General features: G+C 36.9%; 2 protein-coding genes across 3 annotated transcripts; both read right to left on the reverse strand.

The window, feature by feature from the left end:
• Window positions 1–17,246: 17,246 nt before the first annotated feature.
• Window positions 17,247–229,336, reverse strand: LOC149575951 (uncharacterized). Of its 2 annotated transcripts, XM_089816079.1 has the most exons (7): window positions 228,903–229,336; window positions 127,983–128,103; window positions 126,237–126,398; window positions 90,497–90,543; window positions 22,236–22,398; window positions 17,870–17,945; window positions 17,247–17,783 (listed from the first exon to the last, which is right to left on the reverse strand). In XM_089816079.1, the coding sequence occupies exons 1-7, from the start codon at window positions 229,098–229,100 to the stop codon at window positions 17,741–17,743; spliced, it is 810 nt and encodes a 269-aa protein (XP_089672205.1). In that variant the 5' UTR covers window positions 229,101–229,336; the 3' UTR covers window positions 17,247–17,740. The 2 variants fall into 2 exon arrangements, with proteins under 2 accessions (XP_089672205.1, XP_089672206.1); XM_089816080.1 differs by lacking the exon at window positions 90,497–90,543 and having other exon boundaries at window positions 22,236–22,388; window positions 228,903–229,335.
• Window positions 42,905–54,686, reverse strand: LOC149575952 (uncharacterized). The gene is made up of 4 exons (XM_089814723.1): window positions 54,578–54,686; window positions 43,767–43,919; window positions 43,229–43,629; window positions 42,905–43,088 (listed from the first exon to the last, which is right to left on the reverse strand). The coding sequence occupies exons 1-4, from the start codon at window positions 54,684–54,686 to the stop codon at window positions 43,059–43,061; spliced, it is 693 nt and encodes a 230-aa protein (XP_089670849.1). The 3' UTR covers window positions 42,905–43,058.
• Window positions 229,337–288,358: the final 59,022 nt, after the last annotated feature.

Below are 288,358 nucleotides of genomic sequence, written 5' to 3' on the forward strand. Positions count from 1 at the left end.
TTGTATAGGCAAGATTGCTTAAAGGAGCAGACTTATTCTTCTTGTGTGTCCTTGAACTACAATCACACCTTGTATAAATACCTTAACCAAAGGGCATGTCCCTTGAAGGGACATGACCCTATCTAGGTCGGCTCAAAAAATGCATTCTTAGAATTGGTGCCCAAGGAGATAATGTTTAGCAAACAAGAATAACTAAAATTAGTTAAGGTAAATGCTAACACACACTCATTTATGAAATTTCCAATCATGCCTAGTTAAGGAGCAATGTATTTAAAGGCCATCATAAGGTAATATACCAAGTTAAGGTCTCTACAATCTGCATGTTCAAATCTGTATGATGATTGAAGTTATAGTTTTAAGACTCCCTCTTAACTTGATAATCATACTAAGAGATAACATATCTAGCATCATCAATTTCGATGAATAAGCATAGAATGATACTCTATAACTATCTAAATCTTATTTATCTTGTGGTATCATTGAACACATGATACTATGTCATATTACTATACTTGTGATATGACTTATCACTGATACTAGTGATAACCATATTGCATGTAATGCAATACATAGGATAAAATCTGAAGAATGATTAAATTCTTCTTTTATCTAGGTTGTGACTCATAGGTATTGGCAATCCTATATCATGACATGATCTTGAGTTAAAATCTACTAGAACACAGGATAAAGTCTGAAGAATAAATTCTTCCATTGTCCAAGCTGTGACTCATAGGCATAGAAATGTCTATGTCACAAATGATCTTGAATTCGTCTAGATCTGACAGTAGTTCTCTATTGTTCAATACATTATCTAAGAGATTGTCATCTTTCATAATGTCTTTCATACAAGTGTTCATTATCTCAGAGATTGTCACCTTTTAAATAATGAATACAAATAGTGGAGCACGTAACAGTCAATAGCCTGACAATAAAATTATATTATTAATAATTTAAAGAATACAAAAAATTTATAATTCAACCATACCAAGTCTTTTTTCTGAAGTAATCTATCTTCACTCGAGAGAGAGGTTTGGTAAGAATATCCGATATCTGATCTGCAGTACAAATGTATTCTAATTTTATAGTATTCATGTCTAACATATCTCTAACATAATAGCAAGGAATTTCAATATGCTTGAACCTATCATGGAAAACTAAATTCACAAAAAGCTTGAGGGAACTTTGATTATCACAATGAATAATCGTAGGATTCATGGCTTGATGAAATAGTCCCACAAGTAACTTTCTAAGCCAAACTGCTTCCTAAAAGGCCATCACTGCTACAATGTATTTGGCTTCTGTGGGACTTTGTGCTATTGAAGACTATTTTATACATATCCATGATATCATTGCTGATCCTAAACTGAAACATCCTGAAGTACTTTTTCTATCTTCTTCCACCCCAATCTAAGTCTGTGAATCCATGTAAATCCAAGTCAACTTTCTCATATCTGAGCCCAAGGTTAAGAGTACCTTGTAAGTATCTCATAATGTGTTTAACTACAACTAGGTGAATCTCTTCTGAAACACACATAAACTGACTTAAGTTGTTAACATGACAGTAAATATTAGGTTTTGTATTCACCAAGTATATAAGGGACCTAATCATTTGTCTATAGAGAGTAGAATCTATGAAAGGTGATTCTGTTGCTGCTTCTTTAAGTTTATGTAGATTAGTCTCCATTGGACAATACATAGACTTGCAGTTCCACATTCCAAATCTCTTCAAGATACCTAATGTATACTTCCCTTGATTAAGTATAATGCTGTCAGAATTTTGTCTTACTTCCAATCCTAGGAAGTAATGAAGGAATCCCAAATCTTTCATCTGAAATTCTCTAATTAGATCTTTCTTGCATTGATCTATGAGATGATCATTACCTGTTATTAGTAAATAATCAACATACAGTATCAAAATTACCATATCATCTTTCTCCCTTTTATATTATAGATTTGGATCAGCTTCATTTTTGGAGAATCCTAACTCGATGAGATATTTATCAATTCTTTCATACCAAGCTTTTGGAGCCTGTTTAAGCCCCATAGTGAGCTTCCTTGAGTGTGAAAACAAAAACTTTAGGATCATGAGTTTCAAATCCTTCAAGTTGCTCCAAATATACCTCTTCTGTAATCTTTCCATTCATAAATGTTGTTTTTTACATCCATCTGATGTACTTTCCATTCCTTCAATGCTGCAATAGCTAGGACTACTCTTATAAAGGCGTATTTGGCAACAGGAGAAAATGTTTCTTCATAATCAATCTATTCTTTCTAAGAGAACCCCCAGGGAACAAATCTGGCTTTATATTTTTCAATGCTACCATCAGCAACATGCTTTATTTTAAATAATCACTTAGAAGAAACAATAAATTTTCCTTCAGATTTACAAACAATTTCCCAAACATTATTTTTCATAATGGATTGGTATTCTTTTGTTATAGCACCCTTCCAAACTGTATGTTTAATAGCATCTGAAACATTTGTTGGTTCTAGTTTAGAAAAATCATTCATGTTGGTTGTATAACTAGAAAATCTTTTGGGTCTTTTACTTTCTTTGATTGTTCTAGATGGTGCAGTGAAGTCTTGTGCTTCCTCTACTGTCTTAATGGCCCAAAGTGGTCTTTTTTTAGAATTTTGAGTTTCTTCAAGATCGAGATTTTGAATTTCATCTTCGATTTCTTCAATGTTCTCCCTCTAAGACTCAGATTCAATATTTCTTTCAGAACTAGGTAAGAGAGAGGGATCTTCAGAACTAGGTAAGAGAGAGGGATCTTCAGAACTTAGGGCTCTTTTGAATGCCAAATCTTTTTCCAAAGTTACATCCCTACTAAGTTCAATATTTTTTTGACCAGGTATGAAAATCCTGTATGTTTTAGATGTTTCACTATACCCTACAAAATTACCTTTCCTCCTGGAGGGTTCTAACTTAGTTCTCTTTTCTTTTGGAACATGTATATATACTGGGCACCCAAAAATCCTAAGGTGACTTATATTGGGTTTAACCTTAGTAAAGACTTCTTCAGGAGTTTTATCTCTAAGGTAGGAGTGAGGACTTCTGTTTTGAATATAGACAGCAGTACAAGAGGCTTCTGCCCAAAGATAATATTCTAGATTTTGATCAAATATCATAGCTCTTGTAGCTTCCATAATTGTTCTATTCTTCCTTTTTGCTACCCCTTTTTGTTGTGGGTTATAAGGAATGGTATACTCCCTCTTAATTCTTGTTTCTTTACAAAACCCTTTAAACAAATCTGAGGTATATTCCCCTCCATTATCAATCCTAAGCGTTTTAATTTTATGTCCTAAAAAGTTTTCAATTCTTTAAAACTCTCCAAGATGTTTCTAATTCTTTGCATTTTAAGAAGTAAATCCAAGTTTTTCTAGAAAAGTCACCTATAAAAAGTATAAAGTGCCAGAATCCTCCAAGAGAAGGAACAAGCATAGGTCCACATAAATATGAGCGGATTAATTCCAAAACATTGTTAGTTTTTCTAGTGCTATCATGAAAGGGACTTTTGGTGTTCTTAACCAGAGCACATCCTTTGCATATGCTTGAGTGATCTTTATTCAATTTAGGTAAACCAGTAACCATCTTCTCCATAGTTGATAAGGTTTTGAAATTTAGATGTCCTAAACTTCTGTGCCATATTTCTTTTTTATCAAAAACTTCATGAGTTAATGCTTGAATAGGTTGACTAGGTTATGAATTCAATTTCATACAAGTACCCTTTTCTTTGACCAATCAATTTTGCTTTCTTAAATGAGGAGTTCTTAGCCCAGGTTATTACTTTATCGTCCATGAATGCAACACTCTGTCCATCATCTTCAAGTGTTGTAACCGAGATTAGATTCCTTTTTATTCTTGGTACATAGAGTACTTTGAGAAGAAGAGAATTACCCGATTTTAGTTTCAAGGTGCAATTTCTAGTTCCTTTGATGGAATGTGTTGAATTATCACCGATGGTGACTTCGCCATTAACCTTTTCTAATATAGAGTCTACCGCTTCTTTGTATCCAACAATATGTTGAGATTGTTGGAGTTCTTTCTGGTAAAGAACATATCAGGTAGATTTAAACCTGATACCAAGAAACAAAGACCAGGGACAAGCCTAAGGATGAGCTAAATCCTATATTCAGCAAGGCTTTATCTAAGTTCTGGGCCAATTAACAGAGTCATATCAGGACTCACTTCACTTTAGGCTCTGCAAAGCCAAGGTGGGCAAACCTAAGGGATTTCTCTAATTTATCTTGATACTTCACTATAAGACTACCCTCTATAGCAGAAATGGTCAATATTCTTCTTCAATTTGCTGGTAAATCTCCTGATCACAGTAGCTAATCATAACCAAGGAAAACAACCACAAATAAGCCATGACCTACAATTCTAGTTCTTCAAAATATAAAATGGGAAATTGATATTCATTTTGATTTGGTTTCTCAGCATGACCAGGTATGCAACAACAAAGGACATGTATCCTTCAAGCTGACCAGTCCCTTATCCATTGGGCATCAACTAAATCTTCAACATACAAATGGATACCTAAAACATGCTCACATATTTAAGCATATGATCTATCTATTTGACTTGCAAATGGACATCAGTCTTCATAAAACTCTCGTACTTATGATGATATCCTCCTCATGTAACCCACAATCCTGTCAATGTAAACAAGCACTTACTTGGATTCTTTGTTCCAACAACAAGTTTATCATGACATACAACCTTAAATGATTGCAACTGAGTTCAGGACCTTGGTTCTTAAGCACAGAACATTGCAAATAACAGAAGCAGGAGATGAGAATCAGAATGAAACTAAGAAGGTTAAACTTTTTGCATTAATTTCATTGAAAATAATACATCATCTGCATACAAAAATTCAGAAAATACACAAAGGAGTGACTGTGTAATATATTTGTACTTCAAAAGGAATACAACATGTTGTTCATAACAGAATCAGACTGAGAAAATGGTATCACAACTGTAAGAAAACCTAGGAGATTGGAACCAGACTTGTGGTTTCTCAATACACCCAAAATCTTTTTTAAAAATTGGAACCTGTACAAAGAGTAGAAGAAGGAGATATATAGGAAAGAAGATCTTAGGAAATGCAAGCTGAATTTGACATCTGTCCCACTGAGAAATCTTCACAAATGGAGTTGTTGAAACTGAACTTCCTCTAACTACCTACACTTGAAAAACCATTAATGATCCCAAAATATCTGTATTGAGGGTCCAAGAAATCTGATCTCAACATGTCATGTCTGATCTACTGTGAAATGCAACTTGTGCTGCTGTTACCAAGATCATAATTGCTCCAACTGCATTAAAAGAAAAAATCTAATCAACTTGAAACTTGCTGGAGAAGTTAAGAATGATGAAAAATCTTTATACCAAGTTGCAATTTCATCTGCAACATTCAAATTTCACAATTCACCATGAAGACCTTGAAATCAAAAAATTGCCTGTAGCTGGTTCCTGTTGATACCTGTACAAAAACTGATTGCAGAAACGAAGAGTTCATCTTCTCCCGATTCCGTCAGTATATAACACTCTATATTTTGGATCAAAATAGCTCCCTGAAGATCATACTGAAAATCAGGCTCCCCGAGTGAAATAGGGCCATTAAAATTTAAAAAATTTAAAAAGTTAATATAGTTTGAACTATATAAAACTCATAAATATTTCAAATCATATCAAATTTATAATCTGAACGCTGAAGTCCTCTGAGATCTAATTTTTAAAATCATTTTCGTCTCTCTTATCTGCCACATGTCACCTCTTCATTGGATATCATATCTGGCAGGCCCCTACGACAAGGCATCACCGTAACATCGGGCCTCTTCATTCTGGAGCCTCTGATCACACGACTTGGCGGAGCATTGCGAGACATCAAAAATTTTGCCCCGATCTTACGACGAAGTCATAGGATCGGGGACCTTTTATTTTTCATTTACGATTCCACGAAGTTGTCAGACCATCGCACATCACAAAGATTGGACCCCCGATCACATGACACTATCGTGCCATCGCACAACTCCAAACCACAACCCCCGATCATACGATGGGGTCAAAATTTTGTTGACCCTGACCGCTGGTCGGATAGGTCCCTCCACGGACCTGGCGTCATATAAGACATGAGTCTTAAGACACTTACGCTTTGCGCACCCTTGTATTTATACAACAAAATATTTCCCCAATAACTGATGTGGGATATATCGCCCATCCTCTGCACACCAGTTCTGACATGAAACTCTGTCGTCTTCTATACCTGCCTACAAAACGTGGGTGCAATCTCAAATCATGTTGTGGAAGCCTTGCAGAACATGGATGTTGTCGTCCCTTAACTGATGTGGATCCTGCGAGCTAGCCTTTCATGCTAAGACGTGAGGCCCTTTTCTTTCTTTGGCGTCTTTGTAATCATGTGGGGTGCAGGCGTGGACACCCCTATCTGCGAGTTCCATTTCCATCTCTCTCTTTTTATGAGATGCAAATTGAACGTGGATAGCTCTCTTTGGGCCTTTTTTATACTACAAGTCTGTTCGTTTATCATGCCGTGAGCTAGTTTTATGCACATGGAGAATCCTATTCTACTCCCCTTACAAACAACGAACCTTCCCTTGTTGTGGGCTACATACCTTATCTTTGGAGATCACACTGGATGTCAATGCATCCCTTTAAGCAGTTTTTCTAGCAAGTATAGGCATGGAGTGCCTATAGGACTCGTTATTATTCTTATGTCAAGTCCATTACGTATCTCCTCAATAAAAGATCTTATGCATTTTAAAAATATTTGACATTCTCTAACTTCTCAAGTTAGAATGAAACCATTCATATCCATCCTGTCATTCATTTTGAACATTGCACACTCAGGCAAAGGCCCCTTTGCACCCATTGGATCCCTTTACAGTTCACAAAATGTTCAATCCAACATACTTATTTGAATTTCAAATGATGCCAATGCATATTACTAATCATAAAGATAAATCAATTAAAATCATTATCGTTTCATCCTTAAAATCTTTAACTCACACAATCTTTATCAGTCTGATGGAAATAGTCGGCCCCCAAAGTGGGTCCGACTAAAACAAATTTCGTTTTTGAACAACTGATTTTGTAAACTGATCCATCAATCATCTTAAAACGTCTGAAATCAAATTTGACCACTGAAACAATCATTAAAACTTATTTTAAACCATTTCTGCACCACTGTGAAATCTTTGTCAAGAGGCCTGTTGCCTGCCTTTAAAAACCGATTTAAACATCTGACAGAGCTCTGAAACTCTGGATATATCATCTCTCTAACATGCTCTACAGGCCTGCAAAATCTCATTTCATGATGATATCGGGGTCAAAAGATATCGACCTCCGAACATGCCTACTTCAAACTGCCTGCAGATAAACATATCAAAAAGATGGAAATTGCATTTGGTTTGAGCCTTGAAAACTGGGCAAACGGGCACTTGAGATTCTGAAAACTGGGGCATTGATACTTTGTTATGAGGGGAACGTACTTCTATGAGTTGGGCTCATGACGAATCACGGGGTGCATTTGGCGAAGGTCTGAAGTTAGCTACTTGGAATTGCAGGACAGTGAACATCAGTAAGGTAATATTTTTTTGCAAATGGAATGACGCTGGAAAAGTGTGAAGACGGATTCGTCAAGTTTTGAAAAATGGCACACTTGTAGTATTTTCAGAGTAGAACACAAGGGAACAAACCATTTGGTCCTACCAATCACGGGCACAAAGATATGATGCCTCGATAGGGCTCCCGATCAATCTGCACCTTCTGAATACCAGTGAAACTTTAAAAATTGCAAATGGAATCGCGTTTGAAAACTGATCAAACGGATTCGTCATAAGCTCAAAACTAGAACGTAGAAAGTCTTTGACCCCTAGAATATGATGCAAAAGGAATTTTCTCACTTGGGTCAACTAGTCAAAAGTTATTACTTGTCAAATAGGGCTACTCAGAATTATGAACAAAATACAAATTTGCAACAGGGGTAACTAACCAACTTTGAGGGGTTCAAAACCTAGTCAAACGGATTCGAAATATCTTGAAACTTGAAACATAGGTTCTCTGATATGCATACTAAATATCTTCAAAGTGGCGAATCATGAAACATAACCAGGTAATAGATATTCAAATGCAAACATGGCTCTGTGTCGTTGTTTGACACTTACGCAGGAAATGCAGAACTAAGAACCATTCAAAAAGGAACTTTGCTGAATGGCTCGAGATATCAGTTTAACATTACGAAACATATGTGCAAGCTAAATGAAGGGTGTTAGAAACATAAAATACCATTTAGGCCTTACTTCCACATCCGGGTACACAAGCATGAAAAGCATTTATAGGGGCTCGAAGTAACTCAAAATTTGGAATAGGCACTCAAAACGAGATGCAATTTTGAGTGCCACCAGAGATGATCCACTATCAATCCCCCATGCTTTACTCAAGACTTATTTGATAGTGACAAATACAATACACGATTCTCAGGATCATAGTTATCTTCTTCCCTAGTAATGTTTGTATAGTTCACTTGCTGTTTAGAATTCTTGGGGCAATTATATTTGTAGTGTCCAAACTTTTCACATCTGAAGCATTTTATTTTGGATAGATCTTTCTTAGGTTTGTCATTCTTTTGATTACCCTTTTCTTCTTGAAGTGCTTCTTCTTGCCTTTATAGGAATTTGTATTAAGAACATGAAATTCTTCATCTTCCATTTTCAATTTTCCTCCTTTCTTAAGTTCTCTGGATTCTTCCTGAAAACAATCTCCCTTAAGTCTATTGAAGTCAGGAATATTATCTCAAGCACTTACTCCTTGTACGAATGTTTCGCATGAATCTACTAATCCATCTATACCCATTAATATTAGTTATGTGTCATTAATGATGGTTTCTATACTTGCAAGTTCATCTCTTAAACTGGCAACATTCATCAATTCTCCCTTCTTTATTCGTATATGATTTAGTTGCCTTTTTAGTGCTAGAACTCTAGTTGCATTGCTAACCTCATATGTATTTAGTAATGCATTCATCATATCAAATGTTGTTTGATGTTTCGTTAGCATGGGTACTGTATCATTTTTAACCCCATCTAATATGATATATATGGCTTTCCTATTTACTTTACTCCAGATAGTTTTATGAGTTTCAACAATAGTTGTCTACATGCTAAAATAACAAATTGTTCTATATTATTCTCTTCAAGAATCATCATGATTCTGAATTTCCAAGCATAAAAGTGTTCTTTTCCATCAAACCTGTCCTTGGGTCTGATTGTGTATGCCATTTGAAGATAGTAGAATGATGCTAGATATATATTAAGTCGGGTTATTTAATTTGTAGAGCCTAGGTTTGACTACCAGAGCTTTGATACCATGTAAAGTTTCTACAAATTCTATTCTTAAATTAGACTTGGATAATACCTTCTATCCTTGTTGTAGATGATCTTCTTTATCTTCTTAATGTAAGAGGCGTTATCATAATATTAAAAGTTGTTCTGAAATTTGTTTTATCTTTGCAATAAATTCGTATAGGCAGAATGGCTTAAAGGAGCAAACTTATTCTTCTCGTGTGTCCTTTGACTACAATGACACCTTGTATAAATACCTTACCCAAAGGGCATGTCCCTTGAAAGGACATGACCCTATCTAGGTCGGCCCAAACAACAGATTCTCAGAATCGGCGCCCAAGGAGATAATGTTTAGCAAACAATAATAACTAAAATTAGTTAAGGTAAATGCTAACACACTCATCTATGAAATCGTCGATCGTGCCTATTCAAGGAGCAATGTATTTAAAGGCCACTGTAAGGTAATATACCAAGATAAGGTCTGTGTGATCTACATAGTCAGATCTGTATGATGATCAAAGTTATAGTTTTAACAAGTTACAAGGTAACGATTGTATATATGTTGTGCTAGATAGGTTAACAAAGTTTGCACATTTATATTATTAAAATAACCTTCATGTTTCCTTTTAATGCTCACTATTGTATCTTATTATATCTCTGTAAATATTAGAATGTTTCTAATATTTAGTATAGTCTAGAATAGAATGTTTCTATTCTATTCGACTCTCCTCTTTGTATATATAGATCAGTTTGATCTCTGATTAATTCATTCAAATTTTCTGCCATTTACATTTGTAACATGGTATCAGAGCTATTGCTTCAAATGGTTTTGAATAGTTTATAATTTCTTTCGAAATTATTTTTGCCATTTTCTCTACAACCCGTCTAGGGTTTCTGTTCTAAGAAATTTGAAATTCATTCTGCAAATCCCGAGTTCACGTTTTTTAAATCGCAGGTTTCTTTGGCTCACGTCTGATCTTCTACAAATCGCGGGTTTCTATCGTCGTTTTTCTGCAACTCGCCGTTTTTTTGCAACTCGGCATTTTGTGTGAGTGAAAACGTGTTCAATCCGCCCTTATCTGCCTGGATTCGTCTATCTCAAATCCGCTTGTTCCAAAATCTGCCTATATCTGCCATTTTTCCTGCAAATCTGACCTTCGAAGCTGCCAACTAAGTTTTTGCTCGAAACCCTAGTTTTTTGACCTCCAAAAATTTTCTGATCACATATTCTTGGTGGGTTTTTTGAAATCTCAAATGGGTCTTCATCAGATTTTTGTGGGTGCCTCATTTTTTGTGCCTCGATTTTCGAACCAGCGGATCCGAATTCCGACAACACTTTATTTCTGGGTTTTTCGAGCTCTTTTCTGGGTACTTCTCCAATTTTTTTGGGTCTTTCATTTTCTCACCTCGAAGTTTGTGCCATTTGAAATATTCACATATTATAAGCATCTGTATCAACAGCATCAGAAGTCGAACTCAATTAAACAGTATGCCAATGCTACCCAACACTCAGAGCAGAAAGAATCTATCTACCATGCCTTTATGGCCAGCATACTTACAAATCATGTGAAATCTTCTGCCTGGTACATCGATTCTGGTGCCTCCCGACATTTCACTCATAGGCGTGATTGGTTTGTTGAATTCGCTCCCTATTCTAACTCAGTAATCTTTGGAGGCGGTGAAGAATACAATATTGTCGACAAGGGCAATGTTCAGATTCAGACTGGAGGAAGAAAACTCATGTTTCTCAATGTATGTTATGTTCCTGGCATGAAACATAATCTTCTGTCTGTTAGTCAGATTATAAAGCACTCCCCTCAGTTGGATGTCGTTTTCAGTGGAAATAAGTGTTCGATTATTAATCGTGCTTCTTGCACTACCCTTGCTTCCGGTCTTGAAGATCATGGTATTTATAGGCTTGTAGATTCAGGCGATTCCCTTAAGCATGCCTTCATCGCCGAATCATCCACTCTTAGCAATCTTTGGCATCAGCAATACGGTCATCTGAACATTCAATATCTAGCACAACTTGCTCAAGATAATTTAGTCCATGGCCTACCTAATATTCAGACCCAGAACCATCGTGTTTGCGGAGCTTGCCAAGTAGGGAAGCAACATAGGACACCATTTAAGAATGGTGAAACATGGCGGGCATACGGAGTACTCCAGCTAGTCCATGCTGATGTATGTGGTCCTATGAATACTCCTATTACTGGGAACAGGTATTTTTTACTCTTTGTGAATGATTTCAGTCGCAAAATGTGGGTATATTTTCTTAAGCAAAAATCAGATGCCTTTCTTGTATTTCAGCAGTTTAAAGCTCTAGTAGAAAAAGAGTCTGGTTCCTCCATCCGTACTCTTAGGACTGATAATGGGGGGGAATTATGTTCTTCTACTTTCTCTGCCTTCTGTACTACTCATGGCATTAGACGTCAGTTCACCACACCTCACACCCTTCAGCAAAATGGTGTTGTAGAGTGTCGAAATCGTACCATCACAGAAATGGCTAGGGCTATGCTAGAACATAGAAATGTTCCCAAAAAATATTGGGCAGAAGCAGTATCCACAGTTGTCTACCTTCTTAACCGATCACCCACCCTTGCAGTTAATCATAAGACTCCTGAGGAAGCCTGGTCTGGTCGCAAACCTAGGATCAACCATTTGAAAGTTTTTGGCTCTCTGGCATATGTATGGATTCCTGATGCCAAACGCACTAAGTTGGATTCCAAAAGCCAGAAACTTGTGTTTACAGGATACAGTCACACACATAAGGCCTACAAACTGATTGATGTAAATACTGATCGTTTAATCTTCAGTCGTGATGTTGTGTTTGATGAGGAATTTGGACCATTTCCGCTCTCTGACTCCCCACCACATTCCGAGATTCAGTCTTCAACAATCTCTGACTTAGGTTCTTCTATTTTATATGAGTCATCTAATGCTACTGATACACCACCTCAGTCACTTCCAGATAATACAACTCTTGCTCCTGCTTCTCCTCCAGCTATTCCGACAGCATCTGATATTAGCTCCTCGACTCTTCGGCCAAAATGGTGGCCTCAAACGCTTAGTGATCTTCGTCCTGATGAACTCATTGAGGGTAGAACCTCCAGAAATAAGAGCCTTCAGCACAACACAGTTAATATAGCTCTTATGGCCAACATCCACAGTATCCCTGAGCCCCAGATATATGCAGAGGCGAAAGGAATTCCAGAATGGGAACAAGCAATGGATTCTGAGCTTCAGAGTCTTCAAAAGAACCACACTTGGGTTCTTTCAGATCTTCCTCCTGGGAAGAAACCCATTAGCTGTAAATGGGTCTATAAGGTCAAGTACCATGCAGATGGTACCTTGGACAAATACAAAGCTAGACTTGTTGCTCGAGGATTCACCCAGCGCAAAGGCATTGATTATGAGGAGACATTTGCACCGACAGCCAAAATGAGCACTATTCACATTCTTCTTGCAATTGCAGCTCAGTATGGTTGGAAAGTTCATCAGATGGATGTGAAGAGCGCCTTTCTCAATGGTGAATTACAGGAAGAAGTCTACATGACGCAACCCCCAGGTTTTAAGGTTGTTGGTTCAAAACACAAAGTATGTAGACTCCAGAAGGCCCTCTATGGTCTTAAACAGGCCCCTAGGGCTTGGTACATAAAGATTGATCATTACTTGGTTACTCAAGGATTTCAGCATAGTCCGTCAGACAGTAATCTGTCTATTAAACACTCTGGTAATGATATTCTTTTTCTTGTTGTCTATGTGGATGATTTGATCATTACTGGAAATTCAGAACATTTGACTTCAGAAATCAAACAGGATCTATGCAGAACTTTTGATATGACAGATCTCGGATTGCTTCATTATTGTTTAGGTATTGAGGTTTGGCAGACTGACAACAGCATTTTTTTGTCTCAGTCCAAGTATGCCAGAAGTTTGCTTGATAGGTTTCGAATGCAGGATTGCAAATCTGCCTCCACTCCTATGGAGACTGGTCTGAAATTGTCCGCACAATTTGTTTCTCCTCCTGTAGATGAAACACTCTTCAGGCAGCTAGTAGGTAGTCTCATCTACCTTACTACTACTAGACCTGATCTCAATTTTGCAGTCAGCTACATCTCACGGTTCATGACAAACCCCAAGACTGATCATTGGATTGCAACGAAACGTGTGTTACGCTATGTACATGGTACTTCAGATTATGGTCTTCTTTACACAAGGAGTACTACTCCTCAGCTCAGTGGATTCACTGATTCCGATTAGGCCGGCTCAGTTGATGATAGGAAATCTACTTCTGGCTATGTGTTTAGTATCGGATCTGCAACAGTTACTTGGACCAGTAAGAAGCAACAGGCACATGCACTCTCCTCTACAGAAGCAGAATATAGAGGAGCTGTCAAGGCAGCTTGTGAAGCAGTTTGGCTCCGGCAGATGCTTGCAGATATGCATATTCCTCAAGTAGGTCCGACTTCTTTGTTTTCAGACAATCAGGGCGTACTCAAACTTGCCAAGAACCCAGTGTTTCATGAACGAACCAAGCACATCGAGCTTCATTGCCATTACATCCGACAATTAGTAGAAGATGGATCTATTCAGTTACGCTATGTTCCTACCTCAGAGCAATCAGTAGATATTTTCACTAAACCCCTTGGTCCTGACAAGTTTGTTAAATTCAGGGGATCTATTGGTGTAGTAAATAGATTGAGCATTAAGGGGGGGTATTAAAATAACCTTCATGTTTCCTTTTAATGCTCACTATTGTATCTTATTATATCTCTGTAAATATTAGAATGTTTCTAATATTTAGTATAGTCTAGAATAGAATGTTTCTATTCTATTCGACTCTCCTCTTTGTATATATAGATCAGTTTGATCTCTGATTAATTCATTCAAATTTTCTGCCATTTACATTTGTAACATATATAGTGTCACAAGTAGTTGATTTATTGTTTAGGGATATTTTCAAGCTTCATGGTATGCCCAAGGGTATGGTTAGTGATAGGAACAAGAAGTTCCCAAGCCTCTTTTGGTGGAAAGTTTTTGGACTAAGTGGTATTGAGTTCACTACCTGCACTAGTTACATACCATGTGTATCAAGATGTCACCATTCATGTCAATATACATGTACGATCTCCTATTTTTGTTGATTTACTCTTTGAGAATAGTAAAGTGCCTAAGGTGTGAGATTTGCTACAGAGGAACAAATATAATGTAATCATTTAGAACCAACAATATTTGAATGTTGATCAACATTGTACAAAATGCAATTTTGAGGTTATTGACATAATTTATCTAAGACTTCACCATGTAGAAAATCCACTTTCACAAAGAGTAGGTTGAAAAAACTTAAGCCTTAATACTATAGCCCTTTCAAAGTCTCAAAAAGAGTTGAAGAAATAGCTTATAATGAGCTAGAGTTGCTAGCAATAAGGTGCATAATGTATTTCACGTGTCCAAACTCAAAAATAACACTTAGGCATAATGCAATTCCTTCATCAAGTTTACTGCCATTAGATGATGAGAAGTTTATCTTTCATTCTATAGGGCATTGTTGAGTATAGGTGTTAATGTTGTAGCTTTGGTCAGATTAGTTTGATCAAGAGATAAATTGTCTTAATCAATCATTATGTTTATCAATTAAACATTATTATCATTGATTAGTAATTATTAGATAATTCTATTTATAGATAGATCAATTGATCTATCTATCAATGGATTGATCCACCATCCATCCATCCATCCATCCACCTATCTACCTACCTATCTATCCATCTATCTACAAATCTATCCATCCATTCATCTACCTATATACCTATCTATCCATCCATCCATCTACATATCTATCCATCTATCCATCTACCTATCTACCTATCTACCTACCTATTTATTTGTCTACCTAACTATCTATCTATGCATCCGTTTACCTATGCATCTATCCATCTATATATCTACCTATCTATCTATCCACCTATCTTCCTAGCTATCCATCTATCTACCTAGCTATCTATCCATCAATCTATTTATCTACCTATCCATCGACCTATCTATCTATCCAACAAGCCAGCCAGCTAACCCTCCATCCATCAATCTATCTATCATATAAAATGTTTACAAAAATAGTCCAATGTTGTTACCGATTTATTCATCTATCTATCTATCACATTAAATGTGTAAAAACATAACCAAACGTTGCTATCAATTTATTAAGATCGATATATTTATAAGAACCTCATAACATAACAATAATGGATTGTATTCCCTGATTTAGTTGTCACTTTTACGAGACAATGTTCATAATACTTGTTATTATATTAATTATCTGATTAATGAATAGAAATGTCCTATGAAGGGACATGTCTATTCATAACCTATTCTCTATGTATAAATTTAAGAGGATGTTGCATTTGGAACACACATACCAAAATATATGGCAGTGCTATTACATTTGCAGCAATCTGAGAAAAATAACATTATGAACAGGTTGCATTGTGATTATTGATATGTATAATTAATCAGATCTGCCAAGCACTTGAAACGCACAGAAAAAGAACAGTGTTATTACATATTGCAGCAATCTCTAGCCTTTGTATTTGCATCTTATATTGAAAGAAACCATACAGATATACTTCCAAGTTGGTAGCCCAATTTACTTGTACAAATCTGCAAGAAGAATTTGATCAATCATATCAACAAGGAGATTCAGGTGAGAGTGCATTAATCACATAAAGAGATATGTAGATAAAATAAAATAAAAGGTATTAAATATGATCCTATTTCCTTATCAATAGGGTTTGTACTCTGCAGAAGAGCACTTGATCAAGTGGAAGAATTTATAAGTAGAGGATCCTACATGGGAAAATGAACAGATTTTGCAGCATCTGGAATTGCAATTGCTAGGGAAGAAGCAATTTTAAAGAGGGAGAAGTTGAGAACTATAATGTCCCCTTCTTGAGCTCATTTTTTGTTATGCTTGATTTTATTTTCAATAATAGAACTCGTTAGATTGAACTTGTTCGCCCTATGGCTCTGTGAGGACAAAACCCCTTGCAGGGAACATCTTCTTCATTAGTGAAAGATCTAACCTGGGAGATTTATTTGTGGTTTCCTTTAAAATTTAGAAATCATATTTAGGGTTATTCTGAAATTGTTTTGTTGGTTTAAACAAAAGATTCACAGTGCAGATTACAGGAGTAAGAACAGATTTGATTGAAGTTTTTATGCTCCTTTCTACATTCATTGATGGTTACCCCTCCTCCCACAAGCAGACTGTACATTTTCAAAGGGCAAGAAGACTAATGGTCTGAGGGTAACTTCCTAGGGTATGGGCATATTAGAGTTGAGTCACCTAGCATTGGGGTGTGATTTCCAATGAAGAGGTGACACCTAAGTTTACTGACCTCTGGCTTTCAATTTACAGCTAAGAAGACCATTTTATTAGGCATGGGATTGTATAGAAGACAAATTGTTGGTTTCAAACAATATTGTCCCGTTACATCTTATGGGTATGTCTGTAATGTCAATACGGTAACATTTATCCATCTGGGTATTGTTATTAATCATATATGGATGTTTACATTTTGTATCAACTCTGAACGTTTAACTCCAGTTGAGGGTATTCTGAACATTGAAGGTTGGATGTTATTTCTTCAATATCATTAGTACAAATCTATTCCCTGCAATTCAAATTTCTTTATATCATAACTGCATTCTGAGACAAGCTCAAATCAGAACTTCCAGTAGGTGTGTGTGTGTGTGGAGGGGGGTCTAAAGTACAGTACTCTATCCTATTTTAAATGTCACTGAAAGCACTTTAGAGCCAAGCAGATAACCTGTGCAATTGAAGTGAGAAATCAAATGAAATTCATAAATGGTGCTAGGGAAGATTGAAAAACTTACAAAACATATAGAAGCTATTAAAATAGGGATACTAAATATACATTTCACAGCTTGCTTTGAGAAGTTTCCAGTCATTTCCTGTAAATACGTTCTACAACTTACTGATACAACCTTGTTTTCCCTTTCTGCCCTAAAATATCTAAACAATAAATTCAGTCATAAATACGTTTCTAGACATACTGAATATTTTCTGGGGAAACTGCTTGATTTCTTCAAAGGCCAAACAGTTTTAGATCCCAGAAATCTTAGTATCCTATCAAGTTTTTAATGTAAACGAAACTTATTCAGAGTCCTATTGACCTGCTTTGGCCAATTGTGATTAACATAGTAATTTCTTTCTTTTGTACTACAATTTGGAATTTTTTTTTCCCATTTATTCTATGAATTTAATTTTATGGAAGCATCAATTACAGAATCACCTAATAGTTACACCTGATATACTGCCTAAACACAAGCCATGGCTATAATCTCCTTTGCTTAGCTAGTCATCATTATTCGTGAAATGAACACCTCTTTGCTTAGCCCTGCACAAGTGCAACAAAAGTGAATAATATGGAAAAGAGCCAGTTTAAGCAAATCCCCCCAAGATTTCAAATGATATAACTCTTACCTACGTGATGCTGGAGCTGCACGAGGTTTATTTTTAACAGTTGGTGGCTTACCCAAAACAGGAGGTTGTGAACCTTCTGTAACTCAAACAAAGAAATCTAAATGTGAGACCAGGAAATGAAGTAAATGAGTGAAGTTCCATCAATAAAAACTCATTTATAAACTAGAAGTTCTACTCCGAAGATTCCAATGTTGTGAGGCTGAATTTCATGGCTGGATATTAAAAAAAAAACAAATCTGTGACAGATAAATCTCCTATTTATCATTAATTATGAAGTAGCAAATTTAGAACATATTCAACATTAGAGTTCAAAGTCAGAAAATGTAGATGTTCAAAAGCATAAATAAAATAAAGTGCTACCTCTGAGCAAACAATCAAAGTCTTTCATTAGAAGTGAAGGACCATAGTACAACAAAAGCTAACAGTTATATACAGATGTGTGATTACTTATTTCAATGAAACATGTGAAAGTTAAGCCACAAATAAAACTCCTGAGATTATGTCTATTCAAATATCATTAATTGGTTTCCTCTGCATTATAAATCCTCAAACAGAAAAGCCATAAAATAGAGTCTATATACAACTCAAATAAATTAAGATATTTTTTAACACTGCAAACAAGATTGAAGAATCAATTCTCTGACTAAAATTAAGATACTGCTTTTGAACTATGTCAAATATGAACAAAGCTAATTAAACTCTAAATGTGCTCAACCATGTATAAAATAAGTTTTTGCTTCAACTGTGCCTAGCAAAAGATAACAACGGTTTTTCATATAAAAACATTTCATAAGATGATAAATCAAAGAATGACTTTCCATCAAACGTCTTTTGTACTTGTTAATAGAGAAACCTGTGAGAAAATTCTTTCTTTTTATCTGGGATTAAAATAAATTAATAAATTATATTATATTTTATACTAACAACTCTATGATAAACAATCTTGAAAAATCTAAATATCTGATGAAACCAAACTTGCAAAATCTAGCAGTCTCATCTCAGACATGTTTATCGTAGGAAAACTGAATACAATGATAGGAGCATTAATATATATCTTAAAATATTCGTAAATGATGAGAAAGTTGGTTATTCCCCCTGAACCTCTCCTAAGATCTATAGCCTATACATCAAAAGTGTGCTTATCCAAAAACTCTAGATAGCACAGTTAAATCAAAGAACAAGTACAAGACCAAATTCTTGGCTACCACAAATAAATTTATAAAAGGCCATTGATTGAGCATGGGGATTAAAGAATTTGTAAGTGTAGGAGATTTATTCTGAGAAGAATCAATTGCTAACCTTGTTTGGGCATAACTGCTGTATTCCTACTGAGAATCACTGGACAGTTGATAGATTGCATTACTTGAAAGTCGTGTACTTACCTCTACCTCTCAGCACAGAGCCTATTGACGCATTCTAGAAAAATATTCATAAGAGTACAAACGGTGTATTTTTTTTTGTCATTTTAATTGCTCATATAGGCTGATCATGGTACACCTGTACATGAAGCAAATTTTGAGGAAGGTACCAGGTTCAGGCCATTAGCTCCAAACTATCAGTGCTTGATCAGAAGGGGCATTGTGAATAACCATGATGAAGTGCTCCATAATTCTTTATCCACAAGTTAGATGAGGTCGGGGAATGAACATGAGAAACTCAAGCACAAGGCTATTGAAGAGATATATAGAATCTAAAAGGGTATTGAAAGAGTCCATAAAACCATCTTTTGTTTCCATGATGAAAGCCATGCAACTTTAAAATAACAAGTTCAAGTATCGTCAATGAGGCGAGAAGGGCTTTAAAATTATGATGAATCTAAAACATTATGATGTGATCCCTGTCAATGGCAACTTTTACTAATTTGTCTTTTGTCATGGCCTGAAACATAACTCCGTTTACTACTCGAAAAAAACCAAGTTGCTTTGCACAAACAGTTCCTTTGGTATGCAGGAAATCTCAACGTATATTCAGATGTAAAAATAAATATTAAAGCTAAAATCTGTAATGTCCCTTTCTGAGAATTTTGTTAACTCTAAATTTATAGTATTTTATTTCTAAGCAATAGCAAGGAAATATTGCAATACTAACCAGAAACATGTTAACACTAACATCAATGATCAAACTTCTTGCATAAGAGGTAATGTTAAAACTTAATACAACTCACTTACAAAACAGAAAACTGATATTAACTTACTGATGTAAATAGCTGCATACAGCCAATCCTCATCCATTTGTAATTCAAAATTGCATAGATAAACAAGTAACAGGAAGTTCCAACTCATATGGCTATAGTAGCAATCATCAGAGCAGAATAGAGTCGCTAATGCAAACGATTACTAATAAAAACTGTTGTTCTAAATACTCCTCAGAATAACAATAACATGGTACTATAGCAGTATTGTAGCAGCACTGTAGTGGCGGCATTGTAGCAAAATAAATTGTGCGCTTTCAGCACAAATGCTATTCCTTAAATGGAAATACCTACAAAAGATGAGGATTTTTTATATTCAATCCAGATTCAAAACTAAGAGGGTTTTCCTCCTACAATCCAAGAGTTTTTGCCCTTGGATGATAAGATGAACAGAAGTTCTCAATCCCAAAAAAAGGCTTTAATTTCAATAAACAATGGATGATTGAACAATTCTATTCCTTTTGTAATATCCTTTACATCCCTCTAATTTGAACATTTTTCCCTCCAAAAACTCCCTCCAAAAGTATCTGTGAACACTTTAATTAAATATTATATGTGGCCTTATAATGTCCCATTTAGATGGCCATTTTTAAAACAATAATAATATTTAAGTTGTTCTTTTATAATAGCCTGAAATAAAGTTACTGAACCAGCTTAAAATATTATTATTAAATTAGCTCCCTAACCTTATCTCCTATCTTACAGAAAATAAAGAAATAGGCTACAGGTCTACAAGTTATTTTACTTTTGAAAAGGGGACATGAGAAAATAAAAAGGTTCAAATTTGAGGGGTTTGAATTGTGTGCAAACAATGCCAGGAATACCCAATGATTCCACGGTGGATATGATGATTCCGAAACAATTCCAGATGAACTTCAACATCAGCAAAACTTCCAAGGCAATTTTTTATGCTTTTTAACTAACAAAACCCTTAACAACCATCCCCAAACACTAAAGAACCAGCACACTATGCATTCTGTGTTTTTAATAACTGACAATAATAGCATACAGGTGCTGTGATAAGTAACAGGCATTTTGTGTGTTTAATAACTCTCAACAACATACAGGAAACAAGTTGCAGCAAACAGACTTAGCAATCTAAACCTCAGCAATAACCAGTTAGCAAATAATAACAAAGATCAAACCCCCAATCAAGGTCCTTTCTAAAGGACAGTAAATCAAACTTAGGGATATAATTTATTTTATTAAGCTTCTTAAATTGGGAAAAAGCATCAAACATAAAAGCTACTGAAATCAAACTTAGGGTTATAATTTGTTTCATCAATCTTTCTTTTTATGGCCTTTAGTTCTAAATTCCTTTAGAAAAGCACTGAATATTTTTTTGTTCATTTTGCTTTGTCTTTTTTAGTTTTACTTTCTTTGTTTTTCTTAAAAAGTTTATAGTTTTAAATTCCAAAATCTACTGTAGTTTGATAAATAAAAAAATGTTTATTTAGTCATAATATTTAAGAATAACAAATATTTATAATGACATTCAAATTTAATGAATTAGTATATCATATTTCACATTTATAATATTTATGGAAGTTTTATTACCTAGCGCATGATGATATGTGGTCTTCTGAACCTAATTCCTTTTTTAGACTGCAAATATCTGTCTTATTTTTCCTTTTTTATACGCATACCTAGAATATAGCCAGCTCCTTATAAAAAAACCCCACCCCAGCATACCATACACACACCCATACCATTACCCAATTGACTGATTCCTATCCAGCAACTTAGATGAAATAAAAAAATCCTTCAAGAACCAACTGAAATCTTTGGACAATTTTTCTTTTTATATTAAATATCATTTACAAATCTTGTGCTCATTCGAGCAACAACATGAAACTTACAAGCCTATTCAAGCTCATTATGAGCAGCCACACTAGAAACAACAATTGGAAGACCAAGAGTCACAACTTCGAATTTCACAAAGATGTCCCCCTTGGGAATTGAACCAGGGTCTCCATAAAGAACTCATTGCTTCAACCAAGCAAAATCCCTTGGAAAATTTTAGAGACGTATACAAAAAAAATCTCCAAATTTCTAAACACGCATTTTTCAGAAAATAAATTGATCTGCACTTCCAAATTCACAAATAGGAAGACTACCATTGTATTCAGGACCATGAAAAACTCTTGTATTTGTAATTTGTCCAAAAAAACTCACCAGGTAGGGATTGTGTCTGCAGCTGTGTTGCATCAATTTGACTTAGAAATGATGTATCCATCATTGGAGTGTGAATAAATTGAGATGAAGACACCTTCCGTCCTTTCTTCTTGTTTGAAAAACCGTATGTTTCAAGCTGTTTCTGAAGATGTTCTGTTTCCTCCTTTCAGTATAGGAAGAATCACACACAACTCATCAATTTCAATTCCATTATAACATGAGAAATACATAAACTACAATTATTTATGGAAAAAATAAATCTTTATCAAGGCTACACAAATCATCTCCACTAAAAAGCACAAACAAAATCTAATTTAGTTCTTGACATGGCTTGCCCATGCTTGTAATATTTCCTTCTTTGCATTGTCAAGCACCAGTTTCTTTAGGTATGCTCAAGAAAAGCAAACAGATAGTTATGTGCAAGAAAGCAAACACAGACAATTTTATACTCAAATACAGCTTAAGAATTCAACTGAAAAAATTATCCATTTTTTAAAAGGAAGAAAATCAAAGACCAGGTCTAGTAAACTCAGGTTGTAGCATGGATGGATCCTTGGAGATTGGATATATCAAGCCATTAATACACAAGATTCATGCATATTTAATCTTCAAGTCATAGATTGCTTCCAATCAATTTATTGTTCCATCAGTACACTCAGTAATGAGAAAACAACACTAACAATATAAGTCTACACATCTCTAGCGTGGCCATGCAACATGCTCAAATCTAAATGTGGGGGCAAGACTAACACAAATTCAACTTAATACAGATTTGGTATGTGCTGAAAGGTATCCCAAAGATTCAAGGTATCAATCCATATTAATGACACATATTGTGGTCACAACGACACCTCCAATCACTTGAGTAACTCTCTGCACATTATTAAATGAATTCTGTTAGTTATAAAGTTAACGGAGACACCAAACAATCATGCGCAATGAAATTCAACATTCTTTTATCTTAAAATATCATTAGATATATCAAACAAGATGGTGATGACATAGAAACTCTATGGACTTTTGCCCTTCCTAGAAGACCACCTGCATTATACTATATGATTTGATCATGCCCACTTATTCCACAAGAAAACTATGTTGTGGGGTACGGCCCCCAGGTCCCAAGTCTCAAGCACTCTCAACCTTGCCCACAACCATGGTGGCATTTTTTTATAAGAGCTCAACTGTAGAAATTAATACAACATTGGAACATTAAAAAACTAATATAAACATAAAATGTGCCTTAAACCAAAGTTTCCTCAAGTTTCCAAGATGGGCACGACAAGGGTTTCTGAGATGGCAATTTTTTTTTTTGCCATTTTTGGGGATGGCTGTAGTACAATAAAGGGGACAAGCTATATAAAAGTAGAGAAAATTAGAATATGTTGGGAAAACTAAAATATTCATATAAAAACATAAAAGAAGCATGCACTTAAAAATTAAAGAACCTTAAAATATAAGAACTCGCAGAATACCTCTACAAAATTTGTGTCATTTTGAGAGTCAATCAAATTTATTCTAGAATACAAAGTCGCCTAAGTGTCCCTCTTTCCTAGAGCATGTTCAGGATGAGGATGCTTGGAAGAAAAAGCCAAGGATGCATCTCCGGGTAATGTAGCCTAAAAGTCTATAATGTGCCATCACTAAGAGTTGTTTCAAAAAACACAATTATTTCATAAAAAGTTATTCACTGATCTGCCATCTTAGTATTTTGGAAGATTACTGGCATTTTTCGTGAAGGAAAATTAATCACAATTGCACAATAGTAGGATGGAATCTATCTTGCACAAAAAAAACTATTTTTTATATTGAAATCGTTTACAAATCTTGTGTTATTCAAGCAACAAGATGAGAATTACAAGCTTATTCAAGCTCCTTTTGAGCAACCACACTAGAGACAACATTTGGAAGACCAAGAGTCACAACTTAGAATTCACCTTTTACAATGAGACAAATACAACCAATAGAAGACCAAGAGTCACAATTAGAATTCCACAAAGATGTCCCTCTTGGGATTTCAACCAAGGTCTCCACAATGAGAACTCATTGCTTCAACCAACTAAGCTAAACCCCTTGGACACAAAGGAAAACTATCAATCTAAAGCTAGTAATATAATGAATTTTTTATTATTATAACCAAACAAAAAATTTAAAACTTTCAAAGTTAAAAAAGAGTTTTAGATAAGATAAATTTATTAATGTTCAATAGGAGACCACAAACGGGTCTAAGGGGATAAAAAGTGTACAACAAGGTCATAGCCAACAGTGGGAGCACCAAACGATGTCCGCAGAAAGAACAAAATAGGAAAGCCAAAAGACAAAACAAGAGAAACCTAAATACATCTCACAGGCGAGCAATCCAAAACTGAAAAGTACACTCTAGGGCGAAGGTGAGCCCCAGGCCATCCTGAGGAGCTATGGAGATAGGATGATGTTGCTAAGTGTACCCTTTGTGGGGTCTTGTCCCCCAAGCAAGAGACACAAAAGTGAAGAAGGAGATGATGAGCTAGCTTGAAGTCTGACTCGGCAAGCACTGAAGCTCAAGAGTGTAATCACGAAGCCACATGGCCTCCTTCAGATATAGGGCAAGACACTATTGATTAGTGTATCTAAAGAAAGAGGAGAGGCTCAGAGTTGATGGGGCAACGAAATACAAAATGGGTCTTCGATTCCACCTCCCCAAGAGGGAAAAGGCAGAAAATCGTGTCCTCTCTGTCAATCTGATGGTCTCTGCTTGTATACGTAGCCAATGGGAGCCCACCCAAAAGGATCCCATGGAAATACATAGGGCATGAGTCCAATGGCGGGTGAGGTACTGAAGGTGAACAATGATCTCGTCCTTGAGATTTTTCAAAATGTTTTTGGGTGTTTTATGTGAATCTTTACTATTTTTATTAATTTATACATATTGCATGGTTGCATCTCGTTAATTTAAAATTGTGTAAATTTTTATAGCAAAAATCTATTTGGATTGGCTACTAGTTCAAGTTTAGTGGGCCTTATGACGAAAAATAGTTTAAATATTATCAAGCAACTCCTTTGTGGAAATTTGTTACAATAAAAAAACAAATTCCAAAAAGTGGAGCTTATATATGGAATTTTAATAACTGCAAGGTTAAAAATAAGAGCTCATATGATCAAGTGAAAAGTCACTTATGTTCCATGAGTGGGTGTGGAATTAAAATACGTCAAGGGCCACAAAGGAGGGATTGCCAAAAGAGAAAATTAAGGTATTTATTAGAGAACAAGAAAAAGCAAATGCCTTGGGCAAGAACAAAATTAAATTCCATTCTTTTGTGAATAAAACATCATTGAAGCCACCTACAGACTATCTTTTAATGGTGAAGCCACCTATAGATGAAATATTGTGCACTGCATCTATGCCAATGTCATCCTTCCAATTCGGGGAAATCAACATATCCGTGGGAAATGTTAGCAACAATTAGTAACACAACCTATAGCTATACAATACCTAGGTATGGAAAGGTGCACACCAGCACACCACCTTATTGGCAAAAGTTAAAAAAAAGTTATAGAAACATCACAAAAAACCAATTAGGATTTCACGGATTGAAACGAGTGGCCATCATTTTTGAAGGATGGAAATATTGCAAAAACCAACCTTTCATTAATGTTATTACAATGTTCCCTAAAGGGACAATAATTTGAGGAATATTGATTGTGAGAGGCTGTAATAACCCCGACTTGGTTATAGTTTAAACAACAATAATTTCCTTCACTAATCAGTAATTTGGCATTTTGTTGAACACTTGGTTAACAACCTTAATCTTCAAAGCATATGAATTCTAGATGGATAGATGCATTCATTAGATATAATGGACAAATCTGAAACAAATATTGATTTTTCTGTAGTATTCAACTCTCAATAATCAAATGCAATTTAAGTATCTTTCTTATGCAACAATAAGCAACATTACAATTTAATACTTCAGATTTATATTCACTTGGTGAAAACAAATACAAAGGAACCTAATTTTGCAATGGCAGATTAATCTTGCCTCCAGCAGCAATTTATCAATGTCCACAAGCCAGAATGAACCAATCCACAAAAACATTAACCACAGACCTGAGAAATAAATGTATATCCTCCTTGCTCCCATGTGGGTTACTGTTATGCAATGGCAACCCTTGGAAAAACAAATTGCAAGCTGGAGATATGAAACGTTGGCTCTCAAATGGGAATGGTAGGCCAAGATAATAAATCACAGGTCTATATACTTCAATGCAGACCCTTGAGAACACACCTGTGGCCACTATTTTGCTTAATTTCAAATCACAGGATGAAAGGGAAATGTTGCCCAGCCTCCCAAGAGATGTATCGGCTTGGTACCAGGTAAACACCAATTGTGCCTGAACTGATTACAACGCTGCCCTCCAGGTTGTTAACCGGCAATATACAATGCCCAGATCATGGCCTCAAATTGGATTGCAGGTTGGCAGTAAATCCACAACCATTCACTTCACAAATCTCACAATTACCTCAAACAAAATCGATCTCCTTAGACACTAACAACACAGTAGGAGAATTATATAATGTAATAATTCAGATCAAATAATTCACAATACCTCGTGTGAATTGCTAGGCACTTCTCAAAATCTCAAACTCAACCCTTTTACTTCAGCAAGGGCATCAAATATCAAAACCTTGAAAATGTCACAAAGATGACAAACGCATATAATATTCAATCAGATGGATTACTCATCAAATGGGCTCGTATTTAGGATCTCCAAATGGCACAAGTTTCTCAAATGAACTCCACTTAAGAAGCTTCATTAACACAACATTAAAATATAATGAAGTGTCATTATTATTTAATTTATTAATTGCTTTTGGCTCTCAAAAATGACCTTTTCCACCACAATATAATATTTTGTCACACAAGGCCACTCTTTCTTGTGCCCACAATTTAAAACTTTTCAACCCAATTCCAACGAGCTATGATACTGAGGTAACCAACAAAAATAGCAACCTCAACATATTTAGATGAAGAATAATAATAATTCAACCATCTTGCGAAAACAACTGAAGAAGCATCAAAATCAAAATCTAACAACCAGAGTGATCCTAATGAAGAAAGACAATAAATGAGCCTAATGGGGTGACTTATTATACATAGACACTCCCTCCAAGATTCTTAGAGCCCAAACCAAAAACCAGAAATAAAAACTAAGAGCATCACTCAACTCCTCTAACTCAATTGAGCTCATTGGAACCAACAATTTGACTGACTACAAATAGTGAGTTCCTCAAACGGAGCCAAAACACACCATAGGTTGTTGGAAAGCATACAACCCCACAACTGAGACCCTCAAATCCCACTATTAGCACACAAGGGTCGCAATGATGAATTGACCTAGCGAATTGTAGGAACCTGCTAAAAATGGGGACATTTCAGGTGCAAGTCAAGGATGCAGATTTGATTTCCCAAATCCTCACTGGGTCAATATAGATGGTGGGTGTTGATAACATTGTCCAGGTCATTATGGATAATGCAAAAAAAAATGTACAGTAGTAGGTGCTTTGGTTGAGGAAAGGTACACATTTTTTGGACACCACGCAAAAAACACTCCATTAACTTGATGCAAATAATTGGCACTCAGATAGAGTGGTTGAAAAATATATACACTAAGGGTAATGAGATAGAAATGTTTATGAAAAATCATCATACACCACAAAGCATCTTCAAAACTTTATTGAATTTGAAGTTATTGAAGGTAAATTTTCTTTATTCCATATGTACATATTTAAATATATTTTTAATGGATTTCCTACTCAAAAATAGGTTGTTGAGACCCAATCCACATCACACACTCTCTCCAATAGCCAGGATTCTCCATCCACTAGATATAGAGGCTAGTAATATGATTGGAGTCCCATTCGCCAGTGCTTACTACGGTGCCCTGCCCCACATTAATAATATTAGTTGAGTAATATGATTGACCCCTAGTTCACATGATCATTTTGAGACTTGTGAATGTATCAAAGGTGTTGGGCATTGTGGCCATTAGCTACCAATGAATTATTTGGACAATCAAATTTAGATAAACCAAAAGGTCTAGTCATTGATCTCGAATCCTAGATAATGATCGAGGGCTCATTTGGACTATGCCTTGAGTTTCACCAAGCCTGTCAAGAGTATTTGTTAGAGTAATTAGATATTTTCTAATTAACTCTATTCTATTTAAGCTAAACTTTAGGCATCTAATAATTAATTCTTTTATTAATTATTATCACACAACCTAAGTTTTACCTATTAGGGTTTGATCTCCTTTATAAGGATAATCTCTCTTTGTAATAGATTCATTCACTTTTGGTTATAGCAATTTATCTTTTTGCTCATCCAGAATGTCTCATCTGTGGATCTGGGAATTCCAGCCACCATAGCTTTTGCTTCTCTATTTAGTATTTTTGTGAGAAGTGTTTGCATGCAGGTGATTCTTGGGAGTTTTGGGGTTGAGCTTTCATTAACTTCAACATGGTATTAGAACTCCAGATCTTCATACCCTTATTTTGTCTATGAGAGATTTGGCATCGGTCTTCAAATCTGTGGCTTTCAAAGGATTTTGTTTTGGATCTAGGTAGGACCTATTTTTTGGGGCACTTCAAGCCCAGATGGACATCACTGTTGAGCTTAGAGCACTCGAAAACCCCCATTTTCATATAAAATAATTCCACTTTGGATGCTATTGAAATCTGAGGCAAAAAAATATTTCACCTAGGTCATTTTGACTTGGGCACACAAATTGATTCGGCAATATTAAAATATTTTCTTTGACAAAAAATTTCTTTTTGTTCCAAAATTAAAGAAAAATTTTGTGGATTTCTATTTGGAAGGTGAGCGCATGTTTTAAAGGGAGGTGATTTTTTTTCACAAAAAATGTGTGGTGGGTGAAGTTAATGGGCATGCCTTTTCTAGGCTTCCGCACCTTATACCTTGTGCGGACAGGCCTGTCTTAGGACCCCATCCGCAGTGCCTTGGTCCACATTTTTTAAAGAATAATGGCACTTTCTTTGATTAGGCACATTTCTCTAACATCCCTGTCAGCACAAATCTAACAGTACAATCTGTCGCCATGAGCCGCGATTTGCATGTGAGTTGGGTCAACTTGGCACAATTTTATTGGCTCATTTGAGCTCTGATTTCCATGTCATCCACGTAGGCATCCTTGACCTGCGACCCGCTAGAGTTTCGCTCGAAATTTTTTGTATGCATGCATGTTGGAAGGAGGCACATATGTTTTTCAATAGGAGGCCTTTTTTATTTTACAAAAATTTGGAGGCGATTTAAAGTTATGGGACCCCTACCTACTTCAACCACATGGATAGCCTACAATCAATATTAACATTGTTTATGGAGGAATACATTTTGTTTTGGAGCTCACGTTTTTTGTGTCCACCCGCCCCACCTATGACTTGGAGTTCGTCCGTGCATCACATGCATTTTGGAGGGAGTGAATTCTTGAAGGGCATTATTTCTCTCGGTGCCATGTCTCCTAGCATTGCCAGTTTTTGGAGTCAACGAGACTTGGGAAGTACCACCTTAGCCATTGTCGTACCTTACACCTTTGAATGTGTGCGTGCACATTTTTTAGAGATTGCAGGGCAATTTTTTGGCATGATACCCATTTCTCTGCCTTTGTCAGCGCCTATGTTTGTGCAATGCCCCACACATGTCCACGTTGGTCGCCTTTCTTTCTCCATGCACTAGGTATCTTTATTTGCCCATGTGTGTTCCACTCCAGCGAATGTTAACATGCCACACATGCATTTTTCAGACCATTTTGGCAGGTGGAGGGATTCGTAGACCAATTTTTTGGCATTTTACTGCCATGCAAAGGTGGCATTGCTTTGCCCATCAATAATAATGGGTTTTCACCTTGGCAGTTTCTGGGCCTTTTTTGGTGGGTTTTTATACTACATTTTTTCGATTTCGCCTACATGCATTTTTTTTACCATCTAGCAAGAGTTTCTATTGGTCACCAGATTTTTCTTCCGACACCGGCGCTTTGATCCGACATCAATGATTATTTTGACATCCTGTTTTGTTTTTGGCTATTGGATTTTTTTCTAATAGTGGTCATTTTTGAGGCATTTTTTTTTGCCTCGATGGTTGTTTGACTGTCAACTTAATGCTTGCCATTTTTTGACATCAGCACTGCATGAACACTCTAGTCACGTTTGGACCTACCTTCACATTTTTGCTCATATATCGGGCATACAGACTATGTTTTCTACAAATGAGATATTGTTGGAAAGTTGGTTCTGAGCCAGTCACAGTGGTACAAGTACTGTTCAGTTTTGATGCTTTTTTGATGGTCTTTTCTTCTGTCAAAGTTAGGAGTTTTATTTTGTACTCCGAGAGACATCTTGAGCATCTGATCTCCAATTTGGGAATTCTTTATAGCGTTGGAAAGGTCTTTCAAAGCTCTTTCTAATGATTCTGGTTATTTTTCCAATTTCTGCTCCAAGCACATTTTATTCAATCTTTTGCATTCTGGTGGATATATTGGTTGTTTCAAGTCCAAGGATCAATTTCGTTGCTTCAAATGATTCATCATAGGTTGTACTATCTATTGTATCAACCTTATGTCTCTTCTAGTCTATTTAGACATCTATTGTATGCATTTTTGCAAATGCACTAAGATAAAGTGCCATATTGCATTTGTACTTTTATTTCAGTTGTTTTGCCTTTGTTTGCCTTTTGATTCGAGCAGTGTCATTTGAGGACACTCATGCAGATTATTGTATTCTTGGGATTTTCACTATATCTTGTGCCTTATTGTTATGCGCTACTCTGATTCAAGTGTCATAGGGGGTTGATGTTTTGCCTTTGTTTGTCATCTTCTTTTGTCCAGTAAGAATTCATTCTATGACAATAGCCATATGAAGTGCCTGAGATTGATCACCTTAGTACACACATGTATTCTTTTGTGCATCTTGATCATGGTTCCTTGACATGCAGTTCTTTTGGCCCATTTTTCTAGTTTCCCATCACCTCGCCCTTGTCTGCATTAGGCAAGATTCTTCTGTTGTTTCTCATGCTTCCTTGGTTTGATGGAGTGAACTATGTATTCATTATTTGTTCTTATGTACTAGGCGGATGCAGTGGCTGGGTACCTATGCATTTCGATGAGATGGATCATTTGCCATATAGACACTCATCTTTTCGTTCCTACTTTGGTTACAACCTTCCATGTTCGATTGATGAGATCTTTAGGCTTTGGTGTTTCATGCCATTTGTATCTTTGAGTTCAGCTGTTTTCCTTTTATGTGCCTTTTGATTTGAGTAGTGGCTTTTGAGAGCACTCATGCAGATTATAATCTTCTCTACCTAGTCAAGTTCCATTTTAGTGGAGGTTCTTTAGATCAACAATTACTTTTGGCAGAGCTTTGTGTAGCTTCTACATGCTTCAGTGGTGTTCTACATGATTATCCTTTTGTTCTATCTTTTAGGACATTCCCTAGTTTGGAGGCTTCTTTAGTCCTTCACTATTTTTTTAGCATTTGTAATAACCCCAACAGGTTATAACTTCTTCAAACACCAAAAATCTTTATACTTCAATTGTTTGACATTTCGTCAAACACTTTGCAAGCAAGCTCTGATACCACTATAATGGTCCTGCTCAATTCCGACCTTAAAATGCTGATTGAAGGCTCGAAGAATTTTGTCAAACACTTTGCATACAAGGGGTCATATAACTGATATAACTTTTCAGACTGCTGCAATGACTCTTGTTTCAATTTGCATCAAAGAGAATGCTTACAAAAAGACTCCAGATTATCTAAACAATGACCTAACATGAATGTGCAACTAATTTTGGCAATATTCAATACAAATATGTGACTTAAACTACTTGCAATATGCAGCTATAGCAACTAGTAATTAAGACAAATACCTTGGATGCAACCTAAAATGGCATTAATGCTCTTACAACCAAGTGGCATTAATATAAACACTTAGTATGCAAAATTATAACATTATTTATGCCAAAAAGAGAATTTACAGCCAATTGACATTTTGTCAAACAATTGGCATGCAAACTAATAAGGTGATCATCAAACTTTAGGTTTGCAATATAGATAGTCTAAAAATTACAATGCTCTTTCAATTGCAAAATCCTAGCCTTCCTTTGATACCAATAATGCCAAATGGCAAACAAAGACAAGTACAATGTAAAATAGTGAAGTGCTGAAGCTATATTTTGTACTCAGCTGAAAACCTACATTTCTCAAGAAATATGCCAAATGAGAAGTGAAGAACCTGATTGTAGATGGCTGCAATAATTTTCTTCAATGTTGCCTCTTCTGCTTTGCTTTTTTCCGATTTGCTTTTTCCACTTGCTTTTTCCGGATTTGCTTTTTTTTGTTTTGCTTTTTCGAACTACTTTTTTCAAATCCGCTTTTTTGAACTGCTTTTTCGGTCCACTTTTTCGAACTGCTTTTTTCGGATTGCTTTTTCGGAGCTTCTTTTTCGGCTTGCTTTTTTGGTTCTTCTTTAAAATGGCTTCTTATAATTTCAGACCTGCTAGAAATGACCTCCAATAATTTCGGCCCTGCTAAAATTGCCTCCTGAAATGCTGAAATGCTGAAAATGGCCTTAGGCCCAATAATGCCCTAGCTGAAGTGACTGAAGTATCACCTCCAAATGTGCAACCCTTCAGAAGATATTTCACTTCCTTAGTTATGCAAATCCAAGGGAGTTTTCTTTCCCAAAGATCAACTGACTATCTGAAACCACTTGGCTCCACAATAGACTATGTGACTGAATCACAATTTGATGTCAAGAGAGAAATAAACAACTGGATGATTAGAATGAAGCCCGGGGTGCCTATTTATTCTTTTTTCTCCACTTTCTCCAGAAGCTTCTAGAACATTATTTTATTTTATCTATTAAGTGACTTTATAAAATATTTTATAATTCAAGTCACTTTATTAAATTAATTAAATATAAAATTACCTTTTAATATTTATTTATTTGATAACTTTATAAATAATTAACTTAATACCACTTATTTATTTAATTAAAATAATTAATTAGTCATCCTCATAAAATATTCATTATTTTGGATAACCTAATTAATTAAATTAATTAAATCAAATTGCCTCCAAAATGAGGCTATGACAGCATTCTTTCCATCTCTTTTTGGAGTAGGGTTTTTCCCATGCGGTTTTTTCTATTTCTCCTTTTTACAGAGATTTGATTGCGCTTGGGTACCTCATCAGGCTTTGTTGTCAAGACACAATTCTACTTTCAATAGTAGTTTATAGGTTTTTAGCTACTCCCTAAGTTTATCTTAAGGGGGGTGTTAGAGTAATTAGATATTTTCTACTTGGCTCTATTCTACTTAAGCTAAACTTTAGGCATCTAATAATTAATTCTTTTATTAATTATTATCATGCAACCTAGGTTTTTCCTTTTAGAGTTTTGACTCCTTTATAAGGATGATCTCTCTTTGTAATAGATTCATTCACTTTTGGTTATAGCAATTTATCTTTTTGCTCATCAAGAATGTCTCATCTGTGGATCTGAAAATTCTAGCCTCCATAGTTTTTGCTTCTCTCTTTCTGTGACAAGTGTTTGCATGCAGGTGATTCTTGGGAGCTATGGGGTCGAGCTTTCATCAACTTCAACAGTATCATTATATTCATTGATAAAGATCAGCCATGTTTATGGAAAATCTAAAATACCATTGACCACTAGTGCAAAACCCAAAAGGAAGACTTTTTAAAAATGTGGATAAAATAGAATTTATAATAGTACAAAAGGAAAATGACCCCCAAAAAACATTTTCTTTAAGTACACAAAAAATCATTCATGATCACTAGAAGAAGATGAACATACCCTTCAATCTCCCTGCAGACATTATCCCCTGAATATTTTAGCACAAAGATACTTTTTTCTAGGAAGAAAATCATACTGCATAACTATAGTGAAGTTGCTAATGGGCCATTAGCTACCAATGGTGTATTTGGATGTAATGACCCTGCTCAAATCTGATTGTAAACTTTTGATTTTTGGCCTTGGAAACTTTGTCAAACACTTCACATACAAGGGTCATATGATTGATATAACATTTCAGTTTGCTTTAATGACTCTTTTCTTCAATTAGCATCAATGAGAATGCTTGCAAGAAGACTCAAAATTGACTAAACAATGACCTAACATGAATGTGCAACTTATTTTGACAATATTCAACGCATATATGTGACTGAAACTACTTGCAATATGCAGCTATAAAAACTAGTAATTATAACAAACACTTTGGATGCAACCTAAAATAACATTAATGCATTTACAGCCAAGTGGCATTAATACAAACACTTGGTATGCAAAATTATAACATTATTTATGCCAAAAAGAGAACCTACAGCCAATTGACATTTTGTCAAACAATTGACATGCAAACTAATAAGTTGATCATGAATGATAAAAACATATTCAATTACAACTATATCAAACCAGCAACTTATGTCTCCTGTATTGCACATATAATGTCAACTACAATGCTAGTATGAAATGACCAAGACCCTTGGCATTACAACATATGCAAACTATGTAATTTTCTAAGTACAAATGGAGCCTTAGTATGCAATCTAAAATGCAATATATATGCAACAATTGACTTGAGAAACTTAGTACACAAATTGTAGAAGAGCTGGAGACTTGATTGTAACACTTGTTGATGATGAAGACCTCTCCAAATGAAGAAATCGACTCGCTTGAAGTGTCGCCCCTATTCTTGCCTGGCAATACTTTAGAAAAATAAATGCAGAATCTAGGCTCCTCGAATTTGTCCTTGAAATGATTGTCTTGGCGATAGCAATTGAATGCAACAATATCCAGAACCATAGGATGCTTCAATGATGAGCTATGAACCAAAATGTCTTGCCAATGGTGCCCTTTTTGTAGTATATCAGACCACTGAAATTATTTACCAGCAACCTGATAGCTACTCCAAAATATGCCAAAACGATTGCCAACCTCTCCCAAGATGAATGCTCAAATACCCACAAAGAAACAATGCCCGAATGAGGCCGTACAAGCAAAAATCTGAATATGATATGCAAAATTGTCCTCCATTAAAATTTGAAAAAGACTGGTAACTATAACAACAATGTGCAATAAATGAAATCGACCCAATGATGAAATTCCAAAACTCCAAAATGCCTCCAAAATCTGCAATAGATTTCCTCAAGTCGATACCACCAAAATTTGGCCAAGGCCCATAAAATTTTGCTTTGAAGTACAAGTAGAAAGTCTGAAGCAACTTCCTCAACTTTGCAATAATTCAAGTGATATTTCACACCTTCAAAATTGGTCACCAATTGAGAGTTTTCGTTCTCAATGGCCAAAGACAAACGCAGAAACCCTAGGCTCCACAACCATCAAACATCAACATCAACAACAACAAATCTGCCTGCTGAGAATGAAGCCCAGGATGCCTATTTATTCTTTTTTTCTCCAGTTTCTCTAGAAACTTCTAGAACATTATTTTATTTTATTTATTAAGTGACTTTATAAGATATTTTATAATTCAAGTCACTTTATTAAATTAATTAAATATAAAGTTATCTTTTTATATTTATTTATTTGATAACTTCATAAATAACTAACTTAATACCACTTATTTATTTAACTAAAATAATTAATTAGTAATCCTCATAAATTATTCATTATTTTGGACAACTTAATTAATTAAATTAATTAAATCAAATTACTTCCAAAATGGGGACATTACATTGGAAGTAGTCAAATTTAGAGAGAAACCAAAAGGTCTAATTAATCCCAATTCCTGGATAATGACTAGGGGCTCGTGTGGACTATGTCTTGAGTTTCATGGAGTCGATCCTGAATATGATTATATTCATTGATATAGATCAGCCATGTTTAGGGGAAATCTACAATACCATCAACCATAGTTTTAAAAAACGGCCATATGTTGCCAAACTCACAGTATTTTACGAAGCAAACTGCATGCTGAATTAAACACATAAAATAACAGCGGCAAAATAAACCAAAAACATGCAGCGATTTTTACCATTTATATCATGTGAAAAGCAAAAAGACCACTGGAAAGAGCGTTGACAAGTCGTCGACAATTTCATTTAGGTTCCAAGCGATTGTTTTAGGTTTATTTGTTTTTGTCTCTAACACAACATTCAGTCTACCTCCTTCTGCACTTTGCAAGGACATTTGGCGACTTGTCTGGTGTCCATTGTCTGCATTTGGTGACTTCACTATAGATGTGTTTAAACTTAAAAAAATTATTTTGTAAATTTTTATATATTTGTTAACAAATTTTGTTTAAAACATAATTTATTTTGTAAAATACTAATAAGTAAATTGTATTGAATAATTTATTATTTTGTTTTAATAAAAAATTAAACTACCTGTATTTTAAATTTATTATATTACTGTTTTTAGTAAATTTTAAATTTAATAAATAGACTGTAATATAGTAAATTTAAAATTCAATATATTAACTGTTATAACTTATATACAAGTAACAACAGTAATGGTATTTTATTTAACTATTATATGTAACAAGATTATTTTCTAAAATATTTATATTCTACAATTTTAGTATAATCTTATTTTAATTTATAATTTCAAAATATTATATGTTCTACAAATTTGGTGTGTATATGTGTGTTTTTAAGAATATTTTAAGAAATTGTATATTTTTAAATGTTAGATAAAAGTGCCGATTTATTGCCGAATTTTTCGCTAAGGTTTTGCCGATTCCGAGATTTTCAAGAAAATTTGGGCTAGCAGATATATTGCCGAAACCGAATATTTAAACTATGCCATCAACCACTAGAGCATAAACCCAAATAAACAATTTTTTGAAATGTGGAAAAAATAAAATTCATATTACTACGCAAGGAAAATGATCCCCAGAAAATTAGGGAAGAGCCTACAACACAATGGTAAATTGTGAGCCTCTTATTGAAGAGGTCTTGGGTTCAAATCTACTCACGCTCACGCTTAATGAATAATAAAAATAAGAAAAATAACAAACACAATACATAATAATTAATCTTGGCTTCGGCCTCTTACCGATCAAAACAAAAAATGATCCCGTAAAAACAGTTTTCTTAAGTATTGAAAAAATCATTCATGGCCACTAGAACAAGATAAACACACCCTTGCATCTCCTTGCACATACATTATCCCCCAAATAGTATAGCACAAACATACTTTATTTTCTAGGGAGAGCAATACTACATAGAGATAGTGAAGCTGCTAATGGGTATAAGATAGCACTCTAAAGAATCTTCTTGGATCCTAAATTGATGGATATTGTTAGGAAAGAGTTTGGCAGGTTCATCTCAAGATGAGATCATAGTATTTATGCTCTTCAAGACCAATCCAAGGAAGTTGCTCATACATGCTGGTACCTCCACGACCTCAACTATATGTTCTTCCAACCTCTTGCAAAAATAAAATTCTATCACAAATAAGCATTTTTATTGACATTCTTAGTACTTAATTAATTTTTTTCTATCCAATTTCAGCAAGTTGTAAATTCTTGTTTTCCTAAACAGAACTAGAGTACATACTCATTTATCCATTCAATGAAGCATAACCAATTAGCTGACAAAAAATTAAAAGATGGTCTACAACTATTACAATGCATAGCTCCTCTCAAATTTGGAAGTTAGCTAGGAAGGGACAATGAAAGATTAGAAGATAACCCCTAAGTGTGCCAAGTTATATGCATTTGTTGTATAATTTGCCAAAATCCATATAGATGATGATAAAGACTCCAACGCATGATGCACCTAATGGAACTAGAACTCTATTAGCTTGTGGGTAATGAACCAATTGATGAATTCAATCTAGATTCTTTTTGATAAAGATTGATGACGAAAGTACATATTATTTTATTGTATTATTGACAATTAATACTATCTTTGTAATTATTATTAATCAATGATGAGGTATCGTAATATCAAAGATTCCAATGTCATTATTATATGATATCTCAATTGTATTTTCACCTTATTCAACTTACCTTGAATACAATTATGGTCTATAGATATCCACCAGCTACAAAAATATGTCTATCATGACATGAAATTGTCACTCGAGAGGTTATCCCATGTTAACTCCAAAAAAGCTATAAAAAAATACTTGCTTCACTGCCAAATTGAGCCCAATTTTCAATTTAATCACACATTTAACAGGTATAATTAGGTATGTAGCAATAAAAATATACAGAAGAGTAAATGTGATTAACTCTACAAATGAACAGCCATGAAGTCGCATTGAATTGAACATCATTAGTTATTCCATTGATTAAAAATTCACAATTATTTTCATTGAATCTCAATATGTTCTTGCAAGGTGCATAGTATAATGGCATATAGATTATACAAGTATTTTCCCAATGAAACCTTGAAATAAATGATATATGCAAACTTTGGATTAAGATTTTATAGAAAATACATGTCAAAGTGGTGCATGTATTAGATACTTGTTTATGATTCCTCCTACTATTTATCTGTTAATAGTAAAAGGAGGCAAACCATCTTACAAAAATGAACTGGCAATGGACGCACATGATAATTAGTTATGAATCACATCATTTGGGCAGAGCTATTAATAATCCTAATTATAAATAAATATACTTTGTAAATCTTGGGGACATACATTAGCCATATAAATGATTTTGACACTCGTTAAAGTGGTCTGCACTCAAACTGTCTATATTGTTGTCGTCCTTTAATATGTAATCATTGTTGCAGCAGTGCCCTCCATAGTGGAAGGCACTGTTGAGAAAATTGCATTAAAATGTATACTTACAAGTCATCTGTTGTGTGCACGGATTGTTTTCAAAACTCTTGAACATGTTCAATTCTCCCATTCAAATCTTCTCACACCATCCTTCCCTCTCTAGTTATTTATATCTATTTATAAAGAATAATTAATAATTGTAACATTGGCTGTGTACTGTATTTTTATCTTTTTATTTCAACTAATAAAGAGATATAAATATCTACTAAAACATCTTCAATGCTCCCATGAATCCCTCCATACGTTGACACATGAAAACTCCGAGTTGATATTGGGTGTAATACGTCCCTATCAGGAAAAAAAGAGTTTCTTATATACTACTAGGATGACATTGAGTTTAAGTCAATTATCAAACCCTTGTTACCTACAACACACACATGCATGCACGCACGTGCACACAAACACACACACACACACACACAGCACTTGAAATGGGAATATAACCATAAACACAACCAACAACTTTTGGGAACAAGGAGATTGATATTTAAAAATTGTAACTACATAAAATAAAATTCACAAATCAAACCTGCAATTATATCAAATTACAAGGAAAATTTAAAATATTTCAATAAATAGAAAATTGTAAAAATTCAAATTTAATTATTGCATCCAAAGCAATATTGCCCTTATAAATATATGGTGCTCGCCCCTTGCACTGGCACTACACTGTATGACAAACTAGATTTCATTGATTAGTCTTTACAAGCTAAAACTCAAAATGAGCAACATGTTAGCATTTTAATTCACCTTTCAATGTGATATAAAATAGAACAAATGTGAGTTAAAACACTCTTCATCTTATAGGGATGAAGAGCACATGGTTATACTAAGAGGGGAGGTGAATTATTATAATAACTTTTGCTAAATAAAACATTTATCCAAACAATAACTTCAAATGTTGAAATAAACAATGACACAATGATTTACATGGAAACCCAAAGCGGGAGCAAACCACGGTAAAATAATTGATATTATATAAACTTGTTCTTTTACAATGTTTTGTAGGCTCAACCCCTATGTTTATGAGCACCGACTCACTGGAAGCTCCAACTCCCACACTTCGCAAGCTCCGACCTATTGAAAGCACCAACTCCCATTGTTATCTTCGTGAGCACAAACCCACTACACACAAATTTCTGTTCCACCTTGATGATGTTTCTTATCAACTGATGATGGATATTTTGCTCATTAAATTTGAATATTTTTCTTTCCTTTGTTTGAAAGTCTATTGTCTTCAAAGCACACTCTTCTCATACCCTGTCTATTTCCTTCTATTTCATACTTTCAATTTTATATTATCTATATATATATATATATATATATATATATATATATATATATATATATATATATATATATATATTTTCTGCACCTTTAAGTGTACTCCATTCACATATTCATCATTCTCAGATCTTTCTTCATTCACTGATCTGTTCTTATTCCCTTTATTATCTTCCACAGTTCTTTGTTTTGCTTTTTTCCTCTCACTTATTCTACACTCATACACATCTTATATATATTTTATATTTTTATCTCATTCTCCACTCTTACTTCATTCTTTTCCCTTACAATTTCTTCTCAAACTGAATATTCTTTATTTATATTCTACCAATTTAAAAGTCGCATCTCTACAAGAATAAATTACACCTTTTCATTTATTAGTCCTTCGTTAATCAAATCACAAATAATTATTGCCTTGGACAATTTTAATGGTGAATTCATAAAAATATTAAATATGAATGTTTGTTTGAGTGCATACTCCATTTATAATCTTGTCGCTCTATAATTACGTCAATTTCTGACATCCTGGCACGTCTCCGTCTTTTGTAGCTTCCTATATCTCTCTTGCCTTACGCTGACAGTGCATGTGTCAAATACTGCAATCGACTCATATATATTTGTTGTAATTTCCTTCATGCTTCATTAGCAATTTCCTTCATTCTTAACTCTAACTGAAAACTCCGGACACTTGTATATCTCCAACGCTTCTTATTTAATCTTTACATAGTGAAACATTCCACGTTGATGAATGGGGTCTATGGCTGTATTATGTCTTATATCAGGCCTTTCAATCAATGCTTGGCATCGCTCCTTGACTCATTCCATCTCTCACTACATATTATGATTTCCGTGATACAATTTCTGTTGTCAATTTATTTTGACTTTAACTTAATATTCAAACTCGTGGTAACTGCATTTCATGTGTGTCGGGTGATATGCCCAATTTTATTTTCTTTATAACATCGCTGTTATTTGATTCACTAACTGATGTCATTTCTTCATTGACTGCAATTATACTGTACTATGTAACTGAACCAATCGAATCAACTTGTACTTGCTTTGCAATTTTTTATCGCTGCTTCAAACCAAAGTAATGTGGCTTAGACTCGACAAGGGTAACTTGACTCGTGACCTAGCTCGGACTTGGAAATGACTCGGCAAAGTGAAAAAACCTCGAAATTTTGAGATTTTTTAGGATTTAAAGAACATTCAATGCACCCATTATTGAATAAAGCTTAAAGACACAATAACATCATTAAATAGAAGATAATTTGATCATAATGCACATACTTAAAGGTAAAAGTCAAACATACATCGATTACATCAGTACAATATTAGGAAGGTAAATTGCTAAATACTATATTACTAGTAATTAAAGTTTAAACAGTAGCTGAAGGAAATATTATAAAAGTAAAACATAGAATCATATATAAAATGATAAATCCATGCAACCCATCAAAATGTATATGATTATGTATTATGAAATCCAACACATCAAGATTCAATAGTCATCATCAAATGTTCCAAATTCTGATCATTACGTTAAACAAAAAGTTAAAACAAGACTATAGCTATGGCTCCTAGTCGAAGTCCTCATCATCATCCTCATCGTCATCGTCATCCCCAACCTCAACCTCAACCTTAGGCTCAGTATAATCTATAAAATGCCTCCTAGTAAGGTGTCTAAGGTAGGTTTTGGATGACTGATTAGCCATAGCATCAGCCTATGAGGTGCCTCTAGGATCAACTGTAGTCTCTGGCTCTGCCAATGCCTGTGAGGTGCCACTAGGATCAACTATAGTCTTTGGCTCTGCCAATGCCTGTGAGATGCCACTAGGAACAACTGGAGCTCTCTGGTCCTCTGCTGCCATAGCCACAGCCTCAACCTGGCCCTCTCTATCTGCCTGGTCAACCCATTGTAGGTCCTCATCATCAAAGACAGGATCAGTAGCCTCAGTGATCCACTCAGACTCTAGATCAACCTCCTTTAGAGTAATCGGAGAGGTGTCACTATCCAAAATCTCCCTGGTCCTAATGCGCAAGTTGTAATGCACAAAGACTAGCTTATTCATTTTCTCCACAGACAACCTATTACGATTCTTTGAGTGGATGTGCTCGAACATGCTCTAGTTGCGCTCACATCCACAATTGCTACTTGGCTAGCTCAAAATGCGGATGGCAATTTGCTAAAGGTTTTCAGTTGAAGGCCCAAACATTTGCCACCATCTATTTGAATTTTGAAAAAAGGAAAAGAAAAAAATATTAGTCTCATTTCAAAATTTGAACTTTAAAGTTTAAAGCTAGAAATTTAGACCCTAGATTGTATAAGGCTTAAGCTGCAATTTTTACCTGGCTGCAATTTTGTACGACCTTCTTTGCAAATTTGACTTGAAAAAATGGGCTTTGATGCATTATTATAGACATCCATCTCAAGCAATAAATATGTGGCATTAGTGGCCATCTTCGATATTACAGTGTATAGGCCACTAAAAACCTCCTCATCTACCTTGAAATCTTCACGGAAACGGTATGCCAGATCGAGGTAATAGGCTATTGTATGGATGGGCTTATGAAGCTGATTTTGCCATCTCCTATCAATTATGTCCCAAATAGGGCTATAGTTTTTCTCAACTCCTACATATTTGGCCTTAATAGCCTCCTTGACCCTATCCATGCCCTCATATATGTAGCCCATAGAGGGCTTCTCGCCATCAGCAACTCATAGGAGGGCTACAAGGGGCTCAATGATCTACAAAACAATTAAACAAAAAAACAATTTAGTGAATGATGAAACTTCACAAAGTTGCACAATGAAAATTAAAAAAAAATATGTATGAGATAAATTAATTTATAAAATTTTAAAACTTAAGCTTGTAAAATTTAAATTACCTCCACAATCTTCGAACATGGCTCCCAAAAACCTTCATCATCATAAATGCATTTTGTTGCATCTATCCCTACAGGGCTGGTGGCAAAGGAGGAGGAACTCCATTCTGGAGCAACAAACATGCACCTCAAAGCTAACCTTGAACTCAGCAAGGATTTTGGTGTGGTAAAATTAGAGGCAAATCTTGTGATACCAAGACGAGCCAACTCCTTTCCCTTCGTGTATTGCCTCATAGTGCTGAGGACCAAGGCATGATTATAGATGAACTTACAAAGATTTTTGGCCTTAGCAACACATGATTTCACCCATACAAGCTTGCCAATATCCTCTAACATGAGGACGATGCAATGGGCTGCACATGGAGTCCAAAAGATCTTTGAGTGTCTCTCCATCAAAAAATTTCCTATAGCAATTTAAATTAGTTAGTAAACAATGAAAATTTTTGATGTATTAAAAACCTTTTAATTTTCAAAATTTAATGAAAAACTAAAACAAATCTTTTAGAAGTAGAATTTAGAAAGTTAGAAGTTAAAATTTTACCTGCAGCAACATAATTAGCTGCATTATCAATCACCACTTGGACAACATTCTCTTCCCCCACCTCCCTTATGACCTCCTCAATAGCCTCACATAAGAATTTTGCATTTTTCACATGTGAGGAAGCATCTATAGATCTCAAAAACATGGTGGATCCTGAAAGTGAAAATTAAACAAAATAATTATCATTCAAAAATCAATAGTCAATAAAACAATATTTTTGTTATTCAATAATACATTAAATTTTAGACTTCAAGAAGTAGAGGATGATGAATTATCTCCGCTAGAAACAAGAAAATTTAGGAGGGTCCTATTCCTCCTATCCATCCGTCATAATGGTACACCCCTTTTGGCTCCAAATCTTTCTATGGCCCTCCAACTCAAGTTTCATCTCCTCAACCATATCTAGTAAGAGGAGACCACTCAACTCATCTTCAGTGGGGGCTTTAAACTCCGCACCACAAATGGAAATTGCATCAATCATACCCTACCAATAAGGAGTCCTGTTACATTTATAAAAATATTTTAATTAGCATATTTCAAATTTTCAACATCAAGTTAAAAGTATAAAATTGAATTTAAATTTTAAAACTTAAAAGTTTAAAATGTAAAACAATCAAATATAAATGAAGTTGAACTACATGGCTGCTATAAATGGAATGTTGTAGAAAAACCAAAACTTGTAAATTGCTATTATTCCAGCTTCATGTATCTCCCTATTCCAGCCCAAGCTCTTAAGTGAGGGTTGTGCACCAAGAGTGGAATGCAGTACAAAAAAATTGTCCAACCTAGATTTTTTGACTCTAGGACGAAAGGTAAAGCCAGTACAACTAGAAGGGGCAGCAGCCGCAGCACCACTAGCAATGCAAGGAATAGATGTAGAAGAAGTACAACTAGCAGAAGCACTAGGATGGTAGGGGGGAAGGGAAGAACCTTCTCCAACACAACCTACTGACTCAAAAACATTTCCAAATGAGTGTGGAAGGGAATTAGAACCAATCTGAGCTAACTCTGCTAATTGTTTTTTTTTTAAATTTTTTTTTTGGTTCATATTTTTCTAAGGCTACATAACAAAAATGTTGAGCCTCAACAGTTGCAGCTGTACAAGGCTCAGTATCATGACCACATATGCCAACAATATGGTATTTCAATCTATTTATCCCCCCCCTATTTATAGTTTTACAAAATAGGCATTTTGTTTGACTTCTAATTCTACCCGAAAAGTCTGGTGTACTTCCAACACATCTTTTTTATTTCCTTTAGAGAGCTTGGGTTTTTTAACCTCTAGGAGCCATTATGAGTAAGGAAAAATGTAAAGCTTGCTACAATAAGACATTTTAGACCAAATATTACCATTTAAGTATTGTATTTTATGAAGATCTAAAGTGTAAAAAAACTCATAAACAAACAAAAAAAATTCATCCAAAAAGCCCATAATCATAGAGAAAAAAAAATCAAAATCTAAAAAATCAACTCTTACCTCTTTCAAATGCTTTCGGAAGTGTTGAGAAGAGCTCCTATAAACTCCTTGATGCTCTAAATGCAAACTCCAATGTCACAAATGCAAACTTTTCTCTTCTTCCTTTCAGTTGGTTGCAAAACAAGGACACTCTATTTCTCTTCTACCTCTCTCTCTCTTTCTTCCTCTCACAATAGAGTGTTATAAAAGCCCTTTTAGGGTTATAAGAATAAGAAAGAAGAAAAAAAAACATTAAAAAATTATGAGTTTTTTTTATGTTTTTTGGGCACCCAATTTCTTGTTGCTACGGCCAGGTCAGCCTGCTTGTGACTCGTGAGTCAAGCGAGTCACGCCACCTAACTTGCTGCTCACGAGTCACGGGTCATTATGACTCGACTGCAAGGGTCTGGCTCGCTGACTCACGTGACTCGCGGCAAGTCACATTACTTTGCTTCAAACAATTTCATATTCTTCAAAACCAACAACATATGTACATCTCCCCGTCAATCCCTTTGGACTTTCGCTTAACACCAATGGTTTATTTTTAAGGAAAACTTTATATCGTGGCATTGGATATCTCTAGATGAAACTCCTACGTTGTATATCGTTCAATACTTATTTCCTTGATCAACTCAGGCTAGTTGTGTCTCCATCCACATTACATGTGTGGGCTATAATACTATCATTTTCATTCCTCTGAGGAACTCCTGATATCACCTCTGTTCTTGTAAGACATTAACTCCAGAATACTTATCGAACCTCCCTAATTTAACAAGCTTTGATAGTTTATAGCATACCAATAAATATTAAAATATTGTTTTCAAAATTATCATCAACTGAAACCCATAATGACTTGGCATACAATTTGATCGAGGATTGATATCCATAAGCTCTGTTTTTTTGTCTTTGATATTCGATGGCTGGTGTATTTAATTTGCATATGACTATACATCAAATTAGTTATTCAACCTGATGGATCTTGTTTTAAATTCCAATTGCTCATTATAATTGTTACCGGATTAGATACTCTTCTGCAATGATATTGAACCCTTATTATATATTTGACTTCTGTCATGACTCTCAAACACTGACTTGGAAACTCATTATTGCAGTTCATTTGTCCTCTTCATCCGTCATGATCGCCATCATTAAATCCACTGTTTATAAAATTCCCAATGACACCTTTGATGTGACTTCAGAAACCCGATACTCTTGTTCTTTTAAACATAATTACTGCCTTTGCTGACATGAAATAACTCGTTTGATGCCATAATGAAAGTATATGAACTTTATGTCTCTTATTATATCTGAATAGATCTTGATGGCTAGACATATCAGCGTTAGACTCTTAAATCTAGACTCCCATCTTGTGTGTCTTTCATTCCCTTGAATGGCAATGTTCTGTTATTCAAACATTAGGTTTAAGTTCATGGTATTGCTGTATGGTACCATCTCTAAAATAGTATTCAACCTGAAGCGTATGGCATGGTTCCTTTTTCCGTATTTAACTGCTACATAATGTTTGTGTTAAATTGAATATGCTAATATTTACTGCCATTGCTAATAACATTGACCTCATTCAGATTATAGGTATCACTATATGTGCCTTAGTTTCTTTCTAAATTATGAGCTTTGCTTTGTCTTGATATTGCATACTATAGCTGTGTACTTTTTGCTTATTTTTAATTGTCTGATTTGTATATACCCAAATCTGCATTAATCTTGATATCAACAACAATATCAATCTCCTGAATGCCTTTGATATCAATGACAACATTTCATTTAGGGAAGTTCCTTGCAAATAAAAACTAACCTTAAACCAGACAATTTGTACTTGCAATCCACAAACTTACAGCAGTTTCCTATGATGATTTCACATCCAAGTTGAATACTTTGAATGTATCTCTTACGATTTTCCTGCCATAAAAGACAAACACACTCCACACAGAGAAAAATATTTTATGTTTTTTCTATTGAAATAAATTTGATGACTAGATGCTTGCACTTTCAAGTAAATAATGGAGGTACACCTGGGTTGTATAGGTTAACGCATGAACACGAATGTTGTCATAAATTTAAAATAGGAATTGGTTAAAAGCCACAATCTACAGGTTTGACATGACCTAAATACAAAACTTTCAAATTTTCCAAAGAAATTTATACATCAACACACATAATAAGACATCTCAATAAACATTTAAAAGGATAGGAATAATAAATGTATAACAAATTTAGGATCACAATAATCATGAATAACCAATAAATAACAATTACAACAATATTTTGGTTTTGAGAATTTCCAGTAGCCTTCTAAGTGCAAAATGACATTTATTTCTACTGCGTCTAAAGCTACTAAATGAAATTAAATAGCCTTCTAAGTGCAAAATGACATTTATTTCTACTGCATCTAAAGCTACTAAATGAAATTAAATAAAAAGCTAACTGCTACTTATTTATCTATAGGACTAATTAGTTACATGAAATGCAATATTTGTTACAAAATATCTCGTCCACCAAACTTAAATACTAACCCAGGCCCTAACAATCCCACTCCTCTTTCTCAAACATCATTGTTTTATGATAGAAGATGATTAACTAATGGCAACTAAAACTTCTAGTCAAAGCCACTTGTTGAAGCCACAAAACTTATTAACAACAACCCCATAAGATAAAGAAACAATTGGATCTTATCACAAATAAGTTGAACAAAAAAACAATTTCTAGCACAAGATGCTTTGCTTCTTCATTGGATATCTTATGAAATTCCTTATCATTAGATTTGAATTAGAAGTTGAATTATGATCAGAAAGAAATCTATATTTGTCTTCCTACTTGATTATAAGTAGTGGGGCTTCAAAAAAAAATGTGATGTCCCACTTTTACAAGTTAAATACCATTTAATTTCAAAGGTTAAAATATATTAAAAATTAATTATTTATTCTCATCTTAAAATTCAACTGAAAAAATTATTAAGTAAAAGTAACTCTACAAAAATTTAATCAAGGGATTTGTATATGATTGCTTGAAATATTAGTACCAACTTGTGCTTAATTTTATATGGAGATTGCAGTAATTTAGCATAGGTGTTATCATATTCCTCATGCTAGGGGGGAATGAAATAAATGACTTAATAAAGTATTTTAAAATATATATGTTTGCCGTGGTATTTCAGTAATATTATTGCTTCTATTGTGCCATTAATGGACAAGAAAATTGGGAGATATGTTGAAATATTATTAGGTGAAATAGTACTACCTTTTATTGTCGTGATATTCTATTCAAAATGAAGTGATTCAATAAGAATTAAATAATAAAATTACGGGCATAATGATATGAATGAAGGAATTTCAATGACATCCATGAGACCAACAATCTAAGGGACCTTGTATCAAATCTTAGGTCAGCTTCATGTTCTTCTTAATATCAGCTCTTTAGTAATGAATCTTTATAAAGAAACCAACAGTTTCGTGAAGCCTTTCCTCTTGTAAAAGTTGGTTTAGACAACCTTCTCATTTTCCACGGATATAATGTCCCCATTTTAGTAGGCTCTTACAGTTGGCTTGGTCAGTTCACCATCGTGACCCTTGTGAGTTGACAATGGGATTTTAGGGGCTCAGTTGTGGGATTATAGGCTTTCCAACAGCCTATGATATGTTTTGGCTCCATTTGAGGGACTTACTATTTAGTAAGTCAAATTGTTGGTTCCAATGAGTTCAATTGAGTTAGAGGAGTTGAGTGATGCTCTTAGTTTTTTTACTTTGGGCTTATGATTTCGGCTCCAAGAATCTTGGAGGGAGAGTCTATCTATAATTAGTCACCTCGTCAGGTTCATTCACCATCTTTCTTCATCCAGCATGTTGTCAAATTTCGATTATGATGCTTCTTCAATTGTTTTCACAAGACAAGTGAATTATTATTATTATTCATCTAAATAAGCTAAGCTTGCTATTTTTTTGGTTGAATAAGCAAGGAAAGAAGAAAATTACCCAAGCATAAAATATAAGGTTGAAGAAATTGCTTGGGTAGATGGAAACCCATCCGATGGATGAATTATCGAAGAGATGGTTCGTCGACGAGTTAAACACATCTTTGAGAAGAAAAATGAGGATTGTACCACCAAAATCGTACAATGATATGTACAATAAAGCGATGAATTTGGAAAGTGAAAGCAAACCTTAAAGAAGAAAAAGAAAAGCAAGTCATCATCCGAGACGACAAATCCTTGTTGCAAGAGGATATAGAACACATGATGCATGAGTTTAAAACAATGAAAGGAGATGCAAGGTGGAGTGACAAAGGAGAAATGTGGTGTACGAAGTCAAAGAAAGCAGAAATTCAAAAGGAATGTGTCATAAAAAGTCATTGTGTGCCATCTACCAGGTAATGGGCCATTCCACAAAGGAGTGCCCATATAACTTAAAGACAAGAGGGCCACAAGTCCTTTTCACTCAGGAACAACCATCTAACTCTAGGGCCGCTAACCAACAAACAAACAATGTGTCATCTGGCGGGTTCCGAAATAATCGACGAGGAGGAAGAGGAGGTAATGAGAACAGAAGTTGGATACAATACGATTTGAAGGATCGGTCGATGATTCAGTGTCGTGCATGCAGCCAATGGGGCCACTTCGCTCGAGACTACGACAAGAGCGACACACTGTAGAAGTTGTGTCGATGGTGTGGTCCCAGAGATCACGAAGAAGCCAATTGCCCGAAGCCTTAGGTGAACTTACTCAACATTGAAGAAGTACTAGTAGTCACTCGTAATCAAGCGAAACAAGCCGTGTACCCTGATCCTTGTACAGAGAAGCAAAGATTATGAGAGACAAAAGAGGAAATAGAGAAGGCAATGAAAGCAAAGGGGGATACACTTGTGGCTACAAGTACCTTTGGACGAACAGAGGCTGAGAATAACATAATAGGGCGGATATTGCAAATGGAGGTTCCAATTAAAATACAAGACCTCCACACCTTACACCAGTTGAAGACGACATTACTAAATACCTGCACCACACAACCAAGTGCCAACACCATATAACAACCAACCGTTTCAAGAGGATCAGCGATAGACCATATGCTACTCGCGTTGAAGAGTGGATGGTACCCTGTGGTAGTGGAGATGGGTATCCTTGGGACAATCCTCACGGATATCATAGTTGATGGTGGGTCGTAGATAAATTTGCTTCTAGAGGAGACATGGAAAAAACTTGGGAAACCTACCCTGTGGCCCCCCACCTTCAACTTACTCAATGCAAACCAACATGGAATAAAACCTTTGGGAACATTGATGGCTCAACTAGTCACCACTAGAACCTAGCCATTCGTACTAGATTTCGTCGTGATTCCATTGAAGAAGGGATATGATGTCATTCTCAGAAGGGGATGGCTAGTGACAACAAGAGAAAACCACAATTGGGAGAGAAATACACTTTCATTGCAAAGCAATGGAAGGAAGTTTGTTATCGACCTTAAAACACAAATGGTGAGTGAGGAGATGACATCAGAATTTGAATCCGACGGAGAGTCTAAGGGAAAGAATGAGGGAAGAGATCAAATGGAGCCTAATGATGAAGGCGTGCTCGAACTTGAAAGATGTTCGAATGATGACTTGGATTCCTTGAACAGACTCTTCCATTGGCAAATGGAAGATTACGAGCTATTTTTGAGTTTCAATATGATAGGAGTGGAACAAATGTAGAAGAGGAGGTTTTTCCACCAGAGTTTGTGGAGTACAAAGGAGAAGCAAGGGTGAATGAAATTCTTGCTCACAACTTTCACGTAGGGAAACCAATTAATACGAAGAACCATCTGTATGTGTCACGAATCTCGAGGATGAAGAGAGTCTACGCAACATCTTGGTTGGCAATGATTGGAATCTTGTGCTGAAAGCGACAACATTCAAATTCTTCATGGAGGACAAAGACGTGTTTGCCTAGAGTTACAAGGACTTGAAGAGTGTACCACCAGAGTTGTGTGTACACCGATACCCCTAGTGCCTAGCGTGGTACCTGTGCGGAAGAGACCATACAGAATGAACAAGAATTACGCAGCTAGGGTTGATGTAGAGATCCAACGCATGTTGAAGGCAGGAATCATATTTCAAGTTGAAACAAGTGAATGTGTCTTGCCCATTGTGATATCATTGAAAAAGAAGGCAAACCAGATTAGGATCTGTGTCGATTTCTGTTATTTAAATGTTATCACTATAAAAGACCCCGTCCCTATCCTGTTCATAGATACAATACTTGAAGAAGTTGCTCAGCATGAAATGTACTCATTTATGGATGGGTTTTCCAATTATAACCAAATATCGATAGCGGATGAGAATAAGCTGAAGACCACTTTCATGGTAGAAGATGACGTCTATGCATATAACTGGATGCCCTTCAAGGTGTACAATGCACCAGCAACCTTCCAAAGAATAATCCTCCATATCTTCGATAAAATGTCCATAGGGAACTTTCATGCATTCTTGGATGATTGGTCTATCTTCAGTGGACAAGACACACATTTGGCAACACTCAGGGAATGCATGGAAAGGTATTGTAGGGCTAGGATGCCGCTGAACCCAAAGAAATGCAAATTCATGGTACCCGAAGGTAAGCTATTGGGGCACATTGTGTGTAAGACGGGACTCAAAACTGATCCCGACAAGATACGCGTGATCGTAGACATGGAAGGACCAACCAACGTCAAGGAGTCAAATCATTCTTAGGGCATATTGGATATTACAGGAGGTTCATAAAGAACTTTGCTGAAGTTTCATGCCCCCTCGACAAGCTGACAAGAAAAGGAGAACCCTATGTTTGGGGTATGGAGCAAGAAAAATCCTTTAAGGAATTGAAGACAAGGTTACTAGGGGCACCAATTCTAGCATATCCGAACTAAGATAAAGAATTTCATGTGCACGTGGACTTGGACACGTCTAACTTTGCAATTAGTGCAACACTTGCACAAAGGGATGATCATGGCTTGGATCATCCTATCTACTTTGATAGCAAATTGTTGTCAAAGGCAAAGAAGAACTACAGTGAGACGGAGCGGGAGGCTCTAGGAATGGTGTATACGATACAAAAGTTCAGACACTATCTATTGACAATGCCCTTCACATTCTACGTAGACCATCAAGCGTTGATGTACTAGCCATGTTATAGCCGATCAACTATCTCAAATCAAGTCGGGGGAGCCGCCGGAAGGAGTTAATGATGACTTCCTAGATGCGCATTTATTTCGTATAGCCATCCTTCCGGAGTGGTACAAAGCATTGACGAATATCTATCCACTTCACAATTCGCCAAGGAGATGCCACCAGGAAAACGATAGAAGTTGGCATTAAGGAGCACAACATTTCCCTAATCAATGGTTTGTTGTATAAAATGGGACCAGACCAAGTATTGAGAAGATGCATCATGGAGGAAGTACAAAGCATCCTTTGGGAAGCCCATGAAGGCTCAGAAGGAGAGCATATGAGATTGGACACAATAGAAAGGAAAGTACTTCTGGCAGCGGTATGGTGGCCTAAGCTATACAATGATGCTAGAGAGTGGGTGGTCAACTACGACACTTGTCAACGTGCGGGTAAACCATTGAAATGGGATTTTATGCCACTCAATCCATCACATGCCTAGGAGTTGTTCAAATGATGGGGTTTAGATTTCGTGGGACCCCTGAAGCCAAGTCAAGCTCACAAATGCTGCTACATCATGGTAGTAACAAAGTATCTCACAAAGTTGGTGGAGGCACGAGCGTTACCTAACAACTTGGCAATAAGTACAAGAAAATTCATTTATGAGCAGATAATCACGTGTTATGGCATTCCTATCCAATTAACCAGTGACAGGGGAGGTCACTTCATCAATCATGTGATTTGATTGCTCGGGTCCGAGTTCAAAAAATTCCATTCCTTCTCGAGCCCATACTATCCGAAAGCCAACGGCCAAGTAGAAGCAACGAACAAAATTCTAGTGTTGTTCATATATAAGTCATGCGGGGTGGAGCAAGCCGATTGGGAAGAGAAGCTACCATCAGCACTTTGGGTGTACCGCACAACCTACAAAGTCACAACAGGACAAACACCATTCCGACTCATGTTTGAGCAAGAAGTGCTCGTGCCGGCAGAATTTGTGGTCCCAAGCCTCCGGATAGCAATTGACAATAGACTCAACGAAATGGAAAGTCTTATGGAGAGATTGTATAGGCTAAATAAGTTAGATGAAAGGCAGCTAATGGCGCAATGAGCAACTGAGGTAGCACAATCTCATCATAAAGCGTGACACAATAAACATTTGAAGCGAACAAGATTTCAGCCTAGACAGTTGATGCTAAGGTATAATGGGAGTAGTGAGATTAAAACTGAGAAGTTCAAGGTGAAATGGCTAGGACACTACAAGGTATTTGAAAATCAAAATTCTCCTAGAAAATAAAAATCAAACTCCCAGCCAATAGTGAGATATGAGCAAAAATGTATGTCCAGGTTGAAAATCGAACCCTGCTGGAAATGTCCAAATAAGCCCAACTTGAAGTAGCTGAATACCACTTCCAAAGTGCAACCCTTCAAAGGATATTTCACCTCCTCAATCATGCAAATCCTTAGGAGACTCCGTTCCTAATGATCAAATGACAATCTGCAGACCAAAATGGCGCCACAAATGCTCAAAGAGAAAAGTAGTGTAAACTCAAGTCATAGGATGTCCAAATGAGAGGCCAAGCACTCTATTTATTCACTTTCCTAAGAAGCTACTAAGAACTTCTAGAAGTAACCATAAAATATTCTTATGAAATTCCTTTATAATGCACTTTTATAAAAAGTAACTTTATAAAATAAAAAGTGCAACTCAACTCAAAATTATAATATTTTGGCCCCGCATAACACATAAAATAAAAATATGATAAACCCCATCTCTCCAAGAGCAAAATAGGCCATCCAATCCCCAAATAATCATCAGAATGACTCTCTCACCAAAATCATCTGCCTATGAGAGTCCATGATAGGCAAATTCACTGAAAATGACATGTCACTAAAAAGGGGACGTGATAGTCTGCCCCTCCTGAAATTGCTTGCCCTCAAGCAATCTCAAAGCGAGATGTTGCAAAATATCTTCTCCCTCCCATATGGCATACTCCTCGGGTAAATCTCTCCACTTCACCAAGTACTCTCTAATAGTCCTCCTACGGACCTAACTCTCTTTGCTGTCAATGATGCTCAAGAATAAGAACCAATTTCCTTTCATCATCCAATGGAGGAAGAACTGCTGAAGGCACAACATGCTGACCCGATGCCTTCTTGAGCCGTGACACATGGAAAACATTATGCACCCTGCTATTTGTTGGAAGCTCAAGCTCATAAGCCATCTCACCTATCCGCCTGATAATCCTGAAAGCGCCATAGTATCTAGGCTTAAGCTTCTCTGACCCCCTCTTCCTGAGAGTAGACTGTCGGTAAGGCTGCAGCATGAGGTAAACCATGTCACCAACCTCAAAACTCCTCTTTGTCCTCTTCTAGTTTGCATGCTACTTATGTTGATTCTGTGCTCTGGCAATATTATATCTGAGAACATCAACAATGTCGTTGCTCTCCTGAAGAAAATCCCCAACGTGAGGAACTCTAACATCACTCATAAGCAAATCAACAAAGCTCGGTGCATTATAGCCATATAGTGCTCTGAAAGGAGCATCTGAATAGACATGTGATAAGTAGTATTATAGCAACACTCACATAAATAAATTCATCTAACCCATGCTTTCTGCTGACCAGCCACGTAGTTCCTCAAATATCCCTCCACCCACTTATTTACTATCTTTGTCTACCCATCAGTCTGCGGGTGGTAACTGGTGTTGGGTGTGAGCTCAGTGCCACATAAATGGAACACCTCCTACCAAAAATGACTCAAGAACCTACTATCCCTATCACTCACTATGCTTCGGGGCATCCCATGTAGTCTGAAAATCTCCCTGAAAAAGACTTCAGCCACTTGCACTGTCGTGTAAGTAGTAGTGATGGGAAGGAAGTGTGCATACTTCGTCAACCTGTCTACCACCACATAGATGCAATCTCGCCCTTGCGCCTTAGGCAAGCCCGTAATGAAATCCATGGATATGCACTCTCACTTCCTGTCAAGGATGGGAAGTGGCTGTAGGAGCCCTACTGGAAAGGTGTGCTCTTGTTTGTTCTGCTGACAAACAGGGCACTCTAACATACTGCAACACATCTGCCTTGAGCCCCTTCCATGTGAATTGCTTGCGTACTTGCTTGTACGTTTTGAAGTATCCAGGATGTCCAGTTGTAGGTGAGTCATGTAGTGCTCTCATAACAATACACTTCACCTTGAATCCTAGGACTAAGAATATCATGTTCTTGTAGGTAATCAAATCATCCACAAGTGTATGCCTGGTATCAACAACTGTCCCATCAACAATCCCAGATGCCCATAAATCTCTAGCATACTCAGCAATGATCAAGTGTCTCCAATCTTTTGATATCTGAATCATAGCACTGAGACATGGTCTACGTGACAATGCATCTGCTACCACATTCTGAGTCCCTTTCAAATAGATGTCAAAATCATAAGCCTGCAGTTTGCTAACCCACTTTTGTTGCCTGTCATTGAGATCTCTCTATCCAAGAAAATGTCTCAAACTATTGTGGTCAATTTTAATGCAAAACTTACCACCCACTAGATACTGCCTGAATTTAGCCAATGCATGCATAATAGCCAACATCTCCTTGTCATATATACTAAATGATCTCTCTGGCCCACGGAGTTTCCTACTCTCAAATGCAATAGGGTGCTTGTCCTGCATCAGAACAGCACCAATACCTTCTCCAAATGCATCACACTGAAGCTCAAATGGCTTCGAGAAGTCGGGCAATGCTAACACAGGGCATGTAGTCATGATCTCCTTAAATCTCTCAAAGCAAGCTTGTGCCTTAGGTGTCCAAACAAAGGCTCCCTTCTTCAGCAAATCTATCATAGGAGCTGCATGGCGTGAATACCCACTGATAAATCTGCAATAGAAACCACACAACCCAAGAAACCCTCTCAACTGTGTCAGGTTCTCTGGAGTAGGCCAATCCACAATAGCATGGATCTTATTAGGATCCATCCTTACTCCCTCTGCACTAATGATGTGACCCAAATACAATAGCTCTGTCATGCCCAAATCACATTTGGACTCCTTAGCGTACAAGGACTCCGACTACAGGATCCCCAAAACTATCTCCAAGTGCTCCATGTGCTCCTGCCAAGTCTGATTGTAAGTCAGAATATCATCAAAGAAGACTAACACATACTTCCTCAATTGGTGACGAAAGACCCTGTTCATGGTGGACTGAAAAGTAGCTGGCGCATTGATCAGCCCAAATGGCATGAACACAAACTCAAAATGCCCACAATGACATCTGAAGGCAGTCTTCTCAATATCCTGCTCTCTAACTTTGATATGATGGTAGTCGGATCTCAAATCAATCTTCGTGAAGTAACATGCACCATGAAGCTCATCAATCAACTCATCAATCCGTGGAATGGGGTACCTGTTCTTGATTGTCCTTTTGTTCAGCACCCTATAATCAATGCACATCCTTAATGTACCATCCTTTTTCTTCACCAACACAACTGAAGAAGCAAAAGGAGACTTGCTAGGCCTGATGTGACCCATCGCAAGAAGCTCCTTTATGGTTTTCTCGATCTCATCCTTAAATCTCTTAGGATGCATGTATGGTGTAATCATCACGGGTTTAGCACCCTCCTCCAACTCAATGATGTGCTCAATACCTCTATCTGGTGGTCTGCCAGCTGAGATGTCACTGAAGACTATCATACTTCACTCTCAACCTCTATATGTCTGGGTGATACTTTGTCTTATGTTGTCCCTCCTGTGTAGGCATGAGAGTACATACAGCTACCCACTCAATGTCATCATGTTTGGTTAACCTCTCCAACTGTCTAAAGGAAATAGTCCTGATGTCTCCATTCCTGATGGCTCTCAAAAATGTGTTGCTTCCCATCCACTTCAAACTTAATCTCCATGTCCTTCAATTTGAAAGTGACCTCTTCCAATGAGCGCAACCACTCCATCCCAAGAACAATATCCAAATCACCCATGTTGACAACATGGTAGTTCACCTTGAACTCATAGTTGTTCAGGCGTAAGGGTAAATTTCTAACCATCCTGTTACACTTAAAGAGTGTAACCATCAGCAACCTGTACTCGTAGTCCCTCAAACTCCTCAATCATAATTACATGATGTTCAACAAAACGTGTATCAATGAAATTGTGCATAGCACCTGTATCAACCAAAGTAATGACTTTCTGCCCTGCTAGAACACCACGCAGTCTAAAAGATCCTTCCTGCTGAATGCTAGACAAGCGTGCCTCTTGAAAGTGCAACTCGGGCTCCTCCTTAGTGTCTGGAGCTTCTGCTTCTACCTCGAGCTCTGCATTACTCTGATCAACCTCATGTCCAGAATTATCAGAATTTGAACCCTCGTAGTAAGCCCACATAACCCTGTTGGCCTACCACTTAGGCCTCATAGGACAATCATGATCTCTGTCGTAGGGACCCTTGCAGTAAAAACATAGCTTCTTCCTACGCAAGTCATTCAGTGTCTCCATATCCAAAGGTGCAATAGACTTACCCTTGGTGTCACCTTTTCTGCCCCTGTTTTTATCAAACTTCTTATTGTCCTTGAATGAAGAAGTGCTCCTGGAGGTGAACCTGCTGGAGGGTGTTGTGAGCTCCATGCTCTGTGCCTTCCTCATAGCCTCCTACGATGAAAGGGGATCGAATGCCTTGATACACACCTTTAGAGGTTCAGACAACCCCTCTGTGAACAATATAACCAACCTCCTCTTGGACACATCCTGCACCATCACTGATAATCTCTAAAACTCACTAATGTAGATCTCCAAACTGTCTGTCTGTCTTAGCTGTGCAAGATCACAGAAGAAGATCTCCGAGTCTTTCTTATCAAAGCGCTCTACCAATCTATCCACAAAATCTTGATAGGATGTCACCTGATTATGCTGCAATATGACCATACCATGTGACCACCAATAATGTGTTGCGTCCTCTAAATGCGAAGTGGCCTACCTGATAGCATCCGTCTCTGACATAGGCCTCAATGCTAGGAATGTATCTAACTTATGGATCCAGGCTTGTGCTATCATTTGTCCACTGTCATCGAAAGATGGTAAGGTGAGCTTGCTAGCAACTCACTGCAACTCACTGTCCTGACCTCCTCTAGGCCTCCAGTTCTACCTACTACTCCTCATGTGCTCTCTTCTCTGACTCAAGTAGCGATCAAAATTCAGCAACTCACGAACATGTGGAGGTAGTGCCTGCCATTCTACATCTGCAGTTCGAAGATCATCCTGAAAGTCCTCTAGCATATCATCCTCTACTGCCTCCTGGGTCGCCTCTCTAAGGAATTTAGGACGTGTAGGCCTGTTTGCAGTCCATGACCTGTGCCTAGGAGCACCCTGTGAACCTGCTACACTCCTGTTATCCTGCTCTGGTGTCCCCCTACCTTGTTCTTGATTCCTCGACTGAGCAACTCTTTCCATCATAGTAGTCAATGCACGTATAGACTAAACTATCTCCTGTTGTCCAGTAGCTATAGCTCGAAAGAAGTTTCTAGCCTCGTCCTCATCAATCTTGGGGACTCTAGGTGGACTCTGTGACTGTCTTTCACCCATAGTAAGTATATCTCTAAATTTTTGCTCACCTTTAGGTGCTACTCTCCTGCATGTATAATACTTGTTATACCCAAAAGTTGAAGAATGCATGAAGATTCTTTACCCAACAGGATGGCAAGAACACCGCTCTAATACCACTGTAATGGCCCTTTGCCAATAGGCCACTAATAACCACTAATACTGAACTGTGAAATTTTGTCAAACATTCGACATGCAAACTAAATACACTAGTGAAAGTAAAATGCTAAATAAAGGAAATTGTTGTGCAACAAATCTGCTCAAATGTTGATGTAAAATAGTGCCAATATATTTATTCAATGATAACCAAATGCTTTTACATATGATATGCGATTTTCAACTCAAAGCATTACAACATGGCACATTACAAACAAACCTTCACTAGCTAAATGCAACTGAGAATTTCTTGCAACTACAAACTGAAATGAAAGAACTTGGATTGAGCAAATGCTGGAGACTGAATGTCGAAGATGTAATGATCAAAATGCAACTCCAACCTGCCCTCAAACTTGCTGACCATACGGCCTGCAGGTACAGCCGTACATGTACGGACTAGTATGGCACCTGGAAAAAATAAATGTTGCGCTGAAAGGTGCCGAAAATGCTATGGAAATAATCGCCAGGCTCTAAGGAAAATTCTCCCAGAAAATAAAAATCAAACTCCCAACCAACAGTGAGATATGAGCAAAAATGTATGTCCAAGCTGAAAATCGAACTCTGCTGGAAATGTCCAAATAAGCCCAACTTGAAGTAGCTGAATACCACTTCCAAAGTGCAACCCTTCAAAGGATATTCACATCCTCACTTATGCAAATCCTTAGGAGACTCCGTTCCTAATGATCAAATGACAATCTGCAAACCAAGATGGCGCCACAAATGCTCAAAGAGAAAAGTAGTGTAAACTCAAGTCATAGGATGTCCAAATGAGAGGCCAAGCACTCTATTTATTCACTTTCCTAACAAGCTACTAAGAACTTCTAAAAGTAACCATAAAACATTCTTATGAAATTCCTTTATAATGCACTTTTATAAAAAGTAACTTTATAAAATAAAAAGTGCAACTCAACTCAAAATTATAATATTTTGGCCCCACATAGCACATAAAATAAAAATATGATAAACCCCATCTCTCCAAGAACAAAATAGACCATCCAATCCCCAAATAATCATCAGAATGACTCTCTCACCAAAATCATCTGCCTACGAGAGTCCATGATAGGCAAATTCACTGAAAATGACATGTCACTAAAAAGGGGACATGACACAAAACAAGAAACAGTTAACGTATGCAGTCGGCAAGCAAGAGGCAACAATGGAAGGACCAATTGAAAGCAGACAGTTCCAACATGGACAAGAATGCACAAGTCCTGAATTCAGGCGTTCCGTTTGCAGGGCAAGGAGCCACCTCTAGTAGCAAAAAGCATAGATTTTGTCCCGAGGTGCAACAAGCATCCTAGAAGGAAGACATTTCCCATCGCACAGTTCAATTTTAGGGCCTGAACAACATTGAATGTCGTCGATGGTGACAAGAGACCGCTAGACATAGACCTCATCAAACATATACTGGTTTGTGTGCAAGTGCATTGGGCCATCCAAATGATAGTGTTTTCATCAGGCTTTTTCAGCCAATACTGAGAACCATGATTGAATCGTATGACAAATATAGCAGGAGGAGCTCATTCAAATACAAAAACCACCCTATCATTGTTTCGTTCAAAGCCAACGATTTTACCAAAGTTTTTGGTATTCAAGGACAAGCAGTCACAAGGTAGCAATAACAAATCACAAACTTCCACAAGACCGGAAGTAATATTGGGTTAAGCTGGTGGGTCGAGAACTTACAGCTGACGAATTGGATTCTATCATAAAAGGCACCAGGAGTATAGGGTTGAGACGTGACTTTTTCAGGGAACAGCCTTGGCATTCTATCATGGATGTTGTGAAAAGTCAACTAACAAGTGCAAGTAGGGCTTCCAATATTGCCTTACCGCAGAGTTTTCATGAACAACATCATTCCCGCAAAGTTTTCATGAGCGACATCATGAACGGGGTAGTGTATGATTGGGCATCTGTCCTAGCCGATCAAATGGAGTTTATGATGTTGTAGCACTGCACTTTTTACATGCCCCACTATGCCATCGAATTATTTTTGGAGGTTGCACTTCATCAAATTCTTGCTAATGTATTCGAGGTACCACCAAAAGGCAAGTTGGCATAGGGAGAACCCCCCATATTTTATTGGCGACACTTAGAAGCATGTGGCACGATGGTTGACCAGAATAGGGTGATGAAAGAATTGAGCACTGGTGACATTGATAGCGGCCGAGAAGATACTACAGAGAGTGATGGGATTGTTTCGAAGAGTGATAGCTCTCAAGCGAGGGACGAGGACGACGAGACCCATACAATATTTCCACCTAGGTCACTCTTCGCACCCCGTCTATTACCCACGTTGGTACACTTGGTACCCACCACTTCCACCCCTTCAATCCCACCATTTGGCCAAAGGAGACTACCTATTGTTATGACACCACCCTCGATGATGACTGAGACGACAGTAATGGTAAATGAGCAAGTGACACAGGAGACACCGGAAAGGGAAGTAGTCTTTCCAAAGATGACCGCCGAGAGTCAGACAGGGGATGTTGCCCTGATACAAACTAGCCCAAATGTAGTGGTTGTAGTTCCAACAAAAGGTGCAATAAAGACGCACCAGGAGGCAGACAAGAGAAAATCACCAGAGCCTCAGATCAGATTAGAGGTAATTGGCATGGAGGTTGTCGTCACCATTGCTTCTACCTTGTTGGCCAAACCAGTGAGCATGGCGCAGTCGACACAACCAAAGGTTGAGGAGGTCTAGGTGATGGATAAAACCTGTACGTTCTTGCGACAACAATTCCGACTCACTCCTGTAGATGTTGGCCCCTCCATTCAATCCCCAAGATGGGAAGAGGTTTTGGCTAGAGTACTAGCAACACCACAGGAGAAGGGGATTCCACTATTTGAGAATGCGCCAGGAGATGAGGGGGTCCCACCGAAGGTGGAAGTGGCTGTCATAGCAAGAATAGAGATAGATAGATATAGACCAGTAGGTTGAGTAGGAGGACAAGAAGTTCTCCTACAGGTCAGACGAAGAGAGATCTACAACATACATCAGGGCTGTGGAGGATGTGTTGGAAAGAGGTCGGGTACTTGGACATAATGCCTTGACCAAAACAAGGGAATTGCAGTTGATCCAAGCCTACAAATGGCGAACCAAGAGGGTGGCCAGTAGTAGAGATGCCAAAGATGCTAGCAAACTGGGCTACAGAACCTGAATTGGGACCAATCACCAACACCATGGAGAGGTTTGTACATGAGATAGTAGTGACGTATAAAGACACCTACTATGCTCAACGGCATGCGGAGGAAGAAAAAGTTGTAGTTGAGAGGTCCAGAGAGGTGGAGACAAAGGCTCGGGAGGAGCTAGCCACTCACTTTGCTAGCCAACAGGCAGCTTGGGCAACAAAGCAGGTAGCGCTCTTGCAGGACAAGGGCAAGGTTGAAAAGGGGCTAGAAGAGGCTAAAGTAGCCTATGCACAGAAGGAAGCACAGGCCATGGAGGCAACACTTTTACTGAATGATGATGTGGAGGTCAACATGAGGACACTAAAGGATTTGCGCATCCGCATGGATCAGGTCTACGAGTTGCGTTAGTTGCTGAACACTCCAAGGACACAACCTCTCCCTTAATATCTGTTTTTTCTTGATGTATTTAGATAGTTGTTTGTAAGTCGCCAGGAGATAACTTTTCTTTTGGGGAGAATGATGTTGGATTATTTACTTAGATGGTTGGCACATCCGAGGGAGTTACATAGTTGCGACAATTCGCCTCGCGACCCCTCAGACACTATATGTATGCACCACTTCCATTAATTAAGACATGTTGGTATGAAGTACAATTGTGTATGATGATCGATGAATGAATATAATACTATCATCTCTCTTTATATTCCATGTTAAGTACTTTACTTTCTATATGCAATTAGTCTATTTTACCCCACGAGGGTAAACAATATGTTGGTCACCTCAGCATCATAGCTGGTTGGAACTAGGATGAAAAGTTTTAAATCGTGGGCACAAGAAATAGTGGCCTAGTGTGTCAAAAAATTATGTTACAGTGGAAAAGGTCATTTTGGAGCCATAAGCAATTAATAAATTATATTAGAATGACATTTTATTATATTTCAATGTTGTGTGGAGGAAACTTCTTAAGCGAAGTTCATTTGGGAAACTTGTACCATTTGGAGATTATAAATACAAGCCCATTTGATGGGAAAGGCATCCGATTATTTATCTTATTTTCTTTTGTTGTCATGGTAGCTCTCATTTTGTGCCCTTATTTAAGTATAAAGGTTTGAGATCTACAACTGAAGTATTGTAGATTCAATTCTGGGAATTATTCTAAGATTGCTTGGCAAATAGTATTGAGGTATACAATTAGAAATTTCTCCTACTGTATTAACGATTGCTAAGGAGAAGTTTAATTTTTCTTGCTGTTGGAGGTTGTTCTGGAATTTGTGAAGGGATCCATGGGGATTGTTACATCAAATTGTGTGTTGGTTAATTTGGAATTGGTTGAGCATCCATTTGTATTTTCTACAAGGCATTATTCTCTATCTGCACTTTGGGAGCAATATTTTCCATATTTCTCATTGCATTTGTTTGTTGAAGAATTAGTTTGTTGCTGCTAGTCTTTATTTTATAGGGTTTCGAGACATCTCTTACCTATAAGTTTATGGATTGTAACTTCTAATTTTTCTAGGTATTGTCGATTTAGATAGTGGGGGATATTTTATCAATTAGGTTGTTGGTATATTGTGAAACTACTCAATATCTAAATTGATATTTAAATCTAGAATTTTCAGTTGTATATTCCCTATGTAATATCCAAATATTTGAGTTGAAATTATTATTCCAATATCTTCTATTTTGCTGCTATATTGATGTATCAAAAATTGCAAAACATCAAAAACATAAAAATAAAACAATTTTTCAGCACAGATTGTTTGAGAGCTAGCAAGGCTCATTACAACAGATATCATGGTAAACTGCACACTCGAAAATGAAGTGTCATTCAGTTTTGACAATTCCTATTTTGCAAAGACTGTGTGTTCTTACTTCTTTCTTCTCAAGTCTCTTTGGAAATCGTCCATTTACTTGTCTCGCACCTTAGATGGTGAGAGCTAGTTTTGAGTTGAGCCACTAACAATCTAGTCTTAGCCTTAATTTGCACTAGTAAATAGTCTTTCTTGTCGTGATCCCACGTATGATTGAACTCTTTCACATAAGGGGCTTTTTTCTGCCCCATTAACTTTTCCAACGTGGAAGCCCTAAATTTTTCTAACATGGTCTTTTTATATTATTGGGACACTTCTGCATGTCAATGTCCAATTTACTCAACCATTCCTTCCTTTGTTTCATCCACAGCTTCTTTCTTTAAACTAGCCTCTCCCCAACAACCAACTTGTGTCAGCAATGTTTACCGGTATATCCCACTTTATTTAGATAACTTAACAAATAGATAATTGTTGAAGCTTCCATTAGTAACATATCTGCTTCACCTAAGGGTATTTCATTAGGAACCATCAATTTGAAATAAAGGCTACTAATGGTAAGATGCTTTTGTATTCTTTCAATTTGTTTCCACTTGTGGTTTGAAAGATTGCTCCCCCAAACCTCACAACCATATAAGACAACAAGCATAACCAACAGACCAAGAGGACTCTTCTTTGTCTTCCAATCCAATAACTTTGCTTGTCTACACCTGTTTTGTAGCAGAAAAGAAGCTCTCCAACCCCCTTATACCTATTCAGTTCTACAAGTCTCCCAACTCGTCCTACTACAAAAATCAATTACCAAGTACTTGTATTCCTTCGCAATCTTTGAAAAATTCCATCAAAGATGAAGCTACATTGTTGCTTCTTCCTTGAGGTCGAGATGCAACTGACAGTAGCAAAACCAAAGTGATGATATTCTCTTTGAAAAGAAACAAGAAGAAGAAAAACACTTCTTTTCAATGGCAATTCATTAGATATTATGCCTGGGTACAAGTATTTTGGGATTGACTTCCACAACAAACTCAGCTAGGAAACATGTAGAGCAAAAAGAATTTACAGAGGTTGGAAAACACTATATTCTTTAAAATAGGCGCAAGTATGTGGAATTATGGGATTGGAAAACCAAAAAGATGCTCTTCGATTTGTTCGTTACCTCGGTGATCCTTTACCGATGTGAGAATTGGGGCAGCAGCATGTCAAATTAGAAATGGAGGCAAGTACAAAGAATCCAAAAACATTCAATCATTAGCAGTCTTAAAATTAAAACAGCAATTTTGGATGAGATCTTATTGACAGAATCAGGCATATTCCATTTAAAGGCTTCAACAATGGTTCAGTTATTAAGCTATTTAAAGAAAACTCAAGGTATGGAAAATCATTGTTGGCCTAAATTGATCATAGAGGAAAGACTTGATAGAAGAATGAATACGAGGATGAAGCAAAATGTCAAATGGATGGGAAAAAGGAATATTAGTATACATGAATGTTTGGATAATAATGATGGAATAAAAAAGTTTGTGAAGGAAAAGTTCAAGACTCTTATATGGTCAAAACAAAATAGGCACAAAAAAGACTATTATATCAAAGAATTTAACCACACAGGAGACCACAAGGAGAAAGCGTACAGAGGAGTAAATATCAAATGGACAGCTAAAATGCTCATAGCACAACTTAGGAAGAGTTCTCATCATTTGAGGTGTGAAATAGGTAGTGGATGATACCAAAGGAAGAGTGGGAGGAGAGAATATATTTATTTTGCAACACGGGAGTGGTAGAGATAGCAACATTTTAGCATGGAGTGCCCAGCATAAAATGACATCCGCTTCAGCTATGGGAAATTCTAGAAGTCAGAAATTTAGGTACTCTTTTCGAGGAAACATAGCTGAACAGTACAGTGAACTTAGTTATCAAAATTCATTGTCAAAGGGCAGACTTAAAGAAGCAGTTTCACAAGGCTTGGAGTTCCCACCATTTGAGCTGTGAAATGGGTAGATGGATGATACCAAAGGAAGAGTGGGAGGAAAGAATATGTTTATTTTGCAACATGGGAGTGGTAGAGACCGAGCAACATTTTGCCATGGAGTACCCAGCATAAAATGACATCCGCAACAGCTATGAGAAAATTATAGAAGCAGGCAATTTAGGTACTCTTTTTGAAGAAATATAACTGGACAGGACAGCAAACTTGGTGAGCAAAATTCATTGTCGAAGAGCATACTTAAACAAACAGTTTCAAAAGGCCTAGGGTTTTGGCACGCTATATTGGGGTATTTGTTTTTTTTTTCTAGATGGTCCCATAGGCTGTTTTGGCCTGGTGGACATTATTAAAAAATTTCATTTAATTTATTTCTGTAGAGAGAAAATCATGATCTAGTCTTGCTAGAGTTCAACTAGGTTTCGACCTCTTGACATAAACTATCTAAAGCTTTCGATTGTTCTCTCAAATCATAGGCTGTTTGTGCAATTAAAATTAGATCATTCACATAAAGGAGCAGCTTCACCACATACCTAACAAGCTGAACACCATGCCCTGTGGTTTTGTTCAAGCTTGCTTCTTCAGTGTGACAATGATGAAATATTTCCTATTTTGAAAATCATGGATTATCATGCTTTTTGAAATAAAGGTCATCCTTGAATGATTGTAAAAGAGGTTGATTAAGAAATAATATTGCCGCTGGGATTTGTAGTGCTTCTGTATCACACTGTTCCGTGGTTGAAGACTCCACGTGAGTAAACTATTATAGTATATGGGCTTCAATATTTGCAAAAATTATTATTATATTTTATGTTACATGATTGTAATGAGAATCAAATAAAATATTTGGAAGCCAAGCTGACTTTGAGATATTCTCATTGAAATTCGTTCTCAGACCTGGAGATTATTATCAGGTGCCCAACTGTATTCAAGATATTATTGAAAGGAGCTGGCCATTGAACATCGAGCCTCTCTTGTCAACCAAAAGTAGCAGGGCAGTGTTCCTATCAGGACAGTACAGACTTGGTCTTCCAATTATGCTCAGCTTGGTGTGAACACTCGTGTTATCCAGCTTGATATATCATTGCTATTAGATGTTACATGCAGTCCGCTGTTCACAGTTTAAGCATCATTACTGGATGATTTGTTATGAGCTAAAATGAACAAGGGAGAAATGTTAAAGCATTTGTAAAGTGTAAAAATCTCTGTGAAGTTATTAACTGGGATATTTGTGTAGGAGCAAAAGCCTTCAGTTGCAGTAATCTCTGAGTGTATTCTTTGAATATGTGTATCTTTATATATGCCTGGGCAGGGCAGGTACACTGAAAAAGAACTTTCCACAATTTTGTAACAGCCTACGTTGGTATTTCTGTATCAATCTGTAACCTTCCTTATTCCCTGTTCAAACTCACAGTCTGAGTGCAATGTTACCCACCTCTATTACTATAGTTTCTATTTGAATGAAAGTATTGAGTATCAGTTTTTTATGACTCAATACTCAGTAGCATGCATATAATTACTATCAAAATCAAACCTGAAATGGACAGTGTTCCTATAACCTTGCAATTACATCATTGTAACTATTTGACAAAGTGCATAAGAAAGTAACAGTACAATTTTGGGTGTAAATTAGAGAGGCTATTACAGCTGGTATCAGATTGGTGATCAGGATAGCTTGTTGGGTAAATTCAAAGTTTTGATTTTCAGATTGAACCGCGGCATCAAAAACAGGTGGTGGCTGGTGAAAGTTATATGTGAAGCCAGCAGCAAACATAGAATTCGACACCAATCCAGAGATGATGCCTTGAACAGCATTAATGAATTAGATGGGGGCTTGAGCATATCGGAGGAATCACCTTCAGATGTGTTGCAGATAGCTCTTGCTCTGTTAGTGACTTCTTTTAGTCAACACAAATTGTTCAGACATTCTGATAATGAGATCAAGCTAATGGTTACTTTCATGCTTAAGTGAGATTATGGGAATATTGGCACCTCGAGTTCCCTATCATGATGACGTAATGAAGGCAGGATTGAACTTGATTGTAGATAGCTTTCAAGATCTTGATGACATCCGTGGCATTCATTACTCAAGCAGGGTTGCCATGCTGAAAATCTTTGCAGTAATTAGAGTGAGTAACCTCATGTTGGACTTGGGATTGTAATATCTGTTCTACAATATGTTTCGACATTTTTTTGTCACGATCAAAAGAACATATGATAAAGATATCATTGCAGCTATGAAGAATATAAAAGTTCTATTGATCAATGAGAGTGATGCTATCTCACAACCCATCTTATCTCATGGGCAATTTCTTCATCTGCATACACATTGGTCTACAGTGTCTTCAACAATGTGACGGAAAGCTAAAGAATCGCTTCAATAAAGAAGAGAGATTCAATTTGGAAGCAGACTTGAATACCTTGCCTCATGATAAATATCTGATAGATTTCTAGGAAGTTTGCAAAGAAATATAGGATGAGAAAATTATTTCCACTTTCCATTTTAGTCAATATTATAAGCTTTAAGATTTTTTGTTTTGATTTTTTCTTATAAAAAATCATACTGTTTAATTCACAAGAATACAACATTCACTATTTTTTTTTAAATAATTAAACATTACACTTTTTATTCCAGAAGCATACAGAATTAAATTAAATTTATTTTTTATTGGTCATATTTGTTAATGTTGTAGCTTCAGTTGGATTGAATTGACATAGAGACAATTCTTCTATGGTTATTGGTCGAACATCAATTGGACAAACCCTCTTATGTTTACTTATATATTTATTATATATATTATATATTATATATCATATGCTGGGTGGATATTTTGCAACTATCAGTTTTGAGTAGAATCCAGTCACAAAATAGGATGACCAGCCACAGCATGTGAGACAAAGTCTCTCCAACCTAAAGGGAAGTCTCCCCCTTCTCACCATTCCTTGGATCAACTCAAGGTAAGCAAGAAGTCGAGAGATTTTGAAAGGGTATTACCAATATTTTTGCTCCTAACTCTCAGAAAAGAATCCACTTTTGTGGAGTGAGTAATGGGCAACATGAAATCTCTAACTACACTTCTATTGAAAGTTGTAAACGTTGATACCCATAATCTATGCTATAACTTTTACTATTGGGGCACAAAGACATCAAGAAGTAAAGAATTCTAACTATTTTTGTGAATTAATGAGATACAAACTACAGTCAAAGCTCTTGGTCTATGTATCACCACAACTACTTCCAGTCAAAGCTTCGGCTTCGATTGCTTCCTAACTCTTTATGCTTTTATTATCGAACATGCAATAATAACATGAATCAAAGACAATAGGCACAAATTCCAATCAAAGCTTCTAATTTGCTCTATCACAATTGCTTCATATCAAAGCTTCGAATGCAATTGCCTTTTTTATTCACTTTCTCCCAAATTGGTACTACACAATCAAAGTTATGCTTGCACAAGTTTGACAAACCTTTCCTGTATATAACAAAAGATGATTTTTACAATGAGAGAGCACTCCTTTATATAGCCGGAGTTGAGAAAATGGAGTAAAAATTGGAAGTGACTCAACCAACTTTGACCCGGTCTAACTAACAAGAGAAATTATTTAATTACATGTCATAAGGACATGCAATCGAATTACATGTGATTACATGCATCTGAGTTACATGAGATTCAATTACATGCAATTGCTTTACATGTGTTTGAGTTACATGTGATTGGATTACATACAACACCATCCTCTGCATCTACACAGTTGGAAAACACTTGAAGAAAATGTTGACTTTGAATGAATCAATCGTATAGACTATCAACAAAAGCCTTTTACTTTGTGATGATGCAAACCCAGATGATCACAGGATCGGGAGTTCCTGTATTTCATGCCACTGCATTCACCTTGATAATTATGGTGTTGCTTATTTTGATAGCCTCAAACTCTCTTTGATGAATTATCTATTGTCATTTGAAAACTTGATGTGATCAAGCTTTTTCTCGTTCAAGTTGTTGTGAATTCTCCCTTGTAGATTGACACATTTTGGAGTCTTCGACACTTTGAACACCTTCTCTATGATGTCCGAATGTGAACCTGGAACAACTTTCCCACCAACATCTGCAACTTCTCTTTTCAAAGCAAAGTGCTTGACTTTCTCACATGAACTCAGGTTCCAAAGTTGTCATTGGGAAAGTGGAGACCACATGAATAATTGCTTCTTGAGAATTAAAGAACGTCTTCTTGATAGGATATCACTATTCTTTGAAGTTCTAACATATCTTGAAAAGTGCGCCACAACATAAAAGTTTCGATGGGATTGAATCCATCATTGGAAGATATGGATTCTAACTCCATGAGAATATTGGCAAAATGGATCCTTGAGGAACAATATATTTGGAGTATTGATTAGATACTCATGGAACATATGCAAGGAATTGGATGTGATATGGAAAGTACATGTAGAGGGCTAAAATGGGACTTAAAATGATGAATGGAATGTAAATGCATATGAGAAAAGGATGAGTTCTTATAAAGATGCCTTGAGGAATGAAGGCTAGCCGCATGGCAATGCGTGCAAATTATAACTTTTGATTTTAAAAGTGTGACCTTTGGTCAAAAAGGGCAATTACATGTAAAGTGAATTACATGTAAAATAAACATGCAATTAAGTTCGGACGATGGATATGTGTGTAAATGGGAACGGGGGATGAGATCACACGTAAATGTGGATGGAGGGTGAGATTACATATAATCGCATGTGGAGAATGAGATGCAACGTGCCATGGCATATAATGATGGATATAGAATGAAATGATGCACTTGCACAAAGAGGTGGAAGGTGGAGTGAAGTGAAAAGTGCTTAACTTCTTGGGAAAGAACTTTCAATTTCTTCCAAATGAAGAAAAATGAGAAAGCGAGCAAACAAACAACAAAAACAAGCACAAAAGAAACACGTACCATTATCTAGGGAATGTTACTTGTTTGTTCTTGGAAACAAAGAGTGACATACAATTCAGTTCTCTAAGTGCCTTCATCCACTCTATTGTGTTATAGAGTCAAGTGACCAAAAACAAAAACTAATTTAACGTGACTTCCGCAAAGCAAATCTAATAAAACAAAAATATGCAAGCATAATTATTAAAAGCAAAGAAAAACCTACCTAATTAAAACTAGCTAAAAATGCAAATTTTAGATGAAACCATTTACGAGTTCAACAAAATAGCTACCTTTTTTCAGTAGCTTGCAATACCTTGCATGTTCACATGTAACTTCATATAGATGGAACACAAACAACTGGAGCAATGACATCAAGGCTTGATGTAACACCTCTTCGAAGAAATAGAAGAATTCACCTTTTTCAGATGGAAAGGTCCATGAATTGAAACTGCTCCTCTAGAACCGAACACACTTCTTTGACATCTTCTTGAATGGTATTTTCATGTTTAGGTACATGTGGAATCTCTAGCTTTCCATTAGCCTCCAACCAAGCAAGATGTCGAATTGGACATCCCCTTGATCGAATAAATTCTAGATTTTTTTTGTCAACTGCAACTTGCTTAACTAATTCATCAATCACCAGCACCTCAAGATGATCAAGAAGATCTTGCTCATGTGATTCAAGTACTGACATGACTACACTGCTTGCCTCAACATATTACTAACAAACTTCTGACTTGGTAAAGTCTTTATTGTTTATGAGAAATTCCTTTTCAAACTTCAAGGTAGAACTTCAGGGTAGAACATTTATGCATAGTGTGCTCAAGTTCATGACCTTGAGACACAAATACATCATTTTTAGCTTGATCAGAACTTACTTGCATGTCCCCTTTTATAACATGCTTATATTGAACATTGGAAGAAATATTTTCCTTCCTCATCTTTTCATCACTAGCCTTCTGAGACTGCATACACCAGATATGAGAGTCACTAGTTATGTCTTTTCCTAGAAGAGAATAGCAAGATCACTAGCTTTGGATACAAGATGCTTCATTGTTGTCTTCGCTAATGGTTCCTCAATTGCAAACTTATTTGATGGTGAAACCAATTTATGAGGAACAATTGGAAAAAGCCTCATTTGTGCATCTTTGTAGAACATGCCTTGAGCTATTTGTTTTTTGAGAGCAACTCATTTGCTAACATTTGTACCGCAAGATCCGTCCTTGTGCATGAAGAGAATGAATTAGAAGAATGATAACTTTCTTCAAACCCACTTGCTTCAATTCTTATCTTTCTTACAAGAATAAGATCATCTTCAATTTCAATCGCTAATGCTTGAGCCGCTGCAAGAGTAGTCGGGGCTGCTCTTCTTAAGAGAAAACTAACTTTGGGAATTTGAGCATTGACAAAGCAACAAGTCAAATTGCCAGTTGTAGGTTGAGCAGTAACTAGAATTCTTCGTGTCAATTTGTTGAAATGAGTGTTTACTGCATAGATTAATTGATTAATGCACATAGACAATGAACAAGAACAGCAACAGTAGTACTCCTTTATTCGCTTATTTGAATATACCCCAGAGATTACATAACTGATGATAAGATGATTTACAATGATTCCAGACGGTGTATAAATACTTCCCGCCGAACCTTCTCGAAGGGGTCCGTCGGCTACATAACAATACTAATCTACCCATCGGCTACCAAATACAAAATCTCCAACGGCATAACCAACTATAGAAAGTAAAATCTACTGACAACAATGAGCAACAAATTCACACATAGGCACATGAGACGACTTTTTTAACTGATCAAGCTGGGCCAACAATGCATGAGCATCTTCAGGAGGCTTGAACCGTTCTTCAAACTTGGCTATGAGGGTAGCCCAGTTTGTGATAATACTTAATGGTAAATGGTAGAAACAATTAGTAGCCACACCTTGAAGAGATTCCACGAACAACCTTATAGACACGTCCTCATATTCAATAGCTTGAACACCGCATGCAACATAGAAAGCAGCAATATGTTCATTAGGATGTTGTTCATCATCGAAGAATTTGGGAAAGTTCTTTCGTGAGCCATCAAGAAGATCATGTAGAGGTGGAGATAGATTCAATGGTCCAAAAGCATTTCCCCAAGGACCTTGGGCCACTTACATGTCCTTGCTAAAAGCTTGAGTATTTAGAATGAAAAAGGACACAGGTTTGCTTCAAATGAAAGCATGAGACTCTCAAATGCACATCATGTCCCCAGTAGAGTCGCCAAAAAAACTGTTGAGTGGATATTTCAAAACTGACAGTTATGAATAAAATCCAGTCACAAAATAGGATGACCAGCCACAGCATGTGAGATAGAGTCTCTCCTACCTTAAAGGGAAGGCTCCCCCTTCTCCTCATTCTTTGGATCAAATCAAGGTAAGAAAGAAGTTAAGAGATTTTCAAAGGGTATTACCAATATTCTTTCCTCTTAACTTTCATAAAAGAATCCACTTACTCATAGAGCGAGTAATGGGCAAGATGAAACCTCAAACTACACTTCTATCTAAAGTTGTAAATGATGATACCTACAAACCAACACTAACTCAAAGGCTAGTTGAAAACATGCCAAATTGGCTCTAAGTCCAATCTTAATCCATGCTATAAGAATAACCTTTACTATTGGGGCACAAAAACTTCCAAAACTAAAGAATTCTAATATTTTTGTGAATTAAGGAGATATAGGCTACAATCAAAGCTCCTAGTCTACGTATCACCACAACCGCTCCTAGTCAAAGTTTCGGTTCCAAATGCTTCCTAACTCTTTATGCTCTTAATATTGAACGCACAATAATAAAATGAATCAAAGACAATAGGCACAAATTACCATAAAAACTTCTAATTTTCCCTATCACAATTGCTTCAAGTCAAAGCTTCATATCAAATTGCTTCTTCTATTCACTTTTCTCCCAAATTGATACTACACAATCAAAGTTATGCTTGCACAAGTTTGGCAAAGCTTTCTTGTATACAAAAAAGATGATATTTACAATGAGAGAGCACTCCTTTATACAGGCAAAGGAGTTGAGAAAAAAGAGGAAAAACTGGGAGCAACTCAACCATCTTTGTTCCAATCTAACTAAAAACAGAAATTATTGGATTACATATCATAAGGGCATGCAATTGAACTACATGTGATTACATTCATTTGAGTTACATGTGATTGGATTACATGCAACACCATCTTCTGCATCTACAAAGTTGGAAAACACTAAAAGGAATTTGTTGACTCTGAATGAATCAATCCTATAGACTATCAGCAAAAGCCTTGTACTTTGTGATGATGCAAACCTGGATGATCATAGGATCGAGAGTTCCTATAATTCCTGCCATTGCATTCACCTTGATAATCATGTTGTTGCGTCTTTTGATAGCCTGGGACTCTCTTTGATGAATTGCTTGTTGTCATTTGAAAACTTCATGTAATCAAGCTTTATCTCATTCAAGTTGTCGTCAATTATCCTTTGTAGATTGGCACATTCTGGAGTCTCTGACACTTTGAACACCTTCTCTATGATGTAAACCTGGAACAAATTTCCCACAAGCATCTGCAACTTTTCTTTTCTTTTCGAAGCAAAGTGCTTGTCTCATTCTCACATGAACTCAAGTTCCAAAGCCACCATTGGGAAAGTGGAGACCACATGAATAACTGCTTCTTGAGAATTAAAGCACGTCCTCTTGACAAGATATCACCGTTCTTTGAAGAAGTTCTAACATATCTTGAAAAGTGCACTGCAACATAAAAGTTTCAATGGGATTGAATCCATTATTAGAAGATATGGATTCTCACTCCATGAAAATATTGGCAAAATAGATCTCTGAGGAACAGTATATTTGGAGTATTGTTTAGATAGTCATGGAACATATGCAATGAGTTGGGTCTGATATGGAAAGTACACGAAGAGGGCTGAAATGAGGCTTAGAAGATGAATGGCATGTAAATGCGTATGGGAAAAGGATGAGTTCTTATAAAAATGCCTTGAGGAATGAAGGCTAGGCGCATCGGAATGCATGTGAATGATAATTTTTTACTGTAAAAGTATGACCTTTAGTCAAAAATGGGTTCTCAAGATGTAATTACATGTAAAATGAACATCCATTTAGGTTCCGAAGATGGAAATGCATGTAAATGGGAATAAAGGATGAGATTGCATGTAAATGCTGATGGAGGGTGAGATTACATATAATCGCATGTGGAGAATGAGATGCAACATGCCATGGCATGTAATGACGGATATGGTGTCGTTGGAAAGGAAATTGTGTATCAGCCGACGGGTCCCTTCGGAAAGGTTCTTGTTATGTAGCAACATGTTGTATGTGGCCGACGGACTCCTTCCGGAAAGTTCTTCGGAAAGTATTTATAACCCCTTCGGAAAGCATTGTATTCATCTTATGATCAGATCATATCATTCAAGCATAATGTAATGTTCTGGCATATGCGACTAATAATAAGAAGATTTCTGTTGTTCGTATGCCTGTTCATTATTTGTGTGCAATTCTTAATTAACCTATGCAGTAAACATTTGGCCCCGTTGCCCGATGGACCTGGTATGCAGGCAGGCAGATATGAATTAAATGCCGAATCAGTTGAACAAAAATAAGAGTAAGCTGAAGGAAAATGATGACATACGCGTTGCACAGAAAAATTTAATTTTGGCTCAGCAGACAGAGTGCCGAAGGAGATTCCAAAACATTGCCGACGGAAACAGGAGTGCGGAAGGATTGTTGAAGGAGACTCGACAACGGCTTGATTTGGTGGAAGAAGCGAGGGAGGAGTTTCTAAACCTGCATACGCCACGGGAAGAGAATCCTGACGGAAGGAGATCGACTCGCACGGCTCGAAGTGCCAAAGGAGCACGAGCATGGAGTGACCTCTTCGTCCGAGATATACTTCCGGAACGGACAGCTTCGGTTGATGAACCCTCTTCTTCACTAAATAGCGTACGAGTCGAAAACAGCGCGGGTGTTGAAAACAGCGCGGAAGCACAAAACAGCACGAGTGTTGAAAACAGCGCGGGTGTTGAAAACAGCGTGGGTGTAGAAAACAGCGGGGGTGTTGAAAACAGCGCGGGTCTGTAGAACAGCGCAGGTGTGCAGAACAGCGTGAGTGTTGGAAACAGCGCGAGTGCGCAGAACAGCGTGGGTGTTCAAAATAGTGCCGGAGCTCTAAACAGCGCAGGTGCTCAAAACAGCGCAGGAGTGCAAAACAGTGCAGGTACACAACAAAACCCTCAACATATAGTGATAATGACAAGTCCGAAGGAAAAGTTGCCTAAATTTGATGGTGATGAAGCAGCTAATCCCATTCGACATTGTAAAACATGTGAAACAATCTGGAGGGCAAATGGCATAACAAATGCAAACGAATGGATCCGACAATTTCCCGCTACCCTACGGGGTGTTGCGATTGATTGGTTTACTGATGCTGATCCACAAAAATTAAACAGTTGGGATAACATTAAGAAGGAGTTCATCGCAGAATTTCAACTTTTGCGTGATGATAATGAAATTGTAGCTGAGATATTCAATACCAAGCAAAAGAAGAATGAAACAGTATAGGTCTTTGCTAGGAGATTGAAGGACTTAATCAGTAAAATGGAGAATAAGCCAGCAGATGGGCTCCAGAAAAGATGGTTCATTGAAGGCCTTCACCCGAAGCTGCGGAAAAAGATGAAGATTGTGCCACCATCAACATACAATGAAGCGTACAACCGGGCAATGAACCTCGAAAGTGACCAGAAGACAAAGAAGAAGAAGAAAAACAGCTTGTCCGATTCAGAAGACGATGCATCTTCAGGAGCAGATAGTAGCGATGACGAAGAAAGCAATAAGAAGGTCCGGGTCCTCCAAAAGGACATGATGCGGATGATGAAGGAATTCAAAAACATGAACAAGGAGACTACGGGTAATGACCTATGGTGCACAGAGTGTAAGAAAGAAGGCCATACGAAGGGATCCTGCCCGAAAGATCAATTTTGTGAAATCTGCCAAATCCTCGAACACTCAGTAAAGGAATCCCCTTTCAATTTAAAAACAAGGACACCGCAGCAAGTGTTCCTGTCATAGGAGGCATCCCTGTCAGGAGGGAACGGGAACACCAGTACAGAAAGTGCCACATCAGGTGGATACAGAAACAACCGGCGCGGTCCAAACAACAATAGCAATAACAACAATGGTGGCAACAACAACAATGGAGGAAGGAGTCGAATTCAGTACGATGTGAATGGTCGGCCAATTGTTCAATGCCGCGCATGCAATCTGTGGGGTCACTTCGCCCGAGAGTGCACAATGACGAACACACCGAAGTTGCTATGCCGATGGTGTGGACCTGGTGATCATGATGATACTAAGTGCCCGAAGTCCGGAGTAAACTTGATTACCATAGGGACAGACGAGGAAGAAGTCCTGGCAATCACTCGGAAGCAGGCGAAGCTATACCCTGACCCAGCGGAAGAAAAAAAGAGACTGGAGGAAGCAAGGGCAGAGATCCAGAAAGCAACACAGGCAGAAACGGCACACCTGAAGGACCCGCCAAGTACCTCAATCCGGAACTGTGCAGAACAGAACATTGTACGCAAAATATTGCAAGCTCAGATGCCCGTCAAGATAAATGATCTGTTGCTAACTATGCCTCAACTCCGTACGGCCCTCACAAATATAGTTCCGAGTGCTAAGCAACCCATAGAACAAGACAACGAAAAACAAGGGGGTACAAGTGCAAAAGATCTGATGTTGTTAGCTCTTTCATCTGGACGCTATCCGACTGTTGTTGAAATGGGCATTCTCGGGATTGTGCTAAAGGACACGATCGTCGACAGAGGATTCGGTGTCAATGTGCTACCAGAGGATACTTGGAAAAAGTTGGGACGGCCAACATTATGGCCACCTACCTTCCAGCTGTTAACAGTCGATCAACACGGAATCAAGCCATTGGGAATACTCACAACGCAACCAGTGACAATTGGAACACAACCATTCCTGTTGGACTTCGTTGTGATTCCTCTCAGGCGGAAGGGGTACGATGCTATTCTGGGTCGGGGATGGCTGATACAAGCAAAAGCAAAGCACGATTGGAAGAAAAATAGTTTATCACTCGAAAGCAAAGGCCAGAAGTATGTCATCGATCTGCACACTCAGATGGTCGGGGAAGAAGCCCTATCGTCAGATTCTGCGGGAGAAGAGGATGAAAAGGGGCAAACTATGGAACCGGATCGGAGGGAGTTTTACGATTGGAAGGAGATGACGATTTGGATTCAGTAAATGGTCTTTACCATTGGTAGATAGAGGATTATGAATTGTTTCCAACCTGCAACGTACTGACAATAGAAGAACACAATACCGATGAATTTCCAAAGGAGTTCACTGAAATAAAGGGGATGCGTCACTCGATGTGACCCCGGCACATCAGTTCACTAAAGGAGAACCCATCAAATACAATGAAGTCGCGTTGCAGACCATGAATTTGGGAGACGAAGCAGAACCACAGAATATACTGGTAGGGGACAATTGGGACCCAGTACTAAAGGCAGCAGCATTCAAGATATTTTTAGAATATAAGGATGTCTTTGCATGGACGTACAAGGACCTGAAGGGCTTACCACCTGAATTGTGTGTGCACCGCATTCAATTGATCGAAGGAGCAATACCCGTACGGAAGAGGCCCTACAAAATGAACAAAAATTAAGCGGCCCGGGTTACGGAGGAAATCAATCGGATGCTAGAAGCCGGAATTATTTTCAAGGTGCAGACCAGTGAATGGGTATCCTCGATCGTAATCTCCCTGAAGGACTCCATTCAAATCCGAATATGTGTTGATTTCCGATGCCTGAATGCAGTCACCATCAAGGATCCGTTCCCGATCCCATTCACAGACAGCATCCTGGAGGAGGTAGTGGGACACGAGATCTACTCATTTATGGATGGTTTTTCCGGCTACAATCAGATCTCAATCCCAGAGGAGGATAAACTGAAGATAACATTTGTCGTAGAAGATGGGGTCTATACCTATAATCGGATGCTGTTCGATCTATGCAATGCACCTGCGACATTTCAGCAGATCATACTACACATTTTTGACAAAATGTCCGTCGGAAACTTCAAAGCATTTTTGGATGATTGGTCCGTGTTCAGCACGGAGGACAAACATCTGGCAGCCTTAGGTGAGTGTATGGAAAGGTGTCGCCGTGCGCGTTTGGCCCTGAACTCAAAGAAGTGCAGATTTATGGTTCCACACGGAAGGTTGCTCGGACACATACTCTGTAAGGAGGGACTGAAGACGGATCCAGACAAAGTGCGGGTCATATTGGAGATGCAGTCGTCCACCAATGTGACAGAGGTAAAATCTTTCCTTGGGCATATAGGGTATTACAGGCGTTTCATCAAAAATTTTGCCAGGATAGCATATCCGTTGGATAGGTTAACTTGCAAGACAGAATCGTTCCAATGGGACAAGGAGAAGGATGAAGCATTTGAAGGACTCAAGGTACGACTGGCTACAGCACGTATTTTGGCATACCCAGATTGGAAGGAGTTTCATGTGCATGTGGATGCATCGAACTATGCGATCGGAGCAACTCTCGCGCAAACGGGAAGCCATGGGTTGGATCATCCGATCGATTTCGCCAGCCGGTTGCTATCAAAAGCTAAACAAAATTATAGTACCACCGAACGGGAGGCATTGGGGATGGTCTATGCTGTGCAAAAATTTCGACATTACTTGTTGGCCACTCCATTTGTATTCTACATTGATCATCAGGCCCTATTGTATATGATCAACAAACCAGTCATTCAAGGAAGAATCAGCCGATGGTTACTTCTGTTGCAGGAGTTTACTTTCAAGATTATTGTCCGGCCAGGAAAGAAACATGTAAGCACGGATCATTTATCACGTATCAGAACAGGAGAACCGGCAGACGGTGTAAATGATGACTTTCCTGACGCACATCTATTTCAAATTGCCGCACTACCGGAGTGGTATACAAGCATCGGCGAATACTTGTCAACAAGACAAAGGCTTTTGAAAAGCCAAAGCTAGCACAGGTGGCTATCAGGGTCAGATGTCAGATTGGCTAAGGTGACAGTGTTGAAGACCAGTTAGTCAATCAATGTATTTTGGTTGTTGATTTGTCTCAGAGATTTTGTAATAGTCGTCAGGAGACGACTTTTCTTTTTGGGGGGGATGATGTCGTCGGAAAGGAAATTGTGTATCAGCCGACGAGTCCCTTCGAAAAGGTTCTTGTTATGTAGCCGATGGGTCCCTTCGGAAAGGTTCTTGTTATGTAGCCGACAGGTCCCTTCGGAAAGGTTTTTGTTATGTAGCGACATGTTGTATGTGGCCGACAGACTCCTTCAGGAAAGTTCTTCGGAAAGTATTTATAACCCCTTCGGGAAGCATTGTATTCACCTTATGATCAGATCATATCATTCAAGCATAATGTAATGTTCCGGCATATGCAAATAATAATAAGAAGATTTCTGTTGTTCGTATGTGTGTTCATTATTTGTGTGCAATTCTTAATTAACCTATGCAGTAAACATATGGAATGAAATGATGCACTTGCACGAAGTGGTGGAAGGTGGAATGAAGTGAAACATGCTCAAGTTCTTGGGAAAGTACTTGCAATTTCTTCTAAATGAAGAAAAACGAGAAAGCAAGCAAACAAACAATGAAAACAAGCACAAAAGAAATATGTACCTTTGGTTTTAGACTCAAACATGTCAAGAGGCAAGTTTCTTTTAAAGAGCACACAAATATACTTGGGGGGGGGGGGGGGGGGAGAGGGGGGGGCGGGGGGCAGGGGTGAATTACTATATTAATAAATTCATCAAATTTAAAACTTTTGTCCAAGTAATTAACTTCAAATGCTAAAATGAACAATTATGCACATGAACACATTAACACGGTGATTTACGTGGAAACCCAATGCGGGAGAAAACCATGGCAAATCATTGCTTTTATATAACTTAGAATTTTTTTACAATATGTTTGTAGGCTCCAACCTCAATTTTATGAGCACCAACCCGCCGGAAGCTACAATTCCCACAATTTGCAGGCTTCAATCCACTGGAAGCACCTACTCCCACTTCTGATGTTGAATCTAAAACTCCACCTTTGTCTTTGTTGCTTTTACAACTAATGATGGAACTATGTAATTTCTTTTGCCTTTGAAGTCAGCTAATCCTCCTTCAATTGATATATAATTTTGGACACCTCACTTTTCTTTACTAACTCTGATTAAATATATATATCAGATTAGGAAATATCTGAGTATATTTATTTCTGCTCCTCTCTGCCAAGTTTCTCAAGCTGCTGACTCGCTTTTTGAAAATAAAGTAGTCTTCATTTATATCTCCACCCATATGAAGTTGTGATGTTTCAATGTTAATAGTCACTTCATTTGATACTGATAGCACCTTTTCATTTATAACATATTCTTTAGTTTATTTAAATTCTCTGAGAACTCATTCATTCGATAAAAACAATATGAGTAATACCAATTTCAATCTTAATGGTTATAGAGTTATAACGGCAAACATTATACTTAGCCTTAAAAGATTATCGGGAGTGTTTTCACATGCATATCTATTAATGTCTCTTCACAAATGATGCACTTATCGGGCTCGTTGATAAAAATACATAGATATGTTCATTTCAAGGTCTTCTTCACTTTATAACTTTATTTTCCCATAATCTCTATGGCCAAGTGATCTGAGCAGATATTTTGTATTTGATTATTTTTTATGTCTCAGATTCTTCTATAGATATTTGGATTCTCTAGATTTCGTTGGGTTGTATTGACGCTTATTTCTGTGCCAAATTTGTTCCCTCTCAATTACTTAAGTTTGGACGCACATGCTGCAGAGACCCTGAATTCTTTGTTCGCATACAGCTACAGTGTCTTACTTTAATCACTGCTTATGTATGCTGGAAATGATAGCATCCTTTGCACCCTTTGTTTCAGCGTTAAATTGATTTTATGAATTTTCTGGACAGACGTGAGATCATTTTATCTTCTTTAGAATGCCATAAATGTGAAGTCGATAGTTGACTTGTTAAAGGAAAATCATGAACATGCTCTGCTCATTGTGATCGTTGTTTATTCATAACATCCCTATGCATCTGTGTAATGTTTTACAGCTGTTACTGTGTGTAGTTTGTATGTGTGGATATTCTGTCCAATTCAGTTTCATTTGGTAACACTGACTATACAAAGAAGGCTTCATATAAATTGCAACAAATATATCTGTTGTATTAATACATTATTCCATGCTCTGTTGACACCATTATTGACCATTTGCATATGCCAAAACCATGAAGATATTTGTTTTTGCATTGCTGACATACTTTAATGAATGTTCATGTTGTGTAATCCTGAATGCTGGAACCATTCAACTTTGCCTTAGATATTCATATGAAATCTTCAGTTATCAGGCCTTTGTTCCACAACCATATTTTGTTACTAATTCTAATTTTCTGCCCCGCCAGACTGTAAACAAATCACAAAATGTATGCTATACATGAGAGCATCGTAATTGATGTGTGGATTTTTGAAGACTTAACGGGCTGAAGCAAATATCTTTCACTGGACTTTTTGTCTTTGACATACTGAGCATCACGGTTCCCACACATAGATTATGATTGCTGTAGAAATGACTGAAAATGTCTTATAGAAGGACCATCTTGTTTTGCCATCTTTAACTTTTTATTGGGGAGAATTCTCTTGCATATTAAACAATTAGTTTAGTGCTCTATGTTACCACCATGTTACCTTCAATAACTCACATCTGTGTCATTATATCCTGAAAAATTATCCTTATGGTTTCACTCAATTTAAACTTGTCCTTCATATCTTTATTGTTTTTCATCTGCTAAGTGTATGTATATAATCATGGTCAATGTAATATATATCTTTGCACCTGAACTCCTCATAATTTCTCTCTCTTTGAATGCTTCAACACTTTTACCAATTTGACATCAATGACAATCTATTTCCATCATCTTTAAAGTGCAAATTCAAATTTGGAGTTTGGGAAAAATCCAAACGTATGAAAGTGAGAGTTTTCATAAATGCACTTTTCATGGCATATCTATAGACAATTGTGCAACATCAAGCTGAAATATGCAATAGAATAGCAAGATAAGCACAAATTAATGAACAAGATTGAAAATGACCATTTTAGTGAAGATCAATGAGCCAAAATAGCAAGATTTGTAAATGTTCAAGACCAATTCTCCTCTAAATCTGAATAATCAAACAATAATATTGACTTCTTCCACACTTGCAAGTAATGAGCATTCAATGGTCGGATTTGGCATGAGAATGCCAAAAAGGTAATCTCCAAAGGCAATAGCATACATTCAAACTCAAAAATAACCCCTATCGATCCAAACATATGGGCTGGAAATGTCATTTTTTGTGTGTTTTTAATAAAAACGTGCCCTTTTCAAGCAAAAATCTGGGTCGTTTTTTGCAAAATCGTGGCTCACAAATGCATATTTATTAGTTGTTTTCAACTTGTGAATGCAAAAACGACTTCACCATATGATAAAACATGGATCCAAAATCAAAAATGTGGATGAAAAATGTAAAAACATGGCTGAAAAACTCAATATTCTGGACGTTTTTACCAAAAACGTGATTCATAGAGGGCATGAAATGAAGCATTTTTGACATCTAAAGGCAAAAATGTGTGTGTCAATAGCAAACACAAGGATTACAAGGCCAAAACGACTTGTAGTGGAGGAAAAAAGTGATCAAAAAGCCCCAAATCTGGGTTTTTTTTTCCAGAACGTGGCTTCAAAACCTCAAAATCTGCATTGTTTCTTGCATGGATTTCAACACCTAATGCATGGGAATTCATAAATATGCAAAAACGACCTTGATCTTGGAGTTTTCAAGCCATTACATGGGCAGATCTAAGCATTATTTATGAGAAGCATGTTCCTAGAGGAGGAAAAAATCAAGTTTTTTGCCCTTGAATTTTCAAATTGAAGTTCACTTTTTTTCAAATACATGAAATACATGCAAAGCGCACTCTAGGAGTGTCATTGCATATGTTAAAAAACATGTATTAAGGCAAAACTCATTCTCCAAGCATCATTGCATATTTTAAAAACATGAATGTGCATTGCCCATGCAAACTTCATTTTAGGATGATCATACATATTTTAAAAACATGTAGAATGTCTTGGTAGTGCAAAGTGTGGTCTCTAGATGCATATGCACATTTACATGTAATTGGGTTGAGAGACATGTAATGCACAACTTAAGTGATGAATTAAGCGCATCTCTAATTGATTTTTGAGGAAATATCACTTAATTGGGTCAAAAATAATATCTATGCTATATATAGTTTAATAAATATGTGCAAATATCATTCAAAAAGTAATATGATGTTTTAAATTAAAACATAAAGTAACTCAATAATTTTAATCAAACTATATAGTTAATAAAGTCACTTAAGTGAAAAATTTAAAAAGCAACTCAACATAAAAATATAACATAAAGTGCACTATAATCACTTAAGTGATAAAGTAACTTAAAAACATAACATTAAGTGATTTTAAGTTATATTTTTCAAAACGTGAATGTCAACAATAAAATATAACATGATTTTTTTAATCATGCAGTTGCACCTGGAGAGTCCACTTTTTGGGCACTAAAATGATCATATCGTTTGATGGCTAACTCTGATTAAGCCCTAAGATAGATAGAATCAAAGGGAAAACGGAAAGCAATGATTTGAGCAAAGCCAAAAGACCAAAAGCTAAAAAACAAACTCAAAAACAAGAAAAAAGATATTAAAAGCTTCAAAAATCAAGCATAGGCTCAACAAACAGAAAAACTAAACAGACTTCAGTAAAAGGATTCATTATATCAATTGGAATCGATTAACCGAGCAATGTTATACAATTAAATAATGAACTAACTCAGAGAAAAACAAAACTAAGTTGAAAAAGTTTCGTACTCTGGCCTACAATTTGTGGTGACAAATGCAGGACAACATTATATATAGTATATTAATATTAATATTGTCTAATTAATGACAGATTAATTTATTACCAAAGAGACATGTCTCTTCTGTGGATATTTAAATATAACCTTCAAATCTGCATTTGGAACACACAAAAATAAACCGGTAGTACTTAGTACATTTGCAAAGATCCTTTCACTTAACGTGGTATCAGAGTAGGTTGTAAACGTAAGAATGAAGGCATGGTAGAAAGTTCATTTTAGAAAAACAGAGAATTATAAAATATCGTCCCCAATCAAAGATAAGAAAAAGACATAATGCAAAATGAGATACCTACAATGGAAGGAATGGGCAGATATGGGAAGTGAGCGGCTAAGTACTAGTAGGATATTTAGTAGTATAAACTCCAGGAAGATTATACTAGATGAAAGATTACAAATAGAAGTCCATAGAGGAATACGAATTTATAATAAGATGGTATGAAAAATTAATAGTTTCTAGCACAAGACGATGGGTTTTATATAAGTAAAAACAAACAAAAGAGAAGTAAAATGGAAGAAAGCCAACTTGTGTTTTATACAATCAAGTGTTACATACAGAGGCACCACATCAGAACTTTGTTATTGCATTATTAGAGTTCTTAGTTTGAAAGAAAGATTTTCAAAACAATATTGCAAACATGGGTGGTGTATTCTTGATTGCATTCATTAAAGAAACTAAATCACATAGCCGGAAGGAAGTTGAGACTTCTAGAATGAAGATTATTGAGAAAAGATGCTATCACACCTGGAGCTAACGTTTCATGAACAACAATGCATTTCCATGTGCAATGCATTCTGTATCTCGGTTATCTGGTTGTCACTTTCTGCAAACCTAGTTCCTAGCCGCTGTTGGAGGACTGACATGAGACACACACATAGGATGTGAATGCATGTCTTCTTATCGGGCATCCTTATCATTTTTGTATCAACAATTAGTGACTTCTAGAGAAACCATTGGTATTGGTGTAATTTGAGTGTAAGAATTGATAGAATCGGGGACATCATGGTAGAAACAAGAGATTCTATCATTTTTGTTTCACTCAACAAGACAAGAAATAATCTACTTGAGGATGCGCAGAAACGACTTAAATAAATGGCTGTAAGTAATATGTGAGTGATTATTTAACTCCTCGAGCCTGTAGATTATCTAATCAGTTTTTTGTTCCAATAAATAATTAATCACTATCATAAAAGGAAGGGATTGATTGCTAACCACAGGAAATTGTTATATGTTTTTAAAAATTAAGATTATGTTATGTAAAGTCAGTGTTTGCAATCAGATTAGGAAATCTGAAGTGGTGTGATAGTTAAAATTCAGTTTAGTACTTTTTGAGATACATACAAATATAGATACTCAGGACAAATAAAATACACAACATTATTCGATTGAACTATTTTGTCATAAAGGAAGAACATATGTGCCACTTTCCCTAGATCTTCTCACATGAAAGCTAAGAAGAAGATGTCATCAACTTATTAGCCCAAATTAAGGTGCAAGAGTATTTTCATTTAGGTGACGTGGAGAAGGTACAAGGCATAGGCGCATCGTAAGAAGAGCTTGAAAATTCAAATCTTGCTTTGGTAATGCTCAAAAGAAATAAGTAAAGGCTTGGCATTTATAAGGTAGAAGGAATTCCAATGAGTGGAAAAGGACATCGAACAAGTGGACCCACCACTGACTAGAAGTATGTTGACTGGACATTGGCTCATGATAATCAAGTAAATACGATAGCAATTGAAGACTATAATTACCCCACTGCAAAACACACACTATTAAGGGGTTACGAGAACCCCTCAACTATGACAAGGTATGCAGTGGAGATTTCTAATAAATATCGTGTTTAGAGGCCCACACATAAGAAAGTAAGCTAAGCATTGAGTTAAGATGACTCTCACATACATATAGAAAGGACTCACATTATAAAGTACAACATTGGGTATTTGCTCCAAAATAGTGAGAAGTATTTTTTATCTTTAGTATTATTCTCGTATTTTTGCAGTCAACCTTTTATTTATATTTCTATATGTTATAAGACCAATTTGCCTTGATCTTCTCTATTCCTTGAGGATATTTTTGCAGGAAGAGGAATGTCAACAATTCATTAGCATATGATAGTCAATCTCTTAACTATATCCATACATAAAAGAGTTATTTTCTTTACTATTTGCCTTGATCTTTTCCTTTTCTCCAAGAATGTTCTTGCAGGAAAAGAAGAGGGAGTAGACCATGCCGAGATGGATTTCCCAGTGATCAAAATATTTATTAAACTACGGAAGCATGCCACCACTTTCTGCGAGGAGATTAGAACAATGATATCAAATTTAGAGGGAGTTTGATACTTCATTAGAGACAACCTTGTATGAGGAGGTTAGAAGGTTGATATTTGTTTCAGAGGGAATCTGACATTCCATCACAAGCAACCTTTGGTCAAAAAAAGTCAACAGATCGAGACTTCCATGTAATACATTCTTCGTGAGAGAGAAGCTTGAGGTAAAGGCCTTGTTCCACCCTCAAGGAGCAGTTATGGTGGATCCACCCTTCGACTTGGTTTGTGGTGGATATCATGAGAGTTACCATTTTACATATGTGGATTATGTCATGAAAGGTGACGATCTTTCATTGATGTATTTGTGAGGTCGCTATTGTAAGGTGACGATCTTAACAATGGATTGACTTACTGTCATAATTGACTTCATTAAGTTGTTGTCTCGAAGTGTCGAGTATCATGATAATGAATGTATCATGATAGACTACATTAAGTTGTTGTCCCAGAGCACTGGAGATCATGATAACGAATGTATCATGATAGACTAAATTAAGTTGTCCCGAAGTGCCAGAAATCATGGTACTTGTCATGATGGAGATCATGACATTTTGATTACTTGTTATCTGATAGACTACATTCAATTGTTGTCTCAAAGTGTTGGAGATCAAATAACCCATATCTTTCTAAGATATAACATATTCTTTTGGTAGGCATCACGGAATTGATGTCAGTGCACGTACCAAACGAATATAAGTAAGATGAATATCATACATGATTGATATTTCTTGTTGAATCATACTTTAGGTGATATTAAAAGATAACATCTAAGTTGATGGATATATGTTGATATCCTTAAATATGTCATTCTATGAATATCATATTGAGATAACTCTATATGCTTGAGAGCGTATTGTGTTCTATAACAATCCGCACTAGCTAAGAGGGAGTGTTAATGTTGTAGTTTCAGTCGGATTGAACTGACATAGAGACAATTCTTCTATGGTTATTGGTCAATCATCAATTAGACAAACCCTCTTATGTTTACTTATATATTTATTATATATATTATATATATATATTATATAAATAATATATATTATATATTATATTAATATTAATATTGTCTAATTAATGATTGATTAATTTATTACCAAAGAGACATGTTTCTTCTATGGATATTCAAATACAACCTACAAATCTGCATTTGGAGCACACAGAAATAAACTGGTAGTGCTTAGTACATTTGCCAAGATCCTATCACTTAACAATAATCACTTATCACGAATCTTGTCTTGTGTTTGCCCAACAAATTTGTCACTTTATCATTATCTAGTTCCTCACAACTCCCTACCATGCTCAATGCCTAACCTTCCAAAACACCACCTATAATGCCAACAAAATTACCTTAGCCATCACCCCCTAGAATTGATTCCGTAGAACCAAAGGAAACCAAAAGGATTCAACCAAATCCTTTCCACACTTTCAGCCTTGCCATTCATGCACCCAACATTCACATTAGCACCCTAATCCATCAATGCACCCTTCTTACCACCATTGGCAAACTCCATTGAATTAATATACTTGTGGCCTTGCGGATGATAAAATAAGTTAAGATTATGCCATAAAGTTACAATTTCTTTTGGAGTGATCATATTTTGATCTGAAATCTCTTGAAAGAATTTTCAACCTTAAACTTGATTCAGCAGAACACTTAAAGAGAACTTAATGTCAAATTTTATAGCTTATCTATAGTGGAAACTTTTGTTTCAGATTGAAGTCTGGTAAGTTTTAAAATGCCTACTCAGAAGAGGTAACAAGCATAACAACATTCTTCTGTAACATGAAATTTGCTTCAATATATTAATGTCAATTTTAAAAGTTTTACCCTAGATAATGAATTTAGGTTGGGGGACAATTTTAATGAATTAAAGAACATCATGTGGGACGATTCCTAGGAAATGGTAATTTTGAATAAAATAAACATTTTTAAGTTTATTAACAAAATAGCCACAAACCCTAACATGATTTGCTCTTGGAGGGAAAATTGAAAATAAAAGAAAAGGATGGAGTCTTTTGGGAACATCTAGAAATCATTTTTTGACACCAACATTCTTGAGGAGAACTCTTTGAAGGGTTTCCAGCAGTTTTGAACTTTTTGGGAACACAATCTCTCAAAGAGATCATCACCTGCAGGTGCAAGATACCACCCAAGGGCAGTTTACAGGAGGACTTCAATATAGGATCGATTTGGGAGAGAAATCACACTTATTTCAGCAAATAGCAGGGGAGATACAGAGTAGCAGACTATAGAGTTGTTTCAGAAGTGCAGATCTAAACATCACTAATTTGCTAGCCACTGTACCATTCCATTTAGAGACCATACAGTAAATTGCTAGCTGGACATGTGTGAAATTCTGAGTTTTCCAGCAGATTGGGTGTGTGTATACTTGCTGTAGAAGACCATGTGTTTCTATGGTGTGGACAGCAAATCAGAGACATTTGTTCATACTTAACAGCATACTACTTCAGTCGTAAAGTAACAGAGCTTAAGATGTGACATCCAGCTCGGACGCGGGTGGTCATTTTCAGCAGATAATCACAAATAGTAGCCTATCACGGACATCAGCAGCAGATCTGGGCAATTTAGATCATTTGAAAGTTCAATGTTGTTGACACATGAAGTCTACCATTGTACTTGACTAAGTAAAAAAGTAAGTAAGTGGATTTTATAGTCCACGACACTATGCCATAGTTTTTGGATTTACATATGGTGACAGTGATATGGGACTAAAAAGGTTCAATAAAATAAGAACTATCAGATTTTGGTGTTTCTAGTAATTAGATTTGGCTATTTTCCTTATCATCTTTGTTATTTTATTTATTGCAGTCTTTATTGGCAAAAGGACAAAAAATTAAAAAGTCTCAAAAAACACAAAACAAAACAAAAATAAATAAAACCACGAAAAATCAGAATTCCAGCCAAAATCAGAATTGTTTGCAAAAAATCAGACTTGGTCAAAATACCACCTGCAGGGGGTGCTCACAACAGAGGATCGATAAATGAGTAGATGACAACTCGGATGCACAGATAAATATCTAAAAGCATTCCCATTGCAAACTTGGAATTTTTACCAAAGGTTTAGAAAACAAAAATTATCGCTTGGAGAAAACTCAAAAATTGCAATATTTTTCACAAAAGCACAGATCAGAATTTATCAGTAAGCAGTACAAATATGGATTTTAAGGTACCTTTTCTTTAGCCATAATGACCAATGTCTGGGAAAGGTGTCCTTCAGCTGCTCCAGGTGGACAAAAAAAAAAAAAAAAATCTTTAGGAAAATTCTAATGCGAAAAGCAAGCACAGATAGCATAGCTGTACAAAAATATGCCAATTTCAAAATAGTTCTAATAAAAGTTTCACCGCATCTACAATTTTAAAGACAAAATATAGTGAACCTCAGAAATATTGACAATAATCAAAGTTTACCAAATTCATTTAAAATTTTAAACAGATTCAAATATACTCGTTTAGATTGGAGACATGTTGTGTGCTCAAATATTCTGTTTACATTAAGCAAACATAAACAATACGTGAGCTATCAATAATTTAAAATGTCATTAGCTACGGACTAATATATGAACAGGTAATACTTCAGATAATTCTGTACACTAAATTTCTTGAAAACAATATTTCAAGTCTAAAGAATAGGAAATGGAGAGATGGATCAATTGAGTAAAAGGAAGTCTAGAGGCGAAATGCATCATTTGTTAAATCCTCTGTACCTGCACAAACAACCAGAGACATCCATGTCTACAAATGTATCAGTGTATCCAAACAGATGCAGACATGTATCTCTTTTTGAGATGTCAATTTAAATCAATATTTAACTGTCAATAACCATGCATCATGGTCCACATCTCTCTCAATAGTGATGAAACTTCACATTTGTCGTCAAATGTGTCACTATATGGATTCCTAAATTCATCATTACACAGCCAGTCTAGTATTTTGATTGCCTTTTTCTTTTACCATTTTAAGAAAATAAAAGCAATTACATAACAAGAAGAGACTGTTTTACATTGTTTAAAATAGTTATCATGAAGAAATTTACGGTCATTCTCAATTGTCTCTACATTCTCTCCGCACCTGTGTCTATGCAGAGAGAGAGAACAATGACCAACTATGTAGTCATCTCTCAAACACAATGATATAAATAGATTTCCACTATAGCTTCTCCATGAGCATGTTTGTACAGCTAGATTTATTTTGTATGCGTACATGAGCATATGATTGTACATTGCACACCTACATAATACTACTATTTTATGTCTTTTAGTGTTCTGAATTGCAAGTTGTGGAAATGAAATAGTGTTCCTGCATTTTGGTTTGCATTTCATAACTATCCTAGGATATTTCAACTCAATGTTCAGTAATAAAAGGTAGAAAGCCCAATAGTGAAGCAACAAAAAAGAGGTCACAAAGAAAGAGCAATTCTTTATGAAAGCTTCCTGTAATGCAAGAGAGTTGAAGGATTTGAAATGACTTTGTACCCATTTACAGCCAATTGCCAAATATCATAACCCTAGAACATCCATATGCTCCAAATGCATAATCGGTTCCATTGAAAAATGGTGCCTTGTTTGATGAGAATCTATATCCTTCTTGTCTAGCTATATGTGTTTCTTTTTAGATCTGCCTTCAAGTAGTTAGGCTATATCCAAAGTTACCCACTTTGATACCTTTCAGTATCATGACCGAGTTGACGATGGTACTGATAGAAAGCTTTATGATCGAAGTGTTTGGGTAGGGGTTTAGATGTGTCAGTTGGCTTAACAAGAGAAAGAGTTAATACTTTATCAATAACTAAATTCAACATCACGTTATGAAAATATTAAGAAAGTTGAGTAAAAATATGAACAAGTCTAAGAAAAAATGACAAAGGAGCCACACCTTTGGATGTTGTTGCTACTTGCTCATCAACATTATTTGATGAATTATTTTATATTTTTGATCGGTAATATTTTGCTTTTGACTAGAGCAATGAACTAGTGAGGTCACAAATCTAGGGAACCTAGGGGACCTAGTCCCCAAATCTAACCTCCAAGACCTGTGAGCACGAAAGCCCAACAAGGACTCCAAGCCCGAGGGACACAACCACCACACTCCCAACATGGATCCGGCACAGGGTCTACGAGCAATTCTAGCCCAATTATGATCTAAGAGTTGAACATGCATTAACTCTGTTATCTTCAACAAGAAGTTTCCCATTTCAATGACGTTGACACAAAAAGTCAACAGTGCTCTTCAAGAAAACAATCCTGATAACAAGTAGCAACTAAATTATGAAGTAATAGCAGCAACTAAATATTGAAATCAGCTAAAAGCTTCTAAGACACTAGCTATGAATTGACCTCTTAAGATGCTATTTTGACAAACCTTTCTTAACACATACAACATATTAGACGATTGTGTGGAAGCAATAGCTTGTGATCCAAATTTGGGAGAATTATTGTAGCATTTAGTCTCGACGTCGCACAAAGGAAAGGCTCTCAATATAAGGGAGAGATTACATCAAAGAAAATTCGAACCAACGATTAAAAGATTCAAACCGAAGATTAGTAGGAGACAATATAATTAGTCAAGAGACAAGTCAGCATATGTCACACAAGCCTTATATGGTAGGCTCCATCGATAATCGACCATTTTAATTTGTCAGCAATTATGTGTTTTGACAAAGTCAGCAATTTTATACACACAGAATTAAAAATGTTTAAGGAAAAACAACAAATATACAAATGAAAAGGAGAGCATCAAATAGACCAGCATTTGAAATAATGAATAGACAAAGCTGTGTTTTGATTGGCATGAACGGCATCTCTGATATGAAAGGTGGCTCTTTAAAAGAAATAACAAATAATTAAGCCGAACTATTGTAGTGCAAAGACAGCAGCAATTTAATTAAGTAATAATATTGTCTAATGTCCAGCAAAAGGTGTGATTCTATGTGGTACACAATTTACTTAAAAGTCAACATTTTGATTATGAAAGGAAGCAAACTTAAGATGCAATCTTAAGGTGTGTTTTCCCAAGAAAATATTACACATAATTATTCAAGATGTCATTTCAAGACAGATTTGTTAGTGAAGATTAAAGAAGGATGTGACTCTTCAATGGTGTCTACTCAAAAGAACATGAAATTTAGAAGATATATATGTAGAAAGAAATATTAGAATTGGAATGTGCGTGTGGTATATGGATTAGAAGAGAGCAAGACAAATACATACACCAGATTGGAGGATGAATTATATAAAATCATTTCCAGACTTGTGTAGAAGAAGACGAGTTTGATCGTAAAAGTAATTGTGATTTTTTTGTGCTAGATTTTGTTGCCATGGTTTCTTCCATAGCTAAAATTTTGATATTTTTGTCAATCTTGTCCTAGGTTATTTGTGGGGTCAATGTAACTGTATACTTGCATGTATTTTTCCATGGACCTGTGCTCAAACTTACAAAATAAAATTATTTTGGGGTCGTAAATAATCAAAATGTGCCAAATTTTGGGCTAGAAAAAGAGTAGCAATTCATGGGATTCCTAGTGTTTTCATGTTTCCAAACTTTTCGGTTATCCGTCACGGCCGTGCCACACTTTGAATTTCTCAAATCGGAGCTCCGAGTCAAAAGTAATGCTCCTTTGCAATTGGTGTATTAATTTTAAATTTTGCAAAATAAAACATTAGATCTTAACTTTTTAAAAACTTGAGATTTTAAAATCCCAACTTGCCAAAAAGTTAAGGGTTACGGGTTGGAGTTTTAATTGTGGAGAAGAAAAAAGCTAAAATCGTGGGGAGGTTCAGAGTCAACATCCCAACTTCTCCCATTCTTTTCAATTAACATCCCAACTTATTTTAACCTTAACTTTTGTGAATAAGTTCCTGGTTAATAGTTAAAGGTTTTGGTTGTTGCTGGAAAATTGAAAAGTCTAATTTCCAACCTTGCCACAAAACTAGCCCCCATCCTAACCTTGAAAATTTTTCAAGAAGCCAAACCCAAAAAAATCAAACTTTAAAATAACTACCTATTGAAAATTTCAAGAAGGTGAAATTAACAAATAAGAAACCATAATGGATGCATGGACGGCTTGAGCAAATGGTGACCAAAAATATTGTAAAATGGCAAAATAGTGCCAAATGGGTCGAGTCTGAATCCAAAAATGATGTAAAAAGATCCTAATAGGATCAAATCTAATGTTTTGGGGCCTTAGAAGGTCTTAGGAGTTAATTTACAAAAGAGTTTTGAATTCAAATATTTGAAAATAACAGCTAGTTAGCCTTTAGGCGGGAACCTTGTTTTAAGCATGTTTAGGAACCTTGTTTGGGAAGTTGGATGAAAGATCCGCAATCCCAGTGACCTTGGAAATTGATGTTTGTTTCAAAATTCCAGACTTTGGCCAGAATTTTGTACATCTGAATAGACTTTATAGAATTCTGATTTCTTTTTGGTTTTTCCTTGTTTTCAAGTTTTTAGGTGTTTTTGAAGATATATGCAAGTAAATAACAAATAACTAAGAATGATGAGTAGCATTCATATATTGAAAACACTTAACAATCTAGAAATGATTCAAATCGTACCAGGCATAATATTCAGATTTTTGCAGTCAAAGAAATAAATATATCAATGGATTTGTTGTTGTCTACAATGACCCTGACGCCAGTTGTAGAGGATTTTACAATCACAAAAGACGGAGAGCTTGCTGCCACAAACCCCTGTATGATCTCCAAACTGCAAAGCGTGGCTGCTAATAAGAAATGGAGCCTACAATACAAGTTTAACTTGCCTCTGGAAGAAATGCCCAAGCTGGAATAGGCTGGCCACCTGGCTGAATGTGATGTTTCCTTATAATAAATGGTGCTATGAAGAATGTCGATCCTTACCACAGAGAATAGTACCTTCTAACTCCAGTACTGAATCACCAAATCCTTCTTGAGGTTTGTGTCCCAACACTTTAGACTTAGGGTTTTCCTCCCAAGCCTCTAAATCACTCCACTAGAGCAATTTCCAATTTCACAAGTTTCAAATGTCAAAAGATACTCCACAATTAGATCTTCATCTCCTTATAACTCCTCCAAGTGCAAAACAAACCCTAAATGAGAATTACACTTTGCACTTTATAATAAAATAACATTTTTCCGATTTTCTCAACTGCTTGTTGAAGATATGGCTCGTACAGGACTAGAAAGTGGCCGGTGCATTTGTGAGACCAAAAGGCATCACCAAAAACTCATAATGCCCATAGCGACAACACAATGTAGTCTTATGTACATCCTCATCCCGCACACGTATTTGATGATAGCCTGAATGAAGATCAATCTTAGAGAAGTAGATAGCTCCATGAAGCTCATACAACAACTAATCAATGTGTAGAATGGGATACCTATTTTTTATCATCTTCTTGTCCAAGGCCCTATAATCTATACACATTTGCAGAGTCCCATCCTTCTTCTTAACCAGTACCACAAAAGAAGCAAAAGGACTAGAGCTAGGGTGAATGAACCCCATGTCTAACAACTCATGAATGGTCTTCTCAATCTCATCCTTGTATAAATGACGATATGGAGTGGTGATTACTCACTTAGCTCCATCCTCCATCTTTATCCCATGCTCAAATCCTCTACCAGGAGGTGCACCCGGGGGTATATCACCAAACACTTGACCATGCCGATCCATCACTGATTGTATATCAACATGAAATGCCTTGTCATCCTGAGGTGTAGGTGTCTTGGGCTTCACATAACATGTGTAGCCCAAATCACGTCATCATGTCTAATGATAGTCTCCATCCTGCGAGAAGACACCTCCTTAGGTCCACCATCTAATGTTTCCCTCAAGATGGTCTTCATCCCCCCAGAAAACAACTTTAACTGCATATGGCGGTGGTCAATAATGTATCATCCAATACCTTGTAACCACTGCATGCCCAAAACCACATCATAATCCTCCAGTGGGAGTACATAGAAATCATCTGTCAAGGTATAATCCCCCATCTGAATGCTAAGCTAAGGAATCCTCCTAGTACAGCCCAATATTGCGCCATCTGCAACCTTCACCCCAAAACCAGCAAACACCTCATACTACAAGCTACGCCTATCCGCTAATATCTTATCAATAAAATTTTGTGTGGTGCCTTTGTTTACCAAGCTCATAACCCACTGGCCTTGAAGTATTCCTTTCAAATGAAAGGCATGAAATCTAGGATAACTAGATAGAGTAGCCATAGTCACTTTAACTGATGCCAAGGGCTCAAAAGTGTCTAACTCCAACTGTGGATGCTCCTACTCAATCTCCTCCAAACTATCCTCAGTATTAGTGTCAAGAATCTCCTCATCTCTCATCTCGGATATCACCTCAATCAAATGAACTTTGCCTTTACCAAGGCAACGGTGTCCGAGCTCCCATGGCTCCTTACAAGAGAAGTGTAATAATCACCCCTTTTTGTTGTTTTGAGAAGACTTGCAGACTACTAAGTATTATCAATTAGAGTATTATTTTCAACATGGCATTTTGACAAACACTTAGCAACATACAACAATAAATATGCAAAGTCCAAAACCTCCATATTTGCTCATAAAATATTGATTTTTGCAATAGAAATGTTTACATACAATTGCCTTATAGGCTGCAGCAAATATTCAGACTGGTATTTGACAATTACAATGCCTGAAATGAACAATATGATGGAAGGAACATGTAAGTAGTGATCTGCAAATGAAATGACAACATCCCAACTTTTAACCAGCAAGAGTGGGCAAGAAAACTCAATGCAACACTGTTCATGCACTGTAGTAGCACTATTCACAGCACTATAGCAAAAACATTATTCACGCGCACTGTAGCAAAGTCACTATTCACAGGCACTATAGCAAAAACACTATTCACGCGCATTGTAGCAAAGTCACAATTCATGCGCACTATAGCAAAAAATACTATTCATGCGCACTGTAGCAAAAAATACTATTCATGCGCACTATAGCAAAATTACTATTCATGTACACTGTAGCAAAATTACTATTCACGGGCACTGTAGCAAAAGCACTATTTACGCGCACTGTAGCAAAATAGTATTCATGGCTACATAACCTGAACTTCAAAGCTCTTAAATTATGTGTAAAATAACCAATAAATCACACTATGTTTCCTGAATGAAAACACACAATAATCCTCCTAACTGTGTCTTTCAACAACAAAGAGCATGCTAGCAAAGAGGGGTTTTGTCCTCCAAGCTCAACAATTAGATTTCCCAGAAATCCAATAGCATAATAATAATATCATCCAAGCATGCCCCAACTCATTCCAACCAAGAGAATATAAAGTCCCCCAAGAAGTGGACTTCATTTGCATAAGCAATGTGGGATAAATGGGAAATACCTTTTTAAAACAACTTTATAATAAAGTGACTTAATTGATAAGTCTTTTATTTAATTATCACTTTAAAATAAAGTAAATTAACTTCGGCATTAAAATCATATAAGAGTCGAACTCAGAATACCATATATGATAGCTCGTTAGAAAGAGCTCAACCAAATCTACTAAGCCAAACACCTGAAATTTCCATATCACTTGACTCCCATTGACTTACTAAAGTTAGTAACTCCTGAAAATATTTCCAAATGAGCTCCTTAACCACTCCATTAGCCTACGGAAGCTCCTGTCATAAGCTAATCTATTGACCTTGATGGTCTCATTAAGTAGGGGACATTACAATCCACCCCCCTTGAAATTGCTTGCCCTCAAGCAATCTCAGTTCTAGATGGTGCAATACTTGCTCTTTTTCCAAAGTAGCATCCTCCTCTAGCAAGTTTCTCCACTTAACCAAGTATTCCTTAACTACCATGTTCCTCAGAGTCCTCTCTCAAGTATCCAGAATAGCTTTAGGGACCAACACAAGCTTCCCCTCCTCATACAACAGTGGAAAATCTACAGAAGGCACTATTCGTTGACCAATGGCTTTCTTAAGTCTCGACACGTGAAACACATTATGTACTCAACTACCCTCTGGAAGCTCAATCTCATAGGCGACCTTGCCCACTCTACGAATCACTCTGTAGGGGCTATAAAACCTAGGCTTCAACTTCTCGGCTCCACTCTTCTTGAGCGTTGACTATCTGTACAACTATAGCCTTAAGTAAATCATATCCCCTACCTCAAAACTACTCTCTACCCTATGCTGATCAACATAAAACTTCTGTTGATTATGAGCCTGTTGTATGTTCTCCCTGAGCACTCTCAGGATGTCCTGATTATCCTGTAATAAGTCTTTAGCTTTGGGCACTCTGTTGTCCCACAAAACTAAATTGATGGAGCTAGGTGCTTCAAAACCATACAGTGCCATGAAAGGAGTCATCTTGATGGACATCTGATACGTGGTATTATAACAGTACTCTCCCAAATGCAACCATCTGACCCAAGCTCTCTGTTGAGCACTCACATAGTTTCCGAAATATCCCTCCACCCATTTATTCACTATCTTCGTCTGCCCATCTGTCTACGGATGGTAACTATTGTTGGGTGTAAGATTTGTACCACACAACCTAAACAATTCTTGCCAAAAAAACACTCATAAATTTACTATCCCGATCACTGATTATGAATCTAGGCAGCCCACGTAACCTTAATATCTCTCTATAGAAAAGATCTGCCACCTGTGCTGCTATGTAAGTGGATGGAATAGCGAAGAAGTGAGCGAATTTCATCAAGCGGTCTACCACCACATAGATGCAATCTCTACCCTGCACTTGCGGTAAACCAGTGATGAAGTCCATAGAAATGCTTTCCCATTTCCCATTCGGAATGGGCAAGGGCTGTAGTAAATCTGTAGGAACGTGTGCTCTCCCTTATTCTGCTGACAAACAACACACTCCCTAACATACCTCTAAACATCATCCTTGAGCCCTCTCCATCAAGGCCCCTGGATGCCCAGCTATAGGTGCATCATGAAATGCCCTCAGAATCTACTCTCTAAACTGTGATGTAGGGATCAAATAAACCCTGTCCTGAAATCTAATCAACCCATCCAACACTGCATACCTGTCATCCTGAATGGTGCCCGCAACTATCCCAGAAGCCCAATCATCTCCTACATACTCCGCTACAATCCAATCTCTCCAATCTCCTGAAACCTCTGCTAGAGCACATAAGTGGGGTCTTCGATATAAAGCATCAGCCAAGACATTTTTCTCACCTTTGACAAACTCTATGTCAAAGTCATAAGCTTGCAATTTGGTAACCCATTTCTGCTATCGGTCATTAAGATCACATTGGCCCATGAAGTACTTAATACTATTGTGATCAGTCTTGATCACAAAATGCCCATCTACCAAATAAGACCGGAATTTGGCGAGCGCATGCATTATGACCAACATCTCCCTATCATAGATAGAATAGCGCCTCTCAACTCCTTGGAGCTTCCTACTCTAGAAAGCAATGGGGTGTCTCTCCTACATCAATACTACCCCTATCCCATCTCCTGAAGCATCACAATAAAGCTCAAATGGTTTCGTAAAATCAGGTAGAGCTAGAACCCGACAAGATGACATTACCTGTTTGAAGTGGTCCAAACATCTCTGTGCTGCCTCTATCCATGTGAAGGCCCCCTTCTTGGTGAGATTCGTCAAAGGTGCAACAATCTGTGAGAATCCCCTTACAAACCTCCTGTAAAAACCAAATAAACCAAAGAACCCCTTGAGTTGTGTAACGTTTGTGAGAGTAGGCCAATCCACAATAGCTTGAATCTTTTTGGGAGCAACCCGAACATCATTTGCACTAATGATATGCACAAGGTAAAGGAGCTCGGTCGTGCCAAACTTGCATTTAGATTCCTAGGCATACAACAATTCTCTCTCCATAATAGATAATACCTCCTCTAGATGTTGTAAGTGCTCCTCCCAGGTCTTACTGAAGACCAAGATGTCATCAAAGAAGATCAAGGCGAATCTCCTCAACTGCCTCCTGAATACTTGGTTCATACAACTCTGAAATGTAGCAAGTGCATTGGTTAGCCCAAATGGCATAACCATAAACTCAAAGTGGCCATAGTGACATCGAAAGGTTGTCATCTCGATGTCCTCTACTCTCATCCGAATCTGATGGTATCTGGATCATAAATCAATTTTGGTGAAGAAGCATGCCCCATGCAGCTTATCAATCCTAGGAATGGGATACTTGTTTTTAATTGTTTTCTTATTCAATGCCCTGTAATTGATGGACATGTGCATCATCCCATCCTTCTTCTTTAACAAAAATATTGCTGAAGCAAAAGGGCTTTTGCTAAGCCTAATGTGCCCAATCTCCAACAACTCCTTAATTGCCTTCGCTAACTCATCCTTGTGTTTCTTAGCATGACGATAGGGAGTGATCATAACTGGTTTTGCTACTTCTTCGAGCTCAATAACATGCTCTATCCCCCTGTCAGGAGGAACCCCATGCGGAATCTCACCAACTACTTTAGTGTCCCTATCAAGTATCTCTTAAATATCTGGTGGATGACTCTTCCCCTATGGGTCCTGTGAATCTGGCATAGTGAAACATTATGCTGCCCACTCTATGTCATTATGCCGAAAAAGTCTCTTCATTCTCCTCAAGGAGACTACCCTGCAACTACCATTTGCAAGTCCTCTGAGTACAACAGTTTTTCCCTCATGTTGGAATCTCATCTCCAATTTTGCTAGGTTGAGTGTGAACTCAACTAGCAATGACATCCATGTCATGCCGAGGATGACATCAAAGTCTCCCATGTCTACTAAATAGAACTCATCCTCCAACTTATAGCCATTCCAAACTTGCTGTGAAGATTAGATATCTTCTGAGTGCATAATAATTTCTCACTATTAGCTACCATGACTCTAAACCCAACATGCTCCTCGGTCTATAAACCTCTCGTAGCTACCAACCGTGCATTAATGGAGTTATGTGTGGCCCCACTGTCAATGAGAGAAATCACTTTCTGCCCTTGGATAGTACTCCTGACCTTAAATGTGATCGCCTTTTGAGCCCTCGTCAACCGTGCCACTGATCTATCATCCTTAGGAATGTTGTTCTCCTCTGGAGTGCTACTCTCCTCCGAATCAAAGTGTTGTTCCTCCCCCTCTGACTGTGACTCCTCCGCTGAGAAATACTCCATTTGATTTGCCTTAGCCTTGAGAGGGAAGTTATGAGATAAATCCCAAGCCTCTCTGCAATGAAAACATAGCTTCTTCCTCATTAACTCATTCAGGGTGTCATTGTCCAACTTATTATCCCTTTTTGGCTGAGCATCCTTGTGAAAAGATGCTTTGTCCTTTTCCATATCCTTCTTCAGATGTGAATCCCTATGCTGAAATCTGCTCCTAAAAGAAGAAGGTGCTAAGTCACAAGCCTTTTTGGTGGCCCCCTATAATGTAGCCGAGTCATGCCCCTTGACCTAACCCCACAAGGGATTTGAGAGTCCATCCATAAATAGCACTACTAATCTCCTCTCTAAAATATCTGTAACTAACACAGCTAACCTCTAAAATTCATTGATGTATGTCTCAATTGATCCCAACTGCTTCAGCTGTGCCAACTCTTTAAACTGTAGGTTAGGATCTTTGGTATCAAATCTTTCTATGAGTCTCTCAGTGAACTCCTCGTAAGATGTGATCTGATTATGCCCCATGGTTACAATGCCATGGTGCCACCACTCATGGGCTAGACCATCCAAATGAATAGCTGCATACTTGATAGCCTCCTCCTTAGGCATCGGATTCAGCTGGAAGTATGTATCTACCTTCTACACCCAAACTCATGCAGTTATCTTCCCTGAAGCATCATAATAAAATGAAGAAAGTTTAAGTTTTCCAACTTTCTTTCTCAGCTCAAAGTTTTGATTTCTCCCTCTTGCTCTAGGCATGTGTCTCATCCTCAAGTCCATATAATCTCTGAGGGAAATATCCGCCTGAAACTCTGGTCTCTAGCCTCCCAGTCCCTTCTGAACTAATCCTGTAACTCGGTAATCTACAATTTGTTTACTGATTGAACCGGATCTCTAAGTGGGAAGGTGGGTAAAAGAGGTCTCGAGCTTGTTGTCCGATTTGGGCATGCAACATGTTTAAAGTTATCAGCCTCATTCCCATTGTTGCCATGTCCGTTATTATTACCATTAATGTTATTCTCAGGACCATTGTTGTTGCCTCGGCCTCCATTGTTATCATTGCCACCATTTCCATTGTTTGCATCACCTGGATTAATATTGATGCCCATCTGTCTAGCCATAAGTTGCAACATCATATCCATTCACCTATTCTACTCTTCTTGCATACACGCCCCTCCTTCAACATACCCAATAACCGTCCAAACATTACCTCCTCCTGATCTGAACTGCCATTCCTACCTCCGCCTAGTCTTGTATTCCTATCATCTCGGTCACCCATACTACTGTCTTATTCAAAGAATATCTCCTTTGTGTCTGTATGACTAGATTCTATGTCCACCTGCACAGATGAACTAGATTGCTCGCTCTGTGAGTCTAGATCTTTTTTGTATGGCGGAAGTTAATGGTCTATGTCGCATGCTCGAACATACATTCTAAACCTATTTTATTTCTGACTTTAGTGTTTTGACATTTTGTCAAACACTTTTTCTCTTTATCCGGCGGTTCCAAATATCCTGAAAGGCTTCCACAGGATGGTAGGACTTAAAGCTCTGATACCACTATAATAACCACCCCTTTTTGTTTTTTTGAGGAGACTTCTAGACTACTAAGTATTATCAATTAGAGTGTTATTTTCAACATGGCATTTTGACAAACACTTAGTAACATACAACAATAAATATGCAAAGTCGAGAACCTCCGTAATTGCTGATAAAATATTGATTTTTTCAATAGAAATGTTTACATACAATTGCCTTATAGGCTGCAGCAAATATTCAGACTGGTATTTGACAATTACAATGCCTAAAATGAACAGTATGAAGGAAGGAACTTGGAAGTAGTGATCTACAGATTAAATGACAGCGTCCCAACTTTTAACCGGCAAGAGTGGGCAAGAAAACTCAATGTAACACTGTTCACACGTTGTAGCAGCACTATTCACGGCACTATAGCAAAAACACTATTCATGCGCACTGTAGCAAAGTCACTATTCACGGGCATTGTAGCAGAAACACTATTCATGTGCACTATAGCAAAACCACTATTCATGCGCACTGTAGCAAAAACACTTCATGCGCGCTGTAGCAAAATTACTATTCACACACATTGTAGCAAGATTACTATTCATAGACACCGTAGCAAAATTACTATTCACGGGCACTTTAGCAAAAACACTATTCACGCACACTGTAGCAAAACACTATTCATGGCTGCATAACCTGAAATTCAGAGCTCTTATATCATGTGTAAAATCACCCATAAATCCCACTGTGTTTCCTGAATGAAAACACCCAATAATCCTCCTGATTGTGTCTTTCAACAACGAAGAGAATGCTAGCAAAGAGAGGTTTCGTCCTGCAAGCTCAACAATTAGATTTCTCAAAAATCCAATGGCATACTAATAATATCATCCAAGCATGCCCCAACTCATTCCAGTCAAGACAATATGAAGTCCCCCAAACAGTCGACTTCATTTGCATAAGCAATGTGGGATAATTGGGAAATACCTTTTTAAAACAACTTTATAATAGACTTAATTGGTAAGTCTTTTATTTAATTATCACTTTATAATAAAGTAAATTAACTTTGGCATTAAAATCATATAAGAGTCGAACCCAGAATACCATGTATGATAGCTCGTCAGAAAGAGCTCAACCAAATCCACCAAGCCGAACACCTGAAATTTCCATATCACTTGACTCCCATTGACTTACTAAAGTTAGTAACTCCTGAAAGTATTGCCAAATGAGCTCCCTAACCACTCCATTAGCCTATGGAAACTCCTATCATAGGCTAATCTATTGACCCTGATGGTCACATTAAGTACGGGACATTACAAGAAGCATAGCCTTCTCCTTCTCAAATCATTCCTTGTCTCCTGGTCCATCCTAGGAGATTGAGGTGATGGTCCACCTCTACCCTAGGTAGTGTTGGCCTTTTGTGGAGGCCAAGAATCCCTGAATGGCTTCTTATCTGTCTAATAAGTAGGGTTGGTGTCAAGTCTCAATGTCACACCAATCCCTTAAGCCTATCCTGTGGCCCCTCAATAAATAACATCATGCTATGCTTCTGAGGCATATCAAGTACCATAACTGCAATATGTTGGAACTCATTAACATATGCCTTCGCATGTCCAGTCTGTCTAAGATGCACCAACTCCCTATAGTAGAGTTATGTGTCCTTATAGTCAAACTAGGTAATGAGATGCTCAGTGAACTCTACATAGGAGTGAACCATGGCGTGATCCTGGGTCACCAATCCATGGTGCCACCAGTCATAGGAAACCTAGTCTAAATGCAAGACCGCAAACTGAATAGCATCATGCTCAAGCATCGGCATCAAAGATAGATAAATGTCTGGCTTGTGCACCCAAGCTCGTGCACTCATACCACAAGTGCCATCATATGTAGCCAATGCAATCTTTCCAATAGCTCTACTGAGGTCATTGTTTTGTTGCGGCCTATGACCCCTGTCTCCTCGCAATAGCAGATGATTGATGATTTACAATGATCCCAGACGGGATATAAATACTACCGCTGAACCTTCCCGAAGGAGTCCGTCGGCCACAAATATTCTATCCGCTACAAACTATTTACTGATGACGTCGGCTATAGAATACAGAAACACCGCCGGAGATCACCCCGTCGGCTACAGAATACAGAAACACCGCCGGACATCATTCCGTCGGCTACAGAAACACCGCCGGAGATCACCCCGTCGGCTACAGAATACAGAAACACCGCCGGACATCATTCCGTCGGCTACAGAAACACCGCCGGAACCATCCAGTCGACTGACACTGGCAACATCTCTCCACTGTGCACAATACTGGGAAAGAGGAAAGGCATCCCTAGCCTCCAGAGGTAGGGCACTCCACTTATCTGTGGCTACCATAACTGAATCCTGGAACCCCACCTTAGGTGGCTCTACCTGTGTCGGTTGCTCACCCAATTCAAACCACAGAAGTAGGGATCTATCCTAACTAGTGTACGAGGGCATGCCTGTCTGTTGGAATGAAGGGAGCTCCCAACTGATGTGTGGGATCTATGACTGTGCTGACTTCCTGCAACTAAAACTAATCTGCTCCGCCCCTGTCTCTCATGTCTGCCTCCCTATCTATCCAACTCCATCTATTCCAAGGTACCCTGTAACCTTTCCAAGGTTTGAACTATCCTGGGTTATGTAGTGATGAGAGTTCGCATCATCTCCCTCTCTTCCTCCTCTGTTTGGTTCTGTCCGGCACCTCTCTGTTCATCTGCTATAATAGTTTCTTGTTCAATTATAAACCCTTGCTCGAGTTGAGCTCTCCTGCATGTGTAAAATTTGTTTATCTCAGCTCTACCTAGATGCATAGAAGTGTCAATAAAATTCACAGGTTGGCAAAGATCAAAGCTCTAATACCACTTAAAAATCCCCAATCTTGGTGACCTTGAAAATTGATGTTTGTTTCAAAATTCGAGACTTTGACCAGAATTTTGTACCTCTAAATAAACTTTATAGAATTCTGATTTCTTGTTGGTTTTTCCGAGTTTTCAAGTTTTTAGGTGTTTTTGAAGATATATGCAAGTAAATAACAAATGAATTCGAACTAAGAATGATGAGTAGCATTCATATATTGAAAACACTTAACAATCCGGAAATTATTCAAATCGTACCAGGCATAATATTCAGAATTTTGCAGTCAAAGAAATAAATATATCAAATGGATTTGCTGCTGTCTACAATGAACCTGATGCTAACTATAGAGGGTTTTACAATCACAAAAGATCAAGAGCTTGCTACCGCAAACCCCTGTATGATCTCCAAACTGCAAAGCGTTGCAACTAATAAGGAATGGTGCCCACGGTACAAGTCCAAGTTGCCTCTGGAAGAAACGCCCAAGCAGGAATAGGCTGGCCGCCTGGCTGAGTTTGATGTTTCCTTTTGATAAATGGTGCTATGAAGAATGTTGATCCTTACCATAGAGAATAGTACCTTCCAACTCCACTACTGAATCACCAAATCCTTGTTGAGGTTTATGTCCCAACACTCTAGACTCAGGTTTTTCTTCCCAAGCCTCTGAATCACTCCACCAAAGCAATTTCTAATTTCACAAGTTTCAAATGTCAAAGCTACTCCACAATTAGGTCTTCATCTCCTTATAACTCCTCCCAAGTGCAAATCGAACTCTAAATGAGAATTACACTTTGCAATTTATAATAAAATAACATTTTTCCAAATGAAGGCGTCCAGGCTATAGAGAAAACATTACTTTATTAAAATGTCATAACCCAAAGTGCCAAAAGGCCTCCAAATAGTGAAAATAGTTTATAATAATTCAAGACCTTTCCAACGAGCTATAACACAAGGGCACACTGACTAAACAAAACCATAATCCCCTTACTACTCCGAAATGGTTATATAAATAGCCCTATTATAAATTATTTAAATGCTAACTTAAGAAATATTTAAATATATTAAAGTATTCCCCATTTTGCCTCTGAAAGCCCAAACCAACCAAATAAATGTGAAACTGACCATGTCACCTATTCTGACTAATACTGGACGAGATGGGTCCACTAGCAGTCCCTTCCTTATAATCTAGGGATGCAACTAGAAACTAGGGAACACACCCTGCCATCCTAAAACTGAACCCATGGAATGGTCCCGTGGAACCTCACATCTAGAAACTACCACATCTTCCTAAAATGTAGGGATACCCCCTAAAACGAAGGAACTACACCCAACTGGCTCCCGACTGCCTATAAAGTCAAGCCCGGTCACTGAATATCCTATATGAGTTTCTATCCACAACTACTAGCCTACGAGACCCTCATGATAGGTCAACTTACATAACTCTGCTAGTCAGACTAAAGAGGTGACATGACATTGGAGAATAAATGTATAAAGCCTCTGAGAGGCATTCAATGAGGCATGGTGATTGAAATTTACAGATTGTATGGACTGTGACAGAGGTATTAATAATTTCAAATTTCTTGCACATCCTTGTAATTTTGGCATGTTCCTTTGATATAATTGATTCAACTCTTGTTGTGGATGAATAAAGTTTGAGATTTAAGGGATCGTTAAGTCATTTGAATGATCTTGCAGTTCTGTGAAATCATATATTTCATTTTAGTGCGGACAGGTATAGGGATTTACCTTTGTTTTTCACAGTTTTGAAGGGCCTTATGGATCTTAAAAGTCATTCTGCGAATGCCACTCACTGATTCTCATAGAATGGGCTCTAAATAACATGTACAATATGTTCCTACAATTTAACTTGCAGGATGATTGATAATGTTGGTGTACACTGTGACTGTTATAAGGAAAAGAGCATGAATTTTGTGCCGAGGGTATAGCAGTAGCAGATCTGCTTGAACAACAGGGATATTTTATGCTTGAAGGTATTGAGTTATGTCAAGAAGAAGGTGTTAGAAAATTGGTTGAGTTCCAGAAGTGTTGGGAAGTGGGTTTTAAATAAAGCCCCAGTTTTAGGCACATATTTGTGAGGGTTTTGTGTTTAACCTACCAAATGAAATCATAGGGTCAAAACAATTTCAAAATCCTTTGATTCACATCAAAACAAGGTACCATTGAGGGTTTGAGATTTGATACTTACAAGCCATATGGATGCACTGGGGGCACTCAAGACATTAAACATTTTAATCCATTTTGTGAAGTCAAATATTGAAGCTTGTTTCTTACTTTAAGCCTCCCCATCAGCAAAGAAGGCACACAGTTTGATCAGTTTAAAAGTTTCAAAAAAAAAGTCTAGTCATTTTCTGAAAATTGAAGTTGTGCATGTCATGCTTAAAATTGGTACCCTGTGGGATAACGAGTGGCATGTTAATATGTTGGCATGATTCTTCAATGTAGATACCGTCACCTGGAAAGATGATTAATGTTACTACCTGTGAAATGCTATTTTGAAGATAGTTTATAATGGGTCTTCAATCGTCTTTATTCATAAAGGTTTGAAACCCCAATCAATAAGACTGAATGAACTATTAAGTTGAAGCCATTGCCACCATAAACCCACGACACTCATAGCTCAATAAAGGTTTTCACTATGATATGGATGCTCACAATAAAGACTCATATCCACCAATATGATGCCTCAAATATACAAAAGGTGGCAGCACAAGACCCAACAATCCAACTAAAGGGTGTGTGATGTTTGTTCATCCGAATGCCCCAAGGCCATCCTGCAATTTAATCACTTTTGATTTAACCAGTTTAAGGAGCAATAGTGCTACTGATTTGAGAGGTGATGTTGATCGATGATTGGAGCAGAATTTGCTGCTTTTGAATGCCCATCTCTTTGTTTGGGATTTCATACGATACATTATAAGGGAAAACAGTTAAACATTTGTAGCACATGAGAAGAGGTGGGAAACACATGCAGGCATGTCAATTGTTTGCAAAATGTCTGCACATGGCAGACGGAATCATGGACAGTATTTGTGTAGCTCTTGAATACTTGTGTAGGAAAGTCGTCTAACTAATCAACCCTGTCATCATTGGTGGCATAATTTCCAGCCCACCACCTCGTGAAAGCTTGGGACACTGGCAATCTCATTAAGTCCATGACTTGTTTGACAAATGTCTTCATAGTCTCAATGGAGATCATGCTTTGTCGAAAAGAATGTGCAGAAGATAAATATCTTTAGAAGCTCGTTTTTTAGCAAGTGTGCATGTCGAGCTCCATAACATACTCGCAACACCCTCTATCCAAGTGATAATATTAGCAGGTATACAAGCTGCCCGACCTGCGTGTTTGTTAATCGTTTGGCAGAATACCAAAGATTTTCATTGTGGACCCTATGATTGAAAATCACGATTGCAGAACCCATTGACAGCAACATGCTTGGTAAAATGTTAAAATAAACCAAGCACCACAAATGTCTCATAGAATGCACCGTGAGCTCTGCAACAGCAAATAAGGAAAAATATTTTTGTCTACTGAAATGAAAGGTTCAAATTACTAATGCACATGCAAATTTGAAAGAACAGCAAATATGTGAGTTATTTGTTAGAATGCCTTTAATGGTCGCAGGTAGAGAATTGCGACTAAGATGTATTGGTCTATGCCTTCGAACTATTCAATAAAATGGCTAAAAGATAGATCAATTGTTTGACATGCATGCATTCTATGAAACAGTACTGAAAGAGGTTAATCTAAGAAAGTTGTTTTTTATTATTGTCACGGAAGGGATACTACAAAGGCCGTGACCAATGATATCTTAAACCAAATATTTGTTATATGGTGTGATTTATATGATGGAAAATTCAAAGTTGCATATGCTGCAAATGGAGACATGTCACCACATGTGCCAAATGGGAAAGACACAGCTTATGTGGAGGTGCTTTCGGTATTTGATCAAGATTGTCAGGGGTACTGGTTTGAATGTGCAATGAAATATTTTAATCTTAGCAATTCAGAACACACATGGTATGATTGACAAAAGGCCATCTCATGGAACGATAGTGACTATTAGGTACGCGTAGATCAAATTCTTCAAATAGATTTTATAAACTCCAAGCAAATGTTGTTAAAGACCCCATAATGTAAAGTGTGTGAAGAAATTGTTAAGAAATATATATTGTTGGCAAAATGGTCGGCGCTCCCCTCAGGATTCATGGCAAGTGACTAACTGCCTCCTATGGATTCTTTGTCTAATGGTTGTATCAGGCATTGACAGGTCGACCTTTTGGTGCAACAGAAACTCTAACTTGTAAAGAGTGATATCAATGCTTGCTCACAAGTTCAAATCTCCTTGGGTAACGGTAAGGGGGAGATTGTTGGCAAAATGGTCAGCACTCCCCTTGGGATTTGTGACAAGGGACTAACCACTTCTAACTTGGCATTGGCAGGTCAATCTTTTCATGCAATGACAACTCTAACTTGTAACATTTATTAGATTCTATCATCATGCCTCCTGCTAAAATAGTGAACTATAAACAAATAAGTTATTTTGTGTTGAAGATGCATATGCAGATTGAAGTATTAGTTGTGGAACTAATAGGTGTTTGACAGAAAGCCGCCACATTTTTACCTTTCTTAACATGCCATTATTGCAAGAATAATGGCATGTGTTGAAATAGTGAACTATAAACAAATAAGTTATTTTGTGTTGAAGATGCATATGCAGATTGAAGTATTAGTTGTGGACCTAATAGGTGTTTGACAGAAAGCCGCCACATTTTTACCTTTCTTAACATGCCATTATTGCAAGATACCCATAAATATAACTATTGAAGAGATTTTGCAAAACTTTCATGTAAATGCATTCAGCAAGTATAAAGCCAAATTGTTATAACTTTATCAGCATCTGCCATTTTATATGGTGAAAAAGCATCCATCAGAGCATACTTAGGGATTGTTTATCGAATGGTGCAATGACTCTTGTACAAGCAGTGATACTTTCATTTGCTCATCTTTCATCAATGATTCAATTTTGAACTAATTTATTTAATAACCAAGACGAAGTCATTTAAAGTTGAAAAACAATGAAGTACAATTATCATAGCCAAAAGCCAATCTCAATACTGAAATGCATGCTTCCCGCGACAGGAAACACAAAGTCAGGAAATATTAATATTGCAATTAGGAAGCAATAAGAAGAGAAGACCGAACACCATTGGCCCAACGGATACTAGATTATGGATTAGCACATGCAGCAAGTTACCCATTGGCAGCACAGTGTCTTGAGTTAGTTCTAGAGTGCATGAAAACATATGATCCGTATACCAAATAAATCAAGACATCAGAAGGCAAGATGGTTGCGAGACTAGATCCAATCTCCGTTTCTATTTCATTCAAGTTACTGATCAAAGATGAGTACAAAGATTTCTATGGAGAGTGCTCAAGGTTATCATCCTCAAAACGGAAAGAAGTGTTTGAACACCATTGCCAAGAGTTGGTTGGACCTATCGAGGACATGACAATCACAATTGCCCAAAACACTTTGCAGGACACTCTTCACCAAGCATATCTCTTATATGATAGTTATTCTTAATAGGTTGGTTGGAAATGCATGTCGAATGTTTTCAAGATTGGATGTTTTTATACATCAATACGGATACTAGATTATGGATTAGCACATGCGGCAAGTTACCCATTGGCAGCACAGTGTCTTCAGTTAGTTCTAGAGTGCATGAAAACATATGATCCGTATACCAAATAAACCAAGACATCAGAAGGCAAGATGGTTGCGAGACTAGATCCAATCTCCGTTTCTATTTCATTCAAGTTACTGATCAAAGATGAGTACAAAGATTTCTATGGAGAGTGCTCAAGGTTATCATCCTCAAAACGGAAAGAAGTGTTTGAACACCATTGCCAAGAGTTTGTTGGACCTATCGAGGACATGACAATCACAATTGCCCAAAACACTTTGCAGGACACTCTTCACCAAGCATATCTCTTATATGATAGTTATTCTTAATAGGTTGGTTGGAAATGCATGTCGAATGTTTTCAAGATTTGATGTTTTTATACATCAATACAATAACTACTGACAAGAAATTTATTTATTGGGAATAAATAATCAGTGATGGTCTTCATAACCAGTTAACTCAATTTGGGTTGAATCAAAGATTTCATGTCTTCTTACCTCATGTATGCAATTGCTAGCATAAAAGCTTGGTTGGGTCTCAGTGCTCATGGAGAATGTAATGAAACCACTCAAAGCTACAGTTACTACCCCAAGCTGCAATTAAAACAAAGTATTGTACATTTTCACAAGGTCAATGATGCCTTTGCCATGCTCACAACCAGAGAGTTACATGGAAACATAGAGCTTTGAATATCTCCTGAAGCAGCTAGTCTTGTCAAGACATATAAGAGTTATTTCATATAGTTTCCTCGTTTCACCTACACTCGTGTTAGAGGCTTTCATGAATGTTCCCTTATGGTCCCCCATTCTATTGATGATAAATTGGTACTTACAAAAATCTACAGGCAAATTGGCCAAGTGATAAAAAGTGTAAACACAAGGGAGTAAACCTTATTCCTTTCTCGATTGCCATAGGGCACTATAGCAGCAATTCTTCATGGGATGCACAGAATATTGAAAGGTCTATTGTCAAGTTGACTCTCTTTACTCTTACGAGAGTCGGTTCCCATTTGATAGCAAGGATATGTTAAAAATCACTTGGCACTAGGACCTAGATATCTTCACTTCCCGAGTATGGAGGATTACTCGAAATATTGTGAGGATAAGAGAAGAGACTAGATGAGGATCACAGTCCAACAAATTATTGATTTTAAAATGGGATGGGATGTGACAGGTGTGCGAGGATATGGATCAGATTTAATTGATCCTTTCTATTTTGAAAGGATTCAATTGTTAGAGTTACATTATCCCAGTTGGTCTCTATTAAAAGTGAAGAATTTGAGAGAAAGGACTTTCTTTATCATCCAAAGAATAGAGAAATGTTTAAAAGGTAAAGTCAAAGAGGCCACATCCACTAAACCAATATGGAAAGGTAATTCTGCTAAGAAGAGTAATTCACAAGAAGGCACATCCACAACAGCCACCTCACATATTTCACCTCCTCACGTATTTCACCTACTACTGTTGGTCACAGCAAAATGCATAAGGAGCGAGTGATGATGAAGATCCAAACAAAAGAGTAGATTTAGTTTCAGCATGTAAATTTAATTTTGTAACTAGGAAGAAGAGGTCCAAGCCTAAAGAAAAGACCCTCAAACCCATATAGGAAATGGTGGATGAAGCCCATGAAACGAACACCTTGCCATCATTGTTCATGGACAAAATGTTTGCCGCATAGATTAATTGATTAATGCACACAAATAATGAACAACAACAACAACAGCAGTACTCTGTTTATCATTCGCATATCCCAAGAGATTACATACAGAGCATAAGATGATTTACAGTGATCCCAAACAAGGAATAAATACTTCCCGCCGAACTTTCCCAAAGGGGTCTCTCGGCTACATAACAATACTAATCTATCCATCAGCTACAAAATCTTTGCCGACAACATGGACCCGTCGGCTACAATTTCTACCGACGACATCATCCCCCCCAAAAGAAAAGTCATCTCCTAGCGACTTCAAAACTAACAAAAACAAGAGACCACAAAATACAATAGAGAAAGAATGTACACTAGAGAGAAGACTGTGATCCTAAAGAATGCTGTTGTCGACGCAATTCATAGACCTACTCCGTTTGGATGCTCAAATCCTTCTAAATCCATGTGTTAACCTCTACGGCTTCCTTCAAGAGAAGTGTTGCATCCATAGCCTAGGTCTTTGCTAACTGTAATTCCTACTCAGCCACTTTCTTATCCCATAACAGTGTTGAACACTCAGCTGCCCATGCTGCTTGTTGGCTGGCCAAATCTGCATTTACCTTTTCCCTAGCCTCCTCTGCTACCAGAGACCTCTCCACTACGACCCTGTCTGCTACCCTGTTCGCCTCTGCACGCCTACAAACATAGTAGACTTCTTTGTACAATCCTACTATCTCGTGCGCCAACTTTTCCATGGGAGTGTTTCATGGACCCAACTCCAGCTCAGTGGCCCAATCCGCCAACATCTCCTATGTCTCAACTGTTGGCCATCCTCTGTCCTCAAAACATGAATGGAACCGCTGCGGACAAATCCCCTTGATGTAACCCGAACTAAATGCCACTCTCTCCGCCGAGTCATAGCCTGCAATGCCACATTGGGTCCCTTCTGCAGCGCAACCCGCATTGTTGTCGGTAAAATGCATAATGTAGCCGACGGGTAGAGTAGTATCCGAACGGGCGCGTGACGCTTGAGTCACCCCTTCGGAAAGGTATATGTACACGTCCGAGATGGACTTTGGAATCATCATTGTAATCAGAGATCATTGTAGTCATTGTAATCTGCAAGTGCATACATAAATAAAGTACCTATTCGGAATTGAATCGTGTTATACTATGTTGAACTTCTTACCCTATGCAGTAAACATTTTGCGCTATTGCCAGACGTACCTGGAACGAAGGAATGATATGAAGATTGATGCGAAATTTGCCAAACAAAGATAGGAATAAGGTGAAAGATAAGAATGAACTAAGTACAGCAAAAGAAATTCTAATTTTAACACAGAAAGCAGAACGCAAACAGAGACTTAAGCAAATTGCCTAGGGGCACCGAAGGGGTGAAGAGGCATAGACGGAGAGAGTGCACTCACCTAGTAGGCTGAGGAGTGTCGAGGAATTACTGGAAGAAACTCGACAACGCTTAAATTTGGTGGAGGAAACAAGGGAAGAATTCTTTAACCTGTATACACCGAGGGGAGAGTGTCCCAACGGAAGGGAAGCAACTCGCACGGCTCGGAGTGCCGAGGGAGCACGAGCGTGGAGGGATCTCTTCGTTCCTGATACACCGGACGAACGGATACAGGCGGAGAATAGAACATCACTTGAAGACTTGTCACCAGACAACGCAGTTGTTGGGAACAAGACTGTTGTACAAAACAGCGCGGAAGTCCAAAACAGCGCGGGAAGCAATTTGGGAGAACCCACTACAGGAGGTTGTGCAGGCACAAAATGAGGGAGTAACGTGTAGCGTTGTTGAGCGTATGGCAGATGAAGTAGAGAAGGCTATGGGTACACAGCAGAAGCACCCACTAGTGCAGGAGGCAACGAGGACAGAGGCAATTTTTCTTGATGATGTCGCAGCTCTAGCATCTCGGGCTTGCCAGGTTATAGATTCGACAAAGATGCAGGCGTTGGAGTCAGTAGGGAAGGAGCTGGAGGGTGTCATATCCTTCATGAGGATGGGATGCCTAGCTGCCTTTACCGTTTGTTTTCAGGAGAGGGGATGGCCCGGCACGAGCGTGGAGGGATCTCTTCGTTCCTGATACACCGGACGAACGGATACAGGCGGAGAATAGAACATCACTTGAAGACTTGTCACCAGACAACACGGTTGTTGGGAACAAGACTGTTGTACAGAACAGTGCGGAAGTCCAGAACAGCGCGGGAAGCAGTTTGGGAGAACCCACTACAGGAGGTTGTGCAGGCACAGAATGAGGGAGTAACGCGTAGCGCTGTTGAGCCTATGGCGGATGAAGTAGAGAAGGCTATGGGTACACAGCAGAAGCACCCACTAGTGCAGGAGGCAACAAGGACTGAGGCAATTTTTCTTGATGATGTCGCAGCTCTAGCATCTCGAACTTGCTAGGTTATAGATTCGGCAAAGATGCAGGCGTTGGAGTCAGTAGGGAAGGAGCTGGAGGGAGTCATATCCTTCATGAGGATGGGATGCCCAGCTGCCTTTACCGTTTGTTTTCAGGAGAGGGGATTGCCCAATGTGGAAACCACAGAAATGCGACAGGATTGGTCCATGATAAGGGAACCTGTGAGGGAGGGCCGGATTGAGATACTGATTCAGGAAATCGCAAGGTTACACAGGGAGATATATTACACCCTTCAGAGGAGTCAGGCGGACCAGCTAGCAGCTGAGAGAGCTCGGGAGGAGTCAGCTGCCAAGTTTTCTTCGGAGAAGGCAGCCTAGGAATCGGAGAGGGCGGCCTGGCAATCCGGGAGGACAGCCCTGTTAGCAGCAAAAGAACAGTTAGCAGTAGCAAATGAACAGTTGACGACAAACAAGAAAAGATGGCAGCAGAAAAGGAGAGGGAATTGGGAGAGGTCGGAGAGATGATGCAGTCAGGCCTAGAGCTCCAGTTGGAAGCAGAAGCTGAGCTAAAGATCAGGAAGGAACAGGTCTACAAGCTAAGAGCAGAGGTGAACGAGTTACGGTCGCGGACGGCCACTACGCCAGGGACGCATCCCTCTGTCTAGTACTTATGCATTGATGTACTGCGTTAGAAAATTTTGTTAATGAATTTTGTTGTATTGTCGTTCAGAGACGACCTTTCTTTTTGGGGGGGATGATGTTGTCGGTAAAATGTATAATGTAGCCGACGGGTAGAGTAGCATCCGAACGGGCGCGTGACGCTTGAGTCACCCCTTCGGAAAGGTATAAGTATACGTCCGAGATGGACTTTGGAATCATCATTGTAATCGGAGATCATTGTAGTCCTTGTAATCTGCAAGTGCATACATAAATAAAGTACCTGTTTAGAATTGAATCGTGTTATACTGTGTTGAACTTCTTACCCTATGCGGTAAACACGCATAGCCCTGAGGTAATCTCTGCATCTGTCGTCATCTGACCCATAATCCTCCTTTTGCACATCGTCCATAGTCCACTCCCCATCACTATTCGTCTCTGCTACCGCCGTTGTCACCATGTCCACATCTGGTGCCGCCTCCTCCTTCCTGGGTGCACCCTCTGACTGTGGGACTGCCACCTCCTGTGGCTCTGATACGGCTGCTCGTCCTGGAGGGACTCCTCCATGGCTAGGGGACTAAATAGACAGTCCGACCTCTGCAGGAATGAGTCAGAACTGCTGCATCAAAAATTTGCTCGCTCTATCAATCACCTCCATTCTCTCGGGTTGCTCTGACTATGCCTCCGTCAATAAGGAAGATGAAATAGTGACCATAGCATCTAAATCAATCACATCCAAATGAACCTAAGGTTCAAGCTCTGGCACTGGCAACTCTATCAACTCTGGCTCCGCTGGTGCAACAGGGCCTGGTCTACAATCCTGGGAAGGCAAGCCCTCGGTAAAAGCTATAGGAGACAACATCCGTCGTGGTCATGGAGAAAGCAACATTTGGAGTGGTCACTAGTGCAACAACTGTCGTTGGTGGGATACCCCTAGCCACTGCCCATGGGACATGTGCTATTGTCCGTGGGACAACATCTACGACCATCAGTGGGGTCATAACGACCTGTGCATGACGCTGACCAAACGGGGGAATGTGTGAAGTGGTGACAGACAAGTGCGCCGAAATTGACAACTGCGGCGGGGTAAAAAAAGTGTGCTCGCTAACTGCCGGTTCACTGCCAACTTCTGCAGAAGTACTCTCCTCCTCGTACTCAGCCTCGCTACTCTCTGAAGTCTCCTCCCGTCCAGTGTCAGTGTCCCCGTGAGCCTACAATCCCCGAAATATCTTCTTCTGCCCTGCTGCTATCCCACCCGTGTCCAAATGTCTCCAATAAAATATTGAAGGCTCTCCTTGTGCCAACTTTCCCCGCGATGGAGCCTCAGAATCATCCATTGGTATCTGATTAACTGTTGCCTCCAGAAACAAGCCAATTGCATGGTGCTGCATAAAGAATGTGTAGTGCTGGAGTGTCATGAGCTCCTCCATCCTATCGGCAAGAATTGTAGCCCAATCATACACCATGTCGTTCATGATGCCATTCATGAATACAATCTGTGGCAATGCTATATCTGAAGCCCAAGTTGCAGCTATCAACTTACTTTTGATGACATCCATGATGCACCTCTAGTGGCCTTCCCAAATAAGATCTCACCGAAGCCCTCTGCATTTAGACCCCTTTATCACTGACTCTATCTCCTCAGGCGTAAGATCGCGGCCTACTAATCGTATCTAATGTTCTTTTCGTTCCTCAGAAAGCTTGTGGTTCTTGATTTCCACCTTCTTACCTCCTGGGCCGGGGATGCCGAAAACCCTAGTAAAATCCCTAGGCTTAAAAGAAACCCTCATCTAATGCTTTTTGTCCAAAAATGTGTTGGTTTTGTTGTGCTGATTATATGCTTCTATCATAATTCGCAACACTGATTCAAACAATCGGATGGAAAAAACTAGAAGCTGGATGACCCAATGCACCTGTGCTCATATCAAAATATGCTTTATTACCTCTGTGTCTTGAGCCAATTGCCACCATTTCTGGCATTCGCTGCCATTGAGCCCTTCAAATTGAACCATGAGATGTGTAAGTTCTGCCCTCACTTTTTGTTTCTTACTGTTGGAAGCGGATGGCCCTGCAACTCGGATTCCAAAAGCTAAAACCCTTGCATTCTTCTCCATACTTGTCTTCAACTAGTTCTTCCACTACTTCCGTTTCCCTGTCAATTCCATATGATAACGGCTTCTTTCCTCCCTTTATAATGTAGGGTTCCCACTTTTGCCTTCCCACAGGTAATATGCCTTAAAAAATATATTTCCTGTTACTTGCTTCTTTCCGAATGGTTCCCTTACAACACTGAAAATGATATTAACTCCTCCGTGTTCACATAATGTTGAATTTGGCGAATGACGATGACTACAATTGTTGCAAGAAAAATACTCTACCTCCGAACTCACAAACACCTCCGCGGATGAACTAATAGATTTAACGCAGTGCCATGACGATGCATTCCCTATATTACCAAATTTGTTATCTACAGCCGAAGCAAAGAAATCTCCTTTCTATCAAACCATATTGATCTTATGGAGTTGTTGTGTCCCAGACCAACTGCAATATCGTGGCAACCAGTAGGGCTATCATTCTCCAAAGCTGAAGATGCAAGGATTTGGGCCACTTGCAACCCCAACAATTTTGATGAACTGCAATGAGGGTGGGTGTTGTCTCCTTCATACCATCGGTCCCCATCTTTCTTGGCCGCTAATGCTGTGGAATGAACAAGGTTGCATGCGGAAGAGGCAAGTAATCACGCCAGGAGGAGAAAATAAGAGTCCACGGATGCAAGGAAGAGAAGCCATGAGCATAGAAGACGAATAGCAACTCCTAAACCGCCTGCAAGAGAGGATAACACATCCGCAAGAGAAGAAAAGATACATGTCCGCGAGATAAGAGAAGATACAAATCCGCGGGATAGGAGAGGACATCCGCGGGATAAGAAAAATCATCCGCGGGAGAATAGAAGGCAGCATCTGCGGGGGAACTAAAGACATCTACGGAAAAAACAACTGCAAGAAACAACAAAAAAATCCGCGTGAGACAACCCCATCTGCAGAAAAAAATCACCCATCCACGGAAAAAAAACATCCACAGGGAAATCAGTCTGCGGGTGGTCCCGCGGAACAGGCACAAAACCTTTTGGTTTTTTCTTTTTCTTTTTCTTTTTTACTCTTTTTTTTTTTTTGATTAATTTATTAATGCACACAGATAATGAACAAGAACAACAACAGCAATACTCCGTTTATCATTCGCATATGCCAAGAGATTACATACAGAGCATAAGATGATTTACAATGATCCCAGACGGGGTATTAATACTTCCCGCCGAACCTTCCCGAAAGGGTCCGTCGGCTACATAACACTACTAATCTACCCGTCGACTACAAAATCTTTACCAACAACATGGACCCGTCGGCTACAGTTTCTACCAATGACACAAAATGATCCCCTCTTTGACTTCTCCTACAAGCACCCCATATCCTCATGAGTTAAATACTGCACAAGAAATCCCAATTGTGGATAGTACAATTGAGCAGGTGCTCACACCTATGGTTTTGAATACTTCTACAATAATAGAATCATCAACAACTTTCTCAACCTCTTGGATGCAACAAAGTTTAGAAAGGAAGAAGAAGAGGGGCATTCAATTAAAACCACCAAGCATTGATGCAATTGCTGATTTCATAGATAAAGGTACGAAGGTGAAAAAGACTAAGGTAGATTCCAGGTTATCAGTGAAACCATCTACAGGCAACTTAATGGCTGAAGTTGCACAACTCATTTCAGAGAAGAATGTTAATGAAGCAAGCGAATCTGATTTCAATATAGCCCAAGTGGATGTAGGTTGGGCTACACATGAAGGTAAAATTTATAATTTTCAAGAGTCTGCAGCAAACTAAAGATCAATATAAGCATTGAGTACGACATGACAATCAAATTGTCATGGTCTCGCTATCAATAGATGACAAACATCCATAATATGATACCTCATCACGATAATTTCTAATTTTGAACTTTACCAGATATTATTCATTGACAAATCCTTGTGGTACTCCTGCAACCAAGCAATCCCGTGGGGATTTGGATCCTTCCTTCTTTCTAACTTCAATTTATTAACCATTTCTTATGAAATAGGGTATTAGTACTACCACCATCAATAATGGCATTGCATAATTTATCATTACACTTACATCTTGTGCAAAACAAATTCTTCATTCGCTCAATTTCCTTCTCACCATTTGACGAGGCTCTTCTAGTAACAAGTGCCTCTCATCTTTCAGCACCTTCAAAACGTGACGATTGAACAACCTCATCTACATGTGCAACTTATGCATTGTCCTCTGGTCTCCTATTTGTCTTCCGTTGATGTTGGGGACAATTATAAGCACTATAACTTCTCCACACAAGAAATGTGCTCCACAGAAACTTCCTCAATTGGTCCTCATCCTCTTCCTCTTCCTCACTGATCTTTGTTATTTTAATTGTGAGGACAATAGGAACTATTGTCCCTCCAATTTTGACTACTACTAGAGTTGTCATTCTTCTTTCAATCTTCATTTTGGCCTCCATAAGACTGCCCACTAGGTTTTCTTCCACAAAGTATTCCATTTTGTTTGCTCTCAAACTTCTTGTTCAATTTTGCTACTATCTTCAAAGAAAATTGATATGCATCATCACTAGTAGATATTCTTACCATTAACAACTCTCCTTGAATACTTGACCTCAACTCATTTGTGTATCAAGCAACCTTCTGATGCAGGAGCATCTTGCATGGAAAAAAAAATAATAATTGAAAAAAAAAAAAAAAAAATTGTGGAGGAGAGAGAAAGTGACAAAAATTAGAGGAGAAATAATTAAAAAATAAAAAAAGGGAAAAAGGAGAAAGGAAAGGAAAAGGTGATTTCTATTTTCGAGGTGCATAGGTGGCATAAAATAGAAAAATAAGAAAAATAGTTGTCATTCCATTAATCGAGGTGTGTAGGTGGAAATTCTAGAAAGTTTTGGATAAATCATGTATTTAATATTTGTTGGGTGCTTAGTTGTATTTGGGTGGGAATTTAATATTTATTTAAAGATAGTTGTATTTACCTTTTATTCCACATTGGTTGTGTTTGTAATGTCTTGGGTTAGAAGTGCCTATTTAAGCAAGGCTTATTATCATTTGTAATCAAGCTCGAGGAGTAGAAACTTGAGAAGTAGAAGTTGTGGAAGGAGAAGCTCAAGGAGAAGCTTGATATCATCTTGTGGGTGTTGTAAGGATCTTTCAAGTATAATAAAATTATTTGTGAAGCATTTTTTTTTCTTGGTCTCTATATTGTTGCATTCTTGGTTGTGAGTTGTTAGAGTGGTGTGGCCCTCTATCAAGTGGTATCAGAGCCGTACCTACATTAGTGGTATCAGAGCAAGAGTCCCTGAGTGTACAAGCAGATCGCCGAAGTGTGAGGCAGTTTGTACCAGGACCTTGGTTGGGCAAAGTTTATCAGAGCTGGTGGACTGCAAATCTGTTGTCCTAGACTTGTGATGTGGTTCCTGATTGTTCGTGCGAGGTGGCAGGTTGCGATCTAACTTGCAAACAATTTGGTTGTCACAAGGAGCGTGGGAAGGATTTGTTGCAGAGGGTTTACGAAGATCTTGGAAGATGGCTCCGAGAGGATTGGACCCTAAGATGATTGCAAAAATCCATGATATAGTGGAGAGGAATTTTTCTAAGATGATTTCTCGGTTGGATGATAGATTGGCTGATCAAGTTAAGGAGGTTCGTGAGAGAAGATGGCATCACAAGGTTGAGGTGGAAGAGGTTGGTTTTGCTAATCAGTCTGTGGAGTCTAATGCAGAACCTGTAGAGCAAATAGAGGTTGTTGCTAAGGATATTCCTAACCTTGCTAATGTTGGGATGGAGGTTGGTTTTCATGATCAATTGGTTGAATCTGACATGGAGATTATGGAGTACTTGGAGGTGGATGATCTAGTTGTTGGAGGTGAGTTATGTATTGCAGAGCATCTTGTTGTGAGCAATGAGGTTGCTAGTGTTGAGAGTTTGGCATGTGTTGATGGAGATCTACATGTTGGTGCTAATATGGAGTTTGTTGTTGCTGATGCGGGGTTTGTTGCTACTGGTGTGGATTCACTAGTTGCTGATGTGAGTGAGGGTTTGTTGATGAAGAATTATGTTCAATTTGTTCCTGGGAATGAGCATGTTGATTGGATGGTTGAGATTCTGGTGTTTGATAGAGTAATGCAGATGTGGAAGATTTGCATGGTGGTTTTCTTGTCCCCGTTGAGGTGGAAACCTTTGGTGAAGATGAAGATAGTGGTAGATCTTACTTTTGGCGTCAAAGTGTGGGACACACTTTTCTATCTACCGGAGGAGTCTGATGCAAGAGCATCTTGCATGGAAAAAATAATAATAATTGAAAAAAAAAAATTGTGGAGGAGAGAGAAAGTGACGAAAATTAGAGGAGAAATGATTAAAAAATTAAAAAAGGGAAAAAGGAGAAAGGAAAGGAAAAGGTGATTTCTATTTTCGAGGTGCATAGGTGGCATAAAATAGAAAAATAAGAAAAATAGTTGTCATTCCATTAATCGAGGTGTGTAGGTGGAAATTCTAGAAAGTTTTGGATAAATCATGTATTTAATATTTGTTGGGTGCTTAGTTGTATTTGGGTGGGAATTTAATATTTATTTAAAGATAGTTGTATTTACCTTTTATTCCATATTGGTTGTGTTTGTAATGTCTTCGGTTAGAAGTGCCTATTTAAGCAAGGCTTATTATCATTTGTAATCAAGCTCAAGGAGTAGAAACTTGAGAAGTAGAAGTTGTGGAAGGAGAAGCTCAAGGAGAAGCTTGATATCATCTTGTGGGTGTTGTAAGGATTTTTCAAGTATAATAAAATTATTTGTGAAGCATTTTTTTTTTTCTTGGTCTCTATATTGTTGCATTCTTGGTTGTGAGTTGTTAGAGTGGTGTGGCCCTCTATCACCTTCTCCTTGTTGGCTTCAAAATGACCCATCCTAATAAGGACTCAATAGAACTTTGTTATATATTCTTGGAAAAAATTGCTTGCTTGCTTCAACCCTTGCATTTGCTTCAACAAATCAAGCTCATAGTCAACAGGAATGAATTCTCTTCCATTTGTCCACCATCTAATCTCATCTTGTTATCTTCTCCTTCATTCTTTTATTTCTCTCCAACTGAACTTCTTTCCACCAAATATTAGCATGACCTTTTAGCTTGGCCTTTGCAAATCTGACCCTCTCAAGATTATCTACTTCTTCATACTCAAAGTAATCTTCCATATCATTGATCCAAGCCATAACTTTCGAACTATGTACCAAATTTTCTATTATACCACTTTACAAAAACCTCTCAAAGTGCTCTATAGCTAGGACCACATAGTTTTCTCCTAAACAAGATTTTGCCCCTTACAGAGCCTCTAAAGCTTTAAAAATTGAGTTCAAAGTTTTTGTACTCCTCCATCAAAATAGAAAATCAATATCTTCATAATCAGACTTGACCTTACCACAAAACTTTACTGGAATGCTTAAACATCCAAATGAACCTTTGGGGAAGTAATTGGAACAATCCATGCTGAGATGAAAAACTTATTGAAAACAATAAACCTGCCAATAGTAACCTTGCACGAAAATAGCCCTTATAGAAAAACTAGACTATCTTTTGATGATGTGAGATTGTTCTTACACCCTAGATGCTCCTACATCATCATAAGATTAGTCATCTTCATCTTCATAAACTTGTAAACAATAAAATATCTATAGCATCGTAAGAACACAATATGTTCATGAATATAATCCCATGTGAATGACGTTGACTAAGCAATTGAAATAAATGAAAACATAATCATATTAATCATAATCCTCTTAATTAAATATCCAAGTTCCACATAACTAACTAACTTCACATGAAACAGTTATTTAAAGGTCCTCAAAGAAGGGATGTAACATTTAGTATATTGTTATACTAACTAGCAATGTTATTTCAATATGTTTAACATTTTCAATAATGTTCATGGATATGTAAATGTGGATCACATTCCACCCACACAAGTGGCAAGGATCCTTCTATTGATTTTAGCCCATCTTGATATTAGTGTTGAATGGGCATTGCGTTTTGTAATGCATCCTCCATTTTGGCTAGATGGTTGTTGGTAAAACAAACTTAAAGGACATTCATATCTGAGCTTAAAATGAATAGTGTTTGCTAGAGAAAATTGAATTTTGGTTGGCTTTGGATATTGTGTCGTTTCAACTACCTAGCTTGGGTTGTGTGTGTGTGAGGCGCTGTCATGGAGTGGCGCTTCTTTGACTCTCCTCTAAGTAGAAAAACAAGTAGGATGTTTAAGGAACATTTCCCTATGTCCCTCGTGTCCCTGGACTCATGTTGGAGTCACTTTTAGAACTTCTATATTGAGAAGAGTTTCTCTTTTGTTTTTTTCTATGTTGGAGATCAGATGCAGTGTCCCTCATGGTATTTCAATTAATTCCAGTTGCTTTGGAGTTCATTCCAGTCACAAGCTTAATTTTCCCTAGGTGTGATACTTGGAAATGCTCATTTGTTTTATCTTTGGCCAAGACTACAATGTAAAAAAAGACTAGAGAATAGTTTTTGAACTCCAATGCATTTATGGGATACTTGAGCATTTGCACCTACTTGTGCCACTTCGCTCATAACAATGATGAGGTCATTGTTGTATCATTGAGTCGGCATGATGGACATGACACGTGTGCACATTAGTATGCAAAAAGCATGTCTTTGTCATATCGTGAACAATGAGGACACTCCTGTGAGATTCTTTCAACAAAAACATTTCTTACTTGCTAGATGTGTGGCTTGGAGCATTATGAACGAACTAGTAGCACCACAGATTCATATGAATAAAGCACTAACCTCTATGATTTCAATTTTCACTAATTACAAACAACTTATTGTCTTTTTTTCTATAAACAATGATAACAAATACCCAAACTATTGCTGTTGTGTCTTAGAAGATTAAACAAATTTGCTAGGATCATTACCATTGAAACCCTAGCACCCACAATCCAACTAAGAACTAAAATACTATAAACAAGTTGAAATAACACATCACACTAAAAAGATTCACACTTACTGCAAATTGGAAAGACCCATCAAAATCAACAAACCTAACCCTTTCATACTCTAGCATCACTATGATGTCATTGTAGCTATCACACACCGCCATAGTCCATTGCTATTGAATATAACTTCAATTCCTCAATCAATCTTCAGAAATCAGCACAATTGTGATTCCCAAGTGAAATCATCTCTAATGGATAAGAGGATTCCTGTCCTCAAATTCAAATATGGTAACCAAAGGAGTTTTCTCCACCAGATCTCCAACCACAAGGCTTTTCGTCTTTAAATGTTTTAATTTCAACCATGGAAGGAATAGTCAAATGATAAAATCGAATTTTTTTTGGAGCAAATGACTTTTATTGTTGTCTTTTGAGTCCTCTAATTGACTTTACTTGTTTCCCTCCAATTATTAAAAAAAATTGTTTTAATTAAATAAATATTTTTGTATTACATAAGCCCTATAATAATATTTAAGTTGTTCTTCTCAGACAAAGAAACTGGGCCAAAATTAAAATACTATATTATCCCTTAGCCAACCAGAAATTAAAATAGGCTACAGCTTCAACTAATTACTGCAATTTTAAAAAGAGAACATGGCATTGCTTCAAGAGCACATCAGCTGCTAAGTTGCTACCAGATAGTCTTCATGAACCAGGAAGAAAAGTTGAATGCACCATAGCTACTTGAAACCTCTTTTGTACTTATTAGATGTTGGAGAGAAAAATTGGAATTTATAACAGATGTCTATAAAAAATGGAAGACTGGTAAGTCTGGTGAGCAGAATATCTGATAGAACAAACATTATTCATATAATGGTAAATGTATTTAACCTTAACACTTCACCCATGCGATATTGCTGCTACCCTTATTATTATTTAAGAGATTACTACGAGCTTGCAAAAGTATCTGTCAAGTATAAATTGGAATCAGTGAGAACAGGAAACAAACCCATTAGTAAAGCATCAGATTTTTGTTTGAAAGCCCTGAAGAGCTCTAAAGAAATATTTCCCATTGCATCACTTGCTAACGGATCTGCAAGTTTTTCCAGATATATTGAAACCCTGGGCATGCCCTTTGACTTCTGGGCTGTAACCTTTGCAGAACTAGCACCTACAATTATCAACAATTGGTTAGATATATCATGTCTAGTAATTTGTAAAAATTAATTTCCTTATGAAATTAAAATGTTCAAAAACAACTCCTTGTGCAATGTCAAATTCAGGAAATTGATGCAAAAAATTTGTACACAACTGAACCCAGAAACTACTGTCTCGCTATTTGATGGATTGTGAAAATCTCTTAGCATTGACCTCCATATTGTCACTGAATTGTAATCTAATAAGTAAAACTAGTCCTTGGCCTGGTAATGGGCCTTTGAGGATCCAACCTCCATCAAAAAAGATTAAACAAGAATCTTGGAAGCCCCTGGAGGAGGGATGGATTAAATTTAACTTCGATGGCACATTGACGGGCAACCCGGGCCCATCAGGGGCAGGGTTTGTTGTGAGGGATTGCAAAGGTAATATCTAGATGTTAGGAGCGAAACAGCTTTTGGAGGGAAAAAAACAATGAGGCAGCAGTCCAGGCAGAATTACTATCCATAAGAATGACTATCAAACAAAAAGTGGCAAAGCTGCATTTGGAAGGGGACTCTCAAATAATAATCAATGACATTATCAAAGGAGAGTCAGGAATATGGTATTTAAACAAATACATTCACAGAATCAAGTCCTTGCTGGAGTCTTTCACAGATTCCAAAATCACCCATTTCAGGAGGGAGGCTAATGGGGTAGTCGACACTATGTCAAAGGTAGGACAGTAGGAGTATCTCTGATTGAATGGCATAAGGAGGAAGTTGTTGAGGATCTAAGAGACAGATGGGGAGAGTAGTCGACACTATGTCAAAGGTAGGACAGTAGGAGTATCTCTGATTGAATGGCATAAGGAGGAAGTTGTTGAGGATCTAAGAGACAGATGGGGAGAGTTTTGACTCATGGAATTGAGAAGAGCGTGATTGTTTTAAAAAAATAAAGCAAGATGACATAAGTTTGGAAGTCGTGTAAGGAGATTAATTTTAATTCAAATTTACAAAAACAGATGGCATCCCTGCGAAACCCAAAAAGGACAAGGGCTGCAATGATGAAATATCAAGTTGAAGGTTGGTGAAAGGCAGAGACCACATGCCAGAGGTTGCTCCATTGGTTTCATCAAAGATTAACAAGATTTTGTGAAGCCAAAATTAATTGCTCCTGAGAATAATCTGGAAGGCTCCAGAATTTAGAGAGCCTGGCAAGTGTGGCAATTAAACAAGGTTTGTTGGGTTTTAGAAGGTTTTTGGACAGAGCAGATATAGTAACAGGAAGAAGAAGGAGGGCGCTAGAGAGGCAAATTTCTCATTACATCTACCCAATCAACTGAAAGCTTTTAGAGAGAATGTGAGAATTTGGTGAATGAAAGGGATCTTTAAGGTTGATGATCCCCAGTTTTGGAACTGCGTGGTCGTAATTTTCAGAGAAGAATTCTTGATATAAGCTCAGCTAAAATCAATATTAACTTCATCATCTAGAATTAACTTAGCTTTCAGAACTATTTGAATTTTTTTTGTTCCTATGAGTAATAAACATTGCTCTTATTCAAAAAGCTAGGCAAAAATAAGCTTTTGTTGTTTAACTTCAAGCATGGATAAGAAGGCACCATAACCACCAACAGAACTAGCAGGCCCCCCAAGAATAAGCTTGACATTGTCTGATGAAAATGCAGCTCTGAGATAGCTTAGAAAGTCATGCCATGATCCACCAATGCCAACTTCATCTCTCTACAAAGAATAACGAAGATAGGTTTAATATTCAAGACAAGAAACAACAGCAATGAAAAAATTAAAGTACCACACAGAATTTTAAGATAGACTCCTAAACACTCAGCAAAAAGAAATATTAATCTAGAATGCATCTCTTATCCTTCCAAGCAGAGATAATCTAAGGATAAAAGCTTAAAGCTAAATGAGAGTTAGCAGCCAAAAACTAGAAAAGTAAGCAGGCTTATAAAATGTTTAAAAGAAAGTCAATAGCCAATTGAAACATGAAGCCACATGCCAAAAGAAAGGAAATATTTATCCAGGCTCGAATCCATTTGCAGATACGATCACTAATAAATTACCGCTTCATGGATAATATTTCAAGACTGAATTAATGCAAACATGGTTGATGATCAGGTGATCCTTGAAAGTTTACATAGAAGCTACCATTTTATTATAACATGCACTTCAATAATATTTTACTCATTCATGAGATAAATATCTTGTACATGTACATCGCAGTTACTTCATAATTTATTTTATGAACCCCAGAGCTTTAAATAGAAATTAGTTGCAGGAACTGAAAAGCGTCCCTTGATTATTTATTTTATGGTTTTCCAAAGGGGGACCATGATGCAGTTTTCAAGGAGCTAGAACTTTTCAAGGAAGAGACTATTTTTTTGGCATTTTGTACAAAGTGAAAATCTGTGAACTTCCTGATTTTGTAGAAGAATGAAAGAATAGAGTTGCTCTGTGACTCCAAGAATGTGTCTTCATCTCGTCAATTGCTCAGATGTTCAATTTACATCCATTTCTCTAAATGTTTGCCACTTGTTTAACTACAGTTGATTTTCTTCACTTTAACAAGCTTCCTATGTCTGTCTAAGAGAGAAATCTGTATGTTCATTCTCTCTTTTGCATAGTTATATGTAATGTCCCCCACTTAGCCAGTTTGGAGGTATGTTGTCGTTAGCCCATTCTTGTATCATCCTGAGGGCTAACCAGGACTTCAAAAGGGATCCTAAGGTTATTTGGCCTAGTCAAATTTAATTACAGGCCAAACGGAGTTCGTTTGTTGGGTTGTCAGGAAGACTTACTATTTTTAGTAAGCCAATAGGGGGATGCAGTGCCTTCAATTTTTAGTGACAGGATGAGATGCATTTTATTGGGCTCTTTCTAATGAGCTAGTATATGTGGGATTTCGAGTTTATTTGGTATATTATTTTAATGTTTGAAGTTACAACGGTAAAGTGACTATTTAAATTAAATATTATAATGTTTCATAAAGTCACTTTATAAAAATCAAGAGTCCCTCTTTTGAGTACATACATGGACTTTGTAAAAAAAAAAAAAAAAGTAATATTAAAAGTCATGTATTATCCCACATTGGCAAGACGGAAGCGTGGAGCAAGTGAGGAAGGGATTAAAAGGAAGAGGATAGCTCTCATTTATTCAAGCTTGGAAATATCAAAGAAATTGGAGAATTTTCTGAAGATTAAATCTCAATAGTTTGAAAGACGAAATCCCTTCAAGCTGGAAATCTTGACGCCATTGAAAGATATGGTCTTGAGATTCAATATGGTAGCAGTCTGAAAAAAGCAGATACGAAAAACCAGCCCGAAAAAAGCCGAACCGAAAAAGTAGGCGAAAAAAGCAATCCGTAAAGCAGTTCGAAAAGCGGAACCGAAAAAGCAAGCTGAAAAAGCGGGTACGAAAAAGCAGGCCGAAAAAGCAGTTCGAAAAAAGCAAAGCAGAAGGGGCAGCATAGAAGGAAATTATTTCAGCCATCTACAACCAGGTTCTTTTGTTAGTATTGTTTTTAGGGTGTTATAAGCTTTCAGCTGTAAGTGTGCATTATACCAGTATTATCATTTTGTAATCCATATAAATGCCAAAGTCACGGCCATATTTCATGAGCATTGTAATTTTCATTGCAATTAAGAAGATAATAGTTGTTGGTGTCATTTAAGCAATTTAATATCATTATTTATCAGCTAGTTAGTTTGCATACCAACTGTTTGTAAAAATGCCAGTTGGCTGTAGGTGTTCATTTCTCATGCTTAGATCATATATATGCACTGAATATTGTCAAAGTTAGTAGCACACTCATGTTAGGTCATTTGTGTAGTCCATTGTAGTCTTCTAGCACAAGATTTTCATTGATGCAAATTGTAAAAAGGTCATTTGAAGCTAGCTAAAATACTATATCAGTCATACGTCCCTTGCATGTGAATTGTTTGATGAAATTCCTTGAGCTTTCATCAGATTTTTGAGGGCAGATTGGAGGAGGGTTATTACAGGAGCACTCTAATAACCCACCTCTAATCTGCCCTCAAAAAAAATGTTGATGATAGCTCAAGGAATTTCATCAAACAATTCACATGCAAGGGACGTATGACTGATATAGTATTTCAGCTAGCTTCAAATGACTTTTTCTTCAATTTGCATCAATGAAAATCTTGTGCTAGAAGACTACAATGGACTACACAATGACCTAACATGAGTGTGCTACTAATTTTGACAATATTCAGTGCATATATATGATCTAAGCATGAGAAATGAACACCTACAGCCAACTGGCATTTTTACAAACAGTTGGTATGCAAACTAACTAGCTGATAAATAATGATATTAAATTGCTTAAATGGCACCAGCAACTATTATCTTCTTAATTGCAATAAAAATTACAATGCTCATGAAATATGGCCGTGACTTTGGCATTTACATGGATAACAAAATGATAATGCTGGTATAATGCACACTTCCAGCAGAAAGCTTATAACACCCTAAAAACAATACTAACAAAAGAACCTGGTTGTAGATGGCTGAAATAATTTCCTTCTATGCTGCCCCTTCTGCTTTGCTTTTATCGAACTGCTTTTTCAGCCTGCTTTTTCGTACCCGCTTTTTCAGCCTGCTTTTTCAGTTCTGCTTTTTGAACTGCTTTTAATGATTGCTTTTTCGGTTCCGCTTTTTTCGGGCTGGTTTTTCGTATCTTCTTTTTTCAGACTGTTACCATATTGAATCTCAAAACCATATCTTTCAATGGCGTCAAGATTTCCAACTTGAAGGGATTTCGTCCTTCAAACTATTGAGATATAATCTCCAGAAAATTCTCCAATTTCTTTGATATTTCCAAGCCTGAATAAATGAGAGCTATCCTCTTCTTTTAATCCCTTCCTCACTTGCTCCACGCTTATGTCTTGCCAATGTGGGATAATACATGACTTTTAATATTACTTCTTTTTTTCTTTTTACAAAATCCATGTATGTACTCAAAAGGGGGACTCTTGATTTTTATAAAGTGACTTTATGAAACATTATAATATTTAATTTAAATAGTCACTTTACCGTCGTAACTTCAAACATTAAAATAATATATCAAATAAACTTGAAATCCCACATTTAATAGCTCATTAGAAAGAGCCCAATAAAACGCATCTCATCCTGTCACTGAAAATTGAAGGCACTGTATCCCCCTATTGGCTTACTAAAAATAGTAAGTCTTCCTGACAACCCAACAAACGAACTCCGTTTGGCCTGTAATTAAATTTGACTAAACCAAATAACCTCAGGATCCCTTTTGAAGTCCTGGTTAGCCCTCGGGATCATACAAGAATGGGCTAACGACAACATACCTCCAAACTGGCTAAGTGGGGGACATTACATTATACATCTCACATTCATTTTAGTTTGTCTTTTTCTACTTTCCAGTCAAAAGTATACCCAGTTAAAAATCCAAAATTCACCATACTAGAGAGCTGTACCCCCAAAATTCAGAGGAAGATCATTAACTCAATGGTGATCCCTCCAACTGTTTGGTCCATTTGTCATTGCTTATCAGGTGAGTTAGAACAAACTACAGCGGCAAGTCTGCTTACCAAGAAGCTCTTTGCATATTTTTCCTTTTGTAAGGGATGGTGCTGAAGATGGTGCTTCTTTGATTTACAAATAGACCTCAGTCGCATGTGTTAAGGAAGCAGCTTTGTTCAGATTGAAGCAAACAATATATTAGAGATATTTGATCTATGTATATATACATTTGCTTGTGTGAAATTTTATATATATATAATCTTATTTTAAAACTTAATCAGACATGTATATATACTTAATGAACAAAGTGATGTTAATATATCATAGTCTGCCCACGGCAGATATTCTTCCTTATACTCTTACCCAATGATCGGGTATTACCAGATCAAAACATGAACAAGACATGTTCGATAGCATTGATTATCATTAGTAATATTGTCATCGATACTATTGTTCTCGATGGGAACCATTGATAATATATGAGTATAGTTATTGGTTGGTAATATAAGTACCGACTGGTGTATGTATTAGTTATCAAGTATAATGACTGTGATTAGTTACTGCACGTAGGGTAATGACCATGCTCCTATGTGAAGCAACTCTTGATAAACATATATATTAGAGACTATCAATACTTGCTAAGTATGATATCAATAACAGAGGTAATATCATTCCTTCAGCAAGCATTTGATATACTATTTACTTAGTATCATTCAAAGGCAATATAAGACCAGATTCATTGTTATCAGCATATAAGAACAGATTCATTATACAGTTTGAATATATACACAATTAGTGCATTATTGTATTCTCAGTCAAGGCTGAGATGAGTCTACATATATATATATATATTGGTAATAAAGCTAAAGCTATCATCTGCCGTAATCTGAAATAAAAGACTATAATTATCTCTCCGACTCTGATCCATATTCTTTAACATGGTATCAGAGTCAGGTTCCTTCTATAAAGCCTAAACAGCTTGAAGGTAGATCTATAGCACTGTTAAAATATGGAAGAAGACTATATGCCATCGACTGCAAATAACACAAGACCAATCTTGACTAGAGGAAACAATATGATTATCATGATTCATTTTATAGAAGATGTTGTTGAAGAGAATCGTTCAAATCTTGCAAAAGATAAGGAAGATTGGGTGGTCAACGATGAAGAGAATCAAATACGGAGAGCAGATAGGAACAATAATAAGGAACAGGGAAGAGCCAAGGAGAATCACAGAAGCGAATGTAGACAAGAACAGTCAGGAATTACCCAGACATTTCTATGCCTGTGACGTGGATGACATTCCCAGATCAAACAGAATGGAGAGTTGCTGTAATGTTAATCGGTCAAGCAGAAGAACAGCATATCTATTGGAAATAATATCTCTGTGAAGAGTTTGCGAGAGTATCAATATGAGTCTCAACACACAAGTATCTTGCGCACTTTGATAAAAAGAAGCAATGAAAGATATGGGGCATTCATAAGTTTGAAGAAACACATTGCTCACACAGAAAGATGAGTGATACATGACAATACTGAGATAGTGGTATGACCAATGGTGTAATTAAAAACACTCACTGATCGAAAGATCAGCATTCTATCATGGTGATTCCTACTAAGATATATATTAAAAGAAAGAAGATCTTCTCATGATGAGGTGTTAAGAATGTTAGCTAAGTGAGAAATTGAATCTATACTTTTAAATCGATACTCAAGTTTTATATTACATAATTGATTCATTAATTATATATATACATACATATAATATATATATATATATATAAAAGATTATATTGAATCTAATAAAGTAATATTATATTGTATAGTTTCCAACAGCCGACAACACCTTGTAATCACGTAAGGGTTTGTTATCGGCAGATAATAATGTATTTGCTATTGTTTACAACCATCGTGACTATCGGCTGTTTGTCCTTTTGTGACTGTCCATTGTGACAGTTCACTTCCTCATCCGCCCATATATCTATGATAGTCTGCGATTGAAAGTTGATCAATCAACACAGCAATCTAACTCTCTCATCGCAGACTATTATTAATCAGTCTCCATTATAATTCAGTCGTCTCCTTTGAATTCATTCAACTATCAACAGTCAGAAATTATAGTATAAGCAGCACTACACTGTAATTCAGATCTTGCATATTCAAGATATATTGAAATTGAGATTTACACCAATAAGAAGATCTCAACATATTAAATCTTTACATGGTATCAAAGCCAAATTGGTAGAGAAATCTCAAATTTCAAATAAAGGGAAAAATAATGACAAATAACGTCAAAGTGGAAGATAGACTTGAAGGTGCATCAAATTTCTTCTCTTGGAAAACTCGTATTATTACAATTTTGGAAGAACTAGAACTAGAAACCTACATTGAACAAGATATCCCAATACCTCAAAATGAATCTGAAAGACTCACCTAGAAAAGATGAAATAATAAAGCAAGGAAAATCATTGTTGATTCAGTTAAAAATCACATCCTTCCTTCTATTTAGATATCAAAAGTGCATATAAAGTATTCAAAATCATAAAAAATACATTTGAGATAAATAACTCAAGTAGACTGATCACCTTAAAATCTCAATTACTGAATATTAAAATGGAAAAAGGAGATTATATTCAATCTTATTTTGAGAAAATTTCTGAAACGAAGAAACAGTTATCTTCCATTGGAAACAAAATAGAAGATCAAGAACTTTCATTAATAGCTCTGAGAGGGCTACCAATGTCTTGGGATACCTTCATACAAGCGGTAGCAGACCTTCATTTCCTACTTTTGATCAGTTGAAAAATGAATGCATAGCAGAAGAATCAAGATTAATCTCCAGAGGAATAACTTCAAATCAAGAGGGAGAAAATCAAGCTCTTCACATTGTTTTGAATAAACGAAAGAGAAAATTCAATAATAATAAAAGGAATTTTGAAAATAAAGATTACTCTCAAGTTAAGTGTTATAAGTGTGAGAAGATACGACACACCTTCAGAAACTGTCCAAAGAGTGAGAAAATTCTAGCCTCTCTTGCTGAAACAAAAGAAAATGAAAATCAACTATACTATTCCGCACTTTCAAGTGAAGTAAATTCAAATAAAGAAGCATGGATCATAGACAGTGGTGCATCCCGTCATATCTCTAGATTTAGAGATATGTTTGATACATTTGGAACCTATATCACTGAAGGAGTTACAATATCACTGAAGGAGTTACAATTGGAGACAACTCTACCTATCTTGTAAAAGGTATTGGGACCTATTCTATCAAATTAAAAGATGGAACTACTCTTAATCTTAAAGATGTTTTGTTTGTACCAGGCATAATGAGAAACCTCATTTCTATCTCAAGTCTAACTGATGATGGATATCATGTCACCTTCAACAAAGACAAAGTACTATACTGGCCTAATAACTCAAATATGAAAAGTGCTATTATCATAGGGTCCAAATTTGAAACATTATATAGATTAAGCAATATTCAAAAGCAAGCCCTTAGTCATGAAACATCAAATGTTAATGAATTATGGCATAGACGACTTGGGCACATTGGGTTTAGTTCACTTCCTAATTTAGATAAGATCACTTCTGTTACTCCTAAACTAGACTCATCTCATATAGGAACTTGCAAAGGGTGTGCTCTAGGGAAAATCATGGAACAACCTTTTCCCGCTAGTGAACATAAGTCAAAATCAGTCTTGGAACTAGTCCACTCAGACCTTTGTGGACCCATGCCCAAACCATTTCTAGGAGGTTTCCTTTATTATATATCCTTTATTGATTGTTTTTCTAGAAAGACTTGGATCTATTTCTTGAAAGTCAAAGAATCAAATGAAGTTCTATCAAAATTCAAAATCTTCAAAGCATTACTAGAAAATCAGACAAGTAAAAGGATTAAAACATTAAGATCAGACAATGGAGGAGAATATACATCTGAAATCTTCAAAATTTTTTGCAATTCTATTGGGATAAAGAGGGAGTTTACAATACCTTATAATCCTCAACAAAAATGGAGTCGCAGAGAGAAAAAATAGAACCACCATTGAAGCTACAAAAGCTATGTTACATGATCAAAATATGCATGCCTCATTTTCGGCAGAAGCTTCTATGACTGCAGTATACATTCAAAATAGATGTCCACATTCAATCCTAAAGAATACCACACCTGATGAAGTCTTCTTTGGAACCAAACCAGATTTAAGTCATCTTAGAATATTCGGATGTCCAGTCTATATACACATACCCAAAGAAAAGAGGACTAAACTCGAACCTTCCGAGAAGAGAGGTATATTTATAGGATACAATAAAAATTCCAAGGGTTATAGAATTTATATTCCTGGACAAATATTAGTTGAAATAAGTAGATATGCAATTTTTGAAGAGGACTCTGCTTTAAAACTTTCAACCGGCATAGAAGATGAAACAAACTCAGATGATGAGGAAATTAGGCAAACTGAAAATCAGAGGGAGCACACATCTAAAGAAAGAGAACTAGATATAACTAATGGGAAGAAAAGACCATTATCGGCAAGAAAGATGCTTGAAGAAAACAATGTAGAACCAGATGAGATCTCAAAAGAAAACAAGAGAACTCAAAATCAATCATGTTACACTGCTCTTATAACTAAGCTAAACAAAACCAAACCATCAACAGTTGAAGAAGCTCTAAATTCACAAGAGTGGAAACATGCCATCGTGGAAGAATACAATTCCATAATTCAAAACGATGTCTGGGATATTGTAACTAGGCCTAAAGACAAAACAGTTGTATCTTCAAAATGGTTATAGAAAATCAAATACGCCGCTGATGGAAGTATTCAAAAAACACAAAGCTAGATTTGTTGTGTTTACTGTACAGGGTAAAAAAAGCTTAATACATATATAGATAGCACAAAACGGATACTTTATTCATGTATGCACTTGCTGATTACCATTCGAATACAATGATTACACCATTACAAGGTGATTCCAAAGTCCATCTCGGACGTGTACATATGCCTTTCCGAAGGGGTGACTCAAGCGTCACGCACCTGTTCGGATACTACTCTACCTGTCGGCTACACTATTCATTTTACCGACAACATCATCCCCTCCAAAAAGAAAAAGACGTCTCCACACGACAATTACAACAAAATTTCTAAGCAAAATACATCAATGCATAAGTACTAGACAGAGGGATGCGTCTGTGTCCTCAACTCGTTCAGCTTCATCCGTAACTTGTAGACCTATTGTTTCATGATCTTCAACTCTACTTCTACTTCCATCTGAAGCTCCAAGGTTGACTGCATCATCTCTCCTACTTCTCCGAACTCCTTCTCCTTCTCTGCTGCCATCTTTTCCTTTTCTGTTGACAACTGTTCTTTTTTTTGCTAACAACGTTGTTCTCTTGGATTGCTAGGCCACCCTCTCAGATTCCCAGGCTGCCCTCTCTGAAGCTAACCTAGCAGCTGACTCCTCTCGAGCTCTCTCAGCTGCTACCTGATCCGCCTGACTCCTCCAAAGAGTGTAGTATACTTCCTTGTATAACTTCGCTATCTCGTGAATTAGAGCCTCTACCCAGCTCTCCCTCTCAGGGTCTCTCGTCGTGGACCAGTCCTGCCGCATCTCCGTGGTCTCCACCTCTGGCCATCCTCTCTCCTCAAAACAAACTCTAAATGCAACTGGACATCCCAACCTGATGAAGGATATAACTCCCTCCAACTCTTTCACCACTGCCTCCAACACCTGAGTTTTAGCCGAAGCTAACACTTGGCGAGCTCAAGATGCTAGAGCCACAACATCATCAAGAAAAATTGCTTCTATCATCACTATCTCCTATGCTGCTAGGTGTTCCTGCTGTGTACCCATAGCCTTCTCTACAGCCTCTGTCATACGCTCAACAGCGCTATGCAGTACTCCCTCACTCTGTGCCTGCCCATCCTCTTGTACTGGGTTCTTCGAAACTGCTTCCCGTGTGGGTGTCGACAAGTATGTCACTCGAGGTGTGGGGATTCGGTGCAACTTTGTACTCAGGAAAGCGCTCAGCCTCTGGGAACAGCTCTCTCTATCTCACTCCGATGATGCCAACAGGGTCGTATCTACTGTGACCACCACATCAGACCCTACTACATCTAGTCTGACACCTGATGCCCCCAACTCCTCACCTATCGCTACCTCCATCACCCCTATCTCTATGTCTATCTCTGTATCAAGTGCCAAAATCTCATCTCCTGAATCTGGTAGTCTCACAAGCCAACTCCATCGGTACCTCCAGAGCTGCCATCTCCATCGGTGTCGGATGCGACTCCGCTACAGCTCATGTCTCTACGGTGGGCTACGCCATAGCTAAAGCTGGTGTCATCACCACTGGCTGTCTGAGTTGTCCAAACCCTGGGATACCGTGCATGCCTATAAGAATCAAGTGTGTCATGGTCGAAAGCACAGGCCACAAAAATCTCAAAGGTGTAGCCGTGATCACCTCAACCTCTCCGTCATCTTCTGCTTCCCCCTCAAACCCACTCTCCTTTGAAGATGTCTCCTCTCAGCCACTATTTGTGCTTCCATCATCTGGCCTTTGTCGCTTATGTCCTACAGTTTTGGTGCCAAGAGTATCCAAATGCCTCTACTGCATAATAGGTGGCTCGCCAGGCGCGAGTGGTCCCGATTTTGCCTCCAATGCATCATTTGGGATCATCCGCGTCATCGCCTCCAAGAACAAACCAATAGCTTAATGTGGCATATAGAACGTTTTATGCTGCAAAGTGAGAAACTCCAACATTCATTCAACCAATAATGCTGCCCAGTCATAAACCCTGCCGTGCAAAATTCCGTTCATCATGGCTACTTGGGGAAAAGAGATATCCGAAGTGCGGCTTGATCCTGTGAGGCGGCTTTTCACTATATCCATCAAACAACGCCAATGATCCTCCTGGATATTAGATTTCTTTAACCCTCTGCCTTTGGACGTGTCAGAAAGAGCCTCCTGTTCCGCCTGCGACAGGTCTCCACACACAAGTTGTATCAACTTCAATTTCACTTCACGGCTTATCTTTTTTGGCTTGCTGTCTATTTTTCTCCCGCCCTGAGCATAACCAAGTATGCCAAATACTCGCGTACAATCAACCAGTCTGAATGATACTACTAATTTGTGATCAAGATACTCAAATGCATTGGTTCGAGAGAACCTGTCATATGTTTCAATCATAATGCACAAAAACCCTTCGTAGTCTCTAATGCAAAATACTAGCATTTGCACTACCCATTCCACCTGAGCTTTCCTAATACTAGCCTTCACCGGATGGTTATCTGGATTCTCCTGCCACCACTTCCGGCACTCTGCACCATTTAACCCTTCGAATGTGATACTTTGTATTGTAGGAATGTCTCTCGGCTGCTTCGGTTGCTTAGCTTTCTTTTTACTTGCACCTGCACTAGTTCCTGCACCAGGCCCTGTATAGGTCCCTCCTGCTACACGAATTCCAGAAAGTAGTGTCTTCGCATTCTTGTTCATGGCAGTGTCCTCATCCAATTTCCTCTTCCAAGCTCTCTTTCCAGCTGACTGCATAACTGTCAGACTTTTGTCGTTTTGTGAATCAATCTCAAACTGTTAAGATAGTTACAATTACTATTTCCGTACAACTTTTCACAATTCCCTCTCCTGTCCTAGATTTTGTATTGTACGGCTTCCTTGATTTGGTGAAGTACTACTAACTCCTCTAATGGTACAGCTTCTATGGGATGAAATTCCATAGTACGACTCTTAAATTCTTTTATCCCCTCGACAATGCTCCTACCGTACGTCGTACGGCCAGCTCTCTCCTTTCTGTATGACTCGGCTGTATGCTTCTCAACCTCTAGGTTGTCCTCCCTTCTATATTTCCATTTGCTTGAAATCCTTGCCTATGTACGATCTTTTACTTCTAATATTTGTTTATTTTTCTTCCAACTATCCGTACGGTTGCTTTCTAGATGATTCCCAGCCGTACACCAAACTACCTTCTTCCTTTATGATATATCAACTTTTCTATGCTGTACAGGATAGTTGACGTCATACAATCTCTTTTATGAGGCAACTCCTAACCTTTTAATGTCCTGCCTTTCTCCTTCTACAAACTCAACTTTGGTAATAAAAAAAAATTATACTGCACTTTCTTGACATCGTACAGCCTTATTTGCTCCTCGTACGTACATTTTCCCTTCTTGAATTCTTGGATTCTATTATGTACGGCTTTCTTCTTCTCTCTCTTTTTACTTATTTTTTTTAAATCACTTAAATTCCTTCTAACTGGTCGTACGGTAGCACCATACGGTCTTTGCTTCCTACTTATCTGGTCGTACAGTATCCGTACGGCCTTTCTTGTTGCTAACTTCTCAATTGCTTTTGTCGTATGGCCAAATCTGATTGAACAGGTAACAATCCTCCTTTTTGTTTCCGTATGGCCGTACGGCTTCAATCTATCTTCAAATGCAAGGTTTTATCCCCCAAAGGCCATACGGTCTTGTTAATTGCCTCTCTAAAGTACGCAGCCTTCCCCATATACTTCTTGTTTTGAACGGCTTCCAATTGCTCCTCTACTCCTTTCGTACGGACTTCTAATGCGACTTCTAACCATACGGTATCACAATTTTTGCCATGCGTACAGACTCAATGTTTTACTCTTATTCTATGTTCAAGGTTGTACGGTATATATCCCCTCTAAATAGTTGTATGGATTTATGATTTTCTTGCTATCAAAGACTTTATGATTTTCTCTACGGACTTTATTATTTGTATTTTCATCTTATAAGGCCGTATGGCAAACTTTCCCCATACTTTTTATATTTAAAATTTCTCCTTATTTTAGTTACATCCTTTTCAAACTATAGTTCGTTACTCACAATTTGCAATTAGAATTTATCACTTCGCACTTCAAAACTATACATTATTTACATATATACATTATTCACAGTCATTTTTTCTTCCTCAATTGTTTGTCAGTGAAGGGCCATTTCTTTCCCAGTATATTTTCAATTTCGATCCATTTACGGCATTTGGTATTTCTTTGCCGTCCAGTGTCCACAATTTAATTGCTCCGTTATATCCAACTTCCCGTATCTTGTACGATCCAACCCATTTAACTTTGAACTTCCCAAGCCTGATTTCGTTCCATCCATTATACTTCAGTACTAACTGATCGGGTTGAAAGTTGTTTAATTTTAAGTGTTTGTCGTGCCATGCCTTCCTCCTATTCTGTGTTACTTTGATGACCCATTGCACCTGCAACCATCTCTCATCAAGTTGGTTCAAATTGTACAGTCTCTCCCGTAAGCTCTCCATGTCACCCAATTTGTTCTCCAGTGCTATCCTTAAACTCGGTACCATGAACTCTGTCAGTACTACCGCTTACTGTCCGTACATTAGCTGGAACGGGGTATGTCCTGTAGTCACTTTATATAAGTATGATACGCCCATAGGGCGGATGGTAACTTTTCTTCCTAGTCCTCCCCCTCAACTGCACAAGATTTATAAATTACTCCAACCAAGATTTTGTTCGTTGCTTCGGCCTGTCCGTTAGCCCTTGGATAGTACGGGTTCAACAATGAATGGTAAATCTTGAACTCCGTAGTGAGTACTCTGATAACATGGTTGACAAAGTGTCCTCCTCGATCACTTGTCAACTGGAGGGGGATCCCATACCTTGTAATAATTTGCTCGTATAAAAATCTTGCTGTGCTTATTGCCAAATTGTCTGGTAACGCCCGTGCCTCCACCCATTTAGTCAAGTACTCCGTCGCTACCACAATATATCGGCACCTTGTTTTACTCACCTTCAGTGGTCCAATGAAATCTAGCCCTCATCTCTCAAAAAGTTCCTGTGCTTGCGAGGGATTCAAGGGCATAAAATCTCTCTTCAATGGTTTTTCAGCCGGCTGGCATGTATCCCATGCCACGACCCATTCTCTAGCATCATTGTATACACTCAGCCACCATAGCCCTACCAGAAGTATCTTCCACGCAGTAGTATCCGGCCACATGTGTCCTCCTGTCGAGCCTTCGTGTGCCTCCTTTAGTACTTTCGAAATTTCCTCTTCCAGAACACACCGCCTCAGAATCTGATTTGGTCCCATCTTATACAATAGTCCATTGATTAACTGAAAGGTTCGGCTTCTCAATACCAGTTTCCGTCTTTCACTGGGTGGCATGTCACTTGGAAATTGCCCCGTTGATAAATATTCTCCCCGTGTGTACCAAACTGGTAGTACTATGATGTGAAATAGCTGCGCATCTGGAAAATCATCATTAACCCCCTCAGTTGGCTCCCCCAATTTATTCTCGAGTGATCTGCACTCACGTGACTTCCCTGGCCGTACCACAATCTTAAACATGAACTCCTGTAATAACAACAACCATTGACTTATTCTTCCTTGAATAATTGGCTTATTCACTAAGTACAGCATCGCCTGATGATCTACGTAGAATACAAAGGGAGTGGCCAACAAGTAATGTCTAAACTTTTGTACGGCATACACCATCCCCAATGCCTCTCACTCCGTGGTACTATAATTTTTCTCTGCCTTCGACAACAATCTACTTGCAAAGTACACTGCATGGTCCAACCCGTGGTCACCAGTCTGTGCCAGTGTTGCTCCAATGGCATAATTTGAGGCATCTACATGGACATTAAATTCTTTATCCCAATTCAAATAGGCCAAAATTGAAGCCGTAGCCAACCTTGTCTTCAGTTCCTCAAAAGCTTCATTTTGTTCCACCTCCCATCTATAGGATTCACCCTTGCAGGTGAGTTTGTCCAACGGATAAGAAATTTTTGCAAAGTTTTTAGTAAATCTCTGATAATATCCGATGTGCCCTAAAAATGACTTCACTTCCAACACATCCGTCGAGGGCGACATCTCCAAGATCACGTAGACCTTGTCTGGGTCCATCTTCAATCCTTTTTTACAAACTATGTGTCTAAGCAGCTTTCCCTATGGCACCATAAATCTACACTTCTTTGGATTCAACGCCAATCTTGCTCGTCTGCACCTCTCCATGCATTCTCCTAACACCATTATGTGCTTGTCCTCTGTGCTAAAAATTGACCAATCATCTAGGAATGCCTTAAATTTCCAACTAACATTTTATCAAATATGTACAAGATAATCCTTTGGAACGTCGCCGGGGCATTGCACAATCCAAACAGCATCCTGTTGTATGCATATACTCCATCCTCCACAATGAATGTCATTTTTAACTTATCCTCCTCGGCGATTGATATCTGATTATACCCTAAGAATCCATCCATGAATGAATAAATTTCATGCCCCGCTACTTCCTCCAAAATGCTATCTGTAAAGGGTATTGGAATGGGTCTTTAATTGTTACGGCGTTCAAACATCGGAAGTCCACACATATTCTTATTTGCGTCGTGTCCTTTTTCAGGGATATCATGATTGGTGATACCCACTCGCTTGTTTGTACTTTAAAAATGATTCCTGCTTCCAACATCCTATCAATTTCCTCCGTGACCCGCATTGCATAGTTCTCATTCATTCGGTACGGTTGCTTCCGCACAGGTACCACACCCTCGATTAATGGTATCCGATGGACACAACTCTGGTGGTGCTCCTTTTAAGTCCTTATCCGTCCAAGCAAAAACATCTTTGTACTCCATGAATATCCTAAATGTTGCTGCCTTCAACACTAGGTTCCAATCATCTCCTACAAGAATGTTCTTCGGATTTCCCTCATCCCAAGTTCATTGTTTTCAACATCGACTCTTCATACTTCATCGGTTTATCTTTGCTGAACGTATGGGTTGATGTTTCATCCACTTGTGCTTCTCCCTCCTTCAATTCAGTGTACTCCTTCGAACACTCATCGCTCGTCTTTTCTTCCTCAACGCTCAAGACGTTGCAACTTGGAAAAACCTCATAATCTTCCATTTGCCAGTGCAGCAATCCATTTATTGAATCTAGGTCATCATCAGTTGACCCTCCTAATCTCAACACCTCTTCTTCATCCAGTTCCATCCTCTTTTCCCCTTCGTCATCACTCTCGCCTTCGCCTTCTGAATCCGATGACGCTGCTTCTTCTCCTACCATCTGTGTATGTAAATCAATTATAAATCTCTTGCCTCCTCTCTCCATAGATAGGGTGTTCCGCTTCCAATTGTGCTTTACCTTTGCCTGCACCAGCAACCCTCGCCCCAGGATGGCATCATACCCTCTTCTCTTCAATGGAATGACCACGAAATCCAGTAAAAAGGGTTGTGTCCCAATTGTTACCGACTATGCCATCAGAGTTCCCAACGGCTTTATTCCATGCTGATTTGCTGTAACTGGAAAGTAGGCCGCCATAGTGTTGGTTGTCCAAGTTTTTTCCACACATCTTCCAGCAACACGTTTACCCCCGATCCTCCATCTACTATTGTATCTGTCAGCACAGTACCCAGAATGCCCATCTCCACTACTGCCGAGTGTCTACCTGTCGTAAGTGATAACAACATCGGGTCTGTTGCCGCCGCCATTGTTTCCTTACTATCTTTTTCTTCCTTCGTCACCCTCAAGGACAACGTCATATTTATAATAGTCGTACGCAACTGTGGCATCGTGAGAAGGAGGTCATTCAAGTTAATCGACACTTCCATTTGCATTATTTGCTTCACCATGCTCTATTCCGCCAAGTTTCTTCTGGATGTTTCGACCGTGTCCTTCACTTGTAGTTTCTCTGCTTTCATTTGCTTTTCTATTTCCGTTCAAGCTTTTTGTAACCTTTCCTTCTCTTCTTCCACATTCGGGTATTTTGCTTTCCTTGCCTGTTCCCGTGTGATCGCCAGTACCTTCTCATCACACGTTTCAATACTTAATAGATTTATACCTTGTTTTGGACATTTCGAATCTTCATGGTCTCCTAGACCACACCATCTGCACAGTAGCTATGGCGTCTCCTTCGTAGGACAGTCCCTAGCGAAGTGACCCCAAAGATTGCATGCCCGCCAATATATCATCAGTCGTCCGCTCACATCATACTGTATTCTACTTCGTCCTACATTGTTATTATTATTATTTCCACCCCTTCCACGTCTATTATTGTTCCGATATCCACCTGAAGTTGCATCATTACTCATGTTATTGCTGTTATTGGACGCTTCCTGCGTTAGTAACACCTACTGGTGTCCTTTTAATTTCAAGTTAAACGGACACTCCTTCAGTTAATGTCCCGCTACCTGGCATATGTCACAAAACTGCTTCTTCGGGCATGAACCCTTCGTGTGACCATCCTCCTTGCAATCTGTGCACCACAATTCTCCTTTCATGGTATCCAGATTCTTTTTTAAATTCTTGAATTCTTTCATCATTCGAAGCATGTCTTTCTGTAATGCTTTCACTTTCTTGTTCGACTCCTCGCTACTGCTACTTTCCGAGGATGAATCATCCGAATCAAAAGATTTATGCTTTTTCTTCTTACTCGTCTTTTGTTCAATTTCCAGATCCATGGCACGAGTATATGCGTCAGTGTACAACGACAGTGGTACAATCTTCATTTTCTTTTTAAGAGCCGGTCGTAGCCCCTCCACAAACCACCGTTTTTTCAAACCATCTGCTGGTTGACTCTCCATCTTTCCAATCAGTTCTTTCAATCGTCTGGCATAAATCCGGACTATTTCATTCTTTCCTTGTTTAGTACTATATATCTCCGCCACTATTTCATTATCATCTTGGAGCAATCTGAATTCTGCTATAAATTATTTTTTAACATTCTCCCATGTATTGAGTTTCTAAGGACTGGTATCGGAAAACCAATCTATCGCCACACCCCGCAGGGTCCCTGGAAATTGTCTCACCCAGTCGTCCTCATCCATCACACCATTCGCCGTCCCTATGGTTTCACACGTTTTACAATGTTTGATAGGGTCTACTGAACCATTACTGTGAAACTTGGGTAACTTTTCTTTAGGACCTTCCATTGTTACTTTTCTTTGATTTTGAGGTACTTGTGTACCCGCACTATTCTAAGCTCCTGCGCTGTTCAGTATAACAATCTTGTTTCCAACAACCGTGTTGTCTGGTGAAAGATCTTCAAGTGATGTTCTATTTTCTGCCTGTATCCATTCGTCCGATGTATCAAGAACGAAGAGATCACTCCACGCTCGTGCTCCCTCGACACTCCGAGCCGTGCAAGTTGCTTCCCTTCCGTTCGGACACTTCCCCCTTGGCATATACAGGTTAAGGAACTCTTCTCTTGTTTCCTCCACCAAATTTAAGCGTTGTCGAGTCTCCTCCAACAATTCATCGGCACTCCTCAACCTACTAGGTGAGTGCACTCCCTCCATCTGTGCCCCTTCACCCGTTTGGTGCCCCTCGGCAATCTGCTGAAGTCTCTGCCTATGTTCTGCTTGCTGCGCTAAAATTACAACTTCCTATGTTGTACGTAGTTCATCCTTATCTTTCACCCTATTCCTATCCTTGTTTAGCAATTGAACATGAATCTTCATATCATTCCTTCATTCCAGGCCCGTCGAGCAATGGCGCCAAATGTTTATTGTACAGGGTAAAAAAAGCTTAACACATATATAGATAACGCAAAACAGATACTTTATTCATGTATGCACTTGTTGATTACCATTTGAATACAATGATTACAACATTACAAGGTGATTCCAAAGTCCATCTTGGATGTGTACATATACCTTTCCGAAGGGGTGACTCAAGCGTCACGCGCCCGTTCGGATACTACTCGACCCATCGACTACACTATTCATTTTACCGACAACATGTTGCTCAAGGATTTTCTCAGAAAGCTAGCATAGAGTATGAAGAAACTTTTGCTCCAGTAGCTCATTACACTTCTGTAAGAACAATTATTGCAATTGCAGCATCAAAAGGATGGAAGATTCATCAAATGGATGTAAAAATTGCATTCCTAAATAGGGTCATTAATGCAGAAGTCTACATAGAACAACCTAAAGGGTCCATCATAAAAGATAAAAAATTGTATCTATGTAAACTCAAGAAAGCACTCTATGGTCTCAAATAGGCCCCTCGAGCTTGGTATGAAATGATAGACAACTATCTATCCAAACTTGGATACTCAAAAAATGAAGTTGACTCAAACATATACTTCAAAACCTCAAATGATGAGATGTTAATACTTGTTCTATACGTTGATGTCTTGCTAATAACAGGTGATGATAAATTAATTGACAAATGTAAACAAGATTTGATAGCTGAATTTGAAATGAAAGATTTAGGGTTACCACACTACTTCTTGGGATTAGAAGTTAATCAGAAGAAAGATTGCATTTTTTTACATCAAGGAAAGTACACTCAAAATATTCTAACTAGATATGGAATGATGGATAGTAAACCCCTATCTACTCCGATTGAAACAAACTTACACAAGCTAAAAGAAGCATCAAAATCTGAGGACATCGATCCTACTCTCTTCAAACAAATAATTGGATCTCTTATGTATCTTGTGAATACCAGACCCGAAATATGCTATGCTACAAATGTCCTTAGTCACTTTATGCGTAAACCTAAGAAGATTCACCTTATGGCTGCAAAACATATATTAAGATATTTACGAGGATCTATTGGCTTTGGATTAAAGTATGAAAATGTTGAAATAAATCTAGAAGAATATTTTGACTCAGATTGGGCAGGTTGCTCCTCTAACCGCAAAAGCACTACAGGTTGTTGCTTCAGTCTTGGGTCAGCAATGATATCTTGGTTCAACAAAAAACAACTAGTTGTTGCCTTGAGTTCTACTGAAGCTAAGTTTGTAGCTGCTTCCATGGGAGCACGTGAAGCAGTTTGGTTAAGGAAACTACTATTTGGGCTATTTGGAAAACCTCTAAATCCCACAATGATTCATTGTGATAATCAAAGTTGTATCAAGCTGTCAGAAAATCCAATTTTCCACAATCGATCAAGGCATATATTGAGACTCCTTATCACTACATAAGAGACATGGTTGGTAGAGATATTATCAAATTAAGTTATATCAGTACAAATGAACAGAATGCTGATATTTTCACCAAACCTCTTACGAAGTTGAAAATTGTATACTTCAGATGAAAACTTGGTATGACATTGTTGTAAATGCATTTATTATCTAATATTCATGAATACAAATTTATTTATTTTTTGCTTGCAAGCTTGTATAGTGAAAAGTGACAACTTTTCTTGTGAAAGGTGATGACCTTTTGTGTGTTCTGATCCTATTGTAAAGTGACAACTTTATTTTAGTTGATCTGTCTTCAAACAATGGTTGAAGTCAGTGTTATCTTTGTTCTTCGGGCTGAATTTTGCTGGACACATTGATAACTTTCATGGTTCTTCGGGCCGGATTTTGCCGAACACCATGAAAACCATTGTTTTGAAGTAAGGGTTATCGTTGTTCTTCGGGCCAGATTTTGCCGGACACATTGATAGCCTTAATGGTTCTTCAGGCCGGATCTTACCAGACACCATGAAAATCCATTGTGTTGTTTTCTCTTTTTCTCTCTTAGTTTAAAACATTATGATGATTACACCTTATTGTGTAAGTTAAACTTATTTCAATTTCCCTTGCTAAAGAGGGAGTGTTAAAAATGTTAGCTAAGTGAGAAATTGAATCTATACTTTTAAATCGATACTCAAGTTTTATATTACATAATTGATTCATTAATTTTATATATATATATATATAATATTATAAATATATATATACACACACACACATAAGATTATATTGAATCTATTAAAGTAATATTATATTGTATAGTTTCCAACAGCCAACAACACCTTGTAATCATGTAAGGGTTTGTTATCGGCAGATAATAATGTATTTGCTATTGTTTACAACCGTCGTGACTATCGGCTGTTTGTCCTTTTGTGACTGTCCATTGTGACAGTTCACTTCCTCATCTGCCCATATATATATATGATAGTCTGCAATGGAAAGTTGATCAATCAACACGGCAATCTAACTCTCTCATCGCAGACTATTATTAATCAGTCTCCATTATAATTCAGTCGTCTCCTTTGAATTCATTCAACTATCAACAGTCAGAAATTATAGTATAAGCAGCACTACACTGTAATTCAGATCTTGCATATTCAAGATATATCGAAATTGAGATTTACACCAATAAGAAGATCTCAGCATATTAAATCTTTACATGAGGGAGGGAAAGGTATGCGTATGTACACATCAAAATACCATTTCAAGGGATCGCAAAAATAAAGTAATAGGATCGAGCAAGAACATATGATATAAAGTACAATAATTAAAGAACACTAGAGGATCATTACTCAAGTCAGAAGTGGATAGCGAAGCCATACAAAATATGATTATCCTTTTCATTTACTTATCCTTGTGTACACGTCAAAATACCATTTTCAAGGGATCGCAAAAATAAAGTAATAGGATCAAGCAAGAACATATGATATAAAGTACAATAATTAAAAATCACTAGAGGATCATTATTCAAGTCAGAAGTGGATAGTGGAGCCGTAGAAAATATGATTATCCTTTTCATTTACTTATCCTTGTTAATTACTCTCTGGGCCCGTATTATAAAACATTGACATATCAAATATCACCTTTGCTACTAAAATAATATTTGCTAATTGCATTATAACCAGTACAGCATGAATGTACTGTCAGTATGGATAATAAAGAGCAAGTCAGCACTGGAATATAATAAGAGAACAAGGATTATAAAAGGACCATGTTATCCAATCAGAGCATGTTGTTAATCACAGTCAGAATGTAAGACTAATAACTAACTCCATCCTTAATGTTATCCCAAAAAGGCAGGGACCCATTTCTGGAGTTAGCCTATTACACTCTTATAGGATGTCGATCAATTGTCTCTGCTTATAAATGAACCTCAATCATGAATGCACACTATCCACTGAATATATGCCAAGCTTCAATACCACAAATGTTACATAAAAGACTCTAAGTACTTCACCTGTAAACTGTGAACTGACAGAATAGGCCAATCTGCCAAACCAATTTCTTCCATGAAAATAAATAAATCAAAATAAAATGCCAAATTCCATAACCTTTCACAACATCATCATTGCCTGTATATTATGGGAGCGTTGAAAATAGCAAAGATGCATGATGATGATATGTCATTCACGCAAAACTGTTTGACTAATTGCTTCGAAGAAATGTCAAGTCCATAAATTTAAATGATTATGGATTGGGTATCCACAAAGTTTAAATTTTTTATATAAACTGTCACTAAAAGAAAGTATACGTTCAAATGCTATTGCTCGAAATGCAGATTGGGAATGGACTATGATATGGTGTTTATGCAAACTGAAATACAACTATCATGATGACTACTTAGAATATTAGTAACATTGATGAACATTATTCAAAAGAAAGAAAGTGGAAGCTATAGACATTTCTATGTGCTGTTGCAACGTGGGTGACAATTTGTCAAAGTCTCCTTCAACAAATATTCAAAAAATGTGGTCAATAGTGGTATCTCAAATAATACATTGATGTCAAAGGAAGAGTTCACTAGAAATGATAATGAAGAAAGTTGAAGAAGTGTCGGGACTAATAAACAAAAGAAGGTAGCATCCTCTAATCTGCTTCAAAGTAGGAAAAGACGATGGTGAATATACTGAACATGGTCAAATGACATCATACAATGACATAAAAATGACAAAACATTCTTCACAAAAAGAAAGAAGCAACTTGTAAAATAAAGAAACTGTTAGCCGACCGGATGGTTCCGGCGATGTTCTGTAGCCGACGGTCCGGCGGTGTTTCTGTAGCCGACGGTCCGGCGGTGTTTCTGTAGCCGACGGACTCCTTCGGGAATGTTCGGCAGTAGTATTTATATCCTGTTCGGGATCATTGTAAATCATCATTCACTTACTATTGCGAATATTATGCTACTGTTCTGCTGTTACTTTCTGTATGCGTTCATTTACTTTACCTGTACGGTAAACATTTGGCGCCGTTGCCTTATGAATCTGGAAGGTGGGAGGAATGAAGATTAATGCCAAATCAGCTTAACAAGGATCGAAATAAGGCGAAGGGAAAAGATGGAATCCGTATTGCGCAAGAGAATTTAATTTTAGCACAGCAAGCCGAACGCCGACGAAGATTTCAGAGGATCGCCGACGGAAACCGAAGTGCGGAAGAATTGTTGGAGGAGACTCGTCAGCGGGTGGAATTGGTGGAAGAAGCACGGGAGGAGTTCTTGAATTTGTGTTCGCCAAGGGAAGAAAATTCAGACGGGAGAGCATCAACTCGCACGGCTCGCAGTGCCGACGGAGCAGCACGAGCGTGGAGTAACCTCTTCGTCCAGGATAGACTTCCGCGGGAAACAATTTCGGAGGATCCTTCGTCTTCACCAAGGTTTGCAGCTGTCAACACCTCCGGTGTGGGAGACCAGTCTGTCGCTGTGGGAGTTCAGACTGACGGTTTGGGAGTGCCGACTGCCGGTGTGGGAGTGCCGATTGCTGCTGTGGGAGTGCCAACTGCCGGTGTGGGAGTGCCGACCTCCAGAATTATGGCGGGACCCAAAGAAAAATTACCAAAATTTGAAGGCGATGGTACAGCCGACCCCCTCCGACATTGTAAGACATGTGAGATGATTTGGCGGGCAAATGGAATCACAGATGCCGATGAATGGGCCAGGCGATTTCCGGCAACCCTACGGGGTGTCGCGATTGATTGGTTTTCGGATATGGATCCGCAGAAGCTGGATACATGGGATAACATTAAAAAGGAGTTTTTGGCGGAATTTAAACTCTTGCGGGATGATAATGAAATTGTAGCGGAAATTTTCAATACCAAGCAAGGGAAGCACGAAACTGTCCGCGTCTATGCCAGGAGATTGAAAGACTTAATAAACAAAATGGAAAGCAAGCCAGCGGATGGGTTGCAGAAAAGGTGGTTTGTGGATGGCCTCCGCTCGAAGTTGCGGAGGAAAATGAAAATTGTGCCACCGTCATCATATGTGGATGCTTACAACAGAGCTCTCGATCTTGAAAGTGAACAGAAGACAAAGAAGAAGAAAACTAGCTCATCTGATTCTGATGACGACGAGCCTGCCGGAGATGATAGTAGCGACGACGAAGGCAGCAGCAAGAAGGTTCGTGCCCTACAGAAGGATATGGTTCGCATGATGAAGGAATTTAAAAACATGCAGAAGGAGCCAAAAGGCAGTGAGCTGTGGTGCACGGAGTGTAAGACAGACGGGCATACTAAAGGATCGTGTCCAAAGAACCAATTCTGTGACATTTGTCAGATCATGGGCCATTCGACAAAGGAGTGCCCCTTTAACATGAAGACAAGAGGATCTCCGCAGGTGTTTCTCACACAGGAGGCTTCCCCGTCAGGTAGTAGCGGAAACACAAATACTGCCGATGCTACAACCGGAGGATACAGGAATAATAACAGAGGGCAAAATAATAACAATAATAACAATAATAATGGAAGTCGAAGTCGAACCCAGTATGATGCAAACGGACGGCCGATTGTTCAATGCCGAACATGTAATTTGTGGGGTCATTTTGCGCGGGATTGTACAGCGGCAAACACACCGAAATTATTATGCAGATGGTGCGGACCCGGCGATCACGAAGATTCCAAGTGTCCAAAGGCTGGAGTAAATTTGATCACTGTCGGCACGGATGTAGAGGAGGTTCTGGCAATTACACGGAGGCAAGCGGAGGAAAAGAGAAAAGTGGAGGAAGTGCAGGCGGACATTGCAAAGGCATCGTCGGCGGAAACATCTCAGTTGAAGGACATCACCGGCACCTTGGCAAAGAACTTCGCAGAACAAAGCATTGTACGGCAGATCTTACAAACGGAGATACCGGTCAAGATAAGTGACCTCCTTCTCACAATGCCCCAGTTACGGACGGCTATTCTGAATCATACACCGTTTTCGGAAGCACCGGAGGACACACGAAGGAATAGTAGGGAAGTAATGACAACAGACCCAATGCTGCTGGCACTCACCTCCGGACGGCATCCAGCGGTCGTCGAGATGGGGATTTTGGGAAATGTTTTGACAGAGACAATTGTTGACGGAGGGTCCGACGTGAATGTGTTGCCGGAGGATACTTGGAAGAAGTTGGGAAAACCGACGCTGTGGCCACCTGCATTTCAGTTGCTCACGGCAGACCAACATGGAATCAAACCGTTGGGAATTCTGAAAGCGCAACCGGTAACAATTGGTACGCAACCATTTTTATTGGATTTTGTGGTCATTCCATTAAAAAGAAAAGGCAATGATGCTATTCTGGGACGGGATTGGTTGGTGCAAGCTAAAGTACAACATGATTGGAAACGCAATACCCTATCAATGGAGCGCGGAGGCAAAAGATTCATAATTGACCTGCATACGCAAATGGTCGGTGAGGAGGCAGCATTGTCAGATTCTGACAGTGAAGGCGAAAGTGATGACGAAGGACAGAGGAGAATGGAACCGGATGAAGGAGGAGTATTGAGACTTGACGGAGGATCGAATGACAACGACCTGAACTCGGTTAATGGCCTTTACCACTGGCAGATAGAAGACTAAGAACTCTTTCCGAGTTGCAATATGCTAAGGGTCGACAAAGATGAGAAAAAGGAGGAAAATGAATGTCCGGAGGAATGCAGGGAAGTGGAAGAAGGAAAAGTTGCCATGGCTGAAGCTGAGGGGAAGAACATACAGTCTCAACACAGAAAAACGAAAAATTCCACTTTCCGGTACATGGTGAATGGACCGCGCGGAAAGAAAAGGTTACACCGCAGCGTAAGATTAGTGGAAGGGCACCGATAGCAAAGAAATAATCCAGTTGCACGACGACCACAGGCACAGTGGGCGATGGGGGTGGCACAGAACAAACGTAAGGTGTACGACTGTCAGAATGAAATCAAAGTGGAAAAGTTTAGGGGCAGATGGGTTGGACCATATCAAATTTGGAAGGTCGGCGACAATGGAGCGATCAGATTATCAACTTTGGACGGGCAGAAAGTACCTCCGACAGTCAACAGATCCAAATTTAAAATATATGGGGCCGAGAAGACTCCGTCGCTGTCACAAGATGGCCAGCTGACTCCGTCTTGGTTGCAGAATGGCGACACCGGGAGACAAAACGGAGGTACCTTTGTTATTTGATTTCTTTTAGAAAAAAAAAAAAAAATTCAAAAAACAGAAAGAAAAAAAAAAAAAAAGAGCCGCGGAAAGGCCCCGCGGAGGCCCCGCGGGCAACATCCGCCGGAGGCCCCACGGGCAGCACCTGCCGAAGGCCCTGCGGAAAAGTTAGACCCCTCAGGCAACACTTGCTGGAGGTCCCGCGGGCAACACTTGCTGTAGGTCCCGCGGGCAACAGCGGCTGGAGGCCCCGCAAGCAGCACTTGCCGGAGGCCCCGCGGGAAAGTCAGACCCTGCGGGCAGCACCTGCCGGAGGCCCCGCGGGCAGCACTTGCCGGAGGCCCCACGGGCAAGTCAGATCCCGCGGGCAACACCTGCCGGAGGTCCCGCGGACAAACCAAACGAAGGCCCGGACAAACCAAACGAAGGCCCCACAAAAGCCCCGCGGGTGGACAAAAGCCCCGCGGGCAATCTGTCCGCATACTTCAAATTTCCTTGTCCGCGGAGTTCGGAATGTAGCACGTGAATAAAACGAAGGCAGAACGGGTAAAAAAAAAAAAAAAAAACAAAAACGACGACAAAATCAAGTTGTTCAGAATGTGTGACAGATGATGCCAAAGGGAAGGGGACACATCCGTGGTTGCCAGAAAGAGTGCAGAATTGGCAGATAATAACAGAAATGGTGTGTTCCGTGCATTTTTGTGTAGGTTTCGAAGTGCTAATTTGGTCTTGGCGGCGAGGGGCGCTACCCCTCGACCCCGCCCTATACTGCGACCAGGACCCCGCGAGGGCGCTGCCCCTCGACCCCGCCGGGGGCGTTGCCCCCTGGACCCCCAGTCGTGGCGGATATCAGCCGTGGGAGTCTGACCAGTTGAGAAGAGTTGAAGTTGCTGCAGGCATGGACTCTGTGTGTACCAGAGGCAGTGGGAGCAGGTGTTGGCTGTGAGGCTGTCTAGGTGGATGCGTAGAGAGCTCGGGAGGAGCTGATCATCCGGTTGGAGGCAGTGCAGCGACACTTGGCTTAGGGTACCGAGGAACTGAAAACAGAGAAAGCAGCACAGGTGGCTATCAAGGTCAGCTTGAGGAGACAGTATTGTGTTAGTAGAGGCTACAGATGTAACCGGATGAAGGTGACAGTGATGTGTCGGAAGCAGATTTCTCTTGTTGTAGTCACTCTGTAAATGTATTTTTTGCTAATTTGTCTTAGATATTGTCAGTCGTCAGGAGACGACTTTTCTTTTTGGGGGGGATGGTGTTAGCCGACCGGATGGTTCCGGCGATGTTCTGTAGCCGACGGTCCGGCGGTGTTTCTGTAGCCGACGGTCCGGCGGTAAATAGTTTGTAACGGATAAAATAATGGTGGCCGACGGACTCCTTCGGGAATGTTCGACAGTAGTATTTATATCCTGTCCGGGATCATTGTAAATCATCATTCACTTACTATTGCGAATATTATGCTACTGTTCTGCTGTTACTTTCTGTATGCGTTCATTTACTTTACCTGTACGGTAAACAGAAACTAGGTCCAATGCTAACATAGGACATTACATCCTAAGTGAAAGAACTGATGAGTTGGGCTCAACCAAGGAGAAGAAAAGTTCATTCAAACCATTCGAGGCCTTATTTTGACCCTCCAAATTATATTCGAAATTCTTGGATTAGATTTTTGACATTGAGAAGTACTTTAATTTTGGAGATACAAAGAAATGTAGGAAGGTGAAACATGCTTGTTCAAAAATTGAGAGGGCATGCATCCTTGTGATGGGATCATTTGTGGACTAATAAATATCAAAGAGGCAAGGAAAGAAATAATTCATTGACAAAGAAATCTATAAATATGAGGAGTTCCAATTTTGTAATGACACTTACTAATAGGATCACTAAAACACTGATTCTTTGTACAATTGAATTTTGTCAAACACTTGACATGTAATCTGAACTGTACTACTGAAGAAAATGTACTATGAAATTTCATCAAACAGTTGGCAAACAAACAACTGTACTGCTGAGAAATAAGGACTGAGTAAGGAGATAATAAATCCACACAACTCAATAAAGCAAATCAATGCCAAAGTAATCATCTATTGAAGATATAGATTCTCTTACAATAGATTTGCAACTTTCAGCATTTAGCAAGATAACTTGGCATTCCACTATGCAATGACAGTCTTCTCTTATAATAGACTGAATACAAATGACTTGGCACACCTTGAACCTCTACTCTAGAAATGCAAATGCAAGTGGAATCCTTCTTTTTGAATCACTTATACAGCTGGGTACAATGCAATGACTGAAACTATAAACCCCCTTGACATATGAACTCATCAAGCAATAGAAAATTGATAGAACCTGGATTTTGCTGTGAATAGCAGTGAGAGTGCTGTTGCAGTGGATGGAAATCGAACCCCTGGACTGCCTCTTGGCTGAACCTGCATATGGCACCAAAGATGCTTGAAAACTCCTGCGAAATTGTACTGCTGCCAACCCAGATGGTCTGGGGTTCTAGACTGTAGTTTTATTTAATTTTTGTGACTGTCGAAACTGCCAGACAGTCCACACCTGCGATTTTTAAAAGATGTTTCTGCCCTTGAAAAATGCTGACGAAAATGCCCTAAAATTATGGCGCAGCTACAGCAGGTACAAGGTCAAACAACAGTACAAATAATGCCCAGATTGGCTGCGAAATTAACTGGAAACCCTGCGATTTTAATATTTTTTTATTTTTTTTGCTGCTTCGAATAGAAACTAAATTGTATTAAATGGAGCACCTAGGTTCAAGGGGAGCAGCGTCCTAAATTGCAACCAAATCCGCTGCTCAAACAATGATTTCCAAGCTGGTAACAATAGCTTAAATTGCCACTTCCGAGCCCCAATAATTACCTCAAAAACCCTTGCGACTCTACTCTGAAAAATCAGCGTTTATGTATCTGAAACCCTAGCCAGAGTAGGCAAGGATAGTCCCTGCGAATCTTGCTACAAAATCTTCTAACCCTTCTTGATGTCTTCTTCCTCTTCCAATTACGAAAAGCTGAAAATTACTGACTATGAATTTAAACTCCAATTAAGCACAGCTTGAAGCAACTGAATGTTACTTCCAAAGAGCAACCCTTCAGAGGATCTTTCACCCCCTCAGTTATGCAATCGCTTGAGAGGTATCGTTCTCAAGAAATTAGGCTGAATACTTGCAAACCTGGATGGTGCCACAAATGCTCATAAAGATAGGTAGTAGAATCATCAAATCCGGTATGTCCAAATGAGAGGCCAAGCCCTCTATTTATTTACTTTTTTAAGAAGTTACTAAGAACTTCTAGAAACATTCATTATAAAATCCCCTTATAATGCACTTTTATAATAAAATAACTTTATAAAATAAAAAGTGCAACTCAACTTAAAATTAGAACATGTACACCCAATATAAGAAGTAATGATAAAATATAAATAAAATAATATCTCCAAGAGCATAATAAGCCATCCAATCCCCAAATAAACGCCAAAATGACTCTCTCATCACAACCACCAGTCTACGAGAGTCCATGGTAGACTGATCTGACACGCAAAACAATGTCAGCCAAAACGGGAACATTACAATTTTCAATATCCTGTTATCACTGGGAAAGCCTCCTTAGCAAAAGAGACAGAAAATTTGAAGGCCAAGGATGGCGACTATAAAAATGCATTGTGTAAAGCTAGGGAGATGACAAAGGAAAAGGTTGTGGATGTAATGCAAAGATTATAAGCAAAATTGAAGAAATATGTACATGTTATCAATCTAGTAAGGTTGCAAAAATGGCCCACCAATCCTGAAGCCAATGTATTGAAGGTGGTAGCCTTAGGCCCATTCTTTTACCGCCTTCATTCTAGCTACTAAACACCTGCAATACACTCATCCATCAATAAAGACAACAGGGATAATGTGATGCAAAATTATTCAATGATATAAGAGTGGGGATTTTACATTGTGGGGGGAATAATAACCAATGTTACATTCCCATTGTTGGACAAATGCATATATATGGAGGCACTATCTTATTTGATGCATATGGCTGATCTTTATTGGAACAATTTGTATCAAGGATGTTCATGTGTAGATAAGTATTCTTATCTTTTACAATTATCTGCTCATTGTAGTCTCTCTCCTAATTATAATTCTATACATAATATTGTGATATTATTTGCCTTGCTCTTTTTCCTTTATGTCTAAGGATGTTCTTGCAGGAAAAGGTTAGTACTTTACACATGCTATCAAATTAGTGTAGAGTCTACAGACTCAACCTTATGACAATAGCTCCAAAGAAGGTGATGATCAAGCTAGACAAAGTGAGGCTCTTGAAACATATATCCTTGATGATTGAGATTATGAGTATCCTTCTATATTAAGAGGGAGTCTAAAAATTCATGAATGTGACTGCATGAACTTGATGGACCTACCCCTATTTACATCATGAAGAAATAACAACTTACCATCAGAAAGTTGGAAAATTAATATCATATTCAAAGGGAGTCCGACAACCATCCATGGGGAAAGAGAGCCTCTAAGGGAGTAACTAAAGGACCTGACTTCCCAAGATCGTTGTTTAAAGGGAGAATTTAGAAGTGTGATCCATTGTTAATGATCTCTTCTCTATGAGGGAAAAGTTCGAAGTGAAATTCTTTGTAATGTACTCTCCTCTACGAGAGAGAAGTCTGAGGTGAAAACCCTTGACCCATCCTCTAGTAGCAGCTATTGTGGATCAACCCTTTGACTTGGTTCATGGTGTAACTGGATATCATGTAAGTTAATACATAATTATGTTGGAAAACATCATGAGAGGTGACAATCTTTCATCAATGTTTGTGTATGGTCGCTATTGTAAGGTGAGGATCTTAACAATGGCTTGACCTATTATCATGATAGACTTCATTAAGTTGTTGTCCTAGGATGTGTTGGAGATCATGATAACAAATGTATCAAGATTGACTACATTAAGTTGCTGTCCCGGAATGTGTCAGATATCTTGATATTGAAGTTGTTGTATTTATTTGTTATCACTAAGTGTTGTCCCAGATTGTATCGAAGATTGTGATAACAAATGTATCATGTTTGACTCCATTAAGTTGTTGTCTTGGATTGTGCCGGACATCATGATATTGAGCTAGTTAGTCCTGATTTATTGATCCATTACCATGACAGACTACATTAAACTATTATCCCAAAATGTATCGGAGGTCGTGATAACTTATGTATCAAGATGGACTATATATGTTTGAGATTGTGATAATTGTGATATTAGAGATTTCATTGTCTTCCTAAGATCAAGGTTGTTATTTGATAGACTTCATTTAGTTGTTCTCCCAGAGTGCCGGAAATCAGATAACTCACATCTCTCTCAGAGGTAATGTATTCTATCTGTAACCATTACAGAGTTGTAAATGCACATACTGAAAGAATGCTCCTAAGATACCATTCAATTCTCTCCTGCTAAGAGGGAGTGTTAAGGAAGTAGCTTCATTCAGATTGAAGCAAACAATATATTAGAGATATTTGATCTATGTATATATACATTTGCTTGTGTGAAATTTTATATATATATATATATATATATATATATATATATATATAATCTTATTTTAAAATTAATCAATCATGTATATATACTTAATGAACAAAGTGATGTTAATATATCAGAGTCTGCCCACTACAGTTATTCTTCCTTATACTCTTACCCAATGATCGGGTATTACCAGATCGAGACATGAACAAGGAATGTTTGATAGCATTGATAATCATTAGAAATATTGTCATCGACACTATTGTTATCAATGGAAACCATTGTTAATATATGAGTATCGTTATCGGTTGGTAAGATAAGTGGTGTATGTATTAGTTATCAAATATAATGACTGTGATTAGGTTTATGCCAGGTAGGGGTCATGCCCCTACATGAAGCAACTCTTGATAAACATATATATTAGAGACTATCGATGCTTGCTAAGTATGATATCAATAACAGAGGTAATATCATTCCTTCATCAAGCATTCGATATACTATTTACTCAGCATCATTCAAAGGCAATATAAGACCAGATTCATTGTCGTCAGCATATAAGAACAGATTCATTATACAGTTTGAATATAAACACAATTAGTGCATTATTGTAGCCTCAGTCAAGGCTGATATAAGTCTATATATATATATATATATATATATATATATAATTCTCCAAGGAAGAATATATATATACATCAGAAATAAAGCTAAAGCTATCGTCTGACATAATCTGAAATAAAAGACTGTAATTATCTCTCCAATACTGATCCATATTCTTTAACATCATGTCTCTCCTCAAAGCAGCGTAATTCCTCCTAATGAAAAATCCCCCCTTATAACAGCAACTGAGGTTGATTACAACAAGGTACCTTGTTTGGAGACAATTCCTACACTATGCAACAGGCTTGAAACTGACAATCTTCTAGGGGAAAACACAAATCAATGGACTAACATCAAGTGGAAAAAGAAAGCCCTTACTAAACAGAGTTAGAAGTGGCAAGTGCATGCCAACTCTGTCATCCCATGTTAAGATAAGGAAAAGTGAGGCCCTTAGGTAAAACATCTTTTAATGTTACTAGATGTATTTTCTGGTTTCCTTGGTTGGTTGTTTGACATACAGGTCTTCCCACTTTTTCTAGGTTGAGATTTGTTGCTACTCTTTTTGCAACCCTGTTGACAGGATTGATGGACAAACTAAAATTTATTTTTTCAAGCTTTATTTATAGAGAGTGGAACCCAAGCCTACAATTTATCAACCAGGAAAAAGGCAAATAGAGGGCTACAAATGAATCACTACAAGTTTCCAACTTTCAAATATAGAATTGGGCAAATTTTGCCCGTAAACAAAGAAGCATGTGGTGCCATGCTCATCTATAAACACACATATTTATGTACGTGAATATGGCCATAGGCTATCCAACATTCCTATTTCATCCATGAAAGCTAACAAGAGGATTTAACATTTTCTCTTGAAAACCTATATTCTATATACTGTGTAAATAAAACTAATTAAATGGTGAGCTGTAGCAAGGGTAGAGCAGATTTAAAAGCAATGTCGCTTGTCTTGTGAATCTCATTCAACTTGAGGATGGTTCGATGATTCATCAGTGATAGATGGTAAAAAGGCACAACCAGCCCCATTCAACTACTTGTCTGATCATCACTTGTCTCCAGAAAATTTTCTCAAATGAATCATCGAACCATCCTCAAGTTGGAAGAATGAGACTCACAAGACAAGCAACATTGCCAAAGATGTTATGGAGAAAAAGCCTAGGTTGCTTGTAAGGAAGATGTTCCAGAGTTGTAAAAATGCCACAAACCCATAGCACATGTGTGGTGTCTACAAACCTCAATTGTTTAAAAAACACTCATTTGTTTCCCTTCTTGTCAAATTACCATTGAAGTAGGGGATCTTGATTTCCAAGGCAGCTGATTGTTGGCGACTACTAAACAAGGTTGCCACCCCGCTTAAGATTTACCCCCTTGTGAAGGCAAACCCATCCCAAACCTCTTTCCTCTGCAGGGATATGTCTAGTGTTTTCTCTCAACCCACCCCAGATCTCTGCCTTGCTGACCATCAAATTGCATCCATTGAGAATTGTCTAAGAGTTGAATTTTGTGATCCAAAATAGTCAAAAAAACAAATAATGAGATAAATCAAAACACAATGACGCCAGAGATACCCTGGGAAAACCCTTCTATTCGAGGGAAAAACCAAGCCATGCAAAAGGTACTCCATTATTTAAATATAATAGTCCAGCACATAGCTCACAACCTTCAATGAGCTTTTCCACAGAATATTGAATCAACAAAACTCCTCTTACAGACCAAAAAATTTGCAACTACACATCGGAGAGCTGCATACAGAAATAATAATAATAACGACAACCTTTACAATGACTTCTACAAATTCATGCTAAATTATGCAAAACACTCCTACATGCACAATATCTCAAAACGATAATCTTTTTGTACAATACTTCAGCCTCACCCAAAATATTATCTCTTCTAAACAATAAACCTGAATCACAAAAGAAGTCAACTCAGCTTTTATTTCAAGAACCTGTTACACATTAAATGTGATTAATCACCAAGAAACAAAGGAACACCAGTTAACACTGAACATCGATATAATCACGAACCACGTTGTCTTATAGAATTGCATAACCATAGACATCTAGAAGACATACAATTGCAAATGCTTGAAAATGAAAATACATGTTATCATGATCCTCCAAGACAGCACATGCAGCAGTGACCATACTCAATGATAAATCACACAGTATAACTCCTAGCATCACCCACGATGCCCACGAAAAGGTTATCATCAAGAAATGAATGTTATTGAGATACCTGTTGATCAAAGTTGTTAAATGTCATCCAATGCATAGCGGTGATGCTGCATTACCTTGAATGGCACAACAAACACGAACATGTGTCACTGTGGTGGAAGACCATTACACACCATGTATTGCTCGGAAACCCATATGCTACAAAATGGAAGGTTACTTGATTAAATGGACAATACATGAATCTAAGACTATTGTGGCACACATGCAAGCTGCAATTACAAATAACACGACCTTTACATAGCTAAAGATGTGGAGTATTCATGTTCCTCAATTGATTTGGAGACAATGGATCATGTTGTTCCAATGTTCATTTGCCACTCAATGTTGGAATTGGCTACGCCAGAAACTCAATTGGTCAATTATTACGAAGTTATTGGTAAAATACCTGCTTGTTATTAACAAAGACCGAGAGGTCTATATATACAAAAGAATGGAACGATGTTTCCTTAGGAAACAATCGTAAAGAATAGAAACTTTCTATTCTAGCTAAGAGAAAACTAACAAATATCACAACAAACTAAATATTACTAACATTCTAATATTTACAATAGATTACAAATAGATTACCATTAACTAATAATAGGCGTTTATCTATTATCATACTACCCTCCCTTAATGGTTAATCTATCCACAACACTAATTGTCCTCTAAATTGGACAAACTTATAAGGACTAAGAGGCTTGGTGAGAATGTCTGCAATCTGATTTGTGGTAGGAACATACTGCAAGTCTATTGTCCCATCTTCAACCAATTGTTGTATGTAATGACAGTGAACATCCACATGCTTGGTTCATTCATGGAAGACTAGATTTCATGCTAACTTGATAACGCCTTCATTATCAACAAACAGAGTAGTCGCGACTGCTGGTAACATCAACATATCCCCAAGCATTTGACGAAGCCAAACAGCATCACATCTTGCCTTAATAGTCCCTCTATATTCAGTCTTTGTAGAGGAGAGAGAAATTGCTTGCTGCTTCTTACTGGTCCATGTGAAGGCAATTATAGAAAAATGGCCGTAAAAAGCAGATATCACAGAAAATAATTTCGAAAAACATTGCTCTGATAATTTTGAACAAAAAATTATAATATTTTTCCAAAAAATTCAAAGAATTGGCTCTGATACCATATTACAAAGTAATTGCTAAAATACTTGCTTGTTATTAACAAAGACCAAGAGGTTTATATATACAAAAGAACCGAACGATGTTTCCTTGGGAAACGATCGTAAAGAATAGAAACTTTCTATTCTAGCCAAGAGAAAACTAATAGATATCTACAACTAACTAAATATTAGAAACATTCTAATATTTACAATAGATTACCATTTATTAATAATAGACGCTTATCTATTATCGTAATATCAGTAGCCCTAGACAACAATCTTTTGAATCGTCTAAAAAAATGGCCCAGAAATGGGAAATCTAATAATCCTAGTAACCTATGGAACATCTTACCTTCTATCATTTTATGGGAAATTTGGAAGTAAAGAAACAGAAGAATATTTACTAATGAAAAAATGACAAAAACCTCCTCTCTAAACAAAGTGGAAGCTGGCATAGTAAAGGTTATCAATAATAATTTTATGCTCATTGAAGAAGAAACCTTCTCAGACTAGGATGCACACATGCACAAATATTGGAAGAATCTTATTAATCCCTCGATGACATATCTAAAAGCTAATAAAAAAGCAAGAGAAGAGTGTAAATGGGAACCTCCCCCATCAAGATGGACAAAATTAAATTTCAATGGAGCATCTCGAAGCAATGCAGGAGAGACATGAATAGGATGTATCATTCATCTGGAAGATGGATCCTGGAAAGTAAAAAAAGTCAAATATTTAGGGGAGTCTACAAATAACTTAGAAAAGTTAGAGGCACTGACTGAAGGTCTTTAGATTAGTTTGGATTTAGGTATAAAAAGACTAATAATAGAAGGAGATTCGCAGATGATATTAAATGCAATCAGAAAGAGAAGTAAACCAAATTAGAAAATCAATTCCAAATTGGACCGTGCTTTAAATTTAATAGATAAATTTGAGGAAATCAAAATTCAGCATATATTCTAAGAAGAAAAAAAGGAGATGGATTAGCAAATCAAGGTGATATCGGTGAAGACTTTGTTATTAGGAACGATCTAGTTATCCATGATTTACTAAAGCCTAGCTCATCTACTAGCACTAGAATTCTTATATTCTAGATAGATAGATCTCATATAAGTTTCAGTGTCTTTGCTTCGATTTTTAGAATTTAAATTTGAATTTTAGATGGTAAAGAACTATCCAACACAATCAAAAAGACAAATATGCAAAATATTCTAGAGTCATAATCTGAAATCACTAATAAATATCTTAATAAGGCATTTGAAATTTCATCCTAAAAAACTAAGATAAAGAAACCAATATAAATTTGGAAATTAGCAATCATTACATATTATCATATCATAATTAGGGTAGCTTAATTAATTTAATGAAACACTTAAACCAAGGATAAAGAACCCATGATTATAGAATTTTAGAGACTAACTTCTTTTTTTGAGCTTGAAGTGTAAATGAAGTTGCAAAGTTATTGTGGGCTAATGTAAAACAGAAGCGTAAAGAAGACAATCTAAACAGGTTAGCGGCTCCAAATAAGAAGCGCCAACATTTCAAATAATGCGATTCAGAGGCCATTAACCTCCTGTAAATCCATGCGAGAGAAACACCAATTGTATGATATTCAATTATGTAACAGGAAAGGATTGTCTGCCCTAGACCATAATATTAAGGGGTGATTATATATTTTCTAAAACTTTGTAAAGACACTGCTAAACTGATTTAAATATAAAGGCGGGTATGCCCTCTCCAAGACCTTTGTTAAGTCACAAAGGCGAATGTATTTGCATAAAATCAGGACATAAATGTCTCGGGCTACACTGGGGGTTTTCTTTCCCGTTCTTTTCCCTCTAGTGCCTACACTTTGAACAGGGATAATTTGTAAAATATTTTGAATATAATATATAGAGCTCTTTGCCTTTTACTGATAAAAAAAAAAGCATACTTTTGAGAATACAACTATATATAGAATATTAACATTGAGGAAAGGGGCATTTGGAAATTGAGAAATACAGAGAAAATACATATAAAACCAATCTGTAGAAAGTTCGAATGGAGAAATTTAAAATTAAACAATTAATGTTCTCATAGGGACATTACAATATATGAAACATTGAATCTTGTTGACTAAATCTTCAGTCGTACAACTCAAACACAATTATAAGATCATATATTTACTATTGTATTTAAACCAACAACACAAAATCCGAACAAGGAGTTTGGTCCTAAAAATCTATATCATAGATCCCTGCTTAAAATGAGGAAATCTAATGCAGATTCAACAATAAAAAATTGTCACCTTTAATTACAGAGATCAGCTAGTATAGTATGAACTCAGAAATAAAGTTTATTTGAACCAAACTTTATCCAAACAAGGAGTTTGGTCCTAAAAATCTATATCATAGATCCCTGCTTAAAATGAGGAAATCTAATGCAGATTCAACAATAAAAAATTGTCACCTTTAATTACAGAGATCAGCTAGTATAGTATGAACTCAGAAATAAAGTTTATTTGAACCAAACTTTGTGTAGGAAGGCCTAATACTTTCTTAAAACCACAATTTCAATGCTTAACACAAGGTAAGAATGCGGCATCTAATTTTCAGAGAGAAATGTGATTTCTTCAAAATAAAAAACACTCTAAATTGTCATCAGATGCTTTCTGAGATGAAGCATCATCAACATTAGCAAAAACAGCCTGATGCTTTCTTCTTGATAAACAATCTTTGGCAAAGCGACCATACTTGTCACATCTGAAACATCGAATTCTAGAGAGATCCTTCTTTTTTGGTTCATGAGTTGAATCTAAATCCCCATCCCTATTTCCTTTGAAATTCCTTTCCCCCACTCGTTTCCTTTTCTTTGAAATGTATGAGCAGCAAGAACATGATCTTCCTCGTGGTGAGATTTCAACCATTTTGTCTTTTGTTGAATTTGCATTCCTCTTGAATGCAATCAGCTCCCTGACAATCAAATCGGGTAATACATCTCTTACACTAATGCCTTGAATAAAAGACTCCCAAGAATGAGGGAGACCATTCATAGCCAACATAACTAGGTCTTTATTGTTAATCAAATCTCCAATGGCATTAAGATGATCTTTCAATTCTATAATCTTCATGAAGAAGGAGACAATTGATTCTCCTCGGGCCATTTTTATAAGAAAGAGCTGACATCTCAAGGCTCTGCTAGTATTGTTGAATTCATACGAGCTTTGAATACTCTCAAACATTTCTTTAGCTGAATTCGATTTGGATATAATAGGGACTAGATGACCCTTTATAGAATCAATCAATATCTTCTTTGCCATTATATTACTCTTCCCCCACTGAGTTTTCTCAATATAATCAATTGGCTCAGCCACATCAGACTTCACATAGTTCATAGGATCATTTTCTTCTAGAGCAACGAGGACTCTGAATTTCCATAATGTGAAATTCGATGCACCATCAAGTTTGTCTTCAACTTTGCGACCATTTGCCATTGTGGAAACATGGTCGATGTGATCTAAAAGAGAAGAGAAGAATTATTTGAATGCTTGAATAATTCTGGTTCAGGATCTTTACTTAGACCTACTCTGATACTATGTATTTTGTGAACTAAAATAGTAAAAACAAATAATGAGAGATACCTTGAGAAAACCCTCCTACTTGAGGGTAAAACCCAGCCACACAAAACGTACTCCTTTACTTAAAGGTAATAGAGACTATCAGTACATAGCTCACAACCTTTTCATCTTTTTAATAGAATAATTAATCAACAAAACTCCTCTAACAGACCAAAGAATTTGCAACTACACATCGAAGAGTTGTATATAGAGATAATTGTTACATCCCTATTTTTTCTTAAAAATAAAATGTTCTTTATAGCCATTGTGAACTTTATGTGCAATAATTGATTCGGTTAAGTTAGTTAATCGTTATAGTTCATGTGAATGGAAGTATTGGTTATTCGTTATAAATTCATGGGATTTGGAATAATAGTGTATCATTATGATGTCAAATGAATTGGAAAAGGATAGCTAATATGAATATAGTAAATTTGATTTGATTAAATGATGAGGAATGTGTTATCACCATGGTAAAATTTCTTCTTGCAGGAACGCAACGAGGGGGGGAAGCATTGAAAGAAAAGGAAAGGGCACGAGGGCACCATCTACCATTAAGCTAATGGGTATGGGTCCTAAACCACCTTGGTCAAGGGAAAAACCGGACTAGGCAACAAGGGGATACCAAGTGATCATCATAAGCTAAGTTGGTCTGCGTATCTAATAAGATGATAAAATAATTAAATGAAACAAAATTGTTACCTTTATATATTGATATGAACTTCAAAGCTCCCTGTGATTACTGACAAGTCTTAATATAATGATATTGTGGTACCTATATATATATTTGTATATGTATGTACATATATATGTATATATGCGTAATACGTCCACTTAAAATAAGACATATACCCAAGATACGTATGCTTAGAATATCACATATATATACATATACATGTGCACATGCACATACAAGTATAGATCGATATAGGGTGGTATCCTTATATTAGCACCTTGTGCATGGAATTATTATTTTCCAACCTTTGGCTATGTTTTAATTATATTTTATGTTAGCGGTCCTCTTTATTTTCCAGCGGCCTATTTAATATTTCTTTTCTTCTTTGGAAATAGCCACATGTGCTATCGACCTCATTAGAGGCTCTTGAATGTAACTCTTACATTGCCACCTTACTCATCTTGCTCGTATCAAGCATGCTCGTGAGAACAAATAAAACGATCTTTCTCTTATGCCATTCATAATTATCAAAAGAGGCTTCCGCATATGCTACCTTTTGCAAATTCTCAATCTTGGCAACTATAGTGTTGTTGATATACATCTGAGTTTCATTTACACTAGACATTGTTCTTACCTACGTTTACACTCATTGTGTCGTTGATTCATACTAGTCATTATTTTTCTATTAGTCATTGATGCATTCATACTAGTCATTGTTATTCTCTGCGAATACATTAAATGAGTTGTTGATGCATTCATACTAGCCATTGTTATTATCTGCGATTACATTCCATAAGTCGTTGATTCACTTCTGAGATAGCATTCATATTAGGCATTGCATCTCATCAGCAATCTGCATATATAAGTGATGTTGACTTACCTACAAATTGAACCCATTTTGAGCCAAGAAGTTGTGCCAAGCATACCAATTCTTACCAGCGTTGAGGGTGACCAAACCCTTGTTGCAAGTCAGCTCGTGCTTTCTGCACATCTTTTTCTTTAATTTTTATGAGTATATGCTCTGAGTTTTGGGCATGCAACATGAGTAAAATTAATGTCGCGATCAGAGCCAGATGGACAAGAATCCATGTTCATGAATTGTTCATTTTTTGCTCAGTTATTTGTCATTAATTGCTCTTAGGAAAACAGTTTGAATTGTTCATTGTGTAATTACATGTTTCATATGAGAACTTAAATGGCTTCGAAGAATACAAATACTTTGCAATCCCTATATAGTTGCATTATTCATATGTGTTACATCCCAATTTTTGACCTAGCTTGAAATATAGACGTTGAGGTTCACATGAAGTCAGTTCGCAGTTTAATTTGATATAATGTGGTGAAATGGTAAGATAGTTAGTCATTATGATTTCAAGTGAAGATGACATGCTAGTTATTCGTTAATCGCGAATTCATGGAATTAAGACGAAAGGTTAACTAATATGATTATTTATAATTTATAATTCAATTATAGAGAAATTCCTTGTAGGGAGCTTGTCAAAGGGGTGGAAGCATTGTCAGAAAAGAATTAGGTAGGGTATCACCATCATTGGACAGACAGTTAGAGGACCAAGCGATTTGTAACAGGACTCATCTCTGGAACTGCATGAGTTGTTAATAATTAGTTAAATTTAATTAATTAAGTTTAAATATAAACGTATTCTTAAAAGATTTTAAATTATCTTTCGTCGTATTATTTTTAATAATAGTTTATATATGTGCATTTGAATATAAAAATGTTTTGGCATCTTTATATGTTAATAAATTAATAGAATGATATTTTAAAAGTACTTATAAGATTTTAATAATTTTCGAATTATAATAATATTTGTGTTATTTTCACTTTCCAGCTCTATTATTTCTAATTTAATATTCTTAATGTTAGCACTTAGTCATCAATTTAAACATTAAATAATATTAATAAAATAAAACATTTCATCTTTCACCTTCAATTTAGTATATCTTCCTTTTCATATTTCTTTTCCAACGGATGGAATGCAAATCGAAATTGAGATCTTGTAATAGCGGGAAGCCATAAGGTCAAGTTTAATTTAATAAATATGCTGGCCTTGTCGTCTATCGGGAGAGGAATATTCGTCTTCCTTTCATTCTGAAAAACGTCTACCACCCTGCTTAGCCACAGTACCCATAACACCATTATACTCTCATCTTTGTATTGCTAGTTGTCGTCTGTACCTACGAAAATCTGAAGGAAGCAACCGAGCATAGATATAGTTAACCCAACTATGTAGCTGTGAGTCAAGTAATGACGTGTTTGAAGTTTATTTTCCATATTTCATTTACAGATTCTTGTACTTTATGAGTCAGGGTTTTGATTCAAACCTTATGTAATACTTCAGATTGTAACAATCATGCTGTTTACTTTATATTTTGAATTCCTGTTAATGCCTTATAGTCTACATCCATGAATTGCTTATTGAACAGTTGGGTGAATGATAGAGAATGCCGACTGTGACAAAATTAAAGTTTGATTGCTCTTTTCTTTCTCAAAGTAATACTGTACACCATTACTTGTAATTTTCTTTTGATAATTCCATCATCAAATCATGTTAAACTCTGCATGTGGAATTGTAAACCGTACTTGGGTGGTCTTTCCTTCACAGGAAAAGTTAATATTCAAATTAATGATTGATACATAGAAATATGGGTATCTGTAGTATAATCTATTAGTGATGTGGTAAAGAATATTTTATGAGCATTCAAAATGGTTAATGAGTGCAATGAGTTGTTCTTTTCTAGTTTGCAAGTTGGATATTAATATGAGTTCATCTGCTGTATCTGTGTGTATTGAGAATTTGTTTTCAAGGATATAGATATTGAAAATTGGTTGAAGATATAAGCGTAGGAGACAAGTAAGAATGTTGCCAAATTTAGAATGGCCAGTCGTGTTTTCTTTCTAATGCAACTGTTGAATCAAGAATGTTCAACGTGTCTCTTTTTCATTAATATAATTGCAGACTGAATCAGGGTGGTCAGTAAAAGAATTCTAGTTCTTGGAAACTGCCTTAAACCATAAATGTTTCTTTATTCATAAGAGAGTGTTTGTAATGTCCCCATTTTAGCAGTTGACCAAGTGTGTGTGCGTTAGCCTTGTTCTACATGGTCCCGAGGGCTAACGAAAGGGTTTAATGGGATCCTGGAGTGTTTTGGCCTAGTCATTTCCAGTTTGGGCCAAAACGAAGTTGATTTACTCAGTTTCAGGCATACTTACTATTTTAGTAAGTCGGCAAGACACAGTGCAGGTCAATTTTGGTGATTGGATTCAATACTCCTCAGTGAGAGCTTTCCGATGAAATATCACTCGCATTATTCGGAGTCCGATTGCTAATACATTTTAATGCCTGAAGTTTTTATTAACGTAACGTCTAATTTAATTGTAAAATATTAAAGTGCTACTTTAATATTTATTTTATGGTGATGTGTACCCAAGGGAGACTTAAGGGGTATTTTAATATATGTTTTATATATTACACATCTTTTATCCCACATTGCCCATATGAGTTGAGCGGACCCTTGAAAATAGAATAAAAGGAAGCATTTGTGGCTTCATTAGCCAGGTTGAATATGAGAAGAAATTGGTGTGTGAGTTGCAGCTCCGTTCTTGGCATTTGAGGACGTCTATCCTCTCTTGTAACATTCTACACGTCATTCCCTTGGGATTTGGCCTTTGGAATTCTTTGTTATTGGCTTCATTATCAGGCAGTTTAGTTGCATTTCCAGCTACAGGCAGATTTGGTATTTTGCTCATATCTTCTTCACTACTTGTCCAACACTTATGCCGCTTTGAGGGAATGGTATTATGAAGGTAGTGGACTGATTGAAGGACAAAGTATTGTAGCAGCAAGTTCGAAAGCATGGGCTGGAGTATTATGTCAATACTGCTGAAGTAATTAGTGAGTTGATAAATCTGCCATGTATTTGGTTTTATGAATTCTAAAAATAACATTTTATTAACAGCAATTCATTTCCACTTTGCATATCATTGTAGTTTCTTTCTTGCTTATGTTGTATGATACCAATTCTATGCACGAAACACAACAAACAAATAAACGTTTGATTTCCAGAGTTATAAGGGGTTTAAAACATTAAACGAGAAATAAGAAGTTGAATGCAAACTGTTTGACATAATTCCTTTCAGCAATTTGATTTAGTTTTTTTGTGGACATCCAGGGGTGTCCATTACAGTGGTATCAGAGCTATAAGTCCTGCCATCCTGTGGAGGTCTTATAGGGAGTTTGGAACAGCCGGATAGAGGGAAAAAGTGTTTGACGAAATGTCAAAACACTAAAATCAAAAATAAGTAAAAACCACAGGCTAAGCATTTATGTTTGAGCATGCGACAGGGGTCTTATAATTTTCGCGATACCAGAGCAAGACAAAATAGGATTTCAAACTTGCAAAGCAAACAGTCTAGTACATCCGTGCAGGTGGACATTGAATCCAACCATACAAACACAGAGGAGATATTCTTTGATCAGGACAATAATATGGGTGATCGAGATGACAGGAATACAGGATTAGGCGGAGGCGGAAATGCTGATCCAGATCAGGGGGAGGTACTGTTCAGACAGTTACTGGATACATTAGAGCAGGGGCAGCGTATGCAGCAGGAGCAGAATAGGCGAATGGACATGATGTTGCAGCTCATGGCTAAACAGATGGGTGTCAATATTAATCCAGGTGATGCCAACAACAGAAACAATAACAACGAGGGAAACAATAACCATGGAGGCCAAGGCAATAACAATGGTCCTGAGAATAACATTAATGGTAATAATGGACACGGCAACAATGGGAATGAGGCTGATAACTTTAGACACGTTGCACGCCCAACACGGACTACGAGCTCGAGACCTCTTCTACCCACTTTCCCACCCAGAGATCCGGTTCAACTAGTAAACGAACTGCAAATTACCGAGTTACAGGATCAGTTCAGGAGGGACTGGGAGGCTAGTGGACCGGAGTTTCAGGCGGATATTTCCCTTAGAGATTATATGGACTTGAGGATGAGACACATGCCTAAAGCAGGAGGGAGGAATCAAAACTTTGAGCTGAGAAAGAAAGTTGGAAAACTTTCTTTACCTTATTATGATGCTTCAGGGAAGATGACTGCACGAACTTGGGTGCAGAAGGTAGATACATACTTGCAGCTTAATCCTATGCCTGAGGAGGAGGCTATCAAGTATGTGGCTATGCACTTGGATGGCGTTGCACATGAATGGTGGCATCATGGCATGGTGACTTTGGGGCATAATCAGATTACATCCTATGAGGAATTCACCGAAACATTGATTAAGAGATTTGACACTAAGGATCCTGAGTTACATTTCAAGGAGCTAGCACAGTTAAAACAGTCAGGTTTTGTGGATGCTTACATTGCCGAGTTTCAGCACTTGTCTGTACTTGTTACTGATATCTCTCCTAGGAGATTGGTGGTGTTATTTTGTGATGGTCTTGCTGATCCATTACGAGGTTGGGTGAAGGGACATGATCCACTCACCTTAGCTGAAGCAACTAAAAAGGCACGAGATTTAGCCCCTTCGGTATACAAAGGAAAAACCATTCAACAGATTCTTCCTACCGCAAGGACAAAGACAAAAAACCATTTCAGAAAGAGTATAGCAAACCCAAAGAAGGATCAAAAGGACTAGACAATGAAACCTTGAATGAACTTCGAAAGAAGAAGCTGTGCTTCCATTGTAGAGAGCCTTGGGACTTATCTCATAAATGTTCTCTCAAGGCTAAGGCAAATCAAATGGAGTATTTTTCAGCAGAAGAGTCAGAGTCAGAAGGGGAGGATCAGCACTCCGATTCAAATGAGGGTAACACTATAGAGGAGAGCAACATTCCTAAGGATGATAGATCGTTGGCACGCTTGACAGGGGCCCAAAAGGCAATCACATTTAAGGTCAAGGGTACTATCCAGGGGCAGAAAGTGATATCTCTTATTGACACTGGGGCTACACATAACTTCATAGATGCACAGTTGGTAACCAGGAGAGGGTTACAGACAGAGGAGCATGATGGGTTTAGAGTCATGGTGGCTAACGGTGATAAGTTATTATGCACTCGGAAGATATCTAATCTTCGCATCAAGTTTGGAGATGGCTACGAGTTGGAGGATGAGTTCTATGTTGTGGACATGGGAGATCATGATGTCATCCTCGGCATGACATGGATGGCTTCACTAGTTGACTTCACACTCAATCTAGCGAAATTGGAGATGAGATTCCAGCATGAGGGCAGAACTGTGGTACTTAGAGGACTTTCAGATGGAGGTTGCAAAGTAGTGTCCTTGAGGAGAATGCAGAGACTTTTTCGTCATGATGACATAGAGTGGGCGGCAGAGTGCTACATTATGCCAACTTCACCAGAGCCACAAGAAAAGAGTCATCCACCAGATATCCAGAAGATACTTGATAGACACGCTAAAGTATTTAGCGATATTCCTCATGGGGTTCCTCCTGACAGAGGGATGGAACATGTTATTGAGCTCGAGGAGGGAGCCAAACCAGTTATGATTACGCCCTATCGTCATCCTAAGAAACACAAGGATGAGATAGAGAAGGCGATTAAGGATTTGTTGGAGATGGGGCATATCAGGTCCAGTAAGAGTCCCTTTGCTTCAGTAGTAGTATTGGTAAAGAAGAAGGATGGGACGATGCGCATGTGCATCGATTACAGGGCACTGAATAAGAAAACAATTAAAAACAGGTATCCCATTCCTAGGATTGATGAGCTGATTGATGAGTTGCATGGGGCATGCTTCTTCACCAAAATTGATTTGCGATTCGGATACCATCAGATCAGGATGAGAGCAAAGGACATTGAGAAAACAGCCTTCCAATGTCACTATGGCCACTTTGAGTTCATGGTTATGCCATTTGGTCTAACCAATGCACCTGCTACATTTCAAAGTTTTATGAACCAAGTATTCAGGAAGCAGCTGAGGAGATTTGTTTGGATCTTCTTTGATGACATCTTGGTCTTCAGTAAGACCTGGGAGGAGCACTTACATCATCTGGAGGAGGTGTTATCTATTCTGGAGAGAGAGTCATTGTATGCCAAGGAATCTAAATGTGAGTTTGGCATGACTGAGCTCCTTTACCTTGGGCCTAAGTGGTAAAGTAGTACCAGAAGCCCTAAATAAACCAATGGTAATTGATGCCCTAATTGGTAAGATGATATGTGATGCCCTAATTTAAGTTATATTGGTATTTAGTGGTATTCATCAAATGATTTTTGAGATAGCAGTCGATTTGAGAAATTGTTATAGTGTATTTGTGGACTAACCCGGGTGGTTGCAAAAGCATACTTAGATGATTTTCAGTCTCAGTTTTCCCGAGGTATGTAATTTCAATTTCTGAAGTAAGTTCATTAAAAGGTATTTCAAGTATTTAGGTAAGAAATTTTTGTTTAACTGACTTTAACGGTAAATCTTCTTCACATGAACATGAATGATGTAACTACCTTCTTATGAAATCGAAGTTATAACCATATTCTATCCATATGTTAGATGTTAGTTTAGACCTAGAAAATCTGAATGTTACAATATGTCTCTGAGATAGGGAAAGGCACCATTAGAGAATTATTAATTTTGGCAATATATGCCCATGAACTTTTTGCTATAAACTAATATAAGCCCAGGATGGGCAGAGAATTCATGACTCTAGTAATCAGAACTGATTAAGGATCGGGAACAGCCAGATCAAGATTCATACAAGGTAACCAACAAGGTTGAGATGAAGGGTGTGGGTCGGTAATCAATGATTATGGGAATTAAACTGAAAACAAAGATGATTAATCAGTGCCAAACATATCAATAAACAAATAACTATAGACTGAGTCAGCTCATGGTGATTAGAAAGGTATAACTCTTATTGTCAAGTCAAGCAGTGAGTGATTGGACACATAGTGTCCATGTATATCCCTGGCCAGGGTAGGTTTAGTGGCTCATGATTGTTGCTATGATCACTAGGGGTCAGGCTTGCTTACACTCAAAAGGATAGGTTGATGAAAGGTATTCACAGCCTAGTTGGTTGTGGGTTGACACTCTAACACCAGGATGCTCGGTGGCAAAATAGGTGTGTCCCATGCCTAATCCCAAGTAGGAAGAGCCTTTCTGAGTTGAGATTGTGTGGGGATACTTGAGGGTTCACGGTTGGGAGGTTAAACCCCTGACAATGCTTCTCCTCTCCACCAAATGCCAAGACTTGCACAAGACAAGGATATGTTCCACATTCAAGTTATTGTTGAGATTATAGCTTTAGTCAAATTAATTTAATCTTAAGATACAATGTTGATATATATATATATATTTTTTTTTATTTTTTTTTTTTTTTTTTTATTATACTATATAATATATATATCATACATATAAATTATATATTATACATATGTTATATTGTGATTTATATTGTTAATATATATTAAATATGATGATTAATCATAGAGACATGTCTCTTCATGAGACATGTCTCCTACTCTTATATTTATAAGAGATTGGGATCTACATTTGGAACATATCTATAACAATGGCAATATAATTACATTTGCCGAAATGGTCTGTGTTACTCAACATGGTATCAAAGCCAAATTGTAAATGTAGTTTGATGATTGAATTAATAATATGGTTTTGTATCTATATGTGCATTGGAGCATCAATGGTGTTGCTGTCAGAGATTTGAAAGTTGCCCTTTCTTTGTTTCTTTGGCTCAGAACATAAATGTTCTAATGTTATTGAGGCCTACTTATGAGTTATTGATGGTTGTTGATTAGAGTGATAACAAATGAATACATTGGTTGACGTTTCCAGATGGTAGCATTTTGCTCTCCTCTTCCCCGTTTGAAATGTTTAAATCAGTTGTTTGTTACTGCTCAATAGTTTTTCTGCACTAGGGACACATGCCTCCATTATTTAGTGCAATCAAAATTAACACAACGAAAATGAGAATGGTAAAGGTTATTTGATTTTTTAAATCCTGAAGAGTTCACTCTTGTGTTACTATTTTGTAATCTAAGAGTCCAATCATTTTGAAATGGTGGGCTATCGATAAGTCATTGTTGCATATCTAGAGAGGCTTCATACAACTGTTGAGACAGCGAAGGCAGTGTAACATTATTAATGCAAGACGCTTCGACTACAACATGTGAAAGAGCACATTCTAGGCAACTGTCATCAATACATATTCATAACAGTCAAAAAACAAATGGATGTTCTCGACTTTGATGAGTCTCAAAAGCTCTTTATGTGCTATGACAATTAGATTAGGAGAGCTAAGGAAAATTAAATAAATTGTAAAGAGGGACCATATTGACATTGAACAAACAACACCATATATAATTGATACCTATGATTTAGCAATTAAAGTAAAGCGACACCAAGTCAAAGGATTTCTTCGGAGCTCATACTTCCAACATGGCTAAAAGTGGAACGAAGGGTTGATGTAAATTAACCAAAGTAGCAGGCAAGACGTGGACCCATCACCGTGAAAGGCAAAGAAAGCATATTGTTTTCAATATGATGGAGGACAATCATATGAGAAGACAGGCAAAGGGAATAATAATATTAGTATATATTATAAATTTAAATTAGAGGACAATATCAACAATCAACAACGAGCAATAAATTATAATGCACAACATTGATTTGATTAAACACTCAGATGGGTTGGCATAGGAGTCACTTGCAGTAAGAACAAGTGCTCGAACATTTGGAGAGAGACGTGTCTGCATTGTTGCGAGTGCCCACGGGATAAAGATGGGATGAATCGTCAGTGAATTGAATTTATTTTGTCATAGAAAACATTGATGGCATATCTTTTCCCATTGATTTTCTTGGCACGCAATATGTCACAAGGTCTTTGGCACTATTGTGCCGTCGACAGGAAACAACAAAATTTTCAATATGCAATGATGCTCGTCCAATTCAAAAATCAAGAAATACAGAACATTGCTCTAAATTGTGTGCCAACTTTAATACAAAATTTTGATTAATATAATTCAAACACAATGACGAGGTTTCAAATAATTTGAAGTGTCTGATTTTTATCGTTCTATTTTCATCGAAAAATTTACGATGGGTGGAATACACTAAATGATGGAGTCGGGAAGAAATTTCTTGGTATTTTGCATTTTTCATACATCTACCACCTACCAGAAAAAAGCCATTTGCCACATGAGCAACGATAGTATATTGTTTTTAATTTGGTATTATATTTACAGGCGGAAACTTTGTCAGGTGATATGAACAATAGAAGAAAATGTTAACAAAGTACGAGGGCACCAAGTAACACCATGAGGGCATCCACCTAAGGGCACATAGGAAGACAAGATTCGATTTGCAAAACTCCAGTACCATATATAGCACTGATAAAACAATACAATGCACAATGCTTTGATAGAAAATAAAATCATCGATGTGTACCATATATCCGCCATTTTTTTTGCAAATCTGACCTTCAAAGCCGCTAATTAGGGTTTTGCCCGAAACCCTAGTTTTTGACCTCTGAATTTATTTTTGTTTGGAAATTCTTGGTGGGTTTTTCGAGACCTTATCTGGGTCTTCATCAGAATTTTCTGGGTACCTCATTTTTTGTGCCTCGATTTTTGAACCAGCAGATCCAGAAAACGACAGCAGATTCCTTCTGTGTTTTTCAAGCTCTCTTCTGGGTCATTCTCTGATTCTTCTGGGTCTTTCGTATTTTTGCCTCGAAGAACGTGCCTTCACAGATTTTCACAATTTTTCATTGAAAAACGTGCCATGGCATCTCTGACAAATATTCTGCTCGAACATAATTTCAAATTCAATGGTCGCAATTATGGAACCTGGAAGCAGCGCATCATCGCAATCTTCGAATATCAAAACACCGATCAACTTGTTCTGGGTGTTAGGCAGCGTCCGACTTCTCCGGATCCTAATCAAGATACATGGGATCTGAACAGTCAAGAGGCAGTAATGCTTCTCAAACTATCTGTAGCTGATGACCAGCTTTCTCAGATTCCATCCAGCAAGACAGCTGCCGAAATCTGGACACATCTAAAAGGTCTTCATGAGACTTCCGACAAGAGCAGAGCCTTCTTTCTGAAAAACACTGTTTTCTATTGTCATGGATGAGCGCACCTCGCTCCAGGCACACCTGAATCGGATTCAGGAAATCCGTGATCAGTTACTTGCCATCGGTCGCAAGATGGAGGAAGAGGATATTGTGGTAATCACTCTTTGGAGTTTACCAAAATCCTATGAGCATTTTATCGAAACTCTCAACATCACATCTACTGGTGTTGATCTAAAGTTCACTGATCTCTGCACCCTACTACTTCAGCAAGATCGGTGGAAACAACAATTTGGTAGCAGCTCCAGTTCCACCTCCACTGAGCAAGCCTTTGCTGCAAAATCCTTTCAACAGAACATTGGCAACCATCAGTCTTCTCAGCCTTCCCAGCATCAACCTTCTACTCAATCCTTGGATGGCTCTACGAAGCAAAATGTATAGTGTAATTACTGTCACAAGTTAGGCCATATGAAATTCGAGTGTCGGAAACGTTTGGCTGCCCAAGCAAGGCAAAATGCTTCCCAGCCAACAACACAAGTTGTCGAGCTTCCCGATCAAGGCGAAGCTGCATTTTTCGCCTTCTGAATTTGTTTCTGTTTTTCTAGGTTTGTTGATTTTCTCCTCAAAAATCATTTCAAGTTGTCTGTAATACGCAAGGTTGTGTGAGATTCTGGGTTTTACCGTTTTTTCCACAAAAACGAAGTTTTGTAATTGCAACTTATTTTGAGTCATAGCACTCTTCTAGCAAAGCTTCTTGGTTTCAGCATTCTGTAGATCCAGGGAAGGTCTCAGTTATCACAAAATGTTTCGACATCCGTACGTTGACCATTAAGGGAGGGTATTAAGATAATATCTTATACTTTCTATAATAGTCAACTACTTGTCTGTAGTTCGTCTTTCAGTCTAGATAGGAATGTTTCCTATCCCGTCTCTTTTTTCTTCAATCCAGATAGGAATGTTTCCTATCTTGTCTCTAGTTTTGTTTCTAATTCCGTCTTCAGTCTATGTTGTTTCTTTTAGAAACGACGTCCTTGTAATTCTTTATAAGGAGCACATTTGTTCCTCTGTTAATCAATCAATGATCCGGAAATCCGTTAATCTGCCAACTCTTCTTGAATCTTGTAACATACACCTGCTATGATATAGAGGTCTCAATAATGATAAGAATCTAGTGAAAAAGTCAAAGTTCAAGGAGTATTGACTACATATGTAGAAGTTATGAGGAAATTGATCGATAGAATTAATGTGGATACAATCAAGAGGGGTGTTGGGAAATTATTGTGAGGGTCTCTTGTTACCTACTTGCTCTTGGCTTATAGACTATCAGATAATCAGATTGGAGGACTTGCATTCATTGGGGATCGATAGATGATGGGCACAATATATGTTCTTGGACACACAAGAAGTTGTGTATTCTGAATTATATGCAATGAAGAATTGGAAGAGGGCCATGGGCTCAAGTTGACTATCAATTGATTCTCATGCATTAGTAAACTCCAATGGAGTGACCACTGTAAGACAGGGAGCATGTTCGATAAGTTAAACACATGTAGAGGAACCATGGCAACACATATTAGCACGATGACGAAGTGCACAGAAAGATTTGATTCACAATTATAGAAGGGGTGGTTAAACACACAACCAGCGGTGAGGCATGTAGTGGAGATTGCTAATAAGATACCACGTGTTGGGACCCACACATAGAAAGGATGAAGTTTTCCATCTTTGATGTGATGCAAAATTGTTCAATAATAAAACAATGGGAATGTTACATTGTGGAGGGGAAATAATAAAAATGTTTCATTCCCATTTTGAAGCTTCTTTAGAGGAGAGAAGAGATATAAATTGTCATTTGACTTGATGCATATGGAACTCCATTGGAGCAACATTTATATCAAGGATGTTGATGTACAGATAAGTATTTATTACCTTTGAGTATTACACTTACTTTTTATTATAATCTCTTGCTTATATGTATGAATATTAAGAGGCATGTGCCTTAATATAATCTTGTTCCATTCTTTGGTCTCCAGGGATGCTCTTGCAAGAAGAGAAAAATGGTGCATTGGGTATGCTACTAAGGCATTAGTGTAGAACTTGATCTATGATCTTTTGGAGGAAAAATATCTTCGATGATTGGGACATGTGAGATGAGTATTTTTCTATATTAAGAGGGAGTCTGACACTTCTTAAAGGCAATGTAGGAGCTTAGAAGACTAATACTCAAAGGGAGTCTAGAAAAACATGTGTGCGACTGCATGATTTTGATGGGCCTACCCCTATATACATCAAGAGGAAATAACTTATCACTGAAGGTTGAAAGGTTAATATCAAATTCACATAGAGTCCGAGAGTCATCCTTGGGTCAAGAGAGTCTCAAAGGGAGTATCTACAGGACCTGACTTCCCAATATCATTATCCAAAGGGAGAAATTTTGGAATGCAATCCTTTGTGGACGATATCTTCGCTATGAGGAAAAGTTCTAAGTGAAATTTTTTGTAATGTGCTCTCCTCTATGAAAGAGAAGTTTGAAGTGAAAACCTTTGTTCCACCCTCTAGTAGCAGCTATGGTGGGTCCACCCTTTGACTTGGTTCATGGTGGATATCATGTTAGTTACTACATGATGTTGTTGTGATTATGTCGAGAAAGGTGACGATCTTTCATTGATGTATATATTTAGAGGGGAGCTATTGAAAGGTTACAATCTTTCATTGATGTATATATTTAGAGGGGACCTATTGAAAGGTGACAATCTTTCATTGATGTATATATTTAGAGGGGAGCTATTGAAAGGTGACGATCTTATCAATAGTTGGACCTATTATCACAACAGACTACATTAAGTCGTCCCGGAGTGCCAGAAGTTATGATAACAAATAGAAGGTAACTATTGTAAGGTGACGATCTTATCGATAGTTGACCTATCTCCTAACACCAAAATGTGTTGGAGCAAGTGTTATCTTGGTTCTTCGGGCCGGATTTTGCCAAACACCTCGATAACCAACTTATCATGGTTCTGCGAGCCAGATTTTACCGGACACCTTGATAATCAACTCATCATGGTTCTTTGGACCGGATTTTGCCGGACATTATGAAAATCAATTTGTTATGGTTCTTAAGGCCGAATCTTGCCAAACACCATAACTTAAATCTATCTTAGACCACACTTAAGGTGGTGTTCAAATCTTGTATTATAATTGTTTTAATTCTCTCCTTATTAACGAGGGAGTGTCAAATTGAAGCAAATTTCATATGTAATATATGTTAATATATATGTGTGTGTTGATGGATTTATGTTGATATTCGTAAATATGTCGTTCTAGGAATATCACTTTGAGATGATATATCTCCATATACTTGAGATTATATTGTGTTCCATAACAAATCCTCCCTAGCTAAGAGGGAGTGTTAAGATTATAGCTTTAGTCAGATTGATTTAATCTTAAGATACAATGTTGATATATATATACTGCACATATATAATATTATAAATATATTATATATATATATATATATATATATATATATATATATATATATATATATATATATATATATATATATATATATATATATATATATATATATATATATATATATATATATATATATGTTATATTATGATTTATATTATTAATATATATTAACTAATGATGATTAATCATAGAAACATGTCTCATGCATGTCTCCTACTCTTATATTTATAAGAGATTGGGATCTACATTTGGAACATATCTATAACAATGGCAATATAATTACATTTGCAGAAATGATCCATTTACTCAACAATTATCTTATTTAAATGGGTACTTTACTTTATGTATTTCATTTTCAGTTGAAGATATGTTAGTAGGTTAATATTGTTAGATCAATTACTCTCTTTCCTTGTTCTAGGATTCAATTATTTTGTTATAGTCGTTGATCCCTTCCGTTTGAATGCGTAGAGTATTTATTATAATTGTTTCATGTGAATATGAAAGATATTGTTAATTTCGTTTACGATTAATTGATTATTTAAAAGTCGGAAATTTTAGTATGTTGCATATGGTATTGGAGCTTTGCGTTCAACACTAAACCTTGGGCTCATCATTGTCTTGGGCTCGTCATTGTGTTGCTTAGAAAATTGAAAAATGTAATGATTGAAATGGAAACAAGATGCACACCCGAATAATTCCTCAAAAGAGACCCCTGTTGGCAATATGGCTAGGTAGATGTGGTAGTGTTGTCATTTATGGCAACATACATATTTTGGTATTTCATTATGTAATCAATGTTAGAAAATTGTCTAAGTATTGGACAGTTTGCAACAGCACAGAGATACTTTTTGTATGTACGGATGACAAAGTTCAAGTTAGCTCTTGCACAGTTGAGGAATGATCGATGATAGTGCCATGATGACGTATGTCAATGCGCAAATCTATATGGATAGCACGGCATTAGTTACAGAGGAATTAACAGTACAGGTAATTAACAGAGCAAAATAGAACATGTCACTAAATTGAATTGTACGACTTAAGGAATTATTTTGGTAACAAAATAATTACTTAATCATCATGGGCCGACATCCTAGATGTTAACCCCGAAGTCATTTTATAATTAGCCAAACGTGTGGAAGCTGTAAAGCCAACTGATCAAGAGTTTTGTTAGATTGCAAGGTATAAGTAAAGAATCAAGATCATATCTTGCGCAGCTAAAGAGAAGTGTAAAAGCAATGCGAACTATTGTGAAGGAAGTTTATATGATATGCGAGCTTTGTATGATGCGAGATCTGGTGTATGATCAAAGGATTCGCAAGATACAACAGTGAGACAGTATTGTATGTATATATAATCTTGTGAAGAAACTTATTTGAATATTGCATATTAGGGTAGTGGGCTCTTCTTGCATACATTGTATTTGTCCCACCAACTCCTAACAAGGTTAAGGCTTTTAACAGGGCCTAGTGCTCTAACAAGGACTCGAGACACTATATGTATTTGATAGACTCCTAACAGGGTCAATATCCTTAACACAATTCTTTTGTCTAGTGGATCATCCTGTGGCTATCATCCCCACCAGAGTTTTCCCTTGCCAAGGTTTCCCTAGTTAACAAATAATGGTGTTATGAGTTCTCTATGTGTATGGTTTTATTTACTATTTAGCATTGTTGGTTTACTTTCTTATACAAGTTATAAAGTAATTAACAATATCCAGTTGTGGGCAAAAGCTTGTAGAATACTGATTCACCCCCCTCTCAGTATTATCTATTTCTAACAACCCCGTCATCCATATTCTTCTTCCTAATTAAAAACATGCCAAAATTTGACCTCCTATTGTACTGTACCCAAGGACAATGAAACTCTAGCCCATGCTTTACTTCGGATCAAGAAGGAGCAAATCAAATGGACTCCTGCCAAAAAGGCACTTATGAGAAACAAACTTATTCAAACATGTAATGCCAAACAAACACATCCACTTATGATCTACCATGTATCTTGTAAAGTGCAAGAAAAGCCCAAGGAAGGAAACAGACAAGATACCTAGGAATAGAGTGTCCGTTATCCTTAAGAAATTTTGATAAAGTATCTTTATGTACCCTTAGAAGAAGGAGGAATTTTGTAAAATAAATATTGTTGCAATAGCAACAGATCTTTATTTGTTTATTGAAGAATAATGGGAACAAATGGCATTTTGTATTTAATTTATTTTGAGCAAACAATTTTATCTTCTCACTCTTTCTAAGCATATGTATGAAACCATAATATTGATAAAGGAACCAGTTGTATATTTCTGGAAACAAACACCATGGCAAACAACAGAAACAATGTACAGAACGAGATGTGTACTGGGACTATTCCTCAAAACCCCACAAACCTGCTAGTCCAAGTCTTGCGAGACACCCAAACTAGGATGGAAAACATGGAGAAAAGAATGAATGTCTTGGCAGCGCAACTTGGGATGGGACAGGAGGATACCCACTCTTCCCCTCCTAAAATACCATCTAAAAAGCAAAAGAAACAAAAGATAGTCAGTGATCTCTCAACTGAAATTAAGAAGATTAAACCCCCCAAATTTTGAGTATTAAGTTAATTACTAGATTTTGAGTATTAAGTTAATTTTAATGATCATTGGTATTAAGTTAATTAAAATAATTAACTTAATACCACTTATTTATTTAATTAAAATAATTAATTCCTCAATAGGATTTGAAGAGATAAATTGCTGCATTGTTGAAGTCATTTTGGTGTATTGAGACTTCATCAAAATTGTTATTCAAGGTTCAATCTGCATCTTTATCAATTCTGGAATAAATTATAGTTATATATATCAGCTTGAAGGAGCCACGATTTAGCTTATTGCAGCCATAACATCCATTGATCTTGGTCTTGATTAGTAGTGCTTGACTTCTAAAGAGATGGAGATCATTATTGGAGCTGGAGGAGACCTTTAGAGGCTGATCTATATTTATTTTCTGAGGTCTGCTAGAACTGGGGCGAATTTGGCTGGGAAGCACAAATATATTCATTAAAATTCATACACTTGTTTTTGGCTTATGGGTATTGGAGCAATCAATTTCTAGAGGATGGACAATGATGTTTGGTGATTAAAATTAGAGGTTGCAGCTGCTATTATTTTATTTTTGAAGTCTGAAATATCCCGCAGGGGCGGCTAGGGCTGAGATATCTTCCATCACTCATAAGATGCACTCTCTTTTGTTCTTGTTTGCTACTTCATCCCCAATACAAGGCAACTTCATTCCAGGTTTCTTTGCATTGTTTGGAGCTCATTTACATGTCATATTTGTATATCTTTGAAGTCTGATTTTGTACTCAGAAATTAGCAAACTTCAAAAAAGTTGTAAATTGCCAAGAGTCTTGGCAATGTTTTGCATTTTGGTTTATAAAACAATTGCTGGAGTTTAGTTTGGATTAGTAACATTATTCATAGTGTTCTAGATTCTAGATGGATGCATTCCAACTGTTTGATAAAAAGTCACTTGACTGATATGAGTGATATAACATTTGCATTCCAAGGGTCAGTTGCTTAGTTGGCTCATTTCTTGGTCATATGAAGGTTTTCCTATTATCACCATGGATGTTTCTAATTTTGGAAACTTTATTTTATATTGAATTGTAGGAGTTGGGGTATATTTTATAATTAAAAAGTGCAATATTAAAATAATATTTTCAAAATTAGAAACATCCATGGTGATAATAGGAAAACCTTCATATGACCAAGAAATGAGCCAACCAAGCAACTAGGTAAATGCCTCACGATCCTCTTATCAAGTCCCATTAGCCTACAAGGATCAAAAATAGGCTAATTCCTTTGAACTCTATTGCTCACGAAAAAAGGGATTAAATAAATAAGTGGTATTAAGTTAATTATTTATAAAAATATCAAATAAATAATTAACTTAATACCACTTATTTATTTAATTAAAATAATTACTTAGTCATCCTCATAAAATATTCATTATTTTGGACAACTTAATTAATTTAATTAATTTAATCAAATTACCTCCAAAACAGGGACATTACAGTCCGCCCCTCCTGAAATTGCTTGTCCCCAAGCAATCTCAGCAACAAGTACCATTCTCCTCCACCTGGATCCCAAGTGAAGACCTGTGTAATGTCCCAATCATCACCAAACAGCTCTTGTAGCACAAGCACAACTTGTTGAATAAACTCAACCCCAAAACTACGATAATAAATTTGATGCGCCCATACTGTTGGAATGCCACCTCCCATTGCTTTCCGTTGTGCCACTCGGATACCTCCCATCTCCAAAATAAAGCAAGTCCCCAAGTCCTGAATCAAATGGTAATCATCATGAGAGAAAAAAGTAGATAACCTGCCAAACTTGGAATCACCATCTGAGATCAGAAGTAAGTCAACAACCAACAAGTAGGTAGCTGCCCTATTGTATGAAATAGGTAACCAATCCAAAGATGAGTTGTAGATACCTTCATTACCCTCCAAGGACAACTCTTGAATGGCTGGTCCACTAAGAGTGTAATCACTAATATCCACGTCCTCCTCAAAAGAATGATCAACCTCATCACAAAATGCATCCTTCTCTTGAGCAAGGAGTCTTCTAATGTTATCTACTCCTTTTTGTCTCGTCAAGTTGGAGAGATTGACTTTTTCTTTCATATCTTCAAGGCGTTGTCTTGCCTTGGCAGCCACTAACCTAGCCTCCTTGGCCTTCCTCATCCACTCATCACTCATCATTTCGGACCTTCTAATCTCTTCAATGCCAAAGTACACAAAATCAGTCCTCTTGATATCTTCATGTCCTCCAATCGGTGTAGTACTGCTATCAAGAAATGATATCATATCTTTGGCTTGTTCATGATCACAAGCTTCCTTTTCATGAGAATGATAATGCACTAGGTTGCTGTCCTCAAACCAATCTGTTATGACATCATGCCATTGTAGAATGCTGCCTTCATTATGTGAAGAAAAAACACTAGTGGCTACTCCACTAGGTAGAAGATCAAATTCCATATCCTCCCTTATATCTTGTGCCTCCAATAGGTTTCCATATGAATCAACATTCATTGAACTACAATTTGATTCTTTATCATGATAAGAAGAAGCAATGTTAAACTCACCTATTGAAGCATCACAAAAAACCATATCTTCATGTGGATGCTCTAATAAAACTGATTGGTCTTCAAACACCTCTTGCTCTTTTTCATCCTTGAAGTCCTCCTAAAGTATTGTGTGCCCAACATCTTCCTCCAAGCTGGTCTGATATAGTTGTAACTGAATATGTTTTAATCATTCATGATCAACTTATTAGTTTGCATGCCAATTGTTTGACAAAATGTCAATTGACTGTAGGTTCTCTTTTTGGCATAAATAATGTTAATTTTCCATACCAAGTGTTTGTATTAATGCCACTTGGCTGTAAATGCATTAATGTCATCCTAAGAAGCATCCAAAGTGTTTGTCATAATTACTAGTTGTTGTAGCTGTGTATTGCAAGTAGTTTCAGTGACATATATGCATTGAATATTGTCAAAATAAGTTGCACATTCATGTTAGGTCATTGCTTAGTCATTTTTGAGTCTTCTTGCAAGCATTCTCATTGATACTAATTGAAGAAAAGAGTCATTCAAGCAAACTGAAATGTTACATCAGTCATATGACCCTTGTATATGAAGTGTTTGACAAAATTTCCAAGGCCAAAAAATCTAAAGTTTTCCATCAGATTTGAGCAGGGTCATTACAGTGGTATCAGAGCGGTCTTCTGCCATCATGTTGGGTGAAGAACGAAGACATTATGGCTATTCCTAGGATTCAGTTAAATGCCATGATGGGAGAATTGGAGAAGCTTATACAAAGTCAAAGAAAGATGGCCGAATCGCTCTCACCAGCAACCATAGACAAAATTGCAAGGTATATGACTTTCATTTCTAAGAAGTCTAAGGTGGAAGAACAAGAGGTCTCTACAAGTGAGGTATCTAGAAACCTCTACAAGGAGTTTCCAGCAGTTGGTGACTAGCATATAGCCAAATCTAGGGAGGACAAAAATCAGACCAGCTTGGAGGAAGATGTTAGGCACACAATACTTCAGGAGGACTTCAAGGATGAAGAAGAGCAAGAGGTGTTTGAAGACCAATCAGTTTTATTAGAGCATCCATATGAAGATATGGTTTTTTTGTGATGGTTGAATAGGTGAGTTTAACATTGCTTCTTCTTATCATGATAAAAACTCAGATTGTAGTTCAATGAATGTTGATACATATGGAAGTCTATTGGAGGCAAGAGATATAAGGGAGGATATGGAATTTGATCCTCTACCTAGTAGAGCAGCCACTAGTGTTTTTTCTTCACATAATGAAGAAAGCATTCTACAATGGCATGATGTCATAACAGATTGGTTTGAGGACAGCAACCTAGTGCATTATCATTCTCATGAAAAGGAAGCTTGTGATCATAAACAAGCCAAAGATATGATATCATTTCTTGATAGTAGTACTACACCCATTGGAGGACATGAAAATATCAAGAGGACTGATTTTGTGTACTTTGGTATTGAAGAGATTAGAAGGTCCGAAATGATGAATGATGAGTGGATGAGGAAGGCCAAGGAGGCTAGGTTAGTGGCCGCCAAGGCAAGACAACGCCTTCAAGTTATGAAAGAAAAAGTCAATCTCTCGAACTTGGCAAGACAAAAAGGAGTAGATAACATTAGAAGATTCCTTGCTCAAGGGAAGGATGCATTTTGTGATGAGGTTGATCATTCTTTTGAGGAGGACATTGATATTAGTGATTACACTCTTAGTGGACCAGCCACCCAAGAGTTGTCCTTGGAAGGTAATGAAGGCATCTACAACTCATCTTTGGATTGGTTACCTATTTCATACGATAGGGCAGCTATCTACTTGTTGGTTGGTGACTTACTTCCCGATCTCAAATGGTAATTCCAAGTTTGGCAGGTTTTCTACTGTGTTCTCTCATGATGGTTACCATTTGATTCAGGACTTGGGGACTAGCTACATTTTGAAGAACGGAGGTATTAGAGTGGCACAACAGGAAGCAATGGGAGGTGGCTTTCCAAGAGTATGGGCGCATCAGATTTATCATTGCAAAGTTGAAGAAGTTGCTTCAGACTTTCTACTTGTACTTCAAAGCAAAATTTTATGGCCCTTGGTCAAATTTTGGTGGTATCGATTTGAGGAAATCTATTGCAGATTTTGGAGGCATTTTGGAGCTTTCGAATTTCATCATTGAGTCGATTTCATTTATTGCACATTGCTGTTATAGTTACCAATCTTCTTTCAGATTTTAATCGAGGACAATTTTGCATATCATATTCAGATTTTTGCTTGTATCACCTCATTTGGGTATTGTTTCTTTGTCGGTATTTGTGTATTCATCTTGGGAGCACTTGACAATTGTTTTGGCGTATTTTGGAGTAGCTATCAGGTTGTTAGCAAATAATTTCAGTGGTCTGATATACTACAGAAAGGGCACCATTGGCAAGACATTTTGGTTCATAGCTCATCATTGAAGCGTCCTATGGTTCTGGGTATTGTTGCATTCAATTGCGATTGCTGAGACAATCACTTCAAGGACAAATTCAAGAAGCCTAGAGTCTGCATTTATTTATCTAAAGTATTGCCAGGCAAGAATAGGGGTGACCCTTCAAACGAGTCGATTTCTTCATTTGGAGGGGTCTTCATCATCAACAAGTGTTACAATTAAGTCTCCAGCTCTTCAACAATTTGTGTACCAGTTTTCTCAAGTCAATTGTTGCATATATATAGCATTTTTGATTCATACTAAGGATACATTTGTACTCAGAAAATTACATAGTTCGCATATGTTGTAATGCCAAGAGACTTGGCCATTTCAGACTAACATTGTAGTTGACATTATATGTGCAATAAAAGCGACATAAGTTGCTGGTCTGATATAGTTGTAATTGAATATATTTTTATCATCATGATCAGCTTATTAGTTTGCATGCCAATTGTTTGACAAAATGTCAATTGGTTGTAGGTTTTTTTTTTTGGTATAAACAATGTTATAATTTTGCATACCAAGTGTTCGTATTAAAGCCACTTGGCTGTAAGTGCATTAATGTCATCTTAGGTTACATCCTAAGTGTTTGTCATAATTATTGGTTGTTGTAGTTACATATTGCAAGTAATTTCAATCACATATATGCATTGAATATTGTCAAAATAAGTCTCACATTCATGTTAGGTCATTGTTTAGTAAATTTTGAGTCTTTTTGCAAGTATTCTCATTGTTGCTAATTGAAGAAAAGAGTCATTAAAGAAAACTGAAATGTTATATCAGTCATATCACTCTTGTATGTGAAGTGTTTGACAAAATTTCAAAAGCCAAAAAATCAAAAGTTTTCAATCAAATTTGAGTAGGGTCATTACAGTGGTATCAGAGCGGTCTCCTGCCATCTTGTTGGGTGAAGAACGAAGATATTATGGCTATTCCTAGAATGCAGTTAAATGCCATGATGGAAGAACTGGAGAAGCTTATACAGAGTCAAAAAAAGATGGCCGAATTGCTCTCACCAGCAACCATAGACAAAATTGCAAGATATATGACTTCCATATCTAAGAAGTCTAAGGTGGAAGAACAAGAGGTCTCTACAAGTGAGGTATCTAGAAATCTCTACAAGGAGTTTGCAGCAGTTGGTGACCAGCATATAGAAGAATCTAGGGAGGACAAAAATCAGAACAGCTTGGAGGAAAATGTTGGGCACACAATACTTCAAGATAACTTAAAGGATGATGAAGAGCAAGAGGTGTTTGAAGACCGATCAGTTTTATTAGAGCATCCACATGAAGATATGGTTTTTTGTATTGCTTCCTCTTATCATGATAAAGAATCAGATTGTAGTTCAATGAATGTTGATTCATACGGAAGTCTATTGGAGGCACAAGATATAAGGGAGGATATGGAATTTGATCCTCTACCTAGTAGAGCAGCCACTAGTTTTTTTTCTTCACATAATGAAGAAGGCATTCTACAATGGCATGATGTAATAACAGATTGGTTTGAGGACAGCAACCTAGTGCATTATCATTCTCATAAAAAGGAAGCTTTAGATCATGAACAAGCCAAAGATATGATATTATTTCTTGATGGCAGCACTACACCCATTGGAGGACATGAAGATATCAAGAGGACTGATTTTGTGTACTTTGCCATTGAAGAGATTGGAAGGTCCGAAATGATGAATGATGAGTGGATGAGGAAAGCCAAGGAGGCTAGGTTAGTGGTTGCCAAGGCAAGACAACACCTTCAAGTTATGAAAGAAAAAGTCAATCTCTCGAACTTGGTAAGACAAAAAGGAGTAGATAACATTAAAAGATTCCTTGCTCAAGGGAAGGATGCATTTTGTGATGAGGTTGATCATTCTTTTGAGGAGGACATTGATATTAGTGATTACACTCTTAGTGGACCAGCCACCCAAGAGTTGTCCTTGGAAGGTAATGAAGGCATCTACAACTCATCTTTGGATTGGTTACCTATTTCATATGATAGGGCAGCTATCTACTTGTTGGTTGGTGACTTACTTCCCGATCTCAAATGGTGATTCCAAGTTTGGCAGGTTTTCTACTGTGTTCTCTCATGATGGTTACCATTTGATTCAAGACTTGGGGACTAGCTACATTTTGAAGAACGGAGGTATTAGAGTGGCACAACGGGAAGCAATGGGAGGTGGCTTTCCAAGAGTATGGGCGCATCAGATTTATCATCACAGTTTTGGGGTTGAGTTGATTCAACAGGTTGTGCTTGTGCAACAAGAGTTGTTTGGTGATGATTGGGACATTACACAGGTCTTCACTTGGGATCCAGCTAGAGGAGAATGGTACTTGTTGCTGAAGTTCTTTGGCGACAAGCAATTTCAAGAGGGACGGACTATAATGTCCCCGTTTTGGAGGTAATTTGATTTAATTAATTTAATTAATTAAGTTGCCTAAAATTAAGAATATTTTATGAGGATGACTAATTAATTATTTTAATTAAATAAATAAGTGGTATTAAGTTAATTATTTATAAAGTTATCAAATAAATAAATATTAAAAGGTAACTTTATATTTAATTTATTTAATAAAGTGACTTGAATTATAAAATATTTTATAAAGTCACTTAATAAATTAAATTAAATAATGTTCTAGAAGTTTCTAGAGAAAGTGGAGAAAAAAGAATAAATAGGCATCCTGAGCTTCATTCTCACTCGGCAGATTTGTTGTTGTTGATGTTGATGTTTGATAGTTGTGGAGCTTAGAGTTTCTGCAGTTGTCTTTGGCCATTGAGAACGAAAACCCTCAATTGGTGAGCAATTTTGAGGGTGTGAAATATCACTTGACTTATTGCAAAGTTGAAGAAGTTGCTTCAGACTTTCTACTTGTACTTCAAAGCAAAATTTTATAGCCCTTGGCCAAATTTTGGTGGTATCGATTTGAGGAAATCTATTGCACATTTTGGAGGCATTTTGGAGCTTTGGAATTTCATCATTGGGTTGATTTCATTTATTGCACATTGTTGTTATAGTTACCATTCTTATTTTAGATTTTAATGGAGGACAATTTTGGATATCATATTCAGATTTTTGCTTGTATGGCCTCATTTGGGTATTGTTTCTTTGTGGGTATTTGAGCATTCATCTTGAGAGAGCTTGGCAATTGTTTTGGCATATTTTGGAGTAGCTATCAAGTTGTTGGTAAATAATTTCAGTGGTCTGATATACTACAGAAAGGGCACCATTGGCAAGACATTTTGGTTCATAGCTCATCATTGAAACATCCTATAGTTCCGGGTATTGTTCCATTCAATTGCTATCGTCGAGACAATCATTTCAAGGACAAATTCGAGAAGCCTAGAGTCTACATTTATTTATCTAAAATATTGCCAGGCAAGAATAGGGGGGACACTTCAAGGGAGTCGATTTCTTCATTTGGAGGGGTCTTCATCATCAACAAGTGTTACAATCAAGTCTCCAACTCTTCTACAATTTGTGTACCAGATTTCTCAAGTCAATTGTTGCATATATATTGCATTTTAGATTCATACTAAGGCTGCATTTGTACTCAAAAAATTACATAGTTTGCATATGTTGTAATGCCAAGAGTCTTGGCGATTTCATACTAGCATTATAGTTGACATTATATGTGCAATAAAGGAGACAAAAGTTGTTGGTCTGATATAGTTGTAATTGAATATGTTTTTATCATTCATGATCAGATTATTAGTTTGCATGCCAATTGGCTGTAGGTTCTCTTTTTGGCATAAGTAATGTTATAATTTTGCATACCAAGCATTTGTATTAATGCCACTTGACTGTAAGTGCATTAATGTCATCTTAGGTTGCATCCAAAGCATTTGTCATAATTACAAGTTGTTGTAGCTGCATATTGCAAGTAATTTCAATCACATATATGTATTGAATATTGTCAAAATAAGTTGCACATTCATGTTAGGTCATTGTTTAGTTAATTTTCAGTCTTCCTACAAGCATTCTCATTGATGCTAATTGAAAAAAAGAGTTATTAAAGCAAACTGAAATGTTATATCAGTCATATGACCCTTGTATGTGAAGTGTTTAACAAAATTTCCAAGGCCAAAAATCGAAAGTTTTCAATCAAATTTGAGTAGGATCATTACAGTGGTATCAAAGCGGTCTCTTGCCATGCTATTGGGTGAAGAACAAAGACATTATGGCTATTCCTAGAATGCAGTTAAATGCCATGATGGGAGAATTGGAGAAGCTTATACAAAGTCAAAGAAAGATGGTCGAATTGCTCTCACCAGCAACCATAGACAAAACTGCAAGGTATATGACTTCCATATCTAAGAAGTCTAAGGTGGAAGAGCAAGAGGTCTCTACAAGTGAGGTATCTAGAAATCTCTACAAGGAGTTTGCAGCAGTTGGTGACCAGCATATAGACGAATCTAGGGAGGACAAAAATCAAAACAGCTTGGATGAAGATGTTGGGCACACAATACTTCAAGATGACTTCAAGGATGACGAAGAGCAAGAGGTATTTGAAGACCAATCAGTTTTATTAGAGCATCCACATGAAGATATGGTTTTTTGCGATACCTCAATAAGTGAGTTTAGCATTGTTTCTTCTTCTCATGATAGTAGTTCAATGAATGTTCATTCATATGGAAGTCTATTGGAGACGCAAGATGTTAAGGAGGATGTGGAGTTTGATCCTCTACTTAGTGGAGTAGCCACTAGTATTTTTTCTTCACGTGATGAAGAAGGCATTCTACAATGGCATGATGTCATCACAGATTTGTTTGAGGACAGCAACATGGTGCATCATCATTCTTATGAAGAAGAAGCTTGTGATCACAATGAAGCAAGTGATATCAACTTTTGATAGCAGCCCCACACTCATTAGTGGACATGATATCAAGAGGGCTGATTTTGTGTACTTTGGCATTGAAGAGATTAGAAGGTCCGAAATGACATATGATGAGTGGATGAGGAAGGCCAAGGAGGCTAGGTTAGTGGCTGCCAAGGCAAGACAACGGCTTCAAGATATGAAAGAAAAAGTCGATCTCTCCAACTTTGCAAGACAAAAAGGAGTAGATAACATTAGAAGACTCCTTGCTCAATGGAAGGATGCATTTTGTGATGAGGTTGATCATTCTTTTGAGGAGGACGTTGATATTAGTGATTACACTCTTAGTGGACCAGCCACCCAAGAGTTGTCCTTGGAGGGTAATGAAGGCATCTACAACTCAACTTTGGATTGGTTACCTATTTCATACGATAGGGCAGCTATCTACTTGTTGGTTGGTGACTTACTTCCAATCTTAGATGGTGATTCCAAGTTTGGCGGGTCATCTACTTTGTTCTCTCATGATGATTAGCATTTGATTCAAGACTTGGGGACTTGCTACATTTTGGAGATGGGAGGTATTACAGTGGCACAACGGGAAGCAATGGGAGGTGGCTTTCCAACAGTATGGGCGCATCAGATTTATCATCGCAGTTTTGGGGTTGAGTTGATTCAACAAGTTGTGCTTGTGCTACAAGAGTTGTTTGGTGATGATTGGGACATTACACAGGTCTTCACTTGGGATCCAGGTGGAGGAGAATGGTACTTGTTGCTGAGATTGCTTGGGGACAAGCAATTTAAAGAGGGGTGGACTGTAATGTCCTTGTTTTGGAGGTAATTTGATTTAATTAATTTAATTAATTAAGTTGTCCAAAATAATGAATATTTTATGAGGATGACTAATTAATTAATTTAATTAAATAAATAAGTGATATTATGTTAATTATTTATAAAATTATCAAATAAATAAATATTGAAAGGTAACTTTATATTTAATTAGTTTAATAAAGTGACTTGAGTTATAAAATATTTTATGAAGTCACTTAATAAATAAAATAATGTTTTAGAAGTTTCTAGAGAAAGTGGAGAAAAAAGAATAAATAGGCATCCTGGGCTTCATTCTCACCAAGCAGATTTGTTGTTGTTGATGTTCATGTTTGATGGTTGTGGAGCCTAGGGTTTCTGCAGTTGTCTTTGGCCATTGAGAACGAAAACTCTCAATTTGGTGAGCAATTTTGAGAGTGTGAAATATCACTTGAATTATTGCAAAGTTGAGAAAGTTGCTTCAAACTTTCTACTTGTACTTCAAAGCAAAATTTTATAGCCGTTGGCCAAATTTTGGTGGAATCAACTTGAGGAAATCTATTGCACATTTTGGAAGCATTTTGGAGCTTTGGAATTTCATCATTGGGTCAATTTCATTTATTGCACATTGTCGTTATAGTTACCAGTCTTTTTTATATTTTAATGAAGGACAATTTTGCATATCATATTCAGATTTTTGCTTGTATGGCTTCATTTGGGTATTGTTTCTTTGTGGGTATTTGAGCATTCATCTTGGGAGAGCTTGGCAATAGTTTTGGCGTATTTTGGAGTAGCTATCAGGTTGCTGGTAAATAATTTCAGTGGTCTCATATACTACAAAAAGGGCACCATTGGCAAGACATTTTGGTTCATAGCTCATCATTGAAGCATCCTATGGTTCTCGGTATTGTTGCATTCAATTGCTATCACCAACACAATCATTTCAAAAAAAAATTCGAGTAGCCTAGAGTCTGCATTTATTTATCTAAGGGCACGTTTGGTGAGCGGAATAGGAATACGTATTTTGGAATACGTATTCCAAAAATTTTGAATTCCTTGTTTGGATGCACCAAAACGGGATTGGAATACAAAGCAAAAATGGAATACGTATTCCATTTTTGGCCCAAAAATGGGGTTTTGCAATTCCACCAAAATAGGTGTTACTGGAATACATATTCCTATTCCATTTTTTTTAATTTTAGAAAACATAAATTTTTGGGTCCGCAAATGCCCAACAAATATTGGCTGAACCAAACGGAGAACAGGAATACGTTCTATTCCAGAATACGTATTCCTATTCCACTCACCAAACGGGCCCTAAAGTATTGCCAAGCAAGAATAGGGGCGACACTTCAAGGGAGTCGATTTCTTCATTTTGAGGGGTCTTCATCATCAACAAGTGTTACAATCAAGTCTCCAGCTCTTCTACAATTTGTGTACCAAGTTTCTCAAGTCAATTGTTGCATATATTACATTTTAGATTTCATACTAAGGTTGCATTTGTACTCAGAAAATTACATAGTTTACATATGTTGTAATGCCAAGAGTCTTGGCCATTTCATACTAGCATTGTAGTTGACATTATAAGTGCAATAAAGGAGACATAAGTTGCAGGTCTGATATAGTTGTAATTGAATATGTTTTTATCATTCATGATCAGCTTATTAGTTTGCATGCCAATTGTTTGACAAAATGTCAATTGACTGTAGGTTCTCTTTTTGGCATAAATAATGTTATAGTTTTGCATACCAAGCGTTTGTATTAATGCCACTTGGTTGTAAGTGCATTAATGCCATCTTAGGTTGCATCCAAAGTGTTTGTCATAATTACTAGTTGCTGTAGCTACATATTGCAAGTAGTTTCAGTGACATATATGCATTGAATATTGTCAAAAGAAGTTGCACATTCATGTTAGGTCATTGTTTAGTCAATTTTGAGTCTTCTTGCAAGCATTCTCATTGATGCTAATTGAAAAAAAGAGTCATTAAAGCAAACTGAAATGTTATATCAATCATATGACCCTTGTATGTTAAGTGTTTGACAAAATTTCCAAGGCCAAAAATCAAGAGTTTTCAATCAGATTTGAGCAAGATCATTACACACTCCTCCCCTCTTTCTAGAACAGAGTAAGAGTTATCTGCTCACAGTGCACATGAAATGTAATAACCTGCCTTGTTTTGCTATTTTAATGTCTATTTTCTTCCACTGAAATTTTGTCAAACAATTGGCTTGCAACTAATTTTTTTAGTTTTCAGCTTGATGTTGAGTAATGGTTTCTCAAGATTGTGTGTGTTTCATATGAGATGCAAATAGGAGGCAACATAAAACCAAATGCAGCTAATAACATTGGCCATTCATTTATTTCTTGTTTCCAGATTTTTCCGAAAGTTACAACTACCATAACAAGCATATCATCTATTTAAACTCAACACATTATATCAATTATAGAGTTCAATAATGGCCCATACCAATTGCGGCTACAGCAGTGTTAATAGTTTTTTTGAAGTTGCTACAGTAACCTGCAGCTACAGCGATCCGTACTACTACAGTAACTTGCTGCTACAGTGCCGCGCTATAGTGACTCGCTGCTACAGTACCTGCTGCTACAATAACTCGCTGCTACAGTGTCGCGCTACAGTGACTTGCTGCTACAGGAACTCACTGCTACAGTACCCGCTGCTACAGTAACTCGCTGCTACAGGAACTCGCTGCTACAGTAACTCGCTGCTACAGTCCTTGCTGTTTTCAATGTTTGAACCTCAAGACCATATCTTTCAATGGCATCAAGATTTTCAGCTTGAAGGGATTTCGTCCTTCAAACTATTGAGACATAATCTCCCGAATATAACCAAATTTCTTAATATTTCCAAGCATGAATAAATGAGAGCTATCCTCTTTCTTTTAATCCCTTCCTCACTTGCTCCACGCTTCCGTCTTGCCAATGTGGGATAATACATGACTTTTAATATTACTTCTTTTTTTCTTTTTACAAAGTCCATGTATGTACTCAAAAGGGGGACTCTTGATTTTTATAAAATGACTTTATGAAACATTATGATATTTAATTTAAATAGTCACTTTACCGTTGTAACTTCAAACATTAAAATAATATACCAAATAAACTCGAAATCCCACATATAATAGCTCATTAGAAAGAGCCCAACAAAACGCATCTCATCCTGTCACTGAAAATTGAAGGCACTGCATCCTCCTATTGGCTTACTAAAAATAGTAAGTCTTCCTGACAACCCAACAAACGAACTCCGTTTGGCCTGTAATTAAATTTGACTAGGCCAAATAACCTCAGGATCCCTTTTGAAGTCCTGGTTAGCCCTCGGGACCATACAAGAATGGGCTAACAACAACATACCTCCAAACTGGCTAAGTGGAGGACATTACAATCCGCCCCTCTTGAAATTGCTTGTCCCCAAACAATCTCAACTCAGGATGCTAAATAATCTCCTCTGCCTCCCATGTCGCATCCTCAACTGGTAGGTTCCTCCACTTTACTAGGTACTCCCTGATAGTCCGCCTGCGAAGCACCCTCTCCCTGGAGTCAAGTATAGCCTCAGGAATCAAGATAAGTTTTCTCTCATCATCAAGAGGTGGCAATACTACTGAAGGCACCACATTATGCCGCAATGCCTTCTTAAGGCGTGACACATGGAACACGTTATGTACTTTACTGTCTGCAGGCAGCTCCAACTCATAAGCTACCTCACCCACTCTCCTGATTACTTTGAATGGTCCATAGTAGCGTGGTTTCAATTTCTCTGCTCCACTCCTCTTGAGATAGGACTGTCTATACGGCTATAACATGAGGTACACCATGTCTCCTACCTCGAAAGATCTCTCAACCCTGTGCTGATCAGCATATTGCTTCTGCTGATTTTGTGCCCTTTGCAAATTTTCCTTCAAGGATCGCATAATGTCCTGACACTCCTACAATATATCCTTGGCCTTAAGCACCCTACTGTCCCCAAATAACAAATCCAAAAAATTAGGAGCATCATACCCATACAGTGCCATGAAAGGGGAGATTTGAATAGACATATGGAAAGAGGTATTATAGCAGTACTCCCCTAGATGCAGCCACTTCACCCAAGCCTTCTGCTCTCCTGCAATGTAGTTTCGAAGGTACCCCTCAACCCATTTATTCACTATCTCTGTCTGCCCATCAGTTTGGGGGTGGTAACTGGTACTCGGAGTTAGCTCTATTCCACACAACCTGAACAACTCCTGCCAAAAGTGACTCATAAACCTACTATCCCTGTCGCTGACTATGTTCTGTGGTATCCCATGTAATCTAAATACCTCTCGAAAGAATAGCTCTACTGTCTGTACTGCTGAATATGTGGACGAAATCGCAAAGAAATGTGCAAATTTCGTCAATCTGTCTGCCACAACAAAAATACAATCCCAACCATGTACCTTGGGGAGGCCTGTAATGAAATCCATGGAAATGCTATCCCACTTCTTCTCTGGTATGGGTAGGGGCTGTAGTAAACCACCTGGAAAGGAATTTTCCTGTTTGTTTAGCTGACATACTGGGCATTCCCTAACAAACTAAAGCACCTCTGTTTTGAGTCCTTTCCAAGTGAAGCGCTCTCTCACCTTTCGATATGTCTTAAAGAATCCGGGATGTCCTACCAATGGTGAATATGAAATGCCCACAAAATCTTCTGCTTCATAGCATACCCGAGTACTAAATAAATCCTTTCCTTGTAGATGATCAAATCATTTACAACAATGTATCGACTATCCTGAATAGTTCCTTCAATAACACTAGATGCCCAACTATCCTTGGCATACTCTGCCAAGATCAACTCTCTCCAATCGTCCATGACTATCCCAACAGCAAGCAAATGAGGCCTTCTGGATAAAGCATCTGCGACGATATTTTTCTTCCCTTTGACATAGACTATGTCAAAATCATAAGCCTGTAACTTACTCACCCATTTCTATTGCCTGTCATTGAGATCCTTCTGTCCAAGGAAATGTTTCAAACTGTTATGATCTGTTTTTACTGTGAATCGGCTCCCTGCTACGTATTGCCTGAACTTAGCTAGCGCGTGCATGATTGCTAGCATTTCTTTGTCATAGATGCTGTAAGTTCTCTCAACACCTCGTAATTTCCTGCTCTCATATGCGATGGGATGTTTGTCCTGCATGAGGACAGCTCCTACGCCCTCTCCTGAGGCATCACACTGCAGCTCAAAAGGCCTGGTGAAATCTAGAATGGCTAAAACAGGGCATGTACTCATCAGCTCCTTGAACCTGTCAAAACAATCTTGAGCCTTCTCTGACCACTTGAAACTGTCTCTCCGTGTCAAATCTATAAGTGGTGTTGCTATCTGTGAAAATCCCTTCACAAATCTGCAGTAGAACCCGCAAAGCCCAAGAAATCCCTTGAGTTGCGAAGTGTTCCTCGGCGGTGGCCAATCCAGAATGGCCCTGATCTTGTCTGGGTCAACCCAAACACTTCCTGCACTAATAATATGCCCTAGATAGAGCAACTCTGTTATCCCGAACTCGCATTTACTCATCTTGGCATATAATGACTCCCTCTCTAGAATGTTGAGCACTGCATCAATATGCTTCAAATGTTCCTCCCAAGTATGGCTGTATATCAGTATATCATCAAAAAAAATCAACACAAACTTCCTCAATTGACCTTTGAATACTCTATTCATACAGGACTAGAAAGTGACGGGGGCATTAGTCAACCCAAAGGGCATAATTAAGAACTCAAAATGTCCATAGTGGCATCTAAAAGCTGTCTTCTCCACATCCACCTCTCTAACCCGTATTTGGTGGTAGCCGGATCTCAAATCAATCTTAGAGAAGTAGCAGGCACTGTGCAATTCATCAATAAGCTCATCAATGCGCGGAATAGGGTATCGGTTCTTGATTGTCTTCTTGTTTAGTTCCCTATAATCAATGCACATCCTCATTGTACCATCCTTCTTCTTCACCAATACTACTGAAGAAGCGAAAGGACTCTTGCTTGGTCGTATGTGCCCCAATGTCAATCAACTCCTTGATTGCCTTTTCTATTTCATCTTTATATCTCTTTGGATGGTGGTAGGGTGTGATGATGACTGGCTTAGCCCCTTCCTCTAACTCAATAACATGCTCAATTCCCCTATCCGAGGGTCTCCTTGGAGGTATCTCACCAAACACCTTAGTATGTTTGGTTATTATTTTTTGTACATCAGGGGGATACTCCTGTTTATGTTGCTCTGTCACCTCAGGCATTACTCTGAACTCTGTTGTCCACTGCACCTGGTCGTGTCTGAAGAAACTCTGCATCCGCTTGAGTGACACCACTCGTAGTCTCCCATCCGACAAACCTCTGAGTACTATCTTCTTACCATTTGCCTCAAACCTCATTTCCATTTTTTGGAGGTTAAATGTAAACTCTTCCAGAGATTTCATCCAATTCATCCCAAGCACCATATCCTAATCACCAATGTTGACAACAAAGAAATCTCCCACCATGTCATAATCTCCCAAATGAAGCTGCAAGTTGGAGATTTTCTTGGTACAGTCGATTTTGAAACCATCGGCAACCATCACCTTAAATCCCCTACGCTCTTCTGTATGTAGCCCTCTACGTGTCACAAACCTTTCATCAATGAAGTTATGTGTTGCCCCTGTATCAATGAGTGCCACAAATCTTTGTCCATCCAAAGTTCCCCTAACTTTGAAAGTGATGGCCTCCTGTATACTGGACAACTGAGCTATCGTGCTATCACTGTGTGCTTCCTCATGTGAAGAATTATCATCTCCATCTGATTCTGATGACTGCTCTGAATCTCCATCTACTGACTTTTCGGCTGAAAAGTACTCCATCTGCTTGGCTTTTGCTTTCAATGGACACTTATGTGACAAATCCCAAGGCTCCCTGCAATGAAAACAAAGCTTCTTCTTCTTGAGATCATTAAGTGTCTCATTGTCCAACCTCTTACTTTCCTCCTTAGGTGACTGACCCTCTCTACGAAAAGGTTTACTGTCCTTATCTTTCCTCGAAGGGAAGCTCTTTGCCTGGAATTTATTTTTAGAAGCTGAAGAGGAATCCATGTCATGAGCTTTCTTAATGGCTTCCTGCAAAGTGGGAGGGTTGAGAGCTTTAATCCACCCTCTCAACGGATCAGCTAACCCATCCATAAATAGAACCAGTATCCTCCGTTCAAATACATCTGTTACTAACACTGCAAGTTTCTGAAATTCTGAAATGTATGTTTCCAATGATCCTCATTGTTTAAGCTGAGCTAACTCCTTGAAATGTAGTTCTGGATCCTTCCTATCAAAACGTTCAATCAGTCTCTCCGTAAACTCCACATATGAGGTAATGCGTGCATGACCCATAGTGACCATACCATGATGCCACCACTCATGTGCTAACCCATCCAGATGAATTGTTGCATACTTAATAGCTTCTTCCTCAGGCATAGGGTTCAATTGAAAGTATGTATCAAGCTTTCGAACCCAAGCTCTTGCTGTAGACTTCCCCGAGCCATCATAATATGGTAACTGAAGTTTCCTTCCTGTCATGTCCACGTGGCATATGTTTCATCCGCACATCCATATACTCCGTAAAGGTAATTGCAGCAATAAAATCTGGACCTCCGGCTTCCCAATCTCTCCTCAACTGGTCTTGTATATCAGTGATCTGGGGCTCTGGTACGGGCTGCTCTGGAGCTCTAGGAGGAAATGTGAGAATCATGGGCCTCGAACTCACTGTCCTAGCTTGTTGGGGTGCATGACCGAAATTGTTCCCAACTTGTTCACCTCCATTATGTGTCCCATCCTGATTATTCCCATTCTGATTGTTACCATTCTGATTATTTCCTCCACCTATGTTAGCGTTCAACCCCATTTGACGAGCCATCATCTGCATCATAAGCTCCATTCTCTGGTTTTGTTCCTGTGCCCTCTGTTCTGCTAATTGTTGTCCCTGTGCCAAGGTCTCTAATAACTGTAAGAATCTTTCCTCTCCAAGATCCCGAGCACTCCTGTCTCTCATATTGCCAATAACCTGTTCACCTGTATCAATATGATCCTCTAGATTTCCCTGTTCCTCTTGTCCTATGTTTAGACGAGCCCTAGTTCTTCTTAAATTATAGTGATGAGTTAAAGGTTGAACACTCCAATCTGTCATATCACCACCTGTTCATTGTGTTTGTACCCACTAGGATGGCAGGATAAACAAGCTCTGATACCACTGTAATAACCTGCCTTGTTCTGCTATTTTAATGTCTATTTTCTTCCACTGGAATTTTGTCAAACAATTGGCTTGCAACTAATTTTTTTAGTTTTCAGCTTGATGTTGAGTAATGGTTTCTCAAGATTGTGTGTGTTTCATATGAGATGCAAATAGGAGGCAACATAAAACCAAATGCCGCTAATAACATTGGCCATTCATTTATTTCTTGTTTCCAGATTTTTCCGAAAGTTACAACTACCATAACAAGCATATCATCTATTTAAACTCAACACATTATATCAATTATAGAATTCAATGATGGCCCATACCAATTGCGGCTACAGCAATGTTAATAGTTTTTTTGAAGTTGCTACAGTAACTTGTAGCTACAGTGATCCGTACTGCTACAGTAACTTGCTGCTACAGTGCTGCGCTATAGTGACTCGCTGCTACAAGAACTCGTTGCTACAGTACCCCGTTGCTACAGTAAACTTGCTGCTACAGTGCCGCGCTACAGTGACTCGCTGCTACAGGAACTCGCTACTACAGTACCCGCTGCTATAGTGACTCGCTGCTACAGTAACTCGCTGCTACAGTGACTCGCTGCTACAGTACCCGCTGCTACAGTCCTTGCTGTTTTCAATGTTTGAACCTCAAGACCATATCTTTCAATGGCGTCAAGATTTTCAGCTTGAAGGGATTTCGTCCTTCAAACTATTGAGACATAATCTCCCGAATATAACCAAATTTCTTGATATTTCCAAGCATGAATAAATGAGAGCTATCCTCTTTCTTTTAATCCCTTCCTCACTTGCTCCACGCTTTCGTCTTGCCAATGTGGGATAATACATGACTTTTAATATTACTTTTTTTTTTCTTTTTACAAAGTCCATGTATGTACTCAAAAGGGGGACTCTTGATTTTTATAAAGTGACTTTATGAAACATTATAATATTTAATTTAAAGTCACTTTACCGTTGTAACTTCAAACATTAAAATAATATACCAAATAAACTCGAAATCCCACATTTAATAGCTCATTAGAAAGAGCCCAACAAAGCGCATCTCATCCTGTCACTGAAAATTGAAGGCACTGCATCCCCCTATTGGCTTACTAAAAATAGTAAGTCTTCCTGACAACCCAACAAACGAACTCCGTTTGGCCTGTAATTAAATTTGACTAGGTCAAATAACCTCAAGATCCCTTTTGAAGTCCTGGTTAGCCCTCGGGACCATACAAGAATGGGCTAACGACAACATACCTCCAAACTAGCTAAGTGGGGGACATTACATGAAACTAGACCTCCTAAAATACCATCTAAAAAACAGAAGAAACAAAAGATAATCAGTGATCTGTCAACTGAAATTAAGAAGATTAAACCCCCTAGATTTTCCAGATCTCAATCTGGTGAAGCTGTTGAGGTTTGGTTAATAGAAATGGAACAATACTTTGAGATTGAAAGTTTCTCTGAATCCTCTAAGGCGGTTTTGGGAATTTACCACCTATTTGGGGAAGCAGCTACTTGATGGGGAAACGCTAAGATAGAATTGAACATCAAGACCACTGATATCACTTGGGACAAATTTGTCACCATCTTCAAGAACTGATGGCTATCCCAAACCTTTTATTGTTTGATGTTGTTAGACTTTCAAAACCTCAAGCAAGGGGACCTAACAATACATGGATACCTGGAAAAAATCACCAAACTACTGAAATATTTCCCTTCTCATCAACAGGGCAAGAAACTCAAGGTTAGGAAATTTGTTATGGGGTTGAATAGCAAAATTAGGGGAGCGGTGGATGTGGTGGATCCACGAACCATGGAAGAAGCCCTTAAAAGGGCCATTTGTTAGGAACACAAGGTCGGGAAGGATGATTCCATCTGAAACAACAAAAGAAAGGTCATCTAGAACACCACTAGTTCTAAGTCTAGGACTCACAAAAAGAGCTTCACAAACTTTAAGCCCAATAAATCTGATTTCAAAGGGAACAATAGCAAAGAATCTTAAGGAACCAGCCAAGGGTTGTTTTACATGTGACAGAGACCACTATGTCCGAACAAAGGCATCTCCAACCAGCAAACACGACCTCCCTTACCTCCCCAACAGGTCGTTTTTCAGCATAAGATCTATGCAGCCCTTGATAACCGCCAAACAGAGTAGTAGTTAGGCCCCATAGAAACCCCGGGTAAGATTTATGGAAACCCCGTCTCTATATTAATTGATATTAGAACCACATAATGCTTTATTTCCCCAAAACTATTGAGTAGATTTCCTAATAAAACTAGATTTATGGCAAAACCCTAAATAGTTAAGTATGTTTGAGGCTCAAGTAGACTTCTCGAATTTCTCTGCAGATGTTAATTTGTATGTAGCACCTCTAGGGTCCTATGATATTATCATGGGAATAAATTTGCTCGGTAAGCACAAAGCGAAGGTAGATAGTTTTGCAAAGACAGTGGAATGCCTAGATGATTATGGTAACCCTGTGAACATCCAAGGATTAATGCATAAAGTAAAACCCCGACAGATTTCAGCTATGCAATTGAAGAGGTACAAAAGAAAGGGGTGTGAAATCTTTGTTGTAAGAATAGAAGATCTAAACGAACCATGAGAAACTACATATCAAGATGATTTCATCCTTGAAGATGGGGAGATTAGGGAAAGATTGAAAGAATCTTTCAAAGAAAAGTATCCTTATCTTAAGAATTTCCAAGATGTATTTCCAAAGGAATTGCTTCGCTTACCTCCTACAGTTTTTGATTTTACCATAGACTTGGTACCTAGGGCAAAACCCATATCAAGAGTGCCATATAAGATGACCACCACCGAATTAATGGAATTACAAGTGCAATTGCAAGAATTATTGCATACAAAACTCATCCAACCTAGTATCTCACCTTGGGGAGCCCTAGTATTGTTTGTCAAGAAAAAGAATGGAACTATAAGGCTCTGTATAGATTATAGAATGTTTAACAAGGTCACCATCAAGAATAGATATCCACTTCCTAGGATTCATGATCTTTTTGCTCAAATGAGAGGAGCAGCAGTGTTTTCCAAAATTGATCTTAGATCAGATTACCACCAGCTTCAAATTAATGAAGAAGATATTCACAAAACTATTTTTAGGACCCACTATGGACACAATGAGTTCACTGTTCTACCCTTCGGGCTGACGAACGCCCCTGCAGCATTCATGAATCTCATGAATAGTATATCCCAAGATTGTTTAGACAAGCTTGTATTGTTTTTATTGACGATATTCTCATCTACTCCCTGGATGAGGAGGAACACCAAAAACATCTTGAGGTAGTTTTGCAGAGATTACGCAAGCATAAGTTGTATGGGAAGCTATCTAAGTGTTTTTTTATCAGAAGGAAATTCAGTATTTAGGACACATTATTTCAGCTAAGGGAATAGCAATAGATCCCGCCAAGATCAAGGAAATCAAAGAATGGTCAATCCCTAGGAATGTGTCTGAGGTCAAAAGCTTCATAGTTCTGGCAGGTTTTTACAAAAAAAATTGTTAGAGAATTCTCTAGGATAGCACATTCCATCACTACACTACAAAGTAAGGGGAAAAAGCTTATTTGGTCCAAGAAATGCCAAACAACATTTGAATACTTGAAAGAGAAGCTGACCACTGCGCTGATACTTAAGGATAGCACATTCCATCACTACACTACAAAGGAAGGGGAAAAAGCTTATTTGGTCCAAGAAATGCCAAACAACATTTGAATACTTGAAAGAGAAGCTGACCATTGCGCTGATACTTAAGGGTGCCAAACCCCAAGGGACACTTTGTGGTCATAATAGATTCATCAAGAGAAGGACTAGGGGGTGTCTTGATGAAAGAAGATCAAGTAATTGCTTATGAATCCAGGAAGTTGAAAAATTACAAACAAAATTATGCACCGCATGACTTAAGAACTAGTAGTTGTCGTCCATGCTTTACAGATGTGGAGACATTATCTGATTGGGAAACCATTTGAGCTCAAATCTGACAACCATGGATTAAAGTACATATTCATCCAACCTAATCTAAATACACACCAAAGGTGGTGGTTAGAGTTTCAAGGAGATTATGATTTTGAGATCAGTTATATCAAGGGTAAAGAGAATACAATAGTTGACGCCCTAATTTAGCGAAGACATATTTCAACTATTGTAGCAATAAATATTGGGCTTAGGGAGCAAGTACTCTAGCATCTGCCGAGAGACGAATTTTACATTGAGGTACATCAAGCACTTCTTAGGGATCCTCAAGATATTACATACGAAGGATACCAACTAGAAGAAGGTAGGTTCCTAAGATATAATGGTAGGATTACATTCCTAAGGACTCAGGGATTCGAAAAATGATTTTGGGAGAAATCCATGTCGCTCCTTACTCAAGGCACCCAAGGGTAACCAAGATGATGGCTGACATGAAGCCCTTGTACTTTTCGAAGGGCATTGAGAGGGAAACAATTGAGTATGTGTCAAGTTGCCTCGAGAGTCAAAGGGTTAAGGCTGAACATCGATACCCAGCTAGGTTATTGCATCCAAATGAGGTTCCAGAATGGAAATGGTAAATAATCACTATGGATTTCATCCAGGGGTTACCTATGACCCGAAATAGACATTATACCATCCTAGTGGTAGTGGATCGATTAACAAAGGTGGCACGTTTCATCCCAGGGAAATTAAAAAATGGGGCACCAAAGATTGCCCCTAAATTTGTAAGAGAGATTTTGAGACTTCGCAGAATTCTAGAAAAGATCATATCTAACAGAAATGCTAGGATAATATCTAGATTTTGGCAAAATTTATTCTTAGCTTTGGGAATGAAACTGAACATTAGTTCAACTTACCATCCAAAGATTGATGGTCAGACATAAAGAGTAAACCAAGTATTAGATCTCTTGAGAGTGTATTGCATGGATCAACGGTATCAATGGGAAATGTACCTCCCTCTTGGTGAATTGCCTATAACAACTCGTTTCAGTCTGTCATTAAGATGGCACCCTTTGAAGCTCTATATGAGCGTAAGTGCAGAAATACTGCAAGTTGGACAAAATTAAGGACTAAGTTATTGTCGGGCCTGAGATGCTTCTAGAGATGGAAGGACATGTAGTTCAAATCCGCCAAAGGTTGGAGGCAAATGATCGACAAAAAATTTATGCAGATGCAAAAGGAATTCCTGGAGAATTTTCTGCGGGAAAAAAGGTCCTTCTAAAAGTTAATCTAAAGAAAAGCACTATCAAGTTTGATAGGAATGTCAAATTAGCCCCAAGATATGTGGGACACTTTGAGGTGTTGGAAGTCATAAACCCTGTAGCCTACAGAATTGCACTACCTCCAACCCTTTCCAAAATGCATAATGTGCTTCACGTTTCTTATCTTAAAAAGTATATAACTAGCCATGAACATGTTATTGATTGGAATCTCTTGCAAGTGCGAGATCCAGGGGTGGTGGAAATAGAACCACTAAGAATACTTGAGGTGTGTAAGCTCTGCTTGCGAAATTGAGTTCTCACTCAATGCAAGGCCCAATGGGACCACTATGCTGAGGATAATGCCACTTGGGAAGATTATGATAAGATCTTCCACAAATTTCCACATCTTTTTCCAAGAACTTGAACTATAGATTGAAATAGACAAGGTGGAAATTCAATTGAACTATGAAGATTTTATGTTGACATAAACCTTATATTTGTTTGAATATTCTTTTAAATGTTTAAATGGCAAAGTTCATCGAGGACAATGAAACATGAGGGGGAGGGTATGTTACATTCCTATTTTTGCTTAAAAATAAAGAGCTCTTTATAGTCGTTGTGAACTTCAAGTGAAGTAAGTTGATTTGGTTAAGTTAGTTAATCGTTATGGTTCATGTAAGATGGAAGTGTTGGTTATTCATTATAAATTCATGAGATTTGCAATAATAGTTAATCCTCATGATGTCATATGAATTAGAAAAGGATAGCTTTTATGAATACTTGTTATAGTAAATTTGATTTGATTAAATGATGAGAAATATGGTATCACTGTGGTAAAATTTCTTCATGCAGGACTGCGACGAAGGAGGGGAAGCATTGCCAAAAAAGGAAAGGACATGAGAGCACCACCTACCATTGAGCTAACAAGTATGGGTCCTAAACCACCTTGGTCAAGGGAAAAACCAAACTAGGCAATAAGGGGATACCAAGTGATCTCCATGAGTTAAATCAGTCTACGTATCTAATAAGATGATAAAATAATAAAATGAAACAAAATTGTTACCTTTCTATAAATATATGAACTTCAAAGATTCCTGTAATAACTAGCTTGTCTTAATATAGTGATACCATGGTACCTATATATACTTGTACATGTGTGTGTGTGTGTGTGTGTGTGTGTATGCATGCATGCATGTATGTATGTATGTATCCATAATTCAATGAGACATACATGAGCATATACGTCCACTTAAAATAAGATGTATACCCAAGATACATATGCTTAGAATATCACGTATATATACATATACCTGTGTACATGCATATACAAGTATAGATAGATATAGGATGGTATCCTTATATTAACACCTTGTGAGTGGAATTATTATTTTCCAACCTTTGGCTATGTTTTAATCTAAGTCACAAGGTTCGGCGAATATCAAGCTTGATATTCCAATATTGCCGAATCTGAAACCATCCCAAAAAAATCGTTAAAAATCGTTGTGGATTCAACTAAGACAAATGGACTTTCCAAGCGGAGTTGAATGCATTTAGAAATTTCCTTTTACAAGGTTTAGGCGTGCAAAAAAACTATAAAATGTTGTTCAAACCCTCAAACGAAACACGCAAATAAATTTCCTGAACGGCAACACCCTTTCTTAGCCCTTCGTCGTGACTCGTGCACAACGCGTTCTCTGGTTCAGCGAAGGTTCGGCAATTTTTTTCCAGTCCATGAAGGTTCAGCGATTTTTTTTGCAGTCGGTTCATTTTTTCCATTCGCCTGTGCCCTTTGTCGTCCTCAACAATCTGCGATTTTTTTTGGCAGTCGTTTATTTTTTGTATAGTTAAAATTTTTAATACTCCAACTTCATGAATCATATTACATATTATAAAGTTTATAAAGTTTACTCCCATTCGTTTTGTAAAAGGCGATTCAGTTTTTTTAATATGTAAAAACTTTACTATAGTTTGTATTAGTTTGTTTTTATTTTCTATAATTTTAATTTTCAATATGTATTAATTTTATATTTTGTTTTGTTTTTTTTTAATATAGTTTTTAAATATAATTTGTATATAGTTTTTTACATGATATAATTTGTATAAATAATTTATTTCAATTTATATAGTTCTAACTTTGTGTAATCAATTTAATTTTTTAATAATTCTTTGCTCTTTATTTTTTAATAGTTAAATTAAGTATTAGATTTATTTTTTTAAATTGATTTAAAATAGTGATATATAGTTCAGATAACTTTTAAAATATTAGAGTCCATTAGATATATATTAATATATTTACTTTATTTTGCTTTGTAACTTTATAATTTTTATTATAATTTAATAAATAAATAGATATATTATATTATGTTTAATAAATTATAAATTTATATTTCAATTTTTAAATAATAGAATTATTAGTGTAAAAAGTTGACCTTTAACATGTTTAATTTTAAATTAACATTTTTAAATTATTTATTGAATTATTTTGTTTTAAAATTTGAAATAATAATAATTTATTATTTTGTTTTTAATTCTACAGATTGTAATATGGCACCCAACAAATCAACTTCGGAGGCATGGAAACATGTGACTAAAAAATGTCCTAATAAAGCTCAGTGTAACTTGTGTCCAAAAGTTATTACTGGAAGTTTAACAAGGGTCATGGATCACCTGCTTGGTATTACGGCAGGTAAAGGTGGAGGTGTTACCGCATGTCCAAGTGTGACCCAAGAGCTTAGAGCGATTTTAGAGAAAGAACATTCATCTTCTATTGCTCAAAAGATGAAGAATGTACAAAAGAAACAAAGAATTGAAGACGTCCCTAGATTCACATCCACTATACCTTCATCTTCATGTCTACCTCAAGTTGTAAAGTCAACAAAAGAGAGCGGAACTCTGAATAGCTTTTGGAAACCATGTGAGAAACAAGTAGTTAATGATTTACTAGCTGATTTATTCTATACTAGTGCAATTCCATTCAATGTAGCTAGAAATCCACTTTATCGTCTTGTATTTCAAAAGGCTGGAGAGTTTGGCAAAGGGTACATACCTCCTTCTTCTGAGGCTTTGAGAACAACTCTCTTAGAGAGGTCAAAAGATAGAGTGACTGATAAATTAGCTGTGGTCAAAGCCTCTTGGAAGGTAACAAGGTGCACCATATTGAGTGATGGATGGTCAGATATCTGTCAAAGACCACTGATTAATGTTTTAGTAGCTTGTCCTGAAGGTGTTGTATTCTTAAAGGTTATTGACACTATGAATCATAAAAAAACTTCTGAATATATATTTCAAATATTAGAGGAAGCAATTCTTGAAGTAGGGGTTGCAAATGTGGTTCAAGTGGTTACTGATAGTGCAACAAATTGTGTAGGAGCTGGCAAGCTGATTGTGGAGAAGTACCCAGAAATTTATTGGAGTCCATGTGCAGCTCATTGTTTGGATTTGTTGCTACATGATTTGGCAAAATTCCCTTGGATACATGAAGTAATTCATAGAGGAAGAGAAGTTGTGAATTTCATATGAAATCATTGTCTCACATTGAACCTTTACAGGCAACATGCATCTAGAGAGTTGTTGAGGCCTTGTGATACAAGATTTGCTTCATTTTATATCACTTTGAGAAGAGTGGTTGAAGAGAAGGCAGCTTTAAGATCTGTAATCTGTTCCAATGTGTGGAAAAATTCAACTCTCTCAAAAAGTGGTAAAGGGAATATCATAGAGAAAATTGTTTTAAATAGTAACTTTTGGGAAAGTGGGGCAAAGGTTTTAAATATATGCGGTCCAATTGTCGACGTGCTCCGCATGGTTGATGGTGACACTCCTTGCCTTGGAATGCTTTATGAAAGCATGGATCGTTGCAAGGAAGCAATTCAGAGAGCACTAAATAATGTGGAAGCAGAGTACATAGAGATATGGGAGACTGTTGATTCAAGATGGAAAATGATGCACACTCCTTTACATGCAGCAGCTTGCTATTTGGAGCCTAAACTATTTCACATTGATAGACAAGGTGATGCTGAAATTATGGCAGGGTTTTATGAAGCCATTAGTAGATTTGAACCAAATCCAACAATTGCATCTCTAATTAGAGAACAATGTTGGAAATGCAGAAAAGCGGAAGGGATGTTTGGAATAGGAGCAGCCAAATATGATATGACACGAGATGAGGTGCCTGGTTATAGATGGTGGATGAGCTATGGGGCAGAAACTCCTGAACTTCAAAGATTTGCCATTCGAATTTTGAGTCAAGGGGCAAGTTCATCAGCTTGTGAGAGAAATTGGAGTTGCTTTGACCACATCCATTCCAAAAAGAGAAACAAGTTGTTGTGTGGAAAGTTGGGAGATCTTGTCTATGTTCGCAGCAATTTAAAATTGCTTATGAACAAATCAACAAATGAGTCATCTTCACAACAACAGGGTTCAGAAGACACAACAATACTAGATGCAGATGAGCCTGACTTTTTTGAGGAAGAACTGGGTAGTGATACTGATGATGATGCTACACCATCTGAGCCAAGTGCTCTTGATGACTTTGAGCTTTCTTGAAGCTATGAAGTCTTGACTTTTGATTGTACCTTCGCAACAAAATAATATCTTTGCTATTGTGATTTCACATGTTTCTTATAGTTTGTACTTAATAAATGTCTCATCAAGCTTATGAAGTTGTGAGATCTATTTAGCAATTTTTACTATTTTGATAATTGATAAGATATATTACATACATCTAGAAAAAAATTAAAATTGTATAAGGCGAATTTAATTCGAATTTTTTCCCGAATTTTTACTCTTTCTCGAACTTCATTCGAATTTTATAGTTGCCGAACTTGAATTCGAATTCGAACCTTGTGACTTAGGTTTTAAGTATATTTCACGTCATCGGCCCTCTTTATTTTCCAATGACCTATTTAATATTTCTTTTGCTTCTTTGAAAAATAGCCACGTGTTATCGACCTCTTTAGAAGCTCTTGAATGTAACTCTTACATTGCCACCTTCCTCATCTTGCTCGTAACCGAACATGCTCGTGTCAGCAAGTAAAACGATCTTGCTTATGCAATTCATATTTATCAGCAGAGGCATCTGCATATGCTACCTTTTGCAAATTCCCAATCTCAGTGATGCCTTACCATCCACACTCTGCAACTATAGTGTTGTTGATGTACATCTAAGTTTCATTTGCACTAACCATTGTTCTTACCTATGTTTACACTCATTGCGTCATTAATTTATATGAGTCATTGTTTTTCTATGAGTCGTTGATGCATTCATGCTAGCCATTGTTACTGTCTGCGAATACATTCAATAAGTTGGTGATGCATTCATACTAGCCATTGTTATTATCTGTGATTACATTCAATAAGTTGATTCAATTCTGAGATAGCATTCATATTTGCCATTGTATCTCATCGGTGACCTGCATATATAAGTGTTGTTGATTTACCTATAAATTGAACCCATTTTGCGCCAAGGAGTTGTGCCAGGCATACTAGTTCTTGCCAACATTGAGGGTTTTTAGAATATTATAATGTTTATTAAATGGTCATCTTAGATGGTCATTAGTTTATTAGGTAGTTTCTATTTCCGTCATTAGTTCACAATTGTTTCTTTTGGAAACATCGTCTTTGTAAATCTATATAATGAGCATTCATCTCTTTTGTTTAAAACAGCTTCAACATTATTGATTTACCATAACATAGTATCAAAGAAAGTTGATTGGATTTCATAAATTTTGGTGACCCTCTTCTAATCTGAAATGTTTTCCAAAAATTTGTTTTTAGATTTTTTAGAAATAAAAATCATTAGAGGTATTTTATGAGACTTTTGTGGTTAGTTTTTGGAGATTTTTGTTGGAAATCGCAAGCTTGGTTAAGGGTTTTGATCCCACGATTTCTTAGTTGTTGCAAAAGTCTATTTTTGTAGGGTTGCATGTACTTGCATGTTTGTTGCATGTGTCGGTTTACTCATGTAGGTCTTTTAGCCATGAAGGCATAAAAGCCAGATTCTATCTGCTTAGTGTGCTTTGCACTATTATCTTTGAGCTACGAACCAAATTGCTTAGATTAGGCAGCTAAGCGTTTCCAACATTCAAACTTCATGTGACCATACTTGTGGCAATAGTTGCATTGAATGTTCTTTTCCCTAGAGCCTTTTGAAGATGGAGTAGAGGACTTTTGCTGAGAAAACTATTGTGAATGAGACTTCCCTTTATCCTTCTGAAAGGATTTAGCAGCAAAGGCTTACTCTGTGGAGGTGGAGCTAGAATTGCTACCGAATTGTTTCCACTGATCTTATTGAACCAGCATTGTGCAAAGATTGATGAACTTCAAATCAACACCAATAGAAGTGATGTTGAGAGTCTCGATAAAATGCTCGTAGAACTTCGGCAAACTTTTGAGCGTTATGACCACAATGTCCTCTTCCTCCATCTTGCATCCAATGGCAACCAATTGATAACAAATTTCCTGAATCCTATTAGGTGTTCCTGGAGCAATTTCCACTCATCTATGAAAATAACCAGAGTGATCTTGGGAAAGAAGGCTCTTCTTTGGTCTGGAGTCTCATGAAGGTTCTTGAGATGTTCCCATATCTTAGCAATTGTCTTGCCGGATGGAATCTCAAAGAGTTGATCATCAGCTACGAATAATTTGAGAAGCATCACCACCTCTCAGTTACTCTAATGCCATGCAATCTAATCAGGGCCAGCCTGAGTAGGTTGAGTTGTAGAACCCAAAACCATCTAATTGTTGTTGTGATATTCGAAGATGGTTAACATCCGTTGTTTCCACATGCCATAATTGCAACTGTTGAACTTATGATTTCCCTTGAGCAAAATATTAGTCAGAGATGCCATGTCACGTTTTTTAGTGAAACGCGTGAAAATCTATGAAGGCCCATACTTTGAGGCAAAAAAGTGGAACACCTAGAAAAAATGAATAGGTATCCAAAAGAGAGCTCGAAAAACCCAAATAGAATATGCTATCGGATTTTGGATCCGCTGGCTAGAAAATGAAGACACGAAAAAATTGAGGCACCCAAAAAAAAAGTTGATGACCCAGTTGAGATCTCTAAAAACCCACCAAAAATCTTTTTAAAAAAATTGATCCTGTACAAAAAAATTAGGGTTTCAACCAAAAACAGCCCTAGCTGCAAAAAACTCCAAAAAATGGCAAATTTGCAAAAAAAAATGTTTCTAGGCACGAATCTGGTGTTGAGAGTTTAAGAAACCCAAGACATTGCCCAAGGAGCTTAAAACGCCACAAAATAAACTAGAAATCCCATCCAAAACCATGGGCAAAAACTGGATGCAGCGATCAGCAAAAATTGTGGGTATTTTGGTGTCAAAATACTACAAATCTGGGCAAAAAATGATGTCAATACAAATGCAGTTTGCAGTCAAAAAACACCAGAGTAATGCCTAAAAAACTAGTGACTTTGAAAACCTTGCAAAGGCTAAAAATGACATTTTCAAAAAAAACACGATTTGTCATAGGAAACCCTAGCCAAACAGAGGTTTTGGAAGCAAATTTGCATGAAAATAATTTCAAAAATAAAAGGTAGACAATTTCAACCAAGAAATTATTATTATTTTCGAAAAAATTTAGAGTATTGGCTTTGATACCATATTACGAAGTAATTGGTAAAATACTTGCTTGTTATTAACAATGATCAATAGATCAATATATACAAAAAGAATGAATGATGTTTCCTTAGGAAACGATCGTAAAGACTACAAACATTTTATTCTAGCTAATAGGAAACTAACAATTAACTACAAGCTAAATATATATTAGAAACATTCTAATATTACAATAGATTACAAATAGATAACCATTAGATAATAATAGGAGCTATCTATTATCGTAATAAGGGTGACCAAACCCTTGTTGCAAGCCACCTCATGCTTTCTTTTTACACATCTTTTTCTTTTATTTTTATGAGTATAGGCTATGAGTTTTGGACATGTAGCATGAGTAATGTTAATGTCATGAGCAGAGCCAGATGGACAAGAATCCATGTTGATGAATTGTTCATTTTTGTTCAGCTATTTGCCATGAATTGCTCTTAGGAAAACAGCTTTAACTATCCGCTGTGTAATTACATGTTTGATATCAGAACTTAAATGGCTTGGAAGAATACAACTATTGCAATCCCTATACAATGGCATTATTCATATTTCTCTGAGATAAGGAAAGGCACCATAAGAGAATTATTAATTATGGCATTATAATGCCCATGAACCTTTCGATATAAATTGTTATAAGCCCAGGATCAGCAAAGAATTCATGACTCTAGTAATCAGAATTGATTAAGGATCACGAATAGCCACATCAAGATTCATCAAGGATGACCAACAAGGTCAAGATGAAGGGTGTGGGTTGGTAATCAATAATTATGTGAATTAACCTACAAACAAAAATGATCAATCAATGCCAAACTGAAAGATCCCTGATAGATGCCCTTGCTGATCTGCTGTAGTTTTTAAATTAATAAACTATATTTTCTTGTGATTTCTTTGATGCTCTTTGAGAATAGACAAAAGTTGCAGAAGGTTTTGTTTTTGTTTTGTGTTTTTTGATAGTTTTCACAATAGTAATGAATAATGAACAATAAACATGAGAGGAGACTGAAAATAAATAAGAACATAGAGCCAAATCAGAATTGCTATAAATTGTACCAGGCAGATTTCTAATTTATAAAGTCAAATAATAAATCCAATGCAGTTCCAAAGAGCTTACATCCAACAATGATGCCAAACTGTTGCAAATGGCAGCCGTAAGACTGCAAGGAATCACGTCCCAGCTGAAAGAATCAATCTATAACGCTGAAACCATAAATCTGCAACTTGAATCCACAATAAAGAATGGTGTACTCTATCCCTGATAGCAATGCACACTGTCTGAAGAATCCAATGCCAATAACTGCTGAGGGCTACGTCCCAGCCAATCCAGAACCTAGGGTTTGCGTCCCAAATGAAGAATTGCTCTCTCAGAGCCAATTCACAAAAACAAGTTTTTCAGTATGCAAAAGATAATCTTAGAATGAAGCTTCCATCTCCTTATAAACCCCTCTCAATTGCAAATTGAACCCTAAGTGTCTCCAAGTGGTGTTGTGTAGTGAAAATGTTATAATTTCTTATTTTAAAGTAGTCATGTTACTAGAAAATGACATTTTTCCTCATAGATAGAATTCCATTCACTGAAATGCCCTGAGACCAAAGAGAAAGATTTAGAGAATTTTGAGACCTTTCCAACGGCTATCACACCATACGATGCGTATCCAGATGAGGCCAAAAAACCCCTTATTACTCCAAAATCGCTAAAACTTAACCTTATTTAATTTATTTAATCACCAACTTAGGAAATATTTAAATATAATAAAATATTTTCCAAATGGTCCCAAAAGGCCCAAAATGACCAATCAAACATGAATCTGACCTTGTCACCTGTCTATGACTGATGCCGGACAAGATGTGTCAACTGGTAGTCCATCCCTAAAATCTAGGGATGCTCCTAAAAAGTAGGAGACAGCCCCAATCAACCAAAATTGAGTCCCAATGACTCCCCTGCTGTGTGCACCTCTGAGAGAACTGTCACTGAACTGGGAGTTCCTCCTAAAAAATAGGAATGCCTCCTAAAAAATAGGAGATGCACTCAAAACGTTCACCGAGGTCTCCAAATGCCTCCTAGACAACTCCTAGTCAATCCCTACAAATTAGGAATCTCTCCTAAATTGTAGGAAACTGTTGTCTACTGCTCCAAACTACTTGGGAAGCTCATGCATGACTCTCAAAGTCCCTGGGTTGGTTCCCTCTACACTCTACTGGCCTGTGGGAACCAGATAATAGACCAACCCTGCTAGAAATGTTGTCACTAAGGAAGGGCAGAAATTGAGGACATGACAGTCCTCCCTTCACAAAGATTGCTTGTCCTCAAGCAATGTCAATCCAACTCCACAAACATCAAGCAAGTCCATACCATAACCAAGAATGATCCCAGGGTCCCAAGCCATCCTCGAAGGTTTGTAGTTCCATCTTCTAGAGACATTGTCTTGCACTGCACCCAAACAAGTAACCTCCTGAAAACCCGCTAAAGGAAGAGCAATCAAATACTGTACCAACTCTGTCAACTCCTCAATGAACTGCTCTCTGAAAGAACCAAACTGGAACACTAAAGGCGAAAACTCTAGTAAGCCTACATTGGCTTCCACATCCTCAACTATTGAACTGCAAATCCAAGTGATTCCAGGATTCCAAATTTGCCTCAAAAGGGAACCACCATGCTGACGCTTCGTCACTCTGATATAAATATTAGTGAACCACAAGTTGTAAAGCAACTCATTAGGACCTTGAAGCACCAATGTATCAATGAGACCAGTCCCTGGATCCCAAACCAAAATATCAAATGTGCTGAATGAGATGAAGAAGTATCTCAACCGCACTCCATGAAACATACATACAATGAAGCAGACCAGCAAGGTGTGAAAGTGAACTCCCATAAACCAGTATTCCAACCCACATGACCACCTAACAATGCTGCTATAATTCTGACCAGCAACTCGAATAATATCATAGACGTCATCATACCAATGCCAAACAACAAATGTCCCAAAGAAACACTCCTTAATGCCCTCATACTGAGTCATGGATGTGGTCAATGCCAAGTCAAGTACTAAATGATTCCAGCTTGGACAACCACTAGTCCATAAGGAATCGAAGACTATGGAATCATTAAACAACAAAGATACCACTGCCATATCAATGGATGTAGATGACAAACTCGAAGATGAAGTACGTATGCCATCATGAGAAAAACCAAAGCATGTGTCATTTGTACCCAACATTGTAGGATTATCAATTCCTGAATCCCATATCGATCTGAGAAATATTGCTCCACCCAACCATTGCGCTACTCTGATGTAAACATATGTATACCAAAAGTGAAGCAACTCAACATGAATCCACTGAAGAAATGCCCAATACATGTTGATACCAAGATCCCAAATCTTTGCAGTGACACATCCCTCCAGCATGTTGATACTTATTATGTTGTTGTTGTGAAATTGTACCTCATCTAACCAACTAAGAATTTCACTCCAAATGAAGCCACAATTACTACCAACAACCAATGCTGTTAGGAATTCACAAATGAGCCAATCATCGGCAAGGAAAGTTTGTTGAATACTTTTCCAAGTCTTCCAAACAGCTGCTGCAACTTTACTTATATTTTCACAAATTAGTGTGCCTTCATTAAAGGTTGTTAAGTAAATGTTTTGTTTAACCATGTAACCAATGAAGTCCCTTATATTTTGATCTTGAAAGCCCAATGTAATATTTAAAAAGTCTGAATCTTCAATCAAAAGGTACATCGCTGCCCTATCATATGGAAGAGGTGATAAACCCATTGATGAATGAGAGATGTTTCTAATTCTCAACAAAGACAAGCTCTTTGTGGCTGGTCCACTAGGTATGCAATTTAATATATCATCAACTCTTGGTAGGGAAGGATCAACTTCACACTTGAACACCCCAACTTGAATGTAACCAACCCAAGGTTCAAAGTTTGACTCATGAAATGAAAGAGAATTGCTGTTCAAAGTCAGAAAATCAGAAGTATGTTCATACCTTTCCATAATGTTTTTGCAATCTTTTCTTGCCTCTCCTTCCAAGGTAGGTGACTCCTCTAAAGGTGCTGGTCCATGGGGTGTGTTCAAATGAATGTAACATGTCCCATTAACTGCCTTAGCTGCCCAAAGTCTGATCCATACCTCTATCTCCATAACTGATATGTTTTCCATTACTAACAAACTCCAAGGTGTAGTATGCCAAACAAACCAAACATTATCAAAATGCAATATCTTCTTAGTAAGCAGCCTCTTAGTCTCCCTAATCATCTCTTTAAGACAAGATGCTTCGTATGATCTTAACAATTGTCCTTCCATTGTAGATGATGCATGACTAACCAAATCAAAATCAATAATGTTCCATTCCACACAAATGAAAATAACACTTGTGGCTGGTCCATCAAGTGTGACACTAATATCATCATTGTTTGGAGCCTTTAAGGGGCTCTTTAAAAGAGGAACGTCATAAATTTCATTATGCAAACTAGACCAAACTGAGTTTTCTAAATCATAACTCTTTTCCTCTTCACACATCTCAACATGCTCTTCTTGTGGACTTACCTCAAGAAGCTCTTCCCTTGTATGCTCAACATCCTCACTTTCTTCCCTTGGAAGAAATAAGGATCTAATGTATGACTCTCTTTGTCTTCTTGCATTATCAAGCTGATTGCATCTTTCCTTGACCTCTTGTAAGTGTTGTCTTGCTTGGGCAGCAAGCATCTTGGCCTTCTTAGCTCTATGTGACCATCCATTGCACGTCTCTTGAGCCTTTTTCACATCTTCCAAGGTGGGGTAAACACAATCAAAACCTTTGTGGTTTGAATCCACAATATAAATCTCATGTGCAACACACTTAACCTGAGTACCATCATAGGAAGACTCAACAACCTCATTATCTTCATGTGAAATGGATGATACCACATGACTAGAGCTACTATTGCAAAAATTAAAATAGGAATCAGACCTTGGAGACATACTTTCAGCATCCCTAATGGACTGATCCATGATTGTAATCTCTTCCATTTTGTGATCAACTTGATAAATCAATGGTGTGCTATGTGTCTCCTCCTGATCTAGAGTTATTTCTTCTTTAGGAATCCCTCATGATGACTGATTTTTGTTTTTCATAGGCTGCAACTCATAAGATAACACATCTTCATGCCTTTCTTCTACATACCCTACAAGTGACTGATCCATTATGGTGTTTTTATCATGAACATGGATAGGTTGACAAATCTTCTTTCTCACATGAAAACATATCATCAACTATGGCATGGTATTCCTTTTTTGCAAGCTTAACCTTATGACAAATTTTTAGATGCATGTCAATGTAATCTTTGAAATGAAAGTTCTCCCTAACATATTGAGGAAGAGTATTATACTCCTCAAGTATGCTAATTACTTCCATTTTCCTGTCTAGTGGCAATGGATCCTTTCTAGAAGAAGATGATGATCCACTAGCATGTCCAAATTTCCTTGACATAGAATCATTGAACTGCTGCAATTGAAGCTTGAATTTTTGTTGTGACTGTTCCCATTCTTTCCACAGGGTTATATCTCTTAACAATTTTGCCACAATGAACTACCACGCTAACCAACGGAAACTAACATGCCAGAGCAAAAATCGACCCTGTACTGCTAATATGAATTATCAAAACTTTTGATCTAAAACTCAGATGCTAAAATGAATTATCAAATTTTTTTAGCCAGTACCCAGATGCTGAAATGAATTTATCAAAACCTTTTATCCAATACCCAGATGCCAAAATGAATTATCAAAACTTTTAAGCCAGTACCTAGATGCTGAAATGAATTATCAAAACTTTTTATCCAATACCCAAATGCCAAAATCTGTTGTGACAATTTCTCACAAACACTATAGGCTGGCAGGATGTAGGCTCTAATACCACTGAAAGATCCCTGATAGATGCCCTTGCTGATCTACTGTAGTTTTTAAATTAATAAACTATATTTTCTTGTGATTTCTTTGATGGTCTTTGAGAATAGACAAAAGTTGCAGAAGGTTTTGTTTTTGTTTTGTGTTTTTTGATAGTTTTCACAATAGTAATGAATAATGAACAATAAACATGAGAGGAGACTGAAAATAAATAAGAACATAGAGCCAAACCAGAATTGCTATAAATTGTACCAGGCAGATTTCTGATTTATAAAGTCAAATAATAAATCCAATGCAGTTCCAAAAAGCTTACATCCAACAATGATGCCAAACTGTTGCAAATGGCAGCCGTAAAACTGCAAGGAATCACGTCCCAGCTGAAAGAATCAATCTATAACGCTGAAACCATAAATCTGCAACCTAAATCCACAATAAAGAATGGTGTACTCTATCCCTGATAGCAATGCACATTGTCTGAAGAATCCAATGCCAATAACTACTGAAGGCTACATCCCAGCCAATCCAGAACCTGGGGTTTGCATCCTAGATGAAGAATTGCTCTCTCAGAGCCAATTCACAAAAACAAGTTTTTCAATATGCAAAAGATAATCTTACAATGAAGCTTCCATCTCCTTATAACCCCCTCTCAATTGCAAATCGAACCCTAAGTGTCTCCAAGTGGTGTTGTGTAGTGAAAATGTTATAATTTCTTATTTTAAAGTAGTCATGTTACTAGAAAATGACATTTTTCCTCATAGATAGAATTCCATTCACTGAAATGCCCTGAGACCAAAGAGAAAGATTTAGAGAATTTTAAGACCTTTCCAACGAGCTATCACACCATAGGATGTGCATCCAGATGAGGCCAAAAAACCTCTTATTACTCCAAAATCGCTAAAACTTAACCTTATTTAATTTATTTAATCACCAACTTAGGAAATATTTAAATATATTAAAATATTTCCCAAATGGTCCCAAAAGGCCCAAAATGACCAATCAAAGATGAATCTGACCTTGTCACCTGTCTATGACTGATGTCGGACAAGATGTGTCAACTGGTAGTCCATCCCTAAAATCTAGGGATGCTCCTAAAAAGTAGGAGACAGCCCCAATCAACCAAAATTGAGTCCCAATGACTCCCCTGCTGTGTGCACCTCTGAAAGAACTGTCACTGAACTAGGAGTTCCTCCTAAAAAATAGGAGATGCACTCAAAACGTTCGCCGACGTCTCCAAATGCCTCCTAGACAACTCCTAGTCAATCCCTACAAATTAGGAATCTCTCCTAAATTGTAGGAAACTGTTGTCTACTGCTCCAAACTACTTGGGAAGCTCATGCATGACTCTCAAAGTCCCTGGGTTGGTTCCCTCTACACTCTACTAGCCTATGGAAACCAGATAATAGACCAACCCTGCTAGAAATGTTGTCACTAAGGAAGGGCAGAAATTGGGGACATGACAGACCTCATGCTTTCTTTTCACACATCTTTTTCTTTTATTTTTATGAGCATAGCCTATGAGTTTTGGACATGTAGCATGAGTAATGTTAATGTCATGAGCAGAGCCAGATGGACAAGAATCCATGTTGATGAATTGTTCATTTTTGTTCAGCTATTTGCCATGAATTGCTCTTAGGAAAACAGCTTTAACTATCCGCTGTGTAATTACATGTTTGATATCAGAACTTAAATGGCTTGGAAGAATACAAATATTGCAATCCCTATACAATGGCATTATTCATATTTCTCTGAGATAAGGAAAGGCACCATAAGAGAATTATTAATTATGGCATTATAATGCCCATGAACCTTTTGTTATAAATTGTTATAAGCCCAGGATGGGCAAAGAATTCATGACTCTAGTAATCAGAATTGATTAAGGATCACGAATAGCCACATCAAAATTCATCAAGGATGACCAACAAGGTCAAGATGAAAGGTGTGGGTTGGTAATCAATAATTATGCGAATTAACCTACAAACAAAGATGATCAATCAGTGCCAAACATATCAATAAATGAATATAAACAAATACTAGATTTTATAAATTTAGAACTCTGGGATTTTACAACTTCGTGTTATCCCATCCCGATATTTTGACAATGGCTTGATTTGATTTGTTGCGGCTACGACACGTTTACAAGGCCAGTTCTTTAATGTTGAGCGACTTTTTGGGCCTTGTTTGCATGACGCCAATGCATCTCCATGCGTATTTATTGCTTGTAGTGATCAAAGCTATCAAATTAATCCTTCTACCAGCTCGATGCATTCATTTTTTGGCTCGTCACTTCCAAGAGCAAGTTGCTACAAAGATCAAATTTTCTTTTGATATTCATTTAATGCTCTTCTCTGCAACTTTAACTCGATGGTTGGGGTTTTGAATTTCAATGTACAAATCTGAGTTATGCATGAACTCTTTAAAAGGCAAAGTTTGTAAATATTTCAAAGGTTCTTCTCTAGTTCTTTTACATCAGCATTATGCTTTGCGATTGTAAATTTCTTGTTTTTGCCTTGCATTAATAGAAACCCATATTTCCTCTTCTTACCATTTAACTATCTTGCACATCTTTTGCCTTGTTTTGAATGTTTCAATTTTATCATTTAAGTTTGTATGTTGTGTTTAACTTGCTCATGAGTGTTGTGTTGTGAAGTTCTTCTTTCTTTCAACATTTCATTTGTTCTAACCTATTTATGAATCCTTGAAGGGTAAATTAGAGTTAGGATTTGTGTAGTTTGGAGCCTCTATTAATTTCCTGTGCATCTACAGGCAGAGATAGATGCACAGATCAACCAAAGTTTCAATCCGGTGCATCATCCCCTTTCCCTTTCAGCAATTTAATTTCATGCTTTCCTTTGTCTTTTCCCTCAAAGTTTTAGTTTAGATGCATCATGATTGTAAGGAAGTCAGCCTTCTCCGGAGATTCAACCTCAGAATGCAAGTCCCACACTTGGAGGTTGTTTCCATGTTACACAAGGTCGCCCGAGGATAACACGTCAGGCATGGGTGCAGACTTTTGTGTCAATAATACTCAATGATAGATCACATGTATCCAATTGAATCACATTACTCCTAGCATTACCCACGATAATCAGGAAAAGGTTATCATCAAGAAAAAAATGTTAATGAGATACCAATCAATCAATGTCATTGAATGCCATCTAGTGCATAATGGTGATGTTACATTACCTTGATTGACACACCAAACACGAACATGTGTTACTGTGATGGAAGACTGTTACACACCATGAATTGCTCTGAATCCCGTACGCTACACAATAGAAGGCCATTTGATTGAATAGACAATGAATGAATTTGAGACTATTGTGGCACACATGCAAGCGGTAGTTACAAATAACATGACCTTTCAATAGTTGATAATGAGGGCTCCTCATGTTCCTCAATTAATTTGAATCCAAGAGATAAATGAATATTCATTGACTTGAACACATACAAGAACTGAAGCAGCATATTTCTTTGATGACAGCAGAGCCTCTTCATTAATGAATTGATCAGCAAGAACTCTCTTCGCAGTCTAAGTCACCCAGCCATATGGAAGCGATAGGCATTGCAATCACACAAGAAAGGTCACAACATGCTGGTGAAACCATCGCATGAAGGTAGATAGCTCCTACAACTACCTAGCTTCAACTCTGGGAAGCTGCTCTTTTTTTGTCTCTACATGGGCAAGAGACTGTCTTTAACAGAGATCTCCAAATGTATGGAGGAATCTTGGCCCTCTCTTATTCACCCTCCTATTTCTTTACTCCTTAGAGGCTTCTTTGTTGTTAAATCAGTCCCAATCATATAGGGATTTTGCCTTTTGCGGTAGTGGGATCTTCTTGTGCCCTTTGCACCCTTCCTTTGGCCAAAACAAAGTAGTCCTTCGCAAGTTTCCAACTAGATCAGATTTTATAACCTTCCTTGGTTATGCAAAATATGAACCAATTTAAGCTTCTTGTGAAATAAATTGGAGAACCCCTATCTGTGGAGTAGGGAGGAAACAAGTAAATCTAATTTCCTTGATTTTGAGGGTGATTATTTAGCTTGAAAAGAAACACTCACTATTTCACAAACAAAGAGCCTTAACCAAAAAGGAAACACGGATGAAATTTTAATCATAAAAAAACAAGAGAGTTTCTTCATGGTAGGGATTCCAAGGGTTTGGCTAAAGATGGAGAGTTTTAAGAATGAGGCATGGTGCCAAAAAAAAACTCTCCTTGTTGATTCCCTAAATCAGCTCTCGCCTCTTTGAGGGGCAATTCTGGAAGTGTTGTAAGAACAGGGCAAGAGTGCATCCTGCTACACGACCTCTGGGATTTTAGAAGTTGGTCCTTTGTGGTTGGTGTTTGGAGAAAAGAAAGGAAGACCACCTTTAATCAAACAATCTAAGCTAAAGAGGAGGTGAAGCACTGAGTCAAAGCTTTGTTGGACAGGGTAGGAATTTATCAAGTGGTATTTGCAGGGGTTCGGCAGTTTTTGGTCAGAGATTTATGCTGTCTTTCACTCTCAATACAGTGTGCCATGTTCCCTTCATTGTTGACAAGAGAACAAGAAGCCAAAGTCACCAAACATAGGGCTCACACATTCATATCCTGTTGTGGAAGGCATCTGCAAGGGATCAAACTAAGACACTCCTAAAGAAAGTGTGATTCTCCTCAACAAAGGACACAGTATAAGACCATAATTGTTAACAGACATGAGTAGTTCTTATAAGGGTCGGAAAGAGAAGACCTCGCTTCGTAAAAATTGTCTTCCAAATGAGCACACTACAGAAAATATAAACAAACTGAACCAGACCATAAGAGTTCAGCACATGGCACAATGATTAATGAAAAGGAAAAGGCACGAGTACATAGTCCTCGTGATTTATTAAGAGCAAACATACCAAGGCGGGAGAATACCCCAGAAAGTATATGATACAGAATACAACTCTGGACTACAAGCCATAGGATCTTGTTCTCAAAAGAAAAAGATAGAACCTCTCCAAATAATACAGTTTGTTTCTTCGCCTAATGACTCGTAGTCCAATATTTCCAACCCCTCAGTCAAGATGATCTCAGAATTATTACAATCGATTAGAATGTCGAAGAATCCAGCATGGATCACTCAATTCCATGCACTGTGGGCAAATGCACAGATCTGATCCGTCTAACACAACATGCCTGCCAACTACGTTCAACTGCAACACCATAGCAGTGTGATCAGAGAAGCAATGATTGCCCAAGCCAACCTGAGCATCAAAAGGTGAACACTTACCCAGAAAAGTCGTTAGTTGTGGAGTTCCTTCCTGGAAAAAACAATTCCTAGAAATGCTCCAGCAGGGCCTCTTTGAACAAGGCTATCCAGGTGAACACATGGAAGGTTGTCAGAAGTTTGGAGAGGTGCATTCTCCACAGAGTGAGCAGAAGCTCCAGTGGGCTGACACATGTCAGCTGGCGTTGGGACTTTGAAGATTCTGAATGCTTCGTGCAATCGGAGACAATAGGTGAGTGCAGGAGGTGTTGCGATGTAGGAGGAGTCTACACCCCTACTACGATTGTGAAGGGTGTAGGCTCTTTACTCCCATCCCTAGATACTCTCTCCACTCCAACTAAGGATAGTAAAGAAAAAATTGATTTATTTTACACAGAAATGAAAATAGCTTTTGGATTGGACTCCAATAGGACTATCGAGGATCTCCTCTTCAGAAGAGGGAGGAGGCAGCTCTTGCCCCAATCCTAGATTGCTGATCTCCTTCAGGCTTTGGTTGTATTATCTCGAGTAAATACTGAATTGCTGTATTCGTTTCTTGGCTGCCTTGGCTGACTGATAGCAGGGCAATTTTGGCTTATTACCAAACATTTATTAAGAGTTGAAGAATAAGAAGATGGTGAAAGTTGAAACAATAAGGACTCCAAATACATACCTTGCAACCATGCTATAGATTTTTTGTGAATGAGATGAACGCAACTGAATTTGACGTAACTTACCCACCATTGTGCCATCTACGCCAAAGGATACTCCACGAGAGGAATTTACAAATCAAAATGAAAGAAAATCTTACTTTCTCTATACAGTTCGACAGCGCCTATAACCAGTTCATATACAGTCTCGAAGTTGCCATCACCGTCAAATATATACAAACATGTCTACTGCCTATATCGTAAACATATACTATATATTTTCCTTTAACAACAGTATCCAACGCGGCCTTTATACCAACTACCATCTTCCAGTGACTAGCAGATCATATATATATTTTAAATTATTCATAACAAAAATGATTGGAGGCTTCAAGCTTCTGCAATCGAGATAGGAAGCATGCTTCCGGTTAAATTGCGAAAGCAGATATCAAAAAAGCTCTCGGCATTTTCGATCACTCGAAACTTTTTTTTATCACAATTTATCCCCAGGCAAACTTCTTACCAAACACGATGTGAAAATTCTCAATTTTCAAAATCGCAGCTGATTACTCAACAGTTTTAGATATTTTTCGTTCAATTGATGACCAATGACCAAATACAGTTTGAAGAAAACCATTGGCAACATGAATTTTAAAAAATTATGATAGAGCAGGGAGTAACTGACAAGTTGTTCGAGCTGGTCTGCGGTTTTGACAGTTTCCCATGTGTTGGAATGGAAGTCGGTGATTTGAACCCGCAACCTGCTGCCGTCCAGAGACTGGATAATATATAGGAAGGGCAACAGGGCATGGGGCGTCGCAGCCTCTAATTCTGCCTTGGCCTCGCCTAACAAAGGCTGAAAGTCTTTCAGATCCGTAGACATTTCTGGTTTATCAGAAATTAGAAAGGGTAAGGCACTGTATCTTCCCAAATCTGGTCTCGCGAGTTGGCGCCATGGCAACAAATTTAAAGTTGGGGTTTAAAATTTCTTTATTTCCTTCATGTTGCCTGCCATGTCAGGTTACATATGAGGCTTTCGATGTTCAAAACGGCAAAGATGAATTTTTGGGAAAAAAATCATTAGTTCCAGCCTACGGCAGGAATACTTACGCATTCGGTTCGGTGCATAAAACTTAATTACTCTAACCAATAACATTTTAGAATTCATTCTTAAGTATGTTTAAAAGTTTATTATTTTTAAATATTTTTAAAATTAGAAAATCATTACTAATCTGATTTTTTTATTGGTTTCCATCAAAAAATGGCAAGGAGAAAAATCTTTTTCTGAAAGAAAATTAGAAAGAAAATTTAATAAAAAAGAATGTGACATTAATGGATGCTTTTACTTTATCTAGATCATTCTTCTCATTTGTTAATATTTCTTTGCCCACCGCCACATCCACTATCTTATCTTTGTCAAGAATGCAGACCTCATTAACATTTTGGAATGTTGATTTTGTCGGTCCCTTTGCTGGAAAGAGAGAAGAAAATGCGGATGAAAAGCATGCAAGCCTCCCTACCTTCAAGCTCTACATTGAGATCAAGATTTCAACAGGAGATCTACTAGAGGAATTGGTGAGGGTAGAGGCAGAGGGAGCCAGTCCTGCGCTGTGATGGCAGATGCAAACAGATTTTGGTCTGTTTCATTTCTCTACTGTGCTAGGGTTTCATAATTTTTTATTTCCATAGTTTTTATATAATTGTTGCAGGGTTTTGAGAAACCCATGAACAAGTTCAACGAAAATTATGAGTGCGGAGGTAATTGAACCTTAGCTAATCTATGCCTGATATAGAAGAAGATTGGCTTTTGTGCGAGCGGCTACAGAAATAGGTAAAGTTTTTGACGATATGCATGGATAAAATTTGGCAGTATGTATGGATGATTTTTTCTCCTTGTTATTAGCAAAGTTATGTTGCAAATTGTGCTTTAAAATATTTCCCTTGTTGGTTTCTTCCTTCGTACGCCATCTAAGATACGGATCCACCGAGACCCACAAATTATGCACAGCAACTTGTCCTTCTGTAAGTTAGAAGAAAGAATCTCTTATTTTACGGTGATATTTTTGCTTTTCTGCTTGGAGGATCACATGTTTAGACTAAAATAGTTGCGTTGAGTCTCGAATCGATGAGCAATTTTATTATTGATGATTTAGAATAGTATTGTAAGATTTTTTTTCCACTAATTTTTGGAACTGGGTAATGATAATTTTATGAATGTATTGTTTGATAGCTAGATAGACACATATATTTAAGGGGACTACAGCCTGAGACTGCATACAAAATTTTAAGAACATAAATCCATTTATGGCATAAATTTTTATCTTTGTAACAACTTGCTCTCTAGAATCAGAAGGCCTTGGCCAAGATGCATAGACCTATTCTGTAGGTGTATCTTTCCTTTTCCCTTCTATAATTTATGAGTTTTACTTACATGTACATTATTTGTGCAGCAACTGCAATAAGACGAGACTAATGTTGGAAGTTCATGATTAATATGTGATTGGAGTTTCTATATAATATACACTTTTGTATAATACCCATGTGAAAGTTATTCAATAAATTTTTGCATCTCTACTAACCCGGTATGACCATTAATATTAAATTCTTTCATCTTACATGGAAAAATTGTTTATTGGAACTTTAAGATATCAAATTCTGAATGTTCTATGCTCTTTTTCACTCGTCAAATTTGCACATGTACATATGACTTGAGCAGGAAGTTAATCATTAGTTTGTGTTAAGCAATTTCAATTGTTTTTAGTTTTTACACATGCAGACAGTCATACAAACTCTTCTTGTGAAGACCCACATTAAAAATCTTATACGAATGTCCCAGAAATTGTAATGAATGCTAAAATATATGGTTTTGCATAAGAAAATAGTGTATAGAATTAAATTTGTAATTTTTCATTTCCGTGTGTTTTCAATTACTTTTTCCTTTTCCTTTTTCTTCCCTCTTTCTATCATAGATTTCATACTTGACATGAGCAATGCAGGCATTTTTTTATTGATTGCATATGTCGAAATCATTGATCCTGCATGGACTTTATAGTTTTAAGTTTTGTATGGCTTTTATATTTTTCAAGCTGTTTATATTGTTGTTGTTCAGATATGTTATATAAAAAGCTTCACCCTATCCAATTTCGTTGCGACAACTATTATAATCACTAGATATGTGCTCTAATCTACTCCAAGCTCCTTTGTAGCATATGGCAGGAACTGTGACGCATCACGTCCCTTGTTGCAATTTGGAAAAAATATCAGCTATAGGTGTTGGTATTTTGGTCTTTATATAGTGAAATATAAATTTCTTTGGGATCCATAAAACTATTATCTTTATGATTAGCATTTTAAAATTTAATGATTTTAAATTTATTTTCTTTGGGTTAATATTTAAAGAAATTTTTTTAAGTATTATATATTCATTTTTGCATTTGATCATTTTTATTTATATGTTTCGTGTAAAAGATGGCATAATATGGTAAGATTGTGAGTATCATAATTCTTCAAGTAATAGTTACTTCTATAGAGGTCTTTTGTTGATGATCATGTGAGATTAAATTCATCAAAGTAATATGTTACTCTCTCTAATATATTTTCTCACAAAAACTTGTAAAATTTGTACACGTCTATGTTTCTTTATCAATATAGAGGATTCTTCTCTTCAAATAATAACTTATCTTCCATAATATCTATTTTGCTACTAGTGATTTATGGCTACTACTATTGCATATAAACAAAAATGCAAGCAAGCATGTGTCATATGAGCATGAGATGTCAATGTCGTCTAATAATAATATAAGGTTTTTGTATGTAACATTACGAACTATTTATTTTCAACCCATGTTAATAGTCCATATCATCTTGTAGGCTCATCCTCTTTTGGCTTGATTGCTAGTGATGGCTTCACTTTCACATCGAATTCATCGCTTGTATAATTTGCAATGACCCTTAACTGAATTTTCATATAGGAATGCTTAGATCTAAAATACTTGTAACAGATATAAATGCATAAATCTAAAATGCCCAAACAAATTTAAAAATGTGCTCGTATAAACATGCTAGAATAGATTTTTTCATCATATATTTCCTTAAATACATTATTACTTTAAGTGATTATCAATGGGCTTGATGAGTATTTGTTAATTATAGAATAATAATAGCTACAAATATTTTCTAAAATATGTGAAATATTAAAATCCTTCAAATTTGAAGTGTGGATGCAACAAATCTGTATGAAGTTACTCTTAAGAAATTAAAATATTTTCATCCTTAGATCATCAATAAATCAAAGGATTTTATTCCTCGAATCTACATAAAATCAATGGGGTTTTGTTGAAGAGTTTACACTTATCACAATCTTGCATTTCTTCTCCAATCTTCTGATTGGCAACAAACAATCTCACTTTGGTGACAATCTACTTCTTACTCATGAAATGCAAAAAAGTTAATATGCAGCACCTCAATACAGACATCCCACTCTTTTTCAATGTGTAAACTGAAACACCCTAACCTTCACCAACATCAATGCACCAATAATTTGGGCAGCACTCTTAACAATATTCTCATTTCAAATCTGCAAACAACACACTTGAGTGACACTCAATCCACAAGAGATCAAAACATAACTCACATTTCACCAAACCAAATTGTGCAAACTCCACTAAAAGCCAATCTTTTCTTTGGCTATACTAAGTTGAAAAATATAGCACAAAAGAAAAACCCATGGAGAAAGACAAATATGGGCTCTATTGAACACAAGCCCAATTTGTTGTGTTTATAAGAAAATACTTAATAAATGTTATCTTTATCGTTGCAGAGAGTTAGTTATAAAATTAATTATGAGTAGGTGCAATAGTTTGCAAAGGAACAACATGGGTGGCTAGAGATGGAGTATCAGTTGTATCTGGTGTTGTTTTATAAATGAGATTTAAAAAAACATCACTACTCAAGGGATATTGATGCAACAATATTTTATTACTACTTGGGGGATGAATTGTCAAGGTTTGCAACACAAGCACTTGCAAGAGTAAACAACAAACAAAAAGACCTTCTTTGAACAAAGGTGGCTAAAAACAAATTCTATGTTCCTCAAAAGAAAAGAAAAGTACAAAATATAATTAAAAGACAACAAGGCTTGCTTTGTAAAGAAAGCAATAAAAATATAATATATAATTAGGAAATAAAAATAACTTCAAGGAGCCCAAAAAATTCTCTCTCTCTCTCTCTCTCTCTCTCTCTCTCTCTCTCTCTCTCTCTCTCTCTCTCTCTCTCTCTCTCTCTCTCTCTCTCTCTCTCTCTCTCTCTCTCTCTCTCTCTCTCTCTCTCTCTCTCTCTCTCTCAATGTGTAAACTAAAACACCCCTAACCTTCACTAGCATCAATGCACCAATGATTTGGGCAGCACTCTAACAACATTCTCATTTCAAATCTGCAAACAACACACTTGAGTGACACTCAATCCACAAGAGATCAAAATATAACTCACACTTCACTAGACCAAATTGTACAAAGTCCACTAAAAGCCAATCTTTTCTTTGGCTATACTGAGTTGAAAAACATAGCACAAAAAAAAAAACCCATGGAGAAAGACAAATATGGGCTCTATTGAACACAAGCCCAATTTATTGTGTTTATAAGAAAATACAAAATAAATGTTATCTTTATCATTGCAGAGAGTTAGTTATAAAATTAATTATGAGTAGGTGTAATAGTTTGCACAGGAACAACATGGGTGGCTAGAGATGGAGTATCGGTTGTATCTGGTGTTGTTTTATAAATGAGATTAAAAAAAAAAACATTACTCAAGGGATATTGAGGCAACAATATTTTATTACTACTTGGGGAATGAATTGTCAAGGTTTGCAACACAAGCAGCAAACAACAAACAAAAGGACCTTCTCTGAACAAAAGTGGCTAGAAACAAATTCTATGTTCCTCAAAAGAAAAGAAAAGTACAAAGTATAATTAAAAGACAACAAGGCTTGCTTTGTAGAGAAAGCAATAAAAATATAATATATAATTAGGAATAAAAATAACTCCAAGGAGCCCAAAAAATACTCTCTCTCTCTCTCTCTCTCTCTCTCTCTCTCTCTCTCTCTCTCTCTCTCTCTCTCTCTCTCTCTCTCTCTCTCTCTCTCTCTCTCTCTCTACACACACACACACATATCTAATGCACTCTCTCTCTCTCTCTCTCTCTCTCTCTCTCTCTCTCTCTCTCTCTCTCTCTCTCTCTCTCTCTCTCTCTCTCTACACACACACACACATATCTAATGCACTAACACTCTCTCTTAAGTGAAATTTAGGGAGGCACAAAAGAATTGATGTAAATGTAAAGATAGGTCCTGGCAAGTAGGTCTAATGAGGTACCCATGTACAAACAAAAAGAAGCCCTTGTAGATATAAGAAAAAACAAAGAGAGAGAAAACACATGAGAAAAAATCGTATGGACAAAAAAGAGAAAAATAAATAATCTCTATAGGGAGAAAAGGTTAGCAAGAAGACTTGATATGACCCCATAAGGGTCCTACTTCTATCACACAAGTACAATGTATGTCCCCCATAGAAGAGAGAAAATGTGGATAGGAACACCCCATACAGGAGAATTTCGTGTAACAATGATGAAGGCTTGAAGATAGGTCCATATCCATTGCATACAAATAATATGTATCCCCTAGGAGGATACAAATCCATTAGCAATTAGATAAGTCATTGTCATAAACTAAGAGAATCAATAATCCAAATCCAAATGATATGTGCCTCTAAAAATTGTTCAAATATCCTCATATCAAAATGAGATAATGACAAAGAACAAGATATAAATATGTTGAAGATGGACTGACAACACTGATGAGGTCGTTGACAGAGATGATATAATTATCCTTAAAATAATCCTTCAATTGTATAATCCAAGACTCCACGAGCAAGAATGACATGTTTGTAATATAAAGCTCATGTAACTATATTTAGAAGTGATGAATGTGGTGCACTGATAAATATGACAAGGTTATTAACAAAGAGAATATGCATTCCTCAAAATAAACCTTCAAATTTAAAATATGAGACCTTACAAACATGGATGTATTTGTATGAGATATGAATCACAAGTTGTTATGTCTAGAAGAATATGGATTTTCTTTCACAATAAACCAATGGGGTCCATACATGTAGTGATACCAAACTAATCAAAATAATAGAAGATGAAGATCGGGGCTCTATGTGATGATTATAGGCTAAGAAACAAGTCTCTAATGTATTGACATGTTGAGACTATTTGTATACTAAAGCATCACTAAACAATAATTTTCATAGAGTATTAAATTTACATATGCAATGGGAATGATAAAATATACTTTGAGATCCTCTACTAGAGGAGAGCTATGAGCAACTCCATAAATCTCAAATGCAGAAACATCTAGGGTGTAAGAGCAATCTTGCATCACCCAAAAATATTGTCTAGTTTTTCAATAAGGATATCCTTAGGTAGGGTTACTATTTTTGGTAAGTTGTTCTAATGCAATGAAGCCAACCATAAAAGTCTTAGATGACAAAATAGTTCTCAGTATCCTCTTCACTGAAGGAATATCTCACAATAGTGTCTTCACTCCTGCCAATGTGCTCAAACACCAATCACAAGTGTTCGAAATATAAGGTTAAAGTTATCACAACCCAACCCCAAAGAAGGAAATCCAAATCACAAGGAAGACCCCTTAAACAAGACAACTAATCACAAATTACCTTACAAGCACAATGACAACTTTTGACACAAGACTCGAAAAACACTCAACAGGAGGGCTAGGGGGTGACTCAAAGATGAAATTTTGGTCAATTTAGGTCCACTACAAAGTGGATCAATGGTTAAAATCATATTGTGCAACATTTAACCAATAGTTGCTTCACAACTCCACATTTTTAGGCTCGTAGCCCTTAATCATGAAAATCAGATATAACTTTGACAAACTCCACATAACCCTGATATCTAATCATAGATTTAGATACCCTTTTGGGGTTTAAAAAACATGCCAAACTCCAGTGTTGTAGACACCATGTGTTGAATAGAGTTGCTTACTTCTATGTTGTCAACATGACAAATCATAAAATTATGCAAACTCTTAAGTGTATCACTAATAAATAATAAAATAATGCAATGACCTAAGTAAACTTAAGTAAAATATAAATGGTGAATACTTATTTACACCAACAGGGATAAATTAGAGGAAGTAGGGTCCATATTAAAGTTTAGGAGAAGGATTTATATCTCAACAATCTTATTTTCATAAAATTGATGCTCACCATGTTCTATCCTAGTGCAATATGCCAGGTTTTATTTAGCATTCTTAATGAAGACCGTTTGGAAGAGGAAATTTTAAGAAATCACATGATTATCAGTCCTTGGACAGATCATATGAATTGAAGTCTTCTTTTATTGGTTCCCTCTTTATGTAAAACCTTCTTATCATTAGTGCCCTATTATGCAAGAATAGCCTATGATTTTGTAGACTACAAAATATCCAACTAAACCAACTCTGCTTTCTCTTGAGGCAGAGATGAAGAAAAAATATTAAGTGCATACATGGTGAGCCTGGTATCAAGTCTATCTCAGGTGACACAATAGGTAGAAGCAAAAATTGAATAATCAATACCAAATTTGGAAAGAATGGAGATAATTAGTTAAGATTCATCTTTCAAAATGACACACTACTGCAATTGCGATATAAGAGACTTGAATTTGATTAAGTAATATTTGATGCTGTCAAAATATATAGGATTCAAGCTAATAAGTTCATTCTTCAATTGAAATACCTTCAACAAATTGAAATACCTTCAACACATCCTATCCCAAAAAAGAACACAGACTCCTTCACATATGAATGGGAGTAGCACACAAATCAACATGGAAAAGAAGATCAGTGGCTATCTTCTTAAAAAAACATTATAATGTATTAAAGAAAGATTGTCTTAGTACTTTCAAATGTTTAGAATTACATACTAAACTTTTTAGAAAAAATTAATATACATTTCTTTTTTGCATCTAAGGATGATCTAGAGAACCCATAATTTTAATGAAACTACTTGTGTACTTATGTAGCAAGCTTCCTTTTGGAGATTAGTGGAGTGAATCCCAATTAACTCTAATAATCTTAAAAAGTAAACTTATGTTTTGTTGTATTGCAATTGGATATTGAAGGCTATATCTCTACGAGGGTTTTCATCTAGGAGTTTTTTGTGATATACCTCAATTAGTTGCCTTTGAAGACTGTAACTCTTCATTTGTAAATTTATTCAAGATTAGAGACAAGGCATGGACATTCATGAGGAAAGAGAGACTACCCAAGGGTAGGTATACAAAACTCCATGTGAAGAAGGTTGGACCATGTACCATCCTCAATAAAATGGGTGAACATGCCTATGTACCATCTCAGAAAGTGAAAATATCACTGTAAAATAAGAGATTGTTTCTTCTAATTTACAGAAGGACAAGATTGTTTTTTTTAAGAAGATAGCCACTAATCTTCTTTTCCATGTTGATTTATGTGCTACTCCCATTCATATGTGAAGGAATTTGTGTTCTTTTTTGGGATAGGATGTATTAAAGGTATTTCAATTGAAGAATGAACTTATTAGCTTGAATCCTATATATTTTGACAACATCAAATATTACTTAATCAAATTCAAGTCTCTTATATCGCAATTGCAGCAGTGTGACATTTTGAAAGATGAATCTTAACTAATTATCTCCATCCTTTCCAAATTTGGTATTGATTATTCAATTTTTGTTTATACCTATTGTGTCACCTAAGATAGACTTGATACCAGGCTCACCATGTATGCACTTAATATTTTTTCTTCATCTCTGCCTCAAGAGAAAGTAGAGTTGGTTTAGTTGGATATTTTGTAGTCTACAAAATCATAGGCTATTATTGCATAATAGGCCACTAATGATAAGAATGTTATACATAAAGAGGGAACCAATAAAAGAAGACTTCAATTCATATGATCTATCCAAGGACTGATAATCACATGATTTCTCAAAATTTTCCTCTTCCAAACGGTCTTCATTAGGAATGCTAAATAAAACCTGGCATATTGCACTAGGATAGAACATGGTGAGCATCAATTTTATGAAAATAAGATTGTTGAGATATAAATCCTTCTCCTAAACTTTAATATGGACCCTCCTTCCTCTAATTTATCCTTGTTGGTGTAAATAAGTATTCATTATATATATTTTACTTAAGTTTACTTAGGTCAATGCATTATTTTATTATTTATTAGTGATACACTTAAGAGTTTGTGTACTTTTATGATTTGTCATGTTGACAACATAGAAGTAAGCAACTCTATCAACACATGGTGTCTACAACACTAGAGTTTGCATCATTAACTAAGTTGTCATGTAGACAATGCAGTTATTGACACTCCTATTTTAGCACATGGTGTCTATAATATATTTTGTGTGCCACGCCTTTGTAGGCTTATCCTCTCATCATTGCACTTACTCCTGTGTTTAATGGAGGATAACCCACGCCTAGTGGACATGTGCCTAGTTGTATGACTTATCTTGTTGTTGATTCCTATGCATTCTAGAGGCCTTTATATATAGGCACTCCTAGTGTACTTTCACATTGAATGGAATGCATATTGTTATTCTAATCATTCTCTTTTTGGTCGACTATTGTGCTTGTGCTTGAGTTCTATGATCTTGGGTGAATTTTTCCCTAAGGCAAATTCTTACATGGTATCGTTAGAAATACTTTAGAATAACTGAGAGGGGGGGGGGTGAATCAATTATTCAAGGTCCAAATGTCCTATTAAAACCTTTTCACTAAGTATAGTGAGCCCATTTAAACTAATCATGCATCCAAGCTAAACATTTTTCTTAGCAAGTTACTGAATAATCAACACGTAGGAATAAGACATGAAAGATCAACACATAACACAATGATTTACATAGAAATCCAATTTGGGAAAAACCACCAGTAGCATGCTACTCAATTCTCTCTCTTCTGAAGCGATGTCCTGTGAAAGGCCTGCCCTATTAAAGGCTAAAAAACACACTGTTAAATGTGACCTGGTTAAAGGATTTCAACCACTCTGTTAGAAGTGGACTTGGTTAAAGGACTTTAGAACATTCATTTGGAATGTCACCCTGTTAAAGGATTTACAAAATGGCTATTAAACCAACCTAAGTCCATAGGATTTTACCCTAACTGATACAATTGTTAGAGAGTAATAATAAGGGTTTTTGATCTGATATAACTCACAACATAACTTACAGATTTCATATCTTAATTCAATTCACCAATTTGCTCGACTTTTAGTCTCTGCAGCTCTGACAACTTGTCCTCCTTTAAAGCTTCATCTCATTGAGTCTACATGCTCGTTGTGCCAGTGTAATCTCCTCTGTGGTCATCTATTGAAGCAGAGTCTATGTAATTTGTTCTTCCCTCTTGATGCCTTCTCCTTCACACCGCATACTATCTCCAACCAACCTCTCTTACTTCGTGACCTGTAGCTCCTTAAATAGAAGTCTGGAATACTTTTCTCGCTCTAATCTTTTCACTCTTAATTTTTTGTTCAAATGGATTAGGTAAGGATTCAATGAATCTACTCCTAATCTTGTTTCTTCTAGAAACATCATGTAGAATCCACCTGTATTCGCCTAAAAATGGTTTACCTAAAATCCTGTACCACTAGCTCATCATTCTTATCCTCCATTTGGTTCACAAAATTCAAGGTAACAAACTTATCATCTTAGATCTGGTTAATCTTTGACTTTTTAAATAATATAGCAGCTCAACACTATTGACTTTCTGATGCTCAACACATACTGTGTTACTCGGAACCAACTATGTTTTATTGTTGCTCGACACCTACTGTGGATTCACTCGACATCAACTAAATTTCACTCATGCTTGACACCTTCTATTTCACTCTGCACACGCTAGATTTTGCGTTTGCTCGACACTTACTAATAATTTGCTCGGCATGAACTAGCTTGCTTGGCACACACTGATGAATTTAGTCAAGCTTCCCAAACAACTTTGTTACAACTTATTCTTCTAGAGTTTCTAAGTGTATCCAACCTCTGTATCTTCAAGTGCATTATCAATACATCATTTTACCATTGTCTTAATTGATCCTTAAACTTTATTACAAAACAATAACTCAACCTTTCCCTTGGGTGTTTTTGTTACATCTTATTGATTAAATTCTCTTTGTCAATCAACTAAGTGATAGTACTTGGATCTTATAAGCAACCGTCATTCCAACAAATAGCAGGTTTGACAAAAGTGACAAAACAATGATTGAAAACATTCTTTATCAATAATCTCCCTTCTTCTCAACAATCTCCCTTCTTGAATAGTGATCTTTTTAATCAAATTTCAACAATCTCCCTCATTGGCATTAATGGCAACCCAAATTGATCAACCAAGTTATCAAAATGCTAACTAGGTTAAAACAGTAAGTCAAATGCCAAAAGGAATACTTTGTATCCAAAATTGTTCATTCTATCAAAAACTTGAATTTCTTATGACTCCCTCTAAATTCTGTAAGTAACTCCCTCTTTCAAAGTATTAGGGATATCTCTTTTGTTGATACATTGTCTTCTCTTTTTGTTCTACTCCCTCTCTGATTTGTTATCTTGATTGATTCCTTTGCTTCTGCTTCTCCCTCTTAACTGTTGTTTCCTTTCTCCTTCCTTTCTATTATTTTTCTGCTATTTCTCCCTCTACACATTTGATCAATTTCTGCTATTTCTCCCTCTTTGAAAGCAATGCCAAAGACATATTATTTCAGCATTTTATCATGCAAGTATATCATTTGTAGGAACTCCAATTTCTCCCTCTGTCACCTTTCTTGTGATTGATTTGGAATTTTAGTATATTAATTATTTCAGGCAATACCTAAAGTAAGTATCCTCTGTATCAATTTATATCATTTTAGCACTCAACTCATTTGATACAGGGCAGTCTTGGTGTTACTTAAATGGCCTTGGATAGGGGTATCACCCCTAACTTACCTCTAAGATATTCAAATGCATCTTTAGGTAGTGATTTTGTGAAGATGTCAGAAATCTATTCCTTTGAGTTGACATAAGACATCTTCACTTGTTTGTCTTCCACCAATTCTCTGGCATAGTGATACTTAATTGCAATGTGCTTTATTTTAGCATGCATCACAGGATTCTTTGACATGTTGATGGCACTTGTGTTATCACAATAGAGTATCACAAGTTCAATCATCTCTTCCTTCATACCTTTCAATAGGTGCTTGATCCATACAATATTGGTGTAGCTGATGGCTACAGTAACATACTCAGCTTTAGCCATGGACTGTGAGGTACAACTTTTCTTTTTGCTAGTCCAAGTTACTAATATTTTACCTAAGAAGAGTGCTCCTCCACTAGTGCTTTTTATGTCATCTATATTACCTCCCCAATTTGCATCAGTGTAGGCTTTCAACTCAAACTTTTCAGTTCTCTTGTACTATAAGCCAAAGTCATTTGTTCCTTTTAGGCACCTCATTATTCTTTTTACTGTCATAAGATGATTTTCTCTTGGGTTTGCAGAAAATCTTGCCACTATTCCAACATATAATGCAATGTTTGGTCTACTATACATAACATACTGCAACTTTCCAATCATTGATCTATACATTATTTGATTTACTTCAGCTGACTCATCATTCTTGGATAACTTATGTCCTATTACCATTGGTGTACTTATTGGTTTTGAATCCTCTAAGCCAATTTTTTTGAGTATCTCTTTGATATATTTTGATTGAGTCACAAATATGTCATGTTTTAGTTGATGTACTTGCAATCCAACAAAGAATTTGATTTCCCCAAACATTGACATCTCAAACTCATGTTTCATCTAATTAGCAAAATCTTTACATAGTGCATCTTTTCCTCCAAATATTATATCATCAGCAAAGATTTCAGATATCAAAATGTCTTTAGCTTTTTCTGCCTTGATATACAGGTTGCTATTGTCATATGTTCTCTCAAATCCTATCTTCACAAGATATTTGTGAAGTCTCTCATACCATGCTCTAGGCGCTTGTTTTAAGCCATAAAGTGCTTTATGCAGTTTGCAAACCATATCTTTGTTGTTGTCATCAACAAATCCCTCTAGTTGTTCTATGTAGACTTCCTCTTCAAGTATACTATTCAGAAAAGTAGACTTTACATCCATTTAATAGACTTTAAAACCTTTGTAGGTAGCATATGCAAGTAGTGTTCTTACTCCTTCCATCCTTGCAGCAGGGGCAAATGTTTCTCCATAATCTAGTTCTTCTTCTTGTGCATAACCTTTACCAACTAGTATGGCCTTATTTCTTGTGATCTCACCATTCTTATCTAGCTTGTTTCTAAATACCCACTTGATACCAATCACATTCTTATCAGTTGGTCTTGGAACTAAGGTCCAAGTTTTGTTTTTCTCTATCTGCTCAATCTCTTCTTCCATAGCTTTATGCCAATTATCATCTTGTAGTGCATCTTTCACTGTTTTGGGTTCAATCTTGCTTAGCAGACGTGATTCATTTCTTAGTTTGTTTCTTATCATTGGTCTTGCTTCCTTGTCACCAATAATTTGTTCAGCAGGGTGATGTCTTCTCACATACTTGGATAGCCTTGGTTTTGTCATTGTTTCCATGTTTGATCTTTCTGATTTAGAGTCACTGTGCACATCTCTTTTAGGTATTTCATCATTTCTTTCATGTGTACTGATTTTAGAATCAGAATGTGCATTATCTTCATTCTACAACTCAGCATTTGAATGCAACTCAACATTCACTATTTGTGACTCGGCCGATACTGAAACTTGTTGCTGATTCCCAACTTGATTGGCATCTTCTTCTTCAGTAGGCATTCCTTCATAGAAGTATACAAAGGATCTGTACTCTTCTGATTTCTTGGTTTCATCAACTTTAACTTCTATATGCTCATCAAAATTTACATTTTCACTCTCCACAATCTTGTTAGTCTTAGTATTTAAACACTTATATGCTTTACTTCTAGTGGAGTATCCAAGGAATATGCCTTTATCACTCTTTGCATCAAACTTGCCATTTCTAGAATCTTTAAGAATATAGCATTTACAACCAAACACTTTGAAATGTTTTACATTGGGTGAGTGACCATACCATAAGTCAAAAGGTGTTGCATTTGTACTTTTCTTAATTTTTACTCGATTCAGGGTGTAGACAACTATACTTACAACTTATGTCCACTAATTTAAAGCAACATTCTTCTCCATCATTAATGTTCTGGCACAGTCTATCACTGATCTATTATTTCTTTCTGCAATTCCATTTTGTGGGGGAGTTCTAGGTGTTGATGTTTATCTTTTAATTCCTTTATCATTGCAAAATGTTTCAAATTCTTTTGATGTGAACTCTCCTCCTCTGTCTGATCTTAGGCACTTCAGATTCTTTCTTGTTTCTTTCTCAACCCTAGCCAAATACCACTTAAACATTTGAAATGCATCATATTTTTTCTTTAAGAACATAACAGTCATCGTCCTAGAATAGTCATCTACAAAAAAAATTATATATATGTCTCCTTTATAGCTTTGCACTTCTATTGGTCCACATAAATATGTATGAACTAACTCTGATACTTCTTTGGAAGTATAGGTTTTGCTTTTGAAACTTGACTTGGTCATCTTTCCTAGCTAACATTGTTTGCACATTGTATTGTCAGGCTTCTTCGATTTGGGCAAACCTCTGACTTTCTTCATTTTGTCGATGCTAATCATATTATCAAAGTTGACATGACATAGCCTTTTATGCCATAGCCACATATCATCAAATTTAACAATAAAACAAGCCGCATCTTCCATATCTAGGTAAAATAGATTACTCCTAGTTTGGTCTCCTTTTCCTATCAGATTTCCATTATATCATAGCTTTTGGCAATTTTGTTTCCAAATTCTACTTTGCATCCTACATTTCTTAACTATGAAACAATCAACATATTGTAGTTCAATCCTTCAACATAATATGCATTGTCACATGAAATTTTCTTTGTAAGCTTAATAGAACCTTTTCTTTTGATTAGACATAGAGCATCATTTCCAAATCTAAAACTATTTCCATTATACTAAGTAAAGGTAACAAACTTACTTTTGTCTCCTGTCATGTGATGTGAGCACCCACTATTTATGATCCATCTGTCATTCTTGTTTACATAGGTTACCAGTGTTGTTGCCTCATCTTCATCTAACTCATCCTTCATAGCTACATAGACTACCTCATCATCATTTTCATCAGAATCCTCTTCTTCAACAATGTAGCACTTTTTGCCTTTGTCTTTATAATATATGCTATCATCTTCTCTTTTATTTTTGTGCTTGTTGCCTTCTCTGTAGTTCTTTTTCTGTGTGCATCTTGTAGGAATATATCCTACTTCATTGCAATTGAAACATATGATAGGCAACTTACTTTTGAATTTAGCTTTGCCTTTGTGAAATCTTTTGGCCAGTAATGCTTCTAATTGTTCCACATCTTCTTCATCTATGTTGTTGTCACTAGATGCATATTTTGCATTTCTTTTCTTCTTATTTGGTTTCACCTCCTCAGCATCTTTCAACAACAGCTTGGCCTTGAAAGCAGATTCAAGATTCTCAGGTCTATAGTTATTAAAGTTGGATAACTCAAATGCAATGAGTCTTCCTACTATACATTCAAGAGTTAGCTTGTTTCCTGGTACACATCTTAACTCTTGGATGGTTGATACTCTAATAGCATAGATGGGGAGCAAGGTTCTTAAGAATTTTCTATTAACAATTTTATCATCTAAATGACCACCCAAACTTCGTATTCCACTTACTACTTCTTTTATTCTAGAGGCATATTGGGCAATGTTCTCACCTTCCTCCATTCTCATGTCATCAAACTTTCCTCAAAGGCTTTCTCTTTTTGCTCTTTGGACATTCTAATCTCCTCATAAATATTTGACAAGGCTTTCCACATCTTGAACGTAGAGTTACATCCCTTGGTGTCATCAAATTCAACATAGTTGAGGGTAATGGCAATCTCCAACATTGCCTAATTGTGCTCCTTCATTTTCTTCATATCTTCTATAGTAGGGACACCAGCTGGATCAACATGTTCTACTTCAATTAAGGTTTGTGCATGATCACCTATTGATCCAAGGTGCAACTTCATTAAAATTTACCATGCAGTGAAGTTATCTTTGTTGAGCTTGGGAACTTCTCTCTTGGACATCTTGATCTTTTCTACTTCCAATACCTTTAAACTAAATTAGAAGATGGCTCTAATACCAATTGTTAGAAATGAATTTAGAATAATTGAGAGGAGGGGTGAATCAGTTATTCAAGGTCTAAATGTCTTATTAAAACCTTTTTACTAAGTATAGTGAGCCCATTTAAACTAATCATGCATCCAAGCTAAACATTTTTCTTAGCAAGCTATTGAAAAATCAACATGTAGGAATAAGACATGAAAGATCAACACGTAACACAATGATTTACGTAGAAACCCAATTTAGGAAAAACCACTAGTAACATGCTACTCAATTCTCACTCTTTTGAAGTGATGCCCTATAAAAGGCCTACCCTTTTAAAGGCTACAAAACACACTGTTAAATGTGACCTGGTTAAAGGATTTCAACCACCTTGTTAGAAGTGGGCTTGGTTAAAGGACTTTAGAACATTCACTTGGAGTGTCCCCCTGTTAAAGGATTTACAAAATGGTTGTTAAACCAACCTAAGTCCATAGGATTTTATCCTAACTGATACAATTGTTAGAGAGTAACAATAAGGGCTTTTGATCTAATATAACTCACAACATAACTTGTAAATTTTATATCTCAATTTAGTTCACCAATTTTCCTGGCTTTCAGTGTTTACAGCTTTGACAGCTTGTCTTCCTTTCAAGCTTTGTCTCCTTGAGTCTTCATGCTCGTTATGCGAGTGCAATCTCCTTTGTGGTCACCTATCGAAGCAGAGTCTCTATACTCTATTCCTCCCTCTTGATGCCTTCTCCTTGACACACATACTATCTCCAACCAATCTCTCCTACTTCGTGACCTATAGCTCCTTGAATAGAAGTCTGGAATACTTTTCCTACTCTAATCATTTTGCTCTTAATTTTTGGTTCGAATGGATTAGGTAGGATTCAATGAATCTACCCCTAATCTTGTTTCTTCTAGAAACATCATGTAAAATTCACCTGTATTTGCCTAAAAATGATTTACCTAAAATTCTATGCCACCAGCTCATCATTCTTATCCTCCATCTGGTTCACAAAATTCAAGGTAACAAACTTATTGTATCAGATCTAGAGAATCTTTGACTTTTCAAATATTGTAGCAACTCGACACTATTGACTTTCTAATGCTCGACACATACTATATTACTTGGCACCAACTATATTTTACTATTGCTCGGCACTTACTATGGATTCACTCGGCATCAACTAAATTTTACCATTGCTCAACACCTATTGTGGATTCACTTGGCATCAACTAAATTTTACTGATGCTTGACACCTATTACATTTATGTCTAGTTTAACACCTTCTATTTCACTTAGCACACACTAGATTTTGCATTTTCTCGACACTTATTGATAATTTTCTTGGCATGAACTAGCTTGCTCGACACCCACTGATGAATTTAGTCAAGCTTTGCAAATAGCTTTGTTACAACTTATTCTTCTAGAGTTTCTAACTGTAGCCAACCTCTGTATCTTCAAGTGTATTATCAATACATCATTTTACCATTATCTTAATTGATCCTTATACTTCATTACAAAACCATAACTCGAAGGCTCGATTTGTAGAATTGGTATGATCATTTTAGATCTCTGAATTTAATTTTTAGATCTGTATATTTTATTATTTTAGTTTTTGCAATTTCTCTACATTATTTTCGGATCTGCATATTTTTTTCCAGAATTTTTTTGGCCATCAGGCTAGTAGGAGAGATTTTTTGCATGTGAAGATTGAAGCTTGGTTGTGCTAATCGGATATTGGCATCATATTCAAAAGATCAAAAAACTCCCAAATTGACTTGTGTTTCATCAAAATCAGACATCTGAGGTGAAATCTAGAGTTAATTGATTTTTTGAGGCATGACGAGGGCAATTCAGAAAAAATAATAATAGAGGTGATTTTTAAACAATGATATCTACCTCATACAAACTTCTTTCTGTAAGCAATTTTTTTTGTTTTGGGGTGGAATTTTGTGATCCATTGGTACAGGATGTTTGATACCTTTGTTCCTTAATTTTTTTGCAAGTCACAAATCCCAAATTTTGCAACTTCAAATGCTTAGTACGGGCTCATTTGAACACATAATCAGGTTCCCTTTTTTTTGAAAGTGAATTATTTTTTGTCTACTTTTCAAATCTACAATCAAATTATAGGGTTGTGTAGACAAAAATATCACTTTCAAACTTAGGGTCTTTTTTGTATTGTATTGCTTTGATTACTTTTCAAAATTGTTGTACATCTGAGCTACAATGCTTAGTGATAGATTTGAGCCTCAAAAGGTAGTTGTAAATAGCAAAATCAGAAGTCCACTTTGTACATTTTGACAAGTAGCCTATTGTACATGCACTACTTACAAAGTGCCAAATCTTTCGTTAGGGGGGGTTGATTGATTCTTTTTGCATTTTGGGGGCTACATTGATTAGTGCATCAATGATGAGGAAGATTTAATTACCTTAACAACACAAAACGACAAGGAGTGGAGTCAATTGGTTATCCCTTATCTTAGTCAGCATAATGCATTGGCATATGTTAAAGGACTTTTATACAATGAGGACACTGGTTCCATCTTTTTTTGTACACTCTTTCTATTTATGGATATGGAGGTTATGGATTCACTTGATGACATGAAATCAACTGATCCGTATGATATTTGGATCTATCTTTGGGAGCTATATGGAGACCCACACATTCCTCCATTCCCCAAAGATCTTTTACCTCTAGCTATTGTTGCATCTTCTCTAGATGATATCTTACCTCTTGATGCTCTTGTTGCTACTACTAATTCAGTGCAATAGGACACTCCATGTCTTTCTACTTTAGCTTCATGGGACGACTTCCTTCCAACCATTGTAGCATTGTTTGTGGAGTCTCACATTGAAGATGTGGGAAACATCATTGATGATATGTGACTTATCTCTATTGAGATGAATACTTCATCCATTGCCACAGTGATCAATTCATGTACTTGAACGCAACATGGTACACTTTGTCTTCTTTCTCCAGAATCTACAGATGACTTCTTGACAAATATTTTAGGTTTGTTTGTGGAGTCACACATAGTAGATTTGGGAGATGTCTTTGATGATCTACACCTTCTCTTTGATGAAGAAGATCCTTCTCCAATTGTTGTGAGGGCTCACTCTAACCCTCATGTCCATTCTCTACATGATTGATCTTCACTAGTTGATATGATTGTGGATCCTTGTGTACAACAGTTACTGTAGGTCTCTTTATCATTAGAGGAGATAGTGGGTTCTTTGGGATAGGTTCTACATCCATCCTTGTCAAATCTACACATGTTCTTTTCAAAAGTGTTAGAAGGGGTGACCATCAACATCGACACAGGGATAGCTGAGCAAGTCTTAGAGACATCGTTCATCATTTGGATTCTTTCTACACATATGGGAAGTATCTCACTTGTACCTTTATTCAACAGTCATGGATTAACTTCTACATTGGAGTAGCTATCACTGATTGACACTCTACATTTGGGGGGAGGGGGACTACCTTGTCTCCTTCTTCTTCTCTTTTATGGGGGGGTACTTTTTTCCTCTTATGGGGTTTTTTCCTTTTCATCTTTCTCTATTGTATATACTTGATGTATGTCATAATGGGAGGGTCTTGATTACTCCATCCATCCATGCATCTTGTCTTTTCATCTTTTGATTTGGAGGAGGGTTTCTCCCATGAGGTTTTCCCTCTTTCTCCACTTTATGAGAGATTGTATTTCATTTACCTAAGATGGCCTAGTAGTCGAGACCCATCATGCATTTCATCCTAGCTTTTGTAAGCTTAAGTGCATTCCCCTAAGTTACACTTAAATGGGGGTGTTAGTGTAAATAAGTATTCATTGTTTATATTTTACTTAAGTTTACTTAGGTTGATGCATTATTTTATTATTTATTAGTGAGACACTTAGGAGTTTGCATACTTTTATGAGTTGTCACATTGACAACACAAAAGTAACAACTCTAATTCAGCACATGGTGTCTACAACACTATAGTTTGCATTATTAATTGAGTTATCATGTAGACAACATAGTTATTAGCACTCCTATTTTAGCACATGGTGTCTACAATATAATTCTATGTACTACACCTTTGTAGGTTTATCCTCTCATCATCTCACTTACTCCTATGCTTAATGGACGATAACCCACACCTGGTGGACATGCGTCTGGTTGTATGACTTATCATGTTGCTAATTCCTATGCATTCTAGAGGCATTCTAGAGGCCTTTATATATAGGCACTCCTAGTGCACTTTCACATTGAATGGAATACATATTATTATTCTGATCATACTCTTTTTGGTCTACTGTTGTGTTTGTGCTTGAGTTCTTTGATCTTGGGTGAATTTTACCCTAAGGTAAATTCTTACAATCCTCTTCTACTAATTCACAAAATACATATTTCAAGTCAACTTCTATGGTATGTGGGAAAGATAAGACGGACTTGCTCTCTGGTATCTAAACATCTTCAGTCCATGCATTGGACTCTTGATTAACTAATCTCTCATCATATCACATCATCTACGAGAATATTATATATTTTAAGAATCATATTTTTTACACATTGTTATGGGTAATAACACTTACATGATTGGGTCAATTTAGGTTGATGATGTCCTTTGTGTCCCCCCATCTACAAATTACTCTTAGTAGGAAATGCAAGGTAGTCAATTTTATTCCCAGTTTAGCATTCATCAAAGATCTATGTTGTAGGGAGCTTCTAGTAGTTGGTATCAATTTTATCCTAATAATCTCACTATTCCATTGGCATGCTATCACTCTCATACATCTAGAGTGAATCTTAGATATGATGAGAGTGTTTGTCACCAAACTTGTGTATGCTTTATTCATCCACCTATAGGTTTCTCATACTTGTGTCTAGCCTCCTCCACTATCTTCTGCTTCTTTAGAGTTTGGTTTAGTTTAATCCATACATCTTAGTCCATCCACATACTTTAGAGAAAATTTTTATCCACCATAATTCTCTATTCTTATCGATCACACATTTTAGACTAGATTTTAATCAATCGTAATTCCTTCTAAAAATTAATTATTGTGATATTTGTGAAAAAGTGTAATCGTGCACATATCTAAAGCTCTTCGTTCATTGTAAGGGATAGTAGTCAACATGATTAATCTCATGAAAAATTTAACAATATATCTTCTACTATGGACTCTAATTCCATAAGTCATGGAAGATGTTATAGTTCAACCTCTACCCTTGTTTCCAACTTCTTTTCTATATTGCAATAGTTTCAATCTCTAATTTGAATTCAGATTTTGTACTGCACTAGATATTATTTTTGTTTCTTTGGAATGATAATCCAACTTATTGTTTCTTATTTTCTTCGTATAAACATCATCTAGATTTGAGTGGGACTAAGAGTGACAATATAGCCACTTGAGTTGCAGGCTTCACATCTAGACTTGCAAGTCTTTGTTTGTCATTCTATAGGTAAGGATTGTTATCGATTCCAATTAGATAGACAACTATTTTATAGTACATTTGATACCATATATAGAGTACACTAAAATGAAATTGATAGTAATATTTTATTATTTTCAATTGTATACAAGATAATACTAATGCTTGTATATTTATAATTGATATAGTTATAGCTCGAATATTTTTCTGTGAAGAAAGATCATGCCTAACAATATGAACCCAAAACAAAATAATGAGACAATTGCTAGACTATTGATGAAGGGTGCTCCCCTTAATATAAAAAACACATAACAGAAACAAAGAAATAAAAACAATTTGCAAGAACTTATTTTGGAAATTTTGGTTGGCCTAACTTTGGAAGGCCACAACTTTCAAATTGTTCCTCTGATTGGCTATTATACCAATTTTTAGAATCCTCAACTTCTAATCTACAACGCTTGAATTTCACAAGCTCTAGTCAACCACATTTTAGAGCCCATCCGAGGGCTCTAAGATCTTAAATAATGATCCTGAAGATTTTATACCAAAATTGCACACCAAAAATCTGTAATAACTCCGTAAATACTCATGATATGACACTAAGCCTCAATTAACAGGATGATATATCCAAGATGAACATCCACCTCTAAAATTAGGACATCCTGAGCTTGTATGATTGACTTACTAAGTAGCAAGCCTCTAGAAACAACAGCTTTGCACTTAGAAAACCCTTATTCAAGAAACAAAGAGGAAATATTTTTGGGTGATACAGGATTTCTCTTACATCTAGGATGAGAAGTAACCTTATCATGTGTTAGGTATTCAGAGGAAAACCAAGGTGGTTAACCTCCTCCCTTGTTAGCCATGATGAATCTTCTACTTACCTTGTTAGAAAGCAAAGTCCACCTCGATAATTGAGAGGCAGAGGGTGAATCAGTTATCCAACTATTAAAACATTTATCAAACTTATTAATCCTTAAACTTGTGAACAATACAATCAGCAACCATAACAAGATACTCATAGACAATAACACCAGATATGTTAACTAGGGAAACCCTCAATTAGAGGGAAAACCATGGTGGGGATGGTGCCCACAAAATGATGTACTGATATAAATATTCCATGTTAGGATGGACTTTGTTAGGAGCCAATGAAACACATTTAGTATATATCAATCCCTTTTAGGAGACTTTAAATCCCTATTAGGAGTTGTGCCAACCATATTAGGAGTTATAGAAGGTAGATGGACGCATTGTCCAAACAAATTCAAGGGTCGGATTACTGAACTCATTATCCAGCTAATCTCTATATTATTCCTTGCAAAATAATAGAAATCAAATAATCTTTAGCTCCTCTATCCTCTTGACTAGACTTATCCTATTCTGATCTCAATACCATATCACCAATCTCGTATCCAAATATTGTATGGGCTCACTTACTTGCATTTGCCAAATAATTTGCATATTACACTTTAATACATTAATTACAATAAGAAAAATAACTTTATTTTATACAATGTCTTAAAAATAATTCCTTGAGTCATCCTTGTGGCTTTCCCAATTAATAATAATAGGACCTCATTAAGATATTACAAAACATTACATCTTTTCATAATTACAAGTCATTGTCAGCTCATTGTCTTTACAACTTCTCACACGTGTGACCTTAGACCTTGCACACTCACTGACATCATCATTAGGCTTTCTACTATCATTGTTTAACTATGCTCATCATGATTCTATCTCTGTTGGGAGATACAAATCAATCATCAAAAACTGCTTATCAGGTACTTTGTCTGCTTACTTTCTTTTGTAAATCAAGAAAATATGATTCATGTCTTCAACTCTTTCTATGTGCACTTATCCATTTCATCAAGATATAGTGTAGAACATGTCCTTAAATGTGCTTGACCTTATCATCAATACTCAATCTGTATGACCTTGTTCTCTATCTACTACTCTACTAGTCTTCACATAAATAATGCTATGTTGACATCAATGACAAATATGGTCATGAATGCAACATGTCAATCATGCTAACTGTTGGAAACTTACTGTTGACATGTTATAACCCTAAAGCGGTTTAATACTTGTATAAAAGTGCTTAGGGTTGGGTATTTTTCATAATGTTGTGATGCGAAATTGGTTCTTGCGGCAGTATTGAGCTGTAAGGGATTACGGATTGTAATCAGGTTGTAATCACTGGATTGTAATAAGATCAGACTTGTCGTTTGGTGGACGTAGCCCAAGGATTGGGTGAACCATGTTAAATCTTGGTGCCTTGTGTTCATTTTTGTGTGTTCTATTATTTTCTATTATTGGTTATATTTGCATGTAGTTTTTATTTCTGTCCGTGGTTTATCCTAACAAGTGGTATCAGAGCCAGGTTGTCTTTCAATTATCTTCTATAGGAAAGTCTCACGGTTAAGTGGGAGTCTCACAATTGAGTGGGAGCGATGGTAGATGAGGGTAAGTTGAGGGTTGACAGGTTTAATGGGCAAAACTTCCAGTTATGGAAGATGCAAATGGAAGACTATTTATATCAGAAGGATTTATGGAAGCCATTGGAAGGAAAAGCCAAGAATCAGGGAACTATGTCAGAGGCTAAATGGGATCTTTTGGACAGAAAGGCACTCGGAAGCATTCGGTTATGCTTGGCACCATCGGTGGCATTTAATATTACAAAAGCAAAGACGACAGAAGATTTGATGAAAACCCTAGCGACACTATATGAAAAGCCCTCTGCTTCAAATAAGGTATTTCTCATGAAGCGTTTATTTAATATGAAAATGGTAGAAGGTGGATTTGTTGTAGATCATTTAAATGAGTTTAATACTATTACTAGTCAATTATCTTCTGTGGGTATCAATTTTGATGAAGAAATTAGGGCTCTCTTGATTTTGTGTTCTTTGCCTGAAAGCTGGAATGGCTTGGTAATGGCGGTGAGTAATTCTATTCCTAGATCTAGTACCCTAAAATATGATGATGTGATCGGCGTTATTTTGAGTGAGGAAACTCGTAGAAAATCCTCAGGTGGATCTACATTAGGAAGTGCTTTAAATGCACAAAGCAGGGGCAGAACAACTGAAAGAGGAAGTAACTCTGGAAATCATGGGAAATCAAGAGGAAAGTCAAAGGGGAGGAGGTCTCAATTGAGAGGACCAAATGATTGCTGGTACTGTGGGAAACCAGGGCACAAAAAGAAAGATTGTTGGAATTGAAAGAAAAATGAAGGAGATAAATCAGATGGAGACAAGGGGGCAAATGTGGTAAGTAACAAATCCGAAGAGGATGCTTTGCTTCTGTCTTTAGAGAGTGTTGATGATTCATGGGTTTTAGATTCTGGTGCTTCATTTCATGCTACACCTCATAGAGGTTATTTCATTGATTATGTCCAAGGGGATTTTGGGCTTGTTTATTTGGGGGATAATGAACCCTGTCAGATTGTTGGAAAGGGAAAAATTAAGATTAAGTTGCAGAATGGGAATCATTGGCTACTACATGAGGTAAGACATGTTCCAAAACTAAGTAGAAATTTAATTTCAGCAGGGCAACTCAGTGATGAGGGTTGTGTAGTTACTTTTAATGATAAAAATTGGAAGGTTTCAAAAGGTTCCCTTGTAGTAGCAAAAGGTGTGAAAGTAGGCACCTTATATCTTTGTACAGGTCATATTGTTCCTTCTACTTTGATTGTTTCAGAGAAAAATGAATATTCAGGAACAATTACTGCAGTTGAGTAGGGAGAACAAATAACTGCTGTAGATTCTGATACAGCGCTGTGGCACAATAGACTTGGGAAAATGAGTGAGAAAGGTATGAAAGTACTTCATTCAAGGAAAGTTTTACCAGGTCTAAAATGTGTGAATATGGATTTCTGTGAAAGTTGTGTGTATGGAAAGCAAAAGAGAGTGAGTTTTGTAAAGACAGGGAAGGAAAACAAAAAGGAGAAATTAGAGCTTGTGCATACAGATGTATGAGGACCGGCTTAGGTATCTTCCCTTGGTGGCTCTCATTATTATGTTACATTTATTGATGATGCAACTAGAAAAGTATGGGTTTATTTCCTTAGACAGAAATCTGATGTATTTCAAACTTTTAAGAAATAGAAATGCTTGGTTGAAAATGAGACTGGTAAGAAATTAAAATGTCTCAGATCTGATAATGGTGGTGAGTATTGCAGTCATGAATTTGAATATTATTGCTCCACTAATGGTATTTGTAGACAAAAAATTGTTCCAAGGACTCCACAGGAAAATGGAGTGGCTGAATGCATGAACAGGACTATAATGGAGCGTGCAAGGAGCATGAGGTTGCATGCTGGGTTGCCCTTACACATGTGGGCGGAGGCTGTCAATAATGTAGTATATTTGATTAATAGAGGTCCCTCTACTCCTTTGGGCTGTGGTATTCCAGAGGAAGCATGGACTGGTAAGAAGGTGAGTTATTCTTTTCTCAAGACCTTCGGTTGTGAAGCTTTTGCTCATATAGACTCTGAAAATAGAACCAAGCTAGAAGCTAAATCAAAGAAATGTGTCTTTGTTGGATATGGCATTAATGAATTTGGTTATAGGCTTTGGGATTTTGAAAATCTTAAAATTATTAGAAGTTGGGATGTCATATTCAATGAGAAAGTGTTGTACAAAGATCTGTTGCAGCAACATGAGAAGAAAGAAGATGATTATGTAGTGCTGGATGATACTCCAAAAGCTGATGTTCCAGCCATTCCTCATGATGTGCAACAACTGCAACAACAAATACCACACACACCAGTAAATGTTAGACGGTCAACAAGGCAAATTAGACCTCCACAAAGGTTTTCTCCCTCTTTGTATTCTATTTTACTTACTGATGCTGGTGAACCTGAAAGTTATGATGAAGCTGTGCAGGTGGATACTAAGATTCAGTGGGAGTCTGCAATGAAAGATGAAATGGACTCTTTGCTGAAAAATAAGACATGGGATTTGTGCAAGTTGCCTGCAGGTAAAAAGGCTTTACAGAATAAGTGGGTTTACAGGTTGAAAGAAGAGGAAGGAGGTAAGAAAAGATATAAGGCCAGGTTAGTTGTAAAAGGATTTGGACAGAAAAAGGAAATTGATTTTGATGAGATATTTTCTCCTGTTGTTAAAATGACTTCTATTCGTACTGTTTTAAGTCTTGTGGCTACTGAAGATTTGCATTTAGAGCAGATGGATGTTAAAACAACCTTTCTTCATAGTGATTTGGATGAAGAAATATATATGGCTCAGCCACAGGGTTTTGAGGTCAAAGGTAAGGAGAACTTAGTGTGCAAATTGAAGAAAAGTTTATATGGCTTGAAGCAAGCACCTCGGCAATGGTATCTGAAATTTGACAGTTTTATCATGAGCATGGATATAACAGGTGTCATTCAGATTATTGTGTTTATTTTAAGAGGTTTGATGATGATAGCTACATTATTTTATGTCTATATGTTGATGATATGCTTATAGCTGGGTCTAACATGCATCATATTAAGGGGCTAAAATGCCAGTTAGCACATGCATTTGCTATGAAGGATTTGATGGCAGCAAAACAAATCCTTGGTATGAAGATTTGCAAAGATACGAAGAACAGAACCTTGATGCTATCTCAGGCTGATTATGTTGAGAAGGTGTTGCAACGTTTCTGTATGGAGAATGCTAAATCCGTCAGCACACCTTTACCTGGTCATTTGAAACTGACTAAGGAGATGTGTCCCAAGACACAGGAAGAGGAGGATAATATGTCCAAGGTACCCTATGCTTCAGCTGTAGGAAGTTTGATGTATGCTATGGTATGCACTAGGCTAGATAGTGCACATGCAGTGGGAGTCGTTAGCAAGTATATGAGTCATCCAGGATTTGAGCATTGGAATGCTGTCAAGTGGATTCTCAGATATTTGAGAGGAACATCCAATAAGTGTTTACACTTTGGGGGCTCTACTACTGATTTACAAGGCTATGTTGACTCAAATTTGGCTGGGGATATTGATACCAGGTGGAGTACTATAGGTTATGTCTTTATTGTTGGTGGGGCAACCGTGAGCTGGGTTTCTAGGTTACAGAAGATTAATGCTCTCTCCACTACAGAGGCAGAGTATGTTGCTACTACAGAGGCAGCCAAGGAGATGATATGGCTTCAGTTCTTCTTGGAAGAATTGGGACATCCTCATAAGGATAATTATTTGTTCACAGATAGTTAGAGTGCCATTCATCTTGCTAAGAATTCAGCTTTGCATTCTAAGACCAAACACATACAGTTGCGGTACCATTTCATTCGGTCAGTTTTGGAGGATGGACAGTTAAAGTTGGAGAAGATACACACCAATGACAATCCAACAGATATGTTGACAAAGGTTGTAACAAGGGAGAAGCTGAACTCCTCTTCAATTTCGGTTGGTCTTTTAGACTGAACATGAATAAAAGAACAATAGAGTCCAGGATGGTTTGATCCAGTGGGAGCCCCATGTGGTAGTGGTATTGCTATAGGATCAGTCTCCAAGTGGGAGATTGTTGTTTAGTGTGGAGCTTGATCAGTCCCCAAGTGGGAGATTGTTATATTTTGGTGATTGATCAAGAAAGTACTGTACATACTTCATAAATAGTGGGAAATTTTTTTTGGGCAGTGGCCGACATGGTAGCCAACATATTATGGCCGATATATGGTCGACATGTTATAACCCTAAAGCGATTTAATACTTGTATAAAAGGGCTTAGGGTTGGGTATTTTTCATAATGTTGTGATGTGAAATTGGTTTTTGCGGCGGTATTGAGCTGTAAGGGATTACGGATTGTAATCAGGTTTTAATCACTGGATTGTAATAAGATCAGACTTGCTGTTTGGTGGACGTAGCCCAAGGATTGGGTGAACCACGTTAAATCTTGGTGCCTTGTGTTCATTTTTGTGTGTTCTATTATTTTCTGTTATTGGTTATATTTGCATGTAGTTTTTATTTCTGTCCGTGGTTTATCCTAACACTTACAATTGGAACAATTTTTTTTTTTTCATTAATGTTAAATCTACTAATAAGACATGTTGCTATTTGATCTAAATGTCATATCCATTTGATTGATGAAGAGGATTTGAGAGTTTTCTCATAACTTAGCACCTAAGAGGAAAGGTTGAGTTATGAAAAGGAAGCTATAATGGACATTTGATTAGTTAGATTTTGATAAGACAAAGTGATTATTTATATCATTGATGTAAAGCTTAATCGAGCAATATAGTAAAATATTAAGTAAAGCTGAGTGATCCTAGCATCAACCGAGTTCTAGTGCAAGCCGAGCAAATCTAGTGTTGACCGAGCATTGTTATCAACTAAGCAAGATAGTTGATGCCAAGCCAAGAAGTTCTATAGTGACCAAGTGATTAAGTGATGATTGAGTGTTAGAACTTAGTGATTGCCAAGTAATAGTATTTTGAATGTATTTGAGGAATCATGATGTCCAATAGACTCATTTGATTTCTTGGGATATGGAAAGCATGTTGAAGATAAGATTGATGAGTTGGATCATTTAATTCAAGGAGAGGATTAGGTATAATACCTATGATCAAATTTGATGGATGATAAGTTTCTAGAAAAGAAGGAAGATGGGAAGATATAATGAACTTGGTGAACCAGATCGCAAACCCTAAGATCCAAGGTGATCATGGAAAATAGTAAAGCTAGAATTATCTATTTAAGAAGGTATGGAGCCAAACTTTAGATGAATACACAAAGAGAAAGGTGGAATAGAGGTGCACAAGGGTGAATACACAAGTGTGTGTGAGAGAAAAGAAAGAGGAAGAAAATGCTTACATAGATGCTACTAATATTAATAAGTAAATCTGAGTAGAAGGTTTGAGTTTTATGTGGAGAAGATTGACTACTTGAAGGGTTGTTGAGTGAGTTAAAAGACATAATTGGTAAAGGGACTTATCAGTGAATCAACACATGAACCAAATAGTGATTTAAAACTAAAAAAGTGAGTTGTAATCATACAGATCAAAACCCTATTGTTTTCTTTCTAATAATTGTAAATACTTTGTATTGAAATCTTTTTTTTACCAAAGGTTGACCTAACAGTCATTTGATGGACTTAACAATCTATGTAAATCCTTTAGTAAGGTGACATTCTAAATGGAATGATCAAAGTCCTTTGAGAAGGCCACTCCTAACAAGGTGAATAAATCCTCTAACCAACTCACATTTAACAATGTGTATTGTAAAATTTAACAGGTTGGATCCTAATTACAGAGCTTACATCAAAAGAGTGAAAAAGTGGTGACATGTTGCTCGTGGTTTTTCCCAAATTGGGTTTCCATGTTAAATCCTAATATCAAACTTGTGTTAAATTTTTTTGTGGTGTATTACATTTAGAAAACTCTATTATCTAAGGATAGTGAACTACTAGTAATTTTGTTTATCAGTATTCAATAGAGACTGAGCTACAACAAGATAAGAAAAAGAGTGAATGGTTAATGTTTGATTGTTCAAATGGTACTTATGGACCTTGAGTAACTGATTCACCCTCGCCCTCTAGTTATTCTAAATAATTCTAATAGTTGGTGTCAGAGGCCAATGCTTACAGAGAGAATTATGAAGGTACTCAAAGCTAAAGATCATGATTCACAAAAGGAAGATACCAAAGTTGAACAAGGAGAACTTTCCTATATGAAAAACATTGATGAGGCTATGTATAACTAGTATCAGTGATGCTGCTATAATTTTTGTGGATAATGAGTATGTGAAGATAACATCTATTCCTTTGACTGCCCAACAATTGAAAGAAAAACCATAAAACAATCAGACAATGTTGGAAATTTCTTTAGCACTAAGCTATGTCGACTTTGATGACATAAAGGATTGTAATAGTGCAAAATAGATGTGGGAAAAACTGAAGACCATATATGAAGGAGATGATAGTGTCTTGAGAGTCAAATTAGAAAGCCTGATAGGTAAATTTGATGAGATCATGAGAATGATAGAAGGTGAGAACATAGTACAATATTGCACAAGAATCAAGAAAGTTGTCAATGCTATTCAAGGTGCAAATGGAACAATTGAGGATGAAATAGTGATAAGAAAGGTATTGAGGACTTTACTTCCCATATATGCCATTATAATTTTTGCAATTCAAGAATTGAGATGTACTCCAAGTAACACTTTGACTTTAGAAGGCATAATTGGTAGACTTACTACTTTTGAGATGTCTAACTTTGATAACTACACACCTGCTACTATTAGATCTGCTTTCAAGTCTCAACTAGTTATTAGTAAAAAGAAAGGCAAACATGTGAAGAGTGATAGTGACAATTATGATGATGAGCTTGATAAAATTGAAGCTCTTATTGCAAAAATATTTGGATGATGTAGAGGTAAATACAAAGATAAATTACCTATTATTTGTTTTTCATGCAACGAGGTTGGTCAGATTGTTGCTAGATGTCTTGACAAAAAAGACAAGGATGAAAGAAAGGAAAGTAAGTACAAATGAAGAAGAGATGACCAGGATTACAAGAAGAACAATGATGACAAAGGTAAGAATTATTTTTATATTGTTGAAGAAGAAACTGACACTGAATTTGAAAGTAATGATTATGAAGTTGTCTATGTTGGTATGAAAGAAGATGGGAAAACTGTATTAATCTCCTACGTAAACAAGAGTGATAAATGGATAATTGATAGTGGTTACTCTAATTATATGACTAGTGATAAAAATAAATTTATGGATATGGGACCATACAAAGGTGGATGTGTTAAATTTGGTAATGACATTCCATGTATTATGAAAGGTAAAGGTACAATTCAATTGACTGAGAAGATCAAGTGTGATAATGTTTTTTGGGTTGAAGGACTTAACTATAATCTATTGTGTGTTTCAAAACTAAACAAAATTAGGATATAGAGTTAAATTCCATCACAAAAAGGCCAAGATATATGATGTTGATGGTAAGCTAATTGAAAGTGGTGATCAGACAAAAGGTAACTTGTTATATCTAGATTTATCTAATGAGACATGTTTGTTTCCACAAGAAGAAGATGTTTGGTTAGGCACAAAAAGGTCATGTCACAATTTGGTGAATATTAGTAAAATGAAGAAACTAAGAGGGTTTCCAAAACTAAAGAAGTTTGTCAATGCTATGTGTAAACAATGTCAATTGGGAAAAATGACCAAGTCTAGTTTCTAGAGCAAAACATATACTGTTGGAAATATAGATGGAGTAATTGAGAGCAGGGGTGAATCAGTTACAACAAAAACAAATCCACAGATCCCTTAGATGTCTTAAAAACTTAGTTATTGTTGTCACTTGGTAGCCACACAGGAAGATGTTGTAACTCGGTAGATGTTAACTTATTATTGATTCTTTAAGCATTCACAAAAATTTAACTTGCATGCATGAAATAAATAACATCAACACAAGAGACACCCGATTTAACGTGGAAACCCAATATGGGAAAAACCACCAAGTAACTAGCTACCAATTTTCACTCTTCTAAAAGTGAGTCCTGTTAGGAGCCAACCGTGTTAAAGGTTACAAAACACACTGTTAGGTGTGACCTTGTAAGAGTATTTAAACACCCTGCTAGGAGTGGCCTTGCTAGAGGACTTTAGAACAATTCAATAGAAATATCCACCTTATTAGAGGATTTACAAAAAGTGGTTGTTAAATCAACTCTATTAAGAGATTTAGGACTCACTGCTACAATGATGAAAAAGTAACAATGAAGTGACCTGAATGAGATGTAATTGATCTTTGCTATTATAGATCTTTGTTCTGCTTCACTAGATCCTCTCTAATCAAATACAACTTTGCTGCTCCTCAAGGATATTTGATCCTTCTTCTAAATTCACTCACACCTTCCTTTTCACACAATTAACTCACTTGCATGCTCTCTCATTACAATTTAGATTTCACAACCAAACCTTTTATTTATACCTTACAAATTGTCCAGTTGACTCATTTGCAACTTACATTTACCAATAATCATTACATCAGTCAGTTACAAAATTTACATGAAACAATTAAACTTTATTTCCCAAAACATTGAAATCCTTCATTGGCCGACCTTGCTAGTAAACATTTCTCCAGAAATGATTTCCAATGTTAACCAAGTCAAACTCGGTAACACTGAGAACTCTACAAAATACTTTGGAAACCGAGTGAACTCGATAAACACTAACTTTCCTTCGCTGACCTTGTGAGCTCAGTAGAAACTAACTTCTGCTACAAAAATCTTCATCACCCAAGTGAGCTTGGTAGAAACTATTTCCATAGTGTAACTACTAGAAACACTCGGTAGACTCTGTAAATCACTTTGTTGACCAACTAAGCTCGGTAGACTCTCTCTTTTGCTTTGCTAACCAACTGAGCTCAGTAGACTCTGTCTGATAACTGATATGACATTTGTGTAACATCAAAGACAACACACAATTGAACAATTGTATCAAACATATACATCTAGTGATATTTTGGAATTGGTTCGTACTAACCTATGTGGACCTATTGGTGTTCAAAGTTATTGTGAGATAAGTATTTAATTTTATTTATGGATGAATATTCTAGAATGATAACTGTGATGTTTCTTAAAGCTAAATTTGATGCTTTTCAATTATTCAAGTTGTATTTGGCTAGAGTTGAAAAAAGAAATAGGGAAGAGTTTGAAGTGTTTGAGATCTAACATAGGTGGTGAATTCAATTCTAATATTTCAATACATTATGCAATGATAGATGAATTAAAAGATAGATGTTAGCACCAAGGACCTCTCCTCAAAATGGGATAGTTGAAAGGAGAAATGGATTAGTAATGGATTATGTAAGAATATTGATGATGGAGAAGAATATATCATAGACATATTGAAGAGAAGTTGTCAGTACTATTGTCTATTCCCTGAACAAAGTACAAGTCAATAAAGGTACAAACGCTACACCTTTTGAACTATGGTATGGATATGCTCCTAATGTAAAATATTTCAAAGTATTTGGAATTAAATGATGTATATTCAAAGATAATAGTTATGGAAAAATTGATGCAAGAAGGTATATTCCTAGGGTATTCCACCAAGAGTAAAGCTTACAAGTGTTTAAACTTTAACACTAACAAAGTTGTGGAAATTGCAAATGTGAAAGTTGATGATTTTGCAGAAAGAAATGACCTTACTTGTAAAGAAGAACTTGAAGATTACAATACATTCATCTATGTGGACAATGATTCTCCAAGCACTCCAAATGAACAAGCAAACCAAGTTGTAATTTCCTAGTAGATAGGAAGTGACAAGGTACAACAACAAGTTGTCGAGCAAAAGATAGTGGGTGTCGGGAAACATGCTGAAGATGCTGAGTCACAAATAAGCAATGTCAACCATTAGAGAGATAGTGTCGAGCATACTGAACTTGGACTAGAACCTGAACAAGGAAGAGAAAATGAGCTTGAGATTATTTTTCAAGATGAACCTATTGAAGAACACAGAAGGAGACCACCTGTGCTAGGTAAATATGTATGAAGACATCAGAAACCTAAATAAATCATTGGAGATGCAAAATCTAGTGTTATGACAAGAAACAAACTCAAAGATGATACATGCTTACTTTGTGAATTTGAACCCAAATCAATAAAGGATGCTTTAGATAATGAATATTGGATTTAGGAAATGAATGAGGAAATTGAAAAAATTGAGAAGAACAATACTTGGACCTTAGTACCAAGACCAAAATATAAAAATGTTAATGGAACAAAATGGGTTTTTAGGAATAAGCTGAATGAAAATGGTGAAGTAACAAGGAACAAGGCAAGATTGGTATGCAAAGGATATGCTCAAGAAGAAGGAGTTGACTATGGAGAAATGTTTGCTCCTATTGCAAGATTGGAAGGACTCATATTTTTCTTTCATACTCAACCTACAAAATTTTTAAGGTATATCAGATGGATGTCAAATATGCATTTATGAATGGTATACTTGAGGAAGAAGTGTACATTGAACAACCTGAAGGATTGGTGGACCCATATAAGAAGAATATGGTATGTAAATTGAACAAATCTCTTTATGGATTGAAACAAGTCCCAAGAGCTTGATATGAGAGACTACACAATTATTTGGTGAATATTGGAAAGGACAAATGATAACAATAACCTATATTTGAATATTGTTAAGAAAAATGAAGTTCTCCTATCTAAAATCTTTGTTGACGACATTATATTTGGAGGAAAATGACATTGCAAATCATTTACTGATGAAATGAAGAAGGAATTTGAGATGTTTATGTTTGGTAAAATCAAATTCTTTGTTGGATTGCAAGTATGTCAAATAAAGTTTGGTATTTTTATTACTTAGTCCAAATATATCTAGGAGATACTAAAAACTTTTGGAATAGAAGAATCAAGACCAGTGAGCACACCTATGTCTACAGTACATAAGTTATCTAAAAATGATGAATCTATTGATGTGAACCAAACACTATACAAATCCATGATTAGAAAATTGTAATATGTTGTTCGTAGTATACTTGATATTGTATTAGTTGTTGGGATAGTTGCTAGATTTTTAGCAAATCCTAAGGAGAATCACATGATGGCAATGAAAAGGATATTAAGATATCTGAAAGGTACAAAAGACTATGGCTTGTATTAAAAGAGAAGTGAAATATTTGAACTAGAGGTATTCATTAACTCTAATTGGGAAGGAAATATTGATGACAGAAAAATCACTCGTGGAGATGCATTCTTCATAGGAAAGAGATTAGTGTCTTAGACAAGCAAGAAACAAAATTATATTTCCCAATCAACAGCTAAAGCTGAGTATGTGGTAATTGTAGTGAACTGTTCAAACATTATGTGGATCAAGCAATTGTTGCAAGGAATGAAAGAAAAGATTACAGATCTAGTGGTTATTTATTGTCATAACACAAGTCTTATTAACATTTTAAAGAATTTAGTGATGCACACAAACAAAACACATTGCTACCAAAAAATAAATTGTAGACATATTCACTAAAGCCTTACCTAAAGATGCTCATGAATATCTTAAATGTAAATTAGGAGTGATTCCCCTAAACAAAGAAACTCAGGGAGATAAGGTGCATTGCATCAAATGTGCTAATCAAAATATCATACACATTGATGTAGAAAATTATACTTTAGGAGATGCCTAAGGTAGTGAAGTAGATGAACACAACAAATTACTCATAGAAAAATGAAAGAGAATTCAGATAGGCATGCAAATATCTACATGATCAAGATGCATAGAGTAATTGAAGCCAAGAATGCTAAGTGTCTTTGGCATTATTGTCAAAGAGGGAGAGATGTAGAGATGTACCCAAGAGAGAGAATTACCAAAATAAGAATAGATAAACCTCAGAGGGAGAAAATCATAAAAGAGAATGAAGAATGACACAAAATGATAGAGGGAGTTTCTAAACTTGCAAAGATGAGCATCAAAATGAAATTAAAGACATTGATCACTCATGATAGTGAAATATTTTGGATTGCATGGTAACAAAGAGGGAGATCGTATTCCTACATAGATATATATTGTAATATGTATTAAGATGTTTCCATTAATGCCAAAGATAGATATTTTTGAAAACCTACAATTGGAACAATTATTGTTTTGTCATTGATGTCAAATCTACTAATAAGACATGTTGCTATTTGATCTAACTGTCATATCTATTTGATTGATGAAGAGGATTTGAGAGTCTTCTCATAACAATAACACCTAAGAGGAAAGGTTGAGTTATGAAAAGGAAGCTACAATGGACATTTTATTAGCTAGATTTTGATAAGACAGAGTGATTGTTTATATCATGGATGTGAAGCTTAACCAAAAAAGAGAGTAAAAGATTAAGGAATGTCGAGTGATGGTAGTGTCAACTAAGTTCTAGTGCAAGCCAAGAATATCTAGTGTTGATCGAGCATCAGTATCGAGAAAGCAAGCTAGTAGATGGTGAGCCAAGAAGTTCTACAGTGACCAAGTGTTAGAACTTAGTGATTGACGAATAACAATATTTTGAATGTATTTGAGGAATAGTGATCTCCAACTGACTCAGTTGATTTCATAGGCTATGAAAATCATGTTGAAGATAAGATTGATGAGTTGGACCATTCAATTCAAGGAGAGGATTAGGTATAATACCTATGATCAAATTTGATGGATGAGAAGTTTCTAGAAAAGAAGGAAGATGGATAGATATAATGAACCTAATGAACCAGATTGCAAACCCTAAGATCTACGATCATCATGGAAAATGGTAAAGCCAAAATTACCTATTTATGGAGGTATGGATCCAAACTTTAGATTAATGTACAAAGAGAATTATGAAACAAAGGCACACAAGGGTGAATACACAACTATGTGTGTGAGCAAAGTAAGAGGAAGAAAATGCTAATGTAGATGCTACTGATATTGATAATCTGAGTAGAAGGTTTGAGTTTGATGTGGAGAAGATTGGCTTTTTGAAGGGTTCCTGAGTGAGTTAAGAGAGATAATTGACAAAGGGAATTATTAGTGAATCATCATATGAACTGAACAATGATCTAAAATTGCAAAAGTGAGTTGTAATCATACAGATCAAAACCATATTGTTTTCTTTCTAATAATTGTAAATAGTTTGTATTAAAATCCTCTTTATCAAAGGTTGACCTAACAATCATTTGATGGACGTAACAGTCTATGTAAACCCTTTAGCAAGGTGACATTCTAAATGAAATGATCAAAGTCCTCTAACAAGGTCACTCCTAGTAGGGTGATTAAATCTTCTAACTAGGTCACATTTAACATTGTGTATTGTAACCTTTGATAGGGTTGGCTCCTAATAGAGCTCACTCTAAAAGAGTGAAAAAGTGGTGGCATGTTGCTAGTGGTTTTTCCCAAATTGGGTTTTCATGTTAAATCCTAGTGTCAAACTTATGTTGAATATTTTGTGGTGTTTTACATTTACATGTTTTATATTCAGCAAAGTATGTTATCTTAGGACATTGAACTACTAGTAATTTTGTTTATCAATATTCAGTAGAGATCGAGATAGAATAGGATAAGCAAACCAATGAATGATTAATGTTTGATTGTTCAAATGGTACTTATGGACCTTGAGTAACTAATTCACCCCCCCCCCCCCCCCCAACTTATTCTAAATAATTCTAACCCTAACAATCTCTCCTCAAGTGTTCTAGCAATTCTTAGGATACTCCCCCAAAGGAATACCATCAATATTCATGCTAATAATCTTCCCCTTTGACATTGATGGAAAATTAGATGAAAAACATCTAAGATCGAAGAATACCAAATCAAACTTTGTTGTTGTTGTTATTGTTATGCTGGTCTCTTCTTTTTAGTTTACTTTCAGGAACAACTTCTTCATGTTAATTTTACATGGATGGAAATTAATTGTTTAGAACTTTTCCACCATTCAATGTTTCTCCCTATTGATATCAACAATACTTCTCCCTCATACATAGGATATATCTTCTATGTAATCTCTCCCCATTCGTAGGAGATGTTTTTCATGTATACTTCTCCCCCATTGACATTAATGATAAAGGCTTCATTATGTCAATCATCCGCTCTAAGTTTTCAACTAGTTTAAGTGTCCAAAGACATTGTTCTCTACCAACTACCAAGAGTCCTTGATGCCTCTACTCATCTCAAATACTCCCTCATATAGGAAGCATCAACATTTAGTCCAGTCAAATAATAGTGCTCTGTATCACTAGACTGATGCAATTTTTGCATCGTCTACTTAGAAGTTGGTAGGGGCATAACTCAAAGCATACCTCACGAATACTCAAATGTATCTTTAGGAAAAGGCTTCATAAATATATCTACAATATGCTCTTTTATACTTACATATTCCAATTTGATTTCTTTTTCTACAACTTTCTCTCTCAAGACATGATACTTAATAGATATGTGCTTAGTCTTAGAATAAAAAGATTCTTAGACATAGTAACTGTACTTGTTTTATGACAATGTATGATAACATGTTTTAAAAATTCTATCCCAATATCCTTTACCATCTACTTCATCCACATGATTTGATTACAATTGTTTGCTACTACTACATACATTACCTCTTCTATACTCTATGAAATACAATCTTATTTCTTGCTTAGCCAAAAAATCAATCTTCCTCCAAGAAAAAATTCTCCACCACGACTACTTTTTTTGTCATCCATACTGCCCGCCCAATCCACATCAGTATATGAACACACATTGAAATCATTTGATATATCATACCATAGTCCAAAGTTAGGTGTACCCTTTAGATATATGGATATCCTCTTTATTGTTGCATAATGAGATTCTTTAGGATCAGCTTGAAAAATTGCTACTATCCCAACTACATTTTCTATATTTTGGTCTAGTGTGAGTCAGATATTTCAAACCTCCAATCATAGATCTTTTTTTTTTTTTTGCTTAGATGTAGGTGTCTCATCTTTGCTAGATAACTTGTAACTAGTTATCATAGGTGTACCAACATGCTTACAATTTTATAAGCCAAATATTTTCAATAAGTCTTTCAAGTACTTTTATTGTGATAGGAAAATACCATCACTATTTTGCACGATTTGTAAACCTAAGAAAAACTTCATCTCACCAATCATACTCATCTCAAACTCATTATGCATCTCATCAACAAACTTATCACTTGCTTCAACATTACCTCCAAAGATTATGTCATCAACAAATATTACAATGATCAACAATCCATTCTCAATTTCTCTCAAATATAAGTTACTAACTATCATACTTTGGCAAAACCCAATTTTTTCAAATTTTTGTCCAATCTTACATACTAGGTTCTAGGTGCTTTCTTTAAACCATACAATGCTTTCTTCAATATGCATACCATATCCTTTTCTTCTATCAAAGTAAATCCTTTAGGCCTCTCAATGTAGACTTCTTCAAGTTATCCATTTAGAAATGCTAACTTTACATCCATCTGATACACTTTAAACTTTTGGCTTGCTATATAAGCCAATAACATTCTTACTACTTCCATTCTGGCAACAGGGGCAAATGCCTTGTCACAATCTATGCCTTCTTTTTGTGAATATCCTCTGCATAGAAACCATTTTTTATTCCTCACAACTTCACCTTATTCATTCATCTTATTTCTGAATACCCATTAAGTTTCTATAACATTCTTATCTTTAGACCTAGAAACCAATTCCCATGTCTCATTATTCACAATCCAATCTAGTTCTTCCTTCATTTATTGAATCCAATGATCATCCTTGCATGCCTCATCTACACTCTTAGGTTCAACTTGAGAAATCAAACATAATTCCTCATGTACTCTATTTTTTGTCATCACTCCTTTGTCTTTACTTCCAATGATCTGTTCAATAGGGTGATTTTTTGCCAAATTCCTATTGGGTGTAGGAGTTATTATCTCAGCTCTCACTTCTTATCTTGGTTTTGATCTCTATTGTTTTCATTTTTCAAAAATTTGAGCATCATTCTGCAAGTTATTGTTAGTCTCAAAGAAAACTACAATGTTTTCTTTAGCAAGTTTAGGATTATCTTCTTCTTCATCATAAATATAATCCAACATTCTTTCTTTAACTCCAAACTTTTCATCCACTTTCACATTTGCACACTCAACAATTATCTTCGTTAAATGAATAAAACATCCATAAGATTCTCTTTTTAATAAGTAACTAAGGAACATACCGCCATCGCTTCTTGCATCAAACTTACCTATATCATCATCTCTCTTTATGTAACACTTACTTCCAGAGATTCTAAAATCCTTTATTGATGGTGCATGTCCAAACCATAATTTATAAGGAGTCTTTTTTGTACCTTTTTTGATCTATACTCTATTCATGGTGTATACTTCTGTGTTGATTGCTTTCTTCCAAAATGTCTTGGATAAATTATTCTAAAACATCATTGCTCTTGCTACTTCAATTACAGACTTGTTCCTTCTTTCTACAATCTAATTTTTCTTTGGAGTCTTGGGTTTTGATAGTTATCTTTTAATGTCATTTTCTTCATGAAATATGTTAAACTCTCCACCTCTATCTGATCTCAAACAGTTTATCTTTACACCAAATTCATTCTCAACTCTATTTTTGAACAACTTGAACTTTTCAAATTCTGCAGAATTTTCTCTAAGAAATGCTACCCACATCATTCTAGTGAAATCATCAACAAAAACCATAACTTACCTTTCTCCATATAATCCTCTTTTTCTAGTAGGACACTTCAAATCTATATGAACAATTTCTAACTTTGTTGTGGTAGTGAACTTCTTTCTGGGAAAAGAAACCTTCTTCTGCTTAGCCATAATACATTCTTTGCAAACAATATTAGTAGGCTTCATAATTATAGGTAAAAATTTGACTGCAAATGTATTGCTAGCCCTCACAATATTATCAAAGTTTATATGATAAAACATTCTATGCCATAGCCAACGGTTATCCACTTTTTCAACCAAACAAGCCATCTCAGCAGGGTTCAATTAAAACACATTACCTCTAGATCTTGTACTTGTTCCAATCAACTTACCATCTTTATCTTTGATAATGCAAGTCTTCTTTATGAATTGCAACTGATAATCTTTATCAACCAAATTTCCAACACTCAACAAGTTATGCTTTACCCCATCAACAAAATAAACATCATCAGTGTTAGTCTTACCGTCAAGAGTAATGGATCCTATTCCTATGATGTGACAAGCTACATTGTTACCAACTCTAACAATTCCTCCATCATGACTATTAAACTTAAAAAACTTATTCATATCTCCAGTCATATGGTGTGAACATCCACTGTCTATAATCCAATCAGATTTCTTTTCAACTTGTAAAACTAGGGCTTTTCTTCTCTAATTTCTTTTTCAAAATTTTCTTCTTTTATAGACACAAATCCTAATTCATCAGAACTTTCACCCTAAATTCTTTTCTTGGACTCACCATCTTCATTTGCACACAAGCAATCTCTAGGTCTTCTAGGCTTGAAATTCCTTTTATACTTTTTTTTTTTCTCTTTTAGGGCACTTAGCAGCATAATGACCAAATTCATTGCAAGTCCAACATCTAAATTTTTTCTTACCATCTATCTCTCTTCTTACAAGTAGGGCAATTCCTCCTTCAATTCTTCTTGTTGTAATTACAAGTGGGAAAGGAGTAAACTTCTAAGTGTTGTGGGGGGGGGGGGGGGTTGGGGTTTGAATTAGGAGTTTAAACTTGGACCCATATAACTTTCATCATCAATACATCACATGCATTAATATACTAAAATAACATATAAAGCATATGTATCAATCATGTAAACATGTAATCAAACACATACATAACACCAAATATGATTACCCATAAACCCTCCAAGTGAGAAGGTAAAATTGCGGTGGGGATGACACCCACAAATCTTGTTTGCCCTTCCAATTCAATCATTTACCCCTTGTTACACCGTTCTCTTATTGTTAAGAATTTAGGGCTTTGTCCTCCTTAAGAAGACTCTAGTGACTTAGGGTTAGGTATGAATCTACGACTAAGATTCATCCATTTTGCCACTTCAACCTTCCCATTTTCTAATTGCCTGCATGCAATTGCATAGGGAATCCACATATAGATTCATCCTTATCTCTAAAGATCGTAGTCTATCCTTAAGTCAACTTGAAAGTGGTTTACATAGTTGTTTGTGTTATTACAAACAAATATGTCTAAACTATGTCACTCAACATATGAAGTCTCTAATGCTTGTCATACATTGTATTTATGCTTCTGACTCGACGCCTGAACTGCTCAACATCTACTATTTACTCGACACTTGAATCACTCGGCATGGTCTATCTACTCGACACTTGAGTGACTTAACACATGAGTGACTCGATACTCATTGCAACTTAGCATGGTCTAATATTTATATGTTGTGCTCAGCATGTATCACTAGTTTGACATGAACTAAGTAAATGTCTTAAGTGTGTTGACACTCACTCGTCAAAACCAATCTATGATCAACAATCTCCCCCTTTGACATGAGTGTCAAAAACACTTAAATATACAATATTCTACTTAACCTCTCAAGCATAATATATCCATGACTCAAATTATATACAAAACTTCAAAATTTCAAAATTTTGCAGTAACCTATATACATCAAAATTTATAAGTCCCCCTGAGTTAATATATTTGTTTTGTGTCCAAAATCTATGCTCCTTTCTGAGTAGATTTGTCTTTTTTAATCAATACTCTTTGACTTCAGTGCACTTATACTCTTTCATTCTCTCCCTTAGCTGATATCTGCTCTACTCTATTTCTATCTCCCCCTTTCTTTATTCTCTCCCATATATATTCTCCCCCACATAAGATATTCTCCATCTTTTTTAACACTTATGTCAAATGGGCTATACAAGTATAGTGTGTTTGTCCAAAAATGATTTATGGACTTAAATTATGATTTTAAGAGTTGCATCCTAGATGTCACATGCAACATCCAATGACTTGATTTAGATAGCAAGTTAAGTAGCAAGGTGTACTAGGCCATCTAGAGCAGAAAGATTGAGATCTTTCTTTAGCAAAGTTTTTGCATAGCCTAGTTTCTTGTGCAATATTCCATATGAGGGGTGAGGGATGCCTAGATACATGTCAATTTGGCTCTTATAATATCCTCTTTTGTTGTCAACACAACTAATTGACTTTCTGTTTGAAGCAATGTATGAAAATGCTTCTTACTTTGAGTTGGGTTCTGAGGTAACCTTGCACCTGATATGTTGAGATTTCTCTCTAGGCTCAGAATATGGTGTCCGGTCTCTTGGGTGAAGAGTGTAGGGTCACACAATTTGGTGTACAATGAGAATATATTCTCAAGTACCTTCTTTACATCCTCAACATTTGTTGCCAATGCAACTTGAGTTAGTGCTATCTCACTAGATATCTTCTCATTTACCTTGTATAGAAATTTCTTTTTAGACCACTCTAAAAGTTTAGCACTAGTATCAATGTCTTCATTATTGACCCTTTCCACTATATTTGACAATTGTTCTAGTAGTGACTTGGTATCTTTAGGAGTTGGCAAGCTAAATGCATCTAAAAAGACATCTTTAATATCTTGAAGTGCTTGCTTTTGCCTATGCTCTCTCCTAAGCATTTCTTGATGCTTTTTCTTCTCTAAAGCTTGTTGCAAAATGCTTATTTTATCTAGTGTCATTGTATCATAATCAAATTTAGGAATAACAATCTCTTCATCAAGAGTGATATTTGCATAGTGAGTTACCTTTTCAACTTTTAAAGAGCTTGAGCTTGACACTAAGATTTGCAATGGTATAGCTTCCATGCTCAGCTTCTGCAGAACTTTTGTGGGAGAGTTGTTAGATGTAGGTAGAGTTATCAATGCCTGGATGGATTCTTGCTCCTTTACCTTAGGTGTTTGCTCACTTTCTTCAAATTTTATCTTATCTGATACAATGACTTGAATAAAACCTTGTCCTTATGCTTCAAGTATAGAAGAATATATTTGTCTTGCTTCTTGCTATCTAATTGTAGTGTCTTTCTCTTCTTCTTCAGTCTGCCTCTGCTCCACTGTATCAACTCTAACAGATCTATCAACCTTAGTATATGTATCTACTGTTGTTTGAATCAAAGGTTGCACTTGAGTAACTGAAGGGATGGTAGAAGGCGGTTCTTATGGATTCACCTTGTCCCTTGTGATATCAGTTACTACCTTTTGGAGCTCATCTACACTGACCAAAACTAGATTTTCACATAGCTTAGCTTGCAGTGTAATTGATCTAGTATCTTTTTCAAGTCTTATGCAGTTAAAGGATTGATGTTCTGAGCTAAAATATTAGAGACATCCTTTATAATAATGGTTTTAGTAGTCTTGACTATGTCATGTGGGGGACTGACACTCGACACTTGTGTGTCTTGCACACTCTGTTCATCTTGCTACTATTTAGGTGTAGCCTTGTTGTCAGTTTGTTTTTCAGTTTCCTTCCCCATTGTATCATCTTTCTTATAATTTTCTTGTTTGTCATCTTGTTTTTCATCTTCATCTTTATCATTATCTTTACCATCAAGTTTTCCTTGAGAGGGATTAGCTTCTCCTCATTTAATGGTGGTCAACTCATAGATAAGTTTCCATATCTGGATAGATTTCTTGACCACATCTTCAATACTATTTTGAAGTATGTTGAAGGTTCTATTTTTAGGTGTAAACCTAACTCCATATTTCTTAGTAGGCTTAGCAGTCTGCCCTTTTTTAGTTCTAGCATTACTTGGGCCAAAGTAGTGTCCCTTATTTGTTTTTCCAAATTTAAATAATAATGCCATTTTTTCTCAACTAAATCATATAATTTCTTGGGTATTGAGTTAGAAAATTCTAATAGCATAGTCTTAAATTTAGACATCATTGCATATAGGGCTTCTTCTACTAACTTCTGTTCTTCTTTTCAAGTTTCTCAAAATCAATATGCTTAAATCTAGACAAATCTGCATTATTGTTGACATTTTCACACAAATTTTCAATATCAAAAAGTGGTTTGCGACTTACCACTTTGAATTGACTTAAATCATCTAATTCAGTCCTTTCTTCATCAAAATCTGGTTGTGCAACATATTTTCTCCTTTATTTCTTTTGCACTTGGCCTCCTTGCTCTATTTTTTTGGATGTCTCCTTTGCCTTTTGTGTTGTGGCATGTGTGTTAGCTCTGGTGGTAGGTGCACTCGGCTTGGCTTGGCTTTATTTAGTAGTTTTCTTTACCTTGGCCACTGGATGTGCCTTAGCCTTTCTCTTCTTTGGCTCGACTTGTGTGGGTGCTTCCTCAGCTTCCTCTTCCTTGGCACCTTCTATTTCTTTTTCTTCCTTGTTCTCTCCCATGCCTTGGGTCAATGCAAGAGGTCCTTGTGTTTGTTCTTGCTCTTCTTCTTCATCCTATTCATCCTCTTCCTCTTCTTCCTCAACTGCACCTTCACCAAATTGAGCCTTTAGCTTCTTTACTAGCTTACCTTTCTTCTTAAGTGTGGAGGCAGTTTTCAATTTCATTTCAATCTTTGATTTCATTACATCATAATTCCCAAAGATTTTAGCAGTCTTGTCAATTTTCTCTCTTAGGAGTGTTGTGATTACTGCTAATGCTTCATCAACATTGATCTCATATCCAAGTGGCCTTAACCATTTGACCCTTGGTGTGGTAGCCTATATAAAGGTGTAATCAACATCAACTAGAAAATACATATAATTGTAATGTTTCTCAACCAATGAAACATGTATCCTCATTCTTTGCTTTATTGACTTCCTAAAATCCTCAAAGCAGCTAGTCATCAATGTCTCAAAATTTTCTCCCATCTGTTCGATATACTCATTGATCTATGTTGCAATTGACCTATTGGTCTTCCATCCAACTATACCAAAAGAGGGAAATGTATTCTGCACATAAAAGAATATGCAGACAAGTATTCCACCAAACTTGCATTGTGCACTTTTGGTTTTCCTTATAGCTCTAAGGTTCTCCATCAGTTGTTGCAGTTGAAGCTCAGCCAGATCATTAGTATGATCTTTCTTTACAATTTTATAGCCAACATCTACTGCAATATAGGGTACACTATTCAATCTACTAGATTGATGGAATTTGTGTGAGATTACCCTTATAGCAAAGTCTAGTAGAGGATCACTGATAGTATCAATTGTCATGCCTATTTTGTTCTATTTTGCCCTTGTGTTTTTCTCTATCACTTCCTAGGAGTCACTCCTTAGAGTCTTGGGCTGATCTAGGGTTGGGTAGCCAACAACCCTATGAATTATCCTCTTGGTGATCTTAATTGGTCCACCCTCCAACCATAAATATCCATCATGTATTTGGCTTAATTTAATTCTAATCCATTTAGTTTTGGGCACACGTGAAACCCTTTCTCTCAACTATTTTATATTCTTCTTTTAGAACACCATTATCACATAGTCTATCATAAGATTCTTTGATTTCTAAGTTCCCAATGCCACCAATTTTACAATTGTAACATTTCCTAACATCTTGAACCATAATAACATTCGGTAGGATCATTGAAAGTGTGCCAAAGGGATCTTGTTTATATGCTATGTTAGGGATGGCCTTGAATATAGGTTGTTTGACTTCATTATTGACAAGATAAATGTTTAAAAGCTCTTTCCCTTCTACATTCCTCGAACTAGACATCATTTGTCAAACTAGGGTTTATGCAAATTAAAACTGCGTAGCTTGGCTTGTGATAAATACTTTACAAAATTTGGAGAACTGGTGTGAGATCATTGTCAAATTCTCTGTAAATTTTGTAAATAGGTTTCTAAATTGCCTTTCTCTCTGCTCACTCTTTGCTTGAATTTGAAATGATGAATAATGAGTGAAAAATGATCATATACCCTTCAAAACCTTGCATTAATACTTAGTGCTTGTGCAATTGTAAATTCGACGTCAACTTGATTTCATAATCTTTTGACATCCATTAATATTAACATCACTTGGTAGCTACTATAGACTTGACATCAACTAAATAGTTTTGTAGCTTGGCATCAACTAGCATTTCATTCGGCATACACAGAAAACATTTCATGCTCGACAACAACATGAAAACTTTTAAAGATTTAACTTGGATTTACAACAACATCTTGCATCTTTATTCATGCTAATGTATTCTTTTGCATAAATTTCTCCTTTTGGAACTGATGTATGATATTACACTTGAGTATTAGTCCCACATACCTGTTAATTTTCTAGTTTGATGAGGTGTGATCACTTGACCCATTGGGTGAAGTGATTCCTTCTGCATTTGATGTGTTGCAAGAATCTTTCTTTTTCCATGTCTTGTTCATCTCATCTTTGATGTGTTCAACATCTACCTTGCCTTTGCCTTTATCAAATTCACAACTTGGTGCCTTTAACTTAGTTGGACAATGCTTACTAATGTGACCAGTCTTCAAACAACTAAAACATGTAGTTTGACTCAGCCATCTTTTGTAGTTACCATTGAAGTGTGTTCTAATACAATTCTTAGGAATATGTCCATATTCTTGACAATAGTGGTAGCTATATCTTGTATTGCAATCCTAATTGTAAAGGTTTCCATAACTTCTTACATTTGCTAGCTTGTTTGATGACCACATGGACTTGGATTTGCATTCAAAGGTTCTATGTCCATACTTCTGATAGTTGTAGCAATATCCTTCAAATCTTGGTTTATGCATGGCCCTGACTCTGCATTCATGTGCTTGATGACCTTGTTTGTTGCACTTATAACAATGAGTCACATTCTTAGGCTTTACATATGGATTTACATTTTTTCTCCTGCACACATTAGAAGTATGTCCTTTTTTTCCACACTTATGATAGGTAGGTTTGGAGTTCTTACCTTTGATGTTCCTTTCTTCAACAACTTTGGATGATTCTCCTTCTTCAGTGCTTGTGTAGCCTAATACTGATGTGTCTTTGTTGGATCTAGGGGATCTCAATAATTTCTCAAAGTATTTGATGGCTTCATTTGGCTTGTTAAAAATTTCAACAAATTCCTTTTCTCTTTTCAGATCATTTCACAATTGTTCATTCTATAACTTCAATGTGGTTATCTCAATGTCTTTGATATTCAGTTCATAGTTGGCATTCATCATTTGACTTAGAATATCCAATTGTATATTGGAGATCTTGGTTAGCTCTATTGACTTTTCCTCCAATCTATTTGCCAGAATTCTTTTGTCTTCTTCAATCATGGCTTTTTCTTCCATGGCTTTCTTCTTTTGTTCTATCACCTCACATAGCAGTATAGCTTGTGATTCTTGCTCCAACTTGAGATCTCTGATTTCCTTAGCTTGGATTCTATTATTTTCCATTAGATCTACAATTGCTGCATCAAATTCACTGGAGTTACTATTTGCAAATAGATTGGTGGTGTCTATCTCTTTGTATTGTGTGTACATCACATGCATTAATATACTGAAATAACATATAAAGCATATGCACCAATCATGTAAACATGTTATCAAACACACACATAACACTAGATATGATTATGCAGAAACCCTCCAATTTGAGAAGGTAAAAATAGGGAGGGGATGACACCCACAAATCTTCACTACTGCAACAATAAAGTGTATCCAATTAAGGTTACAATGGTTTGATCATAAATCATGGTCTACCTTGTGAAAGGCCTACTCTATTAAAGGCTTACAAAGACTGTTAAGTCCCACCTTGTTAGAGGATTTTAACACCCTGTTAAAAGTGTGCTTGGTTAGAGGACTTCAACTTACAATTAAGTAAGCACTGTGCTAAAGGATTTCATACAGCCTATTAGGACTACTCTGTTAAGAGATTTAATTGAAATCACATGTTAAAATGTCTCAACATAGATCCTATGGTTGGAACTTGCTTGCTTGATAACATATCACCTCTATCCAATCTTTGATTGACCCTTCACGATTTGATGTATCAATGTTGTATCCTTGTCTATCCTCTTTTTTCACTTTAACTGATTCTGCAATTCACTCTTACTGCTAAGTCACCTTGAATGCTTTGCAAAACTATCTTGTTTGCCCTTCCAATTTGATCATTTACTCCTTATTACACCATTCTCTCATTGTTAAGAATTTTGGGCTTTGTCCTCCTTAAGAAAACTCTGGTGACTTAGGGTTAGGTATGAATCTATGACTAAAATTCATTCATTTTGCATCTTAAACCTTTCCATTTTCTAATTGGCTACATGCAATTGCATAGGGAATCCACATATAGATTCATCCTTATCTCCATAAGATCATAATCTATCCTTAAGTCGGCTTGAAAATGGTTTACATAGTTGTTTGTGCCATTACAAACAAATATGTCTAAACTGTGTCACTCGACATATGAAGTCTCTGATGCTTGGCATACATTGTATTTCTACTTCTAACTCGGCACCTAAACTACTTGACATCTACTATTTACTTGATACTTGAATCACTTGGCATGGTCTATCTGCTCAGCACTTGAGTGACTCAGCATTTATTGCAACTTACCATGGTCTAACATTTATATGTTGTGCTTGACATGTATCACTAGTTTGGCATGAACTAAGTAAATTTCTTAAGTGTGTTGACACTCACTTGTCAAAACCAATTTGAGATCAACACTTCTATCCTCCTCATATGGATTTGTTGCTACTAGCATAGTCTCCACTAGTGCTTACACTTCTTGATAAAGAAGGACAAACACTTAATGCACTGAGAACTATTTCTACTATGGATAATTCTCCGAATTGCTTCAATCTCAGTGCAAGGTATCACTTTCTCAATCATCTACGCTATCTATCTGAATAACGGTGTCAATGTCTTCAAGATCTTCCATATAATCTCATCATCATATTTAGATCCTTCACAAGACTTGATTCTTGTAACAATCTTAGATATTATACCAAGATAACTTTTAATAGGTTCATCTTCCATCATTTTAGCATCTTAAAACAAACATATCCAATTATGCAGTTTGACTCTCTTAGAATGATTATCACTTTCAAAAGTAAATTTTAAAGCTTTACAAATTTCATGATATTTTTCTAAGGATTTTACTTGATTGTATTTGTTCTCGAGAAGAGCTGACAATAATGCTTCTCTAGCAAGCATATTACATATAAATAGATCTCCTTTATCTTCACTGCATTCCTCAAGTTTTCTTTCTTCCGCAATCTTCTTTTTAGTCATTATCATCAGCCAATATTCTGGACCCATACATAGAAAATGAGTCTTCATCTTTTACTTCTAGCTGTCATAGTTAACTCCATCAAATTTAAGATTTCTTTTCTGAAGTGATTCACCATTGATCTATGAAAGTTGTTAAGCTTTTTCTTCAAGGACCTGATGCTCTGATACCAATTGTTAGAAAGTAAAGTCCACCAAGATAATTGAGTGGGTGGGGGGGTGAATCAGTTATTCAAATATTAAAACATTTATCAACCTTATTAATCCTTAAACATGTAAGAAATATAATCAACAACCATAACAAGATACTCATACCCAATAACACTAGATATGTTAACTAGGGAAACCCTTGATCAGAGGGAAAACCCCAGTGGGGATGGTACCCACAAAATGATGTACTAATATAAATGTTTCCTATTAAAGGATGGACTCTATTAGGATCCAATGAAATACATTCAGTACATGTTAGTCCCCATTAGGAGACTTTAAATCCCTGTTAGGAGATTTCAACTCTGTTAGGAGTTGTAGAAGGTAGATGGACCCACTATCCAAACAACTTCAAGGGTAAGATCATTGAACTCATTATCCAACTGATATCCATATTATTCCTTGTAGAATAATAGAAATAAAATAATCTTCAACTCCTCTATCCTTTTGACTAGACTTATTCTCTTCTGATCTCAATACCAAATGACTAATCTCGCATCTAAATAATCCCTTGGATAATTTACTTGCATTTACCAAATACTTTACATATCACACTTTAATACATTAATTACAACAAGGAAAATAACTTTCCTTTATACTGTGTCCTCAAATAATTCCTTGAGTCCACCTTGTATCTTTCCCAATTAATTATAATAGGACTATTAACCTCATATTGGTTTTGACAAGATAGTGACAAAACACTTAGTCATTATTCAACAAAATTATAGTGTAAGCCGAGTGATCAGAGCAAGCCAGGTGATCAAAGCATATCAAGCATAAGTTACCATACAATACATGTCGAGTAATATACCTAGTTAGTGCCAAGCACCAGTATGTGCCGAGTAGATAGTGAGTGCCAAGTTACTCATGAGTCAAGTAAATAGAGTATTCCGAGTCAATCAAGAACCAAGTTACATCATTGAAGATATAGTGAATGTCAAACATTAGAGACTTTAATTTCCAAGTGAGCATTTTTGGACATATTTTTTTGTAATGGCACAAAATTCTATGTAAATCATTTTTGGGCTGACTTAATAATTGTTTTACAATTTTAGAAGATGTATACAAATGTATATTATGAATCTCTATGTAGTACATGCAACCAATCAAATTGAGGGATGTTCTAAGAAGCAAAAGGGATCAACCTCAACCGTTGATTCTAACCTAACCCTAGCCCACTTGTGTTTACTTAAGGAGACAAATCTTGAATAGTTTGTATGCGTGAAGGAAGAGAAGGAGACACATGAGAGAAGAATGCTAAGTGTAGAGAGAGAATTCATGGTGGCTATGAAGGTTGTGATAATGTTATGAATTGTAGAATTAGTTAGAGAGAACAAACAAAAATAGAGAGAGGACAAAGGAGACATATCTGATTAGAAGGATCAAGTACATATGAGGAAAGAGAAGATCTGACAACTAGCAATAGAGTGCTAACCGAAGGATCATAATATTGAATCATTCTAACAAATGACGTAGAGAAAATCTCCTAACGTAGTAGTCTTAATAGACTTGTATAGATCTCTTAATCGAGTGCTTTTTTTATTGCAAGTTTAAGTCCTCTAACATGGTTCATTTTTAGCAGGGCGAGACCTAATAGTCTTTGTAAGCCTTTAATAGGACAAAGCTTTCATAGGGTAGATCATAGTTTATGGTCAAACTTCTTGTAACCTTAATTGGCTACACTTTACAACTACAGTAGTGAAGATTTGTGGGTGTCATCCCCACCCCAATTTTACCTTCTCATTGGAGGGTTTTTGGGTAACAAATTTATTGTGTTATGTGTTATTTGTTTCATGCTATGGATGAACATGTGTAGTTAAGCTATTTTTAGTTTACATATTGAATTGTGAGATGAATGTATGCTGAATGTTTTATGGTTAAAGTTTTAAATTACTGATTCACCCCCCCTTAGAGTTTACTTTCCCATTTTTATTTCCAACAATTGGTATCAGAGCCTTGCTCTCTGGAAAGGAAAGCTTTACATCTTTGAGGAAAGATCTTGAAGGTGTAAGTGTCCAAGTTGGAAAAGACTATTGAGAACTAGAAGACTGAAATCTAACTTTCCCTACACCAGCTCATGGAAGCAAGAGAAGAACTACAATTTTCATTGAGGATAAGGAAAGAGATATATATTGGGAAAAATGACATTCATTACCAAGAGGAAGACACTATTGAATTGTTTGAGAATGGAAACTCAAGTGAGTTTGATGCAACAATTACAAACATGATGGAAAAGAATGGTGCCCTAACTGAAGAGGTCAACAATCTTAAGATAGAACAAGAAGTCCAATAAATATTTCTATGTGAGGTGATTGAGCAAAAAAAGAAGGTTGAAGAAGGCCAAGTCATGATTGAAGATGACAAAAGAGCACTGACCAATAGACTGGAAAAGAAGACATTAGATGTGCAAAAGATTGATAACATGCAACTGGATACAATTAATCAATTGATGATTGCAAACCATGAATTAAATGGAAAAGACATTGAGATCACAACCCTGAAGTTACAAAATGAACAATTGAGGAATGAACTAAGAGCAGAAAAGGAATTTGTTGAAAGTTTCAGCAAATCTAGTGAAGCCATCAAATAATTAGAGAAACTGATGAGATCTCCAAGATCTAACATTGATACTTCTGGATTGGGATACACCAGTACTAAGGAAGGAGAATTATTTAAAAGTGGTGAAAAAAGAAACAACACAGGTAAGAACTACAAACCCACTTGTCATAATTGTGGAAAGTTGGGTCATACAACAAATGTTTGCAGGAGCAATAATGCAAATTAGAATCCTAAGTAGAAATTCAAGGGTTACTGTCATAAGTGCAACAAGCAAGGACATCAAACACATGAATGTAGGAACAATACCTTAAGCACACATATATTTGAAGGATATTTCCATAATTGTCAAAAGTATGGATGTAAAGAATGTGAATGCAAATATAATGCCAAGTGACCATCAAACAAGTAGACAAAGGTACAACAAAATGGAAAGTTCTGCAATTGGGATTACAATATAAGGCACAACTGTCACTATTGTCAAGAATATGGACATGTTCTTGAGAATTGCATTAGAACACATTTTAGAGACAACTACAATAGATGGTTGAGTGAGACTACGTGCTTTAGCTATTTGAAGACTGGTCATATTAGTAGAAATTGTCCAACTAGGTCATCAACACCGAGTAATTGAAATAATAAAGGAAAAGAAAAGGTCAATGTTGAGAAGGTCAAAGTGTAGATGAACAAGATATGGAAGAAGAAGAAAGACTGCATCACTTCAAGTTCAAATGAGGTTACTTCATCTAATGGATCAAGTGATCACATCACCCCCAACTAGGAAATTGAAAGGTATGTGTAGGAATGATATTTCTAAGCCATATTATACATTAATTCCAAGAATATAAGATCTCAAGTTATATTATATGCATGAATTAAGATGTAATATATAGGTTAGAATCTGGAAAAAATCTATAGTTTTGCTAGTTTTCATGTTGTTGCCGAGCATGGAAAGGTTTATAGTTATCGTCAAGCATCAATGGAATTTCAATTGTTATCGAGTAATGAAAGCATGGTAGTATTAACCAAGCTTTTTGTATAAGCTGAGCATAGTGGAAATCACGTGTATGTCAAGTGAGTTGGAAACCCTATGGTAGCTGAGCTTTCAACTGTGTAAGCATTAAGCATTTATTACAGAATTCTAAGGGTTATATAGTCACTTCTTGACTCATTTGCATTAACCAGTGATCGAAGAGAGCATGAAGAGAATTAAGGGAAATTTAAATAGGAGATTCTTGTGTTTGCAAACTAAATTCAACTACAAATTGACTAATTCATCAGATTGGAAATGTATTTTACTGGTGTCGAGTTTCACTATTTGAATTTTTGTAAACCCTAAGTAGAAAATATGGTAGCTAGATCTTCTAAGAGTGTTAGGAAGGAAGGAAAGGAAGTGTTTAATGTGAAACTAATTAGTAATTATGTAAGACAACCATCTTTTGAGAAATACTTCAAATAACATACAAAGGAGACCTGTCTGGTGCATTATCCATGATAATACTGAAAGTTCTCATGATTTAGAATGTCAGGTGTTTTTATACTTGTAAAGTTGGAAGTATAGGAGACATGGAGATAATAGATTTGTACAACCAACTTTGTGAGGATGGAGTCTTAAGGGAAGAGAACACAATTGTAGAAAAGAAAGGGTTGACTCGTTGATGGGGATGCTAGGATATACTAGCTAGCTTATGCCACTAATCCTCAACTAGGATCTTGGTGTTCTCCTGACACCTATGATGGTCTATAGGATTCCTTGTTCACTCATGGATCCCCTAACCTACCCTAACCTACCCACCAAGTTAACTAACCAAATCTTGCAACATTATTCCTTTGTTCTTCTAGGAACTGAATTCTTCTAAAGGCTTGTATAGTTCTTCTAGGGTTCCAAAAAATTACCTAGTCCAACCAAGGTTTTCATGAGATTTAAGGTGTTATTTTGAACACTTTCAACATATCTAAACTGACAAAATGGGTTCATACCCGATTGCATAGTTTCTTCACAAACAGGGCAATTAGAAGATCCCCAATTAGGCCTCCACCCTGATTTATGGGGCTTATAACTCCTTACCCTCAAAGATTAAACTCACCTACTATAAAGGAATTTTTCTACACTAGACCCATTCTCAAGGATTTTTGGGGTCTCAGGTTCCCAAAAGGCCGTACACCATTTATGGCAAAAATAAGGGTTTTAAAGGCTACCTGTTGTCTTCAACTTTTGAACACATTTCACAGCATACTAAAACTTATCCTCTATAACATAAGACCTTCTCACACTCCTCTTCAATCCCTCAAAATTTAAAATCATGACATTTCCTCCTTTGCTCTTGAGAGCTCTTTTTTTGTTGTTTTCTCCTAGCCGAGCATTGCCTTGCTCGCCTAGGGCTTTGTCAAATAAATATTTACACTTGTTTGCTTGGACCCTACTTGCATAGTTTTAAAAATTAGGGTATTTAGATTGGAATCCAAATAACCAAGGTTTTCCCATGGTGGAAACAAGGACTACAACGCATTTTCTATTAAACACCCCAAAACGGGCAGTGTACAGTCAAGTTTGAAATATTTAACCAAAACACTCTCACACACTGAAAGAACCTAATATAATGCATATGAAATGGAGAATAAACAATATACACACTATCACATCCAACAATATTACAATTACAATGCTATTTTCTTCCAAACAAGGCAAAAACTAGTAAATCTTGTTGTAAAATCATTCATAGTCTGTTGTATCAGTACTGCAACAACATAATGACAAGAACCAACCCTTGGCTTATGGTTTTTCAAGCCTTAAATAGTCTCCCCTTTAGTGTATGGATAGCTTTAGGGATTTATTTGAGTCATTTAAAAAGTTATACATTTGCAAAGAAAAAGTTGCTCAACAACTTTGAAAGTTGCTAGCAACTTTGGAGCAACTTTTTGTTTGTTACCCGAGCGAGTTTTGCTCCTACACTACTAAGACCATTGCTAGGTCTTTCCAAGGAATTCTTTGGTTTCAAAAATTCATCAAATTACATCATCCGAGACCTCCAAACTCTCTCTGATGTAGATATCTCATGGTGACAACTTTTGAACAACTTTATCTTGTTCAAGCAAATGTTGTACTTTCAAGCAATAACCACATTGTAAGTTCTTGAAATGCACACATGTGCTCATAATGAAACAAAAAATCCAATTCCAACTTTTTGACAACATGGAGAATCAAGGATCTTAGGATGATACCAACCCTAGGTTATGATACCATTTACATCAAAAGCCAAAGAGGAATCTTTAAAAACTATCCTAAGCCTAGACACACAAGCATGAGCTAAATTTTTTTATTGTACTTACATACTTCTTATGAGAAGTTCAACACACCAAAAATATAATGGTGGGAGCCTTAGAAGGGTGCTTTTGCACCATACTAAACAAACTAAGGCACTGTGGGGTTAGGAAGAGCTAGATCAATACCCAACTGCTTGAACTATCCTTCCTCAACCCAGGTGGCTTTAGATTCAGGTTGATCCTTCCATTTGATCAGGTGCTCCATATAAACCTGATGCCTTCTAGCTTTCTTTACTATGGATTCTAATACATTCTCTACTTTGGCTAGCTTCTTCTTGGGCATTGCATGGGTGTTAACATCTTGTAGTACCCTTGGTGGAGCTGTACCTTGCTGACTGATATCTCCTTTAAATCTGATTAGGTCTGCAACATTAAGCACTGATGAGATGGCTAGGTCTGATGGCAAGTCCAATTAGTAGGCATTCTCTCCATATTTAGCTATAATTTTTCATTGGCCAACTCTTTGCATTTGGAGCTTAGTGGGTATACCTTGCTGCATTCTTGCTTTGTTAAGGTGGACCATGACATAGTCCCCAATCTAAAATTCTACTTCTTTCCTCTTCTCATTCAATTTTAGCCTTGAGTCTTTGAGTAGACTCCAACATAGTTTTCCTAACTTGTTCTTGAACCTCTTTGATAGTTTGAGTGAAATCTTCAACATGTCCACCTTTTAACTCCATAGGACCTAAGTCTCTTAACTCACTCACTCCTCTAGGGTGTCTTCCATACACTATCTCAAAAGGACTTCTTCCTATGGTCCTGTTGACACTATCATTATAAGCATATTCAGCTTGAGATATAACAAGATCCTAAGTCTACCCATGCTCCTTTTTTAAGCACCTTAACAAGTTACCAAGCACCCTATTGATGACCTCAGTTTGACCATCAGTTTGAGGATGGTAAGCTGAACCAAAAGAGAGATTAGTTCCCATCCTTTTCCATAAGGTTTTCCAAAAATGACCCATGAACCTGCTACCCCTATAAGACACAATACTTAGAGGGAGTCCATGAATCCTAACTATCTCCTTGAATAAGAGATGTGCTATGTAACTTGCATCATGAGTAGTTTTACATGGAATGAAATGACTCATTTTAGAGAACCTATCTACTACAATATAAATGATAACCATACCTAATTTGGCTTTAGGGAGTCCAACCAAAAAATCCATACCTACACATTCCCAAGGCCTATTTGGAATTGGCAAGGGTTGATAGAGTCCTGCATTGCTTGAACCTCCTTTAGCTCTTTGACATATACCATATTGCTCAACATATCTTTGTACATCCCTTGCTAGCTTGGGCCAAAAGTATTATCTCTATACTAACTCTAATGTTTTATTTCTACCAAAATTTCCACTCAAGTTGCCATTATGCTTCTCTTGAATCAGATTTTCCCTCATGGATCCCTTAGGTACACATAGTTAAACAACAATCCATTTTGAAGGGTATAATCTACAAACTTACTATGAAAATGGTTCTCAAACTCTAGGAATAACTTGTAGGCTTGGGAGAAGTCTTCATCCTCTTCATATAAATCCTTGAAACCTACTATTCCAATGCTTTTCAATTGTACTTCTTGGACAGTTAGAAGCTTTCTACTCAAGGCGTCTGCTACCTTGTTGAATTGCCCCTTCTTGTGCTTGATTATGAAGGTAAAAGATTAGAGATACTCCGTACACTTCAAATGCCTATTACTAAGCTTCTCTTGAGTGTTTATGTAACTCAAAGCTTGATTATTAGTGAAGACAACAAATTCTTTGGGTAGAAGGTAATGTCTCCATTTCTTGAGAGATTGTACCAATGCATACAACTCCAAGTCATAAGCTGAATACTTCTTCTTTGCCTCATTGAGTTTCTCACTGAAGAATGCCACAGGCCTTCCTTCTTAACTCAATACACCCCCTACTACTACATTACTTGCATCATGTTCACTGGTGAACAACTTATCAAAAATAGGCAAGAGTAAGATGGGTTTTGTAGCTACCTCTTGTTTCAATGTTTGAAATGCTTTCTTTGCTGCCTTAGTCCATTTGAAATTTTTTTACAGTCCTCCTTTGATGGTATCTAATACTGGTGCACAAATCCCACTGAAGTTCCTCACAAAATTTCTATAGAATTGTGCCAAGCCATGAAAACTTCTAACTTCAGTTCCTATTTTAGGAGTAGGCTAATCCAATATTGCCTACACTTTTCATGGGTCCATTTTCAGATTACCCTTGGATACTAAAAATCCAAAATAAATTAATTCTTGCTACATAAACACACACTTTTCCAAATTAATGGCTAGTTGTTCTTCCTGGAGTCTCTTCATAACCAATCTCAAATGTTCAAGGTGCTCTTCTTTTGTTTTTCTATAGAAGAGTATGTCATCTAGATACACTACCAAAAATATGCCTATGAAGTCCTTCAAGACCTCATTCATTAATCTCATGAAAGTGCTTGGGGCATTACTAAGCCCAAATGGCATTACAAGCCATTCATATAATCCATCTATGGTTTTAAAAGTGGTCTTCCACTCATCACCCTCCTTGATTATGATTTGGTGATAACCACTCTTCAAATCCAGCTTGGTAAAGTACATAGCACCTCCTAAGAATCCATCAATTCCTCTATTCTTGGAATAGGGAATCTATATCTAATGGTGATCTAGTTAATAGCCCTTGAATCTATACAAAGTCTCCATTTTCCTCCTTTCTTTACTGCTAAGACCACTAGGACTACACATGGACTAATACTCTTCTTAATCACCCCTTGATCTAA

Source organism: Cupressus sempervirens, chromosome 1 (assembly GCF_028749045.1).
Source record: "Cupressus sempervirens isolate cs-2001-9-10 chromosome 1, ASM2874904v1, whole genome shotgun sequence".
In the NCBI taxonomy this organism is placed as follows: domain Eukaryota; kingdom Viridiplantae; phylum Streptophyta; class Pinopsida; order Cupressales; family Cupressaceae; genus Cupressus; species Cupressus sempervirens.

Excerpts from the sequence above, each read along its gene's own strand:
- LOC149575952 (XM_089814723.1), bottom strand. The coding sequence starts at position 54,686 with ATGGTTTACCTCATGCTGCAGCCTTACCGACAGTCTACTCTCAGGAAG. Across the intron at positions 43,920-54,577 it reads CAGGATTATCAGGCGGATAG|GATCCACCATGTTTTTGAGA; the intron begins GTGAGATGGCTT and ends TTTCACTTTCAG. Across the intron at positions 43,630-43,766 it reads AGCTAATTATGTTGCTGCAG|GAAATTTTTTGATGGAGAGA; the intron begins GTAAAATTTTAA and ends AAATTGCTATAG.
- LOC149575951 (XM_089816079.1), bottom strand. The coding sequence starts at position 229,100 with ATGTCTACGGATCTGAAAGACTTTCAGCCTTTGTTAGGCGAGGCCAAG. Across the intron at positions 128,104-228,902 it reads CAGACCAGCTCGAACAACTT|AGAGATGAAGTTGGCATTGG; the intron begins GTCAGTTACTCC and ends TATTCTTTGTAG. Across the intron at positions 22,399-90,496 it reads TCATTATGGCTAAAGAAAAG|GAGGAAACAGAACATCTTCA; the intron begins GTACCTTAAAAT and ends CTATACTGAAAG.